The sequence below is a fragment of the Lissotriton vulgaris genome, chromosome 5, assembly GCF_964263255.1.
Source record: "Lissotriton vulgaris chromosome 5, aLisVul1.2, whole genome shotgun sequence".
Classification (NCBI taxonomy): Eukaryota; Metazoa; Chordata; class Amphibia; order Caudata; family Salamandridae; genus Lissotriton; species Lissotriton vulgaris.
Window position 1 is genome coordinate 1,720,852,353 of NC_141693.1, and position 288,358 is coordinate 1,721,140,710.

General features: G+C 46.3%; 1 protein-coding gene across 2 annotated transcripts; it reads right to left on the reverse strand.

The window, feature by feature from the left end:
- Window positions 1-27,007: 27,007 nt before the first annotated feature.
- Window positions 27,008-216,586, reverse strand: HROB (homologous recombination factor with OB-fold). Of its 2 annotated transcripts, none has more exons than XM_086923925.1 (10): window positions 216,335-216,586; window positions 203,226-203,276; window positions 181,187-182,461; window positions 180,169-180,252; window positions 179,344-179,484; window positions 156,754-156,862; window positions 118,675-118,760; window positions 86,782-86,892; window positions 84,939-85,155; window positions 27,008-29,543 (listed from the first exon to the last, which is right to left on the reverse strand). In XM_086923925.1, the coding sequence occupies exons 1-10, from the start codon at window positions 216,335-216,337 to the stop codon at window positions 29,500-29,502; spliced, it is 2,121 nt and encodes a 706-aa protein (XP_086780051.1). In that variant the 5' UTR covers window positions 216,338-216,586; the 3' UTR covers window positions 27,008-29,499. The 2 variants fall into 2 exon arrangements, with proteins under 2 accessions (XP_086780051.1, XP_086780052.1); XM_086923926.1 differs by lacking the exon at window positions 27,008-29,543 and adding an exon at window positions 29,688-29,773 and having other exon boundaries at window positions 216,335-216,508.
- Window positions 216,587-288,358: the final 71,772 nt, after the last annotated feature.

The following is a 288,358-nucleotide window of genomic DNA, read 5'->3' on the forward strand; positions in this document are numbered from 1 at the left end:
AAGCATATAAAATGTAATGCCGTGCGTTATAATGGCATTGCGGAGTCATGGTACTATTGTAATGAAAGTATGCGGAGTGATGGTATGCGGAAAGAAAGTTGCTGAATAATGGGTGTTTACATGGAGGCCCACATCTCCAGCCACATACTCATTTTTTTCACCACCCATTTGAAAAATGCACAGGTGTCTCTCATTGATGGCCAGCACCGACACACTTTCAGACACACCTCCTGCCACAAGTTCTAGAATTGCGAACTTTAGAGCTGGGGAGCTACGTTCGAATCTCTGCATCAGCTCTACATCCTGTGATTCCAGGCAAATCGCTTTGTCTCCCCGTGCCTACCACAAATGAATGTGTTCTTCTGTAATGTAAATTGTGCTCATGCCATGTTGTCGAGTTCTCACTATATAATATTGCAAGGAAAAATAAAGTAGGGAAACTCGAGTTCACACACTACTGAACGCGCACTCTTAAGTGCATCAGCAGTACACTGTGAATCGGAGCGTTTCACAGGCCTGTCACAGATAGGAAATGCTATCAAAACGGAATCCTACAAAACAATATACTACTGGCCAGCAGCAATTCATACCCGGACAACGTCGGGACGGGCTGCTAGTGGAAATATATATACGTATTTGTGTAAAATAAACGTAAGTCCAAGACTGTTGGAAACCGCCACCGTTTTGGGTCCCACAAAATATGGCGATTGAGAACTTTTCCTACAGTTTTCATTCAGCACTTAATTTATTGTTCCCTTTTGTGTCAAAGCAAGATCTTAATTCATCAAGATGTGAGTGGAGGTTTGGGGGACCTTAGGTGTCTCTTCAAAAATAGGAGGTAATATGATGCAAATATCTGGAAGGTTCTTTGGTGTGAAGAGATTCCCTTTAATTTTCCAGAAACTGAGGCAGCTCCCTTCCCTCCCATTGAAATGCAATGTAGTTGTTTACTAAGTTTTTTGTTATTTAAGCCAAGCTTTGTCAAGTTCTTTAGGTATCCTCTTGTTAAGTTTCAGAGCTTAGAACTACCTTCACCTAAGCAAAGATTTTCTCTATATAACGGGATCATTTTCCTCTAGGGAAATATTTGTAACTCTAATTGAACCCAAAAAGCTGTACGCAGAATTTTTCTCTGCAATTTTACTTCAGGTGTTCCATTCTGTGCACAATGGCACTATATTTATTGTGCGCATGCATGTGGCATTTTTATTGCATGAACCTAGCCAAAAGGCAGCAGAGCACTGTACAGGGTCAAAGACAAGCAGAAAGTCAACAAGTGATAGGAGAGATAGCTGGTTTGTGGACGGCTAATGCACTGTGATGTGGTGTTCTTCAAGGAGGTGAGTTTTTAGGGTCTTCCTGATGGATAGGTATGTTGTTTCAATTCCTGGCTACATAAATGGGAAAGACCGGTTTCCTATTCATAACATATGTGAAACCTTGGGTGTTAGGTTCCATTAGGAATGTCTGTCGTGGGGATTCGAATATTGTAATTTGAGAGTTGAGGCTGACCTTAACAATAACCTGCTGCAGTGTTTTTTTCTTTTTTACACTTCTTAGTCTGCAGTACCTTGATGGAGTGAGCTAAAGAATGATGATGGATTAAACCCAGATAAGTTGACTGGGGGTGAGTGTTTGATTTGCTCAAGTGCTCCGTCCATCATCCCCTTTGGTATCGCTTTGTTCGCCCTAAGTTGGCAGGGTATGCCCAGACTTGGGTACCTTGCTCACTTTGCCACTGGATTCAAGGTAGCCTGGCTGAGGAGGGTTATGAACCCAAAACCGGTCCCAGGATGCTTGTTTCCCGTACATGGAAGAAATGGCTTGGCAGTTCGGGCTGGACTGTTTCCATGAGGCACAGGGTAAGACTGATTTGCATATGGCCATGTCTGAACTGGGGTAGTGCAGTGAGCTAAAGAATGATGATGGATTAAACCCAGATCAGTTGACTGGGGGGGAGTGTTTGATTTGCACAAGCGCTCTGTCCATCATCCCCTTTGGTATCGCTTTGTTCGCCCTAAGTTGGCAGGGTATGCCCAGACGTGGGTCCCTTGCTCACTTTGCGACTGGATTCAAGATAGCCTGGCTGATGAGGGTTATGAACCCGAAACTGGTCGCAGGATGCTTGTTTCCGGTAAAGAGAAGATATGGCTTGGCAGTTCGGGCTGGACTGTTCTAATGAAGCATAGGGTCAGACTGATTTGCATATGGCCATGTCTGAACTAGGGTGGTGGAGTGAGCTAAAGAATAATGATGGATTAAACCCTGATCAGTTGACTGGGGGTGAGTGTTTGATTTGATCAAGCGCTCTGTCCATCATCCCCTTTGGTATCGCATTGATGGTGCCCTGGCTGCGGTGTCTAAAACTACCAGAAATGGTTAGCTGGCCTGCAAGTGAAGCACAGATGCTGACTTTATAAATGATGCAGCTGGTTTGAAGATGGTGCAGACCAGCAAAAAGGGGTGGAGGCAATAAAGCCCCATCAGGACAGGAGTAACGTGTTCATGTTTCTTGAGGGCCCAGTGAGACTTGCATGAAGTTTGGGAGGCCAAGTGGCAGGGCATTACCATCGAAAGAAACTTTCTGGAATAAACTGTTTCACTTTCTTTACCAGGCTCTCTTTAATGTTTTAGCAAGAAGTTCCTTGAAGGTGAAGTTGGTGTCCAGGGTGAAATCAAGTGACTCTGCATTCATTGAAGGTTGGGGTTCAAAGCCCTTATGGTTGAGCCAGGTTTGTACTGTTTCTTGTCCTTTGCAAATGACAGGAATTCTGTCTTGATTGTGTTAAGATACCAATAGGTGCTAAACCTCCAGGTCTGGATAAGGTGGAGGCAGTATTTAAGGTGTTTGATACCAGGCAGAGTTTTGTATCATATTCTGTATATATATTGGAATATCCTGATGCTGTTATCTGTGAGAAGACCACTAAGCAGCTCCATGTAAAAAGGAATAAGAGGCAGCAGTCCCTTTTAATTTATGCATTCAGGATCAGTTACAACATTCCCAAATCTATCAATGCCACCCATTGCTGTTCCAATTTAGGAAAGGGTTGATGGTGCTGCTCTTTAAAGAAGACTACATCACTACTGTCAGAAATGGGGCTATTAATTTGGGAGAGGGGACACCCCTACCAACTCAATAATCCTTCTTTGGTTAGATCCAAAGACAGTCCCATGACACTTTCTGATAAACCCCTGGTAGATATGGCACAAGCAGAAGGCAATCCCCAGAGAAGTGGGTGCTAAGTTCAAGCAGTACCCACAATTTCAAAGTTACTAACACAAGACAATACCATTTTCAAAAACAATTCAGAAAAATAGGGAAAATTGCAATGAGCAAAAAGACATCAAGGTCATCAAAATAAGTTAAGGGGAACTCGCGATATGGAAGTTAAAACTTTTACTGCAAAAAGCACTTTGGAAAAGTCATGCGCTATAGAAAAAAAGCATTGTGTGTTGGAAGAGGGCTTAGGCGCAATTTCAGGTAGACTTAATTTAGCATAGTCGAACACACTAAGTGAGTTGTCGATCAATGGTTTGCCCTTCAGACAAAGGTCCTGATTTATAGTCTGGTAGACAGCCCAGGGCGACGGATTAAATTACTCTGTTAGGTCATCAGAAAAGTTTGGCTATGGTGGTGTCAGAGTAGTCACGGCCGCATCTAAACCGAATGTCCACCCACATTTAAATAAGGCAGACATCCTTCATGTTGGCGGTATGTATACTCCATTGTCGTTGCGACGGAGTATTAATATAAAGCGAATATTTATATTGGGCCCATAGTCTTCAACCGCTGGAAAAGCTTCTTCTGGTCAGTCCTGCAGCCCGTAGCTCTTCAGGGCACCAGGTCTTTTGCAGAACTTAGTCCTTGTTAGTGAGCTGGGCCCTCTTGGAATCAGGAGTCTGTTGGGTCTAGTGTAATAATAATAATAATGATGCAATAGTAATAATGTAAGTATTAAACAGGTTTTGTGTGGTTTATATAGAGGTGGATTACTCCTTTACAATTATTTGGGAGGTTACTGTGTGTGGTGGTTTAGAGGGAGGTGGATTCCACCTTGGGAGGTTACTGTGTGTGGTGGTTTATAGGGAGGTGGGATTCCCCCTTGGGTTACTGTGTGTGGTGGTTTATAGGGAGGTGGATTCCCCCTTGGGTTACTGTGTGTGGTGGTTTATAGGGAGGTGGATTTCCCCTTTACAATTATTTGGGAGGTTACTGCGAGTGTGTGGTTTATATAGAGGTGGATTCCTCCTTTACAATTATTTGGGAGGTTACTGTGTGTGGTGGTTTAGAGGGAGGTGGATTCCACCTTGGGAGGTTACTGTGTGTGGTGGTTTATAGGGAGGTGGGATTCCCCCTTGGGTTACTGTGTGTGGTGGTTTATAGGGAGGTGGATTCCCCCTTGGGTTACTGTGTGTGGTGGTTTATAGGGAGGTGGATTCCCCCTTGGGTTACTGTGTGTGGTGGTTTATAGGGAGGTGGATTCCCCCTTTACAACTATTTGGGAGGTTACTGCGAGTGTGTGGTTTATAGGGAGGTGGATTCCCCCTTTTACATTTATTTGGGAGGTTACTGCGAGTGTGTGGCAATAGGGAGGTGGATTCCCCCTTGGGAGGTTACTGTGTGTGGTGGTTTATATGGAGGTGGATTCCCCCTTGGGTTACTGTGTGGAGTGGTTTATAGGGTGGTGGATTCCCCTTTACGAAGAGGTATGTGTTCTCTTATTGGGAGGTTACTGTGTATTAATGCGTAAGTGGTCCTGCACTAGTATGCAGACGGAACATTATAGTATGTGCATTAAAGGATATGTAAATTTCCCTGGTCCTGCAATAGTATGCAGTAGTGGGGGTTCTTGGTAACTGGACGGTATATTATAGTGTGTGAAGTAGAGGGTGTATGGTATTCCCTGGTCCTGCCATTTGTTTAAGTTTACGACTTCTATATTACTACTTTATTACTTATATTACTACATTGACTATGTCATTATTATTATTATCATTATTATTACATAGAGAAGGCTGTCTTACTGTTTAATACTTACATTATTACTATTGCATCATTATTATTATTATTACATAGGGAAGGCTATTTTATTACTTACATTACTATTTTCTCATTATTGCATTGCTTTTACATTATTATTATTATTACATAAAGAGAGTTTGGCTCATGTTATTATGGTGTTCTGTTAAGTTTACTTCTGGAATGTTTATCTTCTCTTGCTATGTTTATATATGTGTATACTATTTCATTTTGTTAAATATTATAAGGGGGAAGATGTGTAGTAATCTGCTTCTTCTGTAATTCATCTCCCCGACCCTGGTTCTCTGCCTGATGCTCTAGCTATATGATGTCATTTGGAATGTTATGGATGTTTGTACTTTAAGGTGGAGCTGTTGGAGAAGATGGGCTGAGCAGCCAGGAGGCTGCTCCTGGTAGGGCTTATATTAAGAGTTACATTGGAATTTACTAAGCTGTAACTTGAAGAATAAACTACAACTACAAGAGCTGTCTACCAGACTTCATTGATTTCTACATCTAGAATCTAGATTGTTTTTTCTAGATTCCACTCAGGATTGTTGAGGAAAGATTTGATAGAATGAATCACCGCCGTATCTAAACGCCAAACATCCATCAGCATTTAAATGAGGCAGACGTCTATATTTTACTGAGAGAAGTGTGACTTGAGAGTTTAATCAAATTTAGGAAAACAAATGCTATAAATTCTACGTCATGTTCCGCACATTCTACCAACCAGCAATATAGGGCAAGGGAGTTCTGTCACCCAGCAATAGAAATCTAAGGATGTTAAGTTAGGAAAATATATGATTGTATCTTTCTGTACAGTCCAGGGGGTGATACCTGTGACCACACAAAAATTATCATGAGCCGACCTTTCACTACATCCAGTTTATTAACTATGGATACCTCAAACCCATAGAACCCGCTTGGTTCTTAATGCCCCTCCTAGAACTGCCTCCAAACCCCTTCTTGACCAATTACACTGGCTTTCTGTCCGGCAGAGAACGAAATTTAAAACATGTTGTTTGATTCACAAGTGCCTAAATGGCCAAGGACCTGCCTATTTGAAAAATAAATTTGTCCCTTACACCCCCACTCAATCTCTTAGGTCCAGCAATGATTTTCTTTTGCAGGTACCACGGGCTAAGAAAGCCAGACACGGGAGTAAGGCACTTTCCATAGCAGGACCTACCCTCTGGAACAAACTTCCTCTATCACTTAAACAATGTACAGATCATCTAAAATTCCGTAAACAATTGAAAACAATACTGTTTAAAAATGAAATTTAATTTCCTCCCACATTTATTTCTTGGTGTTCTACAGGTGTCAAAGCGCAGAGATACTCCACTGAGAGTTGATTCCAGCGCTATACAAACCAAAAAATAAATTAAATAAATAAATAAAATAGAAAACCCAGTCAGATCTGAGGACCTCACACTCGGGGGACACCGATGAGGGTTAACCTTGGCATGTATTTATTTTTGCAGGAGTGAAACTGAGGGGAATTACCAGTTTTGGAGAAAAATTTAAATAATTTGAAAAGCATCATGTTCAAGTAGCCAGTAAGGTTAAGGGAAGTCTGACTTAGGTCAATGAGAATTAGAAACTATATAGTGTCTATACTTTTCATAGTGAAACAAAACAGGAGTGGGACCCATAAACCATGTCGGGATTGGGTATAGTATATAAGTCAAAAACAATATCCCAACAGGTATCAGTTCAAAGACAGTTAAGCATGTATGCAGAAAGCATTACACAAACCGGAAACAAGGAGACTCGATTGGTTTGTCTTAAGGTTGTTAATCACCACATTTTTAAACAAATTTTGCACATGGATATACAGTTAAAGCAGCACCGTATAGAGAAAATCATATGACAACCCGAAGGCACTTGGTGTATACATACATTTTTCACCGCTATTTAAAGAAATCTTTTTAGATTATAGAACTGTGTTCTTAAAATCAAAAGTACTAGACTTATGTAGTCAAGGAGAATGTGCCACTGATAAACCTATTGCATGCCCTGCCAGTCTGTTACCGAATTTCATGGATACACCAGCAGCTGATTTTGACTGGATTGAAGCCCTGCCTCTTAGGCGTAGTGATGTCATGCGGAAGTGCATTAACCAATTGCATCTAAGGCTGCTTGGAAAAGCAGTCCCTTATTATACTACTGGCGCTTTCCTGGACCTTATCATACATATAAATAAAAAGAGATTATAGTACTACGAATGGATCGAGGGAGACCATCACCATCTGTCTTCTCTTCGGATTTGAGGCATATTTATAGACCACTTGGAATTCAATCCGATGAGTTACAAATGTTGGGCAAGAACTTTACTATAGATTGGGGGCAAGTTTATATGCTGTGTATTTATAAATGCCCCATAACCGTACATTTTTTTTTTTAGTTTTCAAAAAACCTTTATTTCCATGTAGTACAGTTTACACAGCTCATCGCCTACAACCAAATATAATTTTGGCTGGCAGCTCCATTGATGCAACATTTCCCAATCCGCCCTAGGGGCACAGCAATTGTCTACTCATACACAGCAGGTCGCCTACAACCACTTCGGGCCGGCCGCGTCTTCAAAATGATTGTCATTACATACCCATACAGCGAGACCTGAGTTCAATCGCATATATATGCCAGTGTAGCGTTATGACCCCAGATTAGCTGAGCATGAAGGAGATACTTCCACCAATCGACATGTCCCCCAGGAAGCATGACTAAGAAGATCTGGTGTAGGTGTGTCTGATTCATGAAGGCAATTGCTTTTATAACGTTCCATAACTCTAACCAGGAACAACATAGGTCGCAGTAACAATTTGTTCGTCCTAAAGTGGATGTAGCGTGTAAGAGCCCCACACAAGAGCATCCATACATCTAGCATAAAGAGTCTGGCAGACGCCCCGGGAGCACGGCACGACATGCCTCGAGCCATCCGCAGTGGGAGAGCCTGATATTAGAGGGGAGCAGCTCCAGTTACAGCAGACAAGGACAACTTCTGAGTGTCGTGTATGCTGAGATAAGGGATTGGGGGAGTGGGGGGGGAATAAGTGGGGGGGTGAGGGATTGTACAGAAGGGGAGGGGGCAGAGGGAAGATGGGGGGAGGGAAGTGTGGGGGGCAAGACGTGTCCCTTCTTGCCGGCAAAACGGGGCCTCAATTCAGTGCAGGCACAGATGCATTGTCTAGTGATGTCACTTCCCCAGCCGAAGTGGGGGTCGTCACTCTAGCTCTAGTCCATTGGATAAAGGGTTCCCAAATGTCTCGGGGTCTAGATGCAGCCGGCATAAGCTCCCAATAGGTTCCCAAATGTGTGTGACCATAGGTGACCGTTGTCAGCCAATCATCAAACATTGGCAGTCTCTTCCGCCCCCATCTGAGAGCAATCTGTTGCCTTGCATATAGTAACAACAATGCATGCAGTTTCCTACTGCCAGGTGCCGTGTCCATCACCATACCAAACAGGCCCAAATGTGGAGATGGGGCGTCTAGTCTGCCAACAATTTGGTTAACTGCCTCGAATATTTCCAGCCAATAACTAGCAAGTGTGTGACAGCTCCAGGCCATATGTAAGAAGGTAGCGTTATCTACCCCGCATCTCCAACATCTAGCGTCATCCTGCAAGTTTATTCTATGGAGATTCATTGGAGTACCGTAGTATCGGTGTAGGAATTTAAAGTGCACTAGCCGTAGTTTGTAATTAGGGGACAATTCCAGAAGTTGTTTACAGCAGAAGGACCATTGGCCATCAGTTAAGGGAGGGTCTATTTCTTCATTCCAGAGGGCCAGGGATTTAGGTGTCACTAGTGGGGCCTGTTCTTGCATCTCATTATATAATCTGGTCACCAGTTTCTTTGGGGAGGCGCGAGCTAAAATGTTCTGTAGTGCGTTGAGTGTAGGCGGGGCCTCGGGGAATCCCTCCCATAGGGATCTACATGCCGTTTTCAGCCGATGGTACTCAAACGTTTCGCCAAACGAGTCTCTCCCCTTCGTCTGCGGTCCGCTGTTCTCTAAACTTCCCATCCGGGTATAGGTCAGCAAAGGTGTGCATCTTGGTGCCACCGAGAACCAGCTGTCCTCCGCAGTGCTCCAGACAAGCCAGCATAGGGTTGTTTTTCAGTGGTATGGCAGGTGCGAATAGTAAAGGTAGCCTCGCTCACTTCTGCAGTTCTTGCCACGCCCAGCGCAGTGTATTCGCCGAATCAACATCCGTTATTGGGCGGGGGCTTTTCTGATAAAGTGCAACCGCCAGGGGCACTGGCGTTAGTGAGTCCGTTTCGACCGACACATGAGGCTGATAGGGAGTGGGGTATGCCCAGAAATGCAAAAATTGAGCCTGTGCACAAAGGGCATACAGGTGCATGTCGGGGGTCGCCAGTCCTCCTTGTTTAAGCGGCAAAGTCAATAGGGCCCAGGACACCCGGACCTGTCCACCCGCCAATACCAAAGTGAGCAAGTGTGATCTAAGACACCTAAAGAACTGCGCAGTGAGCGGTATAGGAATATTTGTGAACAGGTAAAGCAGTTTCGGAAGGACCACCATTTTGGAAAGGGCCACTCTACAAGCAATAGACAGTGGCAGTTTAGACCATATCGCTACTTTAGATTCAAGCCAGTCAATCGCTCGCCCAAAGTTTAGCGTCCAGATATCTTGGAGATTGCGGCTTACCCAGACTCCCAGGTACTTGACCTCATATGCAGTCCAACGCAATGGGAACTCGGACCGCACCTCAGGGGTGCTATCTGTCAATGGGAATATTACCGATTCAGACCAATTCATTGATATGCCCGAAAGGCCACCGAATTTGACAAACTCTCTCAGCAGGGCGTCCAGATTAACTGAGGGGTTTAGGACATATAGGGTGACATCATCAGCGTAAATGGAGATCAGCAGGCCACGGGAGCTGAACCCTATCCCCCTAGCAGTGTGATGTTGCCTAACCCTCGCCGCAAGAGGTTCCATTGCAATGGCGAAGAGGAGGGGGGACAGAGGGCAGCCTTGCCTCGTGCCCCTAGTCACTGCGAATGGCTCAGAGATCATTCTATTCATGCACACCCTCGCCATTGGGCTCGTGTAGAGGAGCCTAATCTGGGCTATGAATAACGGACTAAAGCCCATTTGCTCCAGTATCCGGAATAAATAGGGCCATTCGAGGGAGTCAAACGCCTTTGTGGCGTCCAAGAAAACTGTCGCAGCATGCACCAATGGCAGTAGATAGTGCAACACCGAGAACAGTGTCCTTAGGTTGTGGGATGTCGAGCGCCCAGGTATAAAACCTGATTGGTCTGGGAGGGCCACCATCGTAAGGAGGGGTTGGAGACGGTCTGCCGCTATTTTCGCGTAGATTTTGGCTTCGACATTGATTTTTGAATTTGAGTTCGCGTTGCGCCTCCTCTGCAAATTCCAACAATTTCTCTTTGATGGCAGCTGCAGTCCCCGGGTTAGGGGCGGTGCAGAATCCTTTTTCAAGGTCCCTTATTTGCCCCTCCAACACGCTCAGTGTGCCCCTAATTGCCTTCAGTACCCCGGCTTGCCTTGCAATACACTGCCCCCGAATCACCACCTTAAATGTCTCCCACAGGGTCGACTTCGTGGACACCGATCCCGAGTTTAAAGTGAAATAGTCAATAATGTCACCTGGTATCTTCTCTTTAAAGGCATTATCCAGAAGTGCGTGTGATGGGAGTCGCCAGCTGAATGCCCGCGTGGCGGTGCTCGGGGGTGATAATCCCAAAAGGCAAGGACCTGGCAAGGTGATTCACCCTCGTGGTCCACGCAGCCACGTCCGGAGACACTAACCAAAAATCTAATCGGGACCATGCCGCATGTTGTGTGGAAATGCATGTGCCCTCACGGGCAGCAGGATTGCGCACTCTCCAGACATCTATCAGGTTACCTTCAGCCATAATGTCTCGGAGTGCGATGTTTGCATGTGGGTGCGGTTGTTTAGATATCCCCTTGCGGTCAAGTGAGTCATTCAACACCACATTAAAGTAATCATCCCGTAGCTGCAACTCAGGCCCAGACCTCTCTGAAAAAGTCAGGTGTATCCGTGTTTGGGCCATAGACATTGACCAGCACCACCGAACTTCCACATAGCAGTCCTTGAGCCACTATGAATCTCTCCCCCCCCCCCCCGGGTCAGTGTGCACGCATATCTCCCTCCAATCCAGTCCCCTCCTAATCAAAATGGCAACCCCCCTAGCATAGTTTGAAAAAATAGCGGAGTGAATTATGCCCCACCTGCTGTGTTTCAGCTGCACCGACGGCTTTGAGTGTAAGTGAGTTGCTTGCAAAAGGCAAATATCTATCTTGTGTCTCTGCGGACTTCGATAAACTTAAGTACAACATTGACGCAATTATACCAGACAATAGTTGAGGTTTGCTAATTTATCTGTAAGGTGTCGGGTTACACGCACTACTAGAGAGACCTCTGAATATCCTCTCTTTGGTGTCTCCGGTATTACTGGGTGCATCCTTACTGCTCAAATTGTTAATTGCCGAGTATGGTTTATTGGCAAGTCCTCTAGATTAGTTCTGTTTAACATGTGAGTCAAATGTTATACGCCTAAAGATATTTTTTAGCATTGACTTTTATAGGACAGTGGTGTCTGCTTATTGTAGTACATTGTATGTAGAGCCAGCACTGTTCAAAACACAGCAATTTGGTCTCTGTGTCAGTTTTTCGATGACACACCTTTCTAGGTCACTTTACGAATTTTCTTTTCTGAAGAAATTACTCATTAATGTAGTTGTTTTTTGCACCTCATTGTACTACTGTGTTCCTTTATCCTCATCTCTTACATTTTTTTGCAGGTGCCTTTCAAGACTGAAAAAACGGTATGAGATTAATGGGCCCCATGTTAGTGCGTGGCATGAGCGCATAGGTAGGCAGGGATTGTAGGAGCACTGACGAAGGCCAGTGACCCGCATGGCCTATTAACACAGCCAAAACACGTTGGCACAACTTTCAGCATACATGAATCATTGATATTCATCAAACATCCGAAATCATATGATTTTTAATCTTATCTAAGTTACCTGACAAGTAAATGATACTCCCTGGGTATACACCAAGATATGTGCACGATACAATCCAGTACCAACTTATCTAGGAACTTGAGAGTTGTTGCCGAGGCAATCCTTCCAAAATCTTTTGAATCCCTTCAGGGTGTCGAAAATTATTCTCAGTAATAACACTTAGGTATTTATTGTGTAAAGATGCATTTGTGAGGGCGGTACATCTTGTTTTATAACCTCTTTCTATCGCTGTGGTTTACAGTGAACCTGTGAATCCTGAGCCAGGCACTAGAAAGAAGCGAGCAGTCTCCATAGTGCATAAGGATTTCCTATTATCACTGAAGCAGGAAATGCCGTTAACAAGACATTTGGACATCAAAAAGCCCCAGGATAAGTTGGACTGGTCAGGGATGCGCAGAAACACAGAGAGGTTCTGTAGAATCTGTCCTGTTTCTCAATTGGGTGTCAAGTCTGGAGGTAAGACCAAGCCTCTATTAATACTACTCCCAGTGGTAGGTATTACATTCGAGCTTGTGGGCATTGGCATTGTTAGTCCATTTGATCCCAATCACCCCATTCCTCAATCCTTGTTCTGGTAGACAGTGCCCTCAGAAATCCAGAGGCTTTACCTCAGAGGGCATGATTGCAAAAGTATTAACCAGGGCACTCCAAGGGATATTTTGGGGGCGGGTTTACTAAGAAAGTGATTTCCAATCAGAGGACAAACTTTATCTCCTGATACACGAGAGCTATGTGGGAGTAAACTGGTGTGACCTACTGCTTCCCACAACATACCACCTAGAAAACCAATGGGTGGTGGAGATTTTTAACAAGACCCTTAAGAGCCAGAACTCTCCTGGAAAATATCAAGTAAGCCGGACCTTCTTCTGCCATATCTCTTTTTCTCCTACAGTGAGATTCCATAGAAGGGAGTTGAGTGCAGTCCCTTCAAACTTCTGTTTTGGCACCTCGTGTGTGGTCCACTCACCTTAGTCAGAAAAGGATGAGAAGGAACTGAAGTCACCTCAAAGGGATGTGGTGGACTGGCCTCAGGAAGTTGATGGTGCAGCACATGAGTAAGGTAATAAAAATCCTCAGGCAAGACAAGAGCTGGTGAAATAATGTTATGAGCAGAACGCAACCATGCCCGAGTACTAGAAGGGTCATAGGTATTAGTGCTGAAGATTTGTCTAAGAGCTTTGGAGGATAAGTGTTGTGCATTATACAAGGTTGCACATAAGGGTTTTAATGTTGACAACTTGCTGGACACAGATGCTATACAGAAGATGCTCCAGGTGAGCAGGTAAAAGCCATACTTGTGTATAGATTTCCTTAAAATTTATCATGGCAATCTTAGAGGTAGAGGAAGAAATGAACCATTTCCTTGCCTACTGCACAGTGATGTGAATATTTCGGGATCTGAATGATAGAGTCATCCTCAGTTGGGGGGGGGGGGGCGGGTAATTTACAACAACATAAGAGAGGGCTGAATACTGGCGAGTCACCCTCAGCTGCCAAGTCATTCATAACATGAGGCAGGGGGCTGAACATTGGTGAGTCATCCTTAGCTGCCGAGTCATCCACAACAACATGACATTGCCAGCCAAGATCTTGCGAGACCTCAAAGTCTCAACTGCCATTTTTAAAGTTCTGAACTATAAGTAGCCCGGCTCCTAAACATTCAATGATTTGCATCAAGGAACCCAGACTTAATGCAACTCCTGCTTTTCCTCCGAATTCAGATCACACGTCTTTATCTGGATACGATAAGTACTCGATTTAGAGCTTCCCGTTCGGACATTAGTCCTACAGTAGCCTCGCTCATTGGAATGGGCTTTGCCTTGTGTGGGCCTCTGGCTGAGAACCTGGATAAAGGAACGCTTGGTATCCCATAGCCAGCGAGAACTCTGCACATTCACGTTGCAGAACATTCTAAAAACAGCAACACTAGGGTTATTTAGCTGTGCAGTTAGGTGTGTGCTATCGTGTGAGGGGAAACGCACAAGTTACTACTTGTGTAACGATATATCTGAAAGAGACATTAGTTAGTGATAGATTCCTTACCTTAGAATATCCCCAGGCGTCAGACTGGATCCGGAAAGTTTTGCGTAGCAGTACCCTTGCGCGTCGGTAAGCGTCGTCTGCGGCTCCGTGTCCGTCGTCGGCGTCGTGGGCGCTGTGATGACGTCGTCGGAGTACTTAGACGCCGCCTCCGCGTGCTGACGTCAGTTCTTAGCCACAGCGTTTCCGCACCAGAAGCGCAGAGCCATGACAAAAACCGACACTGGTGCCAAGAAACTAGGGCCCTGAAAGGGGATGACCTTAACCCTAGATATCGGTCCGCAGAACGGGGAGGATGGGTGGGTTGGTAAGGAATCTATCACTAACTAATGTCTCTTACAGATATATCGTTACACAAGTAGTAACTTGTGCATCTGAAAGAGACACGTTAGTGATAGATTCCTTACCTTAGAATAGATACCCCAGCAATACCATCCCCGTGGTGGTGGGTCTGCGAACCAATATTTACACCAGAAAGTCCTGGAGAACGGAGCGGCCAAAGTAGCCATCCCTCCGGACTGGACTGTCCAGGCAGTAGTGCCTAGCAAACGTGTGCAACAAGGCCCACGTAGCTGCCTGGCAAATGTCCTGCAAGGGCACACCTTGGCCCAAGGCAGTTGTAGTGGCCGTGGCTCGAGTGGAATGAGCCCTCAGCCCAACAGGGGGTTCCTTCTTAGCCAAGGAGTAACATGCCTGGATGCACATGATAATCAATCGAGAGATGGTCCTCTTGTGCACCGCTTTCCCTTTCTTAGCGCCCGCGTACCCAACAAAGAGTTGATCATCCACCCGGAACTGACGTGTGCGATCCAGATAGAACGAGAGCGCACGTTTTGGGTCCAGACGGTGGAGCCTCTCCTCCTCTCTCGAGGGGTGCGGAGGCGGAAAGAATGTGGGCAACGTGATGGACTGCACAATGTGGAAGACCGTGACCACTTTAGGCAAGAAGGAGGGCCTAGTCCTCAAAACAACCTTGTCCGGATGGACTGAAAGGAAAGGAGGCTTACAAGAGAGGGCCTGGAGCTCACTCACTCTCCTGGCAGAGGTGATGGCTACCAGGAAGGCAGTCTTCAAAGAAAGAAGGCGAAGTGGACAGTTATGAAGTGGCTCAAAGGGAGCGCACATCAGAAATGTTAGAACCAGGTTCAAGTCCCACTGAGGCATCACGAAAGGAACAGGAGGAAAGGTATGAGTGATGCCCTTCAGAAATCTGTTGACTTGAACAAAGAAGGCTGGTCAGGCAGCCTCAGAAAGGCTGAAAGAGCCGAAAGATAGCCCTTGATAGTGCCCAGAGCAGAGCCCTGCTGGGCAAGAGAAAGAAGGAATAGAAGAACCTCATAGAGGGGCATTGAGGGGATCCACAGCCTTTGCTGTGCACCATGCCACAAATCTGTTCCACCTGCAGGCGTATACCATTTTTGTGGAGGGACGCCGGGCTGCCAGAATGATGTTGCAAACCTCAGGAGGCAAGTCAAATGGCCTCAACTGTCGCCGCTCAATCTCCAAGCATGTAGGTGGAGACTGGACAGGTTCGGTTGGAGGACCGTCCCCTGCTGCTGCGACAGAAGGTCCTCCTGAAGAGGCAGACGAATCGGAGGATCGACTGACATGCTGAGTAGCTCGGGATACCAGTACCTTCGTGCCCAGTCCGGAGCCACAAGGATGACTTGTGCCCGGTCGCGCTTGATCTTCTTCAGCACTCTGGGCAGAAGAGGTATAGGCGGAAAGGCGTACAAAAGACCGCAGCTCCACTCGCGACGAAAAGCGTCTCCGAGCGAGTGCCGCCTTGGAAATTCCAACGCGCAGAACTGATGACATTGCGCGTTCTGTTCGGTGGCGAATAGATCTAACCAAGGCTCTCCCCATCGCAGAAAGAGGCCCTGCGCCACGTCCGAGTACAGACGCCATTCGTGATCCATCGAGCACCGACGGCTGAGTTCGTCCGCCATGGCGTTCAGAGAACCTGCCAGGTGTTGAACCACCAGAGGCACGCCCTGATGTTCCAGCCATTGCCAGAGGCGCAGAGCCTCCTGGCAAAGGGTCCACGACCCCACCCCGCCCTGTTTGTTGTAGTACCACATGGCGGTGGTGTTGTCCGTGAACACCTGCACTGCACTCCCTCGGACAGACGGGAGGAATGCTTTCAGTGCCAGACGAATCGCCCGCAGCTCCAACAGATTGATATGGAGCCGGGACTCCGCCGGAGACCAGAGTCCTCTGATCTCCGCCTCTCCCAAGTGGCCTCCCCAGCCCTGGAGGGACGCGTCCGTCACAACTACGTGCTCCGGTTGGGGAAGGGAGAGGGATCTGCCGTTGACCCAATCGCGGTCCGTAAGCCACCACTGCAGCTGCCTCGCAGTGCCCTCCGAGATCAGGACATGGTCGGACAGGCTGCCCCGGTGCTGGGCCCACTGAAACTTCAGGTCCCACTGCAGAGCCCGCATCCGCCACCGTGCGTGATGCACCAGAAGGATGCAGGAGGCCATCAGCCCCAGAAGCCGCAGCGTCAACCTGACCGAAACCCGGGATAACGGCCGAAAGACCGGAATCAGAGCCTGTATATCCCGGACCCGCTGTTCGGGCGGGTAAACCCGAAACTGCGCCGAGTCGAGAACCGCTCCGATGAAAAGGAGCTTCTGAGAGGGGCACAGGTGTGACTTCGGCACATTGATGGAAAATCCCAGCTGGTGCAGGAGATCCGCCGTAGTCTGGAGGTGGCTGACGACTGCCTGGGGCGAGCCCGCCTTCAACAACCAGTCGTCTAGGTAGGGGAAGACTGATACCCCTAACCTGCGCAGGTGAGCTGCGACCACCGCCATCACCTTCGTGAACACCCGTGGGGCGCTGGTAAGGCCGAAGGGGAGCACGGTAAACTGGAAGTGCTCGAGACCAACCGTGAACGCCGGTCCAACGCTACCATCCAGTCTCCTGGGTCTAGGGCAGCCAAGACCTGAGCCAGTGTCAGCATTTTGAACTTCTCCTTCCGGAGGAAGCCGTTGACGTTCCTTCAATCCAAGATAGGGTGCAGGCCCCCTTTGCCCTTCTTGGGTACCAGGAAGTAGTGGGAGTAGCAACCACAACCTACTTCTGGCCCAGGAACGCGCTCGATGGCCCCCTTGGCCAAGAGGGCCGAAACTTCCTCCTGCAGGAGCCGCAAGTGATCCCCCGATACGCGGTGGTGTTGCGGTGGCATGGCTTGAGGGGTCGTCTCGAAGGGGAGGGAGTAGCCCCTTCGGACGATCTGCAGCACCCACATGTCCCAAGTGACTGTGCGCCAGTGAGAGTGGTGATGGCGAACCCTGCCTCCCACTGGCGTCACATGGGCCGAAAAGCACGGACTAGGAGGGTTTAGAGGCGGATGTTGCAGAGGCAGGTGTGGACTGGCTCCGCTTGTTCCCCCGACCGCCTCCACGGCGGTTTCCACGGCCGCCGCCGCGCTGGACGACAGTTTGCGGCGAGTGGCTGGCGGCACATGTGGGGGCGCCCCTTCCTTGGCCACGAAAGGAGCGAAAGGCACCCATTTGCTGGCGCGGGGTCGAGAGGCCCAAGGACTTGGCCGTAGCCCTGGAGTCCTTAAAGCGCTCAAGCGCGTGGTCTGCCTTGTCGCCAAAGAGGCGACGGCCATCGAACGGCATGTCCATGAGCATATTCTGGACGTCTGCCGAGAAGTTGGCGGATCTCAGCCTGTCGTAGCCATCGCTCTGCCCAGCGAGTCAGTAGTATCCAGTCCGCACCTGATTGAATACTTCGCTGCGTCCCGGCCCTCCACTAGGGCTTGGCCGAGTTTGGCCCGTACCTCCAACAGACACTCTGGCAGCACTTCCGCCACCGTTTCCCACAGAGAGTGGGTGTAACGGCCCAAGAGGCATGCGGTGTTAGAAGACCGCAGTCCCAAGCTAAGGGACGAGAATACCTTCTTGCCGTAGGCCTCGTACCTCTTGGATTCCCGATCGGGGGGAGCTGTCGGGAATGCGGTCTGGGAGTTAGAGGCCTGGATAACCAGACTCTCGGGGGTGGGGTGGGTGGACAGGAAACATGGGTCGCCCGGGGCCGGGCGGTGGCGTCTGGCCACGTTCCTATCTACAGGCGAACCTGTAGCGGGCCTGGACCAAGTGCCCAAAAGAACGTCCGTCAAGGCCTCATTAAACGGCAGCAGAGGCTCCATGGAGCATGACTGCGGCTTAAGGACCTCAGTGAGGAGGTTAGTCCTCACGGCCGCGACGGGGAGCTCAAGGCCCAAGGCCTTAGCAGCCCTCATCAACACCACACCATAACTAGCACCCTCCTCCGAAGCCACGGTAGGAGGAGAGACGAATCCAGTTTCTGGAGAGGTTTCCAGGCCACTGCCCTCCCCAAGGTCTCCTGTCCAGTCCATGTTAGACTGACACTCTCTTGTCAGATGGTCCTCAGACCCCTCCCCAATACTCCTCTTCCCCCATCTCCTGAGATTCAGGGTCATAAGTGAATGAGGACGGTTCATAGAAATGAAAATCTCCGAAAGGCGTCGAGAGCGGCGCCGATAGGCTTCGTACCGACGTCGGAACCGATTGAGAGGAGGCATCGGGGACGGCGCCGCCCGAGGACGACGTCGGAGGGGACACCACACGGACCGACGCCGGGGGGGTCGTAAGGTCCACCGGTGACAATCCATCGCCCGAGGAGGGCCCAGCGGTGCCCTGCGGCGCCGATGACGCCGGGACCGCTGCACCCTGCGGCGCCGGCCCCGAGGGCACCGGCTGTGTCGGGATCATGGAGCCCTGCGGCGCCGGGCCCGAAGGCGCTGACGGCGTCGAGGCCGAAGCACCCGACAGCGTCGGGGTCGTAGCCCCCGACCCACTAGGGCCCCCAGACGGGTTCGCTGGGCCCGAAGGCGCCGCGGAACCAGTCGGAGGAGAAAGGGACCTCATGGCCATGAGGAAACGCTCGATCTCCTCCGGCGTCGCATTCAGCCCAGGGACCGGGGGGTATGGAGCCGAACGCGGTGCCCGCGACTCTCGAGGAGCCGCGTGTGCGGTGTCACCCGAACCCCAGGCCGTGTCGCGCGAGCGTCGGGGGGAGTCAGAAGAGGGATGATGTCTCTTCGACTTCTTGTGTTTCTTACCTGACGACTTGGACATGGAGGAGTGGCGCCGACTCCCGGAGCTGTGACGGCTCCGTCCCCGCGACCTGTCCCTCGACCTCCCGTGGGACCGGGATCTCACACGGCGCGGGGCCGACTGGCGGATCTAGAGTCGCCTGCGGGACCGCTCCCGCCTGGCCTTCCTCGACAGGGCCCGACAGTCTGAGCAGGCCTCGTCGTCATGGTCGACGCCCAAACACATCAGGCACAAGCGGTGGGGATCCGTGACCGACATGGTACGGTCGCACTCGTCGCAATGCTTGAATCCGGGCATCCCTAACGGCACCGTCTGAGTCGTAAGACTTCGAAATTGGATCAAAAGATCACAAAAGTTTAGTCAAAAAGTGACTAGGGAACCGCTCTTTCCAGATCTGCGCTGCCTGGCGCGGAAAAAAGAAGAACTGACGTCAGCACGCGGAGGCGGCGTCTAAGTACTCCGACGACATCATCACGGCGCCCACGACGGACGCGGAGCCGCAGACGACGCCTACAGACGCGCAAGGGTACTGCTACGCAAACCTTTCCGGATCCAGTCTGACGCCTGGGGATATTCTAAGGTAAGGAATCTATCACTAACGTGTCTCTTTCAGATACTAAATATCTATAGGTATGAAGATTGACAATCTACACCAATTATGAGTTGTGATATATCATGTTGAGCTGTGATAACTAAAGTATGTACACAAGTGATATTCTTGTTTATGTACATCGTCATGAGGTCATAGTGTGTTGCCCCATCTCCAGCGTGCTTGATTAGAAGGCACTGATTATGTCGCCCCCAGCAAACGCTAAGTACCTTTTAGGTAGCAGATCTCAGTTTCCACATCGGTGATACATTTGTCTCTGTATTCACATTTTCTTTAGGATTACTTGTTCTGTAGGTCCAAATGGGACCTCTGGTGGGATAGTGGACTATTGTTATTTTGGTATATTGTTCTAGCCCTTTGTTTTAGCTTGTTATTTTAGTTTGTTCCCTAACTCCTTTCCCTTGTGTTCATCCCAGCACCAATGCGTTTTTCTTCTACCAGTGGCAGTGGTGTGGTGGATGCAGGGGAGAGAGAGCATGCTGCTACCACTAATGTGAAGGGCAGGACAGCGTTGCAGGTTTTGATGAGAATAAGTCTCTGTGCTGACCCCTCCCCTTCGGTAGGTAAAGGGAGGATGATGTAAATTCCCTTGCCACTCCTCTATCGCTGACCAGCACCATGCCCGCTTTTTCTTCAGCATGTTACTATGCCCGCACCATGGAGTTGCCTGAGCAGCCCCAAGCCAATGATGTCAGAAACAACAATCCTCCCCGGAAGTCTCCCCGTTGGTGGTTTGGCACAAAACACTGTGTGTATGTGAGTGGGGGGAGGAGGAGCTGAAGGTAAAAGCGTACATGACATAAGGCACACATAGTTAACTGCTCCAGTATTCAAAACAACATAGTTTGTACAATATGTTGTAGCAATTGAATGGTCTGTGATTATTGGCAAAGGCTTTTAGCTTGTTAGGAGTTTAAGGACCCTATTGTCTTGAGAATCCCAGATGGAGAAAGTGAAACCTGTGCCAGTCCCAAGAGACGTTTCTGGCTCGGGCCTGTTCCCCTTCTCAAATATCTCTCACCTATTCACCTTGAAAAGTGCTGGTTCCTCACCGACATCAGGTCAAGACCACCAGTGAATAGACAAGAGTTCACCAAGTAAAAAGTTGCCAGATGCAACATGCAAGCCCTTTTAGAGCAGTTTGCAAAAACTGTTTGCACCAGGCTCCCCTGTAAAGCTAAAGTAACAGCATCTTTTGGAGGCAAACCCCAATCAGTTAAGGAAGGAGAGCACAACAGATAAGCAAACCTATGCAGCTGCAGAATATCAGGGTGTATAACAGTTTTTAGGTTTCGCCTGTCGAAAGCTGCGCAAGCAGCGTTTCGCGCAGGCGAAATCTTATGTCAACAGTATGTGGCTTGTTCACCGCCCCTCTGTTCCATTGGCTAGCTCCATAAATGGAGGCTAGCCATTGGAACAGGGATCTGTCCGTCAAAACCGGAGCAGATTTGGGGGTGTTCCGGCGATTTTTAGGCATTCAGCCCCTTTGGTAACGTCATTGCGGTGGTGGGCGGTTCCTATTTTTTTTGGGAGGAAGGTTTGTTTTGGTCATTGCAGGCCGACCGCCGCAGGAAGAAGTCCTGGTGAGTGCTCCCCTCCCGCTGTCCGTGCCTTTCCCGTCCCCCCTCCCGCTGTACGTGCCTTTCCCGTCCCCCCTCCCGCTGTCCGTGCCTTTCCCACCCCCCCTCCCGCTGTCCGTGCTTTTCCCGTCCCCCTCCCGCTGTCCGTGCCTTTCCCGCGCCCCCCCCTCAAAGGCGTCTTTTTCCCCCTCACGCTGGCCACAGACTTGGGAAAGCACTGCGAGCAGCCCTGCAGCTGCACGGCTGTTTAATTCAACAAGGAGAGGTGTGGCGCCACGGCTAGGGCGACTGCCTCCGGAATCTGGGGATCACGGTTCGATCCCCGGGGCCGGCGGCAGATTAGCCCATCACCATGTGACTCTGGGCAATAGCTTGCTTAATCTTCCCAACGGCCCCCAGCGCCTAGAGACCCTTACGGGTGATTGTGCGCTTTAAAAAAATAAAATAAAAAATAAATAAATAAATAAAAAAAACAACAACAGAGTGTCTGTATTCAGACTCTGCAGTCCCACACACTCCCTCTCGATGCTGCTTAGAAAACGGGGCTTTCAGCGTTTGTTGCGCACACTTTTAAACTCCTTGGCAAAGTGTTGAGCAGCCGAATACTCTGACATCGGGCAAGCTAAATTAAGTGCCGTCTTGTTTTCTTTCACTCTGGCGCCAGTTGAATTATATAAGTCCAAGGATGAGCTGCTTTACACGATGGTTCCTAAGATGGAGTCACTCTGCACAAAGAAGAACTCTTCATTCTACTTTCTCCTTTCCACATTCAGGCTGCAGGTGGCAGCCTTCTCGGAAATGCAGTGATCCATTCCAGCCCGATGTAGAAAGGAAAAATTGCAAAACAGAGAGCGTGCACCGCCATATTGGAACGGCTTCTACTTCATTGTCTAACGAGGTACAGCCGCTATTCCCATTGTTGGCCAGAAGTGATGTTAAAGGCTATCCGTGTAGGGATGGGCTGTAATGGAGCCGGCGAGAAAGGGAGGTGTGCGGTTTAAAGGGGTGTAGGTGTGTGGTCTCATGTCTGCCAGACCAGCGCGCACTGAGTGGCCCTCAGCCCCGCGTCTCGGCACACGTGTATTTTGTAACCAGGTCTTTCCCAGGGCAGCTTGCACTGCCTCCAGTGCTGCCGGATTTTTATTCTACTTTGGCGGTAGTGCGCCCTGGGCTCTTCTCCCAGCCCGACCAGTGGCCCAGGCCCCCAGACCTAATTTCCACTGCAAGCCTGAATGGGAAGACCCGGTGGCTGGGCACGGCCTGCTGCGGAACTGAACGCGGGTGAGCCGGGGACAAAGGGGCCGGCGGCATCCTTATTTCCGGGTCCTGCCAACACCTCCCGGCAGTGTTTGCCAAGTCCCGGCCACCCAGCTGACTGATGGTCTCCACGGAGACACGAGGACAAGCCTGGGCGAGCGCACTGCACCCTCGAAACGAAAGAGAAGGTGCGATGCAAGGGCACGACCGCGGCTCAGCGGTGCTTTAACTGGAAACCGCTTCCACCTATGTATGAAGCGAGTCAGAAACTGAAGCAAGTTTGTTTTAGTTCCTTCTCTTCTCGAATATTCTCGCCGAGACCGCGATATATTAGTCCATCTCAGAATGTACTGGGGCCAAAGTCGTAGCTCCAAGGGGGTGGTGTTACACCCCTGCTAAAACATTTACTATGTAGTAAATAACTGGAGTACAAATGTTTTCTGTCGGGTATCGTGCGGTCTGTTGGATTTCACCTGGAACTTTTGCATGCTCAAAGTGACACAAACACACTATTGTATGTCTGAGTACATAGTGTGCCCCTAACAATCCGCACTCCTCTCTTTCCACTGTCCCTTAAGGCCCCCTCTTACTTCTCGTGTGATGTAACAAGTTGGTCACCGTTATTATTGGGAAAGTTGAAGCTCACCCCCTAGTCATACAGACGCCCCTGCTGCCGGCCCTGCATTTTGCATTTACCGTGTGTGTGCATTTGCATTGCTCATGCCTATTCTGTGGCAAACACATTTGCCCACCTGCGCGCGATGTACTTTTCTTTCGAGCGGAGGTTGCAGGGTTCAGAGTGCGATTTTCTACCTGTGCTGGATCTGTTTCTGAGAGGGGAGCGGAGACTGAAGCTGAACATTTGGTAAATGCTTTGCACAGATGCATGCTCCGGTCCTTGGCTCGGAAGTAAGCTGTCACGTTTTATGAATGGATGTTTCCAGTACCAAGCCAAAAGGGGGTGCTGCAAGAGCAGTGCTGGCTGGTGCTACAGCTCAAATCACCTTAGGGTACTTTTTAGATCTGTGGTTCTTCAGGTTTTGCCAACTATGTCTGAGATACATCTACAGTTCTCTTGATGTATTGGTACTGACTCTGGACACATCAACCAACCCAACTCCACTGTGTCATCAGGCAGACAGTCCCTCCATTTGGACAAGTCTGGGCAGGTGTGAAGCTCCTATTTCTCTCATACTGAAAGTGAAAATGCTGGTTCAAAGTTTGTTTCGGCTTCCACAAAGTCACGAGTCGGATGACTCATCGGCATTGCCACGTAGGCTTTGAATATTGTCTTGTGTTTTACGGTTTCTGGGCGTATCATTATAAGCTCTATTTGTTTAGCGACTTTGGAAATTACATTTTTGTTAGGTACTTTTAGAGGCACTGGCACAAATTATAGCAGTAGCTGGTGAGGGAGTGCAGAGTGACTAGGGAGTGCCGAGTGACTAGGGAGTGCAGAGTGCTAGGGAGTGAAGAGTGACTAGGGAGTGCTGTGGAATGCTAGGGACTGCAGAGTGACTGCAGAGATTAAGCTAACGCAATGTAAATGACAATGCCATTTATTTATCTGTTTTCAAAACCAACACATAAATATAAATACAAATTTTGTCATTTACAATGCCACTAGCTTTAACTTTTCCAAAGGCGAAACCATTGCATTGTAAATGCTTGTTTTTATTTTCTCCAGACTGCTGGAATGCCTATACTTTTAAGGATTTTAAGATCGTTTTTATCAGCGGCAGTTCTTCCCTAAGGAACGGTGGAGCGTCGTCTCCCCACCACCACACACTCATTCAGAAAGAGTGAAAAAATAAAAGGGCAATAAATGATTTTATTACCATTTTATTTTTGTACTCTCTGCTGAACTAAGTGTGGTGACGGGGCCAGTGTGTCATTTCTGCTGATTGGCAACAACGAGGAGAAGCCACTTCGGTTTTAAGTGCGCAGGTAGGTTTGGCTGGATGTCTCACTAAGGCCAGCCTCATATGCGCAATTCAAACCGCTTGGAGAGCAGGCACATGCCTCCAGTGCTTTTCGGCAGCCTGCACCAGCCAATCAAGACACTTCACTCATGCTGCTTCACAGCATCTAGAATGGATAAGGTAGTTGGTTGTGTGACCTCACCTCACACTCGGAGTCTGGAGCAAGGGACTGGACAGCATTGAGAACGTGCAGAGGATAAGGTAAGTATTTTTTTCACCTTTCTTAGATGTTTATTTGAATGTAATTCTTTAATGTATAAGTGTTTTAATCTATGTAGAGCCCCACTGTATTTTTATGTCACCACCCGCCCCTGGTATTCATATTCCTACACCAAGTTTGACTTGCACCGTATTTAGCATCCTATTCCACCGCCATCACCTTTGGCTGACTGAACAGGTTCTGGGATTCCACTCCAGTCCTGCATTTGCAGCTTCTAAACACAATCTTAAGAATGCTGGACCCTGCATTGCTATTTGAAGATGCCACAGACAGGAGACCTCATCTCTTCGGTAGCAGGGATCAGAAGCTCTGGGCTTCTTCGTATTGAAGTATTCTTGTTAACATAAAATGAGAGATAAATATATTTGTACTTCGGTGTATAAGAAAATAAAGCTTTACAAAATTGAAAGATAGGAAACAGTGAACAAATCAGTAACAGTAAAGAAAGTTAACTGTCAAAATTCATTACCCTTTTTTGAATTAAACATGGTACCAGATACAATGAACTGAAGTTAAGTAGCTTTTTTCTTCAAGATCGCTGCAGATTCCTCGCCATAAGAATGAGTTCCAAAGCATGACCATCCTAGAGGTGGGCAAGGTTGTGCTGGTTAACCAAGAACTCATGCAGCACAACTCTGGCGTAATACTCGTTATTGTGAGGCTGTAATGTCATGTCCAAACCAAATACATTTAGTACATTTAGATTCACTGCAAAAGCCCAGGTCCCAGAAGCCACATGTTCAAATATTTGATCAGGACTGCTTCAGACCAACTCCGGTTTGTTTTTGTTTCATTGTTCAAAGTTTTAGAGGACTAGATAATGCTGCATGATTGTATGCAAACTGCTCTATTAACAATTACAAAGAATGTGGCACATTATAGGCCCATACCTTTTTTGAAAACGAACATGGAAATCCTTCCAAAAACACTTGTAAATCTGTCCGGTGTGACACAAATACTAGGTGGCTACAACTGAGACTAGTATTATTTGAGAACACGGTGGCAGTGATTATATTTGTATGATATTATATTCAGATGACTATTATGACAGGTAATGCAGAGGTTCAAAAGAATTGCTGGCAGAGATATGTACTGAAGCAGAAAAGGCCATATCACCATGTCATCATTTGAAAAATATTCACTGAGGAAATATATTTTGTAAACATTTTAATAATTTTCCTGTATAGTTTATGGCTAATTTGAATGTTCTAGACCTGTCAATTGACAATAATTTAGCATATTTAAATTTAACCTTTGGCATGGTTAGGTTTGTCCACTACCAGAGTATATATCTGATTCAATAATTGAGCCCCCTTGCTTAGTTAGTTGCACAAAAACCACAAATTAATGACTTCCTTTTTTTGTTTGTTTTTTAAATGTTTTTTTTTTTTTGTCCTCATTTGCCATTACCCCCGTGTGAGGCAACCACCGACCACCACTGTGTGTCTATGGCCAACGATCAACAGATTGGCACTCAGACCGAGACACAGATGTCTTTCTCTCTTTTTGTGAAGAAGAAACTAATAGGTTATTTAATTGAAGTGTTTCTGTTTGCAATGCTGAAAACATTTATACGTCCGGAGAAAATTAACTACTTGAGAAACGGAACTGTGATATTTGCTCCACATGAAAACTTTAGATGACCTTTAACTGGGGAAATATCAGGACATATACATATCCTTTGTCTCTGGGAAATTGTAATGGGACACATGGAGGGTAAAGTATAAAGGAATTATAATAATAAGTACAATGCCTAAGGAATTTTAACTTGGTTCCAACATTTAAAACAAGTGTACAGTGGCTATTAATGGTAGAAAAGCCTGACGCTGTTCTTGTGAAAAAATGTGCGTGCTTAAAATGTGTATATTGTATGTGAAATCTACAAATGTAATATTGGTTCAAAAGGGGGAGTGGTATGAAAATGTAAAGCTTGTGGGATCGCAGGTGCAGCCTTCACCTTTAAGCTTGGTCTGTCAATGGAAAGTAAGGTAGGAATGAAAGAGGTTTTTACCTAGAATTATTCACATTAAGTAAGTCTAACAGGGGAGGTTTAAGGATCTCAGAGTTAACTACCTTTTACATGCTGAAGCATCATTGTGGGGGAAATCCCACAATAAAAAAACAAGTAAGGAAGCTCAATAGTAGCAGAGATCTTTAAAGTGAAACTATATTTGCCTGAAAATACTGCACATGCTTTTGAGTTTTTAAAAGTAACATTCATCTAGAAACAGTGAAGAAATGAGAAAGCAGATATTGGGTAAACTATTTCAGTCAATTGGTGGATGGGTAAAAACTGGGGTGGCCCAATATTATAGATTGATTTGGAATTATTTGGTTTCACCTGTAGTCATTACTAGAGTAATTATATGGAGTGTTCTGAAATAAAGGACGATTAAGATCAGAGAACAACGGGCAGAGGGTTTTAATGTAGCTCATAAAAGAGAAAACTGAGCACAAATTAGTTTACCCTACAAAAGGAAAACATTTCAGTCTTGCATATGCACATCCTAATTGTGTGCATAATAGTTAACAGTTGCAATAGCAAGCAGCTGTTTATGTGCGTGTTGTGAATGTGGTGAGTTTCAAGCCACAGGTTAAAAACGTGATTTACATGTACAATACTTTCACGCTGTCTTCAGGTTTGAAAATATGGGTGGACTGATATGGTGCCTTCAATAAAATATTATAAAGATGGGAAAATCAAGGATGAACTCCGTGGTAAAAGAGTGGATTACAGATTTAGAGCTAATTCTAGATACAAGCAAATGGATGGGAAAAAAACACACGAAATTAGGGAAGTATGAAGAGGTTTCTGTTTAAAACGTCTTCTAGGACTGAAAGTGTTGAGTATGTAGCCCTTTTCAGTTTTTTAAAATCAGTCTGATTCCCTTGTATTTCATTATTGTGTTTATGCCTGTATAGGCAAATTAATTTATGGACATAAATCATTTAAGTGAAAGTTTGTCAGAGGACGTAAGGGAATTGCTTTCTCTTTCTGCTGTGCCTCACAGAGGCGTAGGAATTTCTGATCCTCAATCCATCTCTGATCGACAAGGCTTCCACAGACCAGAGAATTGTACTATCCACTTTGCGACTCCATCTCCCACTCTTTTACATAATGCTCCTCCCAGTAGCTTTCCAAAAGCAACTTAATCAGAGTATCGCCGCCTTCCCCAAACACACAGGCGCAACCCCCACATATCTGAAATTCCTCTAGACAATCTAATCCAGCATCTCACACCTTTGTGCATTTGTAATAGCTATCAACTAGCAGCTGACAGTTCAGATTCTAATACAATAAAAAGTAATACAAAGCTTACAATATAAAGCAAAATAATGTTTTAATCTGCAAGCCCTGCGCACTTTTTGTGTCAGTGTTGCATTTCAGAAATCATACAAATTTCAGATCTTCTTCCCCAGAACTCAGTTGCCATTTTTAACATAACCATTGCTAGAATGGAAGCCAAATACTTTGCAGAGGTGGGGTGACCACACTATTGAAAGTCTATTGGAGATTTTGTAAGCTGCTCATCAACAAATGACACAGTTGAAACATGTAATTGCAGTTGCATGAAACCAGGGCAAAACATCAATCTTCCAACCGAAGGAGATTCTCTTCTGTAATGCAAGCTCCACAACTGCACATATATTCCAGAGTCTATGTAATGAAATGTACACAATCATCAGCCAAAAATGTGAATGATGGATATTGGCTGAACAATACTCAGACGGTGCAAGTTCATCTCCTTGATGAAAAAGCACAATCAAATCTCCAGTACAAGTCTTGCCTTCCTCTGAGGAAATCTCTATAGATTAGTGCCTTATACAAAAAGAAGCTGCACCATCTTGAGGCAGGGTTTGTTGAATTCAAGCTCTGAATTACTGAATCTCTCATAATAACTGTAAGTGCTCATAGTACGTTCATTGTGCCAAAGGGTGCATTTTTTCAGTTCCTTTGGAGTATTATTTACAGGCAGCACATGAAAGCCTGTTTAGATGTTCTGTGGGGAAACGAATGTGAATACAGATTTTTGCAACCTCTTGGGACAATCAATTGTACACTTTATACAGCAGAATAAAAAAAATGAAATGTAGCTGCCCATCAATGGGCGGCCTAAGTAGTGGAAAGTTCTCTTAGGTCAAACGAAGTATGTGCGCCTGAAGCAAAAACAAGTGTTTTTATAGAAGGGACAGGTTAGTGTCAAAACATTTTCTATGAGTTACTGGACTGTCTTCATGTATCTCTGGTTGGAATTCCATTGGGTGTCAGTTCTAACCTAGATGACCTCCATCGACCAGGAGTGGTGATGGACAGCAGTCCCCACCACGACAGGAAGTGATGACGTGAGCACTTTGGCCTGAAATGTTTATTGCAGCCTCATTATCTACAGGACGTATATGAAATATTCCTGGATGTTATCATGGGGCCGATATCTCAATTTGGGGAGGATTTCTTTGTTTCGAAGCAACAACATTGCACTTGGGTTTTTAGCTTTTCAATATCTATCCAAGAAAGAACTCCAGCTAAGTGATGAATGCACTTCAGGTATTGCACAATTCAATATGTTCAATAAGCAGAATTCTTATTTTCCCCCATCAGCAGCTCTGTGATGTAACCGATGACTGGCCCCCTCCAAAAAGTTAATCTTCTGGGAGTTCTCCCATGAGGCTGTCCAAGTCGTCATCTGCAGAGAAATCAAACAAGGATGTTACTTGCTAAATAAGGAATGTTATTCTTCAAGGTATTTTGAAAGAAGCTGTACCTATTGTCTCAAACTGCATAAGCGAATAGTTTGTTGTGTTTACAGGGGCTGAAGATCCTCAAACGTCATGGGAGTCTTGTGCTGGACAGCAGCACTTTAAGAGTTGTGGCAAAATGACATTTTATCTCATGCAGAGTTCCAATTATTATGTCCTGTAAGGAGTCACAAAGTACAAAACTAGAAAGGTAATATATTTACAGAAAAGTATACTTCTATGTCACTCTGCCTCTACATATATTCTTATTCTCTTTTCAAGGTCCTGGTTTGTTTGTTATTAGTTTAAAATTAGGTCTGTGAATCACACCTGGGCATCCCTGCCATGCAAGTCTAGCTTAATTCGGACTCGTTTTCATAACTAACCAGAACTGAGGGCTAAGGCGTCTGCAGCTGTCAAAGAAGACTACCAAATATAATCCCACGTCACAAAACGATCCAAAAGTCCAGGTTCCAGCGTTTTTGAATTTATCATCCCAGTATTTGGGCTCCAAGAGTGTGGAGCCATCTCTTTTCCAGACCTCTAGAATGAATTCAATAATATGTACGGTCACAACCACAGAAGAATATAATGACAGAGGAGTGTATGGTATACCAATCACATATGAGTTCTGGATCATTGATGTTTAAGTCGTTAATTCATTTGGCAAGGTTAGCTTCTTAACCTTATTTGAAATGACATTAGATACCCTCCTCATCATATTGTGTTGTAATTGCATTTATATAGCACCTACTACCCCTGATGAGGCGTCGAAGTGCTTTTTCAGCGAGTAGCATGCTACTCTGGAACCCATAAAGGATTGGTGTTGAATTAGTATAGTGTAATATGAAAGTAATTTAAGTGGTGGATAGATTAGTCAGTTATTGGATTCGGAAGGATAGAAGAGGAAAAAAGGTTTGTATTTATATAGCGTATGTTACCCCTGATGGAGTGTTGAAGAACTGTTATGGGGGAGTAGCACCCTATCCGGAAACCCATAAAGGATTAGTGGTGAATTAGTATGGTGAAATATGAAAGCAATTTGAGTGGTGGATATTAGTTTGTTATTTGTAGTGAGAAGGATAGCGGAGGGCTAGAAGGGGAAAAAAGGTTTGCATTCATGTAGCACCTGTTACCCCTGATGGGGTTTGAAGCGCTTTTCTGGCGAGTAGCACGCCACTCTGGAACCCGTAAAAGATTAGTGTTGAAAATTAATATTGTGAAATATGAAGTAATTTGAGTGGTGGATAGGTTAGTCAGTTATTTGGATTGAGAAGGGTAGGGGAGGGGTAGAAAAGGGAAAAAGGTTTGCATTTAGATAGCACTTGTAACCCTGATGGGGTATTGAAGCGCTTTATTGGCGAGTAGCATGCTACTCTGGCAACCATAAAGGATTAGTGGTGAATTAGTATAGTGGAATATGAAATTTGAGAAGGGAACAGGTTATCTGTTATTTTGACTGAAAAGGATAGTGGAGGGATAGAAGAGCGAAGGATTTAGATTTTTCTTTTTTTAGGTCATAGGAGTAAGAGGAGGCTTTTGGATGAATAAAAAGAGGTTGTGGAGGGGAAGAGTCAGAAGGAAGAGTTTAGAAAGGTTTGTTTGGGGGGGGATTGGTATATATTGTAAAAGAGGTATCAGATGATGCAAGGACAAGGAGGGGTGGGGGAGAGTCTAGAAAGGGTTATTTTGGGGATCATAGTAGTGGTATGGGTTTTGGGATAAATGAGAGAGTGGATCTAGAGAATATATTGATAGATGTATAGGGTCAGAAAAAGGGTAGTGCATTTGAAAGAGTAGTAGAAAGAAGTTGGAGATGAGCCAAAGTTGGGCTAGAAGATATATTGAGAGAAGTATAGGCTGAGAAATAAGGTAGTGCATTGGAAATGCTAAATTAGAAGAAAGTGATAAATATATAGATCCAGAAGTACATTGAAAGTATATAGATGCATAAAGGAGGTAAGTATATGTAGATTATATTGATAGAGGTACAGGATGAGAAATAAGGTAGTGCATTGGATACACTTTTTCAGGAGAAAAGTAACAAACACACAGACCCAACTATATGGAAGGTAAATAGATGTACAATGGAAGCAAGTACATGTAGACCAAAGATCCACCATGTAGACCAAAGATCCACCAGATAAACTCCGGTTTTCAAGTGTCACTGTAATTGTTATTTTTTAAACAATTATTCTACATGCTTATACAAAGCAATAACCAAAGATCGGTACATGTCCATAGTGAAAATCAATGTTTATATACAGAGGGATATGCTGTGAATTTCTGTTTGCGTATGGTGCTTATGTGGGGAAGAGCCAATTCTGGAGTAGTTTTCTGAAGATAAGGTGGCTGTCCATGGATCTTATGTTGTACTCATGGTCTGAAATATAATCCCCCTTAGATGGGGATTCTATTCAAGCAAGAAATAGAAACTTCTAAAGGGAAGGACCAGTAGACTCTGGTGGACCCAAGTCTTAGCCAAAGCAATTAGTGGAATCAATGGAAAAAGCTCTGGGGAGAGGCACAATCCTACAGGCAGGACTTCCTGGATCACTCACTTTTTCCTTTTCTAGGGGAAGGGGAAGGGCAGTGGCGGCTCCTCTATGGGGGCGTTTGGGTGCGGCCTCCCTGCTTTCTCGCCGTGCGAGAAGGCAGAAAAGGGCTCGACTGGGCGGTCGGTCCTTTAGATTCCTTGTCCCCCAGCTATGGAACTCCCTACCGTTGTCCTTGCGGACCACATCGAATCAGCTTGCCTTTAGGAAAGGCTTAAAAACTTGGCTGTTTTCTGGTTAGAGCGTTTCTCTTTTTCTTGGTTTCTGTCTTTTTTTTACTGTTATGTTTTCCAGTTCTTTCCTAAGGTCTGGAGCACAAAGCGCCGGGACACTCCTTTGGAGTAGCCGTTGCGCTATAAAAGTCCCATATAACATAACATAACAACAGAAACAAATAGTAGTTATTACCGTAGTAACTACCATTTGTTTCTGCCTTCTCGCACGGCGAGAAAGCAGAAGTTCCTGGTTGAGAGTGGGCGGTGTTACTCGAGGGCAGTGGGGAGTGGCTTGCCCACTCTTGTTAATACTGTCTGTTCGGGCAGCCTGAGGACGCCCAAACAGACAGTATTAACAAGAGTGGGCAAGCCACTCCCCACTGCCCTCGAGTAACACCGCCCACTCTCCCTGTTCTCTCTGTATGCTGCAGCATACAGAGAGAAAATGACGCTGGTGAGGCAGCGGCCGCACCAATCAACAATGTAGCGGTGGAGGGGAGGGAGGCTGCCTGCAGCCTTCCTGATGACATGACGTGAGTGACGCGCCCTGCAGGAATTCAAACGCAGCGACGGCGGGAGTCTGCAGTCTCGGGACTTAAGAAAAGGGGGAAGCCAAGGTAAGTTTTACTTTTATTATTTATCCCACCTACCCCCCCAACCCCCATGCTGGGACAACCCCATTTTCACCACCCCACCCGTAATGCCGGCCGCGACTGACACCAAGTATTATAGATAGATATGGAACGGCGGAGGTGAGTGCATGCAGTATGATATATTTTAAAAAACGACATTCTCCCTGCACGGACAATACAGGACAGGGCTACTTTATGGACCCTGCAGGCTATTAAAATTGTATTCTGAGGCTCCTAAGAGACGTGTCCAGATGCAATTAAAATAAGCACCACTGTCAAGGAGTGGAGTTAATGCAGCGTGCTTTTCGGCATTCTGAAAGGTATAATCCGTCTGAGCTATTCAGTGAATGACGACCAATGAAAACCCCCCAAATAGATTACACAGTTTACAAACATGCATCAATCGTCGCTGACATCTTAGCAATGAACGCAGACCCTTAGACCAGTGAAATGTGTGTAAAATATGAGGATTGTGCTACCAACGTCAGCGTATGGGGTTTCTCATATAGAATGGCCACATTTTCACAGTTCTGAATTTGATGCCGGTCATTGTGCACGATTTGCAGTGAGTGATGTGTCAGCAGAAAGTGTAGCTACAGAGCAGCATTTCCTATTGAATATAGACAAACTGGATCCCGTCACGAAGCTGATCACTAATCAAAACATTGGGAATTGACTGAATATTATCCTTGGTTGTAATTGCTTGTGATGCATAAAGTTTGTTCTCTGTATATCGCTCAAGTGTCCGTGCTTTGCTTATGTACATCGATTCAGAAAAGGGGGTGGTGATGAACGGAGTGTCTGAATTAAGCAGACCACTCTTACCCAGTCCAAAGATCAGGGCTTGATCCATCACCGTTATTTATCTCACTGCACCATCCCAGCTCAGAACCTGGCTATATGCAAATCAGTCTGTCCCTGGCCCAGTGCATCATGGGAACAGGGCAGACTAAACTACCAAGCCAATTCTTCACCAGAAAGGAGACAAGCTACCGGGGACCGGTTTCTGGTATTTCAGCCTTCTTCGGCCAGGCTTGCTTGAATCCTGATGGTGCAGTGAGAAAGGGACTCATGTCTGAATATACCCTGCCACACCTATAGTGGCCAAAAACGATTCAGAAAAGGGGGTGGTGATGAACAGAGTGTCTGAATTAAGCAGACCACTCTTACCCAGTCCAAAGATCAGGGCTTGATCCATCAATGTTATTTATCTCACTGCACCATCCCAGCTCAGAACCTGGCTATATGCAAATCAGTCTGTCCCTGGCCCAGTGCATCATGGGAACAGGGCAGACTAAACTACCAAGTCAATTCTTCACCAGAAAGGAGACAAGCTACCGGGGACCGGTTTCTGGCATTTCAGCCGTCTTCGGCCCGGCTTGCTTGAATCCTGATGGTGCAGTGAGAAAGGGACCACCCCCTTTTCTGAATCATTTTTGTCCACCATAAGCGTGGAAGGGTATACTCAGATGTGAGTCCCTAGCTCATTGCACCATCAGGATTCAAGCAAGCCGGGCCGAAGACGGCTGAAATGCCAGAAACCGGTCCCCGGTAGCTTGTTTCCTTCCCAGTATAAGAATTGGCTTGGTAGTTTGGTCTGCCCTGTTCCCATGATGCACTGGGCCAGGGTCAGACTAATTTGCATACAGCCAAGTTCTGAGCTGGGATGGTGCAGTGAGCTAAAAAACGGTGATGGATCAAGCCCTGATCTTTGGACTGGGTAAGAGTGGTCTTCTTAATTCAGACACTCTGTTCATCACCACCCCCTTTTCTGAATCATTTTTGTCCACCATAAGCGTGGAAGGGTATACTCAGATGTGAGTCCCTAGCTCATTGCACCATCAGGATTCAAGCAAGCCGGGCCGAAGACGGCTGAAATGCCAGAAACCGGTCCCCGGTAGCTTGTTTCCTTCCCAGTATAAGAATTGGCTTGGTAGTTTGGTCTGCCCTGTTCCCAACATGCACTGGGCCAGGGTCAGACTAATTTGCATATAGCCAAGTTCTGAGCTGGGATGGTGCAGTGAGCTAAAAAACGGTGATGGATCAAGCCCTGATCTTTGGACTGGGTAAGAGTGGTCTGCTTAATTCAGACCCTCTGTTCATCACCACCCCCTTTTCTGAATCATTTTTGTCCACCATAAGCGTGGAAGGGTATACTCAGATGTGAGTCCCTAGCTCATTGCACCATCAGGATTCAAGCAAGCCGGGCCGAAGACGGCTGAAATGCCAGAAACCGGTCCCCGGTAGCTTGTTTCCTTCCCAGTATAAGAATTGGCTTGGTAGTTTGGTCTGCCCTGTTCCCATGATGCACTGGGCCAGGGTCAGACTAATTTGCATATAGCCAAGTTCTGAGCTGGGATGGTGCAGTGAGCTAAAAAACGGTGATGGATCAAGCCCTGATCTTTGGACTGGGTAAGAGTGGTCTGCTTAATTCAGACACTCTGTTCATCACCACCCCCTTTTCTGAATCTTGCTTATGTACATCAGCACGCATTGGAAAAGCGCTCCATGTGCAGGAAAAAATAAGTATGTACATATTGTGCTCATTTCAAAACACAAGGCAGCTGTGCATGGTATAGCCGTAACCTATATCAACAAATTAATAGCAGCTATTGTGCACCGTACAAGAAAACTCACAGAAAGCTACATAAGCCACATCTTTACATAGCGAGGCACGACTCAGCCTTTGTAACAGAATCTTCCTGGCAGCTGCCGCATTTTCAATGTAAATGAGTGTGTGCCAAATATAAAAAAAAGCTCAACTTTCACCAAAAATAGGAACCAAAAATGTGTTCATAATAAGCGCAGTAAAAGTCTTCTGGGCAGCAGAGATGCAGAAAGTTCGTTTTTAAAGGGCTGTGACTTGTTAACTCTCCCAGTGTTTTTAATTTACTATCTACGACCGCGTCAGCGCAGACTCCCTGATCACACGTTTCTGTTTTTGCCCAGGATGTATCTTTTTTCTGCCATTTGGGGTGAATCTCTCCATTTATATATTTCCTTTATCATTTATGTAGGGAAAGCAGGTGGGTAGAGCGTTCAGTGTGCATTCGAAGGGTGTCTGTTCAGTGCAGGGTCACACAGAGTCATCAGTGCCTCAAGCATGAACAGACACTATCAGGCTATGGAACGGTACAATAGGTGTGCGTCGCCCTAACACTTTTAAATGTCACCAGCCGCCACTGGGGAAGGGCCAGGCAAACGGAACCTGGCACTTAGCCTTCAGATCAAGGCATATATCCTGATCCAAAGAAACTTTCTTGATGCCCCTCTATCTCTTACAACAGCAAGGAAGTGCTTTTAGATTAAAGGTGTTGTAAAACCTGTAGTCAGCCCAATTTTAGGGCTGCTAAATGACACGTAGTGTTCACAAGTAAATGAAAATCTGGACAAAGCATACGCTTGAAACACTGAAGCACTGCACTTAAAATTAAGAGTCACACGCAGGTTTTTCGCCTATTACTCGTCGACTTTATGCTTGTCTTTGAACAAGTTTAGAGTCCTGCTGACTGCCTTTTGGCAAGGTTCACTCTATATAAATAGCGCATACACAAATACATATATAAATGGAACTGATTGACTTGGGTTAATTTAGGGTAACTCTTAAAGAAGATTGCATGTTCCAAACTAGGAAACCTTCACATCAAAACTTTTTAATTACTTTTCATCATAATAACAATACCTAATCACCTATGCTACAACTTGGATCACTGTTTGTTTGATCGTTGACACATCGGCTGATTCACCAAGCCATTTCACTTGTAAGGTTAGTATAAATGTCATGCTGCTAGACTTTCATTAAAAGTGAGAACGAATTCATAAATCCTGCTACTCCTGTGTATTACTAAACCACAACAGAGTAATATCATGCAGCAGCAAATCCCTTCCAAGGGGTGTGGAGTTGAGGTTTTAAGATGTATTCAGCTTTGAACATTTGTGACTGCTCACGTACACATGTGTTTGTCAACATTCACAAACACCTCTCCGAGTCTTACCCACCCTGGAAAGGGTCAGAGGATTAATTCAGTAAAGGGCTGCACTAAACCTCTTTCCATTGTGTGAAGAGGAAAGAAGCTGTAAATTGGGGCACTGTTGAGACTGATTTGATAATGACTTGCAAGTGATAGCTTTCGGCTGCTTTTATACATTTTAAACAGACATCGTCATTTGAGGCTACAATATATGAAATTGTACCCTCTCTAGCAAGGAAACTATACCTGCAGTTTAGGTATGGCTGCCTACTTCTAAATAATTTTAAAGGCCAATGGTGCAAAGTAAGAGACAGGGTTGAAGGAAATTGTGCCTGTGGCCAAGGGGTACTTGAGTCACTTGTGCACGCTCTTTTTTTTGGCCCCGTGTGCAATCATATGGATAGCCCCACAATGAAGAAATCTGGGAGTAAGTAAGTACAAGGAGGTGTATAGAATATTGTAGACAAATGCATCTCGTATGATCGTATTTTGTACAGCCAAGTTCCTAATGGCTATGTGGATCAGGCGTACTAAGTATTCCCCCCACAGTTCTTAGGCTGTGCCGTACTGTTTGGTACCTGCTAAAGCTGCATAGTGGGCTTCGTACAATTTTATGTGACCATTGGTCTTTTAATATCCTTTAAGATATTTAATAAGTTTTATTGTTTTTATAGTATTTTATGAAGACATTTTCCTGTACAAATAATGATGTAATTCTTACCGCTCCACTATGCTGCTATTGTAATGAACTTTTCTGGGACAAATAATGATGTAATTCGTATCGCTCTACTGTGCTCTGACTGCAGAGTGTGCGCTACGATCTCTGAAATATTTGGCTTTAAAATACTCTGATTGCACTAGCTTCTTTGCACTAAAGCTTGTTTTGCACAACATACGGCTGAGAACTGTGACACTCACCGCATTTAGCCTGCCTGCCCCGGTCCACCCCAGCTGTGTGCCATTTGCGTGGAGGGCGGAGCAGAGAGTCTGTCATTTCCGGTCTAGTGGGCAGAGGCACTCCTTCCGCCTAAATCTCCCCCCTACTTAAACCAATGTGCCCGGACCACGCAGCGGACGCACCGCTGGCGAGCCAAAGGCGCACCAAAGGCAAGCCCGAGTGCACCCATCTGGGACCAGGGGCCAGAAACCATGGCTCTAAGGGGACTTTAGAGAGGATCAAGTACTCCAAAGAGGTACTATTAAAACTGAATAAACCCATTAGCACTACATGTAGACATAAAATACAGGAAGACAACATGGCACTAACATGCAGGCACTGCAATGCAATATTTAGCTGCAAAACACATACCACTAGGGAGTCAAAAACACAATTGGCACTATTAAACTGCAGATCTATGGCTAAGCACAAGCATGAGATACACGACCTACTAAGGGAGAAATCATTGGACGCCTTGTTCCTGACTATAACATGGCTTAATGAAAACAACACCAGATGTGATAGATGCCATCCCAAACGGCTACCGCCTAGTCAGGCAAGATAGGATAGGCCAAAGAGGAGGGAAAATTGTCATAATCCATAAAGATGAGATAAAATGTGAGGTCCAACAAACTGATCTAGACAGCTGTGAGGCATTCTTCTTCACGCTATCAATTGCAAAAGGAAACACCGTCGCTGGTTTCCTTATCTACCGCCCACACGGCCAAATAAAGTTTGTGACAAGTCTGGAGGATAAAGTAGTTCATCCAGCACTGAGATACAACACATTTTTGGTATTGGGGGACCTAAATATACATTATGATACAGAAAACAAAGAGATAAATGCAATCTGCAAGGACCTTCTCGCACTAAATATGATACAAAAAGTGGAGTCACAAACGCATCAAGGGGGCCACATTTTAGACCCTATATTTGCAAATTGCACTGAGATTGAAATAGGAGCGCCATGGCCAGTTCCGTGATCAGATTACTATTTAGTCCCTTTTACTATTCCATCTCAGAGGAGGAAGACGTAATATCACAGCGAAGCAATAACTACCAGAAAGTGGGAAAACATTTTAACTCCACCTCATTTTCAAGAGCCCTTGAGGAACAGAAGCCAGTGATGGACATAGCTAATGACCAGATAGAGGCTTGGATCACTGATGCTCTAGATGAAGTTGCACCCTGGAGCACAAGAATACCAAGGATACCTAAGGTAACAGCCCCTTGGTACAATGATGAACTAAGGAAGGCTAGGAAAATATGAAAAAATCAGAACGAACCTGGAGAAAAAATTTCTGTAACAAATCCAAGGAAGATTAGAAAAAGGAACTGAAAGCCTATCACTCACTGCTTAAGAAAACTAGATGTGAATTTTATACAGATAAAATAGACAAAGCGAACAACTCAAATGAAGAAATGTTCGTAATTCTAAAATCTCTCAAAATCCAAGAGAAGATAGCAGACAATCCAAACACAAAAGAGTTCTGCATTGAGATAGCAGAAATCTTTACTAACAAAGTATCTAACATATACGAGACCTTTCCTACAGCGGCGCGGCTGTGTACTACCCCTCTCGGTGCTAAGACGGCGAACTCGGTAACAGTAATACTGGAGAATTTTACAACACAGGAAGGTGTGGAACTAAAAACCACAATAAAAGGAATAAAATCCGGCTCTCCCAGAGACCCGGCATGACCAGAGAAAATGATGGAGAGGATGGCTACAATCCTACCATACATCGCAGATCTCATTCTCCGTTCCTTCCAGACGGGAATAGTCCCTAAGAAATGGAAGCAGGCCATTGTCAGACCACTCACGAAAAAACCCTCACTACACTACACTAGATTAGACAATTTGCACCCTATCTCACTACTTCCCTTCATGGCTAAATTGCAGAAAAAAATCACAAACAAACAGCTGGTAGACCACATCAACATGAACGACCTATTACACCCCTCGCAGTCGGGCTTTAGAAGGGCACATTCAACAGAATCAGCACTAGAAATGGTGACAGGCACTGAGGAAACATGTGGATTAGGGGCAAAAAGCCGCGCTAATCCTACTGAATCTCAGTGCAGCGTTTGACAGGACTCACATCCACTGCTACTTCGGAGACTTGAGAGCTGAGGCCTTAGGAGCAATGCCCTGAAGTGGCTGACTTCGTTTCTAGCCGAACGGAGTTTCCAAGTTGCCCAACGGACACACCGGTCTGATAGCTACCCTCTGCCTCAAGGGGTCCCACATTGATCAATTCTAAGCACCACCCTCTTTAATTTGTATGTGGCACCACTGGCAGATTGTGTAGAGAAATACGAGGGGTCAATAGTGTTGTACGCTGATGGCACGCAACTTATTGTAATGCTATCCCAAAACAAAGATCAGGCAGTAACCTGTTTTGCAAAATGTCCCCTAGAACAGTGCTCCAATGGTTACACATGGATCCAGGCTGTGCCCCGGAAATTTGGGAACCGAGTCTGGCACATGACAAGTTGAGTCGCACCAGATACTTCAGGTTACACAAAGCAGTGTTGCAATTCCGTACCTCCCAGGAAATAAGGCACTATGTCCGGCACACTTTTATGTTAGTTGCACTAGACGATTCTGGTCACACACACAAGCGCAAGTTCAGCAGTGCCTCATGAGGTAGAACGAGACTCTGCAATGGGTGCGTCCCACACCTCTAAGGGTCGCAACCTGTGAACGGGACACCGCATGCAATGAGCATGCAGTCAGCGTGGTACACAAGAGAAATGTTGCACCGTTGACAAAGCAGGCAACTTCCGCTCATCACCAACACTCTTATGCGTTCAGAGATCCATTGAGTGCAGGAAGCACTTTGCCGTAGATGCGGACAACTTCTTGAGCTCCACACTAGGCACTCCGGTGTCCAGGCACCATTCAGTAGTTCAAAGCTCACACCACACTGTACAGCTTTCAGGAGGAGAGGCAGTGTGGGCACTTACGAACCTCACTGGTGCAGGGGCTCAGGCCGACCGATACTAGCGGGCTGGACACAGGCCCAGCGCAACCTAGGTGCTTGAGCATCCACTGCTTGTCATGACAGGCAGACGATCCGTTTCACCCCCTCACCTAAGCGTTTCTTCCTACGAGAGGTAGGAAGGTTGTGTGCACTTCCACACGTCACCAACAGTCGGAAAGCTCCAGCCCTACGGCAACAAAGGAGCCTCAGGAGGTGTTCCATGGAAGGTAACTGATCTCCAAGGTAGGGGGTCCTACCTAGGGGCTCTCCCGTGTTCAGGCAGCAGTCACGCTTAGGCTCCCACCCAGCTACTCACCTATCCAGAGCTTCACCCCTCTGGACGTACCCTACAGCTACTCCAGTGGTAGGAGAGGCCTACTCCGGGTTGGCGCCAACCTGAATAGGAGACATAATGGGCATGCAAGTCCCAAGGGGCGTGATCAGTGCCACATCCCCCACTCACCAATGCCGTAACCCCCGGGTATATGGTTTTCATAGGGCACTACCGGGGACGACGCTTAATCCAACCGTGTGAGCACCCGCTCCTAAACCGCGTGGGGAGGGTGCTCGTACCTTCCCACTCTACTGCAGTACAGTAGGAACATGCTCTGAGTTCTAGGGTCAGGAAGAAAGAGTAGGCGAAGACAAGGAGGACGAAAAAGCCAAAATGTTTCAGGGATGTTCCCCTAGAAAGGCCATGCCCAACAGGTTCTGTCCTGAAGAAGTAAAATGGATCATTTGCCTTGTACAACAGACTAGCTACTTGTGGCAGACAAGATTGGGCAGCCTTGTGATCCACAATGTCTAAAGCAGTTAAAATTGCCATAGTAAAAATGGAGAAATCTATGGATGCCCATGTCCTAGCCACCACTAACCTCTCTTCCACACCCCTTTGGGGCTAAATCATTGTTTCGCCTGCATTAGCACCAATTAGTTTATTTACTGTTTTTTCCTATTCCGGAGAGTCAGTCCAAGTAAGAGCGATGGAGAAGAGGTTAATTTTAAATTTGATTTCACATAATGGTTTATAGTTTTAGTAAGCACTGCAAGTAATATCAGGCCTGAAGTATGTTATGCAAGAAACTACGGTCATTTTAAATAGTGGTCTAGGCTATATGGCAAGGAATGATAAAAAACGAGGGTGCTGCAAGGCTAATTGGAACTGGTGCAACTTGTTTACTAAAACTGCGAGACTTCATTCAAGGCACTTTATTCTTTGTATGAATTGTTAAATGCGGCTTTTGTACATTGGGACTGCTATTTCTGAGCACCTTGTAGTTTTGGGGGGTGGACAGGAGGAATTAACATATTTTTATATAGTTGGACCAGTTTTGAAAAGCAGAGATAACCGTTTTGAAGTGGCATAGACCTTGCAAACTTGGGGGCACTTGGTTTTAAATATTTTAACGTTTTTTACCTGTTTGAGGCAGTGGTAGGTTTAAACCACGGCAAACAGGAAGTGAGGCTCTTCCGACCACCATCTTTGTTGGTCAGCGGTCTAGTCTATATGGCAAGAGGTGATAAAACACCACCGGTGCGCCTAAGGCAAGTTTGTCTGCACCAGAACGGGGCCAAGGTCTAGGGACTAGGCAACTCTTCCAACGGTAGTAAAATCTTTTGCTGGAAATGCCCCCTGGCCACTTAGACTGCCCTTTTTCTTGCTTAAACTGTACATGAGTGGGTTGGCCAGCGTTGGATCGACAAGCTCACTTGTCAATCAATAATACTGATTTACTTCTGAAATGCTTGTATTTTAACGCAAGGTTCCTACCTAAACACTGTTTAGAGATTGGGACATTATGTCCGAAGCTAAGCAGACAGTGTATATTACAGAAACCTGGTACAAGGATTTAACTCTACCCAAAATATCGCTGGCCAGACCATTAGGCTATAAGATTGTAAAGAGTGATAGAGTTGGTCGCACTGGAGGAGCCATAGCTATTATTTTTAAAGATACTTTTACCTGCTTCACAGAAAGGAGCTCCCCCCGAACAGACTGAAATGTTAGCTTTTTAGCTGTTCCGTAAATATCAAAAGCTTCTTGGAGGTGTGGTCCTTTACAGACCACCAGGCCATTAGCCCCAAATGCCCACCAGCCTGCTAGCACTAAGTATTAAGCACGATCAATACCTACACTTTGGGGATTCTAATTTACACTTGGAGTACACTGAAGTCCCAATTTGCAGACAATCAGAGAACGACATGAAAATACTCCAACTTAAACAATGGATCACCAGACCCACTCATTGAGCTGGCAGTATTCTAGACCTCATTTTGTTCAAATATTGAAGCCACAGAAATTCTGGACATTTCCCCTTTAACTTGGATAGACCATTCCTTAGTCACTTTCACTCCTCTCACACTACCAGTAGATCAAAAAATACCTCCAGTTGTTCCATACCTTATGGACCTGCCCCAATATAGGGGACTACTGGCGGCGAGTAACACGCACGGTCGCCCAGACTTTACAAATCCCAATCACTCCTGACCCCAGGGTTTGCTTGTTGAATGTGTGGGGCCCAAACAACCTGACACCACATGGAAGACAGTGGCTGGTCATCGGAATGATGTTGGCAAAGCGAGACATAGCGCAAAAATGGGGGGCGCGTGAGACACCGACCCTGGCTCAGTGGTGCAGGAACATGGACATGCTTATGATGGTGGAAAGGGCGATTTATCAACCTAGAGCCAACTCACGTAAATGGAATAAAATATGGTCACCTTGGAACACATATAGGGGGGACTTATGCGAGCCGCTGCCAGAAGAGGAAGAAATAGACAGCTCAGGAGAAGACGATGATGTGGAGTAGGGGCGGGATGGGAGGCGGGAAAGAGGTGGCGGGAGAAGGTCCAGAGATCTCCGGGACCTCATGACTGAAATTGTAGATGTGAGTAATATGATGCAGAAGACTTTAAACGCTATGCTATACCTAATCATCACAATGATGCTTTGTTTGAATTATGCCAGGATTCCACACCATGACCTTTACAGTTAAGAATTAATCATTAAAATTGAAAAGTTGCACTAATGGTTGGATGCAGCTGAATGTTGACGTTGCACCGACGAATGTCTATCCCTTTGAATATGAATCTATGAATGCAACAATAAAAACAAATAAAAAAAAATTAAAAAATACCTCCAGATCAGTCCGTAGCACTCAAAAGAACCTGGAATCGTATTAATGTTGAAACTTTCTTCAAACATTTTACTCCACCACCTAACAACCAAGTAAAATCTCTTGATGATTACTTTATTAAGGTTTTTAATATAATCTTAAATTCTTTAGATCGCTCCACCCTCCCAAAAGTTAGCAAAGGAGCTAGAGGCTCACTCTGAGAAAAATGCAGACTAGCAAAAAGTCAACCGAAACCCAGAGGAAGGATACGTTACAACCACCAACCATGGGAGATGTCGACTCGTCGACACAATTACAAGAATTAAAAACTTCTTGCATTTGCAATCTTTCGAAAAAATGTTTGACAAAGGATGAGGAAAGCATTCTTCAAAAGGGACTCACATTTGTCCCATCAAAAAATACGGATTTTGTGAAACTAAAAACTGAGGCAATAGAGTTAGAGTTCTGTAGGAAAATTAATTTAGGTTTAAAGTATTTTATTGAAGCAGGGTAAGGAAGGAAACAACAAGGACATGAAAAAGAAAAAAACACAGGTGCCCCACAATCAGTGCACATCAAAGCATTTCTGTCTCCTCAGTGGGCACCATCCAGCATGGAAACACAGCTTGCGCGCCTGTGGTGAAAGACAAAAAAAAAAAAAAAAAAAAAAAAGAAGGGGGCGGGGAGGGGAAGAGGGAAGGGAAAAAGGAAAAAGGGAAAGAGGGCGGGGAAACAACCCTGCTCCATATTCTACCCAACCAACAAACCTCCCAACTCCTGCACCCCAACCCACCCCCTGTACTGTGCCAATGACCATCTGCTCTCCCCTCGTAGCGACCCTCCGGTTGACTCCGCTACTAGACGCCGACTCCGACCAATCAAACAGGCGGATCCGGCGGCGGTGTCAGCCGTAACAGCCTGAGATACCTAGGGCAGGTGATCTCCCTGAACTCAGAACACAACAAACAATGGAAAGGCGCCCACAGCTCCTCAAAAGCATCTACATCCCCCACTGCCACTAAGGACATTTTTTCCATGCCAAGAACATGCCACAATCTATGCAGCCAGCCGACAACGGTGGGGAGCGTGGTGGAGCACCAGTGTATGAGAATGTTTTGCACCGCTGACCCCAGAGCTATCGCAATCTGTCTACCCCTTCTAGACCTGAGGGGGTACATCAACCCATTCGGCAATCCCAATAGGACGTAGGCAAGGAACCGTGGCAGCTCTATCTCAAAACATTTGTCAACCTCGCTAAGGACCTCCTCCCAGTAAGAAGCCAAAAGGGGACAATCCCACAAAATGTGTGTAAGCGTGCCAGTTTGGCCACAGTTACGCCAGCACGTCCCTGGTATTGACCTATCCATCTCATGTAATTTCTCAGGAGTGCGATACCAATAGGTCGAAATTTTGGTGAAGGTCTCCGTGAGCCCCGTGTGATAGGCAGAGTGGCGTGAGCGGTAGGAGATGTGGTCCCATTCTGTATGACTCAACACTCGTCTGAGCTCCCGTTCCCAGCGCTCCCGACCCGGGTTGTGAATGTGAAAGGGGGGGGGGCTGCAGCATCTTGTACAAATCGGAGATAAGTTTAGCGTCCGACGTGCGAGTGACTAGCCAGCGCTCGTACAACGTGATCTCCCGGTCCGCCTTTTCGCGCACTTGGGACTGTAGCGCCCAGTGGCGCGCCTGCATATACCGCATGCGCTCCGTCTCAGGGAGGCCATAATCCCGCCGTAAGTCCTGGAAGGGGATGACACCCTCTGGGCCATACAGGTGATACAAAGTGCAACAGCGGGCCGCACGCCAGCAGTCGTAAGCGCCAGGCTCCGTTCCCGGACCAAAGTCCGGATTGCCAATTAGCGGCGTGAAGGGAGAGGGGAAGGTAGTGAGTTCATGCCTAGTGGCCACTGAGTCCCACACCCGAAGTGGGACACGCGTCACAAATGAGGCGTAAAGGTTAGGGGGTCGGTGAGCCCGTCTCAAGAATGGCACCTCCTGTAGCGTTCTGCCTGCTACCGCCTGGTCCTGAAACAGCCAGTGTTTGTCTGACTCCCACCGGCTCCACTCCACCAGATAGCGCAGTTGGGCGGCCTGGAAGTATTTCCGTAAATCTGGTATACCTAGCCCTCCAGATTCAGGCGCCAGCGTAGCAATGTTCCTTTTAATCCGTGGTCTACGGCCCTGCCACACAAAGCGTGCAATGGCCGATTGAGTCTCTGCGAGCCACCCTGTGGGGGGCTGCAGCGGCAGCGCCCTAAACAGGTATAGTACCGGAGGTAGAAGGGTCATCTTCACTGCGGCCACCCTACCCAGCAGCGATAACGTGCCCTTATCCCACCGAGCCAGTTCTTCTCTGATTTTCGTACTCAAAGCCGCATAATTGGCCGTGACCATCGCCGGGAGGGAGGGTGCCAACAGGATCCCCAGATACGGAATCCGGTCCCCGGACCAGCTCAAAGGGAAAAGCCTCTGCAATTCCGCCCTGGTGGCGCCGGTCAGCGAAATATCGAGGGCAGCAGATTTCCCGAGGTTCACCTTAAAGCCCGCCACCGCGGTGAAGAGGTCCAATTCCGCGATACAAGCCGGCAGCGACCTCCGTGGGTCATCGAGCGTCAAAATGACGTCATCCGCATAGAGGCTAATCGCGTGGTGAAATTCTCCCATCTTGACCCCGATGATATCGGGGTTCTGTCGAACCGTTTGAGCAAACGGCTCCATATAAAGAGCAAAGAGCAAAGGGGACAGTGGACATCCCTGCCGTGTACCCCGTTCTATAGGAAAGGGTCGGGAGCTGCCCCCGTTCACTCGGACCACCGCGGACGGAAACCGGTAGCAGTTGAAGATCAGGTGCCGGAACTTCTCGCCTACCCCGAACTTGCCCAGGACCTTCTCTAGGTAGGGCCAGTGCACTCTGTCAAAAGCCTTCTCCGCGTCTATGGAGAGGAGTATTCTTTCCCCGGGGATCCTGGAGGCCTTCTCAAGAATATGAGTCACCCTCTTCGTGTTGTCCACCGGCTGCCTGCCAGGCACGAAGCCGGCTTGATCCGAGTCGACCATACCCGGGAGATGAAGTGCCAAACGTGCCGCCAGTATGCTAGTGAACACTTTCAGGTCCACGTTCAGTAGCGAGATAGGGCGGTAGGATCCACAGGCAGTCCGGTCCTTGCCCGGTTTCGGGATCACGGAGACCGTGGCCTGGAGAAATTCGGGGGGAATGGCGCCCGGCTCCGAGAATGTGTTGAAGAGGCAGGTCAACAGAGGCGCCAACTCCTGACAGAAGGTCTTATAAAAAAGAGGGATGAAGCCATCCGGGCCCGGGGCCTTGCCCGGTTTAAGCCGGGAGATCGCTGTGACCACCTCCTCGATACGGATCTCCCGCTCCAGATACTGGGCCTGATCCGGCGTCAATGACGGGAGCGGCACCGACTCCAGATAGTCCGCCTCCGCCCGGGCGGAGGGGGCCTCGCCAGTGTAGAGGTCAGCGTAAAAACTACGGAAAACGTCCGCAATTTGCTCGTCTTCCGTGACTGAACCTCCGGCAGGGGTAACCAGCTCCTTCACCCGGTGCTGTTGGTGTTGCACCCTAAGCTTGTTGGCCAAGAGCCGTCCACACCTGTCGCCACCGGTGTAATACTTGTGCTTCAGACGAAGCATCGCGTACTCAGCCCGGTCCATGTCAAGGGCAGACAAGAGTTTCCTGGCGGCTTTCAGTTGTCTCCAGACTCTGGGGGCTCCCGTTCTATGATGGACCTGCCCCAGCTCCCGCACCTGCCGGGTAAGCTCATCCCTTTTGAGCTGGCGATCCTTGTTCTCCGCCGAGGAGATAGCGATAAATTCTCCCCGGAGCACAGCCTTCAGGGCGGCCCATTGCATCGCGCGGGAGGTGTCGTCATTATCGTTTACGCGCTGGAAGTCCGCAATGGCCGCGCGAATCTGTTGCACCGTCGACCGTCTGTGCAATAGTGTGTCCCGGAGCCGCCAGACCCCTCTCGGTCGAGCCACCGGGGGTAAATTGAAGGCACCCTCCACCGGCGCATGGTCGGAAAGAGAGAGGACCCCCATGTCGGCATTCGAGGCCAGAGCGAACATCGGGCCAGTCACAAGTAGATGGTCCAGTCGCGCGTAGGACTTGTGTGTGTGTGTGAGAAATAGGAGAACGCGCGGGTCGCAGGGTGGAGGCGGCGCCACATGTCATGCAAGTCCAGCTCCTCAAGTCGGGCGCGAACTGAGCCCGAAAGCTCTCCCAACTGGTGGCGCCGTTGCACAGACCTGTCCAGAGCCGCGTCGAAGACCAGATTCAGATCTCCCCCTAACACTATGTGCCTATCAGAGGTGGATGCCACGTCTTCCAGTGCCCTGTGCAAAAATTGATCTTGATGGTCATTGGGGCCGTAGATAGAGCCTACAGTCATCACCAAGCCCCCCACCCTAATCCTGTATGCTAAGAGCCTCCCTTTCTGTTCCGCTACCTTTTGTAAGATCTCCCCCCTGAACCCCCTGGAGAACAGAAGTGCCACCCCTGCCGTTTTAGAAGCGCTGGAGGAAAAAAGCTGCGTGGGGAACTTGGGGGTACGCATTCTGGGACAATCTTTGGCCAGCAGATGGGTCTCCTGTAGCAGGCAGATGTCAGCCTGAGAGATCTCTAACAGAGACAGTACTGCCCGCCTTTTAACCGGGTTATTCAGCCCTTTCACATTCAGAGTAACAACTTTAAAAGCCATCAAGGAGGGGAACCCTTGAAACGCACATGAAGGTGGGCAAAGCCCAACAGGCAAGCATAGAGGCCACCTCACGAAACCTCAGCGCACAGCAAACGCAGACATCCCTACGGCACAGTACAGTCCCCAAACCCCAAAACCCCCCAACTAAATGGACCCCCCCCCCTTCCCCTGGTACTTCACACACCCAACCCCATACCGCTCCCAACTCCCAGCCCCCCTGCAAACCCCCAAACTCAAAACACCCCCCTGCAATTCCCATTCCCACTCCTGGCTTCTCAAGTCATTCAAAGAAGTCATTGTCCCAGTCCGGTCCTTATCGGACAAGGCCGTGGAAAGTCAATCTAGTGGACGTCCAGCCACCACCACCTGCACTCGCCTTCCCGTCCCTCCCCACCCCCAGAACCCCCGCAATAATGAAAGGCTAGTGTAGACTCCCCCCGGAGTAAGTTCAGGCCGTCAAGGCCACTTCACTGATCGCCGTTGCTCTGGAGGCCTCCTGGATGGCGGCCGACATGTCCGCCCGAATCGTGGGCGAGTCAGGCCGCTCCGGTGGCGGGGAGCGCCTCTCCCCAGCCTGCTGCTAACCCTCTCGAGTGCTTAGTCTGTGGCGCGGCGCCGGGGTGTCAGTATCCGATGCCGTGATGCCCAATACTGCGCAGACATCCTGGAGGGACCGGAGCTGGTGCAATGTTCCGTTCCATCGGAAAATCAGGCGGAAGGGGTGCCCCCAAGAGTACTGCGTTCCCTGCTCCCGAAGAAAGTCCGTAGCAATTTTAAAGGATTTTCTCTTCTGCAGGGTGACCATAGATAAGTCCTGATAGAGGGCCACCGGGTGGTCTCTGAAGCGGAAAGGCTGCTGCCGCCGCGCCTCGCAGAGGATCCGCTCCTTCAGGGGGAAGTCCGGTAGGAAAGCCAAAATGTCCGGGGGGGGCGCCGTAGCTCTGCGAGGGCGGCCCACCCGGTGCGCCCTGTCGATGCGGACTTGAAAATCCTCTGACTCCCCCAAAATTGCACGGAAGAGGGCCTCTAGGTAGGCGGTCACGTCTTCACCCTCTTCGCCGGACGGGACGCCCCGGACCCTGATGTTATTCCGCCTGGACCGGTTTTCGAGGTCTTCGGCGTGGGCCTGCAGCTCAATCTGTTACTCCCGCAGCCGCAGGACCTCCTGCTGCAGGTGGGTGATCTCTTCGTCCCTGGAATGACCAGCTTCCTCCACAGTGTTGACTCGCTCCCCCAGGGAGTCCACCTCTCTCCGTACCTCACGGACCTCCCCGGCCACCTCCTGCTTCAAAGTCTGAAAATCCTCCCTTAAGGAGCTAAACAGCGACTCCAGGAACAATCGTGTCACCGGGGGCTCCCCGCCTTCAGCACCTCTAGAAGGGGCCGGGGAGTTCGGGGCGGCTTGGCTCCCTCCGCTGCGTAGGGCACCGCGTCCCAACATGTCCGGCAAAGTCCGATCGCCTCTCCTCTGACCCCTGGCATTCGACATCCTGGCGGCGCGGGGGCCACCGATGGCCGTCGCTCAGCGAAGAGGCCACTAGGGTCAGGGCAGCTATTCGTCAGCCAGGAAGCACCGCCACACAGAGGCCCCGATCAGGGCCGGGCGGCCGGTCCAAGGTTCCAAAAATGGCCGCCTGTTACAGTCAATGGGCCAACGCCCAGGGGATGAGGCCTACCTCCGTCGCGAGTCCAGTGGCGATAAACACAGCCGGAGGGCAGGCTTGCGGGGCGAAGGCCGCCAGGGCCGGCTCGTCTGGATGAATAAATGCTCCGGAGGCGCGACACCACTCCGCCACGACCAGGGTTGGGCCGGAGCGGCCGCGCGAGGCGAGCGTTCTCGAGCCCCGGACTTGCGTAGCAGTCGGAGGCCGGCTCCGCTTCCGTCGCCCTCCTCCGTTCGGCTCCGCTCCGCTGGCGAAGTCCTCCTCGGCACCCACTCGAACACCGCGGTGCAGGCACTCCGGCAGGCCACTCACAGTCGGCAGATCACACCGTCGAGACCCCAAGCCTGAAGGTCTCGCGGCCTCCGGGCTGCACACAGGCCGACCAGCGGGCTCCGCCCCAGGCTATCTCGGTCGAAATCGCACCTCCGGCGGGGCACCCAGGGCTCAACGATCGCTCCACACCACCACGGGGGTCACCAGGCTCAGTCACCGCTCGATCCGGGGGGGGAATCAGCGGCTGCAAGCGGTGCAGGGTTTCAGGGGTCCGGGAGCTCTCGGCAAGTGCGACCTCTCAGCCCGCCATCTTGGCCACGCCAGGAAAATTAATTTAAAGACATTTTTTGCTCAAAACCCTTCGGATCCAACTGTTGAGACTAGAGGCTTGAGGAATAAATCAACATTATGCCCTTCCTCAAACAAAATCCCAAAGGAAGTGATCACCTTTGAAAGGACATTACTATCAGTTATAACTGACATGGAGAAAAAGAATAAAATGGATCAAAAATATAATACAACAAAATCTGAATCTGAGGCACTAATGAATTTGAAGAAGGATACATCGGTTATAATAAAACAAGCCGACAAAGGAGGTGCAATAGTTGTATGGGACAGAGCTTTGTACACTATTGAAGTCAAAAGACAATTAGAAGACGGTAAATGTTACAGGAAAATCAACAAAGATCCAACGTCAGAACTAAAAAATCAGTTATATTCTATTCTGGATGAGGGAAACAAATAGGGTTTTCTGGGCAAAAAGGAATTTGAGTATTTAAAAATCAAGAATCCCTAAATACCGCTCTTTTACGTATTGCCAAAAGTGCACAAAAATGAAACCACACCTCCGGGGAAACCAATCGTCTCTGGCTGTGATTCTTTGATGGAGCCATTGGCCAAATTCATTGATTTCTTATTGAAACCATTTATGCCTACTGTCAAATCCTTCCTAAAAGATACTACTGACTTCATAAATAAACTCACATCAATTCCATTCGAGGAGAATGTTCATTTTTTGGTGACAATAGATGTGGTGTCCTTATACACCCAAATCCACCTGGACGAAGGCATCCACGTGTTGAAATCATTCTTAGAAACACGTGAAAAACCTACAAAGGTTCCCACTGACTTCATAGTGAAACTGGCCAGTTTTGCATTAAAAAAAAGAATTATTTCTACTTCGATGGCGAGTTTTATTTCCAAACTAGTGGAGTAGCCATGGGGTGTCCCTTTGCTCCTGAGCTGGCCATATTGTTTATGGCACGATATGAAGAAACTTTTGTTTACCAAAATAATCCCTACATCGAAATGATTACCAACTGGAGTCGATTTATAGATTATGTTTTTTCATCTGGACTGGGAATGAGGAGGACCTTATGAAATTCCATGGTTGGCTAAATAACAGGACACAAGATATGCAATTCAGCATAAATTATTCAAAACATCGTATGCAGTTTCTGGATGGGACTGTGTATCCATCCAATGGAGGTTTGGTCACAACAATTGGTTTCATTTCTCCAGCAACCACCCACGCAATTTAAAAGAAAATGTGCCTTATTGCCAGTTTCTTAGGATTCGACGGAATTGACAATTTAGAGACGAATATGAGATCCATGCCAACAAACTAATAGAAAACCTACTGGAAAGAGGCTATCCCAAAAAACTACTGAAAAGATCAATGAAACAGGCGTGGTGGACGCCCCGGGAATGTCTGTTAGAAAAAAAGATCAAGAAGGAGACAGACAGGATTGTCTGTGTTTCCACATTTTGTCCTAATTCAAATCTCCTAAAAAAGGTCATACGTAGCAATTGGCACTTGGTTAAAAATCTTGATGATTCACTAAACAAAGTACCATTATTCGCTTTCCGTAAGAATCAAAGCCTTGCTAATCAATTGGTACGGGCATCGCTTCCACAAAAAGAACAGGAAACAATAAGGTCTATGCTATCCTTACCACCGATAAAAAGCCATTGGAAATGTGGGACATGTGTCTGCTGCGCAACAACAGAAGAAGGCGACACTTTCAAACACAAAAATACATCCTGGAAACACGAGTCCTTTACAAAGTGTAAGTCTAGGTATGTTGTATATGGGATCAAATGTCTGTGTGATTTGCTATATATTGGCAAAACTAATCAGGAGGTAAGGTCCACAATAACTCAACATAAATCAAGAATTAAGAAAAACATCATTACGGCCCCCCTGGTCAACCACTGGCAGATTATGAAACACACTGAAGCTGACCTCAAGTGGACAGTCATATTCAAAGTGGAGAGTGATTTCAGGGGTGGGATTTGAATGCCAAACTAGTCAGGAGAGAGGCTATGCTGATCGTTAAGTTCAATACAGCCATGGAAGGCTTGAATGAAATGTCAGAACTCTACAAGCTGAATTGATCAAGTTAACCACTCTTCATGCAATGTCCCTTGGACCAATCGCGGACATAGACAAGCAAGGGAGGCCTCTTGGGATATCGTAAATAAATCAATATACAGTGGATGTTCATCATGATCCCCAGTACTCCCGGGTTTTTGGGAGTCTCCACTCTTGCTAAATAGCTGATTTATTTCCCCTTGGTACCGGCGGGCTAATTAATAATGCAACTGATGATCTTCTTTATATGCTAAGACTTGCATGTGCAAGTGAGGACTACAATTGTTCCTTCGCACTACCATGAACACACTCTGCATCTCTGTCCCTAAATGAATCATATTTTTTTCAGCATTGAATGCCACCACACGTGCAATGTCTATCATGGCTGTAATGTGGGAACATCTGGCAAATTTCAAGTGGCCCCCCGGTCTTTTCTTAGACGCTGAAACCTGTATAGCAAAGCAAGGACTATGATCGTTTGATAGGTATTACCTTGAATCTAGTTTGTATTGTCGTCCCCACAACAACAAAGTGGACTACATTTCCCAGCACCGAACGCACTCATCAAGCACTATGTCTACAATGGCCATTCTCGAATATGTTTTTCCGATCTACGAGTCACATTCTACATTGTCATAAAATTGAATATGCTACTTACTAGTATGCATCTGTTCTTGGCATGTAGGGCTGCTAACATTCATATCTTTGCATTAGATCGCCACCTAGTGTTGGGTCCGGATGATCGCACATTGTTGTCCTGGAAGAGTCTTCGAAGTATCCTGAGATGGGTGGCTCCTCCCCTGGACTACAGTGCGCATGGGCATCGGCTCCATCCCCAGATTGTTTTTCGCCATTGTGGCAGAGGATGGAGTGGCAAGTGTAAAGGATGTCCATGCTAATGATTAAATACAATAGTATATCTGCAGCTGCTACAGGCACCGGGGAGGAGGGTGGGCGATATGAATGTTAGCAGCCCTACATGCCAAGAACAGATGCATACTAGTAAGTAGCATATTCAGTTCGAGGCATGTGGGCTGCTAAATTCATATCTTTGCATAGAATACATAGCAGTCCCTCCATCAGCGGCGGTTGCCCGTGCCAGCTGCAGAAACCTGAAAAAGTGTCTTGAGAACAGCCTGCCCTACAGCCGCTTGCTGTTTGGAATGTACATCAACACAGTAGTGTTTTGTAAAGGTATGTGGTGTAACCCACGTGGCTGCTCTGCAAATATCCTCTAGAGGAATGTTTCCAAGGAAAGCCATGGATGCCCCCAACTTGCGTGTGGAGTGTGCCTTTGGGGGTATTGTTAAAGTGCGCTTGGCTTTATGATAACAGATTTGGATGCACTTAACAATCCATCTGGCTATTCCTGCTTTGGAAATTGGGTTGCCTTTGTGTTGTGGTGAGAAGGCAACAAAGAGTTGTTTTGTCTTCCTAAAGTGTTGTGTCCTGTCTATGTAGTACATCAATGCCCTCCGTACGTCTAAGGTATGGAGCATCCTCTCCGCCACTGTTTGTGGGTTTTGGAAGAATGCAGGCAAATCGATAGTTTGGTTGAGATGAAAGTGTGACACCACCTTTGGAAGGAATTTGGGGTTAGTACGTAGTACCACCCTATTTGGATGAATCTGGATGAAAGGCTCTTGTATCGTGAGTGCTTGCAACTCACTTACGCGTCTTAGTGACGTAATGGCAATTAGGAAAGCAACTTTCCACGTTAGGAATTGCAGTTCGCACGAGTGCATTGGCTCAAACGGTGGTCCCATCAGCCTGGTGAGGACCACATTGAGGTTCCACACGGGAGCTGGCGGTGTTCTTGGGGGAATGACTCGTTTCAGGCCTTCAAGAAACGCTTTAATGGCAGGCACCCTGAAGACTGAGAGATGCTGCCTATTCTGAAGGTAAGCTGCGATGGCGGATAGATGTATCCGAATAGAAGTGTACGCTAGTTTGCACTTGTAAAGGTGTAACAGATAGCAAATGATGTTAGGGATAGACGCATCTAGCGGGTTTATGTCATTGTTTGCACAGTAAATGACAAAACGCTTCCATTTTGCGGCATAGCATGCTCTGGTAGACGGCTTCCTCGCCTCCTTGATGATGTTCATGCATTCAGGAGGTAGGTTCAGGTATCCAAACTCTAAGACTTCAGGAGCCAGATCGCTAGGTTGAGCTGTTGCGGATCTGGATGCTGAATTTCTCCATGGTTCTGCGTCAGAAGTCTGGGCGTGAGGCGCAGTCTTTGATGCGGGACCACTGAGAGCTCGAGGAACGTGGTGTACCATGCTTGGCGCGCCCACGTTGGAGCAACTAGGACGAGTGTCATGGAGTGTTGCCGTAGTTTCCTCGCCACCAGTGGTATCAGGGGTGTCGGGGGAAAAGCGTAAGCAAATTTGCCTGACCAGTTCATCCATATCGCATTGCCCTGCGATTGGGGGTGTGGGAACCTGGCGGCGAAGCTTTGGCATTTTGCGTTCTCCCTTGTGGCGAACAGGTCTATGTCTGGACGCCCCCACCTTTGGAAGTACGGCTGGAGTACCGATGGATGTATCTCCCACTCGTGCATTTGATGACTGTATCTGCTGAGCAGATCCGCCATCTGATTGTCCTTCCCCGGGAGGTGTTCTGCCATGAGGAAGATGTTCCTCTGAATGGCCCACTTCCACATGCTCTGAGCCAGGTGAGACAGCTGTGGTGAGTGAGTGCCCCCCTGTTTTTGGATGTAGTACATCGCGGTCATGTTGTCCGTCCGGACTAACACCACTTTGTTGCACAGATGTACAATGAAGGACTTGAGCGCCATGAAGATCGCCATCAGTTCTAGATAGTTGATGTGCATCTTCTGTTGCTGCGTCGTCCATAGTCCCTGCACTGTGTAAGTGAGCAGGTGTGCTCCCCATCCCTGGAGAGATGCGTCCGTTGTCAGGATAACCTGTGGCACTGGCTCCTGGAACAGTCGGCCCTTGCAAAGGTTGTGTGGAGTCCACCAATGCAGAGAGTTGTATGCCCGACTGGTAACCAACACTAGGTCTGTTAATTGTCCCTGAGCCTGTGTCCACTGATTTGCTAAGCACTCCTGGAGCGGGCGCATATGCAACCGTGCGTGAGGGACTATGAAGATGCAGGAGGCCATCATGCCTATCAACTGCATGAACACTCTTGCTGGAAGCGAGTGTCCCGGTCTGAACTTCTGGATTAAGGACTGCATGCCGTCTATCCTGACCTGGTTTGGTTGTGCCGAGGCCGTCAGGGTGTTGATTGTCGCACCCAGAAACTGCCGGACGTGTGCCGGCTGAAGGTGTGACTTCGGGTAATTCAACGAGAAACCCAGGTCGTGAAGGAGGTGAATGGTAGTCGACATGTCCGCGGCGCACTGCTGTTCCGATCTGGCTTGAACGAGCCAGTCGTCGAGGTAGGGGTAGACATGGATGTTCTGCCTCCTGAGGTGCGCTGCTACAGTCGCCAGACACTTGGTAAAGACCCTTGGGGCAGTTGTGACTCCGAAGGGTAGGACTTTGAACTGATAATGCGTGCCCTGGATAGTGAACCTGAGGTACTTTCTGTGGGACGGATGTAACGGAATGTGGAAATAAGCATCCTTGAGATCCAAGGTTGCTAAGAAGTCTCCTTTGTTTAACATAGGAAGAATCTGTTGCAGTGTGAGCATGTGGAAATGCTCTGACAGTATGTACAGATTGAGGGGACGGAGATCCAGAATTGGCCGTAGAGATCCATCCTTTTTTGGAATGAGGAAGTACAGAGAATAAACCCCTGTGCCTTCCTCCCCCACTGGCACGAGCTCGATTGCCCCTTTTTGCAGCATCACCAACACTTCCTGCTGCAATAAGTGCAAGTGCTCTGCGGACATAGGCCTTTGCCTTGGTGGAATGTTGGGTGGAGTGGACTTTAACTCTAGACAATAACCGTACTGGATAAGCTGTCGCACCCACCTGTCTGTGGTGATGTTGGTCCAGACGGGCAGGAACTGTTGTATTCTCCCCCCGACAGGTGTTAAATGGTCGGGGGGCAGTGACAGAGAGTCACTGGTTGCTTGGGGCAGAGGAGCGTGAATTGTTGCCTCCTTTGCCACGTCCTTTGTTGCTGTTTCCCCTGTAGCCCCTCTTGTTTTGTTTGGGGTACGAGGACTGTGCTCCACCTCTAGGGAACTGTGACTGTTGACCCATCTGTCCTCTGGTGACTCCACGGGCACCTGAGCGACGAAAATTATTGCCCCGAAACTGCTGAGATTGTAGGGCCCCCATCGATTTAGCAGTTTCAGTGTCCTTTTTAATCTTTTCCAGGGTGGTGTCAACATCTGGACCAAACAGTCTATCCGGATTGACTGGTTGATTAAGTATGGTTGTTTGAATGTCAGGTCTGAACCCCGATATGCGGAGCCAAGCCTGTCTTCTGAGCATGACACTGGTGTTAACGGCCCTAGCGGCTGTGTCCGCGACATCAAGTGCGCACTTTATGGCCGCGTTGGAGATCAGTTGTCCCTCTTGTATAATCATTTTGGTGCCCTCTTGAAACTGCGGAGGCAGGTATTCTACAATCTGCTCTAGTGTGTCGTAATGTGATCGATCATAACGTGCCAGTAGTGCCTGTGTATTTGCAATACGCCAGAAATTGGCAGCCTGTGCAGCCACTCTTTTGCCTCCTGCCTCTAGCACTTTGGACTCCTTATCCGGGGGAGGAGCTTCACCCGTTGTTTGGGAGTTGGCCCTCTTGCGTGCGTTTGCTACCACCAAGGAGTCAAGCGGCAACTGTCCTCGAATGTATGCAGGGTCTGCAGGCGCTGGTCTGTACTTTTTTTCAATACGTGGGTTGACCACCCTCGCCCTGGTAGGCTCTTTAAAGATGTCCGCAGCGTGCTTGAGGACCCCTTTGAGCATAGGCAGTGTCTTTACATTTCTTTCCGAAACTGAAAATGTGTCGAATAGAAAGTCTTCCTCAACTGGGTCAGCATGCATGTCCACATCATGATTAGCAGCTGCCCTCTCAATTAGTGCATGAAAACCTGCAGAATCCTCCGTAGGGGATGCACGTGTACTGAAGGACTGTGGGTCTTGCCCCACATCTTGGTTGCCTTGGTCCCCAATGCCATAATAAGAATCTGGCTGTGCATCAGGTTCATTTACTGGGAACGTGTATTGTTCATCTTCACCATAGTCCCCACTGTCAGAGTGGTCTGGAGACGGTGTTGGGCTCCTTCCCAGAGGAGGCAGAATAGGTTCCATGAGGACTGAGGCGTCCTGTGGAAACTTCTTCTTCTTTAGGGGAATGACGTAGGATTCCACCGGCTGCGAAGTGATCTTCCTTTTATAAAGGGTTAACTTCCCCGTGTCCGCGTCTATAAAACACTCCGAATCCTCTTCAGGGTCGAGCACTTGACCCGAAGATGTCCCCGCCGTAGAAGAATCCGACTTCTTTGGCGTCGATTTCGAGGAAAAGGCCTTTGGCACCACTTTTGGCGGTAGAAGGAAGAGGAGCTTGCTTGCCGGCTTGACCGGGACATCTGCCGCCTTCTGCGTCGATGGCGTTGGCGTCGACGAGGAAAAAACCTTGTCCTTAATTCTTTGTAGTGAAGCAGCCACGAGAGATGCGTCGGTGACCGATGTCTTTGGCACCGACGAGGTGGCCTTGCCTTCGGATGCGACGTTCCGTTGGTCTTTTGGAGGGATGGACGGCGCCGACCCCGAGTCCCTGGAGCGATGCGCAGATGTCCCCGTTGGAGCCGGTGCTGTGTCGGTTGCTTTAGCAGGCTTCGCCGGCGCCGGCGCGCTTGTCTTGTGCGTGCCACCCTTCTTAGAGGATCTCTCCTCCGGCGCCGATTTCGACCCTGTGGAATCGCCGTGTTTCTTCGACTTCTGCGGACCGGAGGTCGACGGAGTCGATGAGGCCGCCGGTTTATTTGTTTTTGCTGTTGCGACCGCCATCTTAGGGACGTTCGAGTCCTTAACTTTCGGTTTCGGTTTCGGGTCGGCCATTTTAGGTGCAGTCGAGACCGTTGCTTTCAGTTTCGGTTTCGAAACCCTAGGCGCAGCAAGTATGTCCGTGGCCGGGCCGACAGGCGGGGCCGTGGCTTGCGCTACAGGGTCTTGGGTAAGGCCGACAGGCGATCCCGCGACCCCCTCCTGATGTTCTTCAACTTCGGGGCATAGCTCGTCCCCTGAGCTATCTTCCTCGGCCCCATAAACCATCACGTCGTCCCCTACCTCGTCGACGTATTCAAGGCCCTGACCCACGACTCCGTCGTCGTCATATTCCGGATCGGCCTCGACCTCCGTCTCAGGCGGGGAGATTTGAAGATGATGGCTCTGGTCCTCTTCTTCTTGGTCGCCGAAGATGTTATCTGGATCCGGGGCCGCCTGTTTGGCCACAAGGCGCACCGCGCGCCGAATCGTGAGAGTTTTCTTCGACCTGAACTTCGCACAGGCCCGGCAACTTCCTTCGTCATGGTCTGGCGAAAGGCACTTATTACAGACCGGGTGTACATCTATATGTGGGTATTTGGACCCACAGAGCGGACAGAGTTTAAACGGACTCCGCTCCATGCTGGGAACTTAGTGTCGAGTCGCGATGAGAAGGCCTCGATGTCCGAAGAGTTGTAAGAAACTCCGGTGATTCCGGCTCCGAGAGACGGAAGAAACTCGAGACCGTACGCAAACAATACCGACGTAAAGAACCCAAAGCCTTTTGGCCGTAAAAAATGATGTTTATTCGGTTCCGACGGAGAGACGTCGAGACCGCATCCGAACCCAATGGCGGAAAAAAACAATCTGGGGATGGAGCCGATGCCCATGCGCACTGTAGTCCAGGGGAGGAGCCACCCATCTCAGGATACTTCGAAGACTCTTCCAGGACAACAATGTGCGATCATCCGGACCCAACACTAGGTGGCGATCTAATGCAAAGATATGAATTTAGCAGCCCACATGCCTCGAACAATAAATATAGTGCCGATTTAGTATCACTTAAACACACAGCACCCTTTGACCCTCTGTGAGCAATAAACTACAATTCCCATGACAACCCAGTCGTTTTGTGGTTCCGCTTCCGATGAAGAGCCGATTCATACCAACACGGAAGCAGCTGGAAAAACGACAGCAGCGCCCACGGTGATTTATACACACCGGAATTTGCACGCAAAAGGTAGGACTGTGACAACTAATTGTTAGAATCCAGTGTAAATGCCTTTCTAATCGATTCTGGGTGTTTGGATACAGCTAACACGGACACGCTTCTTCCCCAGCAGGCAACGTGTGAGCGTGATCTCCCCGACCGCTCCATACCACACACACAGCGTTTGACTACGGAGATTCCTTGTCAGAGGTAAACAACTTCCTCCCGGTAATAGATAGTCCCCCGCGTCCCAATAGAACAATGCATCTTTCAGCAGTCCTTGTTCTTTTCTCATTTAGGCTCCACTCATAGCGCCCTCATGTGACATCAATCAATTGCTTTGCTCTCAGGCACCCTGGGACATATGCGAGTACTGTGAGTGTTCAATGTGTGTCTTTCACTAAAAAGATTTATTTGAAAGTTGTAAGGTCAAGTAATGTTAGCTCATTTATTCTTGCCATAGTGTTTCTCGTCGGATTGATTATCGATTGTTGAGACTCCGCTTCATTAGGAGGTAAAAGGTGGAAGCACCATGTAGGGGCAGGCTAATGATACAGAATTTAGAGCTGGGCATAAATAGATCTTTCTGTTTCTTCCACAGTTATGAGGTCCTGATGAGAACTCCCCAACCCATTAGGAGTTCGAAACGCGTAGACCGCCAGTTTATACGCCAATAGATCTCAATTGTTTTACAGTTTTTGTTGAAAGCACAAAATTCCAAAAAGTATTGTTTATGGCGTTTTGTATGCTTTATGTAAATATACAATTTTCTTTCATGCTTTTGTAGAATGACTGAGTGAATGTGGAATGTATGGATTGACTGGGATATAATGAATGTGTTATAAATGACTTGGAATATGTACATTTGTATTTATTGTTCATTGTACATAATGTTTCTTTGATTAGAGGGATAAAAAAAAATGTTAAAGTTGTATCAAGAAATTCACAGATGTGCTCAAAGTGAAAATAATAAAATAATGATTTATTCAGACTGAATCACTAGTCTTAGAACCCACATTTGGTTTGATTCCAATGTGTTGCGAGGAATAACAGGTATTTAGCATAACAGTATTGGCGTTTGATTTGTTTAATTTTAGGTCAGTGGCTTGGCCTTACTGTTGGGAGCCCATACCCAGTAGTGTTTTTTGATTAGCAAAAAGGGCATGCAAAATTCTTGAGCATCCTTGGCGGCACTTAAATACCGCAGACCGCCTAAACTATAAAGAGGAATTGAAAAAATACCATAAGACATAAAGGAGAGCTAAGAAGGGTTACTTCATTAAGAGAATAGCAGTTCTTCTAAAGAACTGTTTAAAATTGTAAAAGAGCTCGCCAAGCAAACATGCCTTTCCCAAGCAATCATTCCAATAAAAGCACGCTATGAGGAAAGCTTTCTGGTTGGGTAAGAGAGAGGGGGCTGCAGCCAACCCAACTGCTGTTCGTTAACCACCACTGCAGACCTTTTGCAGTTCCCTCTAAGATCTGAACGATGTTCTAGAGATTCCACTGATATTGCGCCCAGTGGAACTTCAGGTCCCACTGCAGAGCTCGGATATGCCTGTAGGCTTGTGTCACAAGCAGAATGCAAGAGGCCATGAGTCCCAGCAACCTCAGAATCAGTCTCACCGAAATCTGGAATAGTGGCTGAAAGCACAAGTTACTTACCTTCGGTAACAATATATCTGTAAGAAACAGTAGTTAGTGTTAGATTCCTTACCTTAGAATATTCCCAGGCGTCAGACTGGATCCGGAAAGTTTTGCGTAACAGTACCCCTGCGCGTCGGTAGGCGTCGTCTGCGGCTCTGCGTCCGTCGTCGGCGTCGGGATGACATCGCCGGAGTACTTGGACGCAGCCCTCGAGCGCTGACGTCAGTTCTTATGCACAGCTTTTCCGCGCCAGGAACGCAGAGCCATGATAAAAAACAACACTGGTGCCGTAAACCTAGGGCCCTGAAAGGGATATACCTTAACCATAGATATCGGTTCGCAGAACGTGGAGGATGGGTAGGGTGGTAAGGAATCTAACACTAACTACTGTTTCTTACAGATATAGCGAAGGTAAGTAACTTGTGCATCTGAAAGAAACAGGTTAGTGTTAGATTCCTTACCTTAGAATAGATACCCCAGCAATACCAACCCCGGTGGTGGGTCTGCGAACCAAAGATCACACCAGAAAGTCCTGGAGAACAGAACGGCCGAAAAAGCCATCTCTCCGGACTTGCCTGTCCAGGCAGTAGTGTCTAGCAAACGTGTGCAGCGAGGCCCACATGGGGCTCCTTTTTAGCCAAAAAGTAGCATACCTTGATGCACAACATGATCCACCCAGAGATAGTCCGTTTGTGCACCGCCCGTCCCTTCTTAGCGCCCACGTAACCAACAAAGAGTTAGACGTCCACACGGAACTGGCGTGTGCGGTCCAGATAGAATGAGAGTGCACGTTTTGGGTCCAGATGGTGGAGCCTCTCTTCCTCTTTCGAGGGATGCGGAGGCGGAAAAAAGGTGGGCAAGGTGATGGACTGCCCGAGGTGGAAGACTGTGACTACCTTGGGAAGGAAAGAGGGACGCCTTCTAAAGACAACTTTATCCAGATGGACAGAAAGGAAAGGAGGTTTGGAAGAAAGAGCCTGGAGCTCACTCACTCTCCTTGCAGAGGTGATGGCAACCAGGAAGGCAGTCTTAAGAGTAAAAAGACGAAGAGGGCAATTGTGAAGTGGCTCGAAAGGAGCGCACATCAAATAAGTAAGAACAAGGTTCAAGTCCCACTGAAGTATCACGAAAGGAACAGGAGGAAACATGTGAGTGATGCCCTTCAAGAATCTATTTACAACAGGGGACTTGAAAAGAGAAGGCTGATCAGGTAGCCTTAAAAAAGCTGAAATGGCAGAGAGGTAGCCCTTGATAGTGCCCAGAGCAGAGCCCTGCTGGGCAAGAGAAAGAAGAAAGAGGAGAACCTCTGAAAGGGAAAGAGGATCCACAGCCTTTGCTGTGCACCAGGCCACAAATGTATTCCACCTGCAGGCATATACCGATTTTGTGAAGGGACGCCTGGCTGCCAGAATCACATCACAGACTTCAGGAGGCAAGTCAAATGGCCTCAACTGTCGCCGCTCAATCTCCATGAATGGAGGTGGACACTGGACAGGTTCGGGTGCAGGACCGTCGCTGCTGCAACAGAAGGTCCTCCTGAAGAGACAAACAAATCGGGGGATCGACTGACATGCTGAGTAGCTCGGGATGCCAGTATCTCCGTGCCCAGTCCGGAGTTACAAGGATTACTTGGGCCTGGTCGCGCCTGATCTTCTTCAGCACTCTGGGCAGAAGTGGTATAGGCGAAAAGGCGTACAATAGACCGCAGCTCCACTCGCGACGAAAAGCGTCTCCGAGCGAGTGACGCCTTGGAAATTCCAACGTGCAGAACTGATGACATTGCGCGTTCTCTTCTGTGGCCAAGAGATCTAACCACGGCTCTCCCCACTGCTGAAAGAGACCTTGCTCCAAGTCAGAGTTCAGACGCAATTCGTGATCCATCATGCACCGATGGCCGAGTTCTTCCGCCCTGGCGTTCAGGGAACCTGCCAGGTGTTGAACCACCAGGGTCACGCCCTGATGTTCCAAGCATTGCCAGAGGTGCAGAGCCTCCTGACACAGGGTCCACGACCCCACCTCGCCCTGTTTATTGGAGTACCACATGGCGGTAGTGTTGTCCGTGAACACCTGCACTATACCCCCCCCCCCCCCCCCCCCCCCCGGACAGAGGGGAAGAATGCTTTAAGTACAAGTCGGATCGCCCGCAGCTCCAGAAGGTTGATGTGAAGCCGCGACTCCACCTGAGACCAGAGGCCTCTGATCTTGGCCTCTCCCATGTGGCCCCCCCAGCCCAGGAGGGACGCATCCGTCACGACTACATGCTCCAGTTGGGGTAGGGAGAGGGATCTGCCACTGACCCAATCGTGGTCCGTGAGCCACCACTGCAACTGTCTCGCAGTGCCCTCCGAGATCAGGACGTGGTCGGACAGGTTGTCTTGATGCTGGGCCCACTGAAACTTCAGGTCCCACTGCAGAGCCCGCATCCGCCACCGCCGTGGTGTACCAGAAGGATGCAGGAGGCCATCAGCCCCAGAAGCCGCAGCGTTAACCTGACCGAGACGAAGGATAAAGGCTGAAAGATCGGAATCAACGCCTGAATATCCTGAACCCGCTGTTCGGGAGGATAAACCTGAAACCGCGCCGAGTCCAGAACCGCTCCGATGAAGAGGAGCTTCAGAGAGGGACACGGGTGTGACTTCGGCACATTGATGGTGAACTCCAGCAGGTGCAGGAGGTCGGCCGTAGTCTGCAGGTGGCTGACGACTGTCTGGGGCGAGCCCACCTTCAACAACCCTAATCGTCGAGATAGGGGAAGACTGGCACTCCCAATCTGCGCAGATGAGCTGCGACTACAGCCATCACTTTCGTGAACACCCTTGGGGCGCTGGTAAGGCCGAAGGGGAGCACGGTAAACTGAAAGTGCTCGTGGCCTACCGTGAACCGCAGGTAGCATTGGTGGGCCGGAAGGACGGGGAGGTGAAAATAACCGTCCTGCAAGTCCAACGCCACCATCCAGTCTCCCGGGTCTAGGGCGGCTAAGAGCTGAGCCAGAGTCAGCATCTTGAACTTCTCCTTCCGGAGGAAGCCGTTGATGTTCTGCAGGTCCTAGATAGGACGTAGGCCCCCTTTGTCCTTCTTGGGAACCAGAAAGTAGTGGGAGTAACAACCACACCCTACTTCTGGCCCAGGAACGCGCTCGATGGCCCCCTTGGCCAAGAGGGCCATAACTTCCTCTTGGAGAAGTTGCACGTGATCCCCCGACATGCAGTGGTATTGCGGTGGCATGGCTGGAGGGGCTGCCTCGAAGGGGAGGGAGTAGCCCCTTCGGACGATTTGCAGCACCCACCTATCCGATATGATGGTGCGCCAGTGGAGGAGGTGATGGCGAACCCTACCCCCCGTCGAATGGGCCTGAAAGCTCGGACTAGGAAGGCTTTGAGGTGGATGTTGCGGGGTAGAATGTGGACTGGCCTCGCCGCTGTTCACTGGCATGGCGACGGCGGTTACCACGTCCGCCGCCGCGCTGGATGTTAGTCTGCGGCCCGTGGCTGACAGGACGTGAGGGGGCGCCCCTTTCTTGGTCACGAAAGGAGCAAAAGGCAGAAGTTTGCTGGCGCTGGCCCGACAGGCCCAAGGACTTGGCCGTAGCCCTCGAGTCCTTGAAACGCTCAAGCGCACTGTCTGCCTTGTCGCCAAAGAGGCGACTGCCATCAAACTGCATGTCCATGAGGGAATTCAGGACATCAGCTGAAAAGTTGGTGAACCTCAGCCAGGCGTGGCGGCGAACCGCCACCGTCGTGGAAATCGCCCTGCCCAGCGAGTCCGTGGTATCCAGCCATAATCGGATAGAAAACCGTGCTGCATCTCGCCCTTCCGCAAGGGCTTGAGCGAGTTTGACCCGGGCCTCCTCCGGGCAACCTGGCAGCACTTCCGCGACCGTGTCCCACAGAGAGTGGGTATAAGGGTTCAAAAGGCAAGCAGTGTTGACTGACCACAATCCCTTACTGAGTGAGGAGAACAGTTTCATACCGAACTGCTCATACCCTTTGGATTCTCGATCAGGTAGAGCAGTCGGGAATGCGGTCTGGGAGTTAGAGGCCTGGATAACCAGGCTCTCGGGTGGGGTGGGTGGGCAGGAGGCTAGGGTCGCCCGGGGACGGGCGGTGGCGCCTGGCCACGTTCCGATCTACATGGGGACCTGTAGCGGGCCTGGACCAAGTGCCCAACAGAACATCAGTAAGGGCCTCATTAAATGGCAGTAGAGGCTCCGAAGAGCTTGCCTGCGGTTTAAGGACCTCGGTGAGGAGGTTAGTCCTCACGGCCGTGACGTGGAGCTCAAGAGCCAAGGCCTTGGCCGCCCTCGTCAGCACCCCACTGTAAGCAGCCCCCTTCTGCGTAGCCACAGTAGGTAGGGGAGACAAAGCAAGTGTTGGGCGAAGTGTCCAAACCACTGGCCTCCCCTAGCCACTGCCCAGTCCTGAAACGACTGTCACTCTCGTGCCAGAGGGTACTCAGACCCCTTCCAGTCCCCCTCACCTCCCATCTCCTGATAGTCAGGTTCAAAGGATGGGGCCGGATCATAGAAAAATTGCTCTTCTCTCGGCGTCGAATGTGGCGTCGAGCGACGCCTGTCCGGATCCGGACAGAGGGAGGGACCGGGGACGACGTCGTACTGGGACGGCGTCGGGGCGACACCCTGGGGGCGGAGGGGTCGTAAGGTCGACCAGCGGCGACCCGGATCTGGACCAGGTGGGGCCCTGCGGCCTCGGGACCGGAGTCGTCGACTGAGTCGGGGCCAAAGCACCTGACGACGCCAGGCCGAAGCCGAATATGCTACTTACCAGTATGCATCTGTTCTTGGCATGTAGGGCTGCTGACATTCATATCTGTGCATAGATCGCCGCCTAGTGTTGGGTCTGGATGATCGCACATTGTTGTCCTGGAAGAGTCTTCGAAGTATCACGAGATAGGTGGCTCCTTCCCTGGACTACAGTGCGCATGGGCATCTACTCCATCCTCAGATTGTTTTTAGCCATTGTGGCAAAGATGGAGTGTAACTTCGTGAATGATGACCATGCTAAGCGTATTTCTGAGTGCTGCAGCCGCTACAGGCGCCGGGGAGGAGGGCGGGCGATATGAATGTCAGCAGCCCTACATGCCAAGAACAGATGCATACTGGTAAGTAGCATATTCGGTTCGAGGCATGTGGGCTGCTGAATTCATATCTGTGCATAGAATACATAGCAGTTCCTCCATTAGCGGCGGCCGCCTGTGCCAGCTGCAGCAGTTTGGAAAAGTGTTTTTGGAACAGCCTGCCCTACAGCTGCCTGCTGTTTGGAGTGCACATCTACACAGTAGTGTTTCGTAAATGTGTGTGTGGTAGACCATGTGGCTGCTCTACATATGTCTTCTAAAGGAATATTTCCAAGGAAAGCCATGGAGGCCCCCAACTTCCGGGTGGAGTGGGCCCGCGGGGGATCGTTAGAGTGCGCTTGGCTTTCTGATAGCAGATCTGAATACACTTAACGATCCACCTGGCTATACCAGCCTTGGAAATGGGATTGCCTTTGTGTTGTGGCGAAAAAGCAACAAATAGTTGTTTCGTCTTCCGAAAATCTTTGGTCCTGTCAATGTAGTACATCAAGGCTCTCTTGGCGTCAAGCGTGTGGAGCATTCTCTCCGCCACTGACTCAGGATTTTGGAAGAACACAGGCAGTTCTATAGTCTGGTTGATATAGAACTGTGAAACCACCTTATGAAGGAACTTAGGGTTAGTCGAAGCACCACCCTGTTGAAATGAATCTGTATGAATGGCTCTTGGATAGTTAGTGCCTGGAGTTCACCAACTCTTCGTAGCGACGTAATCGCAATCAGTAAAGCCACTTTCCATGTTAAGAATTGTATCTCGCATGAGTGTAGAGGCTCAAAAGGTGGACCCATCAGTCTGGTGAGGACCACATTCAGGTTCCATACAAGTGCTGGTGGGTGTCGGGGAGGAATAACTCGTTTGATTACCTCCAGAAAAGCTTTGATGGCAGGCACTCTGAAAAGGGAGAGATGCTGCCTGTTTTGGAGATAAGCAGCTATTGCTGATAAATGTATACGACCAGATTACATTTGTATAGATGTAACAGATAACAAATGATGTTTTGAGTAGATGCGTCCAGCGGGTTGATGTTGTGGTCTGCACAATAAATGACAAACCGCTTCCATTTCGCCGCATAACATGCTCTGGTGGTGGGCTTCCTTGCTTCCCTGATGATGTCCATACAGTCAGGAGGCAAGTTGAGGTAGCCAAACTCTAAGACCACAGGAGCCAGATCGCCAGGTTGATCTGTTGCGGATCTGGATGCTGAATGTCGCCATGGCTCTGCGTCAAAAGCCTGGGTGTGAGGCGCAGCCTTTGATGCGGTACCACAGATAGTTCTAGAAACGTGGTGTACCATGGCTGGCGTGCCCACGTCGGAGCAACCAGGATGAGAGTCATCGAGTGTTGCTTCAGCTTGCGTGCCACCAGCGGTATTAGAGGTGCTGGGGGAAAAGTGTACGCAAAGCTGCCTGACCAGTTCATCCATATCGCATTGCCCTGCGACTGTGGGTGTGGAAACCTGGGGGCAAAGCTTCGGCATTTGGCGTTTTCCTTTGTGGCGAACAGGTCTATCTCTGGATGACCCCACCTTTGGAAGTACGGGTTCAGTACTGATGGATGTGTCTCCCACTCATGCATTTGGTGGCTGTACCTGATGAGCAGGTCCGCCATCTGATTGTCCTTGCCCGGTAGGTGTTCCGCTATGAGGAAGATGTTCCTTTGAATGGCCCACTTCGACATGCTCTGAGCCAGATGAGACAACTGTGTAGAGTGTGTACCTCCCTGCTTCTGAATGTAGTACATGGCCGTCATGTTGTCCGTCCGGATCAACACGACCTTGTTGTCCATAGTCCCTGCACCGTGTAGTGGAGAACATGAGCTCCCCAACCCTGGAGAGATGCGTCCGTCGTCAGAATGATCTGTGGCACAGGCTCCTGGAACGGTCGTCCCTTGCAAAGGTTTTGTGGATTCCACCAATGCAGAGAGTTGTATGCACGACCGGTTACCAACACTAGGTCTTTCAACTGTCCGTGAGCCTGATTCCACTGACGTGCTAAGCACTCCTGAAGCGGACGCATATGTAGTCTTGCGTGCGGGACTATGAAAATGCAGAAGGCCATCATGCCTATCAACTGCATGAACACTCGGGCCTGAAGCGAGTGTTACGGTCTGAATTTTTGTGTCAGCGATTGATTGCTACTGATCCTCACTGAATTTGGCTGTGCTTTCGCTGCCAAAGTGTCGATGGTCGCACCCAGATACTGCCGTCTGTGGGCGGGTTGCAGGTGGGACTTTGGGTAATTCAGTGACAATCCCAGATTGTGAAGAAGGTGAATGGTGTGGGACATGTGGGCGGCACACTGCTTGGCCGACTTTGCCTGGATAAGCCAGTCGTCCAGATAAGAGTAGACATGAATGTCCTGTCTCCTTAAGTGTGCTGCCACCGTCCCCAGGCACTTTGTAAACACCCTCGGTGCAGTGGTGACTCCGAAAGGTAGGACCTTGAACTGGTAATGTTGATTTTGGATGGTGAACCAGAGGTATTTTCTGTGTGACGGGTGCAGTGGAATATGAAAATACGCATCCTTCAGATCTAATGTTGCGAGAAAATCTCCCTGACTGAGCAACGGTAGGACTTGCTGCAGTGTTAGCATGTGAAAGTGCTCTGATAGAATGTACTGATTGAGGGGTCTGAAGTCCAGTATGGGTCTGAGGGACCCGTCCTTTTTTGGTATCAAGAAGTAAAGTGAGTAAACTCCTGTGCCTCTTTCTTCCACAGGCACGAGCTAGATTGCTCCTTTTTGCAGCAGGACGAGTACCTCCTGCTGCAATAAGTGCAAATGCTCTGTGGACATAGGACGGTGTCTTGGGGGTATGTTGGGTGGAGTGGATGTTAACTCCAGACAATAACCGTACTGGATAAGCTTTGTGACCCACCTGTCTGTGGTGATGGACTTCCAGACTGGCAGGAACTGTTGAAGTCTCCCCCCAACAGGAGTTGTATGGTCGGGGGGCAGTGACAAGGCGTCACTGTTTGTCAGTGGCGGAGGACCTGGAGCTGTTTCCACGACCTCTGCCCTTGGCGCTGGTTCCACGATAACCACCTCCACTTTGTTTGGTGTATGTGGTTTGCGCGCCACCTTTATTGTGTTTGCTGGGACAGCTGGCCTCTGGAAACACCTCTACTGCCTGAGCGACGAAAAGAACCACCCCTGAACTGCTGCGACTGTAGAGCCCCCATAGACTTTGCAGTCTGTGTCTTTCTTGATTTTCTCCAAGGTGGTGTCCACCTCTGGGCCAAATAGATGATCAGGGTTTACTGGCTGATTCAGAATGGTGGTCTGTATCTCTGGCTTGAACCTGGAGATTCTGAGCCAGGCATGTTGTCTCAACATGACACTAGTGTTAACGGCTCTGGCCGCGGTGCACATTTTATAGAAGCATTTGATATGAGCTTCCCTTCCTGTATGAGCATCTCAGCTGCCTCCTTATATTCATCTGGAAGGTGCTGTAACAGGGTCTCCAGTGTGTCGTAATGGGCCCTGTCATACCTGGCTAAGAGTGCCTGAGTGTTTGAGATGCGCCAGATATTGGCCGCTTGAGCTGCCACCCTTTTCCCTGATGCCTCTAGCACCTTAGATTCTTTATCTGGGGGAGGAGCATCACCAGTTGTTTGTGAATTAGTCCTTTTCCGGGCATTAGAAACAACAAGAGAGTCCAATGGCAACTGTCCCTTAATGTAGGTAGGGTCCCCAGGCGCCGGTTTGTACTTCTTTTCAATCCTGGGGTTTATCACCCTGGCTCTTGTAGGCTCCTTAAATATTTCCCCAGCATGTTTCAAGACACCCTTCAACATAGGCAGAGTCTTGCCAGTACTCTCTGAGATGGAAAAGGTGTCAAACAGAAAGTCTACTTCAATAGAGTCAGCATGGAGCTGGACGTCATGATTCTTGGCTGCCCTTTCAATGAGAGCATTAAACGCCGCCGAATCCTCAGTAGGCGATGTTTTTACAGTATACACCTGAGTGTCTGGAGCAGTGTGTGGATCTCCAGGGTCAGCAGCATCTGCCCAAGGTTCATTAGTATCATCTGGATCAGTGTCCCCAGGATAGCTGTATTAGTCATTATCACCTTCCCCAGTTTCCACATCTGAATAAGTGGGCAAGACATCATGGCCACATGAAGATACAGGTTCTACAAGAACAGGTGTTGTAGTAGAATCCTTCTTTTTTGTGGGATTTTATAGGACTCCATTGGCTGTTCCGGGACGATCTTTCGTTTATAAATAGAAAGTCTGCCTGTCTCGGCATCGATAAACTGTTCCTGTTGCTCTTCAAGCAAGGACTGTCGATGCTTTGTGGCTGGGACCACAGTTGTTGGCTTCGGAAACGTGGACCCCTTCTTGGGCACGTCGACGGCCATTTTAGGAACGAAAGCCTTCGGCACCACTTTCGGTGGCAGCGTTAAGTGGATGGGCGCCGACGTCTTTTGAGGCTTATCGGCAGGCTTCGAAGGTGGAGGATCCTTCGGTCCGACAGCCGAAGCCTTGTCCTTGATGCGCTTCAGGGATTCTGCCACCTGCTTCGAGAAGGAGGCGGACGGCTGCGTCGACTCAATGGAATCCTTCGAGGCACCACCAGGCGTGGACTCGGGGGTTGTACCGCTTTTGGCCTTGTCCGGCCGACGCAGAGGCTCGAGAACCTTCTGATCACCGAGTCCTTTGTCAGTGTCGAATGTCTTCACCGCCGATTTTTTCGCGTCGACGTCCTTGACCTTTGCCTTCGGGGTGCCAGACTTTGGCTCGACGCCCGTTAGGGGCCTATTCGGGTCGATAACGCTCTTCTGCTTCGTCGGTGCCGATAGATCCGAGGACTTTGAGCTGACTAAAGCAATACGCACTTTCGGTTTCGATTTAGCCTCAAGTGCTTTTGGTTGCGTAGACACCGGAGCTTTCACTTTCGGTTTCGATTTCGCAACTTGCGGCTCCTTAGACATGTCCGAAGCCGAGCCTGAAGGCGAGGCCGTAGAACTTATTGGAAGATCTTGGGTAAGGCCCTGTGGCAATCCCTCGACCTGAACCTTATGAAGTGTTTTGGCCCCAGTATCAGTTTGTGGACCTAGCTCCTCGCTCGAGCTATCTTCTATGGCCCCAAAGGCCCCATCGCTGTCTCCTACCTCGTCGACGTCTTCCGCATCGAGCATCTCAACATCAGCGTCGTAGCTGGAGTCGACCTCCGATGCGGGATCCGACGGGTTTTCTGGAACCTCCCGCTCTGTTCCTTTATCATCCCCGGCATCGAAGATGTCCACCGGTTCAGGTGCTGTCTGCTGGGCTTGCTTGCGCGCCGATGCAGAAGTGTCTTCTTGGATCGAAAACGGGAACAAGCCATACAGCTGGCTTCATCATGATCCGGCGACAAGCACTTGTTGAACACCGGGTGGACGTCGATGTGGGGATATTTCGAGTTGCACACGGGACATCTCTTGAACGGGCTCCGTTCCATGATATTTCATGGATAAGGCCTCTGGCGTCGACCGGGCCTTCAGCGTCGAAAAGCACGCGGCTCTTCTGGATATCCGGCTCGGGAACTGAGCTGGAACAGAACTGGGCACTGATCGCAAGACAATACAGACGAAAAAAACTAAAGGCCTTTTGGCCTAAAAAAACGTTATCGATTACGACTGGAGTGAACCAATATGCATCCGAACCCAATGGAGCACTGTAGTCCAGGGGAGGAGCCACCTATCTCGTGATACTTCGAAGACTCTTCCAGGACAAAAATGTGCGATCATCCGGACCCAACACTAGGCGGCGATCTATGCACAGATATGAATTCAGCAGCCCACATGCCTCGAACACACGGCCCGCTCGGACTCCCAGTCGAGGCCGCGGGGCCCGAAGGTGCCGCAGCGGGACCCGACGGAGGAGAGAGCAACCTCATGGCCATGAGGAAGGCATCGGTCTGGAGCAGGCAGCCGCCGCCTGTGGCTCCGGTGTCGCCCGAACCCCAGGCCTCATTGCGCGAACATCGGGGGAGTCGGAAGAGCGATGTCGTCGCTTCGACTTCTTGTGCCTTTTACCTGATGACTTGGAGCCCAACGAATGGTGTTGACTCGCCGAGCTTCGATGACTGTGGCACCGCGCCCGGTCCTTCGACCTCCTCCTCGACCTGGACCGTGAACGACCTGGGGCAGACTGCCGGAGCTCGAGGCACTTACGGGACCGCTCCCGCCTAGCCTTCGACGTCAAGGCCCGGCATTCGGGCACGACTTGTCGTCATGGTCGGCCCCAAGGCTGTCTGTTGCAATCGGCACAGGGCTTGAACCCGGGCATCCTGATAGTCTTTACGACTCGAAACAGGATCAAAAAGATCGAAAAAGTTAGCAAAAAGTGACTAAGGAGTACTGCTTTTTCCGGATCTGTGCTTGCTGGCGTGGAAAAAAAGAAGAACTGATGTCAGCGCGCGAGGGCGGCCTCTAAGTACTCCGGTGATGTCATCCCGGCGCCAACGACGCAGAGCCGCAGACGACGCCTACCGACGCGCAGGGGTACTGCTACACAAAACTTTCTGGATCCAGTCTAACGCCAGGGGATATTCTAAGGTAAGGAATCTAACACTAACCTGTTTCTTTCAGATCCATCGGTATCATAGCCCAAATATCCTGGGCTCATTGTTTGGTAGGATAGGCACGACACGAGAGGGAGTCAGGTGTGACTTAGGCACACAGATAGTTAACTGCAGCTAATGAAGGTGGTCCACTGCGGTCTGGAGGTGGGAGATGACAGCCTGGGGCCAGCACATCTTCAATCAATCAGGATTTATATAGGCTGCTAATCACCTGGTAGGGTATCCTGGCGCCTGCCTTCAACAGCCGGTAGTCAAGATAGGGGATGACTAACACCCCTAATCTCCGTAGTTGAGCTGCAACCACCGCCATCACCTGAACTTCTACTTCTTAATGAAGAAATTGAGAGGGTGCAGATCTAGGATAGGATGAAGGCCTCCTTCCTTCTTGTAGAATAAAGGTAGTCCACATGGGTGAAAGTAATAAAAGGAATAAGAAGACCGAAAATCCTATTTGGTTTGTCAAAACATAAACAACAACAGTTGTTGCTTATGTTTTGATTCCATGTATCCCCTTTAATCAACTTTTGACAAACCAAATACAGAATATATTTTCATATAAATAGAATTTTCGGTGTGCTTATTCATTTTATTACTTTGACCCATTATCTACATTTATTGTTGTAGCCCTGTGGACACTTTGCTGTTTGATCACATGACAAACAACTTGATTCAGACAAAGATAATTACAAAATTGATAAACAAAATATGTAATGTAATGTAATGTAAGGGACATTTCTACCGCGCGACTTCCACTCCAAGGAGTATCTTGGCGCTCACACAACTCAGATGGAGGAGTTGAAAAGGAAAAGGATGTCCTAATTTCTGCACACACATTACACTAAGGTCCTGCACAAGGCGTCAGGCAAAGAGAAGATCCAAGTTTTCAATGCCTTCCTGAAGGGAGCTTCTTGGGAGAAAGACCGCAAGGAAGGGGGAAGTTTGTTCCAGGCTTTAGTTCCCAGTACAAACAGGGATTTGACACCCTTTGTGGCCAGTTTGAAATGAGGTAGAGTAAGTAAGTTCTGGCCTGCGGATCTCAGACAACGCGCTGGATAATATCTTTTAAACCCATTTCGTAAATAGGTTGGGCCACGTTGGTGGAATGCCCTAAAGGTAATTAAGAGAAGTTTGAATAGGATTATTTTCCCTATTGGCAGCCAGTGTAGGGTGTTTAAGGCTGCTGAGGCTGACGATTTACGGGGCAGACGCAGTACAAGGCGGGCTGCCGCATTTTGGACCATCTGTAATTTGTGGAGAACAGTTTTGTTTGCTCCGACATATAGTCCATTACAATAGTCCAGCCTAGAACTTATTAAGGCTACTGCATGTTTTCCTCGCCGATAAAGGGAGAAGATCAAAGAACTTCCTAAGTGCTTTTATAATTTGAAAGCACATGCCTGCAACTGCTACAGCCTGGGGTTTAAAGGATAAGTTGTTGTCAAATCTAACGCCCAGATTGCGGGCGGATGCAATTGTGTTGGGTGGCACTTCAGCATCTGATGGCCAGCATGCTGTAGGGGAGAAAAGATTGTGGTTCCCTATAGGTAGAATTTCCGTTTTTCCAGCGTTGCACTTTAAATGGTTGTTGGTCATCCATTTAAAAGTTGCTGCAAGACATTCCCTAAGGTCTTCCTCAGCACCTGGCTGTTCCCTATCCAGCACCAAAATCAGTTGGGTGTCGTCAGCGTATGAGATAGAACTGATCCTGAATGACTCAATCAGATTCATCAGAGGTGCCATATATAGGTTGAAAAGAACAGGGCTCAAACTAGAGCCCTGTGGTACCCCCGAGCTGACGTTTTTAGCCTCAGATTGATATGGGCCTAGCACTGTTATTTGGCGTCTGTCGGTAAGGAAATTCCTACACCAGGCCAACACCTGTCCTCCTACCCCTGCGGCAGCCAACCGGTCCATTAAGATGTTATGGGACACAGTATCAAAGGCTGCCGACAGGTCAAGTAGGATGAGGACGGCCTGTTTTCCTTGATCCATTGCTGCCCTTAAAGTTTCTGCAGTGTATAGTAGGGCTGATTCGGTAGAGTGTTCTGACCGAAATCCTGACTGATTGGGATGGAGAACGTTATTCTTCTCCAAAAAGTTAGTCAGTTGACTGTTGACAAACTTTTCAGTCAGCTTGAATAGAATGGGTAACAAGGAAATCAGGCGTAGGTTGGAAAGGGTAGTAGGATCGGCAAGGGCCTTTTTTTGGAGTGGCTTAACAGCTGCCAATTTCCAGTCGTTAGGGATACTTGCTGTTGCTAGAGAGGAATTGATGATATTGTTACTCATTGGATTAACCATCTCTAGTAAGAAATGCAACACCGGGGGGGGGGGACAGGGATCAAAAGGGGAACCCGATTTGCTGGCTAAGATGGCTTTGGCAGTTTCCTCCAAGGGTACTGGGGCGAACTCGTCAAAGCGGGGGGAGGAAGTCGTCTTCACTATCTCTTCAGCATCCATCTTTGCAGTAGCTCCCGATGGGAAGGTCTTTGTGATGGTCAGGATTTTGTTATCAAAATAGTCAGATATCGCATTACAGAGATCTTACGATGGAGGAATCTCTTGCGATAGAGCTGAAGGATTCATGAAATCCTTAACAATCTTAAAGATTGCTTTTCGTTCCTGGCCTGCTATGGAAATAGCCTGTAGATAGTGTATTTTTTTTGCCGATTTTATTCCTGCGTGATACTTCCGTCTCACTGCTATACAGATGTTACGTGCAGCGGTGTCGTAATTACGACGCCACCTCCGTTCTAGTGTTTTCACTTCACCCAATTCAAGTTTAAGAGTTGATGACAACCAAGGGGCATTTTTTTTTGTCTTCCTAGGTTTAGAATTCTTATTTCTGGATGGTTTAAGCAGCGTGCCCGCTCCAGCAATCCAATCACAGAAGATCTGATAGTCTGAGGAGGTGCAATCGGCAAGGGCTGGTAAACTATTCTTAAGTTTTTCAACAATATCAGGTCTGCTGGCTAATGACTTCCAGTCCGGAATGGATTTCATATGAGATGTATCATTGCATTTTAGGGGGTTTATAGTGGGTTTCCAAATCCCAGCTATATGGAAAGGAATTAAAAAATGGTCTGTCCATACCTGAGGACAAGGGGGTTTGGCTGTCAGGCTGGAAAAATTGGAACAGATACAATCTAATAGATGTCCTGCCTGGTGGGTGGGTTCCCGATTCACAAGAGTAAGGCCCAACACTTCAATTGTATCCAGAAAACAGCTAACTCCAGGATCATTTGGGGCCTCAAGATGCAGGTTGAGATCACCCAGTACCGAAAAATTGGAAAACCTGAGTGTTAGATCTTGTAGACTACCTTTATTCTACATTTTTGATTGCCCAAGCCTACAAGGGTTTATTGGGTCGCCCAGATCTTTTAACGTCCTTCCTTCTTGAGCACCAGAAAGTAGCGGGAATAACAACCACAACCTACTTCTGGAGTTTGCACCCTCTCTATGGCTCTCTTGGCCAATAGAGCTATCACTTCCTGGCAGAGCAAAGAGAGATGGTCCTCTGTCACCTTGTCCCAAGTGGGTAGCATGGGAGGAGGGGAGGGAGTAGCCTTGTCGGAAAATCTTAAGAACCCAGGAGTCTGATGTTATTGACATTCAGTGAGATAGGTGATGGCGTATCCTGCCTCCCACTGGGTGGCCATTATGGTAAGAGGCATATCCTGCCTCCCACTGGGTGGCCATTATGGTAAGAGGCAAACTAAAGGGGTTTGGAGACTGTGGCTACCAGAGGTGTGAGGGGAGATGGACTGGCCCCACCTTTGGCTACCCGATCAGCGGTACTGGACTGCACAAGAAGACAGGTGGAGTTTCCATCTGTACAGTCCAGATCTACTGACCACCATGATCTGAAATTTTGATCGGGAGTATTGTGGCATTAGCAGCATCTTTCCTTAAGTCATTAATAAACAAAGCATAATATATACTGGAATAGGTCCTGTGCATCTGTGAGCAGTAGGTGTAATCAAACAAGCAGTTCTTTTCTTACTTCGGTTTCGAAGAATTAGCCTTTTGAGATCTAGCGACTAACACTGAAGATTTATAGGAAAAATCTTTTAAATTGCTTATTTATGCATCTATTTACTAATTAGGAGAGGTTTATAGTACAAACCAGACTGAAAGTAGCAGCAGAGCATTCTACATAAAACAACAGTTTGTAATGAGGAGTATTGATATTATGGCATTCCAGACTATACTACTGGGTTGTGTCCTGTGTCTTCATTCTTTATTTAGCTTGAGGTCTTATTGCTCCCACATTTTGTTTTCATGTGCATGCAGTTAGAAGAACCAAAGAGGTATCTGTGTTTTTTCACTAGCAGATACAATGTTATGTAATCTACAAATCAGACATGTTCTAAACGATTCTGGAATGATATCCAACCAACAACCAGATGTTCAGTTTGGCTTAGTAAAACAGACCATTTTTGGCAGCCACAGTATTTGGTGGTATTCACTGGCTTCTCCAGCCTAGAACAAATCTGAAAATTTCAAACAGTTTGAATAAATGGAGATAGAAAACATTACTTACCTGAGGGACAGGAATTTCAGCCGGTGAATCACTCATTGACCTCTCACTGCCAGTACATCCAAGATTTGGGTATTGGTGGAGGGTTAAAATCTGGGCATGAGGTAAGTTGATGGAGTACAACATACACCCCTGCTTAAGATTTTTTTTTTAACATAAAATTTTATTAAAGAGAAAAGCAGAGTCAGAAAATCAGTCACAAGCAAGACGATACATTTGAATCAAGGTACAAATTAAGCATAAAATAAATTAACGTACAATTCGTCCTATGGGTCCAGGTCGGACCATGGCTAGCACAGTCACAATCAAGACGATATATTTGAGTCAAGGTACAACTGAAACAAAAGAATAAATTAGCGTACAATTCGTCCTATGGGTCCAGCTCGGGCCATGGCCAGCTCCGTCGTCGGAGATTCGCAGAGTTCACCTCGATACTTATTCCAATGTCCCCACTTCTTGTCCCATTTCTTGGGGCAGCCTCTTCTTTTGTATACCGTCTTTTCAGCAATCATACAACGGTCCATCTCAGCCATCCAGCCCACCACTAGCGGCTTCTCCCGGGAGCCCCATCTCATCGCAATGGAGTGTTTAGCTAACAGAAAACCCAACGCTGCCACAGCAGTTCCAGTTCATTCAGGTCTGTGGCCCCCCCCATATATTGAGAACACATTCTTTGGGTGACAGTAGAAGTGGCTTACCCAGAGAACTGCTCATTTTGCGGGTCGTTCCACCCCAGAAGTGTTGCACTACTGGGCACTCCCATAGGATGTGATAGAAGGTGCGAGGCAGGCCGCAGCCTCGCAAACTCAATGCGTCAGGGCGTCTACCAATTTTGGCAAGTGTAGGAGCTCTGTGTAAAACCTTCAGTTGGATTAATCTGAACCTATGGCAGATAGCCGATTCCCTAGGGGACATTGGGGTCGCCCGTCAGTCCTCGTCATCTAGGGGACCAGGGTCTCCCTTCCATTTGTTCCGCAAGGACTGGAAGGGATCAGGGAGGTTGTTACAAAGCTTGCGGTAAGTGTATGAGATAGCTTTCGCAGGGAGGGGTTCCGATAACAGTCTATCCTCCAAGGGGGAAGTCTCAGGGATGGATGTAAGGTCTGGGATGGCGTGTTTGATTTGTAGATAACAGAAAGATTCTGTCAAAGCAAGAGAATATTTGGCTTGAAGATATGTAAATGTCAGTAGCAAACCCCTACGAACAAGGTCTCCCACCGTTTAAATCCCTATCGTGTCCCTTTTGTCGAATCCCTGAATGAAGCAGAGGAAACCCAGGCGTTGTGACGACCATAAGGGTGTTGTCTCAGTGAGTTTATCTGACCATCCCAGACTCTTGTTGGCCCTGTGCCATATTGCGACCTTGTGTGTTATGGGTCCAAGATATCTGTTCCGGACGGGCTTGCTGTAGAGGGCCCCCAGGTAGCCCTCTCATCCAGTCTGACATCTGCCAAGGAGGAAGGCCGGATTCAGGGGTGAGCCATGAATCCAGTGATTGACAGCCACCAATTGCGACGCCCAGTAGTAGAGGCGGAGGTTAGGTAAGGCAATGCCTCCGTTGTAACAGCCTTGAAAGAGTTTGCGAAGGGCGATATGGGCTGCCCCGCCATCCCAAAACAGAAGACAGATTTCACTCTCCACCGCGCTGAAATAGGAGTCCGGGACCATAAAGGGACAGTTTTGCAGAGCGTATAGGAAGCGCGGGAGAGCCAGCATTTTAAACAGGGCCGCACTGCCTGGGAAGGAAAGTGGGAGGACCGCCAGTGGGCCCCGTCACTATGTAGTCTGCGCAGGGGACCCAATAGGTTGCGATCATGGAACACCTTGGGATCTGGCGTGACTTAAATACCAAGGTACTTAAATCCGTCTAGAGCCACTGTAATGGAAAACCCCCGGGGAAGACGGGGCGGGGGGCCATGTAGCATGTATAATGTCGATTTAGTCCAGTTGATCGAGTAGCCAGAGTATTTCCCAAAGTTAGTAAGGACATGGAATAGACTATTAATAGAAGACCGGGGGAAGCTACATACACCAGGATGTCATCGTCATAGAGGAAGATTTTGTCCGTTATCTCTTCATTCCATTGGAGGCCTCTGATGGAAATGTCCGCGCGGACCCATTGGGCTACGGGTTCAAGGGTAAGGGCAAACAACAACGGGGACAAGGGGCAACCCTGTCGGGTTCCCCTATGGAGGCAAAATTGTCGGGACGTGTGGTTTTTGACCCGGACTTGGCCCAGTAGATCTGTGTACAGGAGCCGCACCCAGCTAATGAAGTTGGGCCCGAAGCCAAATCGAAGCAGGACCTCGAAGAGATAGGGCCATTCGATTGAGTCGAATGCCATCATGGCATCGAGGGATAAAATGGCAGCGTCTTGTTGTATGATAGATTGCCGACTCAAGACATTATTGACCCTCCGGAGGTTCAGTGCCGTGTTACGTCCCGGGAGGAAACCGGACTGGTCGTCGTGTATCAGGGAGGGAAGCACGAGAAGGAGGCGGCTCGCCAGGAGCTTAGCCAGGACCTTTGCCTCCGCACTAATCATGGAAATCGGCCGATAAGAGCCGCAATCAGTGGGCGGTTTGTTCGGCTTGAGGATGACCGCAATGAAGGCTAGTCGCTGATCAAGCAGGAGAGTACCCCCCTCACGGCTTTCTTCAAACATGTTCTTGAGATGGCGGACAATCCCCGGAACCATGCCCTTCAGGAATTCTATGGGGATCTGTTGGGGCCCATAGATTTGCCGGAGTTAACAGCAAAGAGCGCCATAGTGAGCTCCTCTGCCGTAATGTCGGCGTCTAGGGTCTCCCTGTTAGCATCTGAGATGGTAGGTAGGCGCATTTCATCCAGTAGCTGTCTGGATTCCTTTGACGTATAGAACGTCCCCGCAGTATAAATGACTTCCAGATGGTCGGCGAAGGCCTCTGCTAGGTATTGTGGATCCATAACTTGGACCCCATCCGGTCTTATTATGGACGACACCCATCTAGACCCCTGGTCACTCCGTTCCAGCCAAGCCAGCATCCTACCCGCGCTGTCGCCGAACTCATATTCGCGGTGGCGCCTGTGAAGCAATCGGGCTTACGCTTTTTCCTGTGCTAAAGCTTTGTAGGCCATTTGCTGGGCTCGGAGACGGCGAGCTGGGTCTTCCGAGGAGGCCGCGTTGTGGGACGTTTCGAGGCTAATGAGGTCAGATTCAGCCTGAAGAATCTGTTTGTTGTATTTGCATAAATGCCCCATCTTAAGTGCCAGTGCCTCGCCCTTGCCCACCGCCAGGTATGCCTCCCAAAGCGTGATCGCCGAGTAAAAATCAGTCCGCTCAATCAGGCTATCTTTGATGTCCGGGATCTACATAAGCCATGGGTTAATAATAATAGGGCCACGTCTAGATTGGCCGTGATAGGTTAGGTCCACGCTAAGGGGTGAGTGATCAGAGATGCCCCGGGGAAGACCTTTCGGGCGGATGAAACAGCCAATATCTGTGGTGGGAAAGAATAAATAATCAATTCGGGACATGCTGTTGTGTGCGTTAGAATAGTGTGTGAAATAAGGCGTGTCCGGATAGTGATAGCGCCAGATGTCCTCAAGCCCCATAGCATGCACGAAATCAGACAGATCCGAACTCTGCCAATGAGAGCTGCGCTGAGGTCTGCGGTCTAATTTGTCACATATTGTCATGTTGAAATCCCCTCCGAGTAGGAGAATGCCTGCGGGGAGGCCCAGCAATCGGGCGCCCAGCTCCTTGAGGGAGTCGCAAGCTAAGGTCGGTGAAAGATATGCAGAGATAATGTTTAGGGGACGTCCCTTCCAAGCGGCCTCAACCAGAGCAAAGCGGCCCAGCGGGTCAGCCCACGTCACCGTGTGAGTGAGCGCAAGACTCTTTTTAACAAGAATCCCCGTGCCATGGGATCCAGAGGTGAACCCCGGGTGTACCAGTAGTTTGTAGCCGCCTCTCTGAAGAGCTTGACAAGTGTTGCCCACCAAGTATGTCTCCTGCAATAAGACGATGTCATGGGAGTGTCGCCGGAAATACTGAAGGACTATGCCTAGTTTTATTTTGTGCCCCAACCCGTTAACGTTCCATGACATGACCATGAGGGTTCTAGAGATGGGCTGCGACATGGTGGTGGATAATGTGTGATCTATGGAAGGAGAGATGTAAGGGAGGCCGCTCGGGCCGTTGGTCTATCGGGACAAGAGGGGACACAGGATCAGGAGGCCTCCGATCCTCTCGGGGACAAGGTGTTGCCCAAGGTAGCCAGCCCGTCAAGTTTGGACCCTGAGGGAGCAGTGAAGTGTGACTAGGAAAGACTCTGCTGATAATACAAAAGAAAACTAAGAAACCCAAAGTAAAACATCTTAGAACCCCTCTCCCTCCCATTCCAACCCCCCACCCAGCCCCCCTGCCCGCGGACTTGAAACTATCCACTCCCCAACTAGGCAGAGTGCCTGTCGCCCTCCCAAACATGTACGGGGTGTGTGGAGAGCCATGAGTGCCCTCGCCCAAAACTAACAAAATAATTGAGCCTAGTGCTTCTTCAATAACCATACTTCAACAATTGTATTCACATAGTATATTAAGCAATGACACAACCTGGACGTTCCATGATGTCCGGACCGCAGATAGGAGTGATCAAACCAGCAGGGGTGAACACAGAGCCATTGTGTCCCCGTCCGGCAAGGTCGGGAGACCACAGTCGTACCATTCGAGTCTTGGACAATGTCCCCTTTGGCGGCGAAAATGAGCAGGCAGTGGTCAATATCACAGGCCGTCTCGATTGCCACCAGTGAACAGATCTTGGCTTTCCGGTAGCTGTCCAGTGTCGGCACGTTCCGCCGATCCGCGGCGTTGGTGCTGAGTGGCGCCCGATTGCCGCCATCACTCGAGCCAGTCCCATGCTTCTTCAGGTGACAAAAACAACCAGGTTTTCCCCTTCGACTCCACTCTTAATTTGGCAGGAAACAGCATGGCATACTTAATGTCTTTGGCCTATACCTTCACCGTAAAGTCGGGAAAGAGTGTGATCTGGGCGTTCTACAGTCTTAAGGGTGGTCCTGCCCGTGCCGTTTGAAGGATGACATCCCGTTCACGGAAGTTAAACACCTGGCAATTATGGGTCGGGGGGGGGGGGGGGGGGGGGCGTGGGCTGAGCGCCCGGCTTCGGCCTACCCCCAGGTACTGTGCGCTCGTTCGATAGAGAAGTAGTTGGACTGCTGTTTTGGCTGAAGGTGTTTTAGGATTACATTTTCTACAAAGAGGTCAGTTGCTGGCCCCTCCATCCGTTCCGGAACACCTAGGATGCGGAGGTTGTTGCACCTAGCGCGTCCTTCATAGTCGCCCAGGAGCTCCCCCTTTAGCACTTGCTGTTTTTGTAGTTGGGTCACCTGTTGCTGGAGGGTAGAGGTGTCATCTATGAGTGCCGCGGTTTTGACCTCTATATCTCGCACTTTCGTGTCCATTTTGCGGAGGTCCGCTCGCAGCAGGGTAATAACTACATTAACCGAGTCGATTCGGGTCTCCTGCGACGAGCGAACTCGGGCTATCGCCCCACGAGAGTTTGTTAATCTGTCTCTGGTTAGACGGTCGGTTACCTTTATTGGAGGCCATGTTGGGGCGCCGATATGCCCGGCGCAATCCGATGGCTCGGGACTGGAAAACAGTCTATGGAAGTAGACCCTCACCCCCTCTGATTTTAGGTAAGCTGTACGCTCCCCTCCTAGATTGAGAACACCGGGGTGTTTATGGCGCAGGAGGGTGCAGAGGAGGAGGAGCAGAGGGACACTCGCACAGGGGAGAGAAAAGGTGTCACTTATCCAACAGTGTGCCACAAGTCCCACAGGAGATCGCTCCAAGCACATGAGGGCCCTGGCAGGCAGTGCATGTGAGTAGAGAGGGTGGGACGCCCCAAGTGTCCGGCCACAGTACAGGTCTATGGTATCTCAGGTAAGTCTCCAGCCGCTATCGCGCCTTATGGGGAAGTGGGTGGGTGGCATGCCACCGTGATCCAGGGCCAAGAGCAAGACAGCAAGCGTTGATGTCTAACCTGTGTCTTGGAGCAGGTTCCCTCTGGGCAGGTGAGGCTAGGCCCTCCACGGAGGGTGATGTCCCAGTCGTCGCGTTGTCGGGTGGCCAGGTGTTCAAGAGCGGGTCATGTGGGCCCGGTGAGCCCGGTCGCAGGAACCCTTCCTGGCAGAGCAGAGATAGGCCTTAAAACGGAGCAGCCCAGCCTCAGAAGTATTAGGGGCAGCAGGGGCCCAGAGGCGGCCAGGTAGCAGGTGGAAGCGTCCAGGCAGGCCTGCAATGGATTTCTCTTCAGGTAGGCGGTATCACTGACACTGGCAGATGGTTATACCCAGCGTTATTGGAGAGGGCCGAGGAGCCGGTTTAAAACTCGGCCATTCCTCTCGGCAGCTAGCCAAGCCCTCCAACCCCCAACCCCCGCTTAAGATTTTTACTAAGAAATAAACATTGTGCAAATGTATAGATGTCTGAACAAGTAGTGGCACAGAGCTGATGACTCATTTACATAGCACACTATTTAGTTAAACTCTCGCTCTTGCTTATACACTGCTCTGTATTGGCTCCTCCGTGATGTTTCAACCAACCAAGGCTGCTTTTACCCACAATCTAGTCTCAACATACTACTCTAATACTAGTTTCTACATTGGCATCACTGTCTATAGTAGTTGCTCTTAGGGCTAAGTTTCTAGGGTCTGTTCTTACATATTTCCAGTATCTTTCAACTACTTATAGCCTTGATATATGTACACATTTCAGTTCTTATCCATATCCAATGGCAAGGGCTCATCAATTTATCTCATCTCCAGTGCCTGCTCAAACCAACACACCCCAGTTTTCAGAGACTGATCGTACCATTATCCAAGTCTCTGGGGGTTAGGCTTATCCATGTTCCCATCTCTGTACTTACCCATGTCCCAGTCACCAGCAGGTCCTCCATCATTAGAATGTGACTTGCGAGGCAATGACATGGAATTAAGAGCCCTTGAGGTTACTGGTGACACTTCAATATTGGTGTTACATGTGAGTGCATTCTGAGAGATCGGCCTGAAAGTCCGCCCTTCTGTCTCAGTAGCTCCTGTACCAATTGAAGACAACTCTGCTCTGAATAACAGTAGATTTTGGGCCTACAAGGAAAAGACAAGTTACACAATGAAAATGAGAGAAAAAGTACAAATGATCACAAAAATCGAAGTATGTCAACAATTGAATCTTTAACAGTAACATAGCTCATCCACCTGCATGTGTCTTGGTGCCTGATGCCGACCATCCTCCTACCAGGCATGTCCATTTAACTCTTTATGGTACAACCGAGTTTCAGTAAACACAACAAAGCAAAATGGTTTTATCTTTGCCCAATTTCCTCTGTTGCCAGGACAATGCTTGCACCTACCAGGTAGGTAGGTCATCCTCAGATAGGTGTCAATTTCTGCCTCACCTATAAACTGTTTCGGGTACTCTAGGCTTTTTACCAAAGCCAAGTGACAGCCATTATTAAATTGACATCTATCGCCACTGAGGACAGAGCTCAGAGATAGAGTTTGTTTTTACTGCTATATAGGAAGATATGCGAACTCGAGCCAACCACTCTATTTTTCAGTTGAGTCCTCCAATTACCAGCAGCCTCTTTCACAGGGAGATTAGATCACATTTCCTCTTCCTAGGACTGATGAAGTGGCTGAGTTACATAGCTCTAACAGCAATTTAGCCACTTAAATGTTCATCCTATGCATAGTCTTTATGATGTTCGAGTACACAGAGCATAATCTCAGAAGACTTTAAAGACAATTACAAGAAAGTAAATCTCACGCGTTTTTTCACAAACATGGAAGATACAAACCAATTCTCTGACCATAGGAGCAGATGTGCAAGCCTGTAATGAATATGATGAAACATGTTCTGCGGGGTATAGGTTGGAGGAATTCATGCCTAGTTTCTGTGTCAATTTTTTATTGTGAACTAAATCAGACTGGACTACAGACCATTTTAGTGGAGAAATTGTCACTTGTGATACAAAACTTGCCGCCCTGAAGAAGTTTCAATATAATGAGGGAACAAAACATATTAGCAGTTTTAGGGCCATATGTATCAAAGGGTTTTACCCATTCTGTGTCTATGGGAAAATGTGTTTGTACATATGGCCCTACATCTTTACGAAATGAAGAACAAAAGCTTGTTTTAGCTTTAAGGAATGAAGAATGAAGAAAGAATCTTAAACAGACTATAGGATTTGAAATATTTATGAAGCCCATTAGTTGTGTGTGCTCATAATTATTCATTCAATTTGTTTACTGCACCAAATGGCAACAATATCTGTTTCAGAGGATTACTGAATTGAAAACACCTCTAGACACTAAAAGGACTGGCCACAGTAGTGCTGTTTGTATTGACACAGCTGCTGTATACTTATGTTCTTTTTCTAATTATTATTTAAATATTTGTAATGCTCTGAAATACCATTTTACCTGCTGGAACAACCTAATTGATTTGAATGATGATGAGGGGCTCATGATAGAGAAGGTATCTGCTGTGACCAAAGCCATTTGAGACAACTTTATTTCAAGTTGCCGCACAACTCTTGAAGGAAAGCATAATCTCAGGCAAATTGTCTTGCCTAACCAATACCAAGAAATAATTGTATTCCTTTGTCAAACCACCTGGCTAGTTATATTTTGAACTGTCATTCCATGACGCTTGTCTGGACAGTACTATGCACCAAAGCATTTATATAACAATCACAGTTTTTCCCTTACCTCCTGCAGCTCAGATGTTTGGCTGATGCCATCTGCTGGATAGATCTTCACCACATTATTTGGAGTGACGTTCAGATAATGGCTACGACTGGATGGAGAAAATACTCCAACCTGCATCAAAAGAATAAACAGTCATCTCTTGTAACAAAGTCATAATGAGTTAGAAGACAATTAGAGCTATGATGTCAGAGACACGCGGAAGACCGATCAGACCCCTTACATATTTTATTTGTTTATGTTTTATCGAGTGCTTTCACACCACAAAGAGAACCAGAGAATTTCACACTGAACTGCTGAGCTAACCAGGCCCTTATAATTACTGATGAATTAAAGGAGCACAAGGAATAGTAGAAAAGAGAGTAAGGGTGGCAAAATGGGATAGATAAACAAGTGACCATGGGGTGGTCAATGTGATGGTTAAAATGCATCATTTTAAAACTGTAGAATTCCTTGGAGATCTGGAATTTGCTTTTTCAGAGGAAGATTTTTAATGTCCCACAGAATGGCACTGTAGTTCAGGCACAGTAAGAGATCCAAGATGAAAGAGCTACTGTTGTAAAAGATGGTTTCAAAGCTTTCTTGAGTCTACATTTTGGTGTTGGAACTATCAGGACGGACATGATCTAGAGCAGCGATTCTTAAACCTGTAGGTTGAGGACAGCCCAGGGGTTGCAACACATTCACAGGGGGTGCGTGGGCTACAGTGCCTACTGCTATCCCATGCTGGCAGAGAAAACTGGGGCCAAAGGTCAGCAGTAATATTTAACCAAAACAAGGTAATCTACGTCAGAGACAAAGCTTATGTTTACATTTCTCACATTCTAGCTAATTTCCTTCCCTATGAGAATTTCTTTGTGTCCCCACATTGTTTTCCTGCATTATTTTCATACTGCATATTAATCTTGTACTGTGAAAGCTATGGCCTGGGCCGCTTGTAGGTATTTCTCTGAGTTCAGGTTGTGGGTCAGAGTTTCTAACAGGGCATTATTGAGAGGTTTGGAGTTGAGGCAGAGCGAGTTTCTCACAGTGCTCATCAGTGAGTGATCAAGGTGTTCACACTACTTGAACATCCAATCATTGGATTCTTTGCAGAGTTCACAGACTAATGGTAACATTTGCCAATTTAATTAGATGTGAAAGTATGTGAAGGAGGTACAACGCTGCTGAAATAGAGACACAAATAATTTACACTTGAATATGTGCGTTCTGTGTATGAGGAGGCAAAGGGGCCTGGTGAAGTGAGTGAGATGCCAGGAATTACGTGCACAAGGAGAGAGTGAAAAGAGGGTGCAGAAGAAGAAAACGATGTGAGAAACGTGAAAATGAAGAACTACAGAATGAGGTGGCGAGCAAAAGGCTTGGGGTCCCTGGCTTCCTGAAGTAATTTAGTTGGATTCATAAGAAGTCAAAAGGTTAAGAATCACTGACCTAGAGATTTTATCATAGGGGTCTCGAAGCTTCGACATGGGCAGAGTCTGATAGCAAGGTGGTAAGAACGTTTTTACCTTCTATTAATTTGGCTAACTGAATAGCAATAAGTTTAACCGTTATTTTATTTTACAATGAAAGTTTGGTACGAATATAATGGCCTGTAATTATGTCTTGACCAACTACAGTTTTCATGTGAACTGTTGCCACAAGGATTATTTTTAGCGCACCTAGGGATCTACCTGGTGAGTGGAAGGGACTTGTGGTGTTGCAAAACAGTTTATCCACACTAATATAAAAAAGAGAGAGCCCAAACCTTTGAGGCGGGTAAGCTCAGGAACCACAGCGCCAATCAGAACACCCAATACAGCATTGGAAAGGACAGTTTCAGCTGATGGACATAGGCTATACAGCAGCCCACCATGTGCATTAGAAGGGGAAAGAACATTAGGGGCAAAGTAGTCCATTGTGGGCGTGTGCGTTGTGCTGGGGGCGTGTGCATTCGGCAAAAGCCTGCGGTATTATACCGCTTGCGATAAGCGTTCTGTGTGGGACTAGCGTTCTAACACGAGCGGGCGTGCCCTTCGGCATTGTTGTGGGCGTGTGCCGTCGGAGACGCCGGAAGCATTCAGAAGCAGGAGTTGTGGCGTTTGCCGTTATATTCGCGCTCTCTCCATCCTGCAGTAGACGGAAGCACTCTCAGACGGGTGCGTGATGCGGAAACGTGTTGGGCTTTTAATTGATTTGGACATTGTAATGCCAGTTTGCTGGAAATAAAGAATGCTGCCACAAATGACAGGATTTGTCTGTCCTTGAGTGCGTCCTCGCAGGGGGGCATCTTGTTCGATGACAAACAGACACAGACACAGAATGCTACTTACCAGTATGCATCTGTTCTTGGCACGTAGAGCTGCAGAGTCTCACACTGTGCATTAGATCGCCACCTGGTGCTGGGCACGGATGATTGCATGTTGCTGTTGTATTGGAAGAAGTCTTTGTAGTCACAAGATAGAGGTGACTCATCTCTTGGACGATAGTGCGCATGGGCATCGACTCCATCCTTAGATTGTTTTTCGCAATGATGGAGTTAGTAGAAATAGAAAAAAGGATGTCCATGTGTGTGTATCTAATTAAGATAGAACTGGAACAGATACAGGCCCCGGGGAGGCGGGTGGGAGTGTGAGACTCTGCAGCTCTACATGCCAAGAACAGATCCATACTGCTAAGTAGCATTTTCCGTTCGAGGCATATGAGCTGCTGATCTCACACTGTGCATTGATTGTACAGCAGTGTCTCCCCTAGCGGTGGTCACCTGTATCTGTTGCAGTAGTTTGAAAGAGTTTTGAGGACAGCTTGGCCTACTGCAGCTTGCTGCTTGTCTTGCACATCAACACAGTAGTGTTTAATGAAGGTGTGTGTTGTAGACCATGTTGATGCCTTGCAGATGTCTTCTAGGGGAATGTTCCCTAAGAAAGCCATGGAGGCTCCTAGTTTGCGTGTAGAGTGCGCTCTAGGAGGAACTGTTAATGTACGTTTTGCTTTGTGATAGCATATTTGTATACATTTTACAATCCACCTTGCAATTCCAGCTTTAGAGATGGGGTTGCCTTTATGTGGTGGAGGGAAAGCTACAAACAGTTGCTTTGTTTTATGAAAGGATTTGGTCCTATCAATGTAATAGAGAAGAGCTCTTTTTACATCTAGTGTGTGTAGAGATCTTTCTGCTACAGAGTCTGGGTTTTGAAAAAACACTGGCAACTCTACTGATTGATTTAGATGAAAAGGAGTAATTACTTTAGGAAGGAATTTGGGATTAGTCTGTAGAACCACCTTGTTACGGTGTAATTGTAAAAATGGTTCTTGTATAGTGAAAGCTTGATTTTCACTAACTCTCCTAAGAGAGGTAATAGCAATAGGGAAAGCGGTTTTCCATGTAAGGAATTGCAGTTCACACTTATGTAAAGGTTCAAAGGGGGGCCCCATGAGCCTGGTAAGAACAAAGTTTAGGTTCCACACTGGAGAGGTTGGTAACCTAGAAAGAATAATTCATCTGAATCCTTCCATAAAAGCTTTGATTGCAGGTACTCTAAATAACGACATATGTTGTCTATTTTGTAGATATGCAGCAATTGCTGCAAGATATAAACGTATAGATGAATAAGCTAGATTACATCTTTGTAAATGAAGGTAACAGAAGATATTCTGGATGGAAGCATCTAGAGGATCAATTTGATTATTAGTGCAGTAAATGGCAAATCTATTCAATTGTGCAGCATAGCAAGCTCTAGCAGTAGGTCTTCTGGCTTCTTTAATGATATTCATACATTCTGGTGTCAGGTTAAGGTAACCAAACTCAAAGACTTCAGGAGCCAGATCGCCAGATTCAGTTGACTTGGATCTGGATGTCTGATGTCTCCAAGATTCTGCGTTAGCATGGATGGTGTCAGACAAAGTCTTTGGTGTGGAACTAGAGAGAGTTCTAGCAGTGTGGTGAACCATGGTTGGCGTGCCCATGTGGGAGTTACCAGGATCAATTTGAGAGATTGTTGTCTCAGCTTGCGTACTACTAGTGGTATTAGTGGGATTGGCGGAAAAGCATAGGCAAATCTGCCTGACCAGTTCATCCATATCGCATTGCCCTTGGACAGCGCATGTGGAAACCTGGCGGCGAAGGTTGGGCATTTTGCGTTTTCGTGTTTGGCAAACAGATCTATGTCTGGATGACCCCATTTGTGGAAGAATACCTTGCAGATGTAGTTCCCATTCGTGAATCTGTTGTGTCTGTCGACTTAACAGATCTGCTATCTGATTGTGAACCCCTGGAAGGTGTTCTGCAAGCAGATATGTCTTTTGTGGAATGGCCCATCTCCAAATGTTTTGTGCGAGCTGGGATAGTTGCAGGGAATGTGTGCCTCCTTGTTTTTGAACATAGTACATGGCTGTCATGTTGTCTGTCCGGATCAAGACAGCTTTGTTCTGTACATGCACTTGGAAGGATTTTAGTGCTAGGAATATTGCTAGCAGCTATAGCTGATTGATGTGAAGCACCTTCTGTTGAGCGGTCAATTTTCCATGAGTTGTATGATGGAGCAGATGGGCTGTTGTCAGTACTATCTGTGGCACAGGTTCGATGAATGGCCGCCCTCTGGACAAGTTTTTAGTGTTCTACCACTGCAGAAAGCAATGTGTGCGGTTGTCCAACACCAGATTTGCAAGTTGTCCTTGAGCCTGATTCCACTGATGTGCTAGATATTCCTGCAATAGGTGCATTTGCAGTCTTGCATACGGTACAATAAAAATGCAAGATGCCATCATGCCTATTAGTTGCATGAACACTCTGGCTGGGAGAGTGTTGGTTTTGAAACTTTGGACCGCTCGTACTGCACACATCGCTGCTATTGATTTAATCATCTCTCACTGCACGACCGCTTTAATTGAAAAATCGATTTTACTCATCTAGGCTACTCACATAGCAATATCGTTATTTTTATAATTAATGCCCGCCTGCTAAGTAGCTGCTGAGATTATTGTGCCATCGCTGTGTTGCCTTGACTGACATTATATTTCGTGTCCTTTGCACACTTTGCATTACTTTGCCTGCTTGCTCCGTCCCGCCGGCCATTTTGTTGTTGTTATTATTGTTGTCGCCCTGCACGAGTCTCCGCCCCGCTCCCGCCTTCCCAGCTGACCCGCCCTCCCACTGAGACTATCAGGCCCGCGCTGTGTAGATCGCGCTGTGACCGTCCTGCTAACCACAGACACGGCCGCTCCTCCACGCTGCTCCCGACCTGCCTCCCCTATCAGCCTGGTATCGTAGCTCTCCCCAGCTGCTTGCACTCTTCGCTAAGATTAATTGTTATCGCTTTGCAGGACCGCTTATTAGCTTACAGCGCTGCTATTCTTTTACTTAATTTTTTACTTAACCATCTCGCATTGTAGGAGCGCTCTATTTGTTAACACCGCTGCTAGCAATTTATTTATCCCACATTGCAGGACCGCTCGTACTGCACACATCGCTGCTATTGATTTAATCATCTCTCACTGCACGACCGCTTTAATTGAAAAATCGATTTTACTCATCTAGGCTACTCACATAGCAATATTGTTATTTTTATAATTAATGCCCGCCTGCTAAGTAGCTGCTGAGATTATTGTGCCATCGCTGTGTTGCCTTGACTGACATTATATTTCGTGTCCTTTGCACACTTTGCATTACTTTGCCTGCTTGCTCCGCCCCGCCGGCCATTTTGTTGTTGTTATTATTGTTGTCACCCTGCACGAGTCTCCGCCCCGCTCTCGCCTTCCCAGCTGACCCGCCCTCGCCCCTCCCCTTCTACTATCCACATATGACAGATGCATTTGCGTGCAGCGGTTACGCGCAGCGGTCGCGCCGAAGGTGCGCCAAAGGTAAGCCCGTCTACGCCCGTCCGCGCCTGGACCGCGCCCAGTGCCAGACCCCCTGGTCCACGCAATGCCCAGCCCTCCCGCATTACATACGACGCCACCACCCTCATGCCCTAAACCCCGGCCGTCTCCCCAACTGCGCCCAAGCCGCTCCTGGACTCACCCATGGACCCTTCTCCTGCAACTCCTGCAAGTTTGACGGCACCAACAACAACTCCTCATCCACGAACACCAAAAAAAGATCTGACACCAACCACCTAAAATGCATCCTGCTCAACACCCGCTCTATCCACAGACACGCCATTGACCTCTGGAACCTGCTAGACACCACTTCTCCCGACGTCGCCTTCCTAACAGAAACATGGATGAACGCCTCATCAGCCCCAGACATCACCATTGCCATCCCAGAAGGATACAAAATCATCCGTAAGGACCGCACCGACCAAACAGGAGGAGGCATCGCTATCGTCCATAAGAACTCCATCCGCATCTCAACCAGCTCAGACGTCAACCTTACCAGCGCCGAACACCTTCACTTCCAGATCCACACCGATCCCAAGACCACACTCAGAGGCACCCTCCTCTACCGACCTCCAGGATCCCGTGCACAATTCAGTGACGACATCATTGACATTATCACCCCACACGCCCTCCCCTCCGAGGAATACATTCTACTGGGAGACCTCAACTTTCACCTGGAAAATAGCAATGACAGCAACGCCACCACCCTTCTGGACAATCTCGCCAACCTCGGACTCAAACAACTTGTCACTACCCCCACCCACATCGCAGGTCACACACTCGACCCTATCTTCACCTCCAGCAAACATGTCTCCTTCAGTCACACCACAACTCTACATTGGACGGACCACAGCTGCGTTCACTTCACCTACAATAAGACCACAACTCACAACCATCCTCAACCTACTCTACGAAGAAACTGGAACAAAATCACTGTCGACCAGATCTCCTCATCGCTGCTTCAAAACCCCCTTGGCCACTCCTCAAACTCCGACCAAGCAGCCATTAACTTCACCCAATGGCTATCCAACAGCGCCGACCTCCTAGCACTGTTGAAAAAACGTCAAATCAAACTAGGCAGCAAAAAACGCCTCCTGGTTCAACGATGATCTTAAGAAATCGAAGAAACTCTGTCGCTCCCTCGAGAAGGCCTGGAAAAAAGACCTTAACAACACCACCAAGGACGCCTTCAAAAACGCCACCCGCATACACCACCAACTGATCCGGACTGCAAAGAAAGCCGCATTCAAAGACCGACTAGGCAACAACGCCCACAACAGCAAGGAATTATTCAACATCGTCAAAGAGTTTACCAACCCCTCAGCCAACTCCAACGATATCACCCCCTCTCAAGCCCTCTGCGACTCCCTAGCTTCGTTCTTCCACAACAAAATCGCAGACATCCACAACAGCTTCGACAACCAATCCGGAGACCAACCCACTCAACCTTCTGCCGCACCTGCACCCCCCTTGAACATCCTTAACAACTGGAACCCAATCTCCACTGAAGACACCATCCGCCTGATGAACTCCATCCACTCAGGATCCCCCACAGACCCATGCCCTCACCACATCTTCAACAAGGCAGATTCCATCATAGCACCACACCTCCGAGACGTCATCAACTGCTCGCTCAACTCCGCCACCTTCCCGGAAAGCTGGAAACACACCGAACTCAGCGCCCTTCTGAAAAAACCCACAGCTGACCCCACCGAACTCAAAAACTACCGCCCCATCTCGCTCCTTCCATTCCCAGCCAAAGTCATCGAGAAAGCTGTCAACAACCATCTCGCCGCCTTCCTCGAAACTAACAAATCCCTCGACTCCTCATAGTCCGGCTTCCGAGCCAAACCCAGCACGGAGACCGCCCTCATCGCAGCAACAGACGACATTCGAACTCTACTGGACAATGGAGACACAGTCGCCTCATCCTCCTCGACCACTCCGCAGCCTTCGACACAGTCTGCCATAGCACCCTTCTACAGCGCCTCAGAAACATCGGAATCCAAGGAAAAGCACTGGAATGGATCACCTCGTTCCTCACCGGAAGAACCCAGAGAGTCCGCCTCCCACCATTCAAGTCAGAGGCCACTGAAGTCATCTGCGGCGTACCACAAGGATCCTCACTCAGCCCCACCCTCTTCAACGTATACATGAGCCCCCTCGCAGCCATCGCACGCCAACACAACGTCAACATCATCTCCTACGCTGATGACACCCAACTGATCCTCTCACTCACCAAAGACCCTAACACCGCCAAAACCAACCTACATGAAGGAATGAAAGAAGTAGCCGAGTGGATGAAGCATAGCCGTCTGAAACTGAACTCAGACAAAACAGAAGTCCTTATCTTAGGAACCTCCCCCTCCGCCTGGGATGACTCTTGGTGGCCAGAGGCCCTTGGAAAAGCACCCATCCCGACGGACCACGCACGGAACCTGGGCGTCATCCTAGACTCCTCACTCTCGATGACCAGACAAGTCAACGCCGTTTCATCATCTTGCTTCAACATTCTTCGCATGCTCAAAAAAACATTTCGCTGGATCCCCACCGAAACCAGAAAAACGGTCACCCATGCACTGGTTACTAGCAGCCTGGACTACGGAAACACCCTATACGCCGGTACCAACGCAAAACTCCAGAAAAAACTCCAACGCATCCAGAACGCATCAGCCAGACTCATACTAGACATCCCGCGTAAAGACCACATCTCCAGCCACCTGAAAAAACTCCACTGGCTCCCCGTCAATAAGAGGATTACTTTCCGCCTCCTAACCCACGCACACAAAGCACTTTACGAACTTGGACCTGACTGCCTCAACACACAACTTTCCTTCTACACCCCCCCCCGCCAGCTACGATCCTCCAACCAAGCCCTTGCTACCGTACCTCGCATCAATAAAACCACCATGGGAGGTAGATCCTTCTCCTACCTGGCAGCTAAAACCTGGAACTCACTCCCCACTCACCTTCGTCTCACTCAGAACCACCTAGCATTCAGAAAGCAACTTAAAACTTGGATATTTGACAAGTAATTCCCCTCCCTTCCTCAAACGCCTTGAGACCCTCTGGGTATGTAGCGCGCTATATAAATCGACTTGACTTGACTTGACTTGATTGTAAACCCCAAGTTGTACAGTGTTTGAATTGTTTGAGATGTGTGTTGGACACACTGATTGAATGACTTGGCTTTTATGAGCCAATCGTCTAAGTATGGGAAGACATGGATATGTTGTCTTCCGAGATGTGCTGCAACTACTGCTAGGCACTTTGAAAACACTTGTGGTGCAGTTGTGACCCCGAATGGAAGGACTTTGAACTGATAGTGTTGTCCTTCTAGTACAAATCTGAGATACTTCCTGTGAGAATTATGTATGGGAATGTGGAAGTAGGCGTCCTTGAGGTCTAGTGTGGTTAGGAAATTGCCTTGTTGCAACAATGGGAGCACTTGTTGTAAAGTGATCATGTGAAAATGATCTGAGGGTATATACAGATTGAGAGGCCTTAGGTCTAGAATTGGTCTTAGTGTTCCGTCTTTTTTGGGTATTAGGAAATAGAGTGAGTAAACCCCTGTTCCTTGATGTTGCAGCAAAACTAGCTCTATTGCATCTTTTTGCAGCAATGAGAGGCCCTCTTGTTGGAGCAGCGTTAGATGTTCTGTGGACATTTGGCGCTGTCCGGGTGGTATATTTGGAGGGGTAGCTGTAAGCTCTAGGCAGTAACCATACTGGATAATTTGTCTTACCCACTTGTCTTTTGTGATGGAATTCCAGACAGGTAGGAACAGTGTTAGTCTGCCCCCTACAGAAGTGGAATGCTGTTGGGGAAGCCGAAGGAAGTCACTGTTTTGTGTTGGGAGATGTTCGATTATTGTTATTTCCTCGACCTCTTCCCTTGTTGTTGTTGCCTCTGTAGCCTCCTCTAAAGTATCCTCTATTGGAGGATGTTTGTGTATTTGTTTTAAAGGAAGCTGAATTGTCTGCTCCAGCTTCTTTGGATCCTCCTCTGTAGAAGGAGCGAGGAAAGGAGCCTCATGCTTGGGTGGACTGCAGCGCTTCCATAGACTTCGCTGTGTCAGTGTTTTTCTTCATTTTTTCAAGTGCTGTGTCTACCTCTGGACCGAACAATTATTGTTGGTTAAATGGTTGATTTAAGATAGTAGTTTGCACTTATTGCTTAAATCCTGAAAAGAGTAGCCACGCGTGACGTCTAAGGGGGACACTGATGTTTATTGCTCTGGATGCAGATTTTAACTCTACATCAAGTGGGCATTTAATGGAGGCATTTGATATAAGCTTACCTTCTTGTACGAGGTCATTTGCTTGTGCCTTATATTGGTCAGGTAGATGTTGTAAGAGCTTCTCTAACTGATCATAGTGAGCCCTGTCGTATCTTGAGAGGAGGGCCTGTGTGTTAGCGATGCGCCATGTATTGCTAGCTTGGGCAGCTACTCTTTTCCCTGAAGCATCTAAGATCTTTGATTCTTTATCAGGAGGTGGTGCTTCCCCTGATGTTTGGGAATTTGCTCTTTTCCTAGCGTATGGAACTACAAGGGAGTCTAAGGGTAGCTGTCCTTTGATGTAGGCAGGGTCCTCAGTAGCCGCTCTGTACTTTTTCTCTATCCTTGGGTTTATGATTCTAGCTCGTACAGGATCTTTAAACACTTCTGGTGCATGCTTAATAACTCCTTTAATCATTGGCAGTATTTGCACAGATTTTTTTGGAGTGTGAGAAAGCGTATAATAAAAAATCTTCCTCTGCCTCATCTGAATGCATGGTGACATTGTGATAGATGGCAGCCCTATTAATTAAGTGTCCAACCCAATATTGTCTTCTGTAGGAGAAGGTTTAGATGGATATGTATGTGGATCAGGAATATCTGGTGCATCCCGTGGGTTTGGATACTCCCAGTCTGGTGAACCTGTTGGGTAGGGAAAAGGGAAATCTGGGTCTCTCGCTCCCCCCATGCTATACTCATCATCATCATCAACATTCTGAGGTGTATGTAGTGGAGAATGAGGAGGATAATTTTGAGGTGAAATGTTTAAAGGAATAGGAGAAGGAGATGCAGGAGAAGGAGGGTGCATAGGAGATGTGGCAGAGTCCTTCTTCTTGACAGGCACTGGAGGTGTAGGTGCTGTATCTGACTTACACTTACTGTGTGGTGTAGTGGAAGCATGTCCTGTTTCTGGATCAATGTAGATCCTTTTTTGTAAAGGATCTGTTTGGAAAAGCTCCTCTTCTTGAGGCACAGCCTTCAGCGCAGATTTTTTCGGTTCCGAACCGGTTTGTTGCTTGTCTTTAGCCTTAGTAGCTGATGTGGAGCCTTTGGCGTAGATTTCGGCACTGAAGATATTGTCTTTGGAGCCGAAACCTGTTTCGTGGACTTGGAAGCATCAGAAGCAGGCTTTGTCTGTTTCGGCATCGAGGGTATCGGCTTCGGATTGGAAGCTGTTTTCGGTGCATCGGAAACGGGCTTAGTTGTTTTCGGAGCCGCTTTGTCTCTCTGAGTCGACGGTTTCAGAGTGTCTTTTGGAACCAGGACTTTTTTGTTTCGGTGCCGAGGCAGCAGGTGGTATCGGCACATGCGGTCTGCTCGGTATGGAGCTACCGGAAGGCTTCATTATTTTCTTCGGAGCCGGGCTCGATGGCGGGGCTTTCAAAGTGTTTTTTCGGTCTCAACTCGGCTCCGCAGGCGGAGTGTTGACCTTTGCCTTCGATTTTGGTGTTTGGGCTGGGGTAGAAGCAGTGGTACTCAAGCGTTGACCCAAAGGTATGGAGTCGTCTGCCTCTGATACGATCTGGAGATCATCAGAATCTTCTTCTGGGACGCATGGACCTTCGTCGAAGATATTCACCTGTTCCGGAGCTGATCTCTGCATATCGCGTCGACGGGCCCTCCGATCTCGAATGGTTTTTTTCGATCAAAAGGATGCACAGGCTGTGCAGCTGGATTCGTCGTGTTCTGGCGATAAGCACAAGTTACAGACCTCGTGATGGTCACTGTGTGGAAATTTTGCTCCACACTCGGGGCATCTTTTGAATGACGTCCTTTCCATGAGGTGCAGGCCTCACGGCGTGGGTAGGCCCAACGACCCGTGTCGATGACCGGAATCGAGCTGATGAAGTGGAGTCTATGTTTATCGGTATTGAAAGTTGTTTGGTGAAGTTTGAAGAAAATTTTTACGCGGCGAAGTACTTGAATAGTAGGTTTCGAACCGGAGCGGAAAAGTTTCATCCGGACCCAGTGGATGGAGTCGATGCCCATGCGCACTATCATCCAAGGGAAGAGTCACCTATTTCGTGACTACAAAGACTTCTTCCAAGACAACAACAACAACATGCAATCATCCGAGCCCAACACCAGGTGGCGATCTAATGCACATTGTGAGATATGCAGCTCATATGCCTCGAACATATATATACACATACATACATAACAGTATTTTTTGTTTTTCTAAGAACTTTAGCACAGTTTGAGGAATCGTCACAAAATTTTCAAAACTAGTTTGCCATTCACTTCAGCTGCTGTTTGGAACGTTTTGGGGAGATTAGTCAAGTGAGGGCAGAGAAAAAGGGTGGTGGGGCCCCAAAACGTGTTTTCTCTATGCAATGTACCACAGGGATTTTAGACACTTCTACAGCCTGAACCGCTGGATGGAATTACACCAAATGGGGCAGAAAGCTAGATCTTGGTCCAGAAAGAGACCTTTTTGTAATCTGGTGTAATTCCGTTCAGTAGTTTTGGAGTCATTAAAGAAAAAAATATGTATTTATATCTAGGGACGTGGATGTACTGTGGATCCCATAGATCTCAAAATGAGATCTGATGGGCTGCCACCACTTCAACCAGGAAGTGGTGGCAGCCCATCCTAGGACTCAGACGAGTTCACAGAACGACAAAAAAAAAACATGAATTTGTAATGCAATAGGTCTCGCATTCACACAAGTTTGAGCTATTGGCATTGTAAATGACAAGGCCTTTTATGTATGTTTTGGGTTTTAAAACATTAATAAAACGCATTGTCATTTACAATACTAATAGCTTAATCTTTCGCAAATGCGAGACCTATTGCATTGCAACAAAGGGACTTCTTGACCGCTTGTTAGATTGTAAATATCAGAGGAAGAGACCGGCCTGCGACGTTTTGAAAGTAGTGACAAATAGTGCAGTGAAGAAGATGTGTAAGTGTTGGAAATTACACAGACACAAAGTGTGAAGTAAGAGCTACACATGATCAGAGCTATAAACCCTAACAAAGCCCTCCAACACGCTCAGGAACAAGAGCGGGGGATATTTCCTGCCCTCTCCGTGATTTGAGTGTGCAGTGTGGCATTGCGTAACATCATTGCCATCTCTGCCCTAATAAAAAAAACACTCCAGCTGTAGTAGGGTCCTGGCTACACCTCCTGGTGCAGGACAGGCTGTGCTTTATGGCAGGCATGGAGAGAGGGAAAGAGAGAAGGAGAGAGGGAGGGATGGTCTCAGCTGCAGCTCCGGACTCGTACAGTGCCCATGCTATTACTGGTGAGCGAGAAGCGATAAGGTGGTGGGGGTGGTAGTATTGGTGATGGCAGTATTGGTGGTACTGGTATTGGTGGTACCGGTATTGGTGGTGGTATTGGGGATGGCAGTAGAGGTGGGGATATTGGTGGTATTTGTGGTGGATGTATTGGATTGGTGGTGGTGGTATTGGAGTGGTAGTGGTGCTATTGGCATTGGTGTTATTGGGGGTGGGGGTATTGCTGGTGATAATGGTGGTGGTATTGATGGTGGTGCTATTGGTGGTAGTGCTATTGGTATTGGTGGTGGTATTGTATTGGTGGTGCTATTGGTATTGCATTGGTGTTGGGGATATTGGTCGTGGTAGTGATATTGGTGGTAGGGATATTGGCGATGGTGGTATTGGTGAGGGTGGTACTGGTGAGGGTGGTACCGGTATGGATGGTGGTGGTGACGGTATTGGTGGTAGTATTGGTGGTACAGGTATTGGTGGTACAGGTATTGGTGGTACAGGTATTGGTGGTACAGGTATTGGTGGTACAGGTATTGGTGGTGGAATTGGCAGTACTGGTATAGGTGGTACTGATGGTGGTGATAGTATTGGGGTGGTGATAGTATTGGTGGTGCTATTGATCGTGGTATTGGTGGTGGTGGTACTGGTATTAGTGGTGGTGGTACTGTAATTGGTGGTACTGGTGGTGGTTGTGGTAGTATTGGTGGTGGTATTGGATTGAATTGGTGGTGGTATTTGATTGATCATGGTATTGGTGGTGCTATTGCTGCAGATGGTATTGGTGGTTCAGGTGGTACTGGTATTAGTGGTAATGGTGGTAGTAATATTGGTATTGGTGGTGGTAATATTGGTGGGGTGGTATTGGATTGGTAGTGTTGGTATTGGTGGTGGTGGCATTAGTGGTAGTGATATTGGTGGTGGTATTGGCTGTGGTATTGATGGTGGCGGTATTTGTAGTGGTCTTAAGGGTGGTGGTGTTGTTGTTAATAAAAAAGGCTTTTAAAAACAACCAGTCATGTGGCTTTAGTACAGATGAAATGTGTCACAGATGTGCTGTTGTCAGCTTCAGCCCATTAGCGCAGGATTATGTGCTACCTGGAATTCACATGACTTAATTTGCTAATCATTTCTAAATCCAATTTCCTTGGGAGGTTGAAACAGACACAAGATAATGCTGGGTTAAAGTGATTGAAAGCAGACGTCAGTGTTTCAGGGGCGGCTGTGCTGCTAAAAAAAACACAAGCGGTTTCAGCTGAAACAGCGCATGTCCGGCCTGCAGTAAGAGAAACTCAAAGTAAATAGTGCTTACAGACTTTAATAACAGGTCCCGTGCAACAACTGAAGTAAAAGGGCCAGTAGCCATGGGAAGGTACAAATGAAGACAAGGCCATTCTAAGGAGGGACTAACAAGCCTATTAACAAATTCGAAGGCAGCATTTACGAAAGATAATGACACAAGCCAATGAAAAATATGGGAGAGTGGACGTAGCTTCTCTCCCATACTCTACAACAGCAGTCTAGCAAAGTGAGCAGCACATACGCGCTGCTGCTACGCTACACCTAAAAAAACAAGTGGGCAGGGTAAGATTACCCTGACCTCGTGGGCCAAAAACATTTTCTAAATTATTTCTCCCCCCCCGCATATTCAGTGGGAATAACCATCAGTGGGAACCAAAAGTGGGGGCGTGTGGGGGGGGGGGGGCAGGGGGGGGGGAGGACTGCTTGTTTTCACTAGCCCCTTGGGTGGGACAGGTCCCAAGGGAAATATTATTTTTATATATGGGGGAGGGGGCACGCGCCCCCCACCTCCCCGGGTTGATTTCAGACCAGAGGCCGAGCCTTTAAGGTAAATTGTGAGGGGGACATGCGGCCTCCCTCACCGACAGCTTTTGACCCCGGGGACCCCATTACTTTGGGCCCGGCTGTGGTTATAAAAAAAAAAAAAAGGGGCAGGAGAACACAGTTCCCCCCTCTTGCCCGTGCCGATTTTGGCCTCAGGAACATCCCCTGGCCCTGACTTAAATAGTAATGGGCGGGGGCGGCGTAGGGGGAGGCCGATTCGAGAGTCCAAGAGGCCCCCCGCCACCAAGCCTCAAATTTAAGAGGGATAGGGTCTGAACGTTTAATGGACTTGGGGACCGCCATCCCGGGGGCCAGCTGCAGCTATGTCCCGGGGTACCCACTAGCACGGGCAGGGAAACCTGTGTTTGCTCTCGCTTGGCGAGAGCAATTTCAGAGCTCTCGCCAAGCGAAAGCAAAACATGAAGTCTGCTACCAGCTGGTGGGAGCTTAGAAAATGCTCAAACCAGCAGGGAGCAGGTTTTAGATTGATGCGGGCAGGGAAACAGATCTGAATATTACTCCTGCCCGCAGGGAGCTTAATTTTTAGCTGTTCCTTGCGGCTGGAGCAATGCCAGCTGCAGCTGGAGGGAGGGAGCTGGGCTGGGGCCTTGGGCCTCTCACTGCAGCCCCCCAAAAAGGAGATGGTGGATGCCCTGGATGGGCACCTACCATTTATTGGCTGGGCCCCATTGGGGCTGCAAGTATAGTTACTTTAGGGCACAAGTTATAGTTTCTTGAAGTAAGTATAACTAGAACTGCTGAAGTTCTACGATTTTCGTTTGTAAGATTGGAACCTAACTATAAAATCAGTTCCCTTTGTTTTTTTTGTGAATTTCTAAGTTTAAAATGTTTTTTTATTTCCTAACCATATCATCCCGGAAGCCTTTTTTTGCAGTGAATATACACACACACACACACACACACGCACGCACACGCACACACACGCACACGCACACGCGCACACACACACACACACACACACACACACACACACACACACACACACACACGTTGGATACAGACTAGGCCACAGATGTTCAGCAAACAAATAGGGAGGAGGGGAGTGTCATTTGAAATACTAGCCGGGGCAAGAGGATGAAAGAAATTGGTACTGACTTGTAGCCCTTCATTGAAGTTCTAAACATTAGAATAATTCCCCACTGTATGCCAGGCTATATATCTTCATCTATATACATACTATATCTATTTATAGATCTATAGCTGCATAAATCAGTAGAATGTATGAAGAAGCATAGACCTTGAAGCTCTAGGGCATAAGGAACAACGGTTTTCAATATAAGAAAAACTGAAGGGACAACAAATACTGGATTAACCAAAGAGGTTTCTCCGTGCAGCTTTATCAACACTAGAGTCAGTTTTCATACTGGAAAAGAGACAATCGGGTCTATCAAGGGGTGGACTGATTTTCAAGGTGTCACTATACAAATATATGAAAGAAGAATGTTTGTAAGTCAAGCTGCAATGCCTGCTTTCCCTCTAATGGATGAGCTCTCTGTAGGGGTTTACAGGTCAATTGATACCATAGGGACATGCAGGGTACAATCTAACAAAAAAAGGACTGTTTTGATGTGGCCTGACCTTGACAAATGTGACAGTAATTAATGAACAGTTGGTAGACTTGCGGGAGGACCTCGTTTTTAATAGACACACACAAAGAACTCTTAACACTCAGAAAGTACAATGAACACACTGCTGGAGAGAATGGGTTTGCAAAGAAAACTGGGAGAGTGATAAGATTATTATGAAATTCTGATACTATGACTTCTCATCACCATCCTATGTGTGGGAAAAATTGTACAAGCCTCAATCGCTGCGAGGTCTAAAATTTCACTATCTTTATCAGCTGAGGTGATCGCTGTTAGAAAGGCTGTATTTCAGGAACGATGCAGCAAATAAGCCATGTGAATTGATCTAAACCCATACCTTTTTGATAAAACCAAATTGAGCTCCCAAGAAGGCGACGCCCTTAAGGGAGAGTGGATCTTTTTCAAGTCTCCTAAAAAGTATATGATGAGATGAATTTTGAAAGGAGTGCCTGATGTTGCCCCTTCTTATATGCTCCCTGATGTAAAAGTAGCAGTGAGATATACTTCAAAGGAAGAGACAAATTGCTTGAATTGAGTCAGATATAAACAGTATGGAAGAAGGACACCCCCCAGTAGGTGCCAGAACTGTAGACTACAACCAAGGCTTGCTATCCTTCAAATGGAATAGGTTTTGATTATGGTGTCAACGGAAAGGCTACCTCTTCCAGTTCAACGAATAGCAAGGCCTAGTAGACGGATGTTTGGCTTCTTTTAGAATACCCATGCATGATAGAAGATGCTTTAGATTTCTGTATGGTCTGATCTCAGACGCAATGCTGACAAAGGATATCAGGTTTGGGTAAAATAAGTGACCTGTTATAGGATTGTTTACATGGTAACCTCTTGTGGGGTTTAAAAGATATCAGTAACAGAAGCAGATATCACCTCTACCAGTCTGAAGCAATGAGAATCATTGCAGCTTGGCAATTTTTGAGTTTATGTAGGACTGTGGGTATCAAAGAAATCGACGAAGATATAAAGGTAAGTCCTCTGAACAGTTCATTAAAAGGGATAATGACCATAGTTCTGGTAGACTGGATGCCTTCGGGGCTGATTCAGGCGCGATACAAATACATAAATAAATAAATGCCAAATATTGGCTCTTTTTGGTTTGTGATCTTGTTACGAGATCAATCATTGGATAGTTCCAGTCTATGAAGATTTGATGAAGAATGTAATTGTTTAGAACCTAGTTGCGATTATCTTCATAGAATCGGGTTGGGAAATGCATATGTTGGTTAGGAGACATGGTAATTGTATTACCTTTATTGAATGACCCCCCCCCCACTGCCCTCCCCGACAATAACCTCAACCACATCTTATGTGAATACAGTGACAGAGGTCTTGATCCCATGTCACCTTGCTTATTTTAGGTAGTCAGGCCTTGGCTTCTTCTTGGCCAAGGCGCAGCAGATCTTGATATAGAGGATGATCCATCTGGACAGCGTTCTATTGTGGATAGCCTTGCCCTTCATCTTGCCCACATATACGATGAAAAGTTAGTCAGCCAACTCGAAGTCCTTAGTCCTGTCCAGGTAGAAGCTGATCGCCCTCTTGGGTCCAGGCGGTGAAGTCTCTTCTCCTTAGAAGGGTGAGGATAGAATGTGGGTAAAGTGATGGATTGCCCTAGGTGGAACGAAGGGACCACCTTAGGCAGGAAAGCAGCTCTTGTCCTAAGAACCATTTTATCAGCATGAAATGAGGTAAATGGAGGATTGGAGCTAAGAGCTTAAAGCTCACTCACCCTACTAGCAAAAATGATGGCAATCCAAAATATTGTCTTAAATGCCAAGAACCTTAAGGGGCAACTATGTAAGGGTTTCAAAAGGGAGACCCCATCAAGTAAGTGAGAACCAAATTCAAATCCCACTGAGGCAAGATCAAGGGAGTGAGAGGAAACCTATTGGTGAGACCCTTAATGATTCTTATAACAATGGGAGATTTAAATAAAGAGGGTTGATATGGTAAACAGAGAAAAGAAGACAAGTAACCTTTAACAGTAGCTACTGCACAACCCTGTTGAGCCAAGGACTATGAGAAACTCCGAATATCACACAAATGGGCTTGCAAACGATCAAGTGATCTCTCTCCACACCACTTAACAAACATAGCCCACCTACCAGAACAGACATATTTGGTGGTGTGTCTTCTGGCTGATAAAATAATGTCTACCGGATAGAGAAGGGGGCTCAGGTTGACCGATTCAATCTCCAGGCATGAAGATGCAGGCGCTGGAGGTGGGGGTGTAGAACCTGCCCCAGCGACTGTGAGAGACAGTCTGTCCTGAGAGGGAGACTGAGCGGAGGGTGTGATGCAAGGTAAATGAGGTCTATGTACCCTACCCTTCCTGGCCAATCCGGAGCGATTAATAGGACTTGGGCCCGGTTGTGACTAATCTTTCTCAGAACCTGAGGAATCAAGGGTATGGGAGGCAACGCGTAGAGAAGCTGTGAGCCCAAATTTAAATGAAAGGTGTTCCCCCCAACCCTCCTGCATCAGATATTGGAGACTGCAGAACAACAGCCAGTGTGCGTTCTCGTGAGCATCAAAAAGGTCCACCCAGGGGAACCGCCACATACTGAAAATGTGATGGATCACCTCCGGATGGAGACACTACTCATGATCGGCTGAGTACTGCTGACTGAGACTGTCCAAAATGCAAATTCAGCCCTCCGGCCAGATGATTTGCAATCACGTAAATCTGTCCATTGAAATTGACTTTATGTCAAGCTCCAAAACCAGCACGTGAAAAAGTTACAGAGCATGCAGAATGCAGCTGCAAGACTTATTCTTGATCTTTCCAAGTTCCAACCTGTTTCTGCATCCATTAGGGGACTCCACTGGCTTTCAGTGATTAACCAAATTAAATTGAAGGCATTGTGCCTCACTTACAAGGCCTTACATGAGACAATACAACCCTACTCCTCCCTGCTTGTTGGTGTATAACATCGTGGTAGTGTTGTCAGTCGGGACCTGAACCGTCTGACTGCGAAGGGACGGAAGAAAGGCCTTGAGAGCCAAATGTATTGTCCGCAATTTCACACGATGGATGTTAAACATTCTTTCCTCTGGAGACCGAAGGCCTTTGACCTCCAGATCCCTCAGATGAGCTCATACCATAGAGTAGAGGCATCCTTTATCACTGTTGCCACCAGAGAAGGAGGTTGAAACAGCTTCCCTTGAGACAGGTTGTCCGAAGAACTGCACAATAACAGCTCCGCTACAGTCTCTCTGGAGATCCTGCACCTCCTTGAGATCTACATTGTGTTGAGACCACTGCCTGCGGAGGGCCCTCATGTGCCAGTTTGCCTGAAAGACCAACAGAATGCAGGAAGCGAACAGACCAAGCAGGAGCAAGACCTTCAGGACTGGAGCAACCGCTCCATTCTGAAAAAGTGGAATCATAGCCTGGATGTCTTGAAATCTCTGCACAGGCAGCAAGGCATAACTCACTGTAGTGTCCAGTACTGCCCCTATGATCAGGTTGCGCTGAGAGAGAGAATTGCGATTCTCCTATTTAATGAAATCCAGATTCTCTGGTCATGTTAAGACACGGAGGCCCCTACGTTCTGAGATGTGCTGCTACCACCGCCATCCTCTTTGTGAAGACCCAAAGTGCGGAAGTAAGGCCAAATGGAAGGACCACAAACTGATAGTGTTGAGACCCCAACTTAAAACAGAGACACTTGCGATGCGACTTCAGGATGGGAATGTGAAAATGCACATCCTGCAAAATCGATGGACACCATACAGTATTCCTGCTGCAATGCAAGATGAACCTCAGCCAGGGTCAACATCTTGAACTTCTCCTGCTTGAGGTAAAAATTCAAGACCTTGAGATCTAGGATTGGCCTCAATCGACCGTCCTTCTGGGGAATCAGGAGGTTCCAGGAGTAGCATTCCAGACCCCTTTTCCTGCTCCGGAACCACCTTTATTGCACCCTTTTGCAGTAAAGATAGAACATCAAGCTGTAGTAGCAACAGGTGCTCTTTGAGCACCAACCCTGATGGTTGGGTGTTGGGGTGGGGGGGGGGGGGGTTTGGAGGGGTTAAATCCCAGAAGGGTAGGGCATACCCATTCTCCACAAGTTTCAACACCCAGAGATCTAAAGTAACACCTACAATTCGGTAGAAAATGGGACACCCGTCCTCACGCGGGACAAAAATGCTCTAGGATGGAAGACCTAAAGCTGCTTCCCTGCTGTACCAGTTGGAGTGGCAGGAGACCTCACAGACGACCTCTATCTTTTGCTTGTATGACCTGTACAAGAGGTTTGCCCGCTGCTGCGGCTTGGCTCGAAAGGTAAAACCGCGAAACCTACTGTATCCAAAACCCCTGGACCGTGACTGGAGAACCAATGATCTTGCAGTGGCTCTGCAATCTTTAAAGTGCTGCAGCGCTGAGTTCCCTTTGGCACCACAAATACGAGACCCGTCAAAAGGCAAGTCCAATAAGGTAGTCTGGACATCCAGTGAAAACCCAGAATCCCCCCTTAGCCAAGCGTGCCACCTGGTCGCAACTGAGGAACCCATTACCCTGGCAACAGAGTCCGCAGTGTCCAGACCAGATTGAATGACCTGGCAAGCCGTAGCTCGAATATCAGAAAGTACCTCAGAAAAAAGGCCCTGAACATCTTCCAGAAGCTTCGGGAGCACCTCCCTCGCTGAGTCCATCTGAGCATGGATTTAGAGACCCAACAGCCATATTGCATTTGTCAACTTTAGAGCCATACTAGCCTAAGAGAATACTTTCTTTGCATATTGCTCCATACTTTTGGATTCTCTAACTGCAAGTGTTGATGGAAATGAGCCTGCAGACTGTTTAGAGGAGCATGACGCTTTGACTACTAAACTCTCTGGTGAGGGGATGGGTGATAGGAAAACAGGATTCCCCCAGATTAACCTTATACCTCCTCATGCTCAGATTATAACTGAATCCAGTTTGGGATTAGACTAAGAAATAAGGATCCTGCTGAATAGGTTTATATTTTGAAAAGCAAACATGGAGGTATTGCAATTTTAGAGGCCACTGTGAGGAACTGATCTTCTACAATCTCCAACAAGCCTACTACCAGTGGAAGAGAGGCGTTAGAGATGCCAGAGACTGGTGTGTCTAACCCACGCCAATCTCTGCAGTGTCTTCAGTGGCTTGTTTAATTTGGAAGGACTTCTCATCAAATATCATAAAAAGTTGTGACGTCCAAAGAGCGATAGGATAAAGCTGGTAACCGGTGACCTGATTTTCCTACGATTCCTTAGTGTGTGTGGAGACAGTGAACCACTCAATAGAAATCGATGAGTCTTAAGATGGGAAATGTCACTATGAAAAGTCTAGATACCCAAAGCAACTTATCGGCAACATCGAAGTCAGCCTTGATACCATCCTCAGTGGAGGTGAGAGATTTAGCATCTGGAGATGAATTTGCAAAGAAACTTCTTTCAGAATAGAAAGCCTTGGGGATCCCAATGGTTGCAGTGTTGACTCAGCAGATGGCAGCAGCTTCAGTCTTTTTGTTGGTGTACGTTCTGTTTGCTGTGGAAAAGGTCAAGAATCTCTATGTCAGTTTGTGTCCTGAATGCTTTGGTGCCTCTGGCAAATGATGAATCAACTTCAAGTGGAGAGATAAAATTAATGTTGAAGAAAATGCTAATAAGCCCCCAGACTGCTTCGATGTTAAAGACCTACTACTTATGGCCGTGTTTCAGCACTGGAACACTGCAGAGCAGGAACAAAGTGTATGGCAATGCAGACGACAATGTAGTCTTTTTACCGCTTTTTTGCATCCTTTCTTTGACTCTCACTCTGAGCGTCCTTCAGAGTTATAGCCAACATCACAGGGGAAGCAGAACGTTCCCTTGTAGGATTTTCGGCGTTCCACCTTTCTTTCTTCTTCGGGTCTTCAATCTTAATATCCCAAAAGGCTTAGAGAAGCTGTTAAACAATTTTTATTTATTCTGTCTAGAAAGGGGAACAGAGCTCAAGAGTGCAAAACAGTTCTGCCAGAACCCCACAAATAAGGCTGGAAACAGTTAACGCAGATATTGAGCAAGTCTCAAATTATGAATTTCTGAGAATAAGACTATCACAGAACTGGAAAAAATTATATATCAAATGACAGCCTCAAGAACATTCTCACCTGCCATTGTGATTTACAACATCAAGGCTCAAGGAGCAGAACTTTAGGGAACAGAAATTTTAGGGTATGCAAATTGCAATCTACTAACTGTGACTGAGAATAGATTTTTGAGATCACTTCTTGCTCTGCAGCAGAGACCCTGATGATTCCCATATGTCTGAATTTGGCACACAAACAAATTAAAAGGAAGATAAGTAGCTGACATTTCTTTTATTGGCATCGCGTATGGACCAAAAATGAATTGTCTGTCTATAGAGAGGGAATTAAGGACCTCCTAAACTTACCTGGTAGACCCAAGGTCCCTTGTCTGTTTTATAAAGTAAACTCTGTCAAATCTCGCTCTTGAAAGATTTTGGTTCCACCCAGAGAAACTAGTATCAAATTTGAGGGCAGTTTTAAAGGAGACCTATTGTGACTCTGTACTCTAAACCACACAAAGTTGCAAGAGAGGGAGCCTAGTCGCAAACCTTAGAAGTTTAAATCATATGAGGCCTTTTTGGATTTTGTTTCATCCCCTCGCAAAAAAAGATTTTCTTTCAATTCATATATGGCACCCTGAACACCGGATCATTTTGTAAAAGTGGCCTTGTGTGGCAGATGTCTTGGACATTTACCCTGCCTGCAAAAACACACTAAAACAGTGGTGCAGCTGTTTGTTTTGCAATATACACTTAACAGAGGTAGAAATGGATAGCGCCCTTATGCAGACGCATTGGTGCAGGACTCTATTTGAGGCTTTTAGGATCCTAAGCAGTAAAACGGACACCTTTGTAGTGTATTGCATATCAAGGTACCTACGGTATATATGTCTCACGAGGTGGAAATCCAACAGTTTGCTGATCCTGCAGTTTCAAAGTATTTTATAAATTATTTTATTGGTTGTATGTGTTTGTCCAAACTCTACTTTGGTGGGAAACAGACCTATATTTGTGTGAGAAAGTGCCATCTTTCTTGCATTGGGATGCCCCCACTTTTTTCTGAACTGCTGATGTGCTTTGACTGAGTGTGCCCTGGGTTCCTGCCAACCAGGTACCCAGGGCCTGTGTCCCTTCCCTAAAACTGTGTTGAAACTAAAACCCAATTGGCATCTCTGACCACCTGTCAGCCCCTAGTAAATGGTACCCTAGGTACCCATGGCATGGTGACCAGAGAAGACCCCTGAGGACTGCAGCACTTATTGTGCCACCCTCAGGGACTCTGTACCCTGACACCCACACACTGCCTTTGCAAGCTGAGTGTCTAAGTACAGAACTAAACAAAGAGTCGACATGGCACACATCCCTGTGTGCCATGCCCACAGAACCCACTGCCCTGGCCTACTTCAGTCACCCCTCTAGCAGGGTGCCCTATGCCAGAGGTGTGGGCACAGGTGCATGAGCCCTGTAGCCCTGCTGTACCCAGGGACATTCAGAGTATACGATGCTGAGAGGTTGTCTTTACGAACTCCATAGCACCATAATGGCTACACTGAAGACTGACAAGTTTGGTACCAAACTTCTCAGCACATTAACCCGCACTGATGCCAGTGTGGGATTTAATGTAAAATGTACCAGAGGGCATCTTAGAGATGCCCCCTGAAAACCTAACCTACAATCCACGTCTGGGCTGAGTGGCTGCATAGGCTGCCCCACAGCAGACATGTTGCTGGACCCCTGGGTGGAGAGCCCCCCCGTTCTCCTGGGCCTGTAACAATGCACATCCTGGGCGAGGTGCTAGGTCTCCTCCCCAGGATGGGCAGGGGGAAACCTCAAAGGCATGCCGCCTCTATGAGGTTCTCCAGACCATTTGCTGTTCCCAGCAACTAGCCCCCACCAGTCCTGACCCCCACTCTGGCAGGAAGACTGGCAGGAAAAACTACATCAGGAAGGGGGGTGTGCCAGCCTGTGCCAACCCCACCCCTCAGGTGGGGGAGACGAGGTGAAGCATGACCCCGGGCTCCGGCCATCTTGAAGATGGGGAGCCCTGCCCAATCACAGCTAGGCTCCTACCCCCCTCCCAATGGAGAGGAGCAGGCTAGGGGGTGTACCCACCCCAGGACAGGGACCTGTTGTAAGTTATTTACATGCCCTTCTTCCTTTGCTCATTCCTCTTGTTCAGCCTATGATGCCTATAGAATGTCATGACTGCATGGAATGTGGTGTGTAGGGAGTTAGGCAGTTGATGTCAGCAGGCTGAGCAGGAATGTTATCCTGCTCCTGGTGGGGCATACTTTACAGCTTATTCCATCTTGCTTATCTAAGAATCGTGTAACTTACCTACTAATAAAGTTACTACTTGGAACCAACTACCTGACTTCATGAAGATTCATACTTTAATACAGGACCTATTGGTCCCTGCCCTTGCCCTACCTGTAATGCCCCTAAATTCAGTATTTAGGGGCTCCCTGAACCTTCCTTCCTCAGATTCCGATAAGAAAAGAAGAAAGAAGACCAAGAGGAAGAAGACCCGCTGTGCAGCTGCTAACAACAGGACGACACCAACTGACTTGGCCCCAGCCCTACCGGCCTGTCGATACTGGAACCTGCTCCTGCCTAAATCCAGGCGACTCCTGCGGACAGCAACCTTGGGACACCCAGAGGACCTGCCTGCCTCGACCCTCTTAAAGACTGGGACTCCCAATAGCAGAGGCTCTGCTGCAACAACCCCCCTGGTGCCAGCCAGGAAGCTCCGGACCAGCCCACTCTGCACCCGCCGAGTGGGCTGGTGGGTGCCCAAGTGATCCAAGTCCACAAGGACGTCCCCCCCAGCGACTGGGACCCGAAATCCAGTGCCCACAGACCCTCCTCGATGAACCAGACGACCCCTGCAGACACAGAACCAGGAGCCACCCCAACCGCGACCAGCTGAGGATAAGCTTTTCCGACACCCAAAGACACCCATGCACCCGGCGCCCTACAGCCCCCTGTGCCTCCCTTTGGGGTACCTACCTGTGCACCAAGATCCTAACTTTCCTCTCGAAGTGCTGGTCGCCCCTGGAAAGTCTCTGCCCCCATGCCTGCAGCCTTTGTTCCCTTTTACCTTTCCCATTGGATAACATTGAGCGCCCGACGGCTCAAAAGCACCCTGCACCCAGCCGTCCGAGTACTGCTGGCTGTGCCACCTTTGCCCTATCCAGCTTCCCCCTTTGCCCTGAGCAAGTGACCAGGAGCCCAGCTCCCAAAGCCACGTGGCCTGCTATCCAGCAGCCACCAACCGGAGGGCCCCTGTCCCTCATTGGATAACAATGGGCCTAACTACCTCTGCACCCGGCCGCCCCTGCGCCGCTGAGGGTGAACCAACTGTACCTACCTGACCCTGGGGGACCTGTGAGTCTAGGTCCAGAACCACAACTTCACCAGTCGAGAACTCACCTGGAAACTGGTAATTCACTTACCTGCCATTGGATAACATTGACTGGTTTGACTAGAAAAATCTTTTAAGTGTGAAGTTTTGGAAACTTAAAATATTCATATAAAATCAACCGAATTAAGAATTCCTAAGTATTCACCTGTGATCAGGAGAGAAGCTAAGACTGAACCTTGTAGCCCAGTACTGAACCGCAAATGTAATCCTTACCGGGTTTACTAGTAACCTGAATTTTCTCCATAGGAATCCATTGTCTGCTTTTCTATGAAATTTCTTCCAAGTGTCTACTTTTGAAGACTTGAAATATTCTTTAAAAATCATACGAAATACTGAAATGAAATTACTTACCTGTTTTAAGTTGAGACCCCAGTGCTAGACCCAGGAGTCCAGTACTGGATTACCAAAGTAACGAGATCGTACTTTACCTGCAACCTGAATTTTCTCCCATTGGATAACATTGCGAGATTTCTGTTGAAAAGTTTTGAAGTGTGAACTTTTAAAATAGCTTTATATTCCTGAAAAATACTGCAATACCTAAAACGTTTTTACTAAACTGTTTTCAGCTTAGACCCCCGGACAGAATCTAGGGGCCAGTCCTGGAACTACCAAAGTAATCTACAAAGTAATAAACTGTGTTTATATAAGAAAATCTATTGAGCTCAATGCTAAATTGTGTTTAAAATTGTGTTGCCTACTGCAACCCCTGTACCTATTGTTTACACAAAGTTTATTGCCTTTCTGCAAAGTACTCATCTGAGACCTCTCATGTTGAGAACAGTATATTTTGATGCCTGTTGGTTCTTGAAATTAAACAACTATATCTTTGATATAAAAACAATTGGCCTGGAGTTCAGTCTTTGAGTGTGTGAAACCTTTTGCTAACTGAGTGTGTACAACAAATGCTTTACACCGACCTATGGTACTGCCTTACTGCTCGACCAAGCTACCACTTTAGAGAGTAAGGTCACACCTGGCTTTAACCTCTGTTATACCTCTGTAGTTTGTGGACTCTATACACACTGTACCTTATTCTGGTCCTGGATATATAGAGCCACTTTCTCACAATTTGTATGGCAGATATTAAGCTGTTTAACAATGTATGTTAATAAGGAAAAATACTTTTCCGAAATAAACTATATATGGATTGGTAAGCATACCATACACACAGGATCTTTTTCCTTCTACATAAATGGCATTGGCAAGAGAGGACAAGATGACGGATGTATTTTAGAAATGCTCCAGACCTTATCTACCACTCAGACTCCCCAAGCCGCCCGTTTCAGCCATCCTTGGCTGCTGCCAGTTCCTAGGAAGTTCACCCAAACCAAAGAGGTTCCCATTGGGTGCAGACAGCGGCAGGTTCTGGAGGCACCGACTATCCCCACATTGCTGCTGTGGGGCTCCCAGGTGGCTCTCTAAAACCTCCTCCAGCAACAAAGGAGCTGCGCTGGGCCGTGTGAAGCGGCGTCTCCCATTACCGCTAGAGGGCACCTGGCTGACCTGTGGCTCCCTCGCCTCTTTCCCCGGCTGCACGGCGTACCTTTCTGTGATCCCTGCACAGCAGGTCCACTTGTGCTGAATCTGACCCGGGTGGCCTACAGGGCCCAGAAAAGACGTAGCTGCGGGGGGGAGTCCACAAGGTGGGCCTGCGGTTGACTGCCCCCTTCCCCCCAACTGACCTACATTTTCAGCTGAACAGTGCTGGGAGTTGAAGAGCAGGGAGGCCTCAACTGCTTGTGCTGCCCTGCCACTATTGGTACGGCAAGTGGGTCGGTCAGCCTCCCCACCGGTCAGGTGGACTTTCCAGTTTCTCTGGAACACTTGGGGTTGGGTTTTTTGCCCGCTCTGCGCTGATGACTCCTCGGATGGAGTGAACCTACCTACACTGGGAGGTGTACGCACGAGCGAAGGACAGACTTCTTGACCACCGCTAGGGTTGAATGCCCTGCATAGACCACAACTATACCAACGGGGTGGGAAGGTGGGCGAGGGGGGGTTTGCCTTACAGGGCAAAAGCAACATCATGAAGGACGAGGGTACAACACCACACACGCAACCTCATATTGACAAATACGGCACACTAGTGACGGATCATCCCAGACCGCCTGACAAGGCCACGGGGAGCACTGGTCGGAAGTACAATGTCACTGCGGTCCTCCATGCTATCCAGACTTAACCAGAGGCGGTTGAAGCATTGAGGACATGGGGATGGAAGGGACTCTCTTGCGACAGAACCTACAAAATGTTGCCAGCAGAGTGACCAGGGCCGAAGGGCGGATCTCCCAACTTTAATATGAAGCTGCTGATCTCAAGAAAATGGTGGCCAAGCTAACTACTACTACCAGTAGCCTTGAAGCCAGGGCCGAAGATTCGGAAAACAGATCTCGTCGCAACAATCACCACTTAGTGGGATTCCCTCAGGGGGCTGAAGCATTAGTGCTGCGCAATTTCTTGAGTCTTGGCTCAAATCTTGGGACCAGAAGGTGCCCTTTCATAACCATAAAGTCCAGTTGGCATAGAATGACAAGAGCTCTTATAGTGCATTCTTATGCACATAACTTCCTTCTTTTCTTCACCTCTTAAATTAGGAAACTCTTTCTTTAAGGTTATCGAAGTTACCAATGATGATAGCGTGGGCAAACCACCAGCAGCTTCCTTGGTGATGCTTCCGTGAGGTACTTTCTGACCTTTCACACATTTTTTCTGCTTGGCTATATGTTCAAGATGAAATGCCGCCTGGTGTATTGCCAAACAGTGAAAATTGAACACTTGGATCTGGAGGCGACAGGCAAAATATTTTTAAAAGCCAGCCCGTGGGCAGAAATATTGTTAATACTACTCCTGTAAAAGAATGTGATGAGTGGGGGGGAGGGGGGCAACCTCATTATTATTTCCCTCTTGCGCTCCTTTTTGTGAATGATATATCCAGCCTAACTGAAAGTGATCCACAGCTCCTGAATCTACTTCTTCATGAACCCAGAGGTTGAGTGGGTGTGGGCTGTTAAGGACTGCCGTCGGGACCCAGTGCTCTTCCACCAGGAGGCCCAAAGTCTTCAGACACTACGGCAGTCAAGAGTGTCTGCAGTCAGTGGGGCCCAAGACGTCACAAAGATTCACCTGACTCCTCTGGTGCCGTAATACCATCCAGCTTGCAACTCATTTGACTAAAATATCAACACACAAGGAACCTCACCCCCCACCCCCTCTGTCTGTGGCTGGCAGGAAGACTTCCCATGCCAAATGCTTCCGGTACACCCACCCAGATGCAGATTTGTTTTACCTCTGAGAGTGCTCCGATATTGTGCCATTTTGGGAGCGCACAGCTACAACTATTAAACAGGTGCTGGGGAGACAGATTGACTTCACAACCAGTGTGGGTCTAATGCGAATCCTAGCAGATACAGGAGGGATCAGGGGTGAGCGGGCATTGATGGGTGTTGCATCGGTCCTGGCCAAGCATGACATTGCGTGGAAATGGAGCTCTCCAATTCCACCAATGATCTCTGAATGGTGGAGGGCAACGGACTGGGGGTCCAGGGTGCAGGAGACTTTCAATAGGGCGCAGGGTTGTCCATAGAAACATGTCAGGTGTAGGGTAAATGGAGGGACTACTATAGACTGAGAGGTGATGCAGAATCGGAAGGGCTCTGTTGTAGTACTGTAGGATGGAGGTCTGCGTGCGGGGGTAGGTTGTGCACTGATGTGTTTATAAATGCAAATAAAAATGTTTTTAAAATAAAAGGCATTTCACACATAAGGAAGGATTTCAGTATTGTCATTTCAATGGTTGGGACCCTGAAATGATGCATAGGGTTAGTTTATTACACTGGATTACATTTTCCAGGTGGTTATATTCCACACCGTAGCCAGTTGTTTCATGTTTGCCCTGTTTGATTAATTTTAGGAATATACCCCCTGATGAAGGGCAGTGACAGCTTAAAATGCATTGGGGATACATACTAATTTGAGCACACCATGGACTCATAAGGAATATCCATCGAGAAGTTGATGTGAACATATTGGAATGTTTTGATACGAGAAAACTCATATTGAAGAGAATAAAGTCCATTGATCTATTGTATTAATTTTGAACCTTGAGTGCACCAAAGGGTCGCGTCCACGAGTGGGCAGCGCAACAGTACCCAACGTTTCTTATATGCCTATGATCAGAAGACGATACCTTACTGCACGCCAACAAACCCCTAATTTTGTTACAATACTCCAGTGAAGAAAAAATACAGGGTCCTTTAGCCATACTGTTTCACGTCAAAGTTACTACTGACAAATAAGGCTATGGACACACAAGGAAGAGGGAGTAAGAGACTCCCAGCGTAAATCTGGAACGCGGATAGACACTCTAAATTCTGCATCAGAAATAGAAGTAAAAAAGTCAAGTTGGGGCTGTTGGCCCTTACTGAGCATCAACTTCTATGAATTAATGGAACACAGAATCATCAATTCTATCAACTGTCCCACCTTTGCCATGGTCTCCTCCACTCCGTCCCTCATCCTCGCTTTACTTTTAAATAATCAACCTCTACAGAGCAAGTATTGCGGCAGAGCAGATATGCCCTGTTAACATGTTATAAAGCCCAATGTCCACTATTATCAAAGACCCTCATCACCCGTCAGTCTGGTGATAAGGTGGCACAAACTGAAGAATGCTGATGTAGGACACAAGGTTGGGTGCCTCAATTTGTTCTTATTTTTACCCCTTTGGTACACTTTGCTGCTAGATCCTCAGACTACTTTTCATTATTTGTTGGGGTGTCTTTTAGCCCCATTAGTTGAGGCTGCATAGGCGGTTGGTTGCTGAAGCTCTAGTCCTACTTAGGTAGTCTCACTTCCTAACTTCTGCCGGTTGCTTATCACCACAGAGTTTGCCATGTGAGGGTAGGAGTTGGTTTGGCAACCATTAGAATACCTTGGCAAGTACGAAGAGATGATATATGGTGCATTACTGAGGTGTGGTGAGCTTGCCAGTCTTTTCAGGACCTGGGTACTATCCTCAATGATGATGCAAGGCATTCATTTGAGTACCTGTACATTAAACATGGTCCCATCTGATCTAATGATGTTTCCAAGATAACCCGGAATACCCTACAATTTCAGAAACACGTTTTCTCCAGGTCCTGAGGCTATTCGGTATGGACAAGTTATCAGTCGTTCTGACAACAATCGGTACATCATGCCCCAAAATTTGTGATAACCACTGTATTTTTGTGGTTGGGACTGCTTTGGTGGTATGATGGTGTATGGGGTTGTATGGTGTGCTGTAGTGAGTAATCGAGTGGTGGAAGAATGTGTGGGACTGTATGATGTGGTGGTGGTGGATGGTGGATAGTGTGATATGGCATGGAATGTTTCAGTAAGGTGCACAATGTGCTCTGCATCATGGTGCTTGTAAAATGGTTTGGTGTGTGGTCTATTGAGTAGCATATCACTAATTGTGTTCCTTTGTTCAACACATGATTTGAATAGTATCCTAAAGGAGTACATTTCTCTATCCACAATGCTGCGTTACATTGCATCTTAAGCAATATGAAATCACTATATGATTATCAGCCACGTTCACCATTTTACCAGACATACCTGCTGCAACAGTAGCACAGAACCTGCCTTCAAGTCGCTCTCACGTTCCTCGAGCAATAGGTGATGAAGAGTCCCTTGTATTTCCCCTAGATAGAGTGGACACAGGATCAGTGATCTCACATAATCACAGGAATTTCTTTTGTCAAGTAAGACCATAGAGCTCAACAACTCTTTCCCTCCAAAAACACAAGGTTATGGTTAGGGTTCGACATTTCAACAGGTTTACAATACTGACAAGGCAGCAACCTCACAGTCTCCCATTTAAAGTCAAGGAGTTCAAAACTAAAAGGGAAACAATCAGGGGTCAACCATAAGTGGTCAGAAGCAGTGAAAAAAAAGGTCAAAGGATAAAAAAAAAACAATTGAAAAAAAAAAAGACTCTGGTAGAAGTCAGAATTGGAAGAGACAAGGGGAACCAGAATTAGTATAACAGAGCGGGAGATGGTTACTGTGCAGTAACCTATGTGGGTAATGTAGTTCACCACAGATGACTCATAGGGACAATGCTACAGCAACCCCATTGAAGAACAAGTTACTTACCTTTGGTAACACCTTATCGGATACAGACTATCTAGCTGAAGATTTCTTCACTTAGACATACCCAGGCGCCAGACTGAATCCAGAAATAGTTTGTGAATAGCACCCCTGCATGGCTGTTGATGACGGTGTTTGGCTCCTAATGGTGTCATCGACATTGCCTGCACCGTAAGTAAAGTACACAGTGCCTATATAGGCACCACCCCCGGACACGGAAGTCGAGAATGCCCCCTCTACGCATACTTAGTTGCGCTGGCCATGGAGCCGCTGACCAGCATAGATGCACAGATTAAAGGTTTTGAGTGGCCAGGAGGGATTTCAGACCGCATTTCCTTATATGTGGACGACGTTCTGTTCTTCCTCTCAGAATCTAGTTGATTGAGACCTGGGCTGGTCCGCAAAATGCAAATATTTGGCAAAACCTCTGGCCTATACCAGAACACCCGCAAATCTAGACGGTGGTCCCTGCGAGGGGAATCTGAAATGGGAACCTTGGCAGAGGAGGTAACGCTCAGCACAACCGGGTTTCAATATCTTGGATTATATCTATCTTCCTGTCCATCTATTCCATGAGAGAAGAACATCGTTCCCATATGGATGCCCACCCAAGCTGAAATGAAGTCATGGGCATGCCTGCCTCTCGAAAATCGGGAGGTCAGCAATATTTAAGATGGTGTTGCTCCCTGCCTCCTCTATCAGCTGCAAAATTACCGTTTTCGGATCTCATCCTTGTGGTTCCGCCAAATTAACTCGGGATTGAGTCATTTCCTTTGGGCTGATCAAACTGCTAGAGTTGCGCTTAAAAATTTGCTTTCAGTCCACAGACTGTGGATGGATAGCAACCCCCGATATTCAGTCGTACCATGCAGCGGCAAATCTTTTGGTCTTGAATGACTGGTTGTATGGGAATAGAAGTGACCCAGCCTATTGTGTAGAACAGTGGCTGATGGGGGAAAGGTTGCCTCAAACATAAACCATTGGTACTTCGATGCCACACGCTTGCTACCCAAGTGGTTATTGAGGTGTGGAAGGGCTCGTTGCGTAGGATGGGATGGTCGATTAACGGGAGAGACACCCCATGGCAGAATGGTCTTCCAACCCAGCTGTCCACCTTGCTGGGATTTCGAGGTTGGGACGCATCTCTACTGAAGGCATTGTTATGCCAGGCACTACCCTGAAATCCTTCCAAGAGCTTAGAGAAGAATTTAATATGCAGCATAAACAATTCTATAAATATTTACAACACCATCCGTCCCTGTACATTATGCACTTGGACTCCCTGCCGGAGTTTAATCCAATGGAGGCAAAGATATTCATGAGCGACCTGGGTGACCATAAGATATCAAAGATCTATCAATCCCCAGTGACAAATCTCCCCACCATGCTACACTCCCTCAGAGACAAATGGCAGACAGAGCTGGGACCACTCGACAACGACGATTGTACGGATCATTAGAATCCCCACGGGGCGCAGCAATAGCCTCACGCTTACGACGTATTCAATTTAAATATATACATTGTGCCTATTTTACCAAACACAGACTATGGAGGGTGGGACAGATATCTTCTCCTAAGTGTCTCCGTTGCGGCGAAGGTGTTGGCACCTTCAGTCACACAGTGTGGCAATGCACTGCACTCACTAGATTTTGGCGAGGAGTCATGACCTGCCTGTCTGAAGTATTGGGCTGGGATATACCTCTCTCACCAAAACTTGTTTTACTACATATCATGGAGGACATAGGGGGAAACGGATACAAAAGATATATGCTGTTCCAGTGTCTTACCCTGGCTAAGAGAGAGATAGCGAAGGCGTGGAAGGCCCAGGCTCCACCAGGGCTAGGTGCCTGGAAGGGAGGCCTGGATTGTGTGTATGGGTCAAGAGCAACCTATAATCAAGGAACGAGGCTGCCCACATAAGAACCTGAAAATCTGGAAACGCTGGGCAGATTATAGCGGTCTAATTCTGGAACCCTCCCCACCACCAACTATAGACGCAGAAACATTGTGATCATGAGAAATGTATAATAAGGATGATAACATGGACCACACCATGTCAAGGTAGACTTGATGAAAGCGATGGCTGGAATATTAGTATGTTCATGGAACTGAAAGTTATACCGTTCAAAGCACATGTTTTTAGGCTCGCCAAGTTTTCATTATGTTCTTTTAAATGCTGCTTTATTAAATTGAAAGTCATCAGACTTGTTGCTGTATACCTGGCTATTATACCCTGGAAATATTTTGTAAAAGATGTAGTAGTTTTGCCTGCAGACCTAATAAAAATGTGTTTTGAAGAAAGAAAAACAAGTGACAGAAAGAACTCCGCCTTCTGCAGCCATGCACATGAACTCAACACTCACTCAGGCCAAGTAAAAACGCACAAAGATCACACACGACAGACAGCTTGTACTAATGAAACACATAAAAGGAAGGACATGGGTTATAGGGAATGGACAGATATTTAATGGATAAGCTTAATAGGCAGGCTATCAACAGAACACAGGTAAAACAGTGAACCCATTGACCACTAATCGCAGCTGCGGTTAACAGTCACCTGATATATGAGGCCAGTAGCCACGCTTACTAAGAATGAGGGCTTACTTTTTGGGCCCTTCGTAACCAGATAAATAATGGAGCAACTCCATTCGACTTGCTTGATTGGCAAGCTGGAGAAAATATAAGGGTGATCCGGAAAAACTAAAAGGGCAAGGCAGCATAGCTTTTCAAAGCTATGTGGAGGACTTGCTTTACAATTATATAATTTTACAATTATTACGGTCATACTTGATTTTTTAAAGGATTTTCTCTATATGGGTGTGAACCCTTGCCGCGAGTGATTAGAAGGCATGTTTAACTGGAATCATGACTTTAATGGCCAGCTAATATGATAATGTAACATTTGTGGTGAGGCCTAAGCATGTCCATGGTAAAATCAAGGTCCAGAACCTATTCTGTGACCAGGAAGGGCAAACCAAGTGTGCCTTCTTTAATCAACATGGCACTATTGTCCATGTCATGGGCAGACCTAAAACTGTGGCAGAACTGTACCAATGTTTGTGAATTAATAGTCCAAAATAGAATTTTATTCTCTGTTAAAGAGGAGTGTGACAAATTTTGGTTCATGTAACACGCCAACCTTTGCACTAACAATCCATGTAAATGTAATTGAATTTATATTGCGCTTAATACCCCAGACGAGGCGTCAAAGCCTTTTTTTCAGCTAGTAGCACGCTACTCTGGAACCCTAAAAGGATTAGTGGTGAATTAGTATAGGGAAATATGCAATTCATTTGAGTGGTAGACATGTTAGTCTGGTATTTAAATCAAAAAGGATAGTGGAGGGACAGAAGAGGGAAGGGTTTGCATTTATATAGCGCTTGCTACCCCTTATGAGGTGCCGCAGTGCTTTTCCGCGAGCAGCATGCTACTCCAGAACCCAAAAAGAATTAGTGGTAAATTAGTATAAGGAAATATGAAATCAATTTGAGATTTATTTATGCAGGCACCTTTACACACGTTAAATATGGAATAATATAACTAAAGGTAATCTGTACATTTGTTAAGCAGAACAAACGAATATCTATATATTTAAAACATAATTATTCTAAATGTTTATACAAAGCAATAGACTTATGTAGATACACATCTATGGTCCAAATAAATGTTTACATACAGAGGGACATGCTGTATATTTATGGAGTATGGTGGTTATGTGAGGAAGAGCAAACCCTTGAATAGTCTTCTGAAGAGAAGGTAGTTACCCCTGGATCTTATGTTTGAGGATAAAGCGATATGGCACGGTTCTGCACTCTCCCTTTCACGCAAAGCAGCACAGCAATTCTTCTTTCTGTGCTGCAAAAATTCTCTGTGAATTTGGCACAGAGAGCATAGAAATTACATAGCACGTATGAGTGTGCCACAAGTGTATGCATGGTGGATATGTCCATACATATGGTAGCTAGATTCCGTTTGAGAAGAGAATACGATTGATGGGACTAGTGGCATCCATTTTCAATTGCCCCTGCTTTAGCATCCCACAGAATGGAGGCTGGATACAGTTTCCACAGCCTGTTGTCATGTCCTTTAGGATAGTCCCATCATGTACATACCAAGTTACATATGTTTTGTCCCATCCACACCACATAACGGTTCTACACAGGTGACCTTTTACCTAGTAGCTTACTTCTATCTTTTCGACAACAGGCTCTCTGTACCCTATCTCAATCCCTGTACCTGATGTACATAAACATGTCCTCAGGCACAGCAGATTTATTCTGTATACGGGTTGCCTCTCTTTTTTCATCCATGACCAACAGCCAGCTATGCAGAAGCGCTTTTGTTTAGAAAAGGATTAGCGAGAGATTAGCAAATGTTTTCGAAACATATCGATTCTGGACGAAAACCTGGAGTGACCACTTCAGAATAAAAGACCCTAACTCCCCCTTACAGACACAGAGTTGAATTCCTTCCAGGCTGAACCGAGACTCTGCAGGCTGATCCTTCGACAGGCAGAGCCCTGACATCCCTTGCGGGGTGCCATCCTCGACGCACAGACGGGGTCCTTAACTCAGAACCATCAATGAGGGGTTAGCACTTCCCCGGGGGATTCTTCCATTAGGATCTATCCTGACATTTACATACACATGCTTCACCTACACATCTAGGCTAGATACATTTAGGTAGGCTACACATCGTAGGAGTACGCCAGCGCTATTGTTTTATATGATCTGCTTTTATTCATCTTATTAGCACCATGGTAGAAATGTATCTGCTATTTACAATATTGGTGCTAGCGATCACATTTGTCTGCTTCGGTCTTTTGATTGTCGCAGCTAACATGTTTCACACTGGACTGAAGCTTAATCAATAAATACTTATTGAAACCTTTCCAATCGTCATTCTCTGTGTATTCTGAGCAAAAGTAAGCACAAGTGACTGAGCGAAAGATACCGTATTGTATCCAAGGTACTGAGGAATCAGGAGTGTCATGTTCAGTGGCTGCTAGAAACGACCTACACCACTGTAGAATACAGGGGGGTGGTAGTGGCACCGTAGAGCTAGCTTGTCTCATGGCCGGCTCATCCTGTGGAGGTGTCCAGAGGATGTCTGCACACCAATCCCTCAGTTTAGGTCATTCAAAACACGTAGGTCCTGGGGTGGTCCTAGGAACTACACAACACTGTGGAAGTGTATTGCCTGCATACCTGTAGATGGAGATTGGAGACCCAGACACTGAATATTTATTTATTTTATTTATTTGTTAAGCTAATACGGCGCACAGCTACCCAACAAGGGTTTCCCGGCGCCATGACGTAGCACAGTAGTGTGGTGTGGCAATCGGCAGAGACTGTTATTGGTCAAACAACCAGGTTTTGATGTTTATACGAAACCTTGAGTAGTTTTCCTCTTTGCGAATAAGAGGAGGTAACTCATTCCAGAGGGATGGACCTAGGTGGGAAAAGGATCTGCCTCCCATTCTTGATAGTTTGAATCTAGGCACGCAGAAATTGGCTGCGGATTGCGACCGTAGGTTGCATTTAGGTGTGTAAGGATGGTAATGCTTGTAGATATTTAGGCGCTGTGCCCGCTTTAATCTTGATCATATAGCTCAGGGCTTTGAAGTGAAGGTGGATGGATGCTGGACTCCCTTTCATAATTCTATGCGAATCGTAAAGTATGAAATTGCTGATGTTCCAGAGTACTGCTATTTAGTGGATGATAGGAGAGAAGGGATTGTTAAGCGAGGGAAAGCTTCTAGCCATTGTCTGCTTTTTTGTCTTTCCCTGATTTCTACTTCAGGAAGGCTGATCACAGTTAAAGACTGAGACTTGACACTTAATTGGGCCCATTTGTACACTCCCGTTTAGCTGTAAGTAGTGATGTTGCTGGCTCTAAATTCATAATCTTGTAAAAAGGCGGGGTTAGTACAACAGCTAGAAAATGCCATTCGTAAGGGACCACCTCAAACCAGTTCCAGGACCATGTACAGTGGATCCACATCTCCAGTCTGGAAAACGAGGGGACACAAATAACCCCACTTTGCTCCAAGCTGCTTCTCTGGCCAAGGAAGGTAATGTTCTGCTTGTCTTCAAAAGGTAAGGGGACAGCACCTGAAGTATGCCCAACTTACTACGCCCAGCTGGTTGTCACCCTCTCGGAAAGCCCGTCCATCGCGGCATCCAAGTTTAAAGAGGGTATGGCAGCAGTGGCACAATGGATGACGGACAATTACCTCCAACTTAACGCCGGGAAAACCGAGGTACTCCTCCTTGGCCGAAACACCAGCCTATGGAACGAGCACTGGTGGCCGTCATCTCTGGGCGCCACTCCACTCCCTAAAAATTGTGTTAAAAATCTGGGAGTCTGGATGGATGCCAACCTCAGCTTCCAGTCCCACACTAAAAAGGTGGCAGCCACCTGCATAGGTCTCCTAAGGAACCTCAGACCTATACTTGGGCTCTTCGACTCTAAAGCTCGCCAGCTAATTATCCAGGCTACTATCCTATCACGCCTGGATTACGCTAACGTCCTCCTTCTGGGAGCAAACAAAGCGGAAACAGCAAGGTTCCAACGTATCCAGAATGCGGCGGCCAGAACGTTGGTGGGCCTACCACGTAGATGCTCGGCTAGAGCCACCATCCGTAAGCTCCACTGGCTGCCCGTGGAACACCGAGTCAAATTTAAGGCTCTTACCACAATCTTTAAGATCGTTAAACAAGGAAATCCCCCTCTGTTACGGAATCTGGCCCGACCGTATGTCCCAGGTCGTGCACTCCGTTCTTCCAATCAACTCCTTCTGACCGTCCCCAGGATTAGGCTTTGCCGAACTGGAGGCCGCTCCTTTAGCGTCCTTGGTCCCAAACTATGGAACGATCTCCCCCTCAGCATTCGTTCCTTAGATTGCCTCTCAGCCTTCCGTAAAGCTATCAAGACCTACCTCTTCCCTGCTCCCTAAGCCCCCTCCCCCCTCCCATTCTTCCTTTTCTGTTTTCTGGTGTGTACTTGTCTCATAGCGCCGGGACGCCCCATTGCTGGGGTAGCTGCTGCGCTTCACCAAACCTAGAAATAGAAATAGAAATACTAGAGAAACTGAGTTTGCCTAGCACCTAAAAGCATGTTTGCCTCTTTCCAGAGGGAAAGAGAAAACCTGGTCTTGCAGGGGAAGCTCAGCTATGTCCCTGGTGTACACAGAACCAAGAAGATAGCAACTGCCATTGGATGTGAAGTTGGAGCAGACCACAGCCTTGTGGGGTCACCCGGTCTTCCACAATGTGGTTCACGTGGCAAATTGTGCGAAGAAGCTGAAGCCAGAACAACAATTTGACATCCAGCAACCTTGCATTGTGCTTAAAGGACTGGTGCTGCCCATGCCCAAAATGCAGTGTATCCTACGAACGTCGCCACCAATGCCAAAGTGTAAGAGCTGCCCCATAGCCCAGAAGCTGCAAATGCTGAAGACAAGTATTCGCCCAAAAAGCATTCACTACTGCTCTCCTCAGCGGCTAAGTAATGTTCTGGCACGCTGTCCTGAAACGCTAAAGACATAGATGGTGCACTCCTGACAAGTGCACCATCTAGTGCTGCAACAACCATGTCTCTGCAGAGCAAAAAACACAAAGCCTAAACTTGAAAGAGACTGTTATGAACGAAAAAATATAATCCCGTTAGGAATTTAAGCTTTTGCCAGTGTGCATCCTTTGGCTCAAATACGATTTGAACTATGAATTGCCAATGTAGTAACTGGTTGTGAACTTGCACCTTTGACTAATCTTTTGATGTGTCCAAATCTGAGAGTTTGCCATAGCGAGAGGAGGGGCAAAAGGGCACCATAGAGTTGGAGAAGTCACCGCAGAGGACGTAGTGCTTGATCAAGAGCCCTTACATTAGATTCTATAGCCTATAGCTGCAACCCCACACCGTTCATCAAATTGTGTACTATTTCTAGGCTTTCTGTTGAACCTAAAATAGTCCACTTTCAAATTCCATATCCAAAATTAGCATTTTGGGTTTAGGCCGGAGTCAACTGTATTTTTAAGTAACTGACCCAGTACAAGATGGCTTTCACACATTCCCACTTTGAGTGTCAGGGTGCAGGGTACAGAAAGGATGGTGAGAAGGTGGGGCCAGGGACAGTGCTAGAAACTCCAACAGGAGCACCTCACCCACGCCATCCCTCTTGTGTGGGAGTTAGTGAAATGGTTGTCCTCTGTTCTCGCTTTCTTTGCCTCTTCTTTGTCTTTCTTTTTTGGAGTCGGTTGAATCGGAATTCCTGGTGTCAGTGGGTCACCTAAACACTGAATTTAGGGAAGTGAAGGGTAGTAGCGAATGGGCTACTTCGGTCACTACACCCCCTTTAAGACCACTTCCTGTGGGGGAGTGGGCATAACTCTGTCCCAGAGTTCCCAATTCCACCAAAACAAAATGGGGAACACTTTTTTCATGGAGCACATCAGGCAGCCCACCTTAGGGGTGTTACTAGCCTGGGGGTGCAATAAGGCTACTTGCATAGCTAATTTGCCACCTGCCCTGGTGCCAAATGGGCCTCAGGGAAGGGGGTGACATCTCCCAGGTCTGGGGGCAACCAGGGTCGCATATTAAAGGCGGCAAGGGCTTTGAAGTATCTGGCCTTGTTGTGCTAAATCCCTAGCCATCCTGCTGGTGAAGGCTCTCACCTGCAGGGGGCAGAAACAGGTTTGTGGTGGCAGGCTGGACGGTTCCAGTCAGCCAGCACTCTAAGATGATTGTAGGTTTTCAGAGGGCACCTCTAAGGTGCCTTCTGGTTGCATGTTTTAATTAATCCACTACTGGCATCATTAAGGATTTATTGAGACAAGGTGTTTGATCCCAAACAACATAGGTTTCAGTAAAAGCATCATGTAGCTGGGGAACTCAATGACCAGTGGCCAGTACGTATACTCAAAATGCCTTCCCCCTCTCACTTGTACTTTCTAGTAATTGAACTAGACCGCACATGGGTACATCTGATCATGCAGGTATGTCCTCACAAGTAATATAATATATGCTCCCTGCCAGGGGGCTATAAGGCCGGCAGTATGGAGTGACTTACATATATTGCATGCAGTGTCTGTGAGCATGGCAACTATGTCATGTTTTCATATTTGTTAGCAAAATTTCACACAGCCTGCAATGGCATTCTGCATGAGTTTGGTGGTGGGTCCCTTTTGGTGGCACAATGCATGCTGAAGCACATAGGGACCCTCTTTAGTAACCAGGCCCTAGGTACCATGGGTACCATTTACAAGGGACTAAAAGGCACTAAAGTTCTTGCCATTTGGGGTACAATTGAACAGTTACCTTGTTTTAGGGACAGAGCACTGACATTGGAGACCTGGTAGCAGGAGCCAAGTGCATCAAATACCAGGGCAAAACGTGGGGGTGACCATGACAAAAAAAGGGCACTTTACTATTGAAAGGACATTAGTCCCATTGGCTTTTGACAGTTCCACTATGCTTGGTCCCGAAAACTCTACACACCACTGTGCCTTAAACAGCTTTTACCTCAAACCACCAGGAACACATCGCCATCATTAAGCCTACCAATGTAAGTTTTCGTGTAAAAATTCGTTCATCAAGAACATTTATCCCTTCAACAAATCACCACCATCTAACCATCCTTTCCTCCTTTAAACACTCCTGCACCATGCAACCTGTTCTCTTTTCCACAGCTATGCATCATGAACGGTTAAAGTGCTCCCCTTTCTTTGACAATCTTGCATGCATAAGCAAAGGCGGAGGGTGTGATGAGTGTAATATCCCATTAACTTTTTTTTTTCAGGAATCTCTAGGGTTTTGTTTTTGTTAAAAAGGCTTCAGTAAACACCTTTGCTGCGATCAGCCTTCAGCCATTTCCAACAGGGGATTGGCAAAAGCCCACCCTCTGCTGATGGCCAACCCACCACAGCTTGGTCAGCTTGTTGCCCTTCCTTTCCTCCTGCTTGAAATGAAATGAACTTATAAGAGCACACAAATACGTTTTAGGCACTAAAGACTGTGCTTGATCGGACGTCGACAGCAGACTCTACGTTCATGGGCCCCAAGGGCCCATATTTTATAGAGTGAAAATCCAAGTTTTAAGGGCTTTCCTAAAATCAATGTGGCTTCTCAGACTGGTAACATGATGGGGGAGAGAGTTACACAGTTTGGTGGTGGCCACCGAGAAGGCTCTACCTCCCTATCTCGCTTTCCAAAATTTTGGGGACCACCACCAGATTCTGAGTTGCAGAAAGAAGAAGTCTGGTTGGTACATACCAAAGAAACACTGGTCTGATTGCTCTAGGCCCTAAGCTATGTAAGGATGTGTGTGCAATGCACAAGACCTTGAACATGATGCTTGTTTTCCAATGGCAACCAGTGAAGCTTATTTAGTCCTGCCAAGATCGACTGAAATTTGAGGATATCTAATATCAATCTCGCTACTGCTTTCTGGACAGTTTGTAACTAGGTAGAGATAGCTTATTAATGTTCAGAAAAAGTGTGTTGCAATAGTCAAGTTGTGAAGATATTAGAGCTAGAACCACTACTTTGTATGCTGATATTGGGATTTAAAGAAAAACTTCACAAAGGATCCTAATAATATTAGAGCATGAGGGAACTGGACGATTGACCTGCAGATCAAAAGCAAGAGTTTTGTCCACGATAACGCCCAGATTTTTTGCTGAATTGGTGGGAATAGGCAATGATCTCAGCGTATCTAGCCACCAGTTGTTATTTCACACGGCGGGTTGGCCGCCAAAAATGAGGACTTCTGTTTTGCCTGCTTTTAATTTTAGAAAATTAGTACTCATCCAATTGGCAACTGACTTCATGCACTTGTTTAATTTGGCAGACATACAAACTCTGTCATCTGTGATGGACACAATTATTTACGCGTTGTCAGCGTATGAGAGTGCCTGTACCTCAAACGACTGTATCAGTTAGCTAGTGGGGAAATATAGATTGAACAATGTTGGGCTCAGGAAGATCCCTCAGGCACCCCCACATGGCAGAACAGAAAAGTCTGACTTCAATGGGTTATAGGTCAAAATCTGATATCTCGCAGTAAAAACAATTTAATAAAAGTTTCAAGGCCAAGTCTTTTATAACTAGCTTTTATAGTCTATCTGTCTAAAGGGTCGGAGAGTTGCAGACAGATCCAATAGGATCACTGCCGCAGACTGAACTGCATCAACAATAGATATAACTCTGTCCACATCTGAAACCAAGGCAGTTTTGCCATGGCTCCTCCTGAATCATGAAAAGTGTCCAGCAACCCCTGTTCCTCAATATAGGACATGTGCAGAAAGTTTAGATGTTTTTCCAAAATCTTTACGGGTATCTGGAGCAACTAGAGAACCCCATCCTCTATAGACAGCTTACTGATCCCGCCCATGCCAGCTTGCCTTATGTTGCCAGGTTGCTGCTCCTACCCCCTCCTCCCTGCGCATCATTTCATTTTCTGTGTGCACTTGCCCCCACCCTTCTGACCTCCATGGCCCGCTGTGCTGTCAGTGCCCTGCCTGCTTGCCCTGGCAAGGTCAGCTTTCTGTCCTGCCTCCCTCCCCTCTGCCCTCCATGTGCATGCCTCGGCCTCCGCTCTCCGGTTCTACATGGTCTGTTGTGCTGACACTACACCTCCCATCTATCCTGTGTAGTCAGTTTGCTGTTGCTGTTCCTGTCCCCTCTGTCCTAGTCTATGCCACAACTTGGTCAACTTGTTTCCCCAGCCCCATGCCCTGCCTCCCTGTCCCAGCCAATGCCAGTATCCCCTTTCTCTCTGCCTTACATGATCCATTGTGCTGCTACTGCACCTCCTGCCTGCCCAGCTTGGTCAGGCTGTTGACCTTGCCTTGCTCTCAGTGCCCTTTGCTGTACATATGTATGCCCCTCTCTCCTGCTCTCCATGCTCCATTGTGCTGGAACTGCCCCTCCCAAGTGCACTGCTTGGTCAGCTTGCTGCCACAACCCCTTCACCTGCCCTGCATGGTCTGATCAGTGCCCCTAACCCATTCCTCCTGCCCCCACGGTGCTATGTGCTGTCACTGCCACTCCCTGGTCCCCTTCATGGTTTTTTGTCCTCCCGCAGCCTCTCTCGCCTGTCCTGCATGGTTGGCTTGCTACTCCCGCAACAGCCCATGCCATTATATGTTCTGTCACTGCTGATCCCGCACATTAGATGTGGTTAGTTAGCTGTCAATGCCTTTTTTCCTTCTACGCTACTCTCCAATGATTGAGTCAGTGTGTCTGAACCTTCTCTCCCCACAGTGTTCTAATAGAGCGCTAACATTCTATATTCATGACAAAAGTGTGGCACACCTGAAATAGTGGTTTTAGCACCAGGATACCATTTTTGGTGACCTTGCGCTCTATAAATAAGCCTTACAATTACACATCATCTTGGTGACTTCTGGTGTGCAACAAAAGGAAGCAAGGAACTCTGGGTGGTTCCCAAGTTTAGGTGGAGCACCCTACAACACAGGCATTTGAGGTGAGCAGATTAAGAATGTTGTGGTTGTAGGAAAGTAGGATATGCTTTTATGGTTACGCCCACTTTTTAGGTCTCGACCTACAGCATTGCATTAGCAATGCTTGTTTGGTCGAGATTATAGTAGGGCTTTCAAAAGTCTACCCAAACTGCTGCCGATCGGGTACAGTTGTGTGAGCCAGGCGCGTGCACATCGCACACCCACACCATTGCCAGCCAAATCCCACACCATTTGTCTGAGCCTCGGCATCAGACTTTAAAGGAATGCACTCCCCCACCCCTGCCACAGCAATGCCGAGAGCTTGGTTTTTGGATCAATTTCACAAGGCGGTGCACGTTGCCTTCCTCCTCTCCCGGATAACAATATTGCCGCAGGCCACTTTCGTCTCACTCCTGCAGGATTCGGCAGAAATCAACCTAACACCACGCGGTGGTGACAACGCGCAACTTTTCCGCCGAATAAAAATCATTTACATTTCAGAATGTTATCTCCCTACTTGTTTTAACGCACTATCATCGTGATACATTTGTGACCCGCTAGTGCCCCTCCCCCTGTTATTTATCACGTACAAGAAACAAAATACAGAAACCGCATCTTTTTCCAGGACAAACTGGCCGCAACCACTTTACCACATGGGGTGGCTACAGACCCCCGCCTCCACTTCCTCACTTCCACCCTCCCAAGTTTCAGAGGCAGCCTCCAAGGCTTGCGACGAGTGATAGCGCTCTTGCGCATCTCTGGTACCAGCTCTGCACTGATAAGCGCGGTTGTCTTCGGCCAAGCGCTTTACGTCTCACAATGAGTTTGGTAAGCAACCAAGCGCTATATGAATTCAAGCAAAGTACAAAACACGTGCTCGGGCAATCGGATCTGTGTTGCTGCCTCACTGAAAGCTACCTCACAATCAATTATAAAAGGTGACAATGAACACACTGAGAGGACTGTGCATGTAACCTGCACGCTGTGACAAATCTTGTTACACTTCCGGTGTTTGGTCCTATATTTCAGGTTCGTTTTCCACTTAATTGCATCTTTCTTTTGCTTTCTTGATGAACCGGTGCGCCCATGTGCGTGCTTAGGACAGGTCACGGGAACGCAGGACAGATCTCCAACAAATGTCCGTCCGGGCCCCCCACCACTCACGGTGAATCCGCAAAGGACATGCCTCTGCCCCGGAAGAATGGACTTGGTTCTTATAAAAACATAACTTTTAGTGTTTTATATCTTGAACCACCAGAACATTTGTCTATTCCGATGTACTTTCAAGCAAAATATGGACAGCTGAGCAGTCACAGTTTACAGCTGTACTATTTGAAACTAACTGTAGACGTACTCTCCGTCATCCCCTCTCCTAATATTTCGCTCCTCTCTCCATATTCAAGCTTTTTTACTGCCTATTCTGCATTTCTCATCTCTCTCATTACCTCCTTTTCTCTTCCACTCTTTTCACTTCTCTTTTTCTGCTCTAAACTCGTTTCTTCCTTTCACTTTATTCTCTCCTGTCTTCCATCCTCCATCTATGTATAGACCAGTCGCCTGCTTCACCTCTCTCCTATTTTCTTTTCTCCCACGCTTTCCTACACCTGTTTTGCTACCTCCAAAATGTGCCCACTTTATTTTCTCTCTAATCTCCTCTTTATTTAATCACGCATAACCTTTTCACCTGCATTTCTCCCGGTTTCAACCCTGCCTTTGCTTCTCTGTCCGCCTTTAACAATTGTTTTTCTTTGAATATCTACATTTAATGGTCTCTATCTGTGTAACTCTCCAGACTGCCAACCGCTAGTTCTTTCTGCCTCACTCACCACACACTCAACCACACCCTCAACCCCACACACACACACACACACACACTCAACCACACACACACACACACACACTCAACCACACACACTCACTCAACCACACACACTCAACCATACACACTCAACCACACAGTCAGTGCACACTTTCACCAGGCACAGACACCATCAGTCGTCAGTGCTTCCACGGGCACAAACACCACCAGCCGTCAGCGCACGCTTTCACTGGGCACAAACACACACCACCAGCCGTCTGTGCACGCTTTCACCAGAAACACACACACCACCAGACGTCAGTGCACGCTTTCACCAGGCACACACACACCACCAGATGTCAGTGCATGCTTTCACCAGGCACACACACAACCACCAGACGTCAGTCCACGCTTTCAACAGGCACACACACACCACCAGACGTCAGTCCACGCTTTCACCAGGCACACACACACCACCAGATGTCAGTGCACGCTTTCACCAGGCACACACACCACCAGACGTCAGTGCACGCTTTCACCAGGCACACACACACCACCAGCCGTCAGTGCACGCTTCCACCAAGCACACACAACACCAGCCAGCAGTACACAATTTCTACAGGCACACACACTACCAGCCATCAGTGCACACATCAATTGTTAACGCATCCACAATTAATTATTGTAGCAATCGCAGTATGGCGCACTTTTCTAAACATATTCATCTAAAGCTCAGCATGCCAGCATTGCTAAAAAATAAATACACATTTTTTTGGCCTACAATTTATAGACTTTTGTTGCAATATTTAGCAATGCCAATAGCTGAAACGTAATTGATGCGAGACCTTTTGCATTGCAAATGCTTGTTGCTTAATGTAATGCTGCTTTGGACTAGTCTGACTGGGATCCTGCTAATCAGGACCCCAGTCTCAGTGCTTTCTCCCCATAATGGTAATGCTAAGTACTTGGGCACATCCCAGATTGGATACTGGGATACCCTGATCAGTCACTAGTATATGGTACTAAGGTACCCATGGCATACGTACCCTAGAGGTCTCCCGTAGGCATTCAAACTATCTCTACAGGCCTGCCATTGCAGCCTCTGTAAGCTGGTGCTAGCACCACTTACGAAAGATATAGGTTTACCTATATCTAAGGTGACTGCACTTAAAACCTATAAGTCAACCCTAGAGCAGGCCTTTCAATCCTGAAAGCAGGGTGCTTGGTTCTAAGTGTGAGGGTGCTCCTGCAGGAGCAGGACGCCCCTATGATCTAAGGAGTCCATTCTCTCGAGTTGTGAGACAGCCATATGATATATAGAGGTGCACCGCGTCATTATGCGGTGACCATCTCGAAACTGGCTGCAACGAATCCTATCATGTTTGGTATCAAACATGTTGGCATCATATCCCCACACCGTAAACGGTGTGGAAGGTATGATTCCAAGCACTGGAAAGGCCCTCCGTACTATTCTTCCAGACCAGGACAGCAAGCCTGGGCTGCTGGTGGCCAGAGACACATTTTGTCCCCTCTGCTGCTGAGCCAAGCTCGGGCAGGATAAGGCAGGACAATAGGTATCCTGTCACAGGGAGGTGTGGCCACCTCCCAGACAGAATTTAGAGTATTGGGGGAAGGGTGGGAGCGCTTGCCAGGCCACATAGTCTGCATGCAGGGCACACTTGGTGCCCTCCATGCATATTCCAGTTCAAACCATTTCCAAGAGCCGTGGGCACCCACTCTGGCGCAAAACTGGACAAAGGACAGGGGAGTATCCTCCCCCTTGTCCAGCCCCTCCGAATCGTCCCAACCTTTCCTTGAGGAATTGAAGGACTTACCTGTGGGTGGTTCCCAAGATTTGTTGTGGGACAAGATTAATTTGCAACACCACTTCTTCCTCAACCATTTGGGCACTCTGGACTTCGCCCTGGGCATCAAGGCTGCAACTAGGAAGACTCCTGCTGCACCTGATCTCGTCGCCCTGCTCATCTGCTGCAGTGTCCGTGCTGCCTGTGCACCTTACAAGAAACTTTCAAGGTGTGTAGGCATCCAAAACACCAGAAGGATTCTCCCTTGAAGTGAAGGAGTCACTTCCTTGCATCTGCAACTAAGCTGACCGGTTTGCTGCTCCTGAGCTCCCACGGACTCGAAAAGGCTCAGCAACACAGGTGGTGGTTCTTCACATCCCTCGAGGCCTGCCCTGTCTCCTCACCAAGTGTGAGGCCAGTATCCATAGTCGGAGGAGCAGAAAGCTAACCCCTGTGCACTGTGTCAACTTGCAGTTGCAAAGGCTTGTTGACTCCTTCCACCAAGATCTTTAGGATCCAAATAGCCCCAACGTTAAGCATCTCCAATGACCAAGATCTTCATCTTCACTGCATCTCTTGCATTGTGGGCTTGCATCTTTGGTGAGCTACTAGAGGTCCTCTTGTGACTCCAGTGCCTCTGGCCTGTGGGTCCTCTTGAGGGTCATCTTCGTATTCTTTGGGCTCCCCGGATTGCTCAGGGCCGGCCCGGACTCCCCTGCTTGTGGTGAGTCTCCTGGACTTTGCTGGGCAAGACATTGCACCTTTCTCCCCTTTCAAATTGGTTGCAGTTGTCAAGGCTTGTTGGTGCTCACGCTGGACACCTACCCCTCAACTCTTGACATCAAATGTGGGGCAGCTGGTGCATGTCTCCTGGTCTTCCACAGCTTTGCCTGGTCCAAATAGCTGCAGTTCTATGGTCACCATTAGCTCCCCTGCAGCACCAGACATCCGTGGGAATTAGTCTTCCATGTCTCCTGGTCACTCATGAGGGGCATAGACTGTCTCCTCTGCTTGCAGGTTCTTCACAGCTTGAATCCACCTTTGGGTTCCACCGGACACTTTCCCCTTCCCCAGCAGCAGCATCTTTCTGTAGTCCTACACTGGAATTGACAGCAGTTTCTCACACCCCTTCACATCTATGCACCCAGCTTCCCTGGGACAGGTATCCTGGTTCCTAAGGTATCCAGGGATGGGGTGGATCTCCAACCTTATGTCTTCCACTGGGTTTCTTCATGGTCCGCTGGGAAGGATCTTTTTTAAAAATTGCAACAGAGACTTACCGATTGACTTGTCTGGATTACGTGGTCGTGTTCCCACTTAACACACAACAGGGGATACCAGTATGTGTTAGCGAGTGTTCTACAATAAATACATATTTTTTATAAATCGACTGTGTGGTTCTTTTTCACTTCATCTAGATCAATAAGATTAGGTTCCGGTAAAACAAGCTGCTTTACACTGCTTGTGGACTAAGACTGCTCTCCATAGCTACCACTTGGAGAGTGTTCTAAGGTTGTCCAAGACCACTAATATCACCATAAGGGTTGTCTGGATTGGTGCAGGGTGCCCACTTACATACGTGTGCACCATATACCAAGCCAGCCTCTCACAGTGGTGTTGTATGGTGCTTCATATATTTATTTACTTACTTTTATCGAACGCACCTACTGCCCAAAGCAAAAAAATTTCCTCCACAGCAAAATGTTCTCTCTCAAATCTCCTATATACATTTTGGCACAGACAATGGTAAAGCCAGCAGGTCGGGCTTTAATGTGCCAACGCAATTTGGGTATTTTTTTTTTTTAAAGAAAAGTAAGATTGCATTTCTTCTTTTCTAATTTGGAAAAAGAAAAAGATATGACCAATATGGTACCCAAAACGGGTTTGAAGAATGAATCAACTTTTTTGCCTTCACTACAACAAGTACCCTCAGAAGTTAACACCTTTGAGAAGGCAGTTCTTAAAGAATATGAATTCAGCTTACATGTTCCTAAGAATACATTTTGTAATATCTCTAATGTGGAAAGGAAATGTATACAAGAATTGGGTAACGATACAATGATTACAATTAAACCGGCAGATAAAGGTGAGGCAACCTTCATTATGGATACAGCAGTTTATCATAGTGAATGTTTGAGACAATTGAATGACCCTAAATTCTATACTTGTATTCTACAGGATCCTACATCTAGACTACAAAGGCAGATTAGATCCGTAGTAGAGGAAGGGAGAGAGCTAAATTGGCACTAAAAGTGAAGCAGAATTTTTAATTTAGAAACATCCTAAGATTCCAGCATTTTATATCCTCCCCAAAATACATAAAGAACAAAGACCACCACCGGGGAGGCCAATAGTGTCTGGTATTGGTTCAATTCTTGAACCATTACCCAAGTTTGTAGATCATTTCCTCCACCCCAAAGTAGCAGAGATGCTGTCATACTTACAGGACACCAAGCATGTTTCCTCCCTTCTAGATACTGTATCTTTTGATCCTACAACAGATATGATGGGTACATATGACGTTGAGTCGCTTTATACGAACATTCCGCAGGATGACACTCTAGCAATAATAGAACAGTTGCTTGAGAGCCCCTCGCGATGATCAGACTCCAAACTCCTTCGTCATGAAGTGTGCCAGGATGGCACTTAAAGAGAATTTCTTCAGTTATGATGGAAATCTATACTGTCAAACGACTGGCATTTTAATGGGCAGTACGTGTGCTCCTAGCATGGCCAATCTCTATATGTATGGGTTCAAATCGAACGTGATTTTTGGGTCTAGCAATCCCCTTGTACAACGCCTGAAATTGTGGAGACGATATATAGACGACATCCTGGTCATCTAGGAAGGTGATCAGGAGTCTCTAGATACGTTTTCCTGCTGGTTGAATAGCCAAGACCCTAATTTAAGATTCACTGGTGAATCCAACAATAGTACTGTCTCTTACTTAGATCTACGATTATACCCCAAGGACGGTAAGATACAGACTGAACTATATCAGAAGCCTATGGCTAGGAACTCTTTGCTTAGTTACTACAGTTTCCATCCAAGAGCCTTATTGAATAACTTTCAAATAGGACAGTTTCTACGGTTACGTAGAAATTGCAGTGAAGTGACTAGATATAAAATGCATGCAAAGAACCTAAGCGAAGAACTACTGGCTAGGAATTACCCTAGGAAATTGGTGCATGGTACTGAAAAGAAGGCTTGTCACAATCATAGAGAGGCTCTCTTAGAGACATGTGAAAAACCTGAGAACAAAAGGATGGTTTGTGTGACAACCTTTAGTGACATGACAGGTAATGTTAAAAAAGCGGGAGAGGCGGGTTCGCTCTCTTAGAAGAGACGTTCTATCGGCAACTACAGGACCGGTCAGAGAAAAGCAGCAAACAACGGCGGCGGACGGAGGCAGAGACGAGGATACCTTCGAAAACTCCTCGACACAGGTTTTACCGCCGCGCAAAGAGACTGGAGGCTGTGTGAGACAAATTCTCCCAACGAACGAGGTGAAGGGGTCACAAAGAGAAGGGGAGGGGGAGGAGGAGGTGGTTGCTCAGCAGCTTGAGACTGGGATTGTGGTACAAGCTAACTTTGGACTCGAGGGTGAAATAAATGCAACGAGTGCAGAGCAGACTACTACTCCCATTAATAATCTATATTCTCTCAAGAGTAGAGCTACTACTTATTAACTAATTTGACCCCAATAATATCCAGAAAAGGCCATAGGCCTCACTGGTTAGAGGCGGCAGACCCGAGAGCAGAGGACGGCCAGGGACCAGGGTTCGATTCCCGGCGCGGCAGGTTTCTGGACCAGGGTCAGCGGACTCGATAATTCTCTCGCCTCGGTGCCCACTCTGATCAGCGATCACACTCGGCAACTCTGGGCATTAGCTTGCCTCATCTTCACTAACGGCCCCACCCCACCAGACCGCCGGGGATGCCTGGTCTCACCCTGGAGATACCCATTAAGGGACCATCTCTCAGGCACAAAGATAACACCTTCTTTGCGCTCTTACTTTAAGGCAATTCCCCAGGTCTTGAGCCTTGCACAGTCCGACCATTTGTCTAGTGGGACCTCTTCTGGGGCAATCTTAAGTTCAACATTAGCTGGAAATATGACCTCTGTCTCTGTTTAGGTCTCTCCTATTACGGATGGCATACAGTTAGCTCCTGAACTAGAAAACCTCACAGTCTCTAAAGGCGATAATGAGACTATTAATGCCCTAAAAGCACACATGAGCGACACAGGACAGGCAGACCCTGATAGTTGTAACACCTCTGAAATAAGTGAGAACCAAGCATCAGAACCAGATAATCAACCTCAAGAGACTGAAGTTCTTCCAACCTCGGATCAGAACGCTCAGAGCACTCAGGGCACCGTAAGATTGATGGGTCATACTCAAGGACGGGAGTCTTAGAAGAGACAACAGCAGTAATGTCCATAGAACTTGACAACGCCAAGGAGGAGATACTGAAGCTTAAAAGAGAAGACACTGCACTGGCGGAAAGAATAGAACACTTGGAAAATAATTTGAGGCGGTGTAATATCCGCATTCTGAATGTACCAGAAGCAAATGAAGGTACCAATATTAAGGCATACATTATCCAACTCCTAATTAAAACCTTAAATCTAAAAAACACAGAAGAGGAGCTTAATCTGGACATTCAGCAGATTCACAGGGACCCATTCAGGCGCAATCGCAACGTACAAAGCCCCGCAAGATATTAGTGAATTTTCACACGTTTCAACTCAAGGATCATATCTTAAATTTAGCTTTAAAACAAAAATCCTTGACAGGTGAAGGCTTCTCTTTCCAAGTGCGCTCTGACTTGTCGCGGGCGACCCCTGATAGACAATGGGAGTTGGGTCGGAGAATGGAGGCGTTCAGAAATCTGGGAGCATCCGTCCAGTTGAGTTTCCCTGCAGCTATTAAGATTATGCTAAACAACAAAATGTATAACGTTCACACTGTTCAAGCAGCAGATGAACTATTGTTAAGTTTAGGTACCTCCAAAAAGTAATTTCAGCTGCTTTTATAGCTGCTTCTATAAAATCAATTTCATAGAGTTTATAGCGTTTACTCATGAGTGAGATTACAAAAATCCTAACCCAACATGAATCCTGTTTAATAGAAGGTAAATACAAGTTAAACTTAACAGTTCAACTTAGAAAAGAAGAGAAAAAAGGGAAAGGGTAAAGGCGATTACTTGAATATCACTATTACCACGAAATGCTTTACTAAAAAACAAAGAAAAAATGTGAGGAAGGAAAGGAAAGATAATTAAAAAATATATATATATATAATATATATATAATATATATATAATATATATATAATATATATATAATATATATATATATATATATATATATATATATATATATATATATATATATATATATATATATATATATATATATATATCAGTACTCTACCCTTCAGGAATCCAGTTGAAGACACGGACTCGGATAGACAAAAACGGACCTAATTTCTTTGTGCGTTTTTTTCGTTTATTTAGAGTTTTCCGCCCTGCATCTTATGCCGCCATATATGTAATATATATACATACATATATATATACATACATACATATATATATATATATATATATATATATACATATATATATATATTCACTTCAAGAAACACCAAAGATTTTGATGAAAAACGGGACACCAGAGCTGCAGTGTTCAAAGATTTATTTGGCAGATGAAAAAAGTTTCACGACGCGTTTCGCCATTACGGCTTGGTCACGCTCGTCTTGTGGCTCCCATTGCTGCCATTTAAGCAACACCCACTCGTGCACATGTTTACATCACATGGAATAGCATGAAACGATGGCGGCCATCTTACAGTGTGAAAGTTTGTTAAAATAACACAATGTTGACAACTCTGCTTGCCCTTATTCGGACCAAATTGATATCATTCCGGTCCCTAACACAGATATATAATATGACAACCTGATTTCCGGTTTTAAAGTAAGGTCACATAAATATACTTATGACATTCTGTGTATGTCCAAATATCGGCAATCATTTTATATTTCAATAATCAATTGGATATTAAGGCAAACACGAGGTTATTCATACTTTGAGGCAAAGTCCTGTCTCGTATTGAGACATCAATCTTTAACATCACTGAATGTCTACTGCCAATCAGAACACCAGAGGCTGTTACGTTGTCATGACAGCCCTATGTTTACATCAGCCATAGCGATGTTTCTGTGTTCACATCAGTAACGCCCCAGTGGGCATTCGTGTTTTTACGACAATGTGGTTGAATCGCCCCAGTGGGCACAAAGGTATCTTAAAACAATGATCCATTACTCGTGATGAGATTGTGTTCATCTCAGTTGGCCAGATAAATCATAATAGTGCAATGTCCCTTGGTAGACAATCAGTGCCCTCATTAACTTCATTTCCATGTTGTGCCGCCACCATGTGATGCCTCCAAACCTGTGGATAAAATCAATTATAATACAGTTTTAAAATCCAGAAAACCGCGGATAACAATTCACAACAGTGTCTTATTCATATAAGTGGATTGCCAGTTCTTCCGTCACATTCAAACCTTTTGGGGTTAAACATTCAAAATCCACAATGTACTTGGACTCAAGTTTCCTAAGGGATAGTTCTTGGTTTCCTCCTCTTATTCCCAAGTCCACACTGTCAATGACAACCAATTGCACCAATTGTTCATTTTGCATGTGCATCTCTGAAAAATGTCTGGCAACAGGGTAGAGTTTGTTGTTGTTATGTATCGCTCTCAAATGCTCTAATACCCTCTTTTTGGCAGTGTGTTTAGTGCTGCCAACATACCATTTGTTGCAAGGACAGATCAGAATGTATATGCTGTATGGTGTGTTGCATGATAATCGTTTCTGAATAGTAAACACTCTTTTACTGTTAGGGACATTTAGTGTTCTGCAGTCTTTGCTAAATTTACATGCCTTACATTTGCGGCAGCACCTGAAGCCCCCTTCCCCTCTGTTGGAATCCATTTTAGATGTTATATAGTTGGGGCTAAGTTCATCTCTCAATGATTTTCCCTTTCTAAAGGTAATTTGGGGATTATCTGAAATGTATTTTGTCAGGTGTACATCTGTCTGGAGGACATGCCAGTGTTTGTGAAGGACCTTGCGTATGTTCTGGGCCTGTTCGGAATAGGTGGTGATAAATCTCACAGTATCACTGTCTTCACTGTTGGTGTGGGGGTTTAATAGTTCATCTCTCTTCTTTAGAGCTACTCTATCTTTGGCCGTATTAATTACTTTTAAGCTGTAGCCCCTGTTTCGAAATCTCTCACACATTACATGTTCTTCTCTTTGATATGCTGCCTCATTACTGCAATTGCGTTTAGCTCGCAGTAGTTCCCCGTAAGGAATGCTGTTTATTAAGCTCCGGGGATGGCAGCTGTTAGCATTCAAGATGCTGTTGCCTGCTGTCTTTTTCCGATATAATTTGGTATTGAGTAGATTATTTTCCACTCCCACAATTACATCAAGAAATTCAACTTCTGTTTTGCTGATGTTTCCAGTTAATGTCAAATTCAGATGGTTGAGATTTAATTTATCAATGAAGGACTGGGCTGAATCTGCGTCCCCACACCAAATAAAAAAGATGTCGTCTATGTATCTCAGCCACAGGGCCACCTGATCGAATTCTGCCATCTCCTGGACGACCTGCTCCTCCCACCAGCCCATGAAAAGATTCGCATAGCTGGGGGCGAAGCAGGTCCCCATGGCCGTGCCCTGTGACTGTCGATACAAGACTCCATCAAAATAAAAGAAATTGTTGGTGAGACAGAATTCAATCGTCTCCAACAGCATTGTTGAATGTTGTGAAAACGACACAGATCTGGTTTTTAGATAGTGTTTCACAGCTTGTAAGCCCTGGTGGTGTACTATGCTAGTGTATAGACTACTAACATCTAGCGTGACTAGTACAAAGTCCTCTTCCCAGTGAATGCCATTTATGATTGTGAGAAAGTGGGTGGTATCTCTGGTGTAGGAGGGGAGAGATATCACGTATGGCCTTAGAAAGTAGTCAATATACTTGGACGTGTGTTCCAATAGTGATCCAATTGAGGACACTATTGGGCGGCCCGGGGGGTTCTTTGAATCTTTGTGCAGTTTAGGGAGTAGATATAATACCGGTGTTCTGGGATGGGCACAGTATAGGTATTGGTATTCTTCCTGCTCCACAAGCCCCTTATCTTTCCAATCACATAACATTTCCCTATATCTGATGTTACAGCCTAGTAATGCATCTCTGTTGCTTCTACAGTAACAGTTCTCATCTCTCAATTGACGGTAACCCTCTTGTAGATATTTAGTCTTGTCCATTATCACCACATTGCCACCCTTGTCACTTTCCCTGATCACAATAGTGTTATCCAATTTCAATTCATCAAGAGCAGCAATTTGATCAGGGGATAAGTTTTTCTTACTTTGAGCAATTTTCTGATACCTCATTCTGGTCAGGTCTTTCACAACTCCCTTCTCAAAGACCTCAATTGCATCACATTGTACATTGGGTAAGAAAACTGATTTGGGTTTAAAAGTGGATCCTGGGTTTAATCCTGTATTTGCCCCCAAGAGTTCCAGATCCGAGTTGGAAATGTTTGCGGGGTCAGAGTCTAATATGCTTATCAATTCTGCATCATTAGTGTCAAGATTAAAAATGTTACTAGAGGTACTTACAGTTCCATTAGTCTTTGGTTTCGTCGCGTACCATTTTTTTATTTTCAGCTTCCTAGCAAAAAGAAATAAATCAATCCTGGTGTCGGCAAAGTTCATATTCCTGGAGGGGCAAAAAGATAATCCCAAGGCAAGAGTTTTTTCTTCTTCCTTGGTGATGTTTCGAGAGATTGACAACGGTCAAATTCATTTCTGACTCTTTGTGCTCCTTGTTGTCATTCCCATGGGAGCTTTGTTGCCGTTTGCGCCGCCTCTTTTTTGCTTGTTTGTTGCGGCGGTTCCGCCTCTCTGCCCTCGTCCTCGACCTCTGACAGGACTTCCAGTTTGAAATGTTTCGTTCCTGGTCTTGCTTAACATCTGGAACTGCAATAAAAAATTGGGGTTTTTTGACGGCCCCTCGATCGCATCCTGGTTGGTTTCTACTGTTGAGGCGTCTGATACATTGCCATCTGATACGTCGCTTTCTACTACCTCCTGATTGACATTGGTAGTTAGTGTTGTTGTTATTGCTGCTCCTGTTTTTGTATCAAACAAATGGTCATACTTTTTTTGGAAGGTCAGAGTGCGACCAGCTTGGTAATCTTTATAGTCTCTGATAAATTTCCTTTGTTTTTTGGCCGTAATTTCTTCCTCCAATTTCTCCATTCTGACCATTAATTTTTTGAGGAACTCATCTAGTGCATCTTTGGACATGAGTTGACTAACTTCATCTGTTAGTTTCTCTATTTCAGCCAATATTTTTGCTCTGTCCTTGAGGGCATATTTTATTAAGATCCGCATCATTGTAGTGGAGCATGCTGCTGAGTTGTCAGTCCATTCCTGCAGCATCTCTACATCAGGATCCTCATATGTGGGGACCGTAAAAATACGTAGCCCCCTGGGTACCCTCTTGACTTCAATGTATCTCTGAAGCGATTCCGCTTCCCACCATTTGCCCAATTCCTTCTTGTATAGTCTCTCCAGTGCCGTTAGTTTGGTTTGTAAATTCGCCTCTGGTCCCAGGCTGGTTGGTGCTGTGGTTCCACGGACCGTGGTGTTGGGTTCGGTCATGAAGAGTTTATCCGCGGTTTTCTTACGACTAGCATCTAGCTCACCCGCCATGTTTTTTAATGTTATTACAGCTCTGTGCGCACAATGGTAATCCTATATTAGTACGTTTCTGTAAGATTACAGTGCGCTCCCTGCCTCCGGATACCCAAATGCGCAATTCAATTTACACTTCACAAGGGTTGAGGTCGGTAATCTGGTGCCGTCCGTGTCTCACCGTTCCCGATGGGGCTCGTCGGCCCTTTTCCCGACTCGTAAAACTCCTCGAAACATCCAATATGCGCAATTGTAGGTACACGCCGAAATTATGTCGACATAAGTTCGTCTGGTTAGGTTGGTCTCGCACCTCTCGGGTACATGAAATTCACTTCCCCGTCAGCGTGTTTCGGTATCCAGTGGGTCAGCTCACTACTTATGTTACAGATTCTCCCCACCACCGCTGGCGGGTGAGCTAGATGCTCGTCGTAAGAAAACCACGGATAAACTCTTCATGACCGAACCCAACACCACGGTCCGTGGAACCACAGCACCAACCAGCCTGGGACCAGAGGCGAATTTACAAACCAAACTAACGGCACTGGAGAGACTATACAAGAAGGAATTGGGCAAATGGTGGGAAGCGGAATCGCTTCAGAGATACATTGAAGTCAAGAGGGTACCCAGGGGGCTACGTATTTTTACGGTCCCCACATATGAGGATCCTGATGTAGAGATGCTGCAGGAATGGACTGACAACTCAGCAGCATGCTCCACTACAATGATGCAGATCTTAATAAAATATGCCAAGGACAGAGCAAAAATATTGGCTGAAATAGAGAAACTAACAGATGAAGTTAGTCAAATCATGTCCAAAGATGCACTAGATGAGTTCCTCAAAAAATTAATGGTCAGAATGGAGAAATTGGAGGAAGAAATTACGGCCAAAAAACAAAGGAAATTTATCAGAGACTATAAAGATTACCAAGCTGGTCGCACTCTGACCTTCCAAAAAAAGTATGACCATTTGTTTGATACAAAAACAGGAGCAGCAATAACAACAACACTAACTACCAATGTCAATCAGGAGGTAGTAGAAAGCGACGTATCAGATGGCAATGTATCAGACGCCTCAACAGTAGAAACCAACCAGGATGCGATCGAGGGGCCGTCAAAAAACCCCAATTTTTTATTGCAGTTCCAGATGTTAAGCAAGACAAGGAACGAAACATTTCAAACTGGAAGTCCTGTCAGAGGTCGAGGACGAGGGCAGAGAGGCGGAACCGCCGCAACAAACAAGCAAAAAAGAGGCGGCGCAAACGGCAACAAAGCTCCCATGGGAATGACAACAAGGAGCACAAAGAGTCAGAAATGAATTTGACCGTTGTCAATCTCTCGCAAAGAAACATCACCAAGGAAGAAGAAAAAACTCTTGCCTTGGGATTATCTTTTTGCCCCTCCAGGAATATGAACTTTGCCGACACCAGGATTGATTTATTTCTTTTTGCTAGGAAGCTGAAAATAAAAAAAATGGTACGCGACGAAACCAAAGACTAATGGAACTGTAAGTACCTCTACTAACATTTTTAATCTTGACACTAATGATGCAGAATTGATAAACATATTAGACTCTGACCCCGCAAACATTTCCAACTCGGATCTGGAACTCTTGGGGGCAAATACAGGATTAAACCCAGGATCCACTTTTAAACCCAAATCAGTTTTCTTACCCAATGTACAATGTGATGCAATTGAGGTCTTTGAGAAGGGAGTTGTGAAAGACCTGACCAGAATGAGGTATCAGAAAATTGCTCAAAGTAAGAAAAACTTATCCCCTGATCAAATTGCTGCTCTTGATGAATTGAAATTGGATAACACTATTGTGATCAGGGAAAGTGACAAGGGTGGCAATGTGGTGATAATGGACAAGACTAAATATCTACAAGAGGGTTACCGTCAATTGAGAGATGAGAACTGTTACTGTAGAAGCAACAGAGATGCATTACTAGGCTGTAACATCAGATATAGGGAAATGTTATGTGATTGGAAAGATAAGGGGCTTGTGGAGCAGGAAGAATACCAATACCTATACTGTGCCCATCCCAGAACACCGGTATTATATCTACTCCCTAAACTGCACAAAGATTCAAAGAACCCCCCGGGCCGCCCAATAGTGTCCTCAATTGGATCACTATTGGAACACACGTCCAAGTATATTGACTACTTTCTAAGGCCATACGTGATATCTCTCCCCTCCTACACCAGAGATACCACCCACTTTCTCACAATCATAAATGGCATTCACTGGGAAGAGGACTTTGTACTAGTCACGCTAGATGTTAGTAGTCTATACACTAGCATAGTACACCACCAGGGCTTACAAGCTGTGAAACACTATCTAAAAACCAGATCTGTGTCGTTTTCACAACATTCAACAATGCTGTTGGAGACGATTGAATTCAGTCTCACCAACAATTTCTTTTATTTTGATGGAGTCTTGTATCGACAGTCACAGGGCACGGCCATGGGGACCTGCTTCGCCCCCAGCTATGCGAATCTTTTCATGGGCTGGTGGGAGGAGCAGGTCGTCCAGGAGATGGCAGAATTCGATCAGGTGGCCCTGTGGCTGAGATACATAGACGACATCTTTTTTATTTGGTGTGGGGACGCAGATTCAGCCCAGTCCTTCATTGATAAATTAAATCTCAACCATCTGAATTTGACATTAACTGGAAACATCAGCAAAACAGAAGTTGAATTTCTTGATGTAATTGTGGGAGTGGAAAATAATCTACTCAATACCAAATTATATCGGAAAAAGACAGCAGGCAACAGCATCTTGAATGCTAACAGCTGCCATCCCCGGAGCTTAATAAACAGCATTCCTTACGGGGAACTACTGCGAGCTAAACGCAATTGCAGTAATGAGGCAGCATATCAAAGAGAAGAACATGTAATGTGTGAGAGATTTCGAAACAGGGGCTACAGCTTAAAAGTAATTAATACGGCCAAAGATAGAGTAGCTCTAAAGAAGAGAGATGAACTATTAAACCCCCACACCAACAGTGAAGACAGTGATACTGTGAGATTTATCACCACCTATTCCGAACAGGCCCAGAACATACGCAAGGTCCTTCACAAACACTGGCATGTCCTCCAGACAGATGTACACCTGACAAAATACATTTCAGATAATTCCCAAATTACCTTTAGAAAGGGAAAATCATTGAGAGATGAACTTAGCCCCAACTATATAACATCTAAAATGGATTCCAACAGAGGGGAAGGGGGCTTCAGGTGCTGCCGCAAATGTAAGGCATGTAAATTTAGCAAAGACTGCAGAACACTAAATGTCCCTAACAGTAAAAGAGTGTTTACTATTCAGAAACGATTATCATGCAACACACCATACAGCATATACATTCTGATCTGTCCTTGCAACAAATGGTATGTTGGCAGCACTAAACACACTGCCAAAAAGAGGGTATTAGAGCATTTGAGAGCGATACATAACAACAACAAACTCTACCCTGTTGCCAGACATTTTTCAGAGATGCACATGCAAAATGAACAATTGGTGCAATTGGTTGTCATTGACAGTGTGGACTTGGGAATAAGAGGAGGAAACCAAGAACTATCCCTTAGGAAACTTGAGTCCAAGTACATTGTGGATTTTGAATGTTTAACCCCAAAAGGTTTGAATGTGACGGAAGAACTGGCAATCCACTTATATGAATAAGACACTGTTGTGAATTGTTATCCGCGGTTTTCTGGATTTTAAAACTGTATTATAATTGATTTTATCCACAGGTTTGGAGGCATCACATGGTGGCGGCACAACATGGAAATGAAGTTAATGAGGGCACTGATTGTCTACCAAGGGACATTGCACTATTATGATTTATCTGGCCAACTGAGATGAACACAATCTCATCACGAGTAATGGATCATTGTTTTAAGATACCTTTGTGCCCACTGGGGCGATTCAACCACATTGTCGTAAAAACACGAATGCCCACTGGGGCGTTACTGATGTGAACACAGAAACATCGCTATGGCTGATGTAAACATAGGGCTGTCATGACAACGTAACAGCCTCTGGTGTTCTGATTGGCAGTAGACATTCAGTGATGTTAAAGATTGATGTCTCAATACGAGACAGGACTTTGCCTCAAAGTATGAATAACCTCGTGTTTGCCTTAATATCCAATTGATTATTGAAATATAAAATGATTGCCGATATTTGGACATACACAGAATGTCATAAGTATATTTATGTGACCTTACTTTAAAACCGGAAATCAGGTTGTCATATTATATATCTGTGTTAGGGACCGGAATGATATCAATTTGGTCCGAATAAGGGCAAGCAGAGTTGTCAACATTGTGTTATTTTAACAAACTTTCACACTGTAAGATGGCCGCCATCGTTTCATGCTATTCCATGTGATGTAAACATGTGCACGAGTGGGTGTTGCTTAAATGGCAGCAATGGGAGCCACAAGACGAGCGTGACCAAGCCGTAATGGCGAAACGCGTCGTGAAACTTTTTTCATCTGCCAAATAAATCTTTGAACACTGCAGCTCTGGGTGTCCCGTTTTTCATCAAAATCTTTGGTGTTTCTTGAAGTGAATTTATTCAGCCAGCTGGTGGCTGCAACGGGACCGCCCGCGCCGGCTCCTCCTTTGACCAGCGGTGGTGGGGAGAATATATATATATATATATATATATATATATATATATATTCCACATATTAAATCAATAAAGAGCACTAGTATATGAACTTTTTTTTTCTCCTTCTATAAAACCACGTATAGATACCACTTTAAGTTACCTAATTAGATCTTCACCGTAGGTTCCATTTGAGTTAGACATATTAGTTATATCAGGTCCTCCATTACCCTAATTTAAGAACGTCCCGGCTGAGCCTAGACAGAGCATCAGGGGTATCACAAACCGGATCCCTTCCGGTTGGATAATCTAGGGTTCCTCAGGGGTGGGGGGGAGGTGATCACGAGGGAAGGGGTTAGGGAAATAAAAAATAAAAGGTTTCTCATTTCTAAAATGGCGGTCGATAATTACATAAATAAAAAATGGGCGAGTTTTGCTTATTTTAGCAATATTAAGGGGAATGTATCGGCAGGACTCTCAGAAAATATCAGTAGACATGCCAAGTATGAGCACCATTAAGATTCTCTCCTGTAATGTTAATGGCCTGCGCACCATACCTAGAGCCAACACAATAGTACAATATATTCGGGATTTTAGTGCCCAGGTAATTATCCTCCAGGAGACACACCTGGTTGAAGCTGAAATTTTAGACTTGGTAAAAAAGAATAGATGGATAGACTTAACAGTCTCTACTTCTCAGACAGTTAATACAAGAGGGGTTGTCATTCTATTTAAAAAAAACATCACTACAAAACTCTTGAAACAAAAGGTCGATCCTCATGGTAGATGGGCAATCGCGACTGTTATGATTGGGGGGGTCAAGCATTACACTGGTAGGCTATTATGGGCCTAATGTGATGACCCATCTGTCCTGGCCACGTTGTTCTCCGAGCTGTTACATTTTCCAGAACCTATGATAATAGCGGGTGATTTTAACATTGTGCTTGATCCGAAGTTGGACAAGTCTACTTCTACCAGACAACAGTTACATTCTAAATCTAGAGATCTTCTAATTAAAAATATGCATCAATACGGATTTATTGATGTTTGGAGGGTAAGGTCGGGCTTGAAATCCGGCTTCTCTTTTAGAAACTATAAATATTGACATAGATCAAGGATCGATTTCATATTGGTTAACAAGTGCTTGGAAAAGTCAGTAAGGGATTTAACTTATTTACCATCACATCTGTCCGACCATTCGGCAGTACTTTTAGACCTTGAACTACAGTCCCAAAACACGACAGGGTCTTGGACAATTGGCAGATCCTTTCTTACATCCCTTGAGGACCTGGACTATGTTAAGGTCGAGACGCAAGAATTTTTTAAAACCAACATTGGCTCGGCGTCATCCAGTTTAGTATGGGATGCATATAAATGCTCTTTGAGAGGGATTGTCAAGAATAAAACTTCATATCGCAAGAAACAATACATTCAAGAGGTTACACTGATAGAGGCCAATATACTAAAAGCTCAATCATATTTAGAAAACTCAAACAACTGTTCAGACTACGCTATACAGACCAAACAGGAGGAGCTTACGAAACTTAAAGGACAAATGGCTTCTTTACTAAATCAGTGTATCCTGCAGAGGTGGGAAGCTAGTAAACTAGCTAACTTTGAATTCGGTGAAGGGGCAGGCAAACTATTAGCCTGGAAGTCCAGAACAGACCAAACACGTAATAATATCGCCTCTATAATAACAGACTCTGGTACAGCATCTTCAGACCCAGAAATAAGGTCAGCTTTTAAAGATTTTTTCCAGGCTATCTATAAGGAGGACAATAACATCACCCCTATTGATGTAGAAAACTGGCTTAACAAAGTCACCCTACCGACACTCTCTAAAGAACAGGCGAACCTATTAGACCACCCAATTATGTTAGAGGAGGTAACATCAGCCATAATAAACAGTAAACCTGGGAAGGCGGCAGGCTCGGATGGTCTTCCGGTAGAGATCTATAAACATATTGCAGCCGATATCGCCCCTTTTCTCACCAAGTTATTTAACCTGATACTGGTTGAGGGCGACTTCCCCCCTCTATCATGGAGTAAAGCTTCCATTACGCTAATCTTGAAACCAGGCAAAGTAGCTACGGCCTGTGACTCATATCGCCCAATTTCAGTCCTCAACGCTGACTATAAAATCTTTACGTCTATATTAGCCAAACGAATGGGACAGGTAGCTCCCTTAATCTTACATCCTAACCAAAAGGGTTTCGTTAGGGGTCGCCAACTCTACGAGTTAATTTACGACCTAATAGGTGCAATTGACAAGGCAACTAATTCATCACTGCCCTTGGCCATTCTTACCTTGGACGCTGCCAAGGCCTTCGACAGGGTCAATTGGAAATACATGTCGGGGGCCTTGGAAAAATTCGGGGTGGGCCGAGCTTTTCGTAGAGCGGTGGAACTATTATACCATGAACCTTCAGCCTCGGTTTTGGTTAACGGTGGAATGTCGGAACCTTTTACCATCACAAGAGGCACCCGGCAGTGTTGCCCGCTCTCGCCCCTACTTTTTGATATCTATATGGAGCCATTCGCCCAACTGATTCGTGAAGAAATTAACATCGCTACATTTAGTAACAGAGATTGGGAAAAAAAAGTATCTCTATACGCTGATGATCTCATGATCTCATGATCTTAACATCTGATATCAACACAGCATTTCCATCAGTAATTAATTTGGCACAAAAATTCGGTAAAATTTCCGGCTATGAAATTAACGCCACAAAAACTGAGGTAATGGCATGGAACAGCACTAATACGACACTTCCAGTACAACCCTGTGACAGTATGAGATATTTAGGTATTAAAATTTTAAAAGATATCAACCAGATCGCCCACATAAATTTTACTCAGGTAGCCAAAGACTGCAGGAACCTAATGAATTCTTGGAGACATCTTCCATTGACATTCTTGGGCCGATCGAATTTGGTCAAGATGCCCATTTTACCTAAGTTGACCTTTATTTTCAACAGTTTACCACTTTATTTTGAGAGGAAAATGATAGCAAAGATGCAAAGTGACATCACTTCATTTATATGGAGGAACAAGACAGCAAGAATCTCTTGGAATAAACTTAGGCGTCGTAGGGAGAAGGGGGGTTTGGCTGGCCCGGATATTCAAATCTATGCCTGGGCATTTCAGCTGGCACATGCCCGAATCTTATTCAAAACTCCAACTGTTCAGGGCATAGGCCTTATGTTTTCAACACTACTAAAATGTGAAGGTTTAAATCAAACGGTATTCTTATTCAAGTTTGGAGATCCAACATTTTTTAAGAAGATTAAGTTGAAGATACTACAGGGCCTAGCAAGAACCTGGTATAACCTTAGAACTATTACCAAAATAGGCTACTATTCTAACGGTTCTCCTATATGGGATCTTCCGGCTCCACCTGAGTGGACTAAAGATGCATTGATAAGCCCGCTAAAAGAAGCTGGGATTTTAACTTAGGGAGATCTCTTTTTTGAAGGGGAAATGCTCTCCTGGGAACATCTAGTGAGTAAGGTAGGCTGCAACCTATCAAGACTCAAATTTCTCCAGATCTCTAGTTGGGCGATAGCACAAAAATCTGACCCCACTCGCCGACCAATACGATCACTGGGTGGGAACAGTCAACTAGAATCTTCCCTACTCGACAATGCCCTAAAAACCAAAGAGGTTTCCCATTTCTATAACTTAATCTTAGAGGAAATAGACGGAATATTCCACCTTCCAGATCATCTTTGGGGTCTTCTACTGCCGATAACAAACCTGAATGAATTATGGGAGATATCCTTTACCGTGTTATGGGACATTGTTAAACCAGCGTGGCTGCAAAGAAACCACTTTTTTACCCTTCACAGGGCTTATTATTCTCCTCAGAGGTTGTCCAAATTTTCACCCGGTACACCAGTAGCCTGCCCTCGGTGTGGACAAGTTGAAGCCTCTGACGCACATATGTTTTACGATTGCCCACATCTAACATCTTATTGGCAATCAATAAGCAACAAACTAACATCTTCTACAGGTACCACTGTGAATATAGATCTAGGCCTGGTAATTTTTGGAGTAAAAGGCAAAAAACGTAGTGCAAGTAATAACCTCTTGTTCTACTCAATTTTAGTGGCTCGACGTGAGATTTGTAAACGTTGGAAAGAGGCCTCCCCCCCGACACTACAAGACTGGAGTTCCTCCATGCTTTCTATATCGAAACTGGATCAATCCAGAGGAGGCAAACCAGAAAAAAGAGCTTTTTGGTTGAAACTCGATTGGTCTCAATAAGTAGAAACTGGGGGGTTTTTTTGTGTTTTTTTTTCCCCCAGTTCCAATGATTACGAAGCCATGTCGTACTCCTTTCGCTTATTCACGTCTGTCCTTCATATTTAAGGTCAATTTGTGGTATAGGCAGTGGTGTAATTTGGCTAATGGCAAGTTCCATCTCAAGAATTACAAAAGGGGCTGTGACTTAGTGTGAAGCTAACCTAGCTGTAGGGTCTTGGCGCTCCTTCTTAACGATTGACCCCTACCAGTCCTGCACTGAGACAGCATGTTGGTCTTCCAAGTCACACTTTTTCGAGCCCACGGTACTGATGGGTCAGCCATGGTTGAGATGAGGAACAAAAAAAAAAAAAAAAAAAAAGTTAAAAAAGCGGTCAACAAATCATGGCATATTTTAAATACAGGGACAACGTCGTTGGAGTGACCTCTATTTGCACAAAAACGAAGTAGTAATCTTCGAGATCTGTTAGTGCATTCAAGACTGAGGGTTACACAACAGGACACTAGACAAACTACATTATGGGGTACTTCACCAGTGATCGGACATTTTCCGTGTGGATTATGTTCTGTATGTCCGTTTAACAGAAAAGTCACACAATTAGGCGCTGAGATGCCCCTGGGTGAGTCATGCGCTATACAAAAGGACCATAACATAACATAACAATTGGATTTGGGTTTTAAAACACCAAGGGTAATAAATTCACATGCCAATTGTAACACGAGTGGGGTCATTTATATGATCACGTGCCCTTGTTTACTGGTCTATATCGGTATGACCACTAGAAAGATGAAACACAGGATGGTGGAGCATTGGTGTGCTTTCCAGCGTAAGGAAACAAATACACGGATGACAAGACATTTTGTTGACAGAACACATACCGAGGATGATGTTACCTGGGTCATAATTGATAAACCAAAATGTATTATTTTATTTTTTATTTATTTTATTTTTTAAACTTTTAAGGCGCAACAGCTACCCAAGAAGGGTTTCCCGGCGCCGAGACACAGCACATAGGTAGCAGGGGGTTTCAGGGTCATTCAAGTTATTGTTCGAACAACCAGGTTTTGATGTTCTTTCTGAACCTAGCATGGTTTTCTTCTTTGCAAATGTAGGGAGGGAGTGCGTTCCAAAGGGATGACGTTAACATGGGGCCCTTGGAAAGGGTACTTCTGCATAGAGAACAGAGATGGGTGTTCCGCATGAAAAGTCATATCTTCGGTTTGAATGAAGATATACCATGGAATGCACTATAGAAACCTAACATCTGGCATATACCTCTGTTCTCTCTAGAAAGTTTCTTCCCCTAGACTGTATAGTTAAAGTCTGATTCACATAAGTGGTTAGTGGCGTGATGTGCAATTTAGTTCTGACATTGCCATATTAATATAGGGGTTAAGGGTGTTTGCTTTCGGTATCAGTATATGCATGTATTATATATGATACTATATATCCCACAATGCACTGTGTTAGGATTGTACTTTTGTTTTTGGCACACGCGGAATTTATTTCCCCTTCCTCCCCTTTTGGCAAGTACATCATGGAAACCCAGTTTCACATAGCGCTTCTGTGTGCCATTGGGGATACTTATTAAACTATTTCTCCCTAAATGAGATGGTTTTAATTCACACTTTTTTATATTATTTTGCACTCTGCCCCTCACTCACTCTTAACATTGGAGTGTAGAACACCTCACGCTCCTCTCCTGAGGGAGAGTTGTAGCCCACACAGTGCACCTTGCGGGCACTGCGTGTAAGAGGGAACCCAATGATGAAGCACGTCACACAAGTGGTGAGTGAGGGTTCTCTTCTTTAAAAAGCAATTGACCAAGTTAGTAATTTTGAATTGTTCTGTGCACATTACTATTCACAATCCAGCTATTCAACCATTAGGTTACCTGTTGTGAGTATTATTTAGTGGAGTGGTACCTAGGATGGTTATAATTCCTCCAATAGAGACCTTGTTGTGAGATATTTCCAACACATGTAAACACAGACATTCAGGCCTACCAGCCTTGTCGATGCTGAGAAAAAGAAGGAATAAAGGATTGCTTTCTGCAAAGAAATCATATAGAAGGTAACAGACAAACTTTGACAAACTTCGTAGTGACTGAGTGTACTTTTCAGGCTATGTTTTGTAAAAAATAGTCCTTCATTGATTCCAATGGTAACACATTCTAGGAGAAGGAATGGTACCAAACAGCCGAAAATATGATGTGAGACAGTAGTAGCAGCCAAACCCAATCCATGTATATTTTAAATAGCAGGTCATGTCAAACCAGACATAAAAAGAAGTTTTCTTGTTAGAGATGGTCATGCTACATTAAAAATACCACTGGTAAAGTTTTCTGCAGTCTATTTTGTAGACACCGGAAAAAAAACAGTCTTAGGCAATTGTGCATGCCATAAAACAAACAACATTTTCAGAAGTTGGGAAAACAATGAAAAACAAACACTGAAAACAATAAACAAAGTATTTCATTTTGCTGAGATAGCAAAGTATTTTTTCAGTAAAGACTTGAATTGGGCTGGACAGTGATCGTGTCCTTTGTTTGACCTTTTGAGTTTTCAGTTTCTGCCCCCCACACTACCTCCTTATGAAGCCCTATGTACACTGAGAGCCAAGCAGACTAATGTAATCTTGCCAAGATGAAGGTTTAGGACAGGCCAGTAAACCAGGCATAGTACAAATGCTGGTATTATTTGATGTGGGTACACCTTTCAATAATAGGAGTCAACAGCACTATCATACAGCACAAGGTGACACAAAGCATGCCTTGTTTAGCTCGCTACCCATATGTTCAGAAAAACCTTCTCACCTGTGGGGTCTCTGAAGACAGCGCAGGCATCGACATTGGAACGCACCAACGATTTCAGCATCACCGCCATGCTAGGGACTTTGTTTTTTGGGAGCTGCTTCAATGCTGCCTGTAAATAGGTGAAAAAAAAAAAAGAGGGACAGTAGTAGGTTATGCACTCTTGTTCAAGAGAGCAAAGTATTCTACTATTAATACTAATGAACTATGAAAGTATCAATTTTCTGAACATCTGATGCACAGCACATTAGTTCATCCTTTCCCTCTTGACCAAACATAGCATATGCTACGGAATAACAAGCTTTAGCAACGCCAATAATTCTAGCCTATACAAGAGCTATTGGCTTTGCCAATGTGGTTTTGCCATGTTGTACACCAGTGTGACTGCTGTTCAGCGGGGCTAAACGTTAGTGGAATGGACTGTCCTAGAGATGAGTAGGGTGGGGGGGGGGTTGTGGAGAAGGAATGTGTCGTCGAGATGAGTAGGGGAGGGGAGTATTGGGTCAGAGATGAGTAGCGGGAGTAGAATGTCAGATGTGAGTAGCAGGGAGTAGAGTGTTGTAGAGATGAGTAGGGGGGAGTAGTGTTGTAGAGAGTTGTAGAGATGAGTAGGGGGAGTAGAGTGTCAGATGAGTAGCGTTCAGTGGCAGGAGAGTGGCGTAGAGTGGAATGAAATGGATTGAGGTTGTGGAATGGATTGGAGTATATTGGATTGAAGTAGAGGGGGTTCAATTGAGTGGGTGGACTGGATGGTGTGGATTAGAATTGGGTGATGTGGATTGGATTGGGGTTGACTGGATTGAATTAGAGTAGGGTGGTTTGGAGTGGGGTAAATTAGAGTGGAGTGAAGGGGATGGATTGACTGCAATGGAGGGGCGTGGGGTAGACTGGTTCGGAGTGGGGCGTATTGGAGGGGGTGGATTGGAATGGGGTAGATTGGAGTATGGTGGGGTAAATTAGATTAGGGTGGGGTGGATTGGACAACAGTGTGGAGTGAGATGGACTGGATTAGATTGCAGTTGGTAGACTGGAGTGGGGCAGACTGTTTTTGATCAGAGGATATGAATATGAGGTGGATAGGAAGCACTGGAGTGTGGGGGAATGGAGTGGATTGGGATGAGTAGGGTGGATTGAATTGGTCTGGGGTGGAGTGGAGTGAGTGGAGCAGTGTGGTGTGGTGTATTGGAATGGGGCGGAGGGGGTGGCTTGGGGTGTATGCATGATTATATGTTAATGCATAATTTCAGAGACTACACATAAGAAACAATGCCGCTTTGCAATAAAATAATCCTCATCTTTTGAGAACAGCTCTTACAAGCAAAAACAAAAAAGCGCTGCTCGCTGGCGAGAAATTTTGCGAGAGAGGGGTTTCAGAAAAAGGCTTTAAGCCCCACCCATCATTTCCATTGGCTGGCATAACCGTTTATACTAAACAGTGGCCTGCCATTGGAAATGAGGGTTTTTTGTGGGCGCCCTTTCGCCTTCGATCTGACTGGGTCGCCTGCTTTGCTGCTGTCGCAAAGCACTTTATCTTTATGGGGTTGTGTGTTTCTAATTCACGATAATTAGAAACACATGGCCCCATAAAGATAAGAGATCGATGCTTGTTTTATATAGCGCGTACTTTGCCAGAGGACAGACAGTGCGATGTAAACCAGCATCTGCAATTCGCGAGAGCTTGTTATTATTTCCTATTTTCTTGAATTACTCGATATTTTAATGGCTGGCCCCTGCCCGCCAATCCGTCGCATCTCCTGTCGCTCCTGTTATTTCTTGGTTTTTTGTTTGATGGGATCCCATAGAAGCCTTTTTGTTTCTTTTTATTTTTTAACCTTTACAGAATGTATGCAGCATGTGGTCAATGTACCCCTTCCATGCCTAACCCCTTTACAAACAGAACAGGAGAAGAGGACACAACACACATAGTCAGCCATGACTGCTCTCAGCGAGCGTTTCTGGCCCAGGGGCCGCCACCGCACATCCGAGGGCTCACTCAGCTGGAAGAACGGCCCTCAATGAGCCTTTCTGGCCGGCGGCCGCCAGCGCACACCTGAGCCAGCTGTGGCAGTCTACATGGCGGCTGACTCACTGCTGACTAAAGCACGGTCACAGCTGACTTCCAGCCCTAGCGGAGGGGATGCGTAGGTCATGCTTAGAATCTGAGTGATGCTGAGATGGGGCGGCATGGAGCTGGACGCTCTGTTCCCTGCTCCAAGAAAAGTCTGAGCCCTTCGGCGACGACTGAGAAGACCCCGAATAGACTTCACTCAGAATTTGTTAGATACAGCATCAGTGTGATGTACGCACAACGTATCCCTTTAGCATGACTCTGAATAACAGAAAAGTACGTCAATGGGTTCAGGAAGTAGTTCTAAAGTGTTTCATTTCTTTTATAGTATAACTACACAGTATCTATTCTACACCCAGACTTAATGATAGATAAGAAAGAGACACCGACACAGGACAATCGGTTCTTTTACTCTCTGTTGGTGTTATGCTTAGAATTTATACAGTTGTATATTGCACTCCCTGAACCACCTTAATAGGGCGAATGCTGCACCAAGGACGACACAGACACTAGTGAAACCCTCCAGGATTTTGCGGCCAAAAAAAAGCAACATTTGCGACAGAAAAACCTAAAACTTTGCAATATTTTTGGGGTGGCCCAAACAAGTGCCTGCCACAAAAATACTGCACGGTCTGTGCGGTCACTGCTGGAGACAGTGCTGTGTTACAATCTGTAACCTCACAGAGTCTCCAGCAGAACTAGAGGATGTCCGTTGCCATTAACAGAAGGTTACAAAGTGAAACCAGCTCTTCCTGTCATAAAACAACCACGGTCCTTACCCTGTGCAGGGCAGCAGGCAGTAGGAGGACGGCTTCGGAAGTATATAAAAACAAGCATTGAAAATGCAATAGGTCTCGCCTTTGATTAAGTTGAAGCCATTTGCTTTGCTAATGGTATTCAATAGCAAAGCAAATCGAGACCTACTGCATGTTTAATGCTGGTTGTATGGCCGGGATGCCCGCCACCCCCTCCCAACACCAATTCCCAATGGGAGAAGACGGACACAGGTTTGAACTTTTGGAAGGCGGGGGGGGGGGTAGTTACCCCCCCGGCCGTATTTATTAAAGTATGAAACAAAATTTAAAACATTAAATAAAAGTTTCATGAATTATGTACAATTTTACATTTATTACATTTTGATGAAGACATGTTCTTTGGCTAACCTTAACAGATCTCTAATACAAAGGTTTCCTAGCCGAGTCTAGCATCCTGAAAATGCATACATTCTAAATTAAAATTGTACATCCTAGCATTAAGGGCCAACGGCAAGGTCTTAACCGGTGTCAGATCCCTACTACCAACATCCCGCCCTCGCGGTGTGAGTGGCGCATGCGCAGAAGACTCTACCCTCATTGCCAACTGTAACTTCCCTTGTCGTGGGGGCCCCCTTTTCACTCGACGCCATCTTAAAGGTCGTCCGAGTTCCCGTCTGAGGTATCTGTAGGAAGGACAGCGTGGTCTCCCCCCCATCCCCACACTCTATCCGCCGTCGCGGATATCCGGCCCCTGGGAAATTCGTAGGAGGGGCATCTAGCCGCCTCCCCCCTGGGAGGGGCCTATGGCGGTCTCCCCCTAGGCGACCCATCCTTAGTGGGTGCCGCCTCCCCATGGAAGGGGCCAATGGCCGCCTCCGCCGGGCGCTCCCATCCATTCTGGGTGGCGCCCCCCTCTAGGGACCTTGAAATTACTGCTCACCGATCATGACCTTTCCGCCCGACCAAAAAATAAATACGACAGTTGTTGATCTACTAAGGGAAGAAAAAATTCTGACATAGCCTTGATGAGTCATCAACCGCACTTTCCTACAAAGGGAAACATTATCCTAAAGGCAGAAGTCACATCATTATATGAAACATTCCTTTACTTCTCTACAAAGGAAAAAAGGCCTATACATTTCTTTCTAATCAAAACTTTATTTAAACAAACATTGCCATAAGGGGCTGGTGGGTGGGTCAAAATTGCCGCTTGTTCCGTCGAGGGCTCACGAGCAACAAGTGGGTGCAGCCTTCAGAGCACAGGAACAAGAGGACGCTTCTTCGGATTCCCGCTCTCTTTATCCATCTGCGGGAGGGCGTGGACCCTCCCCTGGTCCGCCTACCGGGCGTGGTCTTCCATGCGGGTGTCTAGGACAACCCCTCCTCGGCGGGGAAGGGCGTGCCCCGGCTACGCCACTTCGGGCATACCAGCCGAGCCACGCCTCCCGCCCAAAATGGTTTCCCGGGGGGATCGGGGCACCCAACCATACGTTCGGGGGGACCGAGTGGTCGCCCCTTTCCATATGGCCGGGATGCCCGCCACCCCCTCCCAACACCAATTCCCAATGGGAGAAGACGGACACAGGTTTGAACTTTTGGAAGGCAGGGGGGGAGTTACCCCCCCCCGGCCGTATTTATTAAAATATGAAACAAAATTTAAAACATTAAATAAAAGTTTCATGAATTATGTACAATTTTACATTTATTACATTTCGATGAAGACATGTTCTTTGGCTAACCTTAACAGATCTCGAATACAAAGGTTTCCTAGCCGAGTCTAGCATCCTGAAAATGCATACATTCTAAATTAAAATTGTACATCCCAGCATTAAGGGCCAACGGCAAGGTCTTAACTGGTGTCAGATCCCTACTACCAACATCCCGCCCTCGCGGTGTGAGTGGCGCATGCGCAGAGGACTCTACCCTCATTGCCAACTGTAACTTCCCTTGTCGTGGGGGCCCCCTTATCACTCAACACCATCTTAAAGGTCGTCCGAGTTCCCGTGTGAGGTATCTGTAGGAAGGACAGTGTGGTCTCCCCCCATCCCCACACTCACTATCCGCCGTCGCGGATATCCGGCCCCCGGGAAATTCGTAGGAGGGGCATCTAGCCGCCTCCCCCCTGGGAGGGGCCTATGGCCGTCTCCCCCTAGGCGACCCATCCTTAGTGGGTGCCGCCTGCCCGTGGAAGGGGCCAATGGCCGCCTCCCCCCGGGCGCTCCCATCCATTCTGGGTGGCGCCCCCCTCTAGGGACCTTGAAATTACTGCTCACCGATCATGACCTTACCGCCACAGGCCGGATAGTTGACCGACTATCCGGCCCCCCCTACTCCTCCTAAAGGTCATGCTTCCTCAAACCCCTTAGCCATGCTATGCAGTCTCCTATGAGTAAATCATTCCCCTCCCTGGACAGGTGAACCCCATCATTCAGATACATGTGATCACCCCGAATACACCCGTGAGGAATGCTATGCAACTGCGCGGAGCGAAACAATTTACCAATTTTATTGTTAACCCTCTTCACTGAGTGGTTCAGTGCTGACACTGAAAGGCCCCCCCGCCAGACCTTCCTGGGGATCATGTGGGACCAGGCAATCGTGCACCCCGGGACTTTTTTAGCCAGCCAGCTAACAGCGGACAGGATGTGTTCTAATAACACTCGTCTACCCAGTGTCACCAAGTCATTGCCCCCAAGGTGTACTATGACTACAGATGGCGGTGACCTTTGCCGCCCTAAAAGACCCTCAAAAAACTATTGAAATTGGTCAAAACAGAGCCCGCCCTTCCCATGGAAGGTGACTCTGTACCAGTATTTCCCAGATGCGTGAGTCGCGTCACCTGCCTTGAATACGTCCCCGGCGCGCCTCACATATGAGTGGCCCACGACCCATACCACTCTCTTTCCAGTCGGTGATCCTTGACCGCTGGTCTCCTGATGCTGGGTCGACTTCAAATTCTGCCCCGCGTGACAGGCTCGCGAAACTGTAATTCAAACAAAAGATAGGAAGCGTGAGTGTATGTCAATTGGTCTTTACAACATGTGCAATCGCACATACCTTTTGAAGCAATTCGAGGACCAACGGCCCAGCTGTTTTACTTCCTCCGCACTCTGACCCCTGGCTGTAGCCTCAGTAGCAGCCCCTATCCTAAAGGAGTGGGTCCCAAAATCGCACGGGTCCATGCCCGCGGCAGCGATTGACAGTGCTAGCACCCTCTGAAACTGAAATCTCGTCAGAGGGGTGCCATCCTTGTGCCTAAGCAGGCTCCCTCCCCATGTAGCCGTCCTCTGTGCCAAGTATTCCTCTAAACACTTTATCGGACAAGTGGGGGACCCTTGTGCGCGCTGCACAACAACACTATCTCCCATAGCTCCCTGGTCAGTCTTGGACCTGGCTATCGAGATCACCATCGAATCACCCCTTATTTGGACGTGATCCCTGCACAAGCCTCCCTCCATATCTTTCTTGTTCCTTGCGACGAGTTCGCTCACCCGCATAGCCCCATGGAATGCCAAGGCGAAAGCTGCCCGGAACAGAACTGCTTCGAAAGGGGAGGAGCACGTCTCATCCAGCTTTGCTACAAGTATAGACAACCTGTCTAAACCAATCGGGTGCCACGCATCCTGCTTGCGACCCTCGAGGCGTTGCCAGCCGCGGAGCGCCTTCTTAACCAAAAAGGAACCCGTCGGGTCTCTTATGCCATGCACCTGTGCCATGAAGGAAATGGCCGCCCTATGCCTATTGGCCGTTGCCGTTGATTGGCCTTCTCTGTGCAGCGCTACCAGGAACCCCAGGAAGGATTCCTCCTGACCCCAGCTCTGTCTCCCTGTTGGACCCAAAAATGTGCAGTAGGAACGAAACGCTCCTTCGTATGCCTTCCTTGTCCTGGGGGCTAAGCTGGCTGCCACGAGGTCTTGTAATCCGGGGCACGGATTAGCCATAATGCTTCGGGGAACGGTGCCGCCACTAGGTCCGCTGTGGGTAGATAGCCCCTGAACGCCTGCATATGTGAACGAGAGAGTGCATCAGCTGCATGATTCAATATGCCTGGCACATGTCTTGCCCTGAACTGTACATTCAATCTCATGCAAAGTAATACAATTTCCTTCAACAATCTCAAGATCCACTTGCAGCGGGCTGCCTGCTGGTTAATGCACTCAACCACAGTCATATTATCAGACCAAAACACCACTGAGCGGTCCCTGAAATCGTCTGGCCATGCCATCAGAGCAACCCAAATGGGGAATAGCTCCAAGAACCCAATGTTACCTGTCAGACCGCTGGAGTGCCACCACGTTGGCCATACTTGCGCCGACCATTGGTTACCGAAGATGGCGCCAAATCCCACGCTCCCAGCTGAGTCAGTCCACAGGCCTAGTTCATCTGAAGACGCTGGTGGCTTGTTCCACACAACTCGACCGTTGAAGTCCGCCAGAAATGCCAACCAAATGTGCATATCCTGGCGAACCTCTGCCGACAGTCTCGTACGGTGGTGTCCCTCCTTGAGACCAACCATAGCTTGAGCAATAGAGCGTGAGAAGGGGCGGGCCATTGGTATCACCCTCAGGGCAAAGTTAAGCTGACCCACTGTTTGCTGTAATTGGTGCAGGGTCACTTTCTCCTTGCCCAGGCATTGTGTCAAGGAAGCCCTAAACTTGGCCACCTTTTCCATCGGTAAACGGAAACATCCCTCCACAGAATCGAGCTCAATTCCCAGAAACTCCAGTGAAGTAGTTGGTCCAACCGTCTTACCTGGTGCCAATGGGACTCCGAACTCCCGCATGAGGATGCAGAAGTCCTGCAGAGCCTGCGCACATTTCGCATCGCCGGCTGCTCCCAAGAACAGGAAGTCATCCAGATAGTGCATAACATGCCTATGCCCCGTGGCCTCGGTGAATGCCCACTCTAAAAAATAGCTGAACATTTCAAAATAGGCACAAGAAATGGAGCAACCCATAGGCATGCATTTATCCATGTAATAACTCCCCTGAAAAACAAAACCTAGCAATCGCTGATCTCGCGGGTGTACCGGGAGTAACCGGAATGCCGATTCAATGTCTGATTTCGCCATCAGTGCTCCGGGGCCCAGGTGATTTAACATGGCCACGGCATCGTAGAACGATGCGTACCGCACCGAACAAATATCCGGGTCAATAGCTTCGTTCACCGAAGAACCTTTTGGGGCAGACAAGTTGTGAATGAGTCTAAACTCCCCCGGGTCTTTCTTTGGGACCACCCCTAGTGGGGAACATACGAAATCCGCCACCGGCGGGCGATAAAAAGGCCCCGCCACCTGCCCCAAGCTGACTTCTTTGGAAATTTTTCTTGCAGCCACATTTGGGTTGTGTTGGACAGATAACTGATTTTTACAAAAAGAGTCCCCCCGAAAATCCCCCGCCGGGATGTTGAAGCCATATAGGAATCTATTCCTCAACACCCCGGCGGATACATGATCAGGGTATTTGTTCAACCAAGGAGTCAGTTCCATGATAACGACAGGTGTAGGCAACCGGTTACAAAGCATCACCTCACTCTTGCTTAGAACCCCCTTTTCCTCCCGTTCCGCTGTTTTTTGATCTGCAGCTACTCTCCGGGTGTGAGGAGTTCCCACAGCCCGCATACGCATGCCGGAACCTACATGTTCCCTGAGGCCTGTTACAGTTGCCTCTATTGAAGCCTCAACAAACCCCCCCGCTTGCCGCCATTCCCGCCGGTCTTGGGCTGATATTCCCCACCGGCGCCCGCACGAAAGGGCATCGCGGGCTTTTGGTGGACTGACCCTGACCCGCTCCCGCCCGGCGAGGACGTACCTGCTGCCCCAGGCAAGAGCTGCGTATGCCATGACACCGAGTCGAGGCAATCCCAGGTCAAAGTTGCATCAAACTCTTTCGCTTTTCGGAATTTCATATCGTATCCTTTCCACTCGCCCCCCTCATACATGGTATAAAAATACATAATCCTATTCTGATAACAGGTCAACTCGGTCATGACTTCTGGTTTTCGCTCCCCCATGACTGCCGTAAATATCGAAAAGGCCTTTACCCAGTTTGCTATAGTCTCATCAACCCTAAATTTCGCCATCTTGGCCCGCCATACACTGGGGTGCCATAGATCCTTCTGGGATTTTGCATATTCCATCTCGTGATGGTCAGTCAACAAGGAAAACATATTCACATACTTCTCCCCCCTTATCAGTTCCTTTGTGGCGGCAGGGATGTGCTGGGCCACCCTTTCGCGCCTTGAAGGTAATGACCCCTCCCCTGCCATTGGCAATGTGTGCTTACCAGGTTCGACCGTCGTGTCTGCCGCCTTTTCCCGGCTAACCGCAGGTCCTCCCGGCGCCACCTGTGGGGGAACAAGAGGAACATTCGCCGTTGCGGCCTCTCTCGACTGCCGTAACTGCTCGATTATCAATCTAGCTTCCTCGGCCGGGTCTCCTGGGCGGGGAAGGGCGTGCCCCGGCTGCGCCACTTCGGGCATACCAGCCGAGCCACGCCTCCCGCCCAAAATGGTTTCCCGGGGGGATCGGGGCGCCCAACCATACGTTCGGGGGGACCGAGTGGTCGCCCCTTTCCATTAACAGTGTCTCGCAGGCACAGCCCTAAAAATTAAATACTTTAAGTTCTGAGTAACTGAATGATCAAACTGACTAGTTGTGCTTTCTATAGAAAATCTGGGTGGCATTTCTTGGAGCTACAAATAATAGCATACAAACCAATAACGAGATTAGAAATATGAACTGGAACCATTTACAAGCATCGTAATTATAACTGCTTTTATATTTATAATTGTGTACAAAATCCAAGAAATTATTACATCATTCATGGAGAGAACTTATATTTGTATATCTATTGTCTAAATTATAACTACTAAAGTGATACCTCTGATGTTGATATGCTAATTAGAAAGAGCACGGTGCACACAGAGTGACATTTCTCTATGAAATTGAGTGGAAATTCTGTAAAAGTTTCAAGAAGCATACAAGAATTGTGTTGGGTAAGATTTTAAAAAAATGGCCGTTCATGAATAAGACAACATGAATGGAAACGTGTAGAAATATAACACATTTAGGGCAATGATTACTTGCATGCCTGTAGGCTTTACAATAATCCTTCTGATGCACGATAATGTTGAAACCTCGAAAGATAAGGTATGTTTTGTTTGGTTGATGGCAGATCCAGCAACATTGTAAACTGAGTTTTACTGCTACACAACCGGATACTAAGTATGCCATATGTTTTTCTCCCATTTTTTGTTTGGAGGGATTTGTAATACTTTTTAATGTGAACATCGCTCCACAATAAAAACGGCAAAATGTAATTAATTTTAAAAAAAAGCTTCTGTTTACCTGCTGTATATTATTTTTGCAGGTAAATGTTGAAAATATTCTCTTGATGAAGAGTTTCAATCTGAAATGCACTGAAACTTTACACCACCTCTCACACTGATGGAATAATATCTGTGTATAAGCAATAGCTAACAAAGTGAATGAATACAATTGAAAATTCATGAACCTGTAACATTTTGCCATAAAAAAAATATTTAATGAACTCTGTGATTCTTAATTAAAATTCTTGCAAAAAACTGTTCAAGTGGATTACGCGCACTATCACTGTGATGTGCGCACTGCTAGGAGAATGGCATCATAGAAAATAATTTGTGTTTAAAGTTTAACAAGAGCGTAATTATGAGAGCAAGAAAATCACTGGGCATCGAATTCTCGGTTCAGACGTTGATAAAAGCACAAATGGATGGACACTATCATTTCCAAAATAAAGTCAATTATTATTATTATTCTCCTACTTGAACTATGTTGCATGTAGGGGCCAAAACAACTAATGCACCTTCACTAGGCAGTGACAGAAAAGGTTTTGCTACCTTGGCCCTCTGTCTTGCCAAAACAGCAGAAGCTGTGGTACTAGTACATTTGATGCTGAAAGTATTAGAATATAAATGTCCCAATTACATGTTTAATTCAGTTCGTATGTTTCAGCAAAACAAAGTGATTTACCGATATAGCAGTTAAATTTAAGTGGACACAAAATCATTAACCTTCTGATGCACAGCAATTAGATATTAGAAACTGAATAATAATGATCTATGTGCAAACATAAGGCCCTCTGATGATTGTCAGATTTGTCCTCTTCTATGCCACCCTTTTAATGGATTGGCTAATAATTGTACGTGAAGGAAACACATCACATACTACTTCACAAACAATATGCATTTGATGATGCTATAGCAACAGCGTAAGCTATACACTTGGCTGATGAGCCCTGACCAGGAAGAAACCTGCCCTGCGTTGCTTATGTTCAGTTTCAGGGAGAGCATGGCCTGGCAGTTTGGGTTGGACTGTTCCTTATGGAACGGGGTCAATACGGATTTGAATATGGATGGGTCCAAACTGAGGTGGCTAGTAGGCAAAATAACAATGGACTGGGAAGCAGCCCTGAGCTATTACTGAGTAACTCAATTTCATCTATCAATTTTTTGTATACTACCTTAAAGATTTCAGACATGCCTACTCAGCGCGAGTATTTCGTTTAACAAAGATGAGCTCCCTCCCTATCACTACCACCTAGAATCCTGCATGTCTTCAAGGGCTTGTTCAGCCTCGCTGACAAGATATAACAGTGTGTTGCTATAAAAATATATTTCCATAATATTAAGCGATGATGAGGATTTCCGAATTTTAACTTTGACAAGATCCTCCCTACTTGGCTGCCGCTGTCACAGATTCTGACAATGGAGAGTTGCAGCAGCAGATTCAAGTAAACCGAGCCAATACTCCCTTTTTATTTTCATTAACTAACACATTGTTGCAAAGCAAAACAGCTGATGTCACAAGCTTCATGATTTTTTGATGGTTTGTTTTCATCTGAGATGCAGCAATAGCTGAGCATAATTACTCACACAAGAGCTTCCAAATGATCACACATCCCTCCCCAGAAGTTCAAATGCTACCTGGATCATTCCACCAAAGGGAAAAGAAAGTATTAAAGCGTCACAATTTCGCGGATGTCCAAGTTTCACATAGTGCTTAATAAAGTGGAGTCTGTTTTGAGATCTACCAACAGATGGCCCTAGAGGCAACTCATGCTCTAGGAGGATATGACGCATTATGACCAGACTCCTGTCTGGCAACCCCCGTACTATAATTCCAAAAGTCCCCTGAAATGCTTTTTGGGATGCATACAGAAAAATGTGAATGTATAGTGAAGGTTGCTGAATTAGGCCACTATTCCAAGGAAGTAACATTGTATTCACATAGTCTTCTTAATTTCACATTTATACGATACCTCCTCTCTCACTATCCCTGATATTGCATAAACCTGTAGATTGTGGAAATAAAAACTCTAAAAACAGCTTAATAAAAATAATGCATGCCAGGTACTTATAACAAGTTCAATGCAAAGACTTCTTTTTTTTTTTTATTTTAAAGAAAAAGTGAACTTCTTGGCTTTTTTTTTTTTTAAACTCATGAGCGCCATGAACCTAGTAACAAATTACTACATGCTGCGCTCAGCGTCTTAATATAAAACAGCAGATGCTTCAGAAACCATTAGGAACAGCAGAAAAAAGAAAAATCACCACAGCTTTTATAAGACACTTCCAAGTGGTCTGTTTTACACACTTTAGCCACAGGACATTCTTTGCTTCCGGTGACACGCCATAAAACACAAGAAACAAGTGTCATACAAAAACAAGATGGCAGGTGCTTCTTTGGAACGCATAATGGCGATACCTATTAATTGGGCGTTCCAAAGTAGTTAAACCATCTTATAACTCTAAGGAAGAGGATGTGGTTTAAGGGCTAGAGTGCTTGACCTTGAAGCTGGGGAACCGGGTTGCAGTCTCAGCGCAAGGCTCAAAATAACATGAAGCTTCGTATTATGCTTCTCTTTCATTTTAATGCTACACACAGTAGCCAATGAAATCTTTTGTACATGAAAACAAAACTACATTTCCCATGATGCAAACAGCGCCTCACTTCCTGTAACAGCCCATAAGAGCAAGGCAAAACCGGATATCCTCCTATTTCTTTGCTGCTCACGCAGCCAGTTGAGTGTTTCCCTCTTACTTAGCGTTTGATGCTAATTTCTTTTGGGACTGTGTATTTACTTGTGCCGATTCGGCATTTGTTGTGCGCGTTCCACGCTGCTCTGTTATGCCTGCAGGTGCGCTTGCTTAATTATTTTATGCCGCAACACCCCGCTGTCATCGGGGGTGTGCGAGACTTCTGTACGGATCCAGCGTTTGTGTGGGCTACTCTGACAGCACCTCTCCCTGTAGCGGGAGACGCGCGCTGTCAGACCCGCTCTCGGCAGCCTTTTGCTTCCCGCGTAGCGGATCCCTGGTCAAAGCGTTGCTCAGACGCGCGTTGCCTTCCCGGGCGCTTCCGACTACCCGCGCGGCGCGTCCGCTTGATGCAGCGTTGCTGCAAGGATTCAGGTGTCACCAGTTACCGGCCCACAGTCGGTGGGTTAATTAGGCTATTAATAGCGTGGAGGCCTCCCCTGATCGGCCGATAGCGCTGGGGCTTTTCCCTTTGTCAGTTCCACTTTCCCCTTAGGTTTTGATGTGCGTAGCCCAATTGGGCTACTTTTTGGTAGGATTGGGCTACGCACATGTCTACTACCCGGTTTTTGCTAGTTTCTTTCCCATTGTAAATGTTTGTAAATGTATTGGCATTTATATAGCGCACTACTTACCCGTAGGGTCCCAAGGCGCTTCGACCGCTGCGAAACCCTTCCTGGCTTCCCTGAGAGATGGTCCCTTAATGGGTATCTCCAGGGTGAGACCAGGCATCCCCGGCGGTCTGGTGGGGCCGTTAGTGAAGATGAGGCAAGCTAATGCCCAGAGTTGCAGAGTGTGATCGCTGATCAGAGTGGGCAACGAGGTGAGAATTATCGAGTCCGCTGACCCTGGTCCAGAAACCTGCCGCGCCGGGAATCGAACCCTGGTCCCGGGCCGTCCTCTGCTCTCGGGTCTGCCGCCTCTAACCAGTGAGCCACACTACTTCAGGTCAGGATTTTCTCCGGAGCAGTTCACCTACGCCGGACGGGCTGAAAAAATCATTTGGGCCTGGAGGGTGCACACCTTGTATTTTTATGCTGCTTTTGCCCCTTTTATGCCCCCTGGCCTGCAAGAACTTTATACAGCTTTGCTGAGGAGCTAGGTACTGGTGACTAGTGTGCTGTGGTTTGACTCCCCCATTACTCCCCTCAATCTGCATTGCTGTTACTCCATGAACAGGTCTATTTACAAGTTTGGCACCACCATGGAAGACTGGGTGATGATGTTTATCAGGAGGAAGTGCCTAATTCTTCCATTGAGGATAATATTGTTGAGGCCCTGAACGTTTCTGTCCAGGATTCCGTCAACAAGGCCCTGGAGAAGACAGTTCCTGAAACTGCACAGCTCGCGCTGGCAACTGCATTAAAGCCTATAACTAAGCACCTGGAAAGATTTGCCAAGCGCCATGGGTTATCGAAGCCCCCCCCCCCCCCCCCCCCCCCCCCCCCTAAGAAAGATGGGGATTCTTCGGGTTCTCACTCTGAATCTTGGCCTCACACCTATTCCTTGTCCTCTTTGCCTAAAGACCCCCACAAGGCCAAGGATAGGGACACGGACACCAATACTGACACAAAGTCAACAGGTACCCCTGACGAATCTCCCCCTAGGAAGAAGGCTAGAAAGTCTAAGAATGTTGAACCTACTCCTCCGGTGTACACACCCTTTACCTTCAACCCGGCCGACATTGTCCAACTGAGGTCATCCGACTGGCTCCCAGCGCCGGAGGTTGCCGCTTATTTACATGATCACTTACGTAAAAGCTTCGACAAAGAGGTGAGAAATAGGCTCCAGTCGGAATGCCCTAGACCAGATATCGCTGATACGGTCGCAGAAACCCCGGACATTCCTGACATTGACTCTAGCATGCTGACTTTCTTAAAAAAGTTCGCCAAGGACCCAAAGAAGGGCATTGATCGGGCCTGGAGGGGGTGTCAGGACAAACTCCTGGACGTTGCGGGACCCCGCACAAAGATTTTAGAGATGGCCTTGGAGGCACAAGAGTCGGGTGCCACCATGGATCCGCATGTTCTGGCCGGATGGGCCCAGAGGGCGATTTGCCTCCTGGGCAATGCTAATTGTGCGATTTCCACGGAGAGACATAAATCTCTCCTTATGAGGATGGACTCTAACCTCACCGAGCTGGCAACAGCCGACGGGCCCCCTGGCGGACAGTAACTTATTTGGTGATCGGTTTGTGAAGGATGTGGGTAAATACGTGGGTACCTTCACAACTCTTGATAAGGCCCAATCAGGGATAAAACGAGATTTCCAGGCTGGTGTTTTTAACAGGCCGGGGACGCTCGTTTGGCCGCCAGAATTTCCAAGGTCTCCAGAGAGGTGATTTTGGCAGAGGTGACTGGGATTCCACCCGTGGGGGAACCTTTTACCCCACCAGGTAGCGTTTCAACAAACGACGCTTCAACAAAGGAACCTACAGTGGTGGTTTCCAAACATCAGAGTCTTCAGGTGAGCGCTCGGGATACTTCCCAGCTTCCTCTGGGGGGGGTCGTATTCGTTATTTCTTTCACAATTGGGCTCAATTGTCTCAGGATGTGTGGGTTTTAGAAAGTGTTCAGGGTTTTCATCTCAATTTTTTTCAGGACCCCTCTCAGTACAGTCGGCCCAGGCAGCTGTCTTTTTCTCAAACACAATGCGATTTTATAGATTCAGAAATCAAAGAATTGCTGCAGAAACATGCAATAGCTTGTTGTGAAGAGGGCCCTCACGGTTTCTGCAGCAATATTTTTCTGGTTCAGAAGAGAGGCGGAGATTACAGGTTGGTACTCAATTTGAAGAATTTAAATCAATATATGGTCTACAAACCTTTCAAGATGGAGAGCATCCATCTCTTAGCAGATCTTCTGAAACAAGCGGACTGGATGGTCCGTCTGGACCTCAAGGACGCCTATCTGTCCCAATTTTCCCTCCTCATCGGAGGTTTCTGCAATTCCAGTGGAAAGACCGAAAGTCTTTCCTCAGCTCCATTGTGTTTCACCAAGGTGTTGAAACCAGTGGAAGCCTACCTAAGAGAGCTGGGGATATGCATGATAATGCATTTAGACGATATACTGATCATGGCGCAGACGCCAGATATGGCAGTACAACATCTGCGCATGACCATTGTTACACTGCAGAATCTGGGGTTTGTGATCAACGAAACCAAGTTTGTGCTGTGTCCGTCACGACAAGTGGAATTTCTGGGATTAGTCATAGATTAACTGACGGCTCAGTTGAGCCTTCCCTGGTCCAAATTGCGCAACGCACAGAAGGAGCTTCGCTCTCTGTTGTCCAAGCAGATGGTCTCGTTGAGTAACATAGGTGAATGGGGACTCCCTGTGATACTTTAAGGTCTAGAGGAGGGAGTGACAGTCTATAACAAACAATGAGTGGCAGTGACATCGGCCGGAGGCGCCCTTGGATGCGAGTAGATTTCTCTGCATATAGGTCCCAAAGAAATAATGACCGATAACATAGACCCAGAGAACTCACATTATAGCCTTTAATCCTAACCGCAGATACATCTGGAGGATCCAAAACTCTTCGGAAGCTACCCTCACAGAGACACGACTGTCCATAAAATCTATTTTCCTAAAAGGGTCCTAATAGTGTCAACGCAGACACAGATAATGAAAACCCCCTGGTTTTAACTGTATGTATGCACCTGTCTGTTGTCCATTTACATGTTGGCCCTGAAGAAGGTGAAGCAAACTAAGCACATCACCGAAACGTACGTAGGCCGTACGCATCAGACACCCTCAGTTTAAATCAGAAATCAAAATCTGGAGAAGGAAAGGAAAGGAGCACTAAAAACTGCTAACCCTCAAAACAAAAAGGAAGAAATAAGATAACGGGGTCTAGCCATATTCTGAGGAGTCTATCGAAGGACACGATACATGTTCACTTTTTTTCACTGTTTTGTGTTATTGTCAGTAGTGTTAGAATAATGGGTATGAAAGTTTGAATTTGTATGAATGAAGGTATGAGTGAAAGTTATTTTATGTGTATTGCTTAGGGGTTTGTGTTTAGACATGATCCAACCATGCATTTTTTAATTATATATACATATGTTACCATGTCACTGTTTTGTAACTTTGATAAAATGATCACTAGAAAATGAAGAAAAAAATAATTTGTTATGCAAAAGATATAAAATAAATGAAAGAAATCAAATATACATTCCATGTCTTAATGAATTATCTCTTGTTCTTATGCAGCATCATAATTGTAACCTTGTAGAGACTTTAATGCTCAGATGTAAAGAAATATAGGTCAGTATAGAGGTTCCCCTCATTGTTTGTTATAGATGGTCTTGTTGAGAACAATCGACAGGATCGTGGGTCTTCTGGCGTCATCTATTCAGGCGATATTCCCAAGGCCCCTCCATTATTGAATCCTTCAGAGATTAAAGATTCAACATCTACAGAAGGGTCTCTCATACACGGACCTGGTTCCTCTGTCTTCGGAGATTCGCCAAGAACTACAGTGGTGGCTCAGCCACGTGGAAGCATGGAACGGTCGGGCAATCTTTGGCTACCTTCTAGAAGTTGTCATAGAATCCAATGCCAGCCGTTGGCGCTGGGGGGGGGCACGCTGCGGAAATATGTCCACAGGAGGACGGTGGTCCCTTCAAGAGTTAGATCTCCATATCAATTGTCTAGAGCTGCTCGCCGGTTCTTTCGCAATCAAAACTCTATCCCCCAAGAAGGTCTCGTGGTGCATCCTTCTAAGGATGGACAACATTTCAGCAGTCCACTATATAAACAAACTGGGAGGTACAAGATCCTCCATGTTAGTAGAAATAGCGAAGGATTTCTGGCACTATTGCCCAAGTCACCAGAAATCAGTCATAGCGGAATATATTCCGGAACAAACGAATGTGGTGGCAGATTGGCATTCACGCCACCTCAGAGAGTACAGCGACTGGCAGCTCCAGCTTCAGGTAGTTCAGTGGTTACAGGAGATCTGGGGTCCTTGCCAGATCGACCTCTTTGCATCCAGACTGAATCGCCAGATGTCTCAGTTTTTCAGCTGGAGACCGGATCCGTTAGCCCTGGAAACGGATGCTTTCACTCAGGACTGGGCTCAGTCTCTGAATTATGCCTTTCCCCTGTTCCTATTGATCCCACGGGTGTGCTCGCAGATAATGCGCCAAGAGGCGGACGTGATCTTAGTGACTCCACTCTGGAAGTGGTTTCTGAGCCTCCTGGAGGTGAGTTCCGACTTCCCCAGGCGGATCCCAGACTTCCTGACGATACTCCAGGGCCCTCATGGAGAGACACATCCGTTGGTAGTGTCGGGACGTCTGTCCCTGATGGCCGGAGACTTTCCGGCAACGCTGGCAACTGCCAGGATTTTCAGAACAGGCTTCGGCCTTTATCAAACAGGCGTGAGCTCCCTCCACTAGAAAGCGATATTCTTCAGCCTGGAGAGGCTGGGTTCGTTGGTGCTTGGAACAACACATGGATCCCGTGGGGGCAGGATTACCCTAAATTGTGAATTTCCTTTCCCTGAAAGCCTTGGAGGGTCCAGAATACCGGTTGGTTAATAATTTCCGTTCCCCGATTTCGGCGGCCCATTCTCAGATTGACGGTAAGCCTGTAGGTATGCACCTGCTTGTTTGTAAGCTTCCGAAGGGCATTAGGGTGGCTAATCCACCCAAACCCAAATATACTTCTTTATGGGATGTTTCTCTCGTTTTTTCCCTGTTCAATGTTTGGCCCCCTAATGACACATCAAGGACACAACTCTCAGCTAAATTGCCTATGCTGTTATGTCTCGCGGCATGTAGACGGTCTTCGGATGGCAAGGCCTTGGACATTACAGGTAGAGTATTTACTCCTGAAGGGCTCTCTTTTAACATTACTGCCAGAACCAAAACAATGTCTAGAAGTGTTGATTATCATGCTTTTCCTAGTAATGTCAAACTTTGTGTGGTACAGTGCCTTAAGGCCTATGAGGAATGTACAAGGTCTTTTCGGCCTCAAGGTGTAACGCAATGGATTGCTCTGCAAAAGCCAATCAAGCCTGTGTCTGCGGCTACTATAGGCAGATGGTTAAAAGATGTAATGAAAGAGGTGGGTATTGATACCCAGGTTTTTGGGGCACACTCTGTTCGGGGTGCCATGGCCTCTAAGAGTTTTATGTTAGGATCTACTGTTCAGGATATTATGCATTCAGCTGATTCGTCCTCAGAATCTACTTTCAAACAGTTTTATTACAAACCTGTGGGTGATATTTCCTCTGTACTGCTTCAAGAGCGTTAAACTAGCATAATACAAAGCCTCAGGTCCTGTATCAGAATAAAAAATTTGCTAGCTATCGCGCCAATAATTTTCAATTCTAATAAGGACACGGAGGCGAGGGTTATCACACCCGGTTATATTACATGTCTTGTAAATATTTGCCCACCCATGCTTTATGGTCTGTTTTTTCAGATTTTACGGGCATTCTTTCTCATTCTTTCAGGATCTGAGAAGAAGATGGACTGAATAGGTTTCCGGTTAAGAAGGAATTCTTTCCAGTTGATTGCTCTTCCATGTTGGAGGATGTTTATGTTGGACGTCAGTTACTTATGGACTTAATGTTCGAAGCAAAGGAAGAGGAAGATATCCGGTTTTGCCTGGCTCTTATGGGCTGTTACAGGAAGTGAGGTGCTGTTTGCATCATTGGATATGTAGTTTTGTTTTCATGTACAAAAGAGTTCATTGGCGGCTGTGTGTAGCATTAAAATGAAAGAGAAGCATAATCCTCGCCTCCGTGTCAATTTTCTTGGCGCAATAGCTAGCTAATTTTTTATTCCAGGTAAACCACGTAATCTCTACATGCCTGTGAATGTGTCCGTTTGAAATGCAACTGTTGCTCGTGTAAAGCACTCCGATATAGGCTCTCTGATATGGGTAGAGTTCGCGCTATGTAACACGTCGGAGGAAGAAACCGGCACTTCACTGAAACCGCAGAAACCAACGAAAAAAATTAAAGCGCAGACACAAACCTAAATGCATATAAATGAAAGGCAACAAGTAATAGAGCGATGCTCCAGGTGAGGGAGCAACAAACGAGAAGGAGGAACATAAAGGGAAGATTAACCATTTGCAAGCAAGCCACTTGAAAGGAACTTTAAGAACTAAATGAAAGCAATGGGTGGGCTGTAAGCCCACAAAGTATATACAACACGTCTCGAAGAGACAGCACAATAACTGTCTAGGCTCAAACGAAAAATCTAACCAATCATGAAATCCCGTTTCATTAGATCTGCATGGATCAAATAATTGTAAGAGGCTAAACGCACTGTTATAATAACACCATTAAATGACAAAAACAAACGTGGCAAAAACATACAAGATCAATCACAGCAGAATTATATGCCTCAGCGAACTGGAATCAGGATCATGCAGGCTTTTATATAGTGCTTTTATTGTAAAAAAGTAATTGACAGAGCCCTTCCCAGGAGGCCACTGCAGATTCCACCATCCATTGCCCCAGCTAGCGCTGCGAATGACAGCACCAATGCAACTCCCAACTATCGCACCTCTACAAGTGAGAGTATTAAAACTATATCAGGCCACCCAAAACTATGAGAATGGTATGGGTAGCAAGCATTATTCATTTGTAATGCATACTGCATTATTAAACTTTGTTATGCTCATCTCAAAATGAGACAGACAGCGCCACCATGTGGTGGACTGTCATTAGTGCCTGTGTTGACAATTAAGTGCCGAGCGTCACAAATATATGGTTTAAGAACTTCGGGGAAGGTCACTCAACTTTTAAAACTCTTCACAGGAATATTCAGAACTGGCACATGGAGTTCCACAAATGAACAAAAAAGGGTATACTTTTATATGCACACTGAGCACACAATGACCATAGAATACCTTTGCCTAAAACCAATGTTTCTAAGCTCGCCACAGAATAATACACCTATGCAAATGTTAAAGAATGGCAAGGAAAATATTTTTTCACAACACTAGCAATAGCTTTATTTAAGGGGAAAGATGAGATACCCACCACCCACTGATCAAATACCATTGTTATGGTAATCCCTAAATTCACTATGTGAATTGGGTTGATGCACAGCCTTGAAATTTATTCAGTTCTGTTTGAATGAGTTTTTAAATGTGTTTTTTAGGTGCAAACCGTTGGGTGACGCTATCAGTTTTTAGCGTCTTGTATCAAATACGAACGTTGTGTTCCAGTGGATCACTGGTTACATCCCCTCCAGGCACTGTGTTTGGTTCCCATTAAATTAGGACTCCACTCTTTGCTTGATTTTTATATCAGAATCATCATGAGATTTTTTGTATTCATAAGCTCCAATGCATTTCGGGCTTAAGTAGCCCTTCCTCAGGGAGCATACACTGTTGAAAAAAATGAATATATCACAACCATCTCTCATATAGATATATACGTATTGATAATCACATATAAACGCTATCATTTCTAGGATAGTGAACTGTGTTCATCTATGGGCGTGATGTCCCTAAATTCAGACTGCCCTGGTATGCTCAATCTACAGGAATGAAGTTACCCGAGACCAAACGCTCAAGCCGAATAGTGCAGAACTGGAGAATAGTTGGGGCAAGGGAATCTGTTAGAAAGCTAGTGGTTCAACAAGTCCTAGACTGACAGAAATACCCAAAAGTTTGAAATCAAAAAGGACTTCACAATCTACATATCACATTGTTCATATTCATGAGTTTTTAACCTCTGGGTGCGAAGGAAAGGTTGGATAGAGTGGTTCTTATCTGTATAGGACGGAGTGTGAGTGTGTCCACAAAGTAGCTGCAAGCAATCACATCTGCTTAACCGGCCAGTAAGGTAATATAATGAGAGGTAACCTCGGACCTGTAGCTCAACTTGCTTTGAAGGCTTAGTGCAGCAACTTCTTGCAAATGGAATTCACAAGTAATGTTTATAGGACTCAAACAAAACAAAATAACGTTTGTCTTGAATTAAGAATCACCCTTATAATATTTCCTGCAAAAATGTTGATCATCAAGTATGTTACTCATCAAGTACAAAATGTTTTTTTAATTCTCTTATGACTCATTGTGCACGAAGACATCTTTACGGTTAAAGCTTGATTAGAGGATCATTTTACACATCTTTATTAGGGTGCGTATGAAATTCGCTTAATTTGCTTCCGTATAATTACAGCAAAATGATATGAATTTATGCGAGATTATGCTACATGCAAATTCGACATTTCACACGAGATTTTAGCTCAAAAATGCATTGTTGCATACATTTTCGGGGCAAGAACAGATTTACCAAAAGCACCACGAACAGCAGGATGCATTATATTGTTCCTATGTGCTGGTAGCGTATTAAGTATAAGGGAAAATGTCCTACATTGCATGATTTACACTGGAGCAATTTACATTTTGCCCAGGTCTAATCTTTATCACATATTGCTGGAATTTTTTATTTATAATGTGTTTTATTAAAGACTGTAGTTGGCTATCTGGTGACAGGAATAGTACTACAACCAGTCATGTCACACTTGAGTAGTAATGGCAAGTGGAATTAAACATTGATTACATTTGATTCTATAATGAATATTTGAACAGTCATCGGTAGGCAAGAATACTTACTAAAGTCTATTGTCTTTCTATATGGTACATGGCTGCGCTGGAAAAGTTAGTCCCACTTTTTTTTCTCTACTTGGCCACAAGGCATTCTAACAGCATTTACCTTACGCAGCACCATAATCACGCTGTATGACTGGAGGAAGCAAGTTGGATTCTTCTCATCAATTCCAAGTTCTGTTTTCATGGCAATCCAAGGTCCTCTTCCAAACTCTTCTTCCACAGACAGCTGGGAGCTGGACTCCTCCTGTGTTGCAGAATTAAACCAATGTTCACATTCAGCTTGTGAGCAAAGCTGCTGTTGACATTCTGTTGTTTCCCTTACAGCTACACATATAACAGTGCCCTTGGGTGACCATCTGATGCAAGACAATAGACATCAGAGAGAGCAAATAATCACTTACTCATAAATAGTGTAAGAAAAAAGGTATGGAACTCCCAGGTTAAGGAGACAGTATGAAGAACGACAAGTCCGATACAAATGTATTTGATGGGAAAGTATCAGTGCAATGTCAATTACATGTTCCAAAACATTTTAATAAATCACAAAATATTTTACTATCCAAAGATAAATCATGCCCAACCAATGTCACCCTGTCCGCCCATCATCTAAACCCCCTTTCAAAATGTACTTCTTTTACAATTAAAGATATTACAAGTTATATTATTAATGAGATATCAAAACTGCTACAGCGAGGTATTTTGTGCATTGTTCCAGACGGTCTTCCATTCTAAGATTACATCTAGAAGTGTAACTAGAAGTGTAACTACGTCTTAACACACTGGCCAAACACAATTGATTTCAGCTGGGTCTCCATTTATACATAAAAATATATTGTTTTTGTTACAAATATTAAAATAAAGACCTGCGGGGGCCTTGCAGCGACAGAGGGCAGACTGATGTTGTGCAGCCTAGAAATGCAACACGTACCTGAGTGCGCATCTTGGCCATCGCCCCGTGAGTTGGGGTGTGTGGCGTAGAAACTAGGATCTCCTCCAAGTTCTTCACACTAGGCTGTGAAGGACAGAAACAATAGTACAAGTACCTTTATATAAATCTAGCATTAGAGCTGTATTAATTGTGAGTGGGCTGAGAAGCACAAAAAACGAATTAAAAAAAAAAGGTAAAAAAGTTACATACGGTAGGTGCTTCTTTCATGAAAGTGGTACAGGGTGAACATTTTGAGCGTCTGTATGGAATGCACAGCCCAATCTCCAAAAACGATCCAATCATACTTGAAACAATTGTTTACACAGAACATTCAGATATTCATGCAGTGAAATATTATGTCAGGGGGAGGGGTGGAGAGAGGATGTAGGGGAAAAAACATTTGCACATCAGAGTTCTAAAGAGTTTCAGCTAAAAGAGCACAAAGAAGGGAGTCTCTTTCAGTGAAAATTCGCAAATAAAGGGGTCTATGAATTATAATCCCTATAAGGTTATGTCTAATAGAAGGACTTTCATGCAGCGTAATATCAAAAAAATGAACATTTTAATGCAGCAGAATTCTTACACAAAGTGCTCCTATGTTATTAAATGCCCTAAAGAGAGACAGCAGAATATATAAAAGAAATAAAGAACGGGAGCATGCGGTCACTAACAGAGAGTCCAATAACATATCACCAAGACTATCAATACCTTCCTTTTAACAACACTTGCCATTCACCACCAGACTTAAAACACTATTTACTCCCAACTCTCAATCCAATTACCGATTCGTGGTGATCCTCATGAAATTAGTTGGAAATTCACCTAGTGAGATGAATGATCACAGTTGAAGTACCACAATATCAGATCTAATCCCACCTCCTAAGTACAATCAAATTGTGAGTTCTAGGACAAAAGTCTTTAACTAGCTTTCAGCTTCCTTACCTATCAAAAAGTATAAGCACAGGAGCAGATGAACCACAATTTTTAGGTACTAAGAAATTGATATTTAAAATGTTACCTGTTGTGGAAGAATGCCTGCTGGTCCAGGAAAGCGCCGACTCTTTGATCGCAATGAACTCCTGGATGATGCCTGTGGTGTCTGGTTGGCTGCTGTGACTAGCTGTACCAAGTGGTTGGTCATGACTGGGTGTGGGTTATTGGGACCAGGAGATGATCCACAAGGGACCCTCGGAGATGAAGGGGAAGCAATAGAGGACATTAAAGCGCAAAAGTCATGGGGGCGCCTAGGAGGCTGTTGAAAGGTACTGCCTGGCACTCTCGGGCTGTGACCACTTGGAAGAGGTGCAGGTGTTGTGGAAGGCCTGAAAGTCCTGCTTTCTGATGGAGACCTTACGGGACAAAGGGATGTGGGGGTCTGGTGGGTGCTGTTTACTCCTACCTGAGATGGTGGCCCAGATTTCTGGACGGGTCTGGCCACTTGATAGCCAGTAACTATCCCAAAAGACTGTGCAGCTTTGCTACACAGTGGGACACTCTGAACTACAGTTCCAGTGCAAGATGCTGCGGGAAGACAACCTCTCTGCATTTCACTCACGGAGCTTGGCCTCAGATTCAGGCTAGTGTTACAAGAAACAGGTTCAAAAGGTGAATTTATCAATGTGGCATCAGACATCTGGCACTCAGCACTTCGCAAGAAGAAGCCTGAATCCGGCATGGCCCTCTGGTTGTCCTCACGCAACCTTTTACTCACAGGCTCCTCATAAATATTCTGTTCTCTCTGTGTGGCCTGGGCTGGGGATCCCTTTGGTAACTTCACATTTATCTCGCCTCTCTTGCTTGGATTAAAATCGAGGCTTGGCCTCTCGATCTCTGTGCAAGCTGATAAAAGCAAGGCATCATCAAGTCCGTCATCGGCCACCTCTTCCGCTGTTGTGCTCAGCCTTCCTGGCCTAACAGAGGGGTTGAATGGCTGGATATTACTGTCAGATGGTACTGCAACAACATCTTTACACGTGGTAAAACCTTGCCTTGAACTTCTAAAGCTCATACATGTAGTAGATTGAAGGTGTCCCTGACCTGCAGGTCTTAGAGAGAATGCAGCCTTTGATGGTACAGTCATTCCAACTATCGACTGGCTGCTGGTCTGACAGTCTAAGACCGGAGACATGCTGTTGACCTTTTGGCACATCCCTTCGTCTGATCCCCGATGGGCTATGAACGCAGCTCTGCTTGGAGACTGGGCATGAGAAGAGATTGGCCTTAAACATCTGGTTACTGTAGGGGTGAATCCTTGAAAGCTGGTCTCTGCATCCTCCACAGCCGATAGGAAATCCTGGAAAGAAAAATAATTTTAACTTGACTCATTTAATCCCCATCGATTCCTTCGCGTTACATGGCTTGGCTTTGAGTGCAGGGAAATAATATCCTTGTGCCTTTTTGGTCATTTATTGAGTGGGTTCCTACAAAAACAAATTTAAATCACGTGTGCAGCAGAAAAGTAAGCAAATACAGCTCATCCTGGCATTCTTTTTCCACTTGACAACAAAGTGAAACTTCAAATAGATTTTAATCCACAAGTAACGAACGAATTTGTATGGTACATCGCCTGTCATATGGTGCCTTTTTTTTGGTTTGGTGAAAATATTTCAACCTGTTTTGGAGATACAAAGCAACATTTAAGTGTCAAGTGGGCATGTTGAAGAATGTATATTTTTGGAAGTTTGCAAACACAGAACTGCGCATGTGTGAATAATAGAACCACCGTGTTATTCACACTGAACACTCATGGGTTTTCTGCTAAATGTTGGCACAAATAAAAAGAGCAGGAGAGTTGATGCTGGATTATTCAATTATTCATAAGTGGGTGAGCATGGCAGGCAACAGAAGTATCTCTCTCCTCGGCCTGTTTGACAAGCCAGAGAGAGAGATCAAAATAAAGAAGGCTTTTAGTCCAAACCCCCTAGACTAGCCAGGGGCTATGGGGGAAAGTTAATTAATTCCCTCTGCAGCATGCCTAGAGCTGGGGGAACAGAATGCCACTCTTCAATTGTCCATCAGGACTGACAAAGTGGATCGCTCCTGCCCCTTACATTGCCTAGGGGCGAAGTGAAGTGAATTAAAAATATTCACTTTGCCACAGGCGATACTCAAAATAAATAAATAAATAAATACCCGACTCACCTTCCCTTTACACTTGCAAAACGCAAGAGTGGGTGGAAGCATTTAACAATAACAATTGAGTTGCACCAGGATGAGTTTCGGGAAAAGATCATTTTGAGGATATAAAGGGCTATTTAAGGCTACGAAACGGATCAGGCTGTAATAATATTTTTAATGGGAAAAAGATGTTTAGCCAAACAGCAAAAACACTTACTTCACATATTCACCGATAAGACATCACTTTGTCTAGAATTGTAATAGTGCACATGGTGCGAGGGGGATGCAGGAACACCCAAAACGAAAATCAGTTGATCCCAACAGGCAGAGTAATCAGCCATTTTTTAATAACACAGGGTACAGCTTTAATAGCGTTATTTTCAGTTCTCTAAAGCTTAAATATTAAATTCCCAGTAACGGTTGACTGGGTTTTTCTTCCATCTCCATAGTCAACGTGGGAATGCTGCACTCGGTCTATTAAATGACAGAATTAGTTTCAAGGTTAGGATGGTTTTAAAAGTGGCATTGCTGGAAAATATACCTCAAATCAAAAGCATCAAAACATTTGTGAAGACAATAAGCCCAAAAATATCTTATGGGGGGCGTGGCCAAGATGGCGGACTGAGAGGACGTGTTCCGCTAGGCTCCTCAGGCCTGAACCCCGCTTTGCCCCGTTCCTAGCCTGCAAGTCGCCCCAAACCACTGGCACTAAGCTCCGGTGAGCAGGGCTCCTCGGCGACATCCACTGACCCATCGCTGGTAGCCGCGGCGGCCGCGGGCACCGAGATAGCACAGAGATAGACCTGCCGCAGCCGCGCGGCCTGAAGGCCGAAAGAGCAACAGACACGGGCCTGCCTTGCCTGGTGTGGACTCGGCAAGGGCTCCGGAGGGCTCGTAGCCCGATCGGAAGAACGCCGTCCGCACCCCTCCGCCTCGGCGGAGGCGGCAGCTACGTTGACCCCGTCGGGGCGCCCTATGGTCGTGTGCGAGGGGCTGGGCCACGCAGGCGGACTGCTCCAGAAATTGAGGCCCCGGCTTCGGGCCTACACATGGTGCAGGAGCGGTGATCGGAGTGTGTCCCTGCCGGCCGGTGAGCCCACATCACCGCCCTACCTGGGGACCGCGCATTACAGACCCGGCCGCATCCGAACACATAAGAGGCTGCAGACAGAATCAGGCTGGGCCCGTGAAAAGGCCTTCGCGAAGCTTGCTCGGCGGCGGACGCTGGGGGCCTGCATTGGGGTGAGGTGGGCTGACAGCCCGCCCGCGCGGACATCTGTGACTCTGTGGCTACGGAGGACTTGAAGACCTGTCGGTGGGACCCCACCCGCGCCCACCCGCCTTGGCGGAGGCAGTAGCAGCAGCGACCCCGACAGTGTGCCCATTGAAGGTGTGGGGCGGACGGCCCTGGGCAGCGCGGGCGGGCTGCCACGGAAATAAAGGCCCTGGCTTCGGGCCTACACTGAATGCGGGAGCGACAATCTGATCAGGCTCCTGCCTGACGGGGCCGGTCGAGGAAAAGCCTGTGCCAAAGCTCTACTCTGAGACCACATAAGACGACCCCAGCCTCACCCTGACTCACCCGGGACCATGCCCAGGGACGTGCCGGGACTTGCCAAGACACTTGAACAATTCGGACGGGCAGCGACCACTGGGGACCTGTGTCGGCACGAAGAGGGCTGCTGACCCACCCACGCAGGTACTTGTGGTCCTTCAGGGTCGTGGAGCATTGAGACACCAGGGGCCCCTGGCCCCGCCGCACCTACTAATTTCGTCCCGGGTCTCCATAAGGACATACCAGACGCACGCTCTGCGGAGAGTAATCTTTCCAGCTGTTGTCAATCCTGCACACCTGGGGGCATAGCGAATGCACCATCCTACCGTCTGGGTACATCCTCCAGCCACCGACAGCTCCGCCCTACCCTGCATCCTACGGCTGGCCGGAACGCACCCAGATGGCTAACTCAAATCGCAGAGGGGGCCGACCGATCACGGAGATGCTAATCAAAGCGGCAGCGAAGGGTGAGAAGGCCCAGACGCCTCCATCGCCATCTGTGGCGGCTTTCACCCCGGTCCGAGAAGGCGGGGAGGGCCCTATCACGAAAGCCTTCCTTGAAACCCTTTTAAACACCTTGCGCAAAGATTTTCAAACCCTGAAACAGGACTTAGCCGGCGAACGGGGAGAACTTCGCAGTGATGTGGATGGCCTGGGGGAAGAGAGTAGCAGCAGTGGGGGAAGAGAGTAGCAGCAGTGGAGGAGTCGAGCCATGCCCGCTGTGAAGAATTGACTCGCCTCCAGCAAGAGATCCTACGCCTTCGGGAGCAACAGGTGGACCTCCAAGCGCATGCAGAGGACCTCGAAAATCGTTCCAGACAGAACAACATACGGGTCCGAGGAGTGCCATTGAATGCGGAAGGGAACAGTGTTACTACTTATCTACAAGACCTATTCAGGGAAATTCTTGGTGAGCCTGCTGACTTTAACATCCGCATAGACCGGGCGCACAGAGCCGGTCCGGCGCGCCGCGCCCCTGCCCCACCTCCGGACATCCTGGCCTTTCTCCCTGATTTTCCCCTGAAGGAAAGGATCTTGAGGGAAGCCCGCCGGTCTCGAACCTTCCGCTTCCGGGATTGCCCAGTGGAATTGTTCCAAGACCTCTCAGCGATAACGCTCCAGAAACGCAGGACTTTCCGGGTGGTCACCACTTTTTTGAGAGACAAAGGAGTGCCCTACTCGTGGGGTCACCCATTCCGGCTGATTTTCAAGTGGGAGGGAACCTGCGCTCGGCTGGGTCTAGACCTGCCAGACGAGGGGGGTGCGGGTGATGCCTCCCCGAGCACCTCCCAAGAAGATTCGTCGCAGCACTCCCGTGATGGCTGGCAGCAAATAAAGAGACAACGCCCGCCTAAGTCGCGCCTGCGGCCGGACCCAGCGACTGTCGCCATGGAGCATGCAGCGGCCGTCCAAGAGGTAGTCAAGGATACAGCGGCTCCACCCTGAGGCGATATGGTTTGGGAACTGGCTTTCATTGCTTGACATTTGAAGGGGCGGGGGGAGGGGCCACAGGGGTCGCCACTGCCACGTTCTCCTCTATTTTGAAACTCTACAGGCCTGAATTGACTTTGGGTAGGCCAGAGACTATGACATGGTATCCACAAGTTGGGAAGTTGGGATCCGGGTGGAGGGAGGTGGAGGACGGTTTTTTGGGACGGGGTTTGTTGGGGTTGGGGTGGGTTTGCGGGTGGGAACCAGTGTGCCAAAAGGGACTTGCCAGGGACAGAATTGCTATGTTTCGCATTTGTCTCCCGTATTGGGATGTTTGTGGGGGGGGCGGCTAGGACAGGGACCGGGGGCGGGACCCAGTGTGCGGGGGAGTTCTATGGGGCTAACTCGCTTTTCGAATCGTCATCAGCCCCTTCAGGGAGATTGCACTCTCACAGCTCGAGGTCTATGTGATTTCCTATGATGGAGTCCAGTTTGAAGGTACTAACTCTTAATGTTAAGGGCCTGAACAATCAGACTTAGCAGAGGGCTGTGATCTAATACCTGGAGAATTCCGGAGCAGACCTATGCTTACTGCAAGAAACCCATCTCTTACTCAAAGATTGGCATAGGATGCGCTTGCGCGCTTTCCCCCAGCAGTTCTTTACCTTGCTCCCAACAAAGAAGGCAGGGGCGGCTATTTTATAGTCTCCAAGCGCTTCCGCGGCTGCGTGGGGGAGATTAAAGGCAGATTGCTAGCACACACCTTCCTCTTGGGGGGGCAGCGCTTTACGATTGCCTCACTATATGCCCCGAATTCAGGTCAGGAAACCTTTCTGAAACAGGCTGCTTCCGAATCCCTTCATTCCCCTGCCTCGCTTCTGCTTGTCGGGGGGACCTCAACTTAGTAATGGACTCAAACATGGACAGATCGGGTCGTCGGTATGGGGACACGGGAGCCATAACTGCTGCTGGTAAAGACTGGCTACGCGACCGAGGCCTAGTGGACCTATGGAGATCCGCTCATCCCACCACATCACACTTCACGTTCTACTCTCACGTTCACCACACATATGCCAGGTTAGACCACTTCTTAGGTTCTTTTGAACTGCTTCCCATTCTCAAAGACATAAACATGACCCCAGCGGCGCTATCTGACCACGACGCTGTGGAACTGACACTACAGGTTCCCAGGTCCACCCGCCCACCTGGGACATGGCGGCTGCGCGAGACCCTCCTACAGTGGCCGGAAGTCACCAAACAACTACATGCTTGCCTCACCGACTACCTGGCTATTAACACCTTCGATGCGGATGACAAAGCCAGCTCGTCATGGGCGTTACCTGCGCTGCGCGCATGACGAGCTGGCTTTGTCACGTTACCCGTGATTTTCAAATTTCAGCACGCAGCGGGAAAACCCGCTAGCGCGCATGCGGTTAACGACACTCCCGGGACCTCTGCGACCGCCCTATGGGGGCCTTGAAAGCGGTGGCCCGCGGCGAGCTCATTGCCATTGCAGCAGCGGAAGCCAAGGACCGCAAAGCGAAGAGGGATGACCTCATAGCTCGTGTCTCTGAACTCGAGAGGGTCCCTAGCCGTACCGGTGCTCCGAGGGTTTGGAGACAACTGAAGTCCGCCAGACCCCAACTGGTCAGCCTAGACACGGACCGAGCGGAATTCGCCGCTCTACGCCTCAGTCATTCTTATTATGTCGGGTGGAACAAAACAGGCCGCTTACTTGCTAGCACCCTAAGGACGAAGGCCCAACGTTCCCAAATCACTAGCCTGACGGATGACTCCGGTCAGGACATTTCTGGCGAGACCCAGATCGCAGAGGCATTCAGGGCGTTTTATGCTACATTATACAAGGCCGACTCGGTCTCGCCGGAGGATGTTCATAAATACTTAGAATTGGCGAATGTAACGGAGATGTCTCAGGACAATGTAGATTCCTTGGACGCCCCTATCCGCCTAGATGAAGTCATTGCTGCTATCTCTCGTCTCCGCCATCTTAAATCACCAGGACCTGACGGATTTTCAGCCGGGTTTTATAAAACCTTTGGCCAGCTGTTGGCTCCGGTCCTCAAGCAGCTTTTCAACTCCTTCGAGGGCCAGAGTTCCATTCCTCCAGACATGCTGGCGGCTGAGATTATTGTGCTACCCAAACCAGGCTAAAAAACCTCATGCTGCTTCGCGTTCCGTCCCATATTCCTACTTAATCTGGACCTGAATATCTTTACAGGGATCTTAGCTGCGCGCCTCGGCCCGTGCCTGCCCAGGATCCTGGAGCCTGATCAATCCGGCTTCATCCCAAATGGCCAATGCAGAGACAACACTAAACGTATATTACACCTGATTGATAAGGCCCACTTCCAGAACTCGGATTCCGCGCTGTTGACTATTGACGCAGAGAAAGCGTTTGATCGGGTAGACTGGAACTACCTTCAGCAAGTCCTGCGGCGCTTTCGGGTGGGAGATCAGTTTCAGGCCTGGATTGCGAGCTGCTACCACCGCCCCCAAGCTTGTGTCCGCATGGGAGGCCTGCGCTCCGACCCTTTTGAGATTCAGGGGGGCACGAGGCAAGGGTGCCCCCTTTCGCCCCTTCTATTCGCCCTTTACGTAGAGCCTCTAGCGCAAAAGATCCGTGACAACCCTACCATCCGAGGCATGACCTTTGGTCGAGAGCCCCATGTGATAGGCCTTCATGCCGATGATGATATCGCCGCTCTGGATCGTCCGGATTGCTCTGTCCCCGCCTTTCTGACAGAGCTAGAATCCTTCGGAGCCATCTCCGGCTTCAAAATCAATAAAGGGAAATCCCTCATATTACCCTTGGGCAAGAACGTCCAAACGCACACCCCTCCACCTGCTTACGGAGGAGGAGGAATCCCATTGGCAGCACATCCCCCCTACCTGGGTGTCACGCTCACAGCTTCCACGGACTCTACGCTGACTCAACTATACGGCCCTCTCCTCCCGGATCCGGTCCGACCTTGCACGATGGGCCAAACAGCCACTCTCCCTACTGGGTTGTGTCACAGCGGTCAAAATGTCGGCCCTGCCTAAGATTCTGTATTTTTTCCCAGACTCTCCCGGTGCCCCTCCCCCTCCCCCCCCCCTCCATCCCCCCCCTCCCCCTCCCCCCCCCCCTCCATCCTCCCCCTCCCCCCCCCCCTCCATCCCCCTCCCCCTCCCCCCCCCCCTCCCCCTCCCCCTCCCTCCCCCCCCCTCCCCCTCCCCCTCCCCCCCCCCTCCCCCTCCCCCTCCCCCCCCCCCCCCTCCATCCCCCCCATCTCCCCCCCTCCCCCCCGAGGGCACCATCCAGGCCCTCCAGGCCGCCATCCAAAATGTCATTTGGGAGGGCAAACGGGCACACCTACATAAACACCTAGCCTATCGGAATGCAGACGAGGGGGGGTCTGGGTATCCCCAATCTTTTGCAATATTTCCAGGCTGCGCAACTCCGATATTTAGTAGAGTGGTTCAGGCCGGAGTCCGAGAAACACTGGTTATTCCAGGACAGGGCAATGGCTGGTACCTCCCTCTGGAAGATCCTGTTCCTTCCCAGACAGCACCGGCCACGCTATCTCCTACGGTCTCCTATCACTCGCACTGTCATGTAGGTCTGGAATGCGGTCGCGGTCAAAAGGGGACTCACTACCTTCCCCTCTCCCCTTACGCCTGTTCTGGACAACCCAGAGCTCCCACCGGGCAACGCTCCTAGGGCTTTCCCGCAATGGCGAGACTTTAGTAGCTTCTCTACTGGCCATCTCTTCGACCTGCAGGGTTTCCTCCCCCTTAAAGACATAATCCAAAGCTATGATGTTGTTTCCCCTCATTTATTTAAATACTTCCAGCTCCGACATTGGCTTACCCACCCTGACGTCGCCCCCTTGGTTGGCAGGCCCATGACGGCCTTCGAGAAATGGCTAGTGAGGAAGGATTCGGACAGGCATCTTATTACGGACCTTTACAAAATGCTTACACCCACTCCCCCACCGGGCAAGTCAGGAGGCCAAAAGTGATGGGAGGCGAACTGGGGAGGGCCTTATCACCCAAGGAATGGCGTTTTGTCTACTATAGAGCCGCTCACACCACTCGCAACACAGCTTCCAGGGAGATGGCGACGAAGCTAGCCATATATTGGCACCTCACGCCGGTCCGGCTCAATAAGGGTAACCCCAAACGAAGCGCCCTATGTTGGAGGGGCTGCGAGGAAAGGGGCACTCTGACTCCCCTCCTCTGGGACTGCCGTGAAGTCCAAGACTATTGGAAGGCTGTCCTAGACGACATCGACTCCACATTTGACACGGAAATCCCCAGATTCCCGACATACACCATTTTGGGCTTACCCAACGCACTCACCTTCCCCCTGAAATCTCTTAGAGGTCGCCAGATGAGGGTTGCCATGCAGGCTGCAACACAACATGTCCTATCCCTATGGGGCTCCACCACCAGACCTACTCACACGGGTTGGTTAAATAAAATATGGTTTACCCTGGGCATGGAGCGCATTCACGCCACGCTTACACAATCCATGGCTGCTTATCAGAAAGTGTGGCTTAGGTTGCTCTCCCTTTTGTCCAAGGAGTTCAATGAGATCACGTGCCCTAAGTACCTGCGCATTCTACGACTTACCGCAAATGCAAATGACTCCATAGGTTCATCTGAGTGATTTATCATCCACTACACGATTGGGGCTCTGTTAGCCCCACATGTTCGGCACACTAGGTGGCGAGGGTGGGGGGGGGGGGACAGGGAGGGAGGTTGGGGGAGCAGGGGGGGTTACATTTGGGGCTTTTCTTCTTACGATTTCATTGCTGCATTGCAAGGAGCGTCTGCACTTCCAGCACCACGTCATTGTTTTACCAAGTGCAAATGACCAAACATATGTTTACTGGATACTGCATATTTCTCTGCTTGGATTGCCTTTTATGCCTACTAAGCCTCCCTTGCAATGTACTGTCTACTGTTGCTCTTGAAACCAATAAAACAAATTTGAATTTAAAAATATCTTCTGGTCTATAAAAATATACTTTATCTCACTTACAACATTTCTTAGAAGTTGCTCCCCTGCGTCCCTAAATTACAACTTTACTTAGTGGAAGCTCTTCCGGCCTCGGTCATCTGTACTCTTGCTCTTAGTCTCTAGAACTGTAGCAAAACATAAGGAGAGGGTGGGGGGGGGGGGGGGTATCATTTCATATATGAAACGATTGGCAAACTATTTTTGTCTCTACATCTATGCCTTTTCAAGATCCCTCTCCCCCCCCACCCCACCCCCCCTCCAACTCAATAGATCGCCTGCTGGTTCCTCAGCCCTCAGAATCATTGTTCGGTAATAATATTTTACGGTGTGACAGGCTATGGACAGGGTTGTTGCAACATAAGGTTTTGTCTCTATACATGAGATGAAGAAGAGGGCAGTGATAGAGGTAGCAGTTTAGAATCTTGGGTGGCCCATAAATGTAATTTCTGGCTCGTGAAACAAACATGACAATCAGCTTTTAGTATTTTAGATCCCAGTAAAAAGATAAAAGGTGACCTCACTGGGCCTACATGAAACCCAGTTGCAGAAACGCCAGTCCCAAATACTGAAGAAATCCCTTAACATGAGGTGGTTCACTCCTCCCGGATGAGAGAGACCTTTCTGGTTAACTATTCCTGAGACAAGCTTCACTTAGCTATTCCACTTCCGGGCCCGACTTAACATAGACTCTAAGAGGAGTTACTATTATGTTTTTAAGCATGCGCGTGACTTTAAAGCCTTGGAAGAGCAGGTTACATGGCTGTCTCAGGCCCAGGACAGTCACTCTGACCCTTTGAGTTACGATTTGCATCAGCAAAGCTGAGACCTCTATATCAATAAGGATCTTAGACACATTGCTTTAAAGAAAGAGAAAATAACAAAAATTCAATGCTTTCTTTGTACAACAGTTGCAGCTCAAGCAAACTATGCCTTTCTGCAGCGTGGCATTAAATGGACTTCCTTTCTTATATGTAGTGAATAAAGATGTCCCAAAGGTCATTGCCAGTGAAACCCTCACACCCACTCACCCTCACCCTCACACCCACACCCACCCTCACCCGTACACACCCTCACACCCCTCTCACAACAAAACAAAACACAGCATAACAAAACACAGCATAGCATAACAAAAAAAGCATAGGATAGCAAAACATAGCATAACAAAACAGAGGATAGCAAAACAAAGGATAGCAAAACAAAACATAGCATAGCAAAACACAACAAAGCATAGCATAACAAAACACAACAAAACAGCATAACAAAACAAAACATAGCATAACAAAACATAGCATAACATAAAGCGTAGCAAAACAAAACATAGCATAGTATAACAAAACATAGCAGAACAAAACATAGCAGAACAAAACATAGCATAGCAAAACAAAGCAAAACACAACAAAACATAGCATACATAACAAAACATAGCATAACAAAGCATTGGGTGGGGAGATTATGGGGAAAAAAAAGAAAAAAAATGTCTGAGTTGCCAAAAGGATGTAGGTAATTATAATTTCTACCAATGTCCAGGCCGGGCTAACCCAGAACATATATCTGAAGGTCTTATCTTGGAATATTAATGATCTAAGGGTAGTGCCTAGACGGGAGAGGCTATTTCAATATCTAAAAGACGCACCGGAGCAGGTTTTTATGCTCCAAGAAACCCATTTGACAGAGGAAGAGTTGCGAGAGACATGTAATAAGAAAAAATGGATTCAAGAGATGATGTGCACCTCGCAACAACTAACTATAAGAGGGGTAGCGATTTTGGTTAAAGTGAATCCACCTATATCAGTAGAGAAGTCCAGGGTAGATAAAAAGGGCAGATGGGCGATAGCCACGATTAAATACCGTTTCCATAAATTTACAGTGGCAGGAAATTATGGCCCGAATCTGGATGATCCTCTCCCCTTAAGGGAAATGATGGAAGAATTGTTAGAGTTTAAGGATCCCCTAATTCTAGCGGGCGACTTTAATGTCATTTTGGACCCGCAAATAGATAAAACATATAGAGATAGATCCTTATATAATTCTAAAACTCGCAACCTTCTGAAAATCGCTATGCACCAGCTGGGCTGGTCAGATATATGGAGAAAGAAATGGGGATCAAAGAAGGAGTATACGTTTCATAACAAGAAACTAGGGCATAAATCAACGTTAGATTTCTTTCTAATCACAGAAGCATTGGGTGATAAGGTGAAGGAGGTCAAGCATGTAGGGAGTCAATTATCCGACCATTCAGCAGTCTCTCTAACTTTAAAATTGTTGAATGAGCCATGCACAAAGAGGTGGACTCTGGATCGTACTATTTTACCGGAAGAAGATGTGGCAAAAAAGTTGATAGAGGAGTCTGAAGGCTTTTTTGAGTTAAATCTGGGAACCGCCTCAATTGAAATGGTATGGGACGCTTATAAGGCCTTTTTGAGGGGGGGGATTTTAGGTATTCAAGCCACGAGACAAAAAAGATTCAGGGCTAAGGTTTCCGAAATAGAGGTTAAAATAGCCAGGCTAGAACAAGATCAATCTGCCCAGAATTACTAACTAGAGCCATCTGCTTTACAAGAATTAGCAGTGTGTAAAGCTCAATTAGAAGAAGTGTTGGACTCTAGGCTTAGGAAACGATGGCAGGCTAGCCCTCTTTCCCATTTTGAATATGGAGAAGCGAGTGGGAAACTTTTGGCTTGGAAAACAAAAAAAGACCAATCGAGGAATAGAATCAAAGAGATACAGACGGATATAACGGGGGAGACCTCAGATAACGCATCGGACATAGAAAAAGCTTTTTTTAACCACTTTGAACAGGTGTACAAAGAGGATCTGTCTCCACAGAATTCCTCGGTTCTTGCCTGGCTAGAACAATATGCTATTCATATAATTGAGGACGAAGAAGCCACCAATTTAAGCGGGGAAAATAGAATTGAGGGAAGTGGTCGGAGCAGTCAATTCAAGTAAGAAGGGTAAGGCTCTGGGCTGCCAGCAGAGCTATATAAAATTCTCTCTCCAGTGGTTGCCCTAATTCTGTGCAGGCTATTTTCCTCAATTTTTGAAGAGGGAGGGAAGATTCCTGCATCATGGAACGAAGCACCGGTGGTGTTAAATCTCAAACCGTCAAAACCACTGGCGTCATGCGATTCATACAGGCCAGTCTCTCTGCTGAATCTGGACTATAAAATCTTTGCCGGGATTTTAGCAGAGAGACTGAATGGCGTTGCTGGTAAACTGGTGCATGAGGATCAGAAGGGATTTGTTAGAGGGCGGTATATACAGAATCCAATTCAAGCACAGGTGGGAGCTATAGATCTAGCATCTTTATATAAATTGCCTATGGCCATTATCACGCTTGACGCCGCTATGGCATTTGATCGTGTTAATTGGGTATTTTTAAATAGGGCGTTAGAAAAACGTAATTTGGGGCAGAATTTTTGCAGAGCTATCTCTTTAAAGTATCAGTTTCCCACAGCTAGAGTCTTGGTTAATGGGAATTTATCAGCCCCCTTAAGCATTAATAGAGGGACAAGACAGGGATGTCCCCTTTTGCCCCTTCTTTTTAATTTATACATTGAGTCCTTGGCGGAGAGGATTCGACAAGACACAAATATAGTACCTATTAAATGCAGGAATTGGGAAAAAAAAGTTTCACTATATGCAGACGACATGCTTATATATACGTCAGACCCAATTCAAGAAATTCCGGCAATATATATCGCGGCGACCCAGTTTGGTCAACTGTCCAGATTAATCAGACCAAAACGGAATGTAGGCTCTGGAATGTTGAAGAGCGACTTCCTATAGTGAAACAGGAGCTAAGATACTTAGGTGTCCAAATTACTCGGGACATCGAAAAGTTAACAGACAGGAATCTAGATAAAGTAGCAAAGGAAATAACTGAGACGTTAAAGGGTTGGTCTCTTCTCCCACTTACACTTATTGGAATGGTTAATATCTTAAAAATGATGTTGCTCCCAAAATAGATTTTTTTGTTTCAGAATATTCTGTTAGCTTTTAAAGAGAATAAGCTCAGATTAATTCAAGCTAAATTTAATTCCTTTGTATGGGCCTCAAAAGGTATCAGGGTCTCGTGGAGGAAATAAAGCAGAAAAAAAAAAAAAAGAGTCAAGGCGGTCTGTGTGCCCCGGACATGAAAGTATACGCATGGACCTTATTACTGAAAGCAGGAATTCTACTTTTTAAGTGTCCAGACAAGTCAGAACTAGGATTAATGTTCAATGAAATGTTGATAGGGATTCATGGAAGTTATTTATTATTATTATTATTTAAAATCTTATATAGCGCGCAGCTACCCTTGGGCATCCCGGCGCTTAAGTTCAAACGGTTTTCTTTACAAATATGGAGATCCTCGCTTTTTCAAAAAGGTGAGATTAAAAATGTTGCGGGATATGGCGTTTATTTGGGCCAGACTAAGGAAGGCCCTGAAACTTACATACTATACGGCCATGTCTCCTATCTGGGAGTCCCCTGGTTCCTCAGAATGGGTAAAAGATAGCCTCGCAAAGCCTTTAAGGGAAGCGAGCATCAATCACTGGTCTCAGCTAATGACGGAAGGTGTACTGTTATCTTGGGAAGAGATCTCTTATGTCACTAATTACTACTTATCTAAGTTTAAATACTGCCAAATAAAAAGCTGGTGCCAGGCGATTGGACTGCAAGTAGGAATAACAAACTCCGTTGAGGACCTACTCCAAGGAACAAGTGGGAAGATAAAGACTGCAACCTTGTACTGGGCCATTCTAGAAGCAGTCGACAGCGATTTTACTTTACCATCTCATCTGTGAGGAGAACATATCTTGGTCGTCTATCTGGAGAAGTTATGGCAAGTATCTTTTGACATACTACATGCCACAGTCTCTCCCGCCAATTTAAAACGCAATCACTTGTTCTCTCTTAACAGAGTGTATTGGTCTCCCGCTAAACTTGCTAAATTCTCGAAGGAGACGGTTCCTTGTTGTCCTAAAAGTAAGACGGAAAAAGTAGACGATCTCCATATGTTTTTAACAAGTCTTGCCTTGCATAAGTATTGGTGTGCGGTATCTGAAGGTATGGAAAGAATATTGGAGTTAAATATACAGGTCAGTACTTTACTTGTATTTTTTGGTATTGCTTTGAATTTTGAATCTCTTCCACGAGAGACAAATAAGTTGATGTTTTATTTAATTATATTAGCTCGAAGAGAAATATGTAATTTATGGATAAAAGATACCGCACCGATTGATTTGGATTAATTCAATTAAGTATACATTGAAATTAGATAGCATTAATTGGAAGAGAAGAAAGTTTTTGGGGACTCCATGTATATCTTGGCTGGACAAACTAAGTTTTAAGATTAAGCTTTAAGAATAAGGTTCAATGAGTATGCCTTTTTGTAGTTTAAAGTACCCTAAGATCAGTTCTATGGTGGTCAGTTAGAGGAACTGAATTGATGTATCTTGGATGGGTATCTACAAAAAGTGCTTCCAATAAGATCTTCGGAGGCTATGATTATTCCTGGTTACATTCTGTTTCAGTAGTTGGTAACAAGGAGCGGACCTTCGAGAATATCTTTTGGCATATGAGGACTATAAACTAAAAATAAAATAAATATAGCATAATAAAACACAGCATAGCATAACAAGACAAAGCCAAGCATAGCATAGCAAACCACAACAAAACATAGCACAACAAAACACAACAAAACATAGCTTGGCATAGCATAACAAAACAAAGCATAGCATAAGAAAACATAGCATTACAAAACACAAGCATAGCATAGCAAAACAAAGCATAGGATAGGAAAACACAACAAAGCATAGCATAGCAAAACACAACAAAGCAGCCTAACAAAACACAGCCTAACAAAAAACAGCATACCAAACACAACATAGCATAGTATAACAAAACATAGCATGACAAAACAAAGCATAGCATAATAAAACAAAACAGCATAGCATAACAAAACATAGCAAAACAAATCAAAGCATAGGATAGCAAAACATAGCATAGCATAACAAAACAAATCAAAGCATAGGATAGCAAAACATAGCATAGCATAACAAAACAGCATAGCAAACAAAGCATAGCATAATAAAACAACAAAATATAGCATAGTATAACAAAACAGCATAGCATAATAAAACACAAAACATTGCATATCATAACAAAAAATAGCATAGCATAACAAATCAAAGCATAGGATAGCAAAGCATAGCAAAATAAAACAAAGCATAGCATACCACAGCATAGCATACCAAAACATAGCATACCAAAACATAGCATACCAAAACATAGCATACCAAAACATAGCATACCAAAACACAGCATAACAAAACACAGCATAACAAAACACAGCATAACAAAACACAACACATAGCATAACAAAACATAGCAAAACACAACAAAACATAGCATAGCTTAACAAAACACAACATAGCATAGCAAAACAAAACATAGCAGAGCAAAACAAAGCAGAGCATAATAAAACAACAAAACATAGCATATCATAACAAAAAATAGCATAACAAAGCATAGCATAACAAATCAAAGCATAGAATAGCAAAGCATAACAAAACAAAACATAGGATAGCAAAACAAAGCATAACAAAACAAAACATAGGATAGCAAAACAAAGCATAGCATAACAAAACATAGAATAGCAAAGCATAGCATAATAAACCACAACAAAACATAGCATACCAAAACACCACAACATAGCATAGCATAACAAAACACAACGTAGCATAGCATAACAAAACACAACAAATCATAGCATAGAATAACAAAACAATGCATAGGATAGCAAAACAAAACATAGCATAACAAAACATAGCATAACAAAACATAGCATAACAAAACATAGCATAACAAAACATAGCATAACAAAACATAGCATAACAAAACATAGCATAACAAAACACAACACATAGCATAACAAAACATAGCATAGCAAAACAAAGCATAGCATAATAAAAGACAACAAAACATAGCATATCATAACAAAACATAGCATATCATAACAAAACATAGCATATCATAACAAAACATAGCATAGCATAACACGGCATAGCATAGCATAACAAGGCATAGCATAGCATAACAAGGCATAGCATAGCATAACAAGGCATAGCATAGCATAACAAGGCATAGCATAGCATAACAAGGCATAGCATAGCATAACAAGGCATAGCAGAGCAAATCATAGCATAGCATAACAAAATAAAACATAGGATAGCAAAACAAAACATAGCCTAGCCTACAGCATCACGCAGCACCAACACAGCATTTACTCAGGGGCACGACAACATCACTATGCGCTATCACAGCATCACTGAATGCAACAGCATCAATCCGTGGAACCATTCAACAACAACTGGTTCAAATATGTTCTCTCAATGTTTCAAATTTTATTTCAAATGTAACAAAAAGATGTTAATATTTCACTTCTGTTCTTGGATTTTCGTCACAATAAAATACACTGTACATAATCTTCACAAAAGTTATTTACAAAAGTTTAAGCTATTGCCCTTATAAATTACAATACCTTTTATTTAAGTATTCATTGTTAAAAAAAATTAAAAACCATTGGTATTTGTAATATCAATACATGCAAGTCACATAAATACCACACATATTGCATTACAAATGCTATAGGTGTCACATTTGCGAAAGTTATAACCACACACAGCACCACAGCCACACACACAGCCACACACACAAATCCATCGCCCTCACTCCATCTATCCATCCGTCGCCCACGCCCTGTAGGTCGGCCACGCCCTGTAGGTCGGCCACGCCCTGTAGGTCGGCCACGCCCTGTAGGTCGGCCACGCCCTGTAGGCCACGCCCTGTAGGCCACGCCCTGTCGGTCGCCCTCGCTCTGTCTCCCTCTGTCTATGTGTCTATCGCCCTCACTCTGTCTGTCTATCGCCCTCACTCTGTCTGTCTGTCGCCCTCACTCTGTCTGTCTGTCGCCCTCACTCTGTCTGTCTGTCGCCCTCACTCTGTCTGTCTGTCGCCCTCACTCTGTCTGTCTGTCGCCCTCACTCTGTCTGTCTGTCGCCCTCACTCTGTCTGTCTGTCGCCCTCACTCTGTCTGTCTGTCGCCCTCACTCTGTCTGTCTGTCGCCCTCACTCTGTCGCCCTCACTCTGTCTATCTGTCGCCCTCACTCTGTCTATCTGTCGCCATCACTCTGTCGCCATCACTCTGTCGCCATCACTCTGTCGCCATCACTCTGTCGCCATCACTCTGTCGCCATCACTCTGTCGCCATCACTCTGTCGCCATCACTCTGTCGCCATCACTCTGTCGCCATCACTCTGTCGCCATCACTCTGTCGCCATCACTCTGTCGGTCGCCCTATCTATGTATGGCACCGCAGCGGCATCGCTCAGGGGCACCATGGCATCGCTGTGCGCTGCCACGGCGTTGCTGGGCGCCGAGGCGTCGCCGCCACGGCATCTCTCGGCGCCACTGCAGCGTCGGTCTGTGCGGCCATTCGGCAACGGCTGGTTTGGGTGTGTTCTCCCTGTGTTTCGGGCTTTGTTGCAGAGGTCACAGGGGGATGTCGGTGTTTCTCTTCTGTTCTTGGATTTTCGTCACAGTTGGGTGCACTGAACATGGTCTTCACAGAAGTTATTTGCAGGGGTTTGGGCTATTGCCATTGTAAATTGCGGTGACTTTTATTTGAGTGTTAATTATTTGAAAAGGTTAGAAGCCATTGTTGTGTGGTGTCAATACATCTGGGTAACGTGGGTGCAGGGCATGTTGCATTGCAAATGCTGTTGGTGTCACATTTGCAAAAGTTAGGCATTGTGGGTGAAAAAGCTATTCATTTCACTATTTTCAAAGCCAACACATAAATTAAAAAATGTTAATTTACAAGACCAATAGCTCGGACTTTCCTGGTGCGAGGCCTATTGCATTGCAGATGCTTGTTTAAGGGATTTGCTCTCATTGTGATCAATTTCTATAGTTGTTTGCCATTTCCTTATGGTGAACGGTTGGTTACTCGTGGCGGGCTTCTTACGGTCACACCTTTGTATAAATGGGATGCTAACGACGGTAATGAAATGACTAGGGCGCTCGACCTCGGACCTGTAGATCTAGGTTTGAGTCTCGGTAACGACGCCAAACATACTGTGATTTTGGGAAAAATCACTTAATCTTCCCGTGCCTAACAAAAATTAATGTGTCCTCATGTAACGTAACTGGTGCTATGTAAAGCGCTCTGATACCCGATTCGGGTTTGCGCTATATAAAAGCTAAAAGCTGTCACTACTTTGTACATAAGATGAATTAAGGGGGGAGGAGCCTAGCCAGCAGCCGAGATGGCCGCCTAGCACCTCGGCTCCGCCGACCCGTGTGCCTTTTTTAGATATCCTGCCTTAAATCCTGCACCTCCGTGAACCCCACTTACCTCGGAGACGCTCCTACTCCCGCTGCGACGGACTCCGGTGAAAGCGGAACGATCCCGGGGGTGTAGAGCCTCCGCTTCCACCCCGGCCTCTTGAGTGGCCACAGCAGGGACATCGAGTACGGAGACGGCCGGCGGCGACAACAACAGCGGCGGCCGCTGCGGAGGGGGAGGAGCCGGTGGACTGACTCTACGGGCTGGCGCTGGGCTTCTTCACTGCAGCTTTTCTCGGCTTGACTGCCCAGCGCGCCTTCCCTGCAACATTGCGTCGGCTCCCACACACTGTATCCCGGCCTCGCTGGAAGAGGGCCGGGATTGCTTCATTGTTGCACTCCCCCGCGGCGGACGCCATTTTCCGCGTCTGCAATCCTGAGCCTGCCAGTGGGTTTCCCTGCTTTGCCGGCTTTCTGATCAAAGAAGTTCCCTTTCGACCGGCTGCCTTCCCATCACAGTGCCAGCTGTGCCCTGCTGACATTGTACAGATTTTCGGGGGCGGCTCGCTGACGAGTGAGGCTTGCTTTCCACGGCGCTCTACGGCCGTGCACACAAGATGGTGGCCAGTTGTGCATCTCCCATTCCGGACCCTCCGCTGGGGCTGCGGGATGTCCTGGATGCAATTGTGGATCTGCGTATGACCCTTCGTGTCATCACTAATGATTTGGGGGCCCGGCTCACTGAGATCCTTCCAGCTGGTCACGATGGCCCCTCAGCTCTGCGCACTACGCCACATCCTCCATCGGTCGACGGTGGATCACCCGCTCTGGAGTGTACGGGGGCGACGGTTGGGCGCGCCTCCGTGACTGCTGTAGTGCTCTTCGGCTCCACCTCGGGAGGGTCCGGCGGCACTGCTTCTTCGCCAGGGCCGTTGCTCAAGTCTCGGACGCCATGTTGCCCTTCTCCTTTGTTCTCTGGAGACTTGTTTCCTCGCATCATTCTGGGCTTGCTGTTTGGACTCCGTCGGACTGCTACGCTGGAACTTTCCTCTGGTCTTGCGCCCAGCTGTGCGGTATTTGGTTTGGCAGTGAAGAATTCTTGTGCCCCATGCCATCGAGCTCCAAGCCAGTTTGCCCCGTCACAAGCACCTCAACTTCTGCACTGGATTTCACGGGGGCCCTCCCCATCCACGTTGGCTGATCTGGACTTGGACTCTGTTGACATGCCGGTTCGAAGGGGACAGGGTTGATGATGTGTTCGCTTATGCTGCTACTTTCTATGTGTCTGGCCGGGGACTGTGGATGACACTTGTTGGAGGTACAGGTTGATTAGGTACTAGGTCGGGGCCTGGGGTTGGGCGGCCGTGGGTAACGTTGCTCATCGTATGTTAATCGAATTGGATATACTTGATTGGCCCTCCTCCGGTCATATGTGAATTGTATTTCCTTTTCTCTTTCCTTTTCCCTTTTCTTTCTTCTTCTCAATTTCTCTTCTCTTACTACATTTCGGGTTTTTTGGGGAGATGAAACACTCTGCTAGGGGGGGGGGGGTAGGCCGTAGCCTCTGCATGTGTGTAGGGTGGGGGGGTACATTTTAGTTGGTGTTTATTTTCTATGGTGCCTTTAGTTATTATATAATTTTTTCTTCCTAGGCCCGTGTTAGGCAGACTGGGGGATGGGTGGTGGCGCGGTGTTAGTTGGGATGTTGCGTCCTCTCTAGGGGTATGCATACTGTGTGGCCATCCTCTGGCTGGGACTTGCATGTTACGAGCCGCACTGATTGATACGGGTGGTTGTTGTTGAGTCCCACCTACATAGACCTAGTTTTCTTTTTCTTGCTTGTATTAGTGCGGAGTAGTACGACCTGATCTTAATTGTCGCGATGAAAACCTTAAAATTAACCTTCACTGGTCCTGAGACATGGTAATATGGTAATTACAGTGTAACCCATTTAATGCTTGCCTATAACGAAAGATATTACTGTGTCGCCGTAAAGTTGCATTGATGCTCAACCGTTCTCGTGGCCGGCCGGAAGGTTGTAGGCCCGTATTTGTTCTGACTTGATGCACAATAAAGGTTTTTAAAAAAAAAAAAAAAAAAAAAATATGATTTAAAAACACATTTATGTACAAACACTTACTAGGTATCCAGCTTTTCATGGTCAGAAGCTAAACCTACAGAAGGGTTTTAAACTCCCAGTCCTTTTGAGACTCACTCCTGCTGTTAAATGTGGCTGCAACTTGAAAACAAGAGTAAAATCAAAACAGATCAGTTTTTCTCCAAACATAGATTGTCTATTTAACCAAAACTGGGTCATCACTATAGATAGCGTAGGAGTAACACTAATCCTGCAAGCAAGGACGGTGCTTGAAAGTCAATAATATTACTATTTCAAGTTGCTCTATTGAGGCTCTGTGATTTAAAATACATATTAATTATCTACGAAGATGTTCCAGAGCCCTTGCCGCAAAAGGCGCTTTCTGAAATGCAAACATATGGTTTGGGAAAGAATATATTCAATCAGTTTGCAGGTGTGCTGAAACACGGTCATATCTGCCTTTCATATATGTGCCTTTACACTTCAATTTGATTACCTCATCTTCAAAATCCTCTTCCACTGCACACTGATTCTTCAAACTCCAAGCCTACAATGAAAAAAATAAAAAGCACAGTGGGAATTACGTTTTGTGTGACTGGGATATACCGTAACTCACCTCCAACTCCAAATTGAAATACAGACTCAAACATCATGAAACTCAACTTAAAGCTGCAGAAGTGTACCATTGTTGTAGCTGTTCTGCTCTGGGCACATCATCAGTTCAAATGGCCTTACAACGTAACCATTCACAAAAATAATCTGGTTGTTTGACAGAGACAGGCCACTAGGTGTATTACCCGCTGTAGAAATCAGTGTGTTGAATTCCAGATTGGGCTAACTGGGTCATGTATTTTTAGAATGGCTGAAAAAGCTGGTCCCTGAGAGGTAGCCACCAATGTCCATGTACAGGGAGATATGGTGTCTTGAGTGAGCAATAGGAATGGTCATACTGTTAATTCATGTTCAGTCAGCAAACTTTATATTGTTCATCAATTAAACTGATTATCAAGCGACATCCCCTTGCAAACGATGCTGACTGAACGTGACTTGGCTTCACCATGAGGTTCTGTTTAGAAAGATGTTAACATATCCTAGCATTCTAACGGTCGGAATGACAGTGGCCAGTAAGGGTATGGCATTTGCCACTGCGGATAAACTCCAATATCAAGGTATAATTTACCAAGTGCTGTAAGTAGCTCATATAAATTAAGGGGACTACACAAGGAATAAGTGTTTACAACATCATTTTGTAAGAAGCTGTTTTTTTTCAGTGGTCCTTTTAGGCAGGTTTGACTGTTCAAAATCAGTCAGGAAAAACATGGAATTCTAATCCCTGTGAAAAACTCCTGCTTGCGATAAGTTTGAAATAAAACTCTGAATCAGGCCATATATATATTGCACTGCCTTCATGCAATGATAAAGAAAATTATTGGACAAGGCCCTACCTACCTGCAACAGAAATTCATTCCCTACATCCCGTCCAGGCCACTTAGATCCAGCACAAACCACCAACTGGTGGTTCCTCGTGTCAAAAAGACCAGACACGGAGGCAAAGCACTGTCCGTAGCGGGACCCAAGCTATGGAATCGACTCCCCTTAAATCTCAGGATCTGCACCTCTCACATACAGTTCAGAAAACTTCTCAAAACTGTCTTATTTAAAAATGAGATCTAATTCCTTATTAGTGTTCTTTTCTGTATTTGTTGACTGGCCCAAAAGCGCAGAGATACTCCTGAAGGAGTCGATTCCAGCGCTATATAAGCTTGTAAATAAATAAATAAATTGGATTTATTTACAAAAAAGACGTTTTTTATCTTAAACTGTACACATCTAAAGCAAAAAAAGCTACAAGGAAACCAATTTCCAATAAGCATGTAATAATGCCAATTCCACGTTTAAGAAGCACAGTTCCAGTAGTTACATTTTATTATCTGATAAATCAAAATCATTACAATGTATATAGAAATATTAATACAGCATTACACAACACATTGCTCATAATAAAAAAAGAATATATAATAGTTAATAGTTAACTAAAAGTGATTTGTAATTCGATAGAAATGTAACTCTAAAACATTATCTATTATTGTGCAAAGGCTGGTGCAAGTTAACGCTAAAGTGCTGCAATGACAACAATCCATACTAAAACATTAGACTATGGATCGGCTTTGCATGTTCCATTCAATACCACTGCTATTTGTTACAAATTACGAAATTACTACAATGTCATACAACTTATAGACTTTGCTTATTATCATTTGTAAGTTCTTGCCAACACAAATTAGCTAGGAAGCCAGGTTAGTATAAAAACAGGATATGTAGACTTTTTAGAAAAGCAGATCGTTTCACTAGAATTTGGCTTTGAAGGCCGAACTCCAATCGAATTTCCACATCACCAATGTTACTCAGGATCTTGAAAACACATTTGAAAGCTTTAATTTGTAGGTGGTCCAGTAGTTTGGCATCAAGACCTCGAAGAATGACCGATCCGTAGGCAAATAAAGGAGCCAGCTTAGCTTTTTCCTGAATTTTAGTAAATGCTCATAGCTGGACATGATAGCTTGTCACGCAGGTTTCTAAGAGCAAAGATAAGCAAAGCAGTTTTAGCCCTTAAGTTATTAAAACGGCCCTTAAACGGCACGCTGTCATCAAATGTGATGCCTAGGTATTCCTAGGTCCCGACTGATTCAATCGTCATTACGCGTAATTTCGGTTCTCGGGGTCCTGGTCTAAAATCGGCCTATTGACAATATTTTGGTTTTCTTTATGTTCATCTTGGAGCAGTTTGCGGTTATGAAAACCGAGAGACTAGTGGGAAGAAGGAATGTCCAGAATGCAGATTCCAAGCACATCAGACAAGTATGCCACTGTTTGGGGCCACTCACAAGAGAAATTGTGCACCAGATAGGAACTCATACATGTATTCACCACATATACGTATACATAGCACCATCAACTGATCCACGCCACCAAGAAAACTGCATTCAAGGAACGACTGGACAACAACGCACACAACAGCAAGGAACTCTTCAACATCGTGAAAGAGCTCTCCAACCCCAACGCCAGAGCCAACGACATAACCCCATCGCAAGACCTCGCAACTCCCTCGCCGCCTACTTCCACAAGAAGATCGCTGACATACACAACAGCTTCAGCACTCAACCAACGCTCCCCACGACCACACCATCGCCCCCCACCACCACCCTCAACGCCTGGACACCGATCAACCTCGAAGACACCATCCGCATGATGAACTCCATCCACTCCGGATCTCCAACCGACCCCTGCCCTCACCACATCTTCAACAAGGCCGACGCTGTCATCGCACCCCACCTGCGGGACATCATCAACACCTGCTTCGACACCGCCACCTTCCCTGAGAGCTGGAAGCACGCCAAACTCAGCGCTCTACTGAAGAAACCAACAGCAGACCCCACCGAATTCAAGAACTACCGCCCCAACTCGCTCCTCCCGTTTCCAGCCAAAGTCATCGAGAAGACTGTCAACAAGCAGCTGGCCACCTTCCTCGAGACGAATGGATCCATCGACCCCTCACAGTCTGGCTTCCGGGCCAACCACAGCACCGAGACCGCCCTGATCGCAGCCACCGATGACATCCGAGCCCTGCTCGACAACGGAGAAACAGCGGCCCTCATCCTCCTAGACCTCTCCGCGGCATTCAACACTGTCTGCCACCGCACCCTAGTGCAGCGCCTCAGCAACGTTGGAATCCAGGAGAAGGCACTGGAATGGATCATCTCCTTCCTCGGCGGAAGGACACAGAGAGTTCGCCTACCCCCGTTCAGATCTGCAGCCACGGAAGTCATCTGCGGCGTCCCTCAAGGCTCCTCGCTCAGCCCCACCCTCTTCAATGTCTACATGAGCCCCCTTGCGGCCATCGCACGCCAACACAACCTGAACATCATCTCCTACGCCGACGACACCCAGCTGATCCTCTCCCTGACCAACGACCCCGCCACCGCCAGAGCCAACCTACACGAAGGGATGAAAGACGTGGCCGAGTGGATGACGACCAGCCACCTAAAACTGAACTCGGACAAGACGGAAGTCCTCATCCTGGGCTCCTCACCCTCCGCCTGGGACGACTCCTGGTGGCCCCCCGCCCTGGGCAACGCACCCAAACCGACAGACCACGCACGCAACCTGGGCTTCATCCTGGACTCCTCCCTCTCCATGACCAGACAAGTCAACGCCGTCTCCTCGTCCTGTTTCAACATCCTGCGCATGCTACGCAAGATCTTCCGGTGGATCCCCACCGAGACCAGGAAGACGGTCACCCAGGCCCTCGTCACCAGCCGACTGGACTACGGCAACACCCTCTACGCCGGAACCACCGCCAAGCTCCAGAAGAGACTCCAGCGGATCCAGAACGCCTCAGCGAGACTCATCCTCGACATCCCCAGACACAGCCACATCTCCGGACACCTGAGAGACCTGCACTGGCTCCCAGTCAACAAGAGAATTACCTTCCGGCTCCTCGCCCACGCACACTAAGCCCTTCACAACCAAGGCCCGACGTACCTCAACAGCCGCCCCAACTTCTACGCTCCCAAACGCCATCTCCGATCGACCAGTCACGCCCTCGCCGCCGTCCCCCGCATCCGAAGAGTGACAACAGGAGGAAGGTCCTTCTCCCACCTGTTCGAGCAATAGCGGACCCCCCCTCGCCAAGCGCCTTGAGACCCTCCGGGTGAGTAGTGCGCGTTATAAATGTCTATGATTGATTGATTGATTATTTGGGAAACCTGTCTTTATCCAAGAGTTTGTTGACGCTATAATAAAAATCTGTGTTTCCCAAGTCAATGGTTCACTACTCTTCTCACTTGATTTATTTTCATTAGGGGTCTTATTTTTAACAACTACTTGGATTTACTTCTGCTCCTATTCACCATTCTTGGTCCTGATAACCATCTTTGAGCATTGTTTTATGTACAAGAGGGCGAGCCACTGAGCTAGACTCAAGTCTGAAGCCTGGCTCAGTTCAAGCTCCTATTGGAACCTCAAGCCCCATAATGAGCCAAGTCTTTGTGAACCAGGTCCGACTCTCTGTGCTGGCTCAACATCTTTGATTATGTGTAAGTCACTTAATTTCCCTATGCTTATAAACAATAAATGCTAACTTGTGCTCATATAAAGCGCTCCCATACATTTAGGTTGAGATCGCGCTGTATAAGAACTGCAGAAAATGCACAAAAAGGTAAAAACAAATACTTAACATAAGGAAAGACAAATTGATACCCACGTATTGGCTGAATTTTACAAAGTGAACCAGAAAACTTGGATAAATCGCGGCTTACCCTCCAAAATTGTGTGATTTTAGACAAATAGCTTATTTTACCCTAACTTTTTCTCTTCATTTTTGCATATGAAAACACTTTCAAATATGTGAGTCCAGACTACCAGTTGTACAGAAATATATTCTGAGTTTGAGTTTAAAATATTTATTAAGCGCACGTACACCGAGCGGTTTCATGGCGCTGATAAAACTGAGGCTTCAGAGACGGGAGGAAAGAAGGGGGGGATTAGAAGGGAAAAGCCTGAGTAAAAAGAAAAGTCTTTAAAGCCTTGCGAAAAAGTGAGTATTGAGGGCAAGATCTCAGGTGAGCCGGGAGGGAGTTCCAAAAAGTGGGGGCGAGTGTAGAAAATTTGGATCCACCCCACTTTTTGCGATTGGAACGGGGACTAGGAGGAGTTGTTGGGTAGAGGAACGTAGCTCCCTGAGGGGAACGTAGAGATGAATTTCGGAAGCAATGAAGGCAGGGGCTGATCCAGCCCGGGCGTTGAAGGTGATACAACCTAGTTTGAACTGGGCGCGTTCGCGGATGGGGAGCCAGTGTAGAGTCTTAAGGAGAGGAGTGACATGGTGGGACTTGGGTAGGTTAAAATCCAGTTGGGCCGCCTGGTTTTGTACTAATTGAAGGCGTCGCAAACTGTACGCGGGCATGCCACAATAAAGGGCATTGCCGTAGTCCAGGCGGGAGATCACCATAGCAAGAACTATAAGTTTGAGAGCTGGATAGGAGAAGAACCGGGAGACTTTACGGATGGTGCGAAGGGAGTGGAAAGATGAGGACACCACCGAACTGACCTGGGAATGAAGTGAGAGTTGGTGATCTAGTTTAAATCCAAGGGTTTTTACAGAGGAAGAGGGGGTGGGTGAAGAACCCAATGAAGGAGGCCAGAAGGAGGGGGACCAGGGACTGGAACAACCACCAGTCAGCACCAACTCAGTTTTATCGGGGTTGAGCTTCAGGTGGTTGTGGTTCATCCAGTCCCGGATGAAAATCATAGTAGATTGAAAATTGGAAATAGACTGAGGGGAAGCAGAAAGGGAGCAGATCAGCTGGAGGTCATCCGCGTAGTTAAAGACAGAGACCTCCAGCTGTTGGAGAGCAAAAATGAGGGGGGCGATGTACAAGTTAAATAATAACGGGGACAAAGAAGAGCCCTGGGGGACCCCGCATTTGACCGCCTGGAAGTCTGCTGCAAAATCTCCCAGGTGCACAGCTTGGGAGCGGCCGCTCAGAAAGGAGGACAGCCAGACCAGGGAGACGCTTCCGACACCCGCCGCCTTGACACGGGATAATAAGATAGAGTGATCAACCGTGTCAAATTCTGTTTGATTTAATAGACTGTTTCTCTATAATAATCTTGCCCAATTACAGGGGTTACAATACAAATTCTTGCTTCTTAGTCCACTAATTGTTCATGTTTGAAAACAATCACTTTTAACATACTTCTCAGTGCAGTGCTATAATGTGACTATTATTTCAAAGGTTCCACAAGTTAAAGAAGTATACGTTTTTGAATGTTGATGAGGCATTATAAGAATACCGTTGCGGAGAAATCACATGTGGGATTACAGGAAGAGGAGTGCAGTGTTCAAACTGCATATAGAGAAGAATAAGGTGGCTCATTTAGTTTACATTAAGAATGTAAGCAGCGAAATGTATGTTCCACCTAGATGTGGTGACCGAGATGCAGATTATTTTATGAGCATTACATTAAGCAGCACTCTTTCCCTTTTTATCTCTGCATTTCTCTACCTCCCCGAAATCGTCAACGCCTTCAAATACAAGCATGCTAATATAGTTTTACCAAAACAGCTTGTTTTTTTGCTGTGCTTTTATTATACAAATTGCAGTACCCACACAATCGTTCCTACTTTTTACTATTGTAAAGAGTGTAAAACTTACGGCCTGCTGACCGAGTTTAATAAACAGTTAATCTAAGATTGAGGAGGGACAGGGGAGACGCATCTTAAACAGCTAAAGTCAGGAAGGAGGAGGAAACATATCAAGGGTCTCTCTTTGCCTTCATTAGCAGCTCATTGAGAGCCGTTTTGCCAGCAGGTGATCGGTTTGTTCTGCGCGCTCCTTAAGGATCCCTACGTGGTTAAAAAGCTTCTGTGCGTCACCGCCCAGGCGAGCAGCTTAGAGGGAACATAGGTTACAACCAAGATCAAAGTACCGGTTCAGAGACATGCGGGGCCCCGACTGCCACAAACAATCATTCAGTCCCAGCGGGACCACAGAGTCTCGTAGAAGTGCACAGGCACTTCTAACGCTGCGTCGATCTCCTTGTTCAGGACTTCGTTCAGTCCTAGCGAGACAGTTACAACCACTAGAGAAGTGCAATGGTACTTCTAATATCACATCGACTGATTAAGAATTCAGCCAAGCCCTGCAGCAGTATTCCATTAACTGGCTGGTGCGTTTTCCCCGTTGCCGAGGACGGTACTGAAGACCAATAAGTAAGTAATTATTTTTATTGTATGATTACCTAAAATAATTTACCAATACAGTGTGGATTACGTCATAAAACAAACATATGATAATAAAAGATCTATAAAATTGTTAAAATATTTGTGACCCACATAAAATTTAAGAACGTCCAAAAGTACATCAGCACCTCCGCTCTGCCACTCAGTACCTCTCCTTTCGCAGAGATCTGAAAACGTTCCTCTTCAGCCAGGCCTTCCCTTCTTAAACTTCCCTAAATACCTCCCCCTTTTCTTTCTTCTGGTCTCTCTCCCTCAGTTGCCAATCCCCCTAGCGCCAAGAAACCGCAAGGTGTACGCTGCGCTTTAGAAATATTTTAAATTAGAAATTACAAAATTATATGGGTACAGCAGATAGCTTGAAGTTATTTTGTGTAGCAAATGCAGTAAAGCATCACCAGGCAAAGCTGAAAGGCATAGGTACTTGAACATGCGATGTTGTGTCATGCAAGCAGAAACATAATTGTTGTATACGTAAGCATCCATCAACAGATTGCAAAGATTAGTCCAGGGTTACTTTAAAACGTCTGTACTTTGCACCCAGACCATTTGTGCGTGTTTCACAAAGAAACTCATACCTAATGGGTAAGCCTGGTGACAGAGTATGCATAGGACATATGTTGCTGAGTTCTAACCAACTGGAATATTGTAAAAGACATATGACACTAATTAAAAACAATACTCCTCCCAAAAAATAAAATATGAAATGTGAAAGTGGGACAGGCAAACACATACTTTGTGCAGTAGTCCACACCAGGAAAATTCTCCAGAAATTAAGAATATGCTGGGTGTAGGGACAACCGACGCCATCAGATAGTTCGACCTTAATGGGTGATCCTAAGGTGCAAGGAACATGTATAAAATCATATGGTGCCAATGTTACTGAAACAATAGATTATCAGCAGCTTATTTTTTTTTTTACTTTCGTCTTCGATTCTTGTTCACAGAATCCTTCCATCTGCCGAATAGAATTTGCCAATTCATGCAAGGGCCATCGGCACAGTGGTAGTGTAAATGACCATTAGGGTCTCCTTGCACGATCTTACACCATTTTAAAGGAACATTGTTCTTAGATACGGTCGCCTCGGGCCCAGCAAGGCTGGGCAACAACAAGTAATGTGCTCAGCTGATTCTGTATGGTATTGGCACAAGCAACATATTGGTAATGTTAAGAGCCTGGTTCTCATAGAGTTCTGTAGGGCTTGCCTTCCGAATCTGCCTTCAGGTATGGTTGACATGAAGTGGCTTTGTATGCGTAGACAAGACCCTCTGCGCAAGGAATGCGTCTAATCCATTCGAGAACCTGTTGCCTTGAGATGTGCTTGCCCTGTTTCTTTACCAGGTTTTTTAGGACAGCCATTATTAACGGTGTGTCAGTTAAAAGGTCCAGTGGCAGGCCCAATGACTTGTTGGCCATCGAAAGATACCTTGCCCAGAGGCTAGTGTTATCCGTAAAAACTGTTTGTAATACTTACCTGATTGTGTCAGGGCCTGCCTTAATTACACGATAATAAAATTTGACTATATCTTTTTTACATTCAATATCCATCGCTGAAATATTGAACACCAATCGGATCAGTGCGCGCCATGTTGAAAATGGAAGATTGAAAAACTTTTTCAGAGCCATGATATGCAAGCGCTCCAATTTTTCAGTAAGAAAACCCAAAAAGACGAGATGGCTACAGCTCAGTGTTGGAATTATCTTTGCTTGCATTACCCGTCGGATGCCATCTGTAGAATGGCTTTAGCGGGTCTAGATACCATCCCAATAATGCTTTTTTGGGGTTTATGACCAAAAACCAGCACCTTCGTTTTTGTGGCATTGGCTTCAAGTTTGTTTTCCATGTTATAGAGATGTTGTTTCTCCAATACCCTTTTCATGCCGATTCTAGTTTGACCCAATAGACCCAGGTCATCTGCATAATGCATGATCGGAAGTCTAAGATGGCCTAGTTTAGGCAGAAAAATGTTGACTTAAGAGTGCCTCTCTAACAGCTGCGGTGTACAAGTTGAACAATGTAGGGGCATTCACACATCCCTGTGTTAACCCTTTGTTCGTGTAAATCTTAGCTGTTACACGTCTGTGTAAGCTTAGTACGAACCCAGGTGCCGGTGTGAAGTGTCAAGATGGCCGCCAGAAGTTTCCTCGGAATGCCCCACTTTGCAAGTTTTGCCCAAGTATGTTGCGATCAATACCGTCAAAGGCAGTACTGTAATCAACTAAACATGCGTAGAGTGGTGGGGAGGCGACCTCTGTGGCCAGATATGATAAAGCGATAGAGTTGTCCATAGTAGAAGAGTTGGGCGTCAAGCCTGCACATTGTGTTTGGCTTGAAGGACTACTGTAAAGGCTCGAGAAGGAGCCCAGTTGAATTCAAACCCTGCTCAGCGATTCGCTAGTGTGGGCACATTATTCCTCTGCTGACAAGGTGCTCCTTTCGCAAGGAGGGGCTTGCATGTGCTTTTCTTTCCCTTGGTGAATACGAGCTACCGCTGCTGGTACTGGACAGAAAAATACTAGTCTCCCACATATCTATGTGAAGAATGATTGAGTACTGCATAATTTTGCCATAACTGATTAAGAAGTAATGATTGTATTTTTGTCGTTTTGATCTTGTTTAATTTGAAAAAAAATCACAATTTTTCTACATAGGTGCAGGGTCTTTTTTTGGGGTGTTTTCACTGGGTTACTGCATTCAAAGTGTTGCACAAATACTTAACACATTGCCTCCTGGATAAGCCTGTCTGCTCTGCACCAAGCTACCAGAGGGTGAACACAGATAATCTCTGGTGTGTAATTTACTTGCCATGACAACAGGGATAATCCATTGAGGTTTCTTTGGGCGGTGACCCTCCCATTGCAAAAGGATGTCACCTATTTGTAAAATGCAAATGAATTCAAGGCAAAATAATCCTATTCAGTGTTGAGTCTTGTGCTAATCTGCGGAATCTTACGTTTTCTAGAAGAAGTAACTACTCATCGACTAGATCAAAAGGAAGTGCACGCACTACAGAGCGTGAATGTCCATTCAAAATAATAAACCATGCAAGATTACCAGATAATGCAATGCCACTAAGCAAATAATGCTCTACTCCAGGGCTTTTCTTTTAGAAACTATTGTTTTCAGATCTGTTAGTTCAATGCGGTCAGCTGAAGCTAACCAGGGTTATAACTCCCTGAAAGCATGTGCTGTTAAGCTAAACCCTGAAAGCAGGCCACCCCATGTCTAGTAAACGTGGCCACTAAGGAAAAGGACACATTTTCAAAGGGGTTCTCCCTGGATGTTGCCCATTCACAAAAAGATTGGCAAATTATAGATTACACGGTCTAATATTCATGGGCATATTCACATCCAAAGATTCTACTGACCATTCCTTTTAACGGTAATCAAACATTGTATGTCAATGTGTATACAGTTTAAAGTGCCTAAATGAAATTAAGCTCCTGTTGCCATGTCCATCACTTCACCACTGCATAAGCATAGGCCTTTAATGAGCCTGGCGTGCATGGTAGTGCCTAGCCACTAGCCACTATCCAGCAGTGCCTAGTAACTGTGTAACAGTATATGTTGCCTGTGTCAGGGCCCAGCCAATACATGCCAACATCTCACCTAAAGGCACTGCCCATCCCTGTGCAGCAGTTCCCATTTCATGGCAGTGCTCAGGCATCTTTCATAACCTTCAAATTAATACAATATTACCAGAGTTCTTCTCAGAAATAAATCAATTCCACACTTGTTTGCATACTCATAGTACACATGGCGAAGAAATTAGATCTGTTATTTGCATATCAAATTGCCAACCTTAGGCACTCAACCAGCTGCTGCAATAAGAACTGATGGTGAGCACTTAAACTACGAGCATCTCTATCCATTTTCAGCAGCCCCTCTTCCTTCTTATGTTGCTACATGATAGTTCAGGTATTTCACGTCATCTTATGCACGAGCGCTATACACATTTTACCTACGGCGTTAAGTAGTAGTTGTTGTTTATGGGCTTATAGCACGTGAATCACCCCCAGAAGGGTATCTCAGACTCATGGAATTGCAGAAGAAAGTAGTCACTGTGAACTCCTCTAGAAAAGGGCAGTTTTTAAGCCTTCCTGAATTAAGTGGGCTGGACATTGCCTTAAAGCTATGGGGAGTTGGTTCCACAGGGAGGGCGCCTGATATGAAAAGGCCTTTCCTCCAGTCCATGCTTTTTTGACCAGAGGAATTTTGAGCAGAGATTTCGAGCCAGAGTGAAGGTCCCTATGGGGGCTATATTGATGGCGTCTCTCAGACAGATAGGCAGGTCCATTTCCCCAGATTGTCTTGTGCGTCATACAACAGATCTTAAATTGCACTCGTGTACACACAGGTAACCAATGTAGTTGTTGTAGAAGAGGGAGTGAAGCTGATATGTGAGGGGCGTTTAAGACAGTAGTACCCATTCCATCATTACAAGTGGCGATCACACTACAGCTAGGATAATTCTCCAGTGTCTCTGGTTCAAGAGAAACAACTAACTCACACTAAGGACAAGTGAGGTTTTAGTTGGTCCCCATTGTTTTTATTAACGTTTTTTTGATTCACAAATAGGCAAATCCCTATTGCGCAGGAGAAGGGGGTGGTGGTGCCAGTCAATCCCTGTAGATAAACCACTATGTGTACTGTTCAGCTTAGTGCAGGAAAGTGTGCAACATGTAGTTTTGACTGTCTAACCAGTAGATGCCAAGCTATTATACTTAATAAAACCTTCATTTTTGAATGGCTGCCAGCCAACGATTGACTTGGCTTAAGACCTTTTATTCTGTTATAAGTAGTTATTCTGTCTACAGATTTCTATATTATTTTTGTTAATCAATATATGTGTCTGTCAGGAAGACCTGCCAGCCTCCTCGAAAAGTGTTTGCACCTGAACCATGCAATCCCAGCAGAGAGGGCAGTATGGGCTCAGAAGAGACAGGGAGAAAATGAGGAACCGTCTGAGCTGAAGGAGGCAGGGAACAGAGAAGGCAGCCAGTGTTAATGGGCGTGAGAACAGAAGGGTGAGGGGCACTCTTAGCAGAGTGGGCAGTGTACGACTAGAGTAGACAAGAACAGTAATTTGCAAATGGAATTAGTGACTTGTTCCAATATAAAAAAACTGATCAAATTGCATACGTATCACATGCGTATTAGTCCCCACACTCCCGCCCACCTGTTATTCATCTTAATTTATATTCAAACTTGGTCTTTACTCTTGTGACCGGGGCCCACCAATGTTTTTGTTAATCTGGCTGCCACGGATCTGCCCCTTGCGGTCGGTCGGTCGTTCGTCTTACCATTAGCCTAAACGTAACAGTCCGTGTCTATTATGAACTGTGGCAACTCAATATGTACTCACATGTCGAGGGGTGTACAACCACTGTATGACAGTTTCTGTTCAGTCTACAGCAGGCGTGTCTGTCTTGTAAAATGGACTACGTAACTCCATACGATCGCGCGCACGGTTTCCGTTTTCTACAAAAATATTTGCCATCAGGTATGTTAAATGTTAGTCTAATGAAAAATTAAATAGAAAAAAAATCAGACTACGGCGCCCTGGATGTCATTTGGGTGTCACGCCAAAACCTGGGCTCGTTTAGTTCCCTCGAGGGCATGGAATAACATGAATTGATATAATCAGTCACTGTAGAAGAGTGCTTGCAACTTACACCCCTATAAAAGTGCACATACATAACTTTACTCAACCACCTGTCCACTGTGTAAGCGATCCTTTAAGATGGGGACCAATGATTCTTTCCCCCGTATCAATGTCCTAAAATCAGCCTATAGTTTTACCATAACTGATGGGGGTCCTGGAAGGAAGGCTGTCTGGAACTCAGACACTACTAACGTCCTGTTCCATGTATTCCAGTGTGGTGGGGCCCCGTAGCCTGACTTCCGGTGTCCACGGGGCCCCAGTCGCCTGCCTTCTGAAGTCACTTAGGATGCGATGGTCTCACTTCCGGTCTCGAGCAACGGCGCCGGATGTTTGGAACCTTCCCTGTGTAAGGTTTTAAAGCTGCCGCGCGTCTCCTTCGCTGTTCTAGTAGTCGCGGACGTTTTGCGTCGGTAGAGAAAGTTGTATTCTGCGCATGTGCACTTCAATAACGTCTGCAGAGAGGAAGAAATTCTCAACCGTGAAAAACGGCCAGCATACACCAGGAGGCGCTCTGAGATTGAAGAAACGGTTTCCGTCGGCGCTCATTTATTTATTTATTTAATGCATTTTTATAAAGCGTGGACTTTACCCGAAGGTCATAGTTGCCAAGGTTTTAGATTGCTATGTGTGACAATGTCATAATTTCAGTGGAATTAGAGTGACATTTCAACAACTATGAGTAACGCTTTCTTGCGTGTCAAATCAAGCAATGAAGACGAGGTAAATATATAAATATCACTAATTACATCCATTTGAGCAAAAGGAATTCTAAGAAGCTCTACTAAGTGTTGTAAAGCAGCAAGAATGGAAGGGTGCTATGTTTTAGCAGTATTATTATAATTATTATTATTTAATTTTTATAGAGCGCGTAGTCACCCGTAAGTATCCCAGCGCTAAAATCAGTACAACTGGAAGTTGACAGGGGGAGGGGAAAGACAGTTTAAGGGAAGAGGTGGGTTTTCAGTTGCTTCCTGAACCGTAGGTAGTTGGATTCGGTTCTCAAGTGGTGCGGTAAGGCGTTCCAGAGACGTGCGGTGTGAACCGAGAAACGTCTTCCTCCTGTTCGGGCCTTCTTAATTCTGGGGGTAACAATGAGGTGTTCCTGGTCCGAGCGGAGGGATCTCGGGGCTTTGTATGAGTACTTTAGCTTTGCTCCCAAAAGTCATCGTATCACGCAGTAAAAGATCTCAGCTGCAATAATATAAATCAGTTATCTAGAGCCACTGTAGCTGCCCTCGCTGCCCAGCCTGCAGATGCACCATTTCAATGTAGCCCGAGGACACAAGCAGTGAGCTACAGGTCTAAAGCAACTAAAAGCGCAACTCAAGAGAGCAGTCAGAGGAGTTTATAGCCTGGGCTCAGGAGCCACTGGTGGCGCGCCTGGCACAGTGGTGGCAAAATGTGTGACAATGCATTTCAGTGCGGTGATGCGGATCACCGCACTGAAATGCGTGGGTGTCACACCCGTTGGACGACGCTTGGCAGGACTGGAAGGTGTCAGAGTACTGTACAATAGAACCAGTTACGTTACATGAGAGAACTGTTACAGGAATGGAACAAACAAAGGTAGCAGGCCATAGAGTCAAAACAGCGCAGACAAAAGGCACACATTATTAAACACAGAATGTACAAACAAAAATGTATGAGTATATATGACAAATTTACAATGACTGAAGAACTTCCTGGCGAAAAATAGTAGGCTATAGAATCAAAACAACGCAGGCAAAAGGTACACAATAACAAACTCAGCAAGCACAGAATGTACAAACAAAAATATACATATATAGACAAATTTACAATGACTAAAGAACTTCCTGGTGGGGTCTGAGAAGGAGGGAATTAGTTCTGAAAGTGTCTTTGGAAGAGAAGAGATTTGAGGTCCGCTTTGAAGATCTGGATGGAGGAGATGACACGGAGCAAAGGAGGAAGTGAGTTCCAGATTCTCACCGCATTACAGCGCTAGGACACCTAAGGGTAGCTACCGCGCTTTATAAATGTCCAATTCATTTCATTTTATTACCTGAGAACAATTGCGGTATCAGTTTTTCCCTTTTGAAGGAGGGGGGCTCAAGCAGGAACTTTTCCGCATTCCGAGAAGGTCTTGAGCCTCCAGACAATTTCAGTTTATTCCCCAGATAGCGGGGGGAGGAAGAATGCAAAGCTTTTGTTGGTGATGCACGCCGTTTTGTAGATAGCTCTCGTCTTGATGGGAAGCCATCAGAGAGAAGACAGGATAGGAGTGATGTGGTCACTTCGTTTGGACCCTGAAATGAAGCGAGTTGCTGAATGGAGGACGGGTTTGAGGGGGGAGAGGTGAGATTTGGGAAGGCCAGTCAGAAGAGAATTACAATAATCCAGTCTAGAGAGAACTAGCGATTGGACCAAGGTTTTTAGGTCATTCTCCGGGAAGAACCGATGAATCCCCCATAGAAGGCGTATCTGATAACGTGCGCTCTTGGCAATGGAATTGATGTGTGAGATTAGGTTGAGTCTTTTATCAAGTATGACAACTAAGGATTTAGCGCAGTCCACAATTATGGGTTTACTGTTGAGTAAATTCAACTGATCCATCCAGGATTGAACAGGAGGTGGGGAGAGAGAGCTAGATAAGAGGAGGAATTCCGTTTTGGAGGGATTGAGAATGAGTTGGTGAACTAACATCCAGTTGTGAATAGAGTTGAGAGTAGAGTTGAGTAGTGAGGGATCATGAGAGGAAGACACCTTGAGGTAGATTTGGGTGTCATCCGCATAGAGATGGTAGAGGTTTCCAGATTTGCTTTGGAGGTTCCCTAATGGTTCCAGATAGAGATTAAACAGAGTGGGAGCAAGGATAGAACCTTGAGGGACGCCTTGACCAACCACCAAAGGAGATCAGAGACTGTTCGCAATCTTGATCATTTGGGATCTGTCTGAGAGGAATGAGGCAAACCATTTGAGGACTGTGCCTTCCACGCCCATTCTCTGTTGAAGAGTGTTAAGGAGGGTGTTGTGATTAACAGTATCAAAGGCTACAGAGAGGTCAAGAAGAATCAGAAGGCACAATTCCCCCTAATCGAGAAATGCAGCGCATCATCGATCACTCGTAGCAGGGCTGTTTCAGTGCTGCAATTTTGAATAAAGCCGGACTGGAACATGTCGAGGAGATTATTGTCCATAATGTGTTGGGAAAGTTGTTTTGCAATGCATTTTTCTATGATCTTTGAAAGAAAAGGCAGATTGGTGATGGGGCGGAAGTAATTTAAGTCGTTTGAATCTGTGGGTTTTTTAGAAGGGGGTAACCTGTCCTCTTTTGAGAACAACTGGGAGGGATCCTTGACTGAGGAAGAGATTGACTAGCCTGGTTCAGTAGGAGAGAGTGTTGGTATAGAACTCAATGGCAATGCCACTGGGTATGGGGTCAGAAGAATGGTTGGAGGGTTTGGTTTCGATGATGCATTTGAGGAGATCATCTTCCGAGATGGAGGCAAAGTTCTGCCAAGTGACTAAGAATTTTCGCTCCTCAATGGGGGTGGGGTGGGTGACTTGTTCCACCAGAGATTTTACCTTTTGATCAAAGAATATAGCAAACTCGGTTGCTCTCTTGCAAGCATCCTCAGGCTTGATGGTTTGGGGAGAACAATTTGGGTTTTTGATGAGGTCAAAAAGTTTTTTGGGTCTGTTTTTAGCTGAGTCGAGGAGGAATCTGAAATGTGATGTTTTTTCCTGGAAGATGTGCTTGTGGTATTTGGATCTTGCTAAACGTAAAAGGGAGAGGTTGGAAGTGGATGGAGATTGTCTCCAATGCTTCTCCAAGATTCTAAGGTTTTTCCTTTCATCATAGAGAGCTTTATTGAACCAAGGGGCTGATGGGGTGGGTCTTTTCTGTTTGCTTTGTAGTGGGGCAACCTTGTCAATTTCGACTGCAAGGATTGAGAGGCAATGGGGAGTGAGATCGTTGACATCCTTATTGGGGTCTGGACTTGGAAGTGGGTGCATCCAAAAATCACATAGAGACCCAAGATCAATGTTTTTTGTGTTGCGGATCCAAGAAGTGGCTCTTTTAGGTTGGCCGAGAGTTATAATGTGCGAGAGGTGAAAACGGAAGGGAATGAGGAAATGGTCAGACCAGTCTACACGGATGGGGCGAGCAGTGGTAAGCTGGTCTGATTTACAAATAACAAGGTCCATAATTGAGCCCTTGTGGTGTGTAATTTCCAAGCAGTATTGGACAAGATAGTTAGCTGAGAGAAAGGTTGCAAGCTTGTTGGCAGCCGAGTCATCCACGGAGCCCCAGTGGAGATTGAAACCACCTAGGAAGATCTGCTTGTCGCTTTGAGAATGTTGGTCACTCATGAAGTAGATGAGTTCCTCCATGAATGAAGAGCAATTACCAGGCGGGTGGTAGATGGCATGGAACCTGAAGGGTGAGCCATGATGAACTTGGAGTTCTAGGGAAAGGCATTCAAAGGTGCGAAAGAGGATAGTGGGAAAGGCATTGATTTGGAGGGAGTTTCTGAAGATAATCGCAACAACTCCCCCGATCTTGTCTGTTCTGTCGTTTCTGAGGATAGAGTAGTCAGTAGGTAACAAAAGATCAAATGAAGTGTGAGAGGAGTCATTAAACCAGGTCTCAGTGAGAAAGAGCATGTCGAGATTGTGGTGGGTGATAGTGTCAGAGATTTCCAGTGTGTGTTTGGTTGCACATCTGCAGTTATGGAGCATACAGTATAGCTCTGATGCAACTGTTTTGGTGATGTGAGTGTCTGGACTGATAAGGGGGATAGAGATTAGATTCTTGAATGAGGGTGCCCCTTGTGGGGGAGGCTGGTAAGTTCTGACGGAAGTGATGGTCTGAATGGTGAATTGAGTAGAATTGTTAGGAGAGGCGAGTGGAGGGGAATTGACATTGGTGGTCTTGTAGGTAGCCAGTAAGTTGGTGATGTCTGTGGAGGACAGACCGTGGTTGGCTTTATTGGGGCGCAGGAGTAAAGAACTCCTCTGAGGTTATTCGTGGAGGGGGCTATCTTAGCACATAAGAGTGAAATGGACGCTTCAAGCTGGGAAATGGAAGAGATGAGAGAATTAAGTTTAGTTTCCAGAGAGAGGTCTGTTGAGCACAGAGTGAAGGGTGGCTCAATGGTTAAGGGAGAGAGTGGCCTAGGCGAAGAAGGACAGGAGGAAGTGGGGGACCGGGCGGAGTTTTGGGGTGCAAAGATCGAAGGTGGGGGAAGAAGTGAAGTAGGCGAAGGAGAACAGTGGGCTGTGGGAGACTGGGGAGACTGGGGAGAGAGATGTGATGCAAGGGTCTAAGGGGGGAAAGATGGTGATAAAAAGGAGTGTATAGAGTTACAGCGATATTTTTACTGGTGTTTAGCAGAGGTGAAGAATAGAGATCATACATAGGAGGAGAAAATTGAGAAGTAGAAATGGATGGCGGGAGGAGGAGGGGGGAGGGGTGGTGTTATGGGAAGGCCATGGACACGGTGAGATGAAGGGAGTAGGGGCTGTACAGGTAGGGGAGAGAGGGAGGTCAAAGGAAGGCCACAAGAATGGGGAGAAGAGAGAGGGTGCAGGCCAGGTACCATGGGTAATGAAAGGTGAATGTGGGGGTAAAGGCACCAGGCAGAGTGGGGGGGGTGAGCAAAATGAAAGTTGTGGAAGGAGTGAAGGACTGTGCGGTCAAAGGGAGGGGAGAGGGAGGAATTATCAAGAGGGGAAACAGGGTTGGGAAGCATAGGGGGGAGTGTAAGTTGTTGAGGGATGGGAGGTGTAAGGTCAGTGGGAGGGAAGATGATGGAATTACAAATAGGGGAGGCAGGAATGTGAGGCATGGGAGGGGGGAGTGAAGGTAGTAGAGAGATGGGAGGTGTAAGAACAGAATTGAAGGTACAAGGAAAGGGGAAGAGCGGAAAGGGGTGAGGAGAAGAGGCGAGGGAGGGGGAGGGGGAGGCGAGTTGAAAGGTAGTTCAGATTGTAAGAAGGGTGGATTAAATAGGGGGAAATGGGTAGGAATAGGGGAGTTGGGGGGCGGGAGAAGGCAATGGAATAATGGGGAGAATCAGGATGTATAGCTGGAGTGGGGTGTAAAGCAGACGAGGTAAGGGGGAGGTCCAGTTGGGAAGGGGGCAGAATGGGAGGGGAGAGAACGAGAGAAGAGGGGGATAAGGGGCCGACCTGTGACTCCCGGGAGAGCGGTCTGAAGGAATGTGTGAGGGTCAAGGGGGGAGAAAGGGAGAAAGTAGACAAGCTAGAAGAAGAGGAAGAATCTAGAGAGATAGTAGTCACAGGGGTGGGACGAAGGGAGTGGAAGATGTGGTCAAAGAGAGAGAGACAGGAGTCAGAAGCTTGGATCATGACAGTGCCATTGTTATAAAGTATAATGGTGAGAAAGCCATTAAAGCAAGCGGATGGAGACATTTTTAACCGCTCCCAATGCGCCAAAGAAGAGGAAGAGGAGACGTTAAAGGAATTGAAGCTTGAGGACCAGGAAGGGAAGTCATTAGTGAAGAAAATGAAATCATTTTTGATCATCCCTAGGCGCCCATTATGGAATTGGTCAACAAAGAGGGAATCTGGAAATTGTTCAATAATGTTATGCTTGAACCGTTTAGCTGCTGCTTTGGACATGTAAGGGGGATAAATGACTTTGAAGCAGTTGATTCCAGACTTAATTTGACTGGAAGCCATGATAAGGCGATAAGGTGAAGATGTGTTGTGGTGGATAGAAAAAGGGGCACCTCTGCTTCTCCTTCTTCCCACATCTCCATTTCGGGCTCCACTGCCACTTCACTCTGACCTGGAGCCTTTTTGAACCATGACACATTACGGGCTATACGCTGATTTCCTTTCTCCGCAACAATTAGAGTACCGTTGATTCGCACCACCTTCCATAGCCCAGGCTCAAATGGGGTGCGAAACTTGGAGCCCGGGTGTCGATCTTTCCCCACCACGTAATCTCCAACCTGGATGTCAGCCAGCCGAGCCCCTCTTTTCTTACTGGCTCGGTCATTGCTACTTTGGCGGCGGGCCTGGGACCGCTCTGCGTCCAAAACCGCAGGAGTCCAATCGGCGCTGCTAGGTATGTCATCACGCATGGCTCTTTTTAGCAGGAGATCGTGGGGCGCGCATTTGGTCTTGCAGTGAGGCGTTTGACGGTACGCTCTCAAAAACTGGTGCAAGCATGTTTCCAGATTTACACCTTGGGCCACTCTAATGCGTAGAGCTTTGTTCCATGTCCTCAATGAACAATCCTGGTCATTCCATCATCTCTGGCAATGACCTCAAGCCCATGTACAAAAACTTCCATCATTTATTAAGGATACAAGTCACTTCCTTGGGATTATTGAAAAATTAAACCAAACCTACACATTTGATGATGACACTCTTCTGGTTACATTTGATGTTACATCATTATACACCAATATACCACAAGAGGATTGGCTTATGGCATGATCTGAAGCTCTTAATAAAAGAACTGTGAAAAAAACATCAAAAAACGTGCTTACCAACTTTGCATGAGTTATCCTTAAATCCAACAAATTTACTGTCGATGGTAAACACTATCTGCAGATACAAGGGACTTCCATGGGCATGCAGATGGCTCCACCCTATGCTAATATCTTCATGGGCAAACTAGAGAACAAAAATATACTTGCAACTTCTAGCATCAAACCACTGTGGCATGGCTACGATACATTGATGACATATTTACAATATGGCATGCAGGGAGTATGTATGTATGTATGTATGTGTCTTGTAAAGTAGAACATTGGTATAATTTACAGCTTATATCAAAAGTATCCATCCTACCATCCAATTCACCAGCAGTAGTACTAAACAGAAGCATCATCTCCCTTTTCTGGATGTGCTACTCACCTTTCATGACCAAAAAATGATAACTGATCTGTACCAATTCTTTCTCCCAGTTCAAAACAGGCTCCAACACGCTCAGACTCGCTTTAAAATAGACTTTATTGTGGCTTCTTGTGCTGCGTTTCGACCACCTCTGCGGTCTTTCTCACAACAACTGTAAGTTGCCATTTTTTCTTTTTTTTTACACACCTTGGTTTCAAATTACATTATTTAAAGTGACAGTGCATAAAATAGACTAGCTCATAACTAGTACAAATAGTGAACTTCACCTGAAAACACCTGTCTATGCTTCATTACTAATATCACAGCGCAGTCAAAGGTGCAAAATATCTTGCATAAATTCATACAATGCAGAGTGCACCAACTTTAACAGTCAATAGTTATTAAAGACTGGACAAATTGTTAGAGCCTTACAATTCCTCAGTCTAACATATCCTTTCTGGCCATCAGAACCAAGATGCATAAACAGTTTAAACTGCGTAGTGCAAAGTGCAATTATCAACATGAAAATACAAACACATGACGTGCAAACTATTGCAGAGTAAAAACACATTATTGCACATCCGTCTGAGAATTAAGAGGTCCTAATAATTGGATATTCCTATGATTTTCATATTATCCCCTACTTCCCATTAGACAAATGATATCAAAATATATGTAAAGTGTATAATTGTGGGCAAGTTCCCCTGCACTCCAACAAATTAATTGATATCTAAAGTCTCAACAATTCATAGATCGAAAATTGATTTAAAGAGGAGAAGAACAAAAAAGAAAGGACCCCCATTACTCATAAAATGTGTGCAAATCAAGGAATGGAAATGTAAGCACTAATGCACATGAATCAAATTGAATTCTACTCTTGATTCCTGTATAATATCAAAAAGAAATCCGTTAAAAAAAAAACACAGATCAATCAAATTTTCAGGCAATAAATCCCAAAAAGTGCCTATATGAAACCCATAAAATCAATAAATTTGTGTCATGTGCAATGGATGGCTGAATATAACGAATACAAATTGGAAAATAATTCTGAAACTCTATAAATGTACATATAAATCCTCTTCTGTATTGAACCCTTCTGGTACTTTGGTATTGAACCTCCAAATATGTTTGGATTCAAGTTGCCTCAGGCATCTTTCCCTGTTGCCTGCTCGCATCCTATTCGGACATTTGGTCCAATACAAAGTAACTAAGATCTTCTACCCTACTTTCATGTATTGCCTCTAAGTACCTGGCCACTGTGTAAGGTTGATCCTTTTTTTAATGGCTCTAACATGTTGTAAAATACGCTGGTGATCTCTCAAGATTGGGCTTCCTATATACAACTGTGAGCAAGTACATCTCAAACCATAAATGGCAAACTCACTCCTACAGTGGAGTGGTTACTTTATCTTCCACATGCTATCCAAGAAAGGCAAAGCTACTTCTGAGGTGCTTAATCCATAGTTACAAGCTTTGCACTTGTGACATTTTCTGAATCCTGCACTCCCCATGAACCATGTCCCCTGTTGTTGTATTTCTGGACTACTCGTTACAAGATCTTCCCTAATTGGTCTTTTCCTGGGAAATTCAATGAGAGGTCTACAGTGTACTTTCAGACCAATCAACGGGTCAGTGTTTATGAAAAATCTATCTGTCTTACTTTGTAGTGTTAGGTGCTGTAGCCTGCGATAAGTCAAAATTCTTGCTCATGCTGATTAACTAAGCTCGTGTTCCTATTTGAGAAAAATTGCTCTCTGTTTTTTGTATTCGTTTTAATTCTTGCATCATCAAGCACTTGTAGGCTGTATCCACAAATAGCAATTCTGTCCCTTAGTTGTTGTTGTGCTATGTGAAGTAGGTCTTTGTTGCTACAATTTCTCCGCATGCAGAGAGTCTCTGCATTCGGAATGCTATACTTAAGTCTACTTGGAAGGAAATTTCCGGATGTAACACAGTGTTGCCTGCTGTGTTCTTCCAAAACGTTTTTGTATGTAAACTGCACTCATCATCATACACCATAAGATCCAGAAACTAAACTTCATGTGTGCTAATATGGGAGGTGAAGTGTAGATTCCGTTGATTCTCATTGATTCTCTCTACAAAGCTCGAATCTTTAGTGCCACGCCATATGATGAAAAGATTATCAGGATAGCGCGACCATATGATCAAGTTCTCCATCATTTCTTAGGCAATATATATATTTTTTGGGTGGGATACAAGTATTTTGGGGATATTTTTAAAATATATATATACTGACGAGGAAAACTGAGAGCCCCCCGTATTGGTAATCGGATGGCGGAAACTGACGCGCTGGGTGTGTAACCGTGAGTACCCTGACCTTGTGTGTGCCGGAGGGCGGGCAGAAGAGACGGTAGAACTCACACATGCACACAGGGATTTTCAGTACCAATACATCTGTACCCAACATAAGGGAGAGAGAGACCTGTGAGCAGCGCTCATTAAACAGGCAGTGAGGAACAAGGAATACGAACAATTCCATACCAATGGCGGAGGAGGAGGTCAGAGAACGCGAGGAAGCTGCACTAGATGTGTTCAGCGAAAAAGATGACCCTAATACTACTAACTTGAACAAAGAGGGTGTACAAACAGCAAGTGGTGGCAGTGACCTCAAAAAACTATTGAATGAATTGGAGAAATATCATAGACAAGAAATGGCAAAATGGTGGGAAATTACCTCCCTCAAAAAATACCTAGAAGTGGGAAGAGTACCCAGAGGCCTCAGAATCCTTGTGGCCCCAACATATGAGAATCCTGATCCGGACATGCTAAAGGCTTGGGCTGACAACAGTGCTCAATCCTCAAAAAACATGCTAGAAATTCTGGTACAATTTGCAACAACAGACAGAGCAAAACTACTGGCAAAAATCGAAACACTATTGAAAGAATTAGAAACAAGTACAGATCAGGCAGCTGTACAAAAAGGACTGGCGGACATCAAAATCAAAGTGCCGAAACAGGAACAAACTATAAAAGAGAGGAAAGCAGTGAAGTTCCAAAGAGACAGAAACGACTATCAACAAGGCAAAATTTACACTTTTTCAAGAAAATTTGATAACATACGCCGTCAACAACTATTATCTGTAAACAGTACCCGGCAGGAGTAAGTGAATCAGAGGCTAGTTCAGGAGCTGAGTCAGAACCAGAAACAAGCAGAAATAAAGAGCAACTAAGGAAAATTCCGACACCCATGGATGAATTTGCTTTTTTACGCATGGAGCGCCTCACAAGCCTCAGACCATCGACGCGAAGACAGGGACAGGCGCAAATAAACACGCCCCCTCCAAGAACAGATGGAGAAAAAACAGGCAGTGGAGGAGAAATAGCTCAAAGAACCAGAAACACTTACAGAAGGAACAAGAGACAATGATAGATGCACAGGAATCAAGCAACACAGTTATAAATTTAACAGACATGGCTTTGACAAACGAGGAAGAAAAGACAATGGCTCTAGGCCTATCCTTTTGCAAAGAGGCAAATTTCAACTATACAGACACCAGGATCGATCTGTACAAATTCACTCGAAAATTAAAATTGCAAAAATATTTCTCTAACACAAAAGAAAGAACTCAGGAAAAACAATTATCCACAACTCGCGAAACAGAGGGTGGAACTCTAAATGTGACAGATATGGAACTCTTGAGAGATTTAACTGAAATACATCTAAACGTTGACACTGAATCTGAAAGCATGAGCAACACGCAGGCAGCAAGAGCATCAGAAATCTCGTTTGGGGCCATTTGCAAAACACCATTCAGTCCAAAGTCAGTATTTACCCCTCTCATGCCGAAGGACAATATAGACATTTTTTCAGATAAAGTGATACAGGATTTAAAAACGTTGGCCTTATCAAGTAGCAATGATTTCAACAGAAAAATGTCTAACCAAAGTATGAAGTATACTAAACTGATGGAAAAAATAAAATCACGACCAGATATTGTGGTACGCTGTGCAGATAAGGGGGGCAATGTTGTGCTATGGCCCTGAAAATGTTCAACCATGAGGCACAACTTCAGCTACAGGAAAAGGACTGCTACATAAGGACTACATCCACAAACATCGTGAATATCAAAGAAAGATTTGATGTGAGCTTATATGAGTGGAAAAGACAAGGACTGATAACGAAACAAGAATTTGATTTCTTAAAAATGACTACCCTATAACGCCCCAACTATACCTGATCCCAAAGATCCACAAGGATCGGCTACAACCAGCTGGAAGGCCGATCATATCAGCTATAGGAAGTCTTTTTGAAAAAACAAGTCAATATGTGGACTTTTTTCTTCAACCATTTGTCAATGCCCTACCTGCTTACACAAGAGACACCGGTCATTTTCTTTCATTGATTTCTGATTGTATGTGGCAGGATGATTATGTACTGGTAACACTTGATGTACAGAGCCTATACACTAGCATAAGGCATAGGTATGGCCTAAAAGCATTACAACATTATCTAGGCACTAGGGAGATCAAATTCTACAAACACTCACAAATGCTCCTTCACATGGTCGAATGGTGTCTGGAGAACAACACCTTCCTTTTTGACAAACTCCTGTACAGACAGACACAGGGTACAGCCATGGGTACCTGCTTCGCCCCCAGCTATGCGAATCTGCATATGGGCTGGTAGGAGGAGCAGGTACTCAGGGCCCAATATCAGGATGAGATGTCCGAAAATGTGATGATATACCGTCGCTATATTGACGACATTTTCATCCTATGGAGAGGGACAGAACAGGAAGCACTTGACTTTACTGACAAAATCCACAGCAATGTCCTAAACCTGAGGTTCACTTGCAACTCAAGCAAAGAGAAGATCACATTTCTAGATTTGGAAATCTATCACAAAGACAATAGAATCCAGACCCGTACATATAGGAAAGAGACTGCGGGTAACTCCATTCTTCACGCGGAGATTTCCCACCCCAGAAGCCTAGTTGAGAGCATTCCCTACGCAGAATGCCTCAGAATGAGGAGACTGTAGCACCACCAGAGATCTAGAGACCTGCACATCCAGTCTCTTCACAAGACTCAGACAGAGACGATATAAGGACACCACATTGACCAAAGCAAGAGAGAGAAGCAGTAAATACACCAGAGAAGAACTTCTAAAGAACAAGGTCCCTAACAAGAAGGCACCCATTCAGGAAAATAACACCATCCCACGCATGATTACAGGCTACAACAAATACCACACAAACCTGCGAAAAATCCTATAACGGCACTGGCCGATTGTCCAATGTGACTCTGTGATTGGTGCTAAATGCACCAAGTTGCCACAACTCACATTTAGGAAAGCTAAATCGATGAGGGAAGAATTGGTGAACAACACACCAACCCAGACACCCAAATCAGATTGGCTTAAAGCACAAGAAGGGTTTTTCAAGTGCACTAAGTGCAAAGCGTGTAAACATGCAAAGAATACCCGCTCCATAACAACACCTCTCAGAAAAAGTCCACTGCTAATAAAGGGCCACTTTACCTGCAAAACAGACTACGCAGTATATGTGTTACGCTGTACCTGCAACAAAATCTATGTTGGCAGCACACTACACCCTGTATATGTGAGGATCTTACAACACCTCAGGGCGATCGCTAATGATGATCCAGCCTACCTGGTAGCGAGACACATAAACAGAGACCACCATGGCAGATCAGGGGACCTGAGCTACTTTGTGCTAGACAGTGTCCAAAAACCCCGGAGGGGCGGAAACAGATTACTAACACTGAGGAGACTGGAATCAAAGTACATAATTTCACTAAACAGCAGGGCCCCACATGGGCTCAATGCAGACAAAGCTCTAAATGTACATCTCTAACAACACCCCTCAAGCTATTAAGAACACCAGTTTGATCAAGCATTCACGATCCCGCATCCTGACAACTCCTCTTCCGCTAAAAACATCTGAAACTCACCATCTCTTGTAAATACCCGCACAGCACATGGCTAAACACAATCACCAAGACCGAATGAGCAGGCACCTCATTTGATAGACATTAATTTTACTAAGCGCTGCAATATTTATTAACTACCAGAAATCCGGGCTAACGGCCTCCAAGTGTCCCTTCGCGTGCTCAGTCACAGACAGGTAGAAATTCCACAAGTACACATCTGAATGCCACAAAACCAACATAGGCTGACTCACCCGGAACCCCGGTTCTCCAAACGCGTAAAATCCACTAGGAACCCACATGCGTATAGCCCCAAACGAGGTCCCAAGCCATGTGGCCAAACGACATTATGCCTTCACTCAGGCACACGAGTGCCTGCCATACAACATTAACATTATTAATAACCAAACCGGCGCCACACCTTAGCACGGTTGCATTCCCTGTCAAGTGCCAAGCCAATACATCGCAACACCGGCCTCTCACCCGTGGGCTGCTGCAATCTCAGAATGAAGTTACAGATTGCGCGCGCAAATGGAACTTTAAAGCAATGGGCTGACAACATGTTCTCACTTTCCATCACTTTACAAAATAGCCAAAATACACGGATTTCGACACAGTACTTTATCTTTCTATTTGTATTTTATACACAAGCAGCAAATGTCGATTTATGCAACATGGAAAACTGTAAATGACACTGTGAAGTTGTTTTCTAAACTTGATATAATTTACCATGACTTGCATTTTTAACCATTTCAACTCCACCATGTCTATCGATTTTGTGCCTGTAACCATGACAACCAATGGTCTGTTTTCTAATTTTTTCACCCACTAGTATTGTTTTCACTTTCTTTTATTTGGGTCACATGGTATTTGGAAATACTATAAAACACATATGCACTTGGGGAGTAGTAGATGTAGTGACGAAGGCGGCTGGGTCCGTCGAAACGCGTCTACGGTATGGAATAAAGAATAATCCTTGAAACTTACCTCACGGAGTCGGTGCCTACTTTGTATGCTGTGGAGAAGGAGTGAAAGAATATATATATATATATATATATATATATATATATATATATATATATATATATATATATATATATATATATATATATATATATATATATATATATATATATATATATACCGAATGGAATCCCGAGGTCTACGGGGAGGCAGTTTGGGGACCCGAGGAGGTGCGCTTTTTTCCGTTAACAAACAGGACTTTTGCTTTAAAAACACATGAACTGCTGAGACATTTCCGCATTGCACTGTGTTGTGTATATCCCCCCATGCAGCACTTACCTGGGAACTTCCAGAGGTATCCTGGGTGTTGGAGTTCACGAACATTCTGTGGACTGACTACAAGTGAGCAGATGACATCAGGGAGGCGGTGCGGACCCTCTACCAATAAGAGGGAGGCAGAATTCAGTCCGTGTGTTTAGAAGCTACCTGGAGACTTGGGCGCTGATGAAGGCTGATCCTAATGCCGAAATGCATTCGCCAAACACGAAATAAAGTGTGCCTCCAAAGTGTTCCCCTGCGTGGTCTCTGCTCATTCGGAAGAAGGAGTTTTTGTTCATGTTTCACGTGTCAGCCAGCTACACGTAACAGAGACCCCTGCCTCGCAAGCTGGTTCCTGACATCACTGGCTCTGCTGCCTCCGCAGCTGTTTGTTTTCCGAGTTATTGGAAGGTCAGGAACCCACCATGGACTTTGGGGAAGAATGAAGGTAGTAGCGCGGTTGTACAGTCGCGCATTGGGTGACATGCACAGTCAGAGTTTCCCCTACCGAATGGAATCCCGAGGTCTACGGGGAGGCAGTTTGGGGACCCGAGGAGGTGCGCTTTTTTCCGTTAACAAACAGGACTTTTGCTTTAAAAACACATGAACTGCTGAGACATTTCCGCATTGCACTGTGTTGTGTATATCCCCCCATGCAGCACTTACCTGGGAACTTCCAGAGGTATCCTGGGTGTTGGAGTTCACGAACATTCTGTGGACTGACTACAAGTGAGCAGATGACATCAGGGAGGCGGGGCGGACCCTCTACCAATAAGAGGGAGGCAGAATTCAGTCTGTGTGTTTAGAAGCTACCTGGAGACTTGGGCGCTGATGAAGGCTGATCCTAATGCCGAAATGCATTCGCCAAACACAAAATAAAGTGTGCCTCCAAAGTGTTCCCCTGCGTGGTCTCTGCTCATTCGGAAGAAGGAGTTTTTGTTCATATATATATATATATATATATATATATATATATATATATATATATGTATCCGTTCCAAACCCTCGTTGAAGGATCACAGAACTGCACGTAGAGGTATCAAGTACATGTTTTTTATTTTAAACCATAGTGCATAACAAAAACGGTAGAGGACGGTCTACTCGTTTCGGCTCCCAGCCTTCTTCTGGACCATAGAGTCTGCGTGCCTAGAATGTATCTTTTAAAGTGCTCAGTGTATTCAATAACATTTCTTTCTATTAAAAGAAAGACTAGACGTAAAAAAAATCCTGACAAGTAGTGCATGAATTTACAATCAATTTCATCTCAGGCTGAGATAAAGACATGAAGTCCAAAATGTATATATTAATGTGCAAGTTACGCAGGAGTTTAACAGAAAAAACTACAGGTTTAAAGTCTTTCGTAAAGCATCATAAGTGATTAATCATTGTGAAAAAAACACATGTATTTTAAGATGTAAAGTACATTATTTTTCCTATGTGTTTAAAACAGAAACAAGGAGGTACAGACGGTAAAGTGGCTAGTGCATATTTTGTGTTTTTTTGCTTTTTAATCTACAGTGGCTTGTAAAGTACATTCCAAACACTGCATCAGCTCACTTAAAATGAATCATTCTTTGTTTCACGAGATTCAAAGTGCTGAATTCTATTGTTTGATATGCAAGATGGTATGAGGGAGAAGAGATAAAGAACTACAGGATGAAGGTATCTGTAAACAATTGACTCTACCCTGATTGTCAGTTGAGCAGCAAGATAGGGGTAAAGGGGAGAGAGGTGAGGGAGAGATGACGAGTGTAATTTATAGTCCTCAGTTTTAAAGTGACCAGTGCGTATCCTAGAGTGGTAATAATTATTGGCAAGAGATTTTTCTTGTAAAGCATATTCTGATTTCATAAACCTCATACTCTGTTGTTTCTCGCATTCAGTTCTTGCTAAAAAGGGAATACAGTTTCTGCACTCAAATGTTTACGTTTCTAATAATCACTTAATGTTCCATTGGGAGGTGACAATGTCCCAATTATTCACTTCTTGTCCTTTCTTCACTGCCTTGGTGATTTAATGGCCATAGGATTAAGCTATTTTCTCAATAGTATTCTAGAGTGTTTTAGAATTTTTTCTGAGGAGATCCATAATCAATTTTTAAGAATTCAATTAAGTTAAAAGCAATATGTGGTCAGGTTTGTCAGTTCCATGTAGTTGATGCTGTATACTAAGATGCTTTCAGTCGTTATGATACTGATGCATCTCCACTTTCCTTGATCAATTTGCATGTCTTTATTTATTGCAGGTGGATATACAGTTCTGCATCCAGGTTGTGACCAAATGGTTTTTCCGTGCCAATTGCTGAAATTAATCTGGATTCTGTTTTTCGCAAGTCCAGAGTTCTATCACCATCTCTTTCTTTGGCTTTCACTATTTTGATCCCCTGTATTTCAGATATTGACAATCACTAGAATGGAACTCGTGAAAGTATTTGGCAAAGAGATAGGTGAAGTCTTTGTTCTTGATGGCACATAGGTGCTGTAGAATTCTCACTTTTAACTTATTGATAGTGCTCCCTACACATTGCTTTTTGCAGGGGCATTCCAGTAAGCATACTAAGAATTTTAATTAGCAAGTTATGTGTTCCCTTATGTTTTCAATTTGGCCATTACACAGTTAGTATGAAGCAGCATGTTCACACGCTTTACATTTAAAGCTTTTCCAGAATCCTGGTCGATTCAGCCATGATGTCGTTGTTGGTTTTGGAATCTCAAGATGACTTTGTGTGAGAATGTCCCCCAGAGACACAGTTTTTCTGTATGTGATGTTGGGATGTGGGGGCAGTGTCTTTTGCAATGTTTCATCCAACTTCAGAATGCTCCAGTTTTTCCAGACAATTAGCTTTAATTTCCCACTCTGGTTGTTGAAGTCCATTATAAGTCGACTGGTGTTATTTACGTCTTGATTTCTTTCTGCCAGGATTCTTTTCTTGGCTTGAGCAGTTCATTTCTTGCTTTCAGGGCCACTCTTGCTTTTGCTGTTTCGATTACATCTGGTGTGTAACCTCGTTCCGAGCAGCGATTGCTCATTTCTTCAATTTGGGAGTTGATGTCTGTTAAATCAGAACAGTTCCTTTTAGCCCGCAACATTTCGCCATAAGCTATGGACAATTTTAGATTTTGTGGTTGTCCACTGTTGGCGTTTAAAATGCTGTTGCATGAAGTTGGTTTCCTGTGCATTCTGGTGCATATTTTCTGGTTTTTAATAAACACTTCCACATCCAGAAAAATTATCTTTGTTGGGCTGATTGTTCATGTGAAAAATAAGATTATACTTGTTTGTGTTCAGAGATTCAACAAAATGTTGTAGGTCCGTACAGTCTCCCTCCCAAATTATGAAAAGTTATCAATAAATCTGGACGACAATTTTTATGTTTTGGTGTTCCTGGTTCTTCAATACTTCTGTCTCCCAGACTGCCATGAGTAGATTCGCAAGGAGGCATGGCTAAGAAGCCGATGAGAACAGACGCAATAGCTAGAAGCTCCGCACTGACCCCGGAATTTATCCTAAGTAGAAAGTCACAGAAATCAACACGAGGACCAAGGACTGTGGCGCCTGGCACTGGGAGCAGCCGGAGGAAGTGCTGGCAGAGATTGAACCTGCACCGGCGACTGGGACCGATTGAAGTGAGGAGCCTGAGCCGGGTGCTTCAAAATGGTGCTGACAATGGCGGCTCGGAATCTGTGAGGCTCCTGGAGGCTGGACTAGGACAGTTACCCCGGTGGTCGCGGGGGTTCCGCTGGTCGTAGAAGGCAGTGACCGCTCCGCGGGTGGAGTGTGCACGGACAACAAAATCGCTGAACCGGGGCCGTAGGACAGAGAGGGCTGCGAGGGCCTGCCGGCTCGAAGGGGTGCTTGCTCGAGCGGCGGAAGGCGGAACAGAGAAGGAGAAGTGATTGAGTGGCCAAGGGCGCCCCCTGATGTGTAAAGTGTTACCCTGATGTGTAAAGCCCTGTGGGGAAACTGAGGGGGGTCTTTTCCCTCTGAGTTCCGGAGAGCTGAAGCAACTGAGACGCTGAGCATAGGGGAGACCGCCATCTTGGTTGGAGCCTAGCAGAGAAATATCCCCAGTGTGACCGGTTGGCAGAGCCCAGCAGATGGGACCTTTCTGCGCCCGGTGCTGCTGCAGGAGGGACCCCTGACTGGCCAGGTGAGAGGGTAATGCTTTGGCGCACCAGCAGGGTCAATCGGCCTGACTGTGGGGAGCCCAAGAGCGCCGGAGAGTGCGGCAGTGACTGGACCAGGAGGAAGACTACCCTAAGAAGCACTGCTTAGCGGAGGGCCCAACAGAGCTCTCCTTCATTATGTTTCGTAAGACTGCAGAAAGAGGGGACTTGAGAGCGGAACTGGTCGCCATTTGAGAGGCTACCTGACCAAAGAACATTGCGCGGGGGAGCCGGCGAAGGAGTGCACGCTGAGGGGTTGTAACGACCGGATTTTCGGACCAGATAGGATCAGCTCACCTAGACACAACCAACCCAGCCGAAACACAACCACCTCCCTCCTCAGGACCCATCTATCCAGGCACCTGGGTACCTACCTGAGGATGGGGAACTCGCAATATACAAGCTCATATCATCAGAAACACCACTAAATCTATAGGGATTACTAGGAATACTCACTGATTACTAAGGACGTCCATGCCCTACACCACACTCATACCTTATAGTCTTGCGGCAACTCAGACCCAGACTATTCTACCCTAGGGCAGTTCTGATTACCTACCATTACACACTGACCGCAACCAGTGCTCTCATTAAACAAGCCACAATCTTGTGGGTATAAATACCAGTATCCCCCCTGGTATTCTCTCTATTTCATACATACACAAGCCACAATCCTGTGGGTATACACATCAGTTTCCCCCCTGATGCTCTCTATAATCTCCAAGCCACAATCTTGTATACACACTGACTACAATCAGTGCTCTCATTAACGCCGCTACACAACGACGATCACTTTCCTATGAATACCTTCAGCTCTCTCTCTCTATGTTGGGAAGTTTCTCTCACTATTCACTAAAGGTACAATAATATTATGGAATGGCCGAATTACACGGTGTACAACTTATCCTCCTGTTCAAGGGCTCCTCTCTCCCTAATTATTCAGTTACTACTTGTCTGATCAGGGGTGGCGTCTGTTCAAACAGTAGCACCTGACTAAAAGACAAGGTCACCGTTGCTGTATAAAAACAAGAGGTACACACTATATGCAAAAGTTATTCCCTGATTTAAGCGCTCCTCCTACCTTTTGATCCATCAGTTACTATACAGCATCTGGCTAGAAGAAAGGTTAGCTTTATCATAAGAATAACACATGCACACTGGTTCACTAAGAACTGGGGTTCCTTTATTTATCAGAACAACAATAGCAATATACCACTATACTATAACATATAGCCTGCAAAGTAAAAGGGGAATAGACACATACACAGATCTGCGGGGTCTCTGTAAAGCTTTATTACTATACCACATCCACATGTAACTAACAGGGACTGTAAAAAGACTGCACACCGCTGAAAGGAAAAGGATTAGCAACACAATAGGGACAAGGTTAATGTTTAAATGTAAAGGACAAATATCACCTGATTAGTATGAAGTCTTGCTCTAGCTGTCATCTGGGTTCCTCTCTCGTCTGTGCCTTAGCTCGTCTCAGATACGCGCATCTGCGCTGATCACTCTGCACTGGATTCCTCTCCCCCACGAACTCTCTCCACCTTCCAGCTTCAGCCTACTAGTTTCTGCCGCTCTGATAACCGTTCGCTCCACTAGCTCCTTCACTCTGTCTGATTATCTCAGTTCCAATGTCCAATTAAATCCAGCTGCTCCCACAGACTAATCCACGATATAACTTCAGTCTCTTCCAAAAGGCATCACTTCAGACTCCAGCTGATCACAACTCCTTCTGACAAGTAACTGCTTCTGACGGCTTCCTTCAGTTCCAAACATCATCTCACTTCTCTCTGTTCAAAACACCATCTGCTCATAACTGCTTCTGACTTCTCTCTCTGGTTCTAGCTCACTGACTGTCTGTCTGTCTTCTCTCTGTTCCAAGCATCTTCTTCTTTCTCTGGTTCCAACTGTCTCACTGACAAACTGACTAACTGACTTCTCTCTGTTCCAAGCATCGACTGTCTCTTCTCCTCTCCTCCAACTCCTTCTGCTTCCAACTCCACTCCTTCTCCTTCTAACTGACTCCGCCTCTGCACTTCACTAATATGGAATGCTCTCTCCTCATGGAAAGTTCCAGCCATCAGCCTGCCGCCCATCAGATCTCTGCACCACTCCGCGTCAAGGACACACACCCAGCCGGCCGGCCTTTTGTGGTGTCTTCGACACAAAGAATAATACAGCCTACCGATAAGGGCTGGCCCAGACCGGTTCTCTCCAAGTGAACAACACCTCATAACTAAAACATCACCTTTACCCTGCAAGCATCTCAGTCTGCAGGGACAGAAAGCAAAATAGAGTCTCTCTAGTTCTGGGCCTTGTAGGCCTGAGAAGGATGAAATAACACTTAGCTTTGTCAGAGTACCTACACAAACCATACCAATATGTAATATAAAGTCAGGACTACAGGATCCACCCTCTACTATAGGTAGGATGATGAAAGGACACATAATTATGTCAACGCCAATAGGCAATAGATGGATTAGAGTCAAGAATAAGGGATCTATCATCATATAAAGCAGCTATCCTCTAGTTTATGCTTCTAGGTTCTGAAAAAGGCCTGAAAAGGACCAACACAAGGCAAGAATAGAGATTCAGGATGGTAGCAAGCTTAAAGTCACCATCACTCAGAAACAGAGCCAAAAATACAGTCACAACAGGGGTTATGATGGGCCCGCCAGGAACCGGCACATGGGAGGTGCATATTGTTTTTAGGTCAAGCAGACCTACCCTCAATGCGTGAGCATTGAAGGTGTCTGCTTCAGACCTATTGTGGCCCGTATTTAGGAATGTGGATAGCTACCAGACGCGCGCTTTGACGAGGTCAGATTTCACCTCGGGAGCGAGCGACTGATAGCTGCGCATGCGCGATGCAAAGCCCTTGCTCACACAGGCAGCCCCCACCCCTCTGCATGCACACACGCACACACACACACACACAGGCGCGCGCATGCACACGCAGGCATACGGCACACATACAGGCACACTATCCCCTACCTCGCATTCTCTCTCAATCACACACAGTCACGCATGCGCACACACATTCCCTCGCGCACACACATACACACGCGCGCACACACTCCCCCCCCCCTCCCCCACCCCCCACCAGGCATACACACAGGCACGCACGCACTTCACATCAGCCCTGGGCCCCACTCACCGACTGCGCTCTTCCGGCGGGGCTCCTCGCGGCGCGTCTCCTCATCTAAATCGGGGCTACCTCAGGTCAGAGGAGCCCCGCAACAGGCGCCACACTCCTCCTTCTCCCCGGCCCCCTCCTGGGGACCCGGGCTACCCCGGACGGCAGGGCGCTCCATGCGCCGGCAGCTCGCGGACCTCGGGAGGCGGGACTTCCGGTCGGCCGTGAGCGGATTGGCCGGCCGGCCAAGAGCTTCCGGGTCGCCGCGGGCAGCGCGGCGGCGCCCTATAATATTTTTGTTTTGTTGCTGGCTTGTTTGTTATGTGGTCATTAGGCAGAAGATTGCAGATTCTAGCCTTTCCTGTTTGCCTCCACTATGTTTAAGATACTCGTGTGAATGGTTTTATATATTTGCTCATTGACACGAGTAGGGCATATCACCTGTCAAAATTGGAATTTGGTGAAATTTTGAATATGTTACTCATTCACCGCTGTCTTATTTATTTATTTATTATTTATTTAAAGGTTTTGTAGAGCGCTTAGTAACCCTAGAGCATCCCAGCGCTAAACCTGCATCTCCGGGGGTTTCAGCAGTGGAGGGAGTTATGGGTGAGGGAAAAGGAGAGTCTTTAGTGCTGTCCTGAACTGGAGGAGATTAGGTTCTGTCCTCAGTTTTCGTGGGAGGTTGTTCCAGTGTTTGGCCGTGTGGACCGAGAAGCGGCGGCCACCGGCCCTGTCTTTTTTTACTCTGGGGACTGTCATGAGATTTTCTCCGCTGGACCGGAGGTCCCTATCCGATTTGTAGGGGATGATGAATTCCTTGAGAAGCGGGGGGCCGTTGTTGTTAAGGGTTTTGTGGGCCAGACAAAGAGCCTTGAAGGCCACCCTTTCTCTGACAGGGAACCAGTGGAGAGACTTGAGAGCTGGCTTGGCAGAGGATCTTGCAGGTGTGCCAGTCAGTAGGCGGGCGGCGGCGTTTTGAACTTTCTGCAGTGTGTTGAGGGTGGCTTCGGGAGCTCCCAGGTAAATTGCGTTGCAGTAGTCCAATCTCGCCAGGATGAGGCCCTGAATCAGGAGTTTCTTGGCGTTCGCAGGGAGCAAGGGGAAGATCTTTCTACAGGCTCTGAGGAGACCGAAGCATGTTCCTGCCGTCTTTTTTGCCTGCGTTCTGAAGCTCAGGTCGTTATCAATCCAAACGCCTAGGCTTTTGACCTCATCCTTGGGAGCGGGGGGATCACCCAAGCAGCTGGGCCAGAGGTGAGGCGGCAGGGAGGGCCCTTTGTGACCAAGCATGAGTATCTCGGTCTTTGAACCGTTTAGCTTTAGTGAGGAGAGGTTCATCCATCGGTGGACTTCGGTGAGACAACTGTGGAGGTCAGGGGAGGAGTGATGGGGGTGTGAGAGGGTTACCACCAGCTGGGTGTCGTCGGCGTAGTTGATAATTGATACGCCGAACGGACTGACCCTCTTCTCTAGTGGGGCCATGTATACGTTAAATAACGTAGGGCTTAAGGATGAGCCCTGCGGTACTCCACAGCGGAGGGGGATAACGGGTGAGTGGCTGTCGTTCTCCCATACTTGGAAGGAACGGCCTGTTAAAAAGGATTTTAGCCACTTCAGGGCCGTACCCCTTACTCCAATATCTCCCAGTCGTTGGATTAGGGTGGGATGGTCCACAGTGTCGAAGGCCGTACTGAGGTCCAGGAGGATCACTGCCACTGATCCTCCCGTATCCAGAATGCTTCTGGCCTTCTCCACTGCTGCCAGGAGGGCGATGTCAGTGCCCTGGCCTGGACGGAACCCTGTCTGGGAGACCCCTAGTAGGTTGTTGCTCTCCAGGAAAAGTGACAGTTGTTTGTTCACTAACTTCTCCGTGATCTTACTATTTCCTGGGAGAAGGGAGATGGGTCTATAATTGGAGAGGTCCTGTGGGTCTAAAGAGGGTTTTTTTAGTAGGCCTTTGACCGCTGCCGCCTTCCAGCTGGGGGGAACTGTGCCCTCCGAGAGGGAGGAGTTGATCAGTGCCGTGAGGGGGGGGGGTGATGGTGCTTGTCACTTTTTTCAGGAAGCGGAGGGGTGCGGGGTCGAGGGGGGACCCACTTTTGATTGAGGCCAGTGTTGCCACAACCTCTTCCGCGGTGACTGGACCAAAGGCGTCCAGGGAAGGTGCGGGGCTGTCAGGCGGATGGGAGGGGTGGATGGTAGAAATGGTAGGATCCCAATCCGTGTGACCCGGTTCAGGGGGGGGAATGGCCAGGAGAATTTTTTTGTATTTTCTCGTCAAAGAAGGTAGCAAGATTGGTACATTTGCTTTCCGCTTCTTTGGGGTCGAGGGGTTTGAGAGGGGGGTCAGGGGCGTGAAGGAGTTCTTTCAGGACGGCAAAGGTTTTGTGGGCCGAGCAAGCAGCGTTTTTGATTCTGCTCTCGTAGAAAGCGATTTTGGTGTTGCGTAGCTCCTTTTTGTAGGCACTTACGGAGGTACGAAATGTTTCTTTTTTCTCTCCTGTTTTGTTCTTCCTCCAAAGGCGTTCATTCCTTTTGCAGGCCTTCCTCAGAAGGTTGAGTTTGGGGGTGTACCAGGGGGATGGGTTGACTCTTGGTGCGTTTCAGAGAGCTGGTTTTCGGCAGGATGGCATTAAGCGATTGGGTGACCCAGGTATTGAATTCCTTGTCCGCAGCTATGGTGTCTTGGGAGGGGAGGGGAACGTTTTCCCTTAGTTTGGCGGCCCATTCATCTGGGTCCAGTTTCTGCCATCGTCTAGTATGGGTTCTGATTTTGGGGGGTTGAGGGGGCGGAATATTGATGTCCCATATGAAGGGGACCAGAAAGTGATCGGTCCAAGGGAGTGGGACGTGATCAAGGGTTTTCAGGCCTAGGATGTTTGTGAATATGGGGTCGAGCAGTTGCCCTCTTTCATGAGTGGCCTGTGGGTTTTTTAGTTCAAGGCCGGTGGAGGTGATGTCCTGTAGCAGTTCTCTGGCCTGCTTGTCGACCGGGTCCAAGAAGTGTACATTGAGGTCCCCCAGTAGTAGGTAGTTGGCGGAGGACGTACATTTAATGGAGATCTGATTGATGATTTTGTTTGGAAATTCTGCAAGATGGCCCGGGGGGCGATATACCAGCGAGCCTGACAGCGAGGTAACTGGGGAGATTTGTATTGGAAAGTGACAGCTTTCATATCCCTTGATGTTGCCGTCAGATGTTCTGCAGGTAAGGACGTCCTTGTAAATTATGGCTAATCCACCTCCTCTGTCCTCTGGTCTATTCATCGAGCACATAAGGTACCCGGGAGGGAGTGCAAGGACTATGTCGGGGCCTTTGCTGGGAGTGACCCAAGTTTCAGTTAGAAACAGGATATCTATAGCGTTGTTTGTAATTAGGAGGTTGATTTCGTGCGCGTGCTTCACGAGCGACCTGCAGTTGAGTAGGCCTAGATGAAGACCACTGGGTGCCGGGTCCGAGCCGGCGGGGTTGCAGAGGTTACATCTAATGAAAGGGTTATCGCCCGTCAGGGTGCGCGTGCAGGATGGATGCTTCTGGGTTTTTAAGGCTAGGAGCTTGTCACAGGAGTAAGTCAGGTTATTCCTGGCTAAAATGGGCATAGTGGTAGGGCCTGGGGCCGGCTGGGCCCGGACGGGCCCAGACAGGCTTGCCTTAGGCGCGCCTTCAGCCTTCGGCGCACAGACGGCGCGCCCGCTGCGCTTTCTTACTTCAACCATTTGCATTGGCGCTCAAGAAGAGGCAAATAGGGCGGCCAGCAGACAGGGGGAGCAAGTATTACACATAACTGGGGAGCTGGTATTTCATATTCGTACACCATTTCTGTGTCTTGTGAAGTATTCATATTTGTTGATTAACAGTTACCCGTAAAGCTTTAGAAATGCAGGATATTTTTTGCATTCTCACTTTGTTTTTTACTTTCCTGCACAAACAGTTTATAATACATTGCTTATGTAGGCATTATAGTAGTAAGCTATTGTCTGCAATACCGAAAATATTTTGCACGCATTAGTCAAAATGGTAAAAGTGAAAACTGTTCAAGGCAAATAATTTTTTTTAATGTTTGGTAAATATCCTCATGACACTAATCCTTACTCATCCTGTACCTAAAATTTGCATAGTTTGGAATGTCATCTGGTAACACGGAGGGATTCTGTTTTGTTTTAAATTATATTACAAACTATTGAAGGGATTCTTGAAGTCCCACATGAATTAAATGGGGATTATTTTCTTCTTCTGTGGCATAACAAGAAACGTGCCCCCCACCCTCCCCGTGCCTCAAGACTCCTTGTCTCAGAGATATCCATAGGCTTTGTGCTGCCCCATCACTCCAAGTGACACAGGACCTGCAGGGAGCGGTCTGCATTATTCCCACTGGTGCACTTTGGGTTTGTAATAAATGTGAGTGTGAAGGGCACACTCACGCTTGCAGCACATCAGTTTTGCTGCTATAGTTGCCACAGTCATGTGTTGTCAATTCAGACTCAAGGGAGAACGAGCATTTATGATCCTTTCCCTGTGTGATTGAAGTAAATGGAAAAGATAAAATGGTTGGTTTATGCAGCCACTCATGCTTAAATAATATGCTTTATTTGAGTCCAAAGCCACTGACGTGGAGCTCTTGTGTTCCAAGCCCCTTTACCAATCTAATGTTATCCTCGCCTGGTAACGATGGCAGTTAACTTTGATGGAGCTATATGAATTACCTTCTGATTATCCAGTGAAATAGGACTCACGGGTGACTAGACTCGCTCTACAAACCAACTAATGGATTGAAATCTACTGATTGACTTAAATCCAAATGGTGCCTCAGAATTACATTGTGCAATTTTGTCATTGGGGACCTGTCTAGGTTAAACATGGCAGGTATATATCCATTTGTATTGGCTTTGTTGAGATTTACATTTGTTTTAGTTTTGAACTGTCCACCTAGGAGTGCAAAGGCCATCGTCACCATAGACGAGTCCAGTGTATCCATTCAGTATAAAGGTAACTCTTTTCAGTACTAGATGGAAACTCACAATGGTGTAACGCAAAATGATGGGGCCTCCCTGCACACAATGTGATGAGGGGCCAATGAGCCTCCATATCTCACAGGTATCTATTGGCCTTGAGTGGAATGGGGCCCCCTGATGATTAGGGAGCCCTTGAAGGGGTTTTGGCCCCCTTGCAGCAAGGGCCTGTTAAGGCCCTGGATACACACTGTAATTCATGCATAACTGTGAGTTATGGCTCTTAATTCACTCATATAATATTCCAGTGTGTTGTGCGTCTTTTAACAATTGGCAGTAGTGCGGTAAAACCCACATGTCAATCAATGTCAATAATTGATATTCGTTATTAAAAGGTGGTGTTAATTCACAGGTAGGAGCATTTACCTGCATCTAACACCATTAATTCCCATATATAACGTCATCACCATTAAGAAAGGGTTCTGACTCTGTTTTGGAATAAGAAATAAAATGCAAACGTGGCTTAATTTTTAGGTCGAGCAGACCTACCCTCAATGCGTGAGCATTGAAGGTGTCTGCTTCAGACCTATTGTGGCCCGTATTTAGGAATGTGGACAGCTACCAGACGCGCGCTTTGACGAGGTCAGATTTCACCTCGGGAGCGAGCGTCTGATAGCTGCGCATGCGCGGTGCCAAGCCCTTGCTCACACACAGACATAGGCAGACCCCACCCCTCTGCATGCACGCACACACGTACACACACACAGGCGCGCGCATGCACACGCAGGCATACGGCACACATACAGGCACACTATCCCCTACCTCGCATTCTCTCTCAATCACACACAGTCACGCATGCGCACACACATTCCCTCGCGCACACACGCGCGCACACACTGCCCCCCTCCCCCACCCCCCAGGCATACACACAGGCACGCACGCACTTCACATCAGCCCTGGGCCCCACTCACCGACTGCGCTCTTCCGGCGGGGCTCCTCACGGCGCGGCGCGTCTCGTCTCCTCTTCTGAATCGGGGCTCCCTCAGGTCAGAGGAGCCCCGCAACAGGCGCCACACTCCTCCTTCTCCCCGGCCCCCTCCTGGGGACCCGGGCTACCCCGGACGGCAGGGCGCTCCATGCGCCGGCATGCCTGTTCACGGACCTCGGGAGGCGGGACTTCCGGTCGGCCGCGGGCGGATTGGCCGGCCGGCCAAGAGCTTCCGGGTTGCCGCGGGCAGCGCGGCGGCACCCTCCCTATCACTACAAGGGCAGGGTCTGTGCTCTTATTGAACTATGATGCAGCCCGTGGATTTATTTTTGGATTTCAAGCCTGCTAATTAAATTGCTGAAGCGTTGGGCATCCATTAACTCACGTAGTCATACTTTTTTTTTACTGTTCATAACTCTTCATATGAAAACGCTTTTTACATAATCTGTATTAGTTTTGAAGTATAATTATATATACGGCCCGCTTCCTCCCACAGTGCCTTAAAATAGGTTATAACAGGGGTCTTATCTTGTTATGCAGTGAAGTCACACAAATAAAACCTCTGGGGCCTATTTTTCTTACACTGTTCTTTGGCCTCTCAACTAATGTTGATGCAGATAACGTAGCTAATTTGTTTTAGCATATAAAACATTCAGGGCTTAATTTTATTAATTCTGCTTCAAGGCAAGTTACCCTATCGTGGAGCAATGTGTGTCTACCGCTCTGGTTCTACATACCTTATTAAGCCTGCTTTCATAGCAATGCCAGAAATTGCAATTTGTGAGTGGGTTAAGGATCTTCAAATAGGTAACAGTGTATGGGAAGACCTTTCAGTAAATATAGATTGGATGTTGCTGTCCATTCCTCCCTAGTCGCCACCCCCTCACCCTCACATCCCCTCACCCTCACATCCTCTCACCCTCACACCCCCTCACCCTCACTCACACACTCACCCTCACCCTCCCACCTTCGCACACCCTTTCACCCTCACACACCCTCTCACCCTCACCCTCCCTCTCACCCACCCTCACCCACCCACCCTCACACCCCCTTACCCTCACACACCCTCACCCCCTCACAACCCCCTCACTCTCACACACCCTCACTCTCACACCCTCTCACTCTCACTCTCACACCCCCTCACTCTCACACCCCCTCACCCTCACACCCCCTCACCCTCACACCCCCTCACCCTCACACGCCCTCACCCTCACACACCATCACCCTCACACACCCTCACCCTCACACACCCTCTCACACCCTCACACCCCCTCACCCTCACAAACCCTCACTCACCTTCTCACCCTCACTCACCCTCACACACCCTCACCCCCTCACCCTCACCCCCTCACCCTCACACACATCCGCACACACCCTCTCACCCTCACACACATCCTCACACACCCTCTCACCCTCACACACCCGCACCCACCTCACCCTCACACACCCTCACCCTCACACACCCGCATCCTCACTCACCCTCACCCCCGTCACCCCTGTCACCCCCCTCACCCTCCCTCACCCTCTCACCCTCACAACCCCACACCCTCACCACCCCATACCCTCACACACCCTCACACCCACAAACCCTCACCCTCACACATCCTCACCCTCACACACCCTCACCCTCACACACCCTCACTCACCCTCACCCCCCCCTCACCCTCACACACCCTCACCCCCTCTCACTACCCTCACCCTCACACACCCTCACCCCCTCTCACCCTCACACCCCCCTCACCCTCACACCCCCTCACCCTCACACAACCTCACCCTCACACACCCTCACCCTCACACACCCTCACCCTCACACACCCTCACACCCCCTCACTCACCCTCACACCCTCTCACCCTCACACCCCCTCACCCTCACACACCCTCACCCCCTCTCACCCTCACACCCCCTCACTCAACCTCACACCCCCTCACCCTCTCACCCCCTCACCCTCACACCCCCTCACCCTCACACACACCCTCACCCCCTCTCACCTTCACACCCCCTCACTCCCCCTCACCCTCACACCCCCTCACCCTCACACCCCCTCACCCTCACAAAATCACTATGTGCTACCACAACATCACTGAACGCCACAGCATCACTCGTTTGCCATCACAACATCACTCAGCGCCACCACATCATCAATCTCTGCGACCATTCAACAACACCTGGTTCAAATATGCTCTCTCAATGTTTGAAGCTTTATTACAAATGTAACAAAAACATGTTAATATTTCACTTCTGTTCTTGGAATTTCGTCACAATAATATACACTGAACATAATCTTCACAAAAGTTATTTACAAAACTTTAAGCTATTGCCATTATAAATTACAATAACTTTTATTTAATTATTAACTATTAAAAAAAAATTAAAAGCCATTGTTATTTGTAATATCAATACATGTAAGTCACGTAAATACAACACATATTGCATTACAAATGCTATAGGTGTCACATTTGTGAAACTTATAACTATTGGCATTGTAAATGACAAAGCTATTAATTTAGTTATTTTCAAAAACAAAATATAAATAAAAAAATTTGTCATTTACAATACCAATAGCTCAAACTTTCCTAATGCGAGACCTATTGCATTGCAAATGCTTGTTTAGAGAGCTAAGGCTTAGCGGAGAGCCACGTATTCACAATTATCCCTGGACGCAGAAGGCCGGATCGGAGCTGTGAGGGAAGTGCAAGTACCGTATGGTTCATAGGCCGTGATGGACAGTCCCCTGCCTGAGGTTTGGGCAGCTTTCTTTGGCTGATGAGCAATGCGGGGCACGGAGGAGGAGACACCTGCCTGGGTCCACTGCGGATTGGGCAGGAACGGGAGCTGCTACTATGCGGCTGAATCTGGTGAGAACGTTGGGAGCTGGATGTAAGAGAAACTACAGCTGATACGACCTTGAAGGGGGACCCATCAAGAGAGCTCTTGGGGGCACGCTGTGCGCAGAGTGGATTGCCCCGCACCCCAGGACTGCTTGTGGCGGAGCACTGCACTACCCAGTAAGTTGAGTTGGTGGCTGGGAACATAACAGGACACGGGGAAGCCACGAGGGAAACAATGGGTGCCTCCCTGGATCCTGATGATGCGGAACTGAACCAAGGAAAGCAGGATGCTGCGGAATCGCAGCCTGAGACATTGATGCAGCAGCAAGTGGATAAAATATTGAAAGCTATGACAGACACATGGACTGCACTGCAGCAGGACATTGCGCATTTGCGTCAGGCCTGGGTCTCCTCCGGACAGAGCACGCAAAACTGTCCGATCGGGGGAAGCAGACCGAAACGAAATTGGAAGTCATGGAGCCGGCGCAGAGGACAATGGAAGCTAAGATGGGGGAAGCTACGGATCGGCTGCAGGCCCTGGAACGGAGAGCCAAGGACGCTGAAGGCCGAAACCGTAGGAACAGCATAAGGGTGGTGGGGTTGCCAAAAGGAGTCGAAGGGGCCAACATGGTGGACTATCTGGAGCACTGGCTGCGATCCGAGGTGGCACAGGAGGGCCTATCCTCATTATAAACCTTAGAGAGAGGTCCCAGAGTACCCGCACGACCGTTGGCACCTGGAAGGCCTCCAGACCAGTGGTGGCGTGCCTACTTCATTACAAGGACAGGGACTTATTGTTCCATAGAGCCCGATCATCAGGCCCCTACAAGGTGGAAAATGGTAATGTGACATTGTTCCCAGATTACACCTTTGAAGTGCAACAACGTCGTGCTTCATTTTTGGCGGTCAAAAAAGCACTGCGAGATGAGGGACTGCAATACTCGCAATACTCGCTGATGTTCCCTGCGCCCCTGAGAATAATTCTTGATCGGAAAACAAACTTTAGTAATAGCCCATAGAAGGCATGTGCCTGGCTGGAGTCTTACCAAGCGGGTACGGGAGAAGCGAGGTGAACCATGAGACCACCTGCTGAGGAACCGCACCCGCGTAGATTACAGTGTATCAGACGGCACCGTCCAGGTGGAAGAGGACCCACAGTGACCCAAACAGAGACAGAGAGGTCAGCAGCGCTGAAGGCTGTATCCAAAATCTCTCAAGAACGGCTTTCCAAGTCGATGGCAGACACGGAGTCGGAGAAGGGCTCAGAAGGGACTGACTCGGATGGGACTGGGACCGGAAGTCCTGCTATGCCGCACGTTACACCTGGGACAGAAGATGAGCTTGTTGATGCTTAATGCTAAATGCAAGTGCTTAGTTCTTATCTGAGTAGAACTGTGTTATGTTGGTGCCTTTCTCCCTATTGGAACATTTTTATAATTATTGCACAGGGGAAATGGCGGTTGGTTGGCCCTGGGGTTATTAGCCCTTTTGTAATGCGGCGGCTCTCACTGTGATGCGAGTCTCCTGAATACTTAGGGTATACCCTGGTATACACACAACAGGGGTTCAATAGGTTGTTCTTAGACTATTATAATGAATTGTACCGGAGTAAACTAGAGGTACTGGGGATGTTATAGGGAATTTCCTGGCCGACAGTGTGCTCCCACAACTAGAAAAGATGCAGATGGAATTGCTTAGACAAGAGATTAAACTGGGGGAAATTGGGAGCGCGGTTGAGCAGATGGCGCGAAATAAAACGGCAGGTACGGATGGGTTGCCAGAGAGTTTTATTGGACTTATATTGATGCCTTGGCCCCTAGGCTGCTGGCGGTTTTTAAGGAGGCAAGGGAGATGGGAGTACTGCCGGCTTCCACCCGTGAGGTGGTTATTATTCCACTGCTCAAACCTGGAAAGGACTCCTCTGATAAGACGGCTTATCTCCCCTTCCATCCATGCTTGCGTCCGATTACAAAATACTGAGCCGGATCCTTGCGACCCGGCTCCTGCCATATATGGTACAATTGGTGCAGCGCGATCAAGCAGGATTTATACCAACTCGGAATACGGCCACCAATGTGCGCCTGTTACTTCATATATTAGGGGAGGATCATTCTGCGGCTTCTACTGCGGCCATCCTCTCGGTGGATATTGAAAAGGCGTTTGACAGTCTGGATTGGCCCTACTTGTTTCATGTTATGCGGAGATTTGGACTTGAAGAGGCTTTTGTGGGATGGACTGAAATCCTTTACCGATCAGCAATGGCCCGGGTACGGACGGGGACTATGATTTCCCCATTACGTCCAGTGCGGTAAGGTACGAGGCAGGGATGTCCGTTGTCTCCTTTATTGTTTGCATTGGCCAATGAGCTGCTAGCATCACATGCCATATTGGGACAGAACTATCTCGGGTTAGAATTACGAGGGGCTGTGCAGTATATTTCAATCTATGCCAACGATTTGCTTATGTTTCTGGCTAATACAGAGGAGGCCTTAGATGGAGCAATGACGTTGCTCCGCAAATTTGGTAGGGTCTCAGGACTTGGGGTGAATTGGGCAAAGACTTGCCTGTTCCCAGTGACCCCATCGGGGACTAGCCCAGCCCATGTCAAGGGCATCCAGTGGGAGTCTAGTTGTTTGCCCTACCTCGGAACTAACATCTATCATGCACCCGATGACCTGTTAGAAGGGAATATAGACAGAGCTGTGCGTAGACGTAGGGGTATCTTAACATTTTGAAGTGCCTTGCTGCTTTCGGTGGCCGGTCGTGTAGCCCTATTAAAGATGTTGTATTATTTTAGTACACTACTGATTTGGATACCGGGCTCCTATTTTAGACAACTTGATTTTTGTGGGGTAATAGAAGACTGGGATTGTTGGCTAGAAGAGATATCATGGCGCACTGGAGGTCAGGGGTCCCAATATTGCGAGGTGGAAGGCAGAACTAGTTAAGTGGACGATGCGCGAAAGTACAGTCTGGCTTCAACATGCCAAGCGGACTACCAAAGATAAGGCACTGGAGACTGCAAGGGCATGGGAGGCCTTAGTTGCGGCGCTGCGGACACCAGAGGTAGGGTCAGATGCTAACTCGGACCTGAATGCACAAACGGGGTCACCCTGAAATATAAGGGTGGCAAGGAACCCTCTAGTGCAGACATGCTGTGCAGATTTTGCAATGGAGTGGTTAGAGATTAAAGACATATTCTATGAATATTATTATGACAAGTGCTGCTAAGGGAATGGTTGATCTGGATTATGTATGCAATCAGTAGTTATGACACACCAGTGGAAGAGGGCGGGGTGGGAGGGTGAGTGAGGGAAGTTTGTTTAGGCTGTATTATAATACTCGGATTCCTTGGAATGGGCTTACCTCAATAGCTAGCAAGGAATGGGCCTCTGCCAGACTGCTGCATGTCATACGGGGATACGGCTAGCGGGAGCTGGTCTATAGATTGTTAGCATATAAATACCGTTGATATATCGATGGGGGGGAGGAGACTCCTGACTAGAGGGGGCCGTTACCATGATGAGTACTGAGCAGGAGTAATGCTATATTAATTGCCTGTTGCAGTGTTGAAAAAAGCAATAAAACATTTTTTTTAAATGAGTAGATTCGCATAGGTTGAGCAAAAGATGTACCCATGGCAGTCCCTTGTTTTTGTAGGATGATGTCACCTTGAAACAGAAATATGTTGTGTGTCAGGCAGTATCTGAGCATTTTAATTAAAATTTCTGAATGTTCCAGGTTGCTGATTGATCTGGACTGTAGGAAGTGTTTTACAGCAGCTATGCGTCAGAGTGGAGGATCTACGTATAAAGCGATATAACATCAATTGTTGCCATCAAAAAGTTATCTTCCCATTCGATTGTTTGTATTCTGTTCAAAAAATCCATCGTATCTCTCCGATAAGACAGAAGTGTAGTGACATAATTCATTAGGAAGATGTCTAGGAAGCATGATGTAGATTTGAGCAGAGAGCCAATGGAGCTGACGAAGTAGTGTGGCTCACTGGTTAGAGGCGGCAGACCCGAGAGCAGAGGACGGCCCGGGACCAGGGTTCGAATCCCGGAGCGGCAGGTTTCTGGACCAGGGTCAGCGGACTCGATAATTCTCTCGCCTCGGTGCCCACTCTGATCAGCGATCACACTCGGCAACTCTGGGCATTAGCTTGCCTCATCTTCACTAACGGCCCCACCAGACCGCCGGGGATGCCTGGTCTCACCCTGGAGATACCCATTAAGGGACCATCTCTCAGGGAAGCCAGGAAGGGTTTCGCAGCGGTCGAAGCGCCTTGGGACCCTCCGGGTAAGTAGTGCGCTATATAAATGCCTATGCATACATACTATCAATCTGCCTGGCGGGTTCAGTAGAGATTTATGGACTTTTGAGAGAAAGTAAATTGTGGCCATAACAGGGTGATCAGTTTTAAGATATATAAAAAATCTTCTAGATCAATTAGATCTTTTTCTTTCCATGTGTGTAGCATCTGATGGTACTCTTCCGTCCAAATTTCTATTGAGTTTGATGTTAATTTCTCATAATGATTTTGGTTAGCGAGTTGTCTTATAGCTTCAGCTATATAATCCTTTCGGTTTTGAATTACAATGTTTCCGCCTTTGTCTGAAGCTTTTATGATTATTGAGGTGTCTTCTCGTAAGTCTTTGAGGGCTTGATGTTCCCCAGGTGATAGGTTCCTGGATTTCTTCTTCCCTCCATTCTTCTTTTCATCATTCTTATTCGAGATATACATGTTTTTCCAAAGCTGTTGTATGCCCTCTTGTTAATTTCTTCCACCATGATTTCATGGAATAGGTCGACTGCTGGCAGTTGCGGACAGAAAGTAGATCTTCTTTTGAGTCCACTATTACCCCCTTTGTTTGGTGCAATACCTATCCTTTGACAGAGTTCTAAATCAGATTCTAGTGAGGATTGTTGTAGTTCTGGTGCCAACTCTTGTTCTTCTTGTAAGATGGTTAATGCTCGTAATGCGAGTATATCTCTTTGCTTCAGAGTTGAGATTTCTTGATTGTTAGTTAACAGCTGTGGATATGCTGATGTTTTTTCTTCAAAGTGCTTTTTCAGTTTTATTTTCCTGCAAAACTTGTAAAGTTCAATGCGCAAATTTGGTAAATTCAGCTCTTCATTGGGGCAAAATGATAGTCCCTTATATAGTACTGATGTTTGTGCTACAGACAGAATATTATTGGAAATGTTGATCAACAGGTTATCTTTGATAAGATTTTTCTTTAATTTTGCTTTGTCCTTCCCCTTCCTCCTTTGCCTTTCTCCCCTCTTCTTTTTCTTCTGGTTGTGGCTTTGATTGGCCTCTCCCCCACATTGTTCCTCTTCCTCTCCCCCGCTGTCGCGTTATCATCTGCATGATTCTCATTTCCCCAGAAAAATCAGGTTTGATGTAGTTGCTTCCTCATCAGCAGAGCTTAGGTCGGAGCAGTCAATCATTTCAGGGGTTTCAGGGCCAGCACATAACTCCCAGATTTGAACATATATATGCAGCACATGGGCGCAGAAAATAGGTCCTACTGCTATTTGGCAATCATTAGATGGGTGATGTAACCCATGTGTTTATGGACACTGCTTTTAATCCTGGTGGTGTGCTGATTGAACACCATTACACAAAAACTGTTACTGGCTCTGTCTCGTTACTCACTCAGAAATAGTTGGACGTTATCTCTGCCCGTCTGTGTATCCCATCATGTTCTACTGCAACACCAGCTGCGCAGGGCTCCGGCTGAGGATTGTCCTCGTCCTCAGAGTCAGTTAGTTCCACTGCTGTTCCTTTTTTTTGGCTAGATTATGTAGCATTGCACATGTTGCAATTATTTTGCAACATTTGATGGGGCTGTACTGACGTGCACCTCCACTTTTGTGGAGGCAACAGAATCTGCTTTTAAACAGTCCAAAGGTGCGCTCCACCACGTTGCGTGTGCTCTTATGTCCCACATTGTATCTCCTCTCCCTTGGGGTGGATGGGTTGAGGTATGGTGTGAGTAGGTAAGACCAGAGGTCATAAGCGCTGTCACCTAAATGCAAAAGAAAGTGCCATTAATATGTGTCTTTCATAAATCATTATTCGATATGTATACACAATATCATAAAAGCAGACAGGTATCTTAAGTATAAAAAATACAAAGATAAAATACCACTTAACAAATGGATACATTAAAAAGAATATAAAATAGTAGTCCATTATTTTTAGTATCAGTCTACGCTGCACACACACGCTTCCAATGCCATAAAACAATACTCCGCTGTGTGATAAAATAGAATAAGTCTAGCCACTGGCATCTTTGTAGTAAATGTCCTCTCCACTACAACATTCTCCACCCCAAACAATCGGGTTTCCGCCCAAAACACTCGACTGAAACCGCACTGATAGAGCTATCAGACACCATCAAATTGTTACAAGATCAGAGGAAAAATTCAATTCTTATCCTCCTTGACTTAACGGCGGCGTTTGACACCATTTCCCATTCCATCCTCATCAGTAGATTGATGGATATTGGCGTTACCGACACTGTTTTAGCCTGGATTAAGTCTTTCCTCACCGACCGCTCACAAACTGTTGCCCTAGGTTCCTTCCACTCGAAAGAGAAGATGGTCTCGTCTGGTGTACCACAGGGGTCCATCCTGAGTCCCCTCCTTTTCAATATTTATCTCATCCCACTCCTTTCCCTGATCGCTTCCTTTGGTATACCAGTCACCTCGTACGCCGATGACACACAACTCATCGTGCCTCTAGATGACAATTCCACTGATGCCGAGCTTAACCTTAAACTCTGTCTAACTGAAGTCTTCTGCTGGATGGATCGCAACCATTTCAAATGCAATTCCAGCAAAACTGAGATCCTTCCAATTGGAAAAAACGCGTCTTTCTGCCCAGCCCTCTGGTGGCCAGATGACTCAGCTGCTCCTCCCCAGACCGTCACATCCGCCAGAAATCTTGGCGTTATCTTTGACTCTGACCTTTCCTTCGACATACATGCCAGAACGGTGGCTGGCAAATGCTTTGGAATAATCAAATCACTTCGAAAATTCTTCAACTTCCTTCCTACCGACGCCAGGAAAACTGTGACAGTAGCGCTTATAATTTCCCGCCTAGACTACTGTAACGGCCTTCTGGCAGGGGCAAAAAAGAACACGCTATCAAAACTTCAAAGTGTGCTTCACTCTGCCGCACGATTGGTACTCAGGCTACCTCGCAGATCCTCCATCTCTGCAGCCCTCCGTTCGCTACACTGGCTGCCTCTCCATAAGAGAATTCTTTTTAAAATACTGATCATTGCCTTCCGTGCCTTCAACAAAACTGGCCCTAAGTACCTCTCCAGACGTTTTCCCCGCTACACCCCCAGCCGTTCTCTCCGCTCGTCTCTTGACAATCTCATTCTCCCTGCCAAATATAACCTAAAGACTAAGGGTGGCAAAACCCTAAGCTCTCTGGCCACTAAAGCATGGAACAGCCTGCCCAAAACTCTTCGACAACAGACGCTTGAAAAACCCTTTAGAAAGCTCTTAAAGACCTGGATTTTCAACCTCTCCGATGATTACGCCAAAGCGGCCATCTAAATTCTCAGGATTGACCACTCAGGATCTTTAGCGCCAAGATGCTCCCTACGGAGCGAACGTCGCGCTCTACAAATAACCTCACAAATATCACAAATATCACTGTTCTTCTCTGGCTAGACTGTACTACGTTATCTATGACATCATAGAATGCCAGGGTGTCCCTCTAGCTCACTGTGCCTTTCTATTACTTACTGGGCAGTTGGTCATCTGAGGCTGAGCTGCTAACAGCTGGCTCCTGGTGGGGTTTCCTGAAGTAAACTGATACACACTTTGCAGGAAGAGTACTTTCTTCAGTACCAAGGAAACAGCTTAAACAAACACTTGCAGGCAAGGCTCAGGAGATAAGATCAACCACCACATAGAGAATGTAGAATGCACATATAAAGCATAACAATTCTAGAGTGATGTCAGGTGATGTCATATAAAAGCAGTAGCACACATTTAAGGGGATACTACACACCTCCCCCCCTTAAAAAACAAAAAAAACAAAAAAAAAAACTAGTGCACAAAATCGCGTAACTTAACAGGAGTTGATCTGACACGAGAACTTCTTCTTAGGGGTACATCAGAAGACTGTACATCGTGAAATGGAACAGAATTGTCAGAAGAAGACTGTCCAGAATGAATTGAAACATTGGGAGGAGCAACGACAATGTTAGGAACAAAAACATCATTGTTTCTCGAGGAAATTTGAACATCACTGCAAAAGGTATCCAACAAAGCAGGGTGACAGTCATCAGCGGAGTGGCAATCTACGAGAGGAGATGAGAGCTCGGTTAGGTGACTCTCTGGCACGCCTGGGGGGGTGGGGGGACCGGAAGGGGGCGGGGGGTGGTCGGGGGGGCTCAGGTCGAGGGGGGCGGGGTAGTTGGGGACGAGGGTGTTACGGGGGGAGGGAGGGGGTTTTGTTAGAGGGGGGTGTACGTTGACTCCTGATTCCACTGGGCTTGAGACATGAGAGAGGGTGTGTTAGGACTAAAAAGCGGCTCTACCATCTCCCATCCAACTGGTGGCTTTAGATATACACGGATTGTCCCAGCGCAGTTTCTTTTGCCCGTGACTTTGCCGCTCGACCTCAGGGGTGTGAGCTGAATGGCTGTGTGATACAAGAGTAAGGGGACGGCGCTTCAACTGAATATCAATGGGAATGGTTTGATTATACTGTATGACTCTCTGATTTTGCTGCAATAAAAAAATATTTACAAAAAAAAAAAAAAAATCAGCGGAGTGGCAATCATCGCCAGGAGAAGTTAAGGGAGGATTTGAGGAAGGTAGAGAATTCATCAGCACATTGGGTGTTCTACACAGAGAAACTCTGCGAAAGTTCCACACTTTACCACCATCCACTCTGACAGCCTTACTAAAGACTTCAGTGACTTTACAAGGATCTGACCATTTGTTCCACCTGGAACCACAAGATCTCCCGAACTTGACTCGCACCAAATCACCAATCCTGATACCAGGTTTAGAAACAAAAGGACGAGTGGGATTACATCTCATCTTCTCTTGATATTTCAACACCTTGTTTTTAACCAAGGAAGGATCAACACTAGGCACAGGAGGGATCTTTAATTTCATCCACCAAGGTAATAATTTGGAACCAGGTTTACGACCCTTTAACAGCTCAAAAGGGGGAAAACCCGTAACGGAGTTGGGGGAAGTGCGATACGAGAGGAGGGAAGCACGAAGGGACTTCCTCCAATCTAATTTACTTTTTTTTTTTTTAAAATTTTTGAAAACCTTTATTGTGCACAAAGACAGTACAAATACGGGCCTACAACCATCCGGCCGGCCACGATCTCACATGTAGCACTAGTGCATGCAATACAGCGCCAAGGTAATGCGGCATGGTAATGGTTACGGTGCGAGAACAGACTGGAAAGCGCCGCCATACCCAGGCACAGGAGCAATGCAGGTTAATTTTAAAATCTTTTTTGTGCAAATATTAAGGTCAGGTCATGCTACTCCGTACTTAAACAACGAAAAAAGGAAAAAGCAAGGTCCATGTAGGCGGGACTTGACAAGAGACATCAGTTTCTGGCAGAGCAATTCACCACATGCAAGTCCCGACCAGAGGATGGCCACATTATAGTCAGTCCACAAGAAGCTGTCTCAACAACCCACCTTCATTTGCGCCGCCACCCATCCCCCAGCGTACCTAACACGGGCCTAAGAAAGAAGGGAAAAATCATAAAAGAGCAAAGAGAGGCACCATAGAAAGAAAAAACCGAACTAATAATTAACCCCCCACCCTACACACATGCAGAGGCTATGGCCTACCCCCCCCCTAGCAGAGTGTCTGTCGCCCCATAAACCCGAAATATAGTAAGAGAAGAGAAGAGAGGAAGAAGAGAAAGCAAAAGTGTAAGTAAAATAAAAAATATAATCCAATGACATAGGGAGTAGGAACAGAAAACCCGTCCCTAAACGCCCCTAAGAGAAGATCCGGGAGGAGGGCCAGTTAAACATATGCACAAACTCCGCCGGCCCAATAAGCATTCCCCGCCCCAATAGCAACATCAAATAGAGCAGCAGTAAGCAATCAATTGGGGAGAGAGTCAATGCACAATCAGCGATGAAACAAGCCAAATTCGAGGTCCACCCTACCTCCACCCACCCGCCCGGGTGCTAAACAAAGAAAGTCCCCTATCCCTGGCCAGACCTGGGACTCAGTCTCTCACCCCCTCCGCTCGCTAGTCCAGTGCAGTGCAGGAGAACAAAGGAAAATGGCTGCTCGGGGGAGGGGGAAGGTGCACAGCCGAAGGAAGAATGGCGTCCGGTCCCAGGAAAGGAATCTACCTCGGTCCCAGTCCTCTCTGGCATGGTCCAGCCGTTAAACTCACAAGTCAAAGCAATCCGAATCCAAGGCGAGCATGCTGGTGATGAAACAGGAGGGCAAACCACTGGTAGCCAGATCCACGATCTCTCGATTAGCTGCACACAGTCAAGCATGGAGCAAGGGGGAAACACTGTTTCGGTGATTGTACTAATAAGTGGCAACAGATCACCACCAGCCCCAGCGATGGCTACAGTATCATCCACTGCGTCCCCTTGAGACAATGTTGCGGTGTCAGGCTGCAACAACTCCCGTCCGGAATTTTGTAAAAGACAATGCCCCTGCTCCAGGCTGGAAGCTTGGGCACAGGCATCGAGTCGTGCCCCCAGCGCGCTACAGCTGCTCCTCATCTCCAATTGCAACTCACCCAGGGCTGCCACAACGTCTGCAAGGGTGAATGCAGGCTTTAGAGACCCCATTTTCGCAGTCCCGTGGGGAGGAGTTGCTCCGATCCCTTTCGCGCCGGGGAGCTCGCTGCTTTGAAGGGAGGCTGTGTAGAGTGTCCGTCAGTGGCCAGCCGTCTGCTGCACCATCTTGATTCCTGCCCAGCGCGGCAGTGCGGGGGGAGACAGGGGAAAGCAGCGGGACGCTATCAGGCGGCTATCGATCACCCACAGGCTAGCAATGATCCGCCCTGCTCAATGGATCTCCCGAGGGCCAACAAGTGTGTGAGGAGGCACACAGATCCGGTTAGGGCTCGCCGTCGTAAGCCAGAGGGACTCGTGGAGCGGAGCAAAAGTATGGCGGCCAAGAACAAAGGACCCGCTGGCAAGGCGCCTCAGCCGTCTGTCACCATTCAGTTCAGGGAGTGTACAGCGGTCCCCGTCGGCAGGCAGTGCGCCGGTCGTGTTCCCAGAAGGAAGCGCCGTCAAGTCGCATCACCCCCGCTGCAGAGCAACTGCGGGAGGGGGCGCGAGGGTATCAGGGCGTTGTGGAACAAGCTGGGTCTCGGGCCAGGGCGCGTCTGTCCACAGCGTCGGAATCCGGGCGGGTGGAGAGGCCGGCGGAACACCGGCAGCAGCAGCTCCGTCACCCGCACCTTTTTGAACAAAAACTGGGTAGCCGGGCAAGCAGGATCGTGGTGCGGGATTCCGGGGCCGGCGGAGCCGAAGGCTGCACGTCCGTTCAGGTCGCCATCTTGGCTCCTCCTCTAATTTACTTTTAATAGCAAGTTGTAACGACTCTTTAATGACCCTGTTAAAGCGCTCAGTAAGACCATTGGCTTGAGGGTTGTAGTTTGACACCCTTTTATGAACCACTCCACACCTGTCAAGGAAAGATAAAAATTCACTACTAATGAATTGTGGACCATTGTCTGATACCAGCTCAGCTGGAATTCCTTCCCTGCAGAAGACTTCATCAAGAAACTCAACAATCTGAGAGGAACCGGTCTTCTCCACAACCTTGATCTCCGGCCACTTGGAGAAGTAATCAATTAAAACTAAAATAAAAACAGATTTATTGTCGGACAAATCCAAAGGACCAACAATATCAATTCCAAGTTTTTTCCAAGGGCACATGGAGTACTCAATAGGTGAAACATCAGATTTGGCAGCCAAAGGTTTAGCAGTTTTATCACTACTGGAGCAAGGAGAACAAGAACTAACCCATTTGTCTACCATCCTGTCGATACCAGGCCACCAGTAGAATTCACGGATACGTCTTTTAGTGTTAGACATCCCCATGTGACCTTCATGTGCCATAGAAATTATTTTTTCACGTAGACCAGAAGGAGGTACTATTTTATCACACCTGGTTACAAAACCCTGGTCAAACATGAGTTCTTCCTTTATTTTGCTAAAAGATAGAACATCGCCAGAAAGTTTCCTTCCTTCAGGCCACCCTTGCTTCAGAAAATCCACCACGTTGGACAAAGAAACGTCCTGAGACATGGCATCCCGCCAAGCAGACTCAGAGATAACACTGGACGTGGCATTGCATTTAGCATCATTTACATCATCAATAGTTAAGACTACATCAACATCGCAAGGGGAGTCTGTAGCAACTAAGGAAACACAAGGCAATCTGGACATACAGTCAGCGTGGACATTTAGGCGACCAGGGACATATTCCACAACGCATTGAAACTCTTGTAACTTAGCAGCCAGGCGCGCCAAACGTGCAGTCAAAGTACGACCGCCACCAGCGGCCAACATGCTTATCAAAGGTTTGTGGTCGGTTCGCAAACGGAATCTTGTTCCCCAAATAAATTGCCTGAAGTGCTCGACAGCCCAGGTGCACGCCAACAGTTCCTTCTCTATAGTGGAATAGTTGAATTCTGCCCCACGAAGGGTACGAGAGGCATAGGAGACAACATATTCCTCACCTTGACTCTTTTGCATCAGCACAGAACCAAGACCCACGTTGCTCGCGTCCACACACACAATGCATTCTCTACCCAAGTCAAAAGGCCTCAGGAAAGGGGCATTAATAATCTCCTTTTTAAGTAACTCAAAAGCAGTTTGATGTTCACCTTTCCAAACAAATTTTGCATCTTTTTTCAATAACAGTCTTAAAACATGAACTTTGGAAGAGTAATCTGAAACAAATTTGCTATAAAACTCGGTAAGGCCCAGAAAGGACACCAATTGTTCTTTGTTGCTAGGGGCAGGAGCCTTAGTTATGCTCAAAATGTGATTAAGTTTTGGTTTGATACCCTGAGCGGAGATTTCGTGTCCCAAATACTCCACAGTGCTCTGTCTAAATTTGCACTTAGAAAGCTTCAAAGTCAAACCCTTAGCTTTGACAGACATCAGTACTTTGTCCAGATTTCTGTCATGGTCCTCATGATCTTTTCCATATATCAAGATGTCGTCTTGGAAGGCAATAGCACTATTACAGCCCTCCAAAACCTCTTTCATAAGACGTTGGAACACCGAAGCCGCACTGGCTAAGCCAAATGGCATGCGACGGAACTGGAACATGCCCTCAGGGGTTATGAAAGTGGTAAGGAATTTAGAGTCCTCATGGAGTAGGACCTGGTGATATGCACTAGCTAAATCTAGGGTTGAGAAAACGCAAGCACCAGAAAGGGTAGAGATTAGCTCATGAATGTTAGGTAAAGGATGTCTATCCACCCAAATTTCAGTGTTCAAACTGCGGAGGTCTACACACAGACGAAGTTCCCCATTACTTTTAATCGACAAAACTACTGGGGAAACCCAGGGGGAAGACTCGGTTGGTTCAATGATACCACGAGTCACCAAATCCGAAAGAATGGTTTTTAATTTATCCCGATAGGCCAAAGGAACGTTCCTGACTCTGTGTTGGACTGGTGTTGCATTTTCTTTCAAGATGATTTTGTGTTTAAAATTTACAAATTCACCCAAGACATCAGAGAAAATCTCAGAGAATTTGTTCTTTACCAAAACTGTAAATTCATCCTCAGCAGGAGATACTATATATACAGGAGGGGAGGCATTGGGATCTAATTTAATTCTCAACTCGTGTTGGTGTGGCCAACTCAAAATAGAAGCACCCTTGGATGCTACATAAACTTTCCCTTTGATGCTATTACTTTTAAATCTTATATCCGCCCACATGTATCCTAGCAAATCAATCTTCCGACCAGTATATCCACCTGGACAAATATCTGATGGTAGTAGGCATGAGGAATTCCATTATCTGTTAAAAATATCACTACCAATTATGCTATACCAAGCACATGAATCTATAAGCATAGTGATTTCTATACCATTAATAAAAATCTTATCCTTGGGAAAACCTGGACATGTAGAATCGCCAACACATAGCAGAGTGTTGATTTCTTGGATTTCTTCAGGAACTTCATAGTCAAGATCGGTTAACAAATTCACTTTCTGTGGGGATCTGCACATTTTACTGAAATGCCCCGTTTTTTTACATTTAACACAGATTTTATTCCACGCTGGACAACCCTTATAATTGCCAACGTGATCATTCGCACCACACCTATAACAAATAATAGGGTTTTTCTTACCAGAGGATCTATTGTCTCTAGGGAAATACCTAGTTTGAGAAATAGGAAATTTCCTTTGGTTATGGACCTCCTTTACTAAGGCAACCTCTGGGATTATTACTTTACTCTTACAATCATGACCTCTGATCTCACTTACAAAGAGTTCCGATTGTTCAATCCCTTTAGCTATATTAAGGACAGCATTTAGAGAAGACTCGGTACCCATCCACAGCCGTTCCTGTATCTTTTTGCTTTTGGTCTTCATCATTAACTGGTCTCTTAGTACCTGCTCAAAATTAATTGTTTCAAATGCGCACGAAGCAGCTAAGGTTCGTAATGCAGCTACGTAATTCTCAATTGACTCATCGTCTTTCTGCGCTCGGGAATAAAATTTGAACCTTTCCATAACTACGTTTATTCTCCTACCAAATCTAGTGGCTAACTGTTTTACAACGATCTCAAAAATGTTAAAGTCACCTGCTCCATCGATGGGAGGCAAGTTTTCCAACTCCTTAAGACCTGCGCCACCTAAACAATTCTTTAACAGGGATAATTTTCTTTTAGCAGAGCATCCGTCCTCTTCTACTACATCCACATAGGCCAGGAATGTGGGATACCACAGGTCCCATTCAACCTTAGGGTCCCCAGCAGTGGGTAAAAAATGAGAAGGAGCAACAATATTATTTGACATTTCTAGTAATAAACAGGAGGCCTGCACAAAAGAAAACAGTTAAAACTGGAGAAAAATAAAAAATAATGCAATGTTGGTAGTTTAGTCAAATGTTTGAGTGCATATCGAAAATAATAAATTAATAAAATAAACGTAGTCACCGTGGTCAACTTCGTTTCTTGAGAATTGCGATAAAGTCAATCGTGTTCTGCACGCAGCAAAATGAAGAAAATAATGATCCAGTAGTTCATTAAATATAGCTATGCGTTGTACAGTTTCCAAACAGAGAAGAAAACAAAACTGTTTAGTATTTCCAAATAACGTGTGCGAGGCTAAACACACACGATGTGAAGTAGAACCAAAAATGATTACATAAGATGGCCGCTACACGACGCTTTGACCTTTGCGTGTTCAATACGCGGGGTTAATGCGTTCAGTGCGTCATGTGGAATGTTGACGTAGGATGGTGACACAGAACAGACACGAAGCTGGAATCCAGTCGTCAGCGCGAACCTGAAGCTCGACGTGAAAGCTGAGGCTCGCAAAGGTGCACGTGGCAGAATGTCAGATCAAGTTTGAAAACAAACAGGTTAGCGCTGTTATTTCTTTCCTTTACGATGACCCCAAATACATCGAGAACAGTACAGCGTAGAAAGATAAAATGGGTAAAGTCAAAGAAAGTAGAAGATCACAACGCACTGCAGTACGGAGACATGCCTAACATGGAAATAAAAAAAAAATCGATTCCGGTACACACGTTGTCATACACTGCCGCAGGTGCGATCAAAGCACTAGATTAAATTACTGCCGCTGGTGCCATCACATTACACGTAAACGAGAGAGAAGAAAAAAAATTGAAAGTGAAATACCTTTGAAAACGTGTGAACGCTGATCCTTGGTTTCTTTTTTTTTTTTTAATAAAAAATAAACAAATTGTACTTCTTCCATTAGGTAGAGGGTGAGTCCTTCTTCATGGAATCCCGATCGTCGCCAGTTTATGAAGTAAACTGATACACACTTTGCAGGAAGAGTACTTTATTCAGTACCAAGGAAACAGCTTATACAACCACTTGCATGCAAGGCTCAGGAGATAAGATCAACCACCACATAGAGAATGTAGAATGCACATATAAAGCATAACAATTCTAGAGTGATGTCAGGTGATGTCATATAAAAGCAGTAGCACACATTTAAGGGGATACTACATTTCCCTTACAACTTAACCTGTCTATCTAACCTGGAAGGAACCTGCAATAAAGGATCTTAACCTTTCAAGTGGACTCTGCATCTTCCTTTACTACATTTTGGCGACGTTTTGAACTGGATTAATCTACGCGTGCAGTTATCAACAAGGGATTAAGCAACTACTAAGAAAAGAACCCAAGACATCAAGGATTGTGGAAAATCTCGAACTTTAATTGAAAGGTAATGCCCAGCTGACCCCACCAGTGTCGCGTTCCATCTGGACAGCCTGCACCCTGGGCATGTGTTTTTTTTTGATTGGATGTCTACTGTCAACCTGCGTCAGTTTTGTTCTGCTTTTTCAGCAACTTGTCTGTCTATATCTGATCAGCAGAAAACAGTTTGGCAGCGTTTTTCCTCTGTGGGAAAAAAGCAACAGTGACATTGCCCGTGTGCTTCCCAGTGGGCCCGTTCTTCTCCTCCTGCTTTCTGCAAGTCTACAGCATCTGAACGGACTCGAGAGTGTCTGGAAAGCAGCGATTTTGGTGAGCTCTTGCGCTTGTGTGTTTAGCATTACTCTGTGACCGGAGTACTTTGCTTGCCGTTGCTGTGTTTTTTTTTCGAAGCTTTGGTCACACACAGCGCCTCCGGTCTGCTGGGGCGTGTCTTTTGATGAGGCTGGTCAGGCTTGCGTACTGCGCCTCTGGTCTGCCGAGGCGTGTCTTTGACAAGGCTGGATTGTGAGCCGGTGAGTGTGTGGACAATTTTATTTGCTATTCACTGCACTCATCATACATTGGACTTCATGGCAGTTGAACCGGCACATTTTGAACGAGTCACGAGCTCTGCCGCGCTCACACTCTCGAGACATACAATCTTACCTGTCTTGTGATGCCATCATCATCTTCTCCTCTGTGACGCTTCCTGTGACGTTTTTCTTCTTTGCCTGCTACGACGCAACGTTGGACAGCAAGTCTTTTCCGCGAGCCATCCGGCGCGGACGTGAAAGCGTGCCGCCATCTTGTGTTTGTCTTCGGCACATCGTTTTGGAGCATTACTTTCAGTAGCCGTCTGCCAGCCACGTTTTATTTTGTTTTGTGACCAGAGTGGTCCTATAGTGGTCACGCGCAGTTCATTCTTTCAAGATTTTGTTTCGTTTCAGTTCACGAGATGCACACGTTTAGTGGGAGCGCTGAGTTCTTCAACACAAATATGAAATATAAATATGAAATGGATGCTCCTGCTCTGTCCGTTGAAGCTTTTGGATTGGGCATACTCTTCTACCATGCTGCTTTTCACTATACCCCTGATTTTGTCCATGAGGTGTTCACTGCAGTTGGAGATCCCTGTAGAGGCGAGGATAATATTCTTGAGGCTGTCGCAGCTGCGTGTACTGCAGAATGGTTCGAAGAGGACGTTGCATCCCATAGTCTGTCTGACATTTCGAGAGCTGTATACAGAGAACCCAGGTGAGAGATCGCTCACCGGAGCTAATGTTATTTATTTATTTATTTGTGTTGCAGTTATTTCATCCCTGCATTTTAGTTAACACTGTCTTTTTAGGGAATGTGGTGTGTGTTTTTAATATAGTGAGTCTGTTGTGCTCATCTGAAAGTGTGTATTCTGCGTTGGGGATGTAGTTTGGTGTTTTTGGGTAGTCAATGCCCATCCATGTTGTCAGGGTTGGTACCCTGAGGTGCCTCTTTCTTGGGAAGGTAGTTTTTGTGTGGGTAGTCCATGCCCATGTTGTGGTGTATGTTCTTCCATGTTGTCAGGGTTGGTATCCTGAAGTGTACCCTGTCTAGGTGAGGTGGTTTCTGTGTAGGTAGTCCATGCCCCATGTACTTGGTGTTTGTGGGTAGTCCATGCCCCATCGCTTGTCCCAGGGTTATTGTCTTTATCCTGCGGTGTACCCTTTTCTGGGGAAGTTGGTGTTTGTGGGTAGTCCATGCTCCATAAGTTTGTCCCAGGGTTTTTGTCCTAATCCTGCGGTGTACCCTTTTCTTGGGGAAGTTGGTGCTTGTGGGTAGTCCATGCCCCATAGTTTGTCCCAGGGTTTTTGTCTTAATCCTGCGGTGTACCCTTTTCTGGGGAAGTTGGGTGCTTGCGGGTAGTACATGCCCCATGTCTATTCCCAGGATTACTGTCCTGCGGTTTACCCTTTGAGGTTGAGTGTTTATGGGTAGTCCATGTCCCATTTCCCAGGGTTATCTTGCTTACCCTGCGGTGTACCCTTTTCAGGGGAGCTTGTCCGTTTTGGGTAGTCAACGCTCATTTTTATTCTCAGGATTGCTGTCCTGCGGTGTACCCTTTTCAGGTGAGGTTCAGTGTCTGTGGGTAGTCCATTCTCCATATTTTGCGCTGACCCCCTGCTTTTGGTGGAGATGGCTTGTGCACTATTTTACTTTCGAAGTCTACCTTCTTGCAGCTACTGGCCAGGGCTTCATTTTGGTAGGATTTTGAGCTGTGAATTTGTCATATGTTTAGTGTTGGCACATCTTTATCAGGGGTAGTTTGTTTGTTGTCTACAGCTAGCTTAGCTGTTGCTCTTGTTTTTATTTTCGAAACCTTGCTGTTTCGTTAAGGGAGGGGAATGTGGCATATTATTTTGTTTTCTCTCCTAATGATACCTCATGCAAACGTCATCTCATGTTGTACACTCTTACTTTTGGATTCTTCTTATTTGTGTACTTCCCTGCTGATTGTTGCATTTGAGGTATTGTTGCTGATCATTCCTTTATTCTGCTATTACTCCATAAGGGAAGAGGATGTGTAGTAAATGTCCTCTCCACTGTTCTTCTCTGGCTAGACTGTACTACGTTATCTATGACATCATAGAATGCCAGGGTGTCCCTCTAGCTCACTGTGCCTTTCTATTACTTACTGGGCAGTTGGTCATCTGAGGCTGAGCTGCTAACAGCTGGCTCCTGGTGGGGTTTCCCTTACAACTTAACCTGTCTATCTAACCTGGAAGGAACCTGCAATGAAGGATCTTAACCTATCAAGTGGACTCTGCATCTTCCTTTACTACAATCTTCTTGTGCACAATAAATGACAAAAGTTAGAGAAAAGACAGTGTCCCGCATTCTGATACTTTACAAGCACCGGCGCTCAATTTCAACTTTTCAACACTGCTTATATAATTTTGTGTGACCTAATATTATGTTTTGAATAGATGCATGAAAATCACTTCTTTCTCATCCTGAAACAGAGTTGGAACATCCCACAGTGAGTTTATGGTTAATGTTTTTTCGCAGTTAATGTTAAGTTGTAACCTTTGCGTGAGTACCGAAGAGGAAATTGTAAGTGGGGCAGGACTCTCCCCTTGGATCACTTCCAACCCAAGAGATAACAATGGTATGGCTTGAGAGTGGCTTTCCTTGCCCCGAGGGCTGCAAACATCAAGGGGTCCAAAAAGCGCAGTGCAATCCAAAGGCTGAAGGCCTGGGAGTCATGGAAATGCGCTAAGGAGACATCCATGGTGCACATAAGTAGCCAGGCTCTAGATGCACACAAGCCACCCACGCTATACTGAATGAACGACTAAACTTTCCCTGAAGAGTTACAATTCGCCTGTAAACAAAGGCGGTAACTCGCATTGCAAGGCCAGCGACAGTAAGTGCTATCATGCCTCACTTGCTTCCGCTCTCGAGCCTGTTTACTTGGCCTGCTGGCCTAAACTGCCCCCTTCCCCCCATGCACCTGCGCATACTTACCCAGAGGTGACCCACGCAGAGCCCGGTCCTTGGTGGGCTGGTCCGCTGATCTCTCGGCCCCCGCTCCAGCGGGGTGAGAGTGGAGGGGTCCGGCTCCAGGTGTGCTCTCCCACCACTTCCCTCAAATGCATTTATGTGACCTCTCTGGGGCCAACACTTGGCCCCTCCCCTAGAGCGGGTCCCGTGGAGAGCCAGCCTAGAGGCGAAGGACAATACACTGTTTCCTACGTAGTGTACGTTGAATAAAAGGCCTACTTACCTACTCCGTAGTGACAGTGCTTTCATTACGTATGCACAACGTGCACACTTATTCAAACACGACTCACCTGCTGCACATTTGCTCTATGTGTGTATTAAATCACAGCTCTAACACTGTGCCCGTGCCTCCTGGAACCCACCGCCACCTTTGCCTTAACACTTCCACATATGGTTTCTACACTTTGCATGTTTCTTCTTAACAGTGGGCTAACACTATGAGACACAGTACGTGTGGATTATCCTATGCATGCCTATTGCAACACGTCTCCATTAGTACATATTTATACGTTATCCCAGTTTCGGGATACATACAAAACAGATGATCTCGGGTCGGGCGGCAAAGGAGGAGGGGTTGCATTCAACGAGAATTCCAACCCTCATTTTCAGGCTCTTGGTTCTAAGGACTCAGACGCTGCATTGTGGGAGTTGTAGTCTGTCAATAAAGCCCAAAGCTAGACAAGCATTGGCATAGCCAATAGGTCTTGCCTTTGGGGCCTTATAAGTATTTAGTTATGCAGCACAATATCCTTTGTGCATCAACATCAACTGTTGCATGGCTAAACATTTTTAAGGACCCAAAGGTGAGACCTATTGGCTATGCCAGTGCTAGTTGCATTTTGGGTTTTGCCTACTGGCTGGCCAAATCCCACACCACATCCTGCATAGATTAAGGTTTGAAGTGAGTAAGTAATAATCAGAGTCATTTTGGTTTTAGGATTCAAACATATGTTTTCGTCCAGTGGCAGGTTTCATCCCTTGGGCGGGGGAGCATCACCTCTCCGTCCGCTGTGAGCCTCATAGGAAAAATAAAATGGCAATGATACTCATACGTGTGTATTCACTACACTGCGGCGCCCAGAGGGCGTGTCCTCTGCTGCTGATTGGCAGCAGAGGACATGAGCAGTGCCTGGTTGGATGCTTCAAAGTTCACATGCCACTTTGGCTGACTTTCATGCACTAGCCAAAGTGACATGCATACTTTTGAAGCTCTCTCTGAGACAGCTGGTTGCCAAGCCAAGCACAGGCCCAGACGGCCTGAAGAAGCATCCAGCCAGCCCGCTCCATCCAATCCTGGCTATGCTCTCACAGCATGAGACCACCACCATGATTGGTTAAGGGATTTGGCTGGGCCCATACTGGAGTGGAGAAGATCAGGAAGAGCGAGGACATGCAATGTAAGTGATTTTGTTTCTTTTTTCTTTTCCTCCTGCCCTCTACTTCTGTCCTTCCCCATCACCACTCGGTGGTACCCAACCCCCCACCCTGCGCCCCCTCCGCCACCATAGCTGGCAGCCGCCACTGTTTTCTTCATTTATAAAATGTAATCTGTAACCCTACTGCGTTATGGGAAACAATCATTCTCTAAACACAGCATCTCTACACAATACAAACCGCTCCTTCACAGACTGTTCAAGTCAGTTATTTCAAAACAAAACATTTCCTAGAAAAAGTCTAGCTGATCAGCAAGTCTTATAGGGGGCCCTTGTTTCTCACACTATTGAAGATAAACATCTTCTAAATATGTCAGCAGTTTTAGAATCGTCGCCTCGTCTCTGCCTGTCGAAGTCTGGTAATTACAAACAAAACAGTTCTAATTTAAGGCAGATCTGTTCATAAATACATGGTGGAAAAGACATGACACCAAGGACACAAGAACAGAACAACAGCGCAACTAAACAAATGCTTTGTATATGGCACAGCCCAGGAGAAAAACATAGCTAGAGGTAGAGAGAGAGAGGAAACGAAAGGCTGCAAGACCTTCAAACGGGAGCAAAGGGTGGGAAAGAGATGCTACCCTGTTCTATAAGTACACGAACAAACTAGCAGTCACCAAAAGATTCACCAAAGCCAGAACTGCTTTAAGATACGAAAAGGGTCTGCTTGCTCCACACAGATGATGTTGCCCTCCTGTCTGCTACAGAACAAACCACACAACAAAACCTAAGCAAAGTACAAACCGGTTATAACTTATGATGTATTAGGATAAAACAAAAACCAAACTCAAGATCTTCCACCAAAATCCAATATTTCACCACAGTGGCACAGTGTGTGAGCAAATTCATTTGCAGTTGTAAATTCATGTTTTGGGACTGCTGACAGTGAGTAAATGACGGTGTTTGTGAACATCATTTTAACTCAGATGCGCAATATATCTTTGTGAATTTAGCCCAGAGAGAGCGTCAGAGAGAGAGAGAGAGATTGGGTGGTAACTGTCATATTATATAAAATACCACAAGACAGCTTTATAATTAATAATCGAAATTACACATTTTTGGATGTTTCTCCTCGCAGTGATCCTCATGGTTCCAAAATGATAGTGTCCTTATGTGCTTTTTTGTAAATGTTTTACAATGCAGGCAAATTAAAGAATGGTCCACCTCCTTTGGTTTTCCTTTCTACAGGGAATATACTGTAATCCACGCCTCCTAAAGAAATGTCAGATTGCCATCCTCATGTAGACACCTAAGGACAGTAAAATAATGCGTAGTTTACATGTTCATATGGTACCATGTGGATTACTGGTGTGGTATCGGTCGCTCGAAGCAGCTACAGTTCCACAGTGAGTTACTTGTAGATTAGTGCATATCTTCTTCTGTTTGCTAAATGTTTCGTAATCAGTGTAAAGGGTTTATATATTTATATATTAATCTCATTCTCTTATCTTTAATGTAATTGTGTCGGCTGATCTTTTTCATTCTATTTTATTTTCTCTACCTTCCATCATTATTTCTGTCTCCCTTGTAATAATTTTCTCGCAAAGCCAAAATTCACAATGGGAGTAATGAATCACCAGTCATTACAATATGGAAGTAAATCAAGGCTGCCACTGGAGGCCAACACCGGCTCCTCCTTTCCACGTGAGTCGAGCGCATAAAGCAGTGCGAATCAACAGTTTCGCTTAAGCCCCCAACTAGCAACGCAATAGTGCTTCAAAACATCAATAGCTAGAAGACGTATAACACGCACGTACCGCTCAGAAAAGGAGCGAATCAACACATCAACACTGAAGGGTGTTCTTGATGTTGAGGTGAAGTTGGACTCTGCCTGGGTCTTAACGATCATCGCCAAAATGTAGTATATTGCCGTACACTGTAGTTATATTGATTGAAGTATTTAGAACAGGTCTAGAGAAATACACCTTAGCCATACAAGAGAAGGTCCTCTACTGGCCATTACTGTCTTCAGCTCCCATCTCCCTCCCAATCATAGAATGTTTAGCCACAACCAGAACCCGATATTCTATAACTATTACAGAGGATACCAAAATGTACGAGCAGATGATGAAAGATGCTTGTGGAGGTGATATGAAAGTATTTGATAAGAGCGGTAGAGAATTTTGATAATTATTTTGCACCGATGGCTGTAATGGTATCATCAGGTATAATCTTTTCCAAATAAAACTATTGATGAGTATGTTACTTCACTTAGAAAATTAATGCTTTGTTGTAAATTTGGTGCGTTACAAGAACAATTCATCAGAGATCAGGTGGTTATGCATACTGGGGATCCTGAAATTCAGTAGAGGCTATGGATTATTGGGGATGCAGACCTTTAGGATATTCTGTTCATAGTGAGGAAGACAAAGGGGCCCAATATGATGCCACCACGTAACGGTTAACGGGACTGACCGCAAGAGGTGCGGCGGTCCCGCTGTGCCTATTAGGATGCGACTGCCACCATGGCTGTCACATCCTGTATAATAAACATTGTGGCAGGCGGGGCTGTATTCAACACCCGCCACAATGTTGAAAGGGCATGTTGTGCATTTGCATGCACAACGTGGCAGGCACCGCCCGGTGCCTGTCACCTTGTGCATCCAAATGTTGGGGGATACCATGGGTACCACCCAAGTGCAGCCACCCACCCCCCCAGCCCCCTGGGGGCCCGCAACAGGCCCCCAATGAAAAGACTGCATGCCTTTCCATGGTGGAGTCTCCGCCATGGAAAGGCATGATACCGCCATCATCATAATATGGATGGCGATGCCTGCAAGACACCACCAACATATTGCAGGCCTTTTCTGCCCGGTAGGCAATCGGGCGGATTGCCTACCGGCGGAAAACTGGCGGACAGTCTTTCTGTCCGTGTGGGTCCCCACCGCCATCGTAATATGGGAGGGGGAATGCCAGGTGGGCAGACGAGAATGGCGGGCAGATCGCCACTGCCATTTGGGCGGTGGCGATCAGCCCACCATCCTAATGGCCCCAAAGGCTTCTAACCGCAGTGCTAAAGCTATAAAAGTGGAATCCAGAGTGCTCCAAGAGGGTGCTGTTGGTAAAGTTAAATGAAAGGGATCGTCTAAGCAACAAAAAGCGAGTCTAAGGGGAAGACACAAGTAATTATTGCTCAACTGCTAAACAGAAATGTATGTCTTGTGGGTAGGTTGGGCATTTTGCTGAGGTATGTAGGAATAAAAGTGTAATGTGCGGATGAGGGCAATTCCAGTGAGGTAGAGAATCGAGTTGACAACAATTCTGAGTCTAAAGAATCTTTTGTTCTGAATATTCAAAACAGTAATAACAAAAAAAATATAATATAGTGTGTGGAATGCCCATCCGGGGTATGAAAGTGCAGGTTTATGCTAATTCTAGGTCACCATACACAATTCTTAATGAAGAGGTTTGGAGGATGAGGTTTATAAACAGAATAGGTGACAGATTGTTTAAGTCAGATATATGCACCTAGGGTTTCTCTGGAGAGAAAATAGTCATGCTGGGGTACAGATATTTGGGTCGTAGATTTAAGAACAGAAAGACATATGGGAAACCTTACATTGCTACAAAAGGACCTTCTGTATTGTGATGGCATGATCAGGGTAATCTTCAAATGATATTGAACCCAGCCCAGAAGGTAAGGAAACTTGTAATGTGATTTTAAGGAAATATTCAAAAGTTTTAGTGGAAAAAATGGTAAACTTACTGATTTTGAACATCAAATTGTTTTGAAAGTTGATGCTTGCCCAAAAATCCACAAAGTGAGAAATGTTCCTATTTTGTTGAGGAATGAAATGGAGGAAGAACTCGAGAAACTAGTGAAGGCTGATATAATTGAACTAGAGTCCTTGGAGTGGATTTCTCCAGTAGTAGTGGCTAGACACAGTAATGGGAAGATCCAACTATGTATTGACCTACATTACTTGAATAATAATATTTTGGTGGATACATTTCGACTTCCCAAAATCTCCAAAATGCTTGCATTAGTTAACAATGTAAAGTAATTTTTTACAATAGACTTATCTGCTGTGTATCATTAGATTTCTTTGTGTAATGACAATAAGAAATACACATTCTTTCTCACTCCTTTGGGGTGTTACCAATATAAAATTATTCTCTTCAGGTTGGCATCTGCTGCACCTATTTTTCAGAGACTGGTGCATCAGTTTTTTGGGAAGATGAAGAGGGTAAGATGTTTTCAAGATGACATTTTAATATACAGCAAGGACAAACAGGAACATGATGATTATTTTAGAGGGTGTTTTAGACGAAAGGTGTATAACGGTTGAATACTCTAAATGCAAATTTGCTGTTCAATATGTGGCATATTTGAATAGGACACGTTAAAACACATGCGCTACAAAGCGTGTCATCACAACACATTTTTTACAACGCGAAATCCATTACAACGCATGTCGTTACAAGGCATAATCCATTACAATGCAATTACTATTCTAACTTCGCAAGGGCGTTACTGTGGGGAATGCGTTGTAATGGATTATGCGATGTAATGAGATGCGTTGTAATGATTTTGCATTGTAAAAAATCAGTTGTAATGACACGCGTTGCAACATGTGCATTGTAAACGACGTTTCTAGGCATATTTTCGACATATCTTAAGTGGAGAAGGGGATACTCCTAAACCTGCTCTACTAGAAGCCATTCAGAATGCACCTGCTCCTTTAAACAAGGATGACCTTAGGTCATTACTTGGCCTTGTCGAATTTGCACAGAACAAGACCAAATTTGTATGGTCTTTAGAATGCTGAGAGGAATTTGATGTAGTTAAAAAAAGCAATTGTAACTGCACCTGCTTTAAAAAGTTTTGATCCTAATTTTAAAAACCTTATTACTACTGATGTGAGTAATAAAGGTATAGGGGGTGTGTTATCACAAAAGGAAGCTGATGGCAAGGAAAAAAAAATTGTGGCTTATACTTCCTTTGCTTTGTCTTCAGTGGAAGAAATATTTTCAGTAATTGAAAAAGAAACGCTTGTGTCTGGGCCTTGGAACAATTATTTATTGAGACTATAAACCATTGGTCAAGTTGTTAACTATTCAAGGCATCCTAAATGATTCGGCGAGGATAGCTAGAACGTCGATGAGGTTACAGGATTTTAGATATAGAATGGAGTATGTACTGGGAAAAGTAATGAAATGGCAGATTTGTTGTCAAGAATGCCTGTGGGCATTGAAGAATGTGATAAGAGTGAATGGGAGGAGTTTTAAATTGCTTTGATTCAAGAAGAAGGTGCACCAGGAATGGATGAAGCAAGATGGATAAGTGAATGTGCTAAAGACACTGTTTTTCAAGAACTCACAAAATGTAATAAGAGTGGATGGCCTAAGAAATCGGAGCCTACTACAGTATTAGACATTACTGGGAGATCAATAATTAATTGTCAGTAGTAAAGAATGCCATTTGTAGCAGTGATAGGGTAATTCCATCTAATTCCATGAGAGATTCTACTGTGAAGTTATGTCATGAAGGACATGGAGGTAATGGTAAAACTGAGCAAATGGTGAAGAAGTGGTATTGGTGGGTGTTAGAAATGGGATTTCTGGTTGACTGAGGCTTGCGCCAAAGCCAGGCAGAAACCGCCACTCTAGTCAGGGCAAGGGAGTTACATGCCAAAGATAACCCCTGCTCACCCCCTTGGTAGCATGGCACCAGCAGTAAGGCTTATCCCGGAGGCAATGTGTAAAGCATTTGGGCACACACCCACCAGCAACAACATCCAAGGTCCCCCACAAAAGGAACTCCACACAAGGTTATATCAAAAATAGCCTTTGTATTCTCAAAAAACATCAGAAAGTAATCACACAATATACATTGTGCCATCTGGCACAGGCAATATTTACAAGGGATTATTTACACATGGCAGGGCCACGTAGGCCACTGTCAGATTCAGCACTTGGTAAAGAAAGAGTAAAATAGATAACTTGGTAAAAGTGAACTAAATCATACACATACAAGTAAAAATAGGTCATAGAACGTACAGCCAGTAAACCTGGTAAAATGGTAGGCTCCATGAAGATCTGATTTAGTAAATATTTTACCATTCCTTATAGATTTTAAAATGTCCTTGATTAAAGGAAGAGCATATCTGTCCTCAATAGTGACCTTATTCAAGCCTCTAAAGTAAATGCAGACCCTTAGCTCCTTAGATTTCTAAGGAATTAACAGGCACATGCATCAATCTTAAAAAAAGTTGCAAACATTGCGAATCGCTAAAATATAGCATTTGCGATCGCAAAGTACCCTGCTGCAATGCATGAATGCAAATATAGAGAAAACAATGTTTTTGCAAAATTAAATAATCGCAAATTATTCTGAGAATACATTTGCGAATCTTCAATTGCGTCTACCAAATAGCGAATCGCAATTAAAGAATCACAAATTACAGAAAATCACAAATTACCAAGTGCAAAATAAGAAGGATCACAACCAGGTGGTAATAATGAGAACAAATTGGCTACAGCTGAAAGTCAACAGAAACTTACTTAAACACACACTGATTGAGCCTGAACATTTCACAATGGCAGGGATTTACCTGATGGCGTGGAGGACGAGGCTCTAGGCAGCAGCACACAGAAGAAGGAGAATACAGGAGCACCTCTTCAGAGTCTGCATTTCTTTTCTAGGACAGACAGAAGATGGGATATACGTAAAGTATAGGCTCAATGCAGCAAGGATCCATGATTTAAACAATTAATTGGATCCCATTCTGCAGCAACAGACACGTAGGACCAATGTGCAGGTCCTATGCTGCCTGCACCTACTGGCGTCCGGCAGTTTCCAGGCGGTCATAGCAGTAGCTGGAGTTGTGTCTCAAAGCACACTCACAAGAATCTTCAAAGCATTCCTTGATGCCATGATATCCCGGATCAACTCGCACATTAGCTTCCCCACAACCGCACATGGCCTCACCAAGACTAAACAGGAATTTTACCAGATTGATTGCACCCATGTGGCAATATGCCCCCTGCACGAAATGAATACATACATAGGAATAGAACATGTTATCATTCCCTTAACATACAGGTAGTATGCAATGCCAAAAACATAATAAATGACATTGTGGCACAATACCCAGGGAGTGCACTTGATTCCTATATATTTCGCCAGAGTGGCATACACACTCGTCTTGTCAGGGGTGAATTTGGAGAGGGACATCTGCTAGGTAAACATGTGTTATTAATGCTCACAGACATTGTATGTATGCAAATGTAATACTCCCACTGACCCTTTGCTTACTTCCATGTAGGTGACAGCGCATACGCCTTGCGTAATTACATAGTGACACCGTACCTCAATCCTACAACTGCCAATGAACAAAGGTATAATGCTGCTCATATATCAACCAGGAACATCATAGAGCACACGTTTGGGCTGTTAAAGAGCCGCTACAGATGCCTCCATAAAACCGGTGGCGCCTTACAATACAACCCTGAACAATGTTGCAAGATAGTAGCGGAGAGTGTACTACTGCGTGTCTTGCGACTTCCTGCAGTGGTAACAGGCATAGACAGACTGCTCAGGCTTGAGGCCACCTCACTACCCTCTTTCAGCGTGACAATATTTGACTCGATTGAGGCAGCTTGCATCATTTCCTATGCATTGGTCACCTGGCCCAGTGCCTTTATCATATCCCCACTCCAATGGGACATCTCAGTTCGCATGGTCACAGACCTATGCGCCAGCAGTGCAGTGGCCACCCTACTATTGGATTTTGCATACACGTTCATGCGTTGCATCAGTTGGCGATGGTGTCTCGTCTGTGACACATGTCCCTTCTGCATCACCCTAGTCAGTTCTTTCACGCAATCCGTCAGTACTGCTATATTGGCTGCCATCTTTCCAATTTGTGCATGCACTAAACATGTGTTTTTCGCCTGCAGGCGCTGCACCCGGAGCATCTGTCCCTCAAGACCACCCTAGGCATCATTAGGTTGGTCCCCCAGCTATGTGATACATGACCTCGCTCTACGCCGCCGGCCTCGGGCAGTGCTACTGCAGAGCTGTGTTTGAGGAATCGACGTGGGTGTCTCTTGCGCCTGGCTGGCCACTGGTGTTACATGTGCCTCGTCCTCAGATTCCATTGTCACCAGTGGTGGGACAGTTGCCCTGCGTGGGGTAGGGGCACATGATTGATTTTGTGGCACCACAGGTGTGTCCGTCGCTTCTACTGCGCTAGTTTCCTATATGTCAAGGAAGTCACTGTCCTCTGCATCTTCACGTTCTGCATCTGTGAGTTAAACAGTGCAAAACTGCATTAATTTGTAAACAAACTGCTACTAGAAATAGGTCTATTTGATGCGTGAAGAAGGCCAATCTAAAATGGCTGCAAATTTACATGGGTCCAAAGAGATTCCAGTACTGTTTATGTGAAAACCTAAGTAGTCAACTTCAGACTTTTCAAGCTTGCAATAAAGTTGGTTTCTAGTCCAGCTCTTATCTAGGTGCAAGCCACTTACTCCACAATGCAGTAGTGCTAGGATTGTTTCTCTCTTTCTGACAATCTAAAAACACAAGTAGAAGAAAAAGTGGAACCGGTGTATAACCTGATACTCCAATGTAGGGACATTAGATATTTCTGTCCTTCTCCCTTTCACAAAGTACAGGACCTGACATTTCCCGACAGCTTTTGAGGATGCATATGTTAAGACATCTTGATTTCCCTGCTGGATCTCACGGAGAGTTTCTTCTGTGGAATATTCCAAATATGATCTTTAAATCAATTGTTTAATGGCACTCAAGATAATTGCATAGTTAGTGAGACTGGAATCTTCTGCAGGCAGTAAAGGGGTCACCCATGGTAACGCACGTCCAGTTAAGGCACTGATTAAATATCCTGCCTTTGTTGCAAGGATCCTGCTCATGCACAGAACTGTGCACAGAGACCTAGGACGTCAGTGAATTGTGGTGTACCAGAAACTCACCTCTGTACCTGTAAAAACCCCAACCAGCTAGCATCAGTGTCCCATTAGCTCTTCGTCCTATAGCAAAGTAACCAATGATTAGACAACCTAGAACTTGCGACTTAGGACCATCTCATGAATGGTGGGAAGTGAAAACACTCTTTTGTTATACTCTCATACCAGTCCACAACAGGAGTAAAGAAGAGACACGGTAAGGTTAGAATATTTATTTTAACATGTTCTCATGTGCAGTATCTTAGCCAACTTAAGCAGACATATGATAAAAAATAATATGGTCAGCATGGTTACAATTCCTTAAAATACAAAAGGAGAAATCATATTACAATGATGGTGAAAACAGGAGCTATAGCACCTAGTTTTAACACCCTCCCTATATAGGAACTATGTATTACAAACTATAGAAGGTCTCTTAGGCTTGTGTGGGGGACCCCATTACCTTTCCGCTCAGTAAGAGTAAATTACATCTGGATCAGCATAGGCTCTCTGCATCCCTGGAAACGGAAATCTTCCAAGTGTCTGAAATCATGGCTAGTGTTTGATAAGAAGGACGCCAGAATCTTACTTGGCTCACAGCTGCCAAAATGTTGTGTCTAGAAAACGTTACCCAAACATGTCGATAAACAACTAACATGTTTTGATAACCTCTACGGCTTTAGCACTCACTGTGCAGACTAGTGGCACGATGTAAGTCTAGAGATGTCGAAAACAAACCTTTTCTCATATGTAGACCTTCATGAAGGCTAACGTACAAAAACAGCTATGCAGTGTTGTGTGCAAAAGGCAACATGGCGTTTAAACTTCTAATAAGCCATGCTAACATAACATGCAACCAAAGCAGGCCCTAGGCCATACTACACCTTAGCCCGACTTTGTGAAAACCGAGCAGGACAAAAGGCAAAGAAAACTCCTTTAATATATTTCGATCCCTGGAGAACAATTGGGTGCTTAATGAAAATATTGGAACTTCAGAAACTCTGGATGTTAAGGCTTGGTGTAAAGCCAAATTTTAATTTCTCAATTGTTGTAATTTTTGTGTCTGCTCCTGACCTTTCTGAACAAGGGCCTAGGCCTGGTCCAGCTATACTCCTTGGAGTAAAGTTCAGCCTGGTTCCAGTTTTCCAGACAAGGACCAAGCTTGTGGTGTAGCACACTGTCATGGACTTGACGCCTGGTGTAGACTCTTTTGCTTCGCGTTGGCCTTGATGCCCAGGTCTTCATGGGTGTTCGACTGCAGATATAGGGGCAACCCCTTCCAGTAGCCACGTTACTGCAGACACAGAAAGTGCCTAGGAGGAAAGTGTCTTCAGGTATTGGACCCATCGAGGAGGAAAAATATAGAAGGCACAAGCCTCCAAGATGACTTCAAGGCACTTGAAGAATTTCAAACCAGGAATAAGGGAGACATTGAGAATGACCAATAGAGACAACATGAATACAGTGAGAAATTCAGGAAGGAAGACAGTTAATTCCCAATGGCACCTAAGAAGCACTGAACCACACCACAGGAGACCTGGAAGCATTGTGACGCAAGGGTAACACAGAAATCCCTCCTTAAATAGGTTGAAAACAGGAAATACCTCACAGGTAATTAGGCCACCAAATTGGATTGGAAAAGTCCCATAGAAATCAATGTGGGAACCCCCATCATGAAGTGAGCTGTTTAAGTTATCCCAGAAATCCTTACTAGAGGACGATGGGAGAAAAAAACACTATGGAGATGCCAAGACTCTCTCCTACAATGCCCCCAGGAGGAAGACAGGTACCTCAGGACCCACTGGCCCCACTGCCAGGTTCATTGAGGAACTCCTAGATGTCGCTCACACTCTAGTGATATCCTCTCCCAATTTTACCATCCTGGGAGACCTTAACTTACATTTCGACTCCCTGACCGATCCTACCATTAAGAACCTTCAGGCAGACCTCACAGCCCTTCAGCTAAACCCACTCATCCAAACTCCCACTCACTCTGCCGGGCATTTATTGGATCCTGTTTTCTCCAACCTCTCAGATGCCTCGGCTGTCCCCCCTACACCCATGGGGTGGACTGACCACTCTCTTATCAAATTCTCCCTGAAGATCAGAGACTCGATTGTGAAAAACACCACCAGTTCCCGATACAAAAGGCCTTGGCATAAACTGACACCTAGCGACTATACTAGTAAACTAGGCAACCTCAACCTCACAGACGGAGACATTAACTCCGCCTACGCGGCCTTTAAAAAATGGATCAACTCAGGACTAGATTTCCTAATTCCAGCAAAATGGACTAAAACCCGTAACACTCCATCTAACCCATGGTACAATGAAAATCTTCTAACCATGCGGAAAGACTGCAAAAGAGCTGAACGCCAGTGGAGGAAAGAATATAAGGACACCGACAAAGCTGCTTACCTGCTCAAATTGAGGTCGTACCACAAGGCGGTTCGCACAACCCGTGCTTCCTTCTATGCGGAAGCAATCAGCTCCAGTGAGAATCCCTCAAAAACTATTTTTGAACTTGTTCAAAAACTTAAAGATAGTTCTAATCCTGCCCCTGGTATTACCTCCGCACAACTATGCGATGAACTTGCCACCTTCTTTACGGAAAAGGTAAAGAAAATCTATACCTCCTTTCCTCAGAACCTCCCGGATACCTCCAAACCACGTGAGCCTTTGCCAGACAGTCCCAGTTTGTCCCTCATCCCCAGCTTAACACATGACGAACTTGCCAAACTGTGCACTAAAGTCAAATCTGGCTCTCCCACAGATGCCATGAGACCCGCCAAATTCCTAGAATCTCTCGAGTTCTTCCTTCCTCCTCTGACTACCCTACTTAACCTATCATTCTCTTCAGCGGTGGTTCCCACATGTTGGAAGAAGGCTTGGGTCTCTCCAATCATAAAAAAACCCACCCTAGACTCATCAAAACCAGAAAATTTTAGACCAATTTCATTGCTTCCATGGGCCTCAAAACTGGCAGAAGCCCATGTGAACAAGGTTCTAGCCAACTACATGACGCTACATCAAATTCTAGACCCATCACAGAACGGCTTCAGGCCAGGATTCAGCACCGAATCCGCCCTGCTGACCACCATTGAACACCTACGGAACATCCTGGACGCCGGTCAAAGTGCTGCGCTGATTTTACTCGACCTTAGCGCAGCCTTTGATACGGTCTCCCACTCTACCCTGCTAAAACGTCTCGAAGCCATAGGTATCATAGACCTTGCCCTAGAGTGGTTCCGATCGTTCCTGACAGACAGATCTTTCCGGGTCTCTGCCCCCCCGTTCATATCCCAGCCTCACCCCATAGAGCAAGGCGTCCCCCAGGGATCGGCGCTCAGCCCGTCCCTATTCAATCTTTATGTCCAGCCTCTCGCCGAAATAGCAAAAGAATGAGACCTGACGCTAGTGTCGTACGCCGACGACACCCAGCTGGTCATCTCCCTGACTGAGGGCCCCTCGATCTCAGCAGCGAGATTCAAGAACGGATTAGAGGCAGTCGCACGCTGGATGTCACACAACTGCCTCCAGTTGAACGCTGGCAAAACAGAGGTGTTGCTCCTGGGTAAAAATCCCGACTACTGGACTGAACACTGGCGGCCGTCCGCACTGGGCCCTATCCCCCCCCCAAAACCGTGGTAAAAAACCTTGGTGTCTGGGTGGACGCATCTCTTAACTTCCAGACCCACACTAAGAAACTGGCTGCCACCTGTGTGGGCCTGTTGAGGAGCCTTCATCCGATTCTTGGCTTTTTTGACCACCATACGCGCCAACTGATAGTCCAATCTACCATCTTGGCTCGACTGGACTACGCCAATGTCCTTTTTCTTGGCCTTAACAAAGCTGAGATGGCGCGGTTACAACGCATACAAAACTCTCCTGCCAGGGCAGTTGTAGGCCTCCCTCGTAGGTGCTCTGCAAGAAACACCATCCAGAAACTACACTGGCTGCGCATGGAAGCCCGAGTTCAGTTTAAAGCCCTTACTACTGTTTTTAAAATTCTCAAGACTGACTGTCCTGGCCTCTTGCGTTCACTCCTAGAGCCCTACACCCCTCAGCGGGCCCTACGCTATTCGGGTCAAAACTTGGTTGTTACCCCACGTATAAGGCTAAGCAGAATGGGCGGTCGCTCTTTCAGAGTCTTGGGGGCAAGGCTCTGGAACTCCCTGCCACTTCACATTCGCTCCATGACTAACCTGCTGGCCTTCCGTAAAGCGATCAAAACACTTCTATTCTCCCCATCTTAATCTCTTCCAGTCCTTCCTTTCCTTCCCCCCCCTCAGGTTATTGTTATGGTTCAGCGCCGGGACGCCTCGTTACTGGGGCAGCTGTTCGCGCTCAATAAAACGTAATAACATAACATAACATAACACTGGCGGGCTAGGCGCCTTAAAATGAGGAAGCAGAAGGGCTGTGGCAGCCAGGCGCGCAACACCCATTGGACTCACCGGGCTTCAGCACCCCCGTCGTGTGTGGCAGCCCGGGATGAGACAGATCCCGGTCACACACACAGCTGCACCCGAACGTTTCACAGGTCTTTAAAAGACCATTTGAATGTTAATTAGGCCTTGCTGTTGTTTCACCCCTTGTTGGAGGCCCTGCTGCTCCACTCTGCCTACTGATTAAAGGATCAGCCTCCCCCCGAAATTTTTTCTTAGCCCCCCCCCCCGACCCCCCCCCGAAATTTGACTCTAGTTGCGCCTCTGGTGGCAGCCCACTGGTGTCTCTGTAGTCTCTTATGTGGCAGTACGAGCCCTGCCCACCCAACATAGCCTCAGCCTCGGGCTCCAGGGCAAGATGCCACACTGCATTGTACTGCCCATAAATTCCAGTATTTGCACGCTGGACTGGCTCGCTGCAGACCTTATGCCCACATGCCCTTCTCTCCAAGTGGCTGAATGCAGGGTCTGACTAGTGCATCTTAAAAGGCCATGCACCCGACCACAAGCCAGAGGCCTAATCACTATTTCTTTATCAAACAAATGGAAATTCAAAAATTTCAAAAAATTCTTCATTTCAAGCACAAAATTGTTCATTTATTCTTAAGCTTTTTCTATATGAAAGTATTTTGTTACTTTGTGTCAAGCATTGTCCTATCATCCACCCTCAATATCTCTGTCCTTCAGCGTTGCTCACAGTGGTGCCTTATATGTGTATTTACTTTCGGTTTCAAGCTTGGAAAACTGACAATCATTTCCAAATACAAAAAAGCAGCTGCATGCTCTCGATATCTTTCGAATTTGCGAGTTTACCATCCTCTAACTGTGTTTTTCTGTTTTTGTGGAGTGTTTTTTCCACGCCTTTGGGGCCTACCTACCAGTAAACAAGCCTGTCCTTCACTCTGTGTATTTGTTTTTCACGATGCAGTTAGGCCAAATTGGAAATTTCCAAGATTGTAGGAAAAGAAAAACCATTAAAGCTCTTAATCAATTTATCACATTTCAGGGAAAAGTTTAGAGCGATTGACAGAAATTCTGAGTTTCAAGCTTGCGACTTTAGCATCAAAGATATCTATACATTTTAACAATCCCTTGGAGGCTGTCCAGCACCTCTTTCAAATGCAAATATCTCAGAAACAACTAAATTAATTTACACTAAAACAAAAGAGAATGCTTCCTTTCGCGTTGGGTATAAATCCATTCAGTCATTTTTGCTGCAGTGGACATCAACATTTCCTATGGGGCCTGAAATGTGAAACTCATCGTCTTTTTTACCTCATAGCCCTTTTTTCCTCCTCAATGTATCTCCACAAAATGTAGAATGCTCAAAATTAGGTAGTTACCCTAGTCAGGGTTCTCCAATGTCGGTCCTGAAGGGCCGATCCATGCCAGATTTGAGCATACCTACATGTAGATAAATATAGTTATCTTAAAAATCTGGCCTGGAGCTGGCCCTCCAAGCCCACATTGGGGTACACTGCCCTAGACAATTGCTACCACAGTGCTAAGGAACCCAAATAATACATTATAAACAAATAAATCAAAAAGCATGAAAAAAACATAGTAGCCCTGCAACACTTAGACAACTTTTCTACAGCCCTGCTGTCCTTGAATGCACTGGAGCCTCTGAACAATTCACGAGCTGGGGCAGTTCAATACCACCCGATGGCTCCAAATCAAAACATATTATTATGCATAAGACACCGAGGCCCGAGACCCTCATTACAAGGTGCACAGAAATTGGTGCATCTGATTCCAGACATTCATGTTCCAAATTCTGGCTATTTTCCCCAGAATGGGGAATAACTGCTGAGACCTGGACTTATCAGTTCCCTTAAAAAGTAGCGTTTCCTGAATCCTGTGATAAAAATCTCTGACATTTGCCACCTGCCTTGAGCAGGCTGTAAGTGTTAGCTGGGCGGCCGGTCGCGAGGTGCTAAGAGGGTGTGGTCGGGGCAAGCTTCTGTCTGCCCGAGGGCAGCTCTGTCTGGCACCACCCTGCATCTGCAGGGGTCAGCGGGAGTCGGGCTATGCTGCTCCCAGCAGACCCTGATCTCGCAGCAGCATGCGTCTTCGGATCCAGAATGATCAGATCTGGAGTTTGCCAAGCCGACAATTCCAGGACCTGAAAGACTTGTTATTGCTATTGGAGTGATTTCAGCCAGAATTACTGCCTCAACTCATCGGGAGGGCCTGTGTGGGCGTTGGTGTATGTAACATCCCATTCGCACTAGTCCATACATGTCCACATAACTGGCAGTAAAACAATGCCTTCGACAGCAGAAGGCGACAAAAGCTTTGCATTGGCACCAAGAAAACCAAAAGATGTATTTAGAGGCAATTTCTCGTTGAACAGAAACACCCTTTTCACAACACAGTGTCAGGACTAGTGAACAAAAATCCATAAGTTAAAGAAAGTGTAATGAGAGAGAAACATAAAAAAGATGAACTACCTAATTGCAACTGTTTTATTTTCTCGAATAACATAAGTGAACTTTAAAACCTTTCAGTAAGTGGTCAGAGTGGACTAAAAAGCAGATTAGCAACTGAGTGGAGTAGCTCCTAAAAAGGAGTTGCCGCTTCTTGCGGACGGTTGCTGTCATTTTTGGTAACCCACGTCTTTAATACTGAAGTTTAGAAAATTACAACCACAGCAATACACACACAAACATGCAAATATACACTAGCACGCCAATTTAAAGAAGAAAATGCTGGAAATTGAGCATTAAAAAGAAATGGGTGCATATGTTGCCATCATTCACTACCTCAATAAATAATCAGATAGGCAGGATTTAGTGTAAAGCTACTACTAATAACTTTTCAGATGAAGGTAAAGACCTCTGTTACTGTGATGGAGATCTCTCTAAGAGACAAAATTGATGTTTATCAATTGTTAAAAAAATATTTTAAATATTGTAACGTAAATTATAATTGCAACCTACTTTTAAAATAGTTATTTTTAACATAAATTACGAAAATTAAATGTTACAGCACATTAACTCTTCAAAAGAAAAGATTATTAAACAATTACTTTAAATATATTCATTTATTTTATAAGGATTTTTAAACAAAATTAAAAAAATCCCACTTTTACTAGCATTTCAATTTTCAATTAATAGTGATTATAATTATGTGTTTGATTAATGTAAATTATTAACATAATATATTTTTATTTTTTTATCAAAATTTACAAATAAAATGTTATGTATTAAATAAATAAGTGTACTTTTTTATATTAAAACATTTATTTTATATATATATATATATATATATATATATATATATATATATATATATATATATGTATTATGTATGTATATGTATTATATATGCGCCAACCGACGCAGTGGCTGAGGACAAGGTGATGGCCTTTTGGAGGATGTAAGCAGCACTTTTTACAGCAACAGTGTATTCCAACCCACTGGGGATATATTTTAACAAGTGAACTGAATGGCGGCTCACTGAAGATTTCGGCACTACAAGGACCAACAGGCACCGGGGTGCCCACGCCCACATGGGTGGGGAATTAACAAGTTTAAAAGTACTGCCTTCGCCAGTTTCAGGACTCACAGAAGCCCTGAACCCATGATTAAGTGTCTGGTGACATGAAACACGCCAAGAAGAAATAGATTTTTGGTGAACCACCAAGCTGTTAATTGTGCTTTCCTTCAATAAAAATTATGGCAAGATAAAACATACCTGGTTGGGCTCCTTCATAGCAGGCAAATGTTTGGATGAGATATATATATATATATATATATATATATATATATATATATATATATATATATATATATATATATATATATATATATATATATATATATATATATATATATATGAAACAACCACCGTCTCCTCGCGCAATCGTTCTCTCCACGACCACGCCTTGCGGACACAGACACGGACCAGAGATTTCGGATGCTGTTAATCTTTATTCAGCTGTCGCCGATAAATATATATATCCAAAAAGAAAACAGCGTTCCTTCAAAGACGCAGCACGGGCCACACCAAACATGCTTCAAAAGATTCTTTATTTCAAGACTGTCATTACGCGTTTTGAGTCCTACGACCCTTAATCATATGCTCCTTGCTGTTTCGTCAGTACGTTCGTTTGTTCTTAAGTAACGTGACTACTAAGACATCAAAGAGGGACTCCGTCCATTCTCCCAATTAAAGGTGCAGTTCATAATTGTTCTTTAAATCACCATTTGTCGGTAATGCAGCAAAGGTAAGTACAAGTTTTTCTCTAAGGTTTCCTTTAAACCCCCAAGGTGGCACTATATCCATGTATTTCTTTGTTGCAAATTATACGTTAATCCATAGCATTACATGTGGGGACTTCAATTCCCAAAAAGCATCGTAATTGCACCTTTCTAGTTCATGCTGGTCTTCGAGGTCGATTTTGGCAAAACCTCACTAATTGCAATTGAGTGCAAATATATATATATATATATACATATAGCTGTTTTTCCATAATCCACCCCACTCTGAAGTCAATTTTGAATCTAATCACCTTTTCTCGAATAGTGGATAAACGATACGTTTATTGACCTTGTTGTCCTGGGCAGAACTGAATAATGTATATTGTGTCAGTAACCAAATGTGGGGATGAAAAGGGCACTATGCCATAAGTCTTGGTTTCCCACAGGGTGTTTCTGACTTTTGACAACATTTCATGAGTCCATAAATTTCTACTGTATAAAATGGGGTACAGGTAGTTGACGTATGTAATTTTGGTATCATTACATGTAAACCTCTTAATAGGCATAACATGGTTTTTGAGCGCTTCTGCCCTCCCTCCCTCCCTCCCCTCCCCGCTTTTTATATTATCAGCCTTTGACCAATGAGTTATATATGAGACAGGGATCTGTCTCTTAGTCAAGGCTGATTCTGCACTTTGCACTTTGCACTTAGCACGCGTGTTTGCACAAAATGATTAATAATTTTAGCACTAGCACTTTAGCAATACCGAAGGGCAGCAGACACTACTTGTACGTATCTTAGACAATCAGATATGTATTTTTATCCTGTAGACCCTTGATCCTAAAATTAGGACATTATCATATATTTGAAAATTATGCTGCATATAAATAGTTTTATGACTACATAAACTCTCAACCTCTAAAAATGATTTTAATTGATAGGTTGTATATATTAAGCATATTCAACATTTGTTTACGAATGCATGTATTTAACTTTTGTAAAAACGGGGTCTGTTTTTTACCAGGATGTGATGCAAACTATATTGTTTTCAGTGTCTATGATTATACACGCCCCCTTTGTGTGTTAATTGTGCGCCCTATTTATTCACTGTCATTGGTTCTGTCTGGCATGTGATCAAGGCTACCGTGTCGTAGCCGAAACGCGTCATGCTGGCAACTACGAGGGAATAAACCACCTTTGAATTTCAAAACTCAGCTCTGTGGAGTGGTCTGTACCTGTGGTTTTCGTTGTTTATAGGAATGCTTTTCCTCATGTAAAGAACGGAGCAGGACTTTGAATCATATATATATATATATATATATATATATATATATATATATATATATATATATATATATATATATATATATATATCTGGATACAAAGAACGAACCGGACCCAATTAGGTGAATTTGCTGATTTTATTTAGTGCAACCTTTCGTTCATCATGACGCGTTTCGGGCCCTGAAGCCCTTCATCACATGACATGGTCATTCAAACCTTGTGATTTAAAGTGCATACACGGGTCACCTGACCCTGGGCTATAGACATGAACAACAGACTACTGCCTAATCCACACCCTTTAACCACATCAGCGAGATGATGCATGAAATATAAAAATACTCAGCAATGTTGCTAAAATATATACATTACATCGTTTTCGCATTTGTTATTCTCCCCTTGGAAACCCAGGTTAGATGTTGCGCAAATTTCGCAATAAATAAATAAATACATATATACATAATAAATATTAAATATAACCCATTTCAATTTATAATACATCGAATGTAAAATCATGGTTTAATATTTCATTATATATGTACATTCCCAAAAAACGAATATAAATACACATTTTAAATTCATTAGTGCGAATTAATCAAATATGTGCAAAATTTGCTTTATCTGTGCAAAAATATGCAACGTTTTTTCTGCTGGGTTTTTCAAAGAAAGTGGGGAATTTAGAATAAAAGCCCAAGTGGGCTTGATGTGTTTGTGGATAACTGCGTCTACACTGCCCACATGATCATGTTTACCCAATGCACATATTAGTGAGAGTAATGAGATTTCCCCTGTGAATCTAGAAAAATAAAAATAA

Excerpts from the sequence above, each read along its gene's own strand:
- HROB (XM_086923925.1), bottom strand. Across the intron at positions 179,485-180,168 it reads TGGCCAAGATGCGCACTCAG|GAGGAGTCCAGCTCCCAGCT; the intron begins GTACGTGTTGCA and ends TCTGCAACACAG. Across the intron at positions 118,761-156,753 it reads TGTCTTCAGAGACCCCACAG|GGGAAATACAAGGGACTCTT; the intron begins GTGAGAAGGTTT and ends CACTCTATCTAG.